Source organism: Notothenia rossii, assembly GCF_949606895.1.
Source record: "Notothenia rossii genome assembly, chromosome: 11".
Taxonomy (NCBI): domain Eukaryota; kingdom Metazoa; phylum Chordata; class Actinopteri; order Perciformes; family Nototheniidae; genus Notothenia; species Notothenia rossii.
Genome location: NC_136910.1, coordinates 17,877,194 through 18,147,056, shown reverse-complemented (window position 1 = coordinate 18,147,056; position 269,863 = coordinate 17,877,194). Strand labels below are relative to the sequence as shown.

The 269,863-nt window shown below is 40.8% G+C and overlaps 9 protein-coding genes across 52 annotated transcripts in view; 5 read left to right on the top strand and 4 right to left on the bottom strand.

Annotated features, from left to right (window-relative positions):
* Positions 1-40,758: 40,758 nt before the first annotated feature.
* Positions 40,759-46,368, bottom strand: g6pc1a.1 (glucose-6-phosphatase catalytic subunit 1a, tandem duplicate 1). Its single transcript, XM_079658559.1, has 5 exons — positions 45,236-46,368; positions 45,042-45,151; positions 44,099-44,204; positions 43,897-44,012; positions 40,759-42,805 (listed from the first exon to the last, which is right to left on the bottom strand). Exons 1-5 carry the CDS (start codon positions 45,451-45,453, stop codon positions 42,300-42,302), a joined length of 1,056 nt encoding a protein of 351 aa, XP_079514685.1. The 5' UTR covers positions 45,454-46,368; the 3' UTR covers positions 40,759-42,299.
* Positions 46,369-46,508: 140 nt separating this feature from the next.
* Positions 46,509-51,665, top strand: LOC307024449 (glucose-6-phosphatase catalytic subunit 1-like). Its single transcript, XM_079658558.1, is given in 7 exon segments — positions 46,509-46,557; positions 46,560-46,595; positions 46,598-46,751; positions 46,847-46,956; positions 47,681-47,801; positions 48,122-48,237; positions 50,451-51,665. Coding segments are annotated over 7 exon segments (1,077 nt in total). The 5' UTR covers positions 46,509-46,523; the 3' UTR covers positions 50,957-51,665.
* Positions 51,666-53,607: 1,942 nt separating this feature from the next.
* LOC307025608 (uncharacterized protein) lies at positions 53,608-60,272 on the top strand. 2 transcript variants are annotated; one of them, XM_079660415.1, is made up of 3 exons: positions 53,608-53,931; positions 54,953-55,138; positions 56,164-60,272. In XM_079660415.1, exons 2-3 carry the CDS (start codon positions 54,955-54,957, stop codon positions 57,723-57,725), a joined length of 1,746 nt encoding a protein of 581 aa, XP_079516541.1. In that variant the 5' UTR covers positions 53,608-53,931; positions 54,953-54,954; the 3' UTR covers positions 57,726-60,272. The 2 variants fall into 2 exon arrangements, with proteins under 2 accessions (XP_079516541.1, XP_079516540.1); XM_079660414.1 differs by having other exon boundaries at positions 53,609-53,927.
* On the bottom strand, positions 59,634-222,657 carry LOC307025604 (ankyrin-3-like). Of its 33 annotated transcripts, XM_079660378.1 has the most exons (52): positions 188,550-189,297; positions 155,789-155,890; positions 154,969-155,067; positions 149,470-149,571; positions 145,119-145,217; positions 140,706-140,891; positions 139,215-139,238; positions 136,791-136,889; positions 135,126-135,224; positions 134,544-134,642; positions 133,739-133,936; positions 131,087-131,185; positions 130,672-130,770; positions 128,812-128,910; positions 128,210-128,407; positions 126,859-126,957; positions 126,516-126,614; positions 123,699-123,896; positions 123,411-123,509; positions 122,982-123,080; positions 122,401-122,499; positions 122,060-122,155; positions 120,929-121,001; positions 120,428-120,487; positions 118,947-118,982; positions 115,414-115,537; positions 111,905-111,916; positions 109,822-109,909; positions 108,476-108,520; positions 107,299-107,405; positions 105,936-105,968; positions 104,757-104,981; positions 101,451-101,605; positions 91,179-91,390; positions 89,615-89,822; positions 89,064-89,160; positions 88,742-88,970; positions 88,097-88,222; positions 87,144-87,266; positions 86,616-86,642; positions 85,988-86,069; positions 78,505-84,759; positions 74,923-74,997; positions 72,916-73,047; positions 72,577-72,720; positions 66,652-67,372; positions 65,874-66,060; positions 65,312-65,386; positions 63,471-63,554; positions 62,900-63,127; positions 61,893-61,964; positions 59,634-61,023 (listed from the first exon to the last, which is right to left on the bottom strand). In XM_079660378.1, the coding sequence occupies exons 1-51, from the start codon at positions 188,664-188,666 to the stop codon at positions 61,917-61,919; spliced, it is 12,519 nt and encodes a 4,172-aa protein (XP_079516504.1). In that variant the 5' UTR covers positions 188,667-189,297; the 3' UTR covers positions 59,634-61,023; positions 61,893-61,916. The 33 variants fall into 33 exon arrangements, with proteins under 33 accessions (XP_079516504.1, XP_079516531.1, XP_079516515.1 ...); XM_079660405.1 differs by lacking the exon at positions 118,947-118,982 and having other exon boundaries at positions 149,470-149,568; XM_079660389.1 differs by lacking the exons at positions 111,905-111,916; positions 118,947-118,982 and having other exon boundaries at positions 109,822-109,924.
* Positions 92,294-99,682, top strand: LOC307025610 (uncharacterized protein). 2 transcript variants are annotated; one of them, XM_079660417.1, is made up of 8 exons: positions 92,294-94,269; positions 96,364-96,519; positions 97,597-97,680; positions 97,780-97,812; positions 97,914-97,978; positions 99,163-99,287; positions 99,369-99,440; positions 99,545-99,681. In XM_079660417.1, exons 1-6 carry the CDS (start codon positions 94,199-94,201, stop codon positions 99,264-99,266), a joined length of 513 nt encoding a protein of 170 aa, XP_079516543.1. In that variant the 5' UTR covers positions 92,294-94,198; the 3' UTR covers positions 99,267-99,287; positions 99,369-99,440; positions 99,545-99,681. The 2 variants fall into 2 exon arrangements, 1 of the variants encoding a protein (XP_079516543.1); XR_013804205.1 differs by lacking the exons at positions 99,163-99,287; positions 99,369-99,440 and having other exon boundaries at positions 92,294-97,978; positions 99,545-99,682.
* Positions 222,658-230,872: 8,215 nt separating the features above from the next.
* Positions 230,873-233,514, top strand: LOC307024670 (E3 SUMO-protein ligase ZBED1-like). The gene is made up of 2 exons (XM_079658993.1): positions 230,873-232,302; positions 232,496-233,514. Exons 1-2 carry the CDS (start codon positions 231,067-231,069, stop codon positions 233,027-233,029), a joined length of 1,770 nt encoding a protein of 589 aa, XP_079515119.1. The 5' UTR covers positions 230,873-231,066; the 3' UTR covers positions 233,030-233,514.
* An 11,275-nt stretch (positions 233,515-244,789) lies between these two features.
* On the bottom strand, positions 244,790-253,877 carry acsl5 (acyl-CoA synthetase long chain family member 5). 2 transcript variants are annotated; one of them, XM_079657197.1, is made up of 21 exons: positions 253,758-253,877; positions 252,630-252,798; positions 252,145-252,256; positions 251,698-251,762; positions 251,503-251,604; positions 251,308-251,407; positions 250,801-250,979; positions 250,518-250,550; positions 250,375-250,426; positions 249,964-250,037; positions 249,803-249,880; positions 249,584-249,718; positions 248,813-248,947; positions 248,640-248,735; positions 247,946-248,018; positions 247,412-247,500; positions 246,857-246,973; positions 246,439-246,582; positions 246,266-246,367; positions 245,442-245,513; positions 244,790-244,942 (listed from the first exon to the last, which is right to left on the bottom strand). In XM_079657197.1, exons 2-21 carry the CDS (start codon positions 252,783-252,785, stop codon positions 244,808-244,810), a joined length of 2,049 nt encoding a protein of 682 aa, XP_079513323.1. In that variant the 5' UTR covers positions 252,786-252,798; positions 253,758-253,877; the 3' UTR covers positions 244,790-244,807. The 2 variants fall into 2 exon arrangements, with proteins under 2 accessions (XP_079513323.1, XP_079513322.1); XM_079657196.1 differs by having other exon boundaries at positions 252,630-252,795; positions 253,758-253,872.
* Positions 253,878-255,891: 2,014 nt separating this feature from the next.
* Positions 255,892-267,523, top strand: gucy2g (guanylate cyclase 2g). Its single transcript, XM_079657212.1, has 22 exons — positions 255,892-257,802; positions 258,907-259,255; positions 259,337-259,461; positions 259,628-259,810; positions 259,912-260,056; positions 260,440-260,575; positions 260,672-260,775; positions 260,901-261,058; positions 261,165-261,299; positions 261,389-261,472; positions 261,685-261,789; positions 262,197-262,265; positions 262,351-262,519; positions 262,628-262,783; positions 262,863-263,040; positions 263,774-263,914; positions 264,010-264,202; positions 265,503-265,677; positions 265,835-265,933; positions 266,313-266,404; positions 266,481-266,588; positions 266,694-267,523. The coding sequence occupies exons 1-22, from the start codon at positions 257,440-257,442 to the stop codon at positions 266,772-266,774; spliced, it is 3,348 nt and encodes a 1,115-aa protein (XP_079513338.1). The 5' UTR covers positions 255,892-257,439; the 3' UTR covers positions 266,775-267,523.
* Positions 267,524-267,960: 437 nt separating this feature from the next.
* tectb (tectorin beta) overlaps positions 267,961-269,863 on the bottom strand; it is a 39,984-nt gene continuing 38,081 nt past the window's right edge. For all 9 annotated transcript variants that reach the window (XM_079657204.1, XM_079657202.1, XM_079657201.1 and 6 more), the window contains 4 exons: positions 269,446-269,608; positions 269,033-269,111; positions 268,702-268,734; positions 267,961-268,314 (listed from right to left, as the gene is read on the bottom strand). In XM_079657204.1, coding sequence (XP_079513330.1) covers positions 268,238-268,314; positions 268,702-268,734; positions 269,033-269,111; positions 269,446-269,608 — 352 coding nt within the window. In that variant the 3' untranslated portion in view covers positions 267,961-268,237. The remainder of the gene's footprint in view (positions 268,315-268,701; positions 268,735-269,032; positions 269,112-269,445; positions 269,609-269,863) is intronic.

Below are 269,863 nucleotides of genomic sequence, written 5' to 3'. Positions count from 1 at the left end.
AAGCTGTAATAATACATCCATTAAAATGAAGGCACTAAAACAAAGGACTCTTAGTAGTAAAGATTCAAACACTGCCTTATCATTTAAAAGTCAACTGATGTAAACAGGGTAGTGTTGCTCAATGTTTCTGACGCAGTTGTAGTGCCTGTCCCCCCTCTCTGTCTGTTTTAGCCTCCCACAATCTAGCCTGCTCTAGAGCGTCACCATATAGATATGGCTTCATGTGATAAGCAGCGGAAACACTTAAGAGGGACCGCATAGATAAGAAAACACACTTCGGATTTGCAGTTGGGAAATGTCACAATGATTGTCACCAAGAGATTTCTCACATTTACCCTGTCTACGGTATTGTGCCCAGCTAAATTAAACCACATTGGCATAAAATAGCATAGCAGACTAAATCTTACATTTTTGAAAATGACAATATATAACTGGTATTTTAAGAAATGTACATGATGGGAAATAATGTACATTGTTTTATCATTACAATGACTTAAATTGACATCTAATTGCCCTCAGTTTACAATATTATAAGCACACTTCCAGAGGTTCGTCTTTCTCTGCAATCCTGTTGATCTCACGTACATTCTTTAATAGCCCGAACAATGTGTTTCTTTTAGAGCCTGAAAAAACACGTGTTGTCTGTTACGTATTCTGCCCCTTGACCCTCCATGTCCCACCCGAGAGCGCATGGCTGTGGTGAAAGGCTGTGTCACTATGTGGGACTACCGAGTGAAGGGAGCATGCTCTGGTTAATATGTAATGGTTGTTCCTGAAAGAGAATTAATCAGTATTAGTCTGAAACATTCGGAGAAATCCAATTGGGAAGCCCAACAATAGTAAAATTAGCACAATTCTTTATAGAAAACAAATGGTTATAAAACAGTCTTTATTACATCATTTATTGATCCTTTTGCTGATGAAGCACTTTTGTTTTCTGAATTTCAAACTACGTTTGTATAAAAATCTTTAGACTATCCAATAGAAGAGCCTCCAATGTAGAGCCCTTTTCAGGGAGAAAAGACAGTTGACCAGACCTTGAAGGCCGAATTTTAAACAAAAATGAAACATAATTTTATTTCACTTTACTGTCTGCATCTAAATTGTTGAGCCTGTTGGCCTAGTTTAGCATAAAGATTTGAAACATGGGGGGAAAACTATCTTGGCTTTATTCAGAAGTGAAAAAATCAGCCAACCAGCACCTTTGAAGTTCACTTAATACATATTTCATCTTCTTTGCTTAATCTATACTAAAACCAAGAGTAAAAGGTAACTTGAGGTCTCACCATGAGGTTGATAACCAACTAGCGTATTGCCAAAAAATTGCCTGGACTGATGAAAATAAGAGATTTATATAGATCGTCTTGGACTTTTGGATGAATTGGTATACATTTTGCCACTCTACTGACATTTTATAGACCAAATGACTTAATGACTTATAAAAAGAACATAATCTGCAGATGATCAACAATGAAAATCGCTTAAAAGGTAGGGTAGAAACCAGCTCGAGTACGCTAGAACTTGAAAAGTACACAACTGGAAAAAATCTGCCCCTTCCTTCAGATTTCCTGCCATAACGCCACAAACAAACTAAACAAATGCCTTATGATTCACTAACAAACACAATGTGGTTTGCAAATACAAAACACCATCTACAAACTAATGCATTTAGTTTTGCAAAGAAAAAACGTATCTATCAAAGAAACACATACAATTTTTCTAATAAATCATGTTTCAGAGACAAATTCAGCATAGATTTTACAAGTACACAACTTGTTTTTACAACTACAACACTTTTTTTGTACAAGTACAAAACTTTGTTTTCTTCTCACGGCGGAATATTACTGCCAAAAGTCACGTGACTCACTCACGTGACTTTTGGCAGTAATATTCCGCCGTGGCATGCTCACTCACAAATACTCCACGGCATCAGGGGGCGCTACTGAGTCCATTGGGAAGTCGGGAGGTTGAGGGTTGAGCAGAGCATGGAACAGCCCTTCCCAGCAGGTGTTTCTAGTGATCTAGCGATCTGGGTCAGTGTTATAGTGATAATATTATAAACAAGGTGAATTTAGCGATCACAATGAAAACAGCCAAGACACATATTGAGCCCAGAAAATGAATTTTATTAGGGCTGTAAATATAATAAGCCTTTGACTAAAATGGACAACATTGTAACTAAGGAGATTTAAACTATACAACGATTATGCACTCCGTCAATCAGCTGCTCTTCATTTTCTTTCCTGCTATATTCAATGAGTGATGCAAATATTTTTTACCACAAGTTCTTAATACAACTGACACTGTTGGACTTGGTATTAGTTGACTGCTACCAATAAAATGAAGTACTTTACTGTGTACTTTTTGAGTAATCCTCTGTCAGAGTCCCCTCCATAGTACATAATGCATGTTTTCTGCTATCTTTGATGAATGATAAGAATAGAATGTTAGCATTAGTTCTTAATGAAATTGATACTGTTAGATTTTGTATTGGTAAGCCTACTAACAATACATTGAAGTACTTTTACTGTGTATTTTTTGAGAAATACTCTGTCAAAGTCCCCTGCTGGGAACAAAATCAAGCCACTTCTGCTAAGTTTGATGAGGGAATTATGTTTTGTTGCCATTCATTCTTTGTGAGATTGATCCTGTTGGACTCAGTACTACTGAAACTACCCCCACAAGTACTATGAAGTACTTATCGTGTACTTTTCCAGTAATCCTCTGTCAATGTCCCCTCCTGAGTACAATAATGCATGTTTTTCTTTTAATAAGCGTTAAAAAAACATTTCTTCCTGAGACTGATATTGTTGGACAGAGTAATGAAGCTCAGCGCAAGTTCAGGCAGGAAGACCTATCACTTTGTATTGCGCGTCATGGCAATGCTCGCTCCCTTCACTAAATGATAGGGAGCGCCACTCCTCAGCTAACCTATCACTTCCCTCCGTTCACAAGCCTAATCATCGCACCTGTTAATCCCTCTATATATGCTCTCCCCTTTTCCATCAGCTGTCTTCCAGGTGTCAACGCGCAAGCAGCAGCAGGGCTTCGTCCCAGCTCCGGGTATTTATTCATCAGCTCCGCAGTCTTGCGGATTAAGCTACAGGGGGCGTTCCCCAGTTGGCTAGCGGTTCTAGCCGGCCACCTCGCAAACCCGGATGCGGAAGAAAAAGACAAGGATACTGAGCTCCACGGAAGTTCCTCCGGCTTAATGGAAATGGGCTACTTCAGGCAAACAATTGACACACGCCTTCAGTCTCTCTAGAGGGCATCACTGGCATCAGGGCCGCTCAAATGCGGCGCTTCCGGCCTTCACGCGGAACGCGCCCTCATCGCTTGCGAAGCTTCACCCACTTCCGGCTTCAACCACAACCCCTCTTGCAGGCAGACAGGGCTCAAGCTACATCTCATCGAAGCTACTTCTCCTTCCGGCTCAGAAGCAGTACTGGTCTCTAAGTGCGTCTTAGGTGGCAAGCAGGTAGTGATGGCGAGAGGAAGCCTTATGAAGCTTTGAAGCTTTCCAGCCAATTGGTTCGCAAAGGGTTCATCTCATGAGGCTTCATCATGGGCTTCATTTGAACATAAACCCCCTGTTGGTCAAAGCGTGTAAAACAGGCAAATTGGAAATCTCAACAGTTGCGCTCTATCTCATACCGAGTTCCCAATGAGTAAAGCCTTAGAATAACTCTAAACAACGGACATAAAATCCTATTTTCATGTTAACAATATTGTTTTCATTCCAGTTGAACGATTGTGATTGAAAAGCCTATTGGAGGCTGGTAAACATTGCAAAGAGGGATTCGTATTCCTTAATATTATTCATAAACTTAACCACGTTGTAGCCTGAGAAGGCTAAACCATATCAGGAATACATTTATTAACTGCATTATCTCATTTAGCTGTAGCTTCTATAAGCAAACCCTGCGGTCGTGGGTCGGCTGCTTTCCAGCAAGCCACAGCCCTCACGCTGAATCTACCCAAAAACACTGGATATATCTAATCTGCATTTATTCATTTATTTATTCATGTTTTATTCCTACTGTGGTGACCACGTATTGATACACTGGTTCATAATTCACACATGGAACTACAATTGGGGTTTTGTTTCCACACGGACCTGTTGTGTGTTCCTTATATATATTGTGTGCCCTCCTGGCTCTTCCTCTTGTCTTCCCGGGCTGCGACCCGACAACATGTCCTTTGCAGCTCTCTATTAAAGACAACTTTGCACCTTCGATGCACCGCCTCTGACTCCCTATCTCTCGGCACTACATTGGTGACCCTGACATATAAGTCTCGCAGAAGTTTCCGAGATGGACCCGATCACGGCAAAGGAAACTCAGATTTCTTTCTCGAAATGCCGGGGATTTTTGGAATCGTCCGTTGCTGCCACCGGCACGCGGACTGAGGCTCGGTGCACGCCTCGCAGAATGGCTGGGGACGTTGCTCGCCATTCCCGCATCGGTCTTCCAACCAACAGGGAGACGATGCACGACCCGCTGGGTAGGGATGAACCCGATTGCTACCTCCTGGGGCTGTTTTCTTCTGCTCGTGCGGCTGCACGTCCAGGCTGCGCTAGCCTTCAACGACTAGCAGCTAACCTCGTTAGCTAACGGCTACGGCTAGCGGCTACCGACGGCTGCCAGCTAGCGGCTAACGGCTAGCTGCTAACGGCTATCGACCTTTTGAGTTTTTTGTTTTTTTCCCTGGTGCCTGAGAGGAGGTTCGACCATGTCTGGTCGGCCTCGTGTGGATCCTCTCACGATTTCACCTACCTTTTTTGGACCGTGGACAGTACGGCCCTTTTTGAGCTTTTTCTGGTGCCTGAGAGGAGGTTCGACCATGTCTGGTCGGCCTCGTGTGGACCCTCTCGCCGTTTCATCACCTCGACGGCGGCTTCTGACGCCACCCGCGCTCTCATCGGCGCCGGGGTGGCACGCTTCTGGACCCCGTCTCGCCTCGGCGGTTTCGGACGTCGCCCATGCCTTTATTGGCCCGTGGGTGGCGCGCTCCGGGACCCTGCCTGGCCTCTTCCTTCGCCTCGGCGGTTTCGGACGTCGCCCATGCCTTCATTGGCCCGTGGGTGGCGCGCTCCGGGACCCTGCCTGGCCTCTCCTCTTACCGCGGCTCACGGTTGGCCTCGACGGCAGCTTCGGACAGCGCTCCGTCTGGCTTCTCCCCTGTCCACGGCTCCTTCCTCCCGGGGTGACTGCTCCTGCCTTCCTGGGATTCCGCTCCGTCCTTCCGGAGGTTTCATGCCCGCCGCCGCCGTGCCTTCGCCTGCGGCCGGGCAGCGCTTTTTCCTGCTGGGTTCGCCACGACACCTACTGCAGCCCCCTTACAACGGCCCGTTCCGGCCCGCCCCCGGTGGGGGTGCCCTCGCCCTCGTTAGGGTCCCTACCCTCTCATGCGGCCTCCTTTCGTCGGCCCGTTCCATGGCCCGGTCCTCAATTGCGACCCCGCCCTCCTCGGCCCCTGTGGTGCTTTCTCCACGGACGCGAGGATTTATTTTGCCATATTTGAATTCTGGGGGGGCTTGTGTGGTGGCCACGTATTGATACACTGGTTCATAATTCACACATGGAACTACAATTGGGGTTTTGTTTCCACACGGACCTGTTGTGTGTTCCTTATATATATTGTGTGCCCTCCTGGCTCTTCCTCTTGTCGACCCGGGCTGCGACCCGACAACATGTCCCTTGCAGCTTGTTAATAAATTACTATTTCTGCACCTTCCTTGCACCGCCTCTGACTCCATACCCTCGGCACTACACTACATTTATTTATGCTTGTATCTATTTATACTTATGACATTTTCCGACCTCTATATAAGTGAGGGTCTGAGCTCTTTTAATTCCATCGTGTCACCAGCGGACCCGGGTACAGGAGGGGTAATATGGTTCTTGTTATACATCCATGGGTATTATGAGCGTTGTGGCTCAACGGTTCAAATGATCCGAATCGCTTCCCGAAGCAGTCACGTGGTATCGACAGGCAGCGAGGTTCGTTCGTCATCGATGACGTCACTGGCCCGAAACGATACAAGCCTCGATACATGCTTCACAAAAAGATTCGGGGAATACTCGACACACGCTCCGAAGCCTCGGCGCAATACGTAACGGGTGTAACGCGTTACAGCATGGAGTTATGCAGTTCGGGTAACTACTACCCGTCACAATGCTCAGTAAGTACCGCTGTCTCAAGCTTCAACACAACCACGGACGCTGCCCATCCGTGTTTTTGGGGAGTTTCTTTCAGGGAGAAAGAGAAGCTCATGTAAGAGGATAGAAGACAGTCTAATCACCCAACCAGCACATCAGCATCTACGTCTCACCGTGGCGTAAGTAAACTGCTAATTAAGCTAGTCCTATACCAGGGCTCGACAGTAATGGTTGCCAGGTTGCCATTGGCAACCATTTGAAAAATGTCAACCACTTCTTGGACTTTGGTTGCCATCAGTGGCAACCAGTTTTTAACATAAGAAATAAGGACAGCAAAACGTGCACCCCAAAATAGATAAATGTTCATATTCGTTTTTAATAGTGATATTTAATTGTTGTGACCAGTCGGAACCTGATACTTAAATTGCAGGGTATGATATTCATGCATCATTGTACTCAAGCTAACAGCCGCATTACATTGTCTACATCTCCCTCTTCGCCGGGCATCGGCTCGTGCCGGCTATCCAAGATCTCTCCAGCTTACCTCTGGTAAACATGCATATAACTGGTGGTGGTGTCTTAAGAGCATTTCAGGGCTCGTTCAGGATAGGTGCAGCAAACCTGCCGCAATCAAGGTAATTGTTCCTCTTCCCTACAACAACCGCTTCTCATCCTACATTCGTCCGAACCCCAGTGCCGTGCTGGCTATCCAAAGGTCTCTCCAACCTTCAAATTGGTACGTATGCATATAACTGGTGGTGGTTCTTAGCATGTCAGCACGTATATTCGTCCCGCGGCTCATGTTTATCCTTACATGTCTAACCCTGTACGTCCAGGTTGTAACCTTCGGGTCTGTATAAAATGTGTCCCTGCGAAGTCAGGCTGCCCCGTACGTCCGGGATGCCCCGTTCGTCCGGGATGCCCCGTTCGTCCGGGAAGCCCCGTTCGTCCGGGATGCCCCGTTCGTCCGGGAAGCCCCGTACGTCCGGGAAGCCCTGTATGTCCAGGACGCCCTGTACGTCCGGGATGCCCCGTACGTCCGGGATGCCCCGTATGTCCGGGATGCCCCGTATGTCCGGGATGCCCCGTACGTCCGGGAAGCCCTGTATGTCCAGGATGCCCTGTACGTCCAGGAAGCCCTGTACGTCCAGGGAGGATGCCTAGGAGGCATCAGTAAGTCTAAATCCCCACATGTATTAACCTCTCATTTCATCCATAGATTTCCACTGCATCCCACAAGGTAAGATTTCATCACGTTCAGTACTTCATACTTTCACTTCTTTTGGGGGTTCATCGGAAACGGTTCTTCCCTTCCCGAATGACATCCTACAAAACCTGGGCCTAATCGCCAAACACCATTTCATTCACTTCTTATAAACTGTCATCATTATGTTTCATTTATATAATGTGACCCGATAATAAACATGTATTCCATACATCACGTCTCTCCTGATTGAAATGAAGCTCAGCGCAAGTTCAGGCAGGAAGACCTATCACTTTGTATTGCGCGTCATGGCAATACTCGCTCCCTTCACTAAATGATAGGGAGCGCCACTCCTCAGCTAACCTATCACTTCCCTCCGTTCACAAGCCTAATCATCGCACCTGTTAATCCCTCTATATATGCTCTCCCCTTTTCCATCAGCTGTCTTCCAGGTGTCAACGCGCAACCCTCCTCCACCCCTTCGCCTCCTGCTTCCAACTCAGGGCAAGTCCAACCTTCTCCCTTCCAACCGGACCTAACCACTTATCACCACCACCAGTGTCTAGACCCGGGGGGGTTCATCGGAAACGGTTCTTCCCTTCCCGAATGACATCCTACAAAACCTGGGCCTAATCGCCAAACACCATTTCATTCACTTGTTATAAACTGTCATCATTATGTTTCATTTATATAATGTGACCCGATAATAAACATGTATTCCATACATCACGTCTCTCCTGATTGAATTTTAAGAGGATGGTAGACATTGTAACATCTTGGTGAATACAAGATCTTTGAATACAGAGATCACGTGGATGACGTAATGCATGTGTGCATGTTAAGCGCCAGTTGGAAATAAAGATGGACACTCGGAATGAGAGAAGTAGTCCGCTACATCTGTTTATGTAGACACTTACATGTCCATAGAACAGAATATTACAGACATGATATCAGCAATAGGCCTACTTCCTGTCAGTACATTTGTCCACCTTGGAAAGTCTTTAGAGTCTGGCCTGGATAGCTGGTCACAAATATCCTTCAGCAAAGTGACACACTCTGTCACATGGTTGCCCTCTTATGATGCTGCAGTCTTTTAATATATAATTATTCCTCTGCCAGTAGTTCGTACCTCGCAGATTCTTCAATCTCATGAGCCTCATCCTTCCATCAGTCCCAGTCAACGCCTCCAGCACACTTCCAGTGTCCGACATTCTCCTGATGCTGTAAGGGTGATGCCCCATGTTCACAAAATGACACCTCTAAAGTCTGAGTGCCAAGGACCTCATATGTCTGTCATTAATGTTACATCACCCATTATAACAATTTTCTTTCCTTTTTTCTCTTCTCTTAACTGAATAGTCCTGTCTTTAAGTATAACCCAATGTAAAGTCCTTTTCCTGCACCATTTTAAGGCTTCACAGCAGGCATTTTTACTGCAGTGTTTGGAGATATTACACAATCAATGGCCCAGAATTGTACTTTATAAACTATGAATCTTGTAATCTTGTAGTGCTTGAAGAAATACAGACTGGTTAAGCCGGCCAGGTTATATTATGCCTTTTTTGGAGCCCTTTTTTGCAATATTTATTAAAATGTCAAGTTATTTAAACAAACCACTATCTAAGGATAACAAGCAACCATAAAACGCCCTTTATCTAGAGAGCCATTGAAGCCCATGAAGAATTTATCCTTCCACAAATCTTTTCAACTGCTGTATTAATAAAATTGCCACGTGTTTTCAAATTCAAGTTAAGGTACTATCTGTGTAAACCATTTAAAAATATTCTTCATTTACAGTATTTTACAAGTGTTCAGAAAGACTGCATCAATTATATGCTATATATATATATAATATCAATATTGTCATTAACTTCAACCAAAGTCAATTTAAATAGCAGGCAAAAATGGGTTAATTGCCATGGATGTGGTGTTTGATATAGTTTACGTTCAATTTTAACTATTTTAGGCAGAAAAACTTATGTTGACTAAACCTTTTTTAATAGTTTACTATAATTTAGAAAGGTTCTTGTGAGAAATAATTTCAAAAGTAAACTTATTTTTCATTTGAAATTTGAAATGTTTGCACACAACATTATTAAGTAATACATTTTTATACATTTTTTAAATTATGAATCCATTTATTTGTATTGTATTTCCTTGAGGCTAGGGAAAATATCCAGGATGTGGTTCAACATGTAATACAAGTAAGTATATGTACAACATGGAAAAGTAAATAAAATAAGTTTAAATGGAGGATGTGGATTTATTTTTCTCTCAACTTGTAATTACACAATCAAACAATCTATAATTTAGCTCTGACTTTCACAAAAACATTTTGTTGAATTGGACACATTTTTCGAAGCTCTATTGACTGACATGCAATGACTGGGACTGATGGAAGAATCTGAGAGGAATGAAATAGGAGCAGAGAAATAATCATATTTAAAAGACAGCAGCCCCATAAGAGGCCAACAAGAGTCACAATGGTGTGTCACTTTGCTGAAGGATAGTGTGGTGTTAGCTGTTATGCTTTTATTATGATAGAGCTAACAGGATGTATGAGACCGGATGTGGACATGACTGGTCATGCTACTACCAAATGACATGGAGAGTAGAAGCCTGAATAAAGTAATACCATGCTCTAAACCGTCTGTATTACTTTACGCTTACCACGACATGGTGTCAGAACGTGGGCAGCGGTAAAGAGCTAGGCTGAAGTTGGAAAGAGAGTTGTGGAAAGTTAACGTCTGTAAGTGGCGAGATGTTAGACGACGACGGAGCTGCAGCCACACCAGCTGCACAGCCTCCACATCCTCCCCAGCTACAGGCTAATGCTAACGCTCCTCCAAGCACTACGTTCACCATCCAACCACCTGAAGCATTCGACTTTGCAAAGCCTCAGGACTGGGAGCGATGGATACGCAGGTTCGAGAGATTCAGACTGGCCAGCAACCTCCATCTTAGCACAGAAGCTAACCAGGTGAACACGCTGATCTACTGCATGGGGGATGAAGCAGACGACATCCTACGGGGTCATGATTTATCCGGCGCACATAGACAGCAGTACACTTCGGTAAAAGCCACACTTGAAACGTACTTTGTGCCTAGAAAGAACGTGATATATGAGAGCGCAACATTCAATCAGAGAGTGCAGCAACCAAACGAGGCTGTAGACGCTTTCATTACTGCATTGTATGCCCTAGCAGAAAACTGCAAATACGGAGCACTCCGCGACGAGTTAATAAGAGACCGGCTCGTAGTGGGGTTGAGAAACACCAGTCTAGCTGAGAGGATACAGTTAGACAAGGATTTTACGCTCGAAAAAGCAGTCAATATGGCCAGACAGTCCGAAGTGATTAAAAGGCAGCAAACAGACCTCAGAGGAGGGGTTAGAATGGACATTGATGCAGTAACAAAAGGCAAAAGACAAAAGCCATTCACCCCAAAGTCCCCTCATCAACCAATGCACCCATCAACAAAACCACAGCCATCATCTGATCGCCAGTCATGCTACAGATGTGGAAAGTCCCCATGTCATGCAAATGCACAGTGCCCAGCCAGAGAGGTGACATGTCATGCATGTGGAACGAGAGGTCATTACAGTAAAGTATGTAAATCTACCAAAGCAGTACATGCTGTAGAAACAGAAAGTTGCTATGATGATGATGATGACACACCCTTGTTCCTAGGCTCAGTAGATGCAGGTTTAGACCCATGGTATGCTGATTTGACTATAAGGGGCCATAAGGTCAGGTTTAAGATAGACACAGGAGCTGATGTCTCAGTTATTCCAGCCCAGACCTACTATGCCATTGCTGAGAGCAACACACAGTTAGCTAAGCCTGACAGACCACTATTTGGCCCAGGTCGCATGCTTCTATCTGTTTTAGGCAGATACAGAGAGTCACTATGCAAAGGAGAGCAGGTGATACAGGAGGATGTTTACGTTGTCAATGATTTAAACGTAGCCTTGTTAAGCAGACCAGCAAGTGTAAAGCTTAAACTAGTCTACAGAGTAGACAGCATAGACAAGTCAGAGATGGAAGAGTCCTACCCAAAGTTGTGTCAGGGTTTAGGTATGATGCAGCAGCCATACACTATTAAACTCAGGCCAGACGATATTCCCTATTCCCTGGCAACACCTAGACGGGTCCCCATCCCTCTACTCGACAAAGTGAAAGAGGAGCTCAAAAAAATGGAGGAGATTGGGGTCATCTCCAGAGTTGAAGAGCCGACCGACTGGTGTTCGGGCATGGTTCCGGTGCCCACAAAGACTGGCTCAGTGCGCATCTGCGTCGACCTCACCCGCCTCAACGAAGCAGTTCGCAGAGAGAAATACATATTGCCTTCAGTTGAGCAAACAATTGGATCTCTGGCAGGAGCCCAGATCTTCAGCAAGTTAGATGAAAACAAAGGATTTTGGCAGATTCCATTATCCCCCGAGTCGTCACTGTACACAACGTTCATAACTCCCTTTGCGCGCTTTTACTTTAACAGACTGCCCTTCGGCATAGCGTCAGCCCCAGAACATTTTCAGCGGCGCATGTCAATGATTATCGACGGGCTGCAGGGGGTTGTATGTGTTGTGGACATTTTAAACTCGTCAATACTGTAAAGATGTACAATGAGAGTAATCAATAATAAACTGGTAAAAGCAGGCAGCGTTGTCTTCTGGTTATTTATTTGAAGCTTCAAAGGTACATGTCTCACAGAGTACAGAGTAGTCTGCAGGAGTGCGCGATAGTCACAAAATAGCAAAGCTTATATACAAGATAGGGCGGGCAGTAGGCATGGGCGGTATCATTTTTTTCATACCGTCATACCTTGCTGACATCATACCGTGGTATACGGTATATGACGGTATCAGTCCCAATTTAAGGGGTAATTTCTCCCCCCAACATTTTTTTTACTCACTATATCAACAGCCCCACCAAAAATATTTTCCACCAGCCGCCACTGACGGTATGACTTGGGTCGACTTGAGTGAGGTGAAGTTCGGCGGAAAATAGATGTTTCGAATGGTATATTATATTTTCGGTGTAAAATGCAGCCCGAGCCGGTAGACGCTCGCAAAGTGAAGCGACGTGCGCGCAAGTGCAAAACAAGGGCTGCATATATGACACATTGTGCAAATGGCACATTTTGAGATCGGATACAGGACGCGTTTGTAGATGTCCGACATTGTTTCCATAGTGAGCTAAGTTAAGAATATATCATCATACATAAACATTTTCCGGGAGTAAATACTTGACTTATTGAATAAAGTTTGCTATATTCACTAACTAGTTTGGCAATATTATTCCGTGCATGTGTTAAAAACCTTATTTCCATTTGATTCATTGGATTACTCGCGTGAATGTTTAGCACGTAAATGCTTTCGTTTTTAAAACCGTCCGACCTCGACTACAAAACCATCAACCAGTTGCATAGGATTAAAAAATGTCAACACTCACTCACCCCGTCTTAAACATTCCCAAAGAAGTGCCTCTGTCTCTCGTTGTGCTGGATGAAATCACTGGCGACGAGTAAACCCAAAATAGTCCCAAACAGGCGCAGAGGCGTTTTTCTTTTTTACTAGTTGTCCGAGTTCGGGGCCGGCAAATGCTGCCGCCATCTTGCTCAGCTCAGCTCTGTGCTGAGCTCTGAGAGCGGGAAAGACGGACTGCCCTCCCCTGCCCTCTGCTGGCGCGTGCTGTGCATTACAACCAATGTCGTCCCTGTCAAAACTCCGTGTCAGTGTAATAGAATGAAACGCATCTGTGATTTGGCGCACAGTCTGTGACGTCACGGTATTGAAAATCATACCGACGGTATTTCGAAATACCCTGGTATACCGTAATACCGTCATACCGCCCAAGCCTAGCGGGCAGACAAAGTTTTGTGTAGCATGGCGGAACGCCTCAGAAATCCACTTTCACACGATCTCATATCGCTATGAGCCATAGAAAGTACAACAGTCATCAAAATATGGAAGTTCAAACTTAGTGTGAAAAGGAGTAGTTTCAACATAGTCTGCCAAATTAGCCCTGTGGCCTTGAAGCGCTTGAGAATAATAAACCTCATTAGAGTATGCAAAAGAAACAGCAAAGATGAAGAAATGGTACAGTAGTGTTAGACAATGCTTTCAGAAGCATTTGGTTTTAGCATATACTGTAAGGTAACACAAGAAATTGCCACTACATTCCCCCCCTTTTGATCATATTTGATCAATCAAGAAAATAAAACAAATGACAGGATAGACTGATATAACACATCAATGAATACACTCCATCGCTGGTTTAACTAAACACATCATAAACATATCATGGAAAGTGGCTGTTTTTGTGGAGGACAGACTCCGTATGTAGAAAGCAAAAGAATACTGAAAAGAGGGAATGGCAATTTTACACACAATTTTACAGTTCGGTGTCCGACTCTTCAGTGTCGGAATCAGTGGGGGCTGAATCTGGGTTGGTCGTAACATTGTCAATGGTTTGAGGGAGAGCGGTGTATTGTACGAATGCAGAGGAGATCATACTAGAAAAACATTTCTTCATGAGGGGAACTACACAGCATGTACAACAGAGGAGCAAGGCTATGATGGTGAGGAGTGGCGTGACTATTCTGGCCAGCCAACCTTCCCACCCTCCCGATGTGAGCCAGGACCACCAGTCCCAGCCTACAGGGTCGTAGTCCACATCGTCAGCCTTCATGTCTGCCAGAAGTGCGTTAAGGTGTACTCTTGTATGTGCAACAAGAGTCTCCAATAACGTGACATACCCTTGAGGCAAACTTGATATCTAGAGCAAATTGATGTTGCATTAGCATATTTCTAGTTGCTACCATAAACGGATTCAGTGCCTGAAAACCTTGAGTAACTTCGAAAGTGAGGTTTTCCAATCGTGTGTGTATTTTGTCTATATTATGAGCGTTATTCACAGAGCCCCACCAGGGAAACGCCCCGCTGAAACCCTTCTCGCCCTGAGATGTCATTGAAGCCCTCTTAGCCCTATGGTGGTCGGGATGTCTGAATTCTGGATAGTGGTGTGTGGTATGCATCAATGAGTCGAGAACGGTGATCGCTGGAGTCAAATCCACTAAGGTGCACGTGCCCGTCCAAAAGGGTGCTAAGACTTGATACAACTTGTTTCCGCACAGCCACATATAGTCTTGAGGGGCCCCTGCCCCAGCATCGGTAGGCCATGCTAGGAGAAGAGAGGTATGCGTGACATTAGGGAATGCTTGGGACGAATTGATTATATCGGGAAATCTTTTTACTAGACAGTCTGTGAGATTGAATTTTTCAGCGCCGCATGTGTTTTTTATGATACGAGTGCAACCCGTGGTTGTGCCAAGGTGTAAGCCTATGCGGTTTTTCCTTCTACTAATGCAGAGACTATGGGTAAGGTTTTCTAGACGGCTGGGGTGGACGCGTGCCACCGGGTCGTACAATTCGAAGGAGTTAGTCATCATCTCGTGGAGTTTATTGCGCGCAGTGTGGCGTTCGCCATGTGCTCACATGGTGCTGGAAGAGAGGCGTTTGCAAAATACCATTTATTCAACCCTCTGGTAGACCCGGTCAGGGCCATAAAGGCAAACAGCTGTTCTGTGTTGTTTAGGGGTCGTGGGCGAACAGGTAATGCCATTGATGAGTCCTGGGGGAAAAGGGTGCATGCATAACATGAACCGTTTTGCCCTGCGGCCTGCAGAAATGACCTTAGAGTGTACCACCATACGTTACCGTCTAGTTTATTTCTAGTTTTCCAAACGTCATCATTTAAGTCGTCAATGCTGTTAACTACGGAAGGGTCATGTTTCAGAACGGTCGATGTGCCTATTGATGTTAGAACTTGTGTTAGAGGTTTGGCTTTAGGGGTGTTGTTTTTGGGGGTGATGCCTATATAAAATGCGCCGCATGGGTCTTTGCCAGAATACATACGCGCAAACAACGTAATAGCCCCTGTCTGATATTTTGGCCTTTTGTAGTTGTAGTAGGACGGCGGGACTTGAGTTGACTTTAGAGATAGATAGTCTCCTTTTGATTTTTGTTTTGTCGGCCCATAAGGTATAACCCCAGTCCTTGCGCGAGGTGGTCCATAAAACCAAAGCCCATCCTCCAGAACAGTGGGTGCTAGTGTAACTGCCATCTATTACATAGCAGATGTAAACGTCTGCCCGGCCCAGCTTCCTAGGGTTGGGGCAAGGGAAGTAGTTACACGGGTCTAACTGCACTGTGCTATCTTCCCCTTCCCCGAGAGTAATGTTACCAATCCCTGCTTTGATAAGCTCCTTTGACCATACGGTCTCCCGGATTTCCCAACGTACCTTTTTGCTACTTTGACTTTGATTAGAGGGTTGTGTACTAACCATGGATACATGAAGTATAGGATTATGGCAAACACAAAACCCATAAGGAATATGCAAAGGATCCACTCTACTAGTTTCCAGACCCTCCAACTGTTTCTGCATTGCTCACGGTTGCGTTGTCGTCTTTCCAGGTGGCCAATTCTTGTCCGAGGGGTTCCATCTTCAATCACTCGCCAGCGATCAGGCACAAAGTTTATGTTGGTGTCGTCGTCTGCTTCGTGGATGTGTCTAGTCTGACTGAGCCCGTGCCTTCATGACCATGTCAATTAAACCCCACACCATGATGGCACAGACGAGGAACCAGAGGCATATGAAAAAGCACAGCTGGCCGTCGCCCATGAGTCTTGTATGTGGTACTAGGTTGTATGTGCTGCGTGTGTGGTGCTGGTGGTGACTTGGCACGTCACTTGTCGTCGTCTATTTCTACTGGACCGGCTAGACTGGGGCGGAGATGACAGCTTTGCAGTGGCTGTCGTGGACCCACGTGGCTCTCTTGGCAACCTTGAACGCTGTCTGGGTGACGAGAAGCACCTGGTAGGGACCTTGCCAACGGCTGGATCTCCAGCTCTTTCTCCGGAAGTCCTTGACCAGCACGAAGTCGCCTGGTTGGATACGGTGGAGTGGACCAGTAGCAGGGGTAGGTAGAGCTGCCGCTACCTGGCGTCTGATATCTGCTAAATTGGATGACAGGTTAACACAATATGACAACATAGCATCCTCACACAAAGTTGTGGAGGGGAGAGGACATCCTAGCGCCTTGATCCCAATCTGTGGAGGAGCTGCAAAAAGGATCTCAAAAGGGCTGAGTTGACTCCGTGTTCGTTTCCTTATTCTCATGTACATCAGCACAATGGGCAGGGCTTGTGTCCAGGATAAACCTGTGTCTGCGCAGCATTTTGCTAGCTTGTTTTTGATTGTACCGTTCTCTCTTTCCACCGCACCACCACTCTGTGGATGGTAAGCACAATGCTTTCTGATGTCCTGTCCAAGTTATTCTCCTATCTGTGCAATGGCCTCCTTAGCAAAATGTGAACCATTGTCGCTAGAGATCTTGCTTGGTATCCCCCATCTAGGAATAATTTCCCTTAGTAAAGCTTTAGCCACAGCATTTGCTGTCTGTGCGTTTACTGGAAATGCTTCAACCCATTTCGACCACATGTCAACCATTACAAGACAGTGTTTCTTATCCTCGGATGGACTAAGTTAGATGAAATCCAGCATTAGGTGCCAAATGGCCTAGTTGGGGGTGGGTGTGCACCTGTTCCTGTAACCTTAACGGTCTACCAGAATTTTGCGTAATGCAAATTAAGCCTGCTTCACAATGCTTTTGAGCTGTTACTGTGAATCCCCTTGTGAACCAATGTTGATTGACAGCCTCTAACATCCCCCCTTTTGACACATGATCCAACCCATGTGTCAATTTAGCAAAATGTGAGAAAAAAAGCCTCGGGAGACATGGATTGGAATTTGGACCAACCCAGATGCTGGAGGTGGGGTCAAAGGTAGCACCAGCAGTTTTCCTCTGTGCTTTTTCTGTTGGTGGAGCTAACTGCTGCATGGCAGTTAGTGACGACATATTGAGAGTAATGGAGGAAACGGGGATGTTAACAAACGAGTGTGCGTGTGGTGCGAGAGGAATCAGGGCGGCTGCCTTTGCAGCTGAGTCAGCAGCAGCATTTCCTAATGAAACGGGGTCGGTGTTGCTGGTGTGTGCAGCACATTTAGATACTGCAACCTCAGACGGGAGCAGAATGGCGTCCAATAAGCCTGCAACTAGGACATGGTTAAGCACTGGCTTACCGTCAGATTTCAGGAATTGTCTACACTTCCAGATAGCCCCAAAATCGTGTACTACCCCGAAGGCATAACGTCAGTCAGTGTAGATATTTACAGATTTGCCTTTTGCAAAAGTGCAGGCCTCAGCGAGTGCTACGAGCTCTGCTGCTTGTGCTGAGAGGTGGCATGGGAGCGGTCCGGAACAGAAGACAGCAAAATCTGAAACAACAGAGAAACCCACCCGATTAGTGCCCACAGGGTCGCGAGAGGCGGACCCATCAACATACAAAATGAGGTCAGGGTTGGTCAGGGGTACATCTTTTAAGTCAGGTATGGGAGTACATACAATAAGAAGCTCGGCAACACAGTCGTGTTCGTCACCGTCTGCTGGGTTCAGAGTGGTACAGCGTTTGACTTCAACATTAGGCATGTCTAACAGGCATGTGTGATACCTAAGATAACGTGCAGCAGAGAGGTGTGATGTTCTCTGTTCACAGAGGCTGAGAGAAACAGCTTGTGGAACCAACAGTGTTAAAGGTGCATAACCTAAAATGTCACGTGAGGAGTTGAGAGCTTTTTCAGCTGCAGCAACTGCACAGAGACATTTTGGCAGGCCAGCAGCTACAGGGTCTAGCTTGGAGGAAAAATAGGCAACAGGCCTCTGTTTTCCCCCATGATCTTGAAGGTGAACTGAGGTCATACACCCATCGCGTTCATCCACTGCCTGTGCAAAAGGCTTGGTAGGATCAGGTAGACCTAGTGTCGGGGGGGATTGGAGAGCCAGCTTCATGTTAATGAAGGCTTCGTCGGCTTCCGGCGTCCATATAAGGCGATCTGCAGGTTTCAAACCGGTGACATGCGTGATGGTGCGGAGTGGCTGTTCGAGCGGAGAATAGTTAGGAATGAATGACCTGCAGTATGAACACATACCCAAAAATGACATCATCTTTCGCTTAGTGACAGGTTTTGGCAGAGCAGCCAATGATGCAATACGCTTATCTGAAAGTGTTTTTCCCTCTCCTGAAATGATGTGACCCAGAAATGTAACTGTCTTTTGCACATACTGAAGTTTAGACAAACTGGCCTTGTGTCCCTCAGCTGCGAGGTGTTGTAACAAGGAGATGGTATCAGCTTCACACTGTTCTGCTGTGGGTGCGCAAATCATCAGGTCATCAACATATTGTATGAGAGCGGTGCCTTTGGAAACTTGTAGAGAGGCCAAACTTGTACACAATGCTTGGTTGTACACAGTGGGAGATTCGCAGTAGCCTTGACACAAACGTGTGAATGTGTATGGCTTACCCTCATATTCAAATGCGAACCAAAACTGACTGTCTTTGTGTACAGGGACACTGAAAAATGCATTTGAGAGGTCTACAACAGTGAAAAATGCTGCAGAGGCTGGAACCTGAGAGAGAATGAGATAAGGATTTGGAACGAGCGGCGCGCGTGCATGTACGGCTTCATTTACAGCTCGTAAATCCTGCACAAATCTCCATTCGTCAGGAGGTTTGTCCCGGATCTTTTTCACAGGAAACACTGGAGTGCGTACCGGAGAATCATTACATGGAACAATGACCCCTTGTTTAAGCAGAGAGGTAAAAACTGGCCGGATGCCATCAACAGCTTCAGGCTTTAATGGGTACTGGGGTTGGTTTGGGCGGTAGCTAGACTTTGGGGTGATAAAAATAGGTTCGGCAGAACAGATTAGACCAACATCATATTTGTGAGCTGCCCAGAGTGTCGGAAGCACATCTTTTAGCGCGGCAGGAAGCTCAGAAATATGAGAGTAACCTGAAAACACAGGCTCCCCTGGGCCTGGCACAGGGTTAACAGAATCATCCCCAATCAGAGCCAGAGTACGCAGCGCGTGTACATTACAGTTGACATCGTACTTAAACACATCATGTGACATAGAGTACATGATCTGAGGTGTGTGTGTGGCTGTCCAATCAGTAATAGATTCCCAATCTTTAACGAATGGACCCAAATCCCTCCATTTATCAGTGGGGCCCCTTGCTAGTGAAATGTGTGGGACCGCCCCTGGGATTTGATACAGCTTGTGTTGTGTGGGTGTGAGTGTGCAGCGAGCTCCAATACATCGTTTTAAGCATGATTTCATCATTCACACATTCCAACAGAAACTGTTCATCATAGTATTTGCATTTATCATCAGAAACACTAGCAGTGCAATGCAAATGAGGAGCTTCCATAAACACAGCCAGTGAGGAGACACGCTGACGGGCCAAACGCAACAGTTTCTGAGAATTAAGAAATATTGCCAGCCATTGATACACATACAACAATTCTTCGTCAAATTAGAGTTTTTGGACCATCGTAGGAGATGGTCGTCTGACCTTTAGACCCTCATTTGTAGAAATTAGATCAAGGCCAAACCGGAGGATCAGATCTCTGCCCAGTAAATGTATAGGGCAGACAGATGACAGAAGAAAACTGTGTTTTACTGATGTGGGAAATGGCTGGCTGGCATCACCGTTATCTCTACACTGAATTGGACAGAAAACTTCTCCTTTACAGTCACACCAGCAGCTCCTATTGAGTGGATAAATCGACCACTAAATTTACAATTTGGCAAATCTGCCAGTTTTACCACAGAATGTGTAGCCCCAGAATCAACCAAAAATGTAACATCAACACCCATGATAGCCAGAGTTAGTGTGGGAAATTTCTTAGATGCTGTTTCAGTGTCATATTTCAAATATGTACCCTCTTTAACCACAGGCATGTTTTCTAATTGTTCTAATGTATCAATAGCTTGCACGATGTGTGTGTGTGTGGCACTTCCCTGTTTTGATGCTGCAGGCAGAGGTCCCGTCTCACTCGACCGAATTCCCTCCTCTTCCTCCACCTCCTCCCGCGGACGATGTCAGTTTGAAGAATTGTCATTGTTTTGAGCAGATTGGGTGTCTTTCTTTTGGGTGTTCTTCGGACATTCAGCGATAAAGTGACCCATTTCACCGCAGTTAAAACAAGCACCATTATTGCCAGTGTGGTTGCCTCCTCGTCCTCTGCCTTTTCCTCTGAAACCTACACGGCCTCGGACACCTCCCCTGCCTCTTTGGCCCCCCCTGCCACGGCCGTCTCCTTGGGGTTGGTGTGACCAGGCGGTTGTAACGGCTTGGACCATGGTCAGTTGGGCCTTGTCTTTTCGGTCGCGGCGTTTCTTGTCGTCATTATCTTTTTCTTCTGAGAGGCGCTTCTCGGCATGTATGGCATGTCGGCGGATTTCTTCCAGACGGGCACCGTCCATAACGCCAATGCAGGAGGCTCGCACAGATGTAGAGGACAGGCCGTTGAGAAAAGCGTTGCTGAGATGGGTTTCCCAAACTCCTACAACCCCAACTGGGTAGCCATCAGGTTCTTGGATGCCGCTGTTTGCACTAAAAACAAGGTGCAGGCGGTGGTAATAGTCATTTACCGATTCATCAGGATTTTGTTTGCAGGCGGTGATTTTTTCCATATCAACCTTAGCGGGGAATTTCGCTTTAATTGCTGTGCAGAGGGTGGCAATTGCTTCGCGGTATCCCTCATTAGTGCGGTGGAGCCATTCTGTATTCTTCTGGTGTTGGTGACCGTTCATCAGACCAGTGAAATAGCTGGCATGAGTTGGGCCTATTTTTAATGCCAGTAATGTAGTAATTTATCTCAGGCATGGTGGGAGAGAACTGTTGGCAGAAGAAGAGAAGGGCTGTGGAGAATTTTTCTCCGTCTTGTTGAATGTCAGGAAGGTGGTCATTCATCATGTCCTTCATGTCTCTGATGGTCCAAGGGCGATACACGACAGACGGTCCATCGTGTCCCGCTACCTGGACCATAGGGAAAGAATGCTGCATAATCCCCGTCTGTTTCTCCTCCGCTGTCGTTTCGTCTTCCTCGCTGTCGTCATTGGTGGTTTGGTCGTAGTCCCGGAGGTGCCGTTTGTATATTTCAGAGTTATTAGCTTTTTCTCTAGCAGCTCTCCTTCTCGCGGCGTCTTGGCGTTTTTCTTCTTTCTCTATGATTTTTTTTAAGGTGTTCGGGCTGAGTTGTGTCCCCGTTTTGGGTGGTGTAGATGGAGATGCCCCGACAGGTGGAACTGCCTCTGCTGGATCCCCACCCACGGCACCAGCGTCCAGATGGTTTGGGTCTCGATACGCCGGGGGAGGTGGATGGACCTGAGGGTGGAACGGAAATCCGTGGTCGAGGAGAGGGTCCCTCGTGCCTGTAATGCCGAGGCCAACTGCCTCCTTTCACGGCATTCTGCTTCATCCTCCCAGTATTTTAAACACTTTCTGTGACTTTCTATCTTTTCTAACTCTTTTACTTTAATTGTACTCTTCTTTCTCATTCCATTTTCACACTCTTGTAATTTGTCCTTTAGGTCTTTGATTTTTAATTTACTCAAAGATCCTCCCTTTGGAAACCCGAACATTTCCGTCCATATATTTAATTTAGACAGACTGCTTTCACCACATTTTGCTCGCATGACATCTACAATTGGGCCCTCAGGAGGCTCTACCCCCTTACTTTGCTTTGTCCCCATGGAGAAAGTCTTTAAGTGTTACCAAAACACCCCGTGTTACCAAAACACTATTTTTCACCCGTCGGTAATGTGATATTTGTTCCTCAGTACAAATCACACAAAAACTGATCGTAAAACCTTTTACGACGGATATACCAAATATCCTACGGATATACCAAATATCCTACTTTTGAGCAACCCGCTTAATACATGTCATGGAGGTTATTTAACTTTTACTTTTAAGCAATTAGAATTTGTACATCTCACCAGATATTTTAGAGGAATTGAATTCGTTGGACCTCGTGAAGTCAATCAGTTTCACTCAGGCGCTGGTCCTCTCATCCCGTAACACTTTCTGTCGAGGTAGAGGAGAATCCGAGGATCCCGGCGGCCAACCACCAGCGTCCCTGGGTGTCCCCGATGGAGCTTTCAGAGATCCCACTCTTCTGACACCAATTTGTTGTGGATATTTTAAACTTCTCAATACTGTAAAGATGTACAATGAGAGTAATCAATGATAAACTGGTGAAAGCAGGCAGCGTTGTCTTCTGGTTATTTATTTGAAGCTTCAAAGGTACATGTCTCACAGAGTGGGATTTAACTCTGTATTTACTGTGAGGATTGACTGATGCACAAAGGAGTGCTTTAGTCTGACTTTATTGAATCGTGGGACCCTGTATCTCCGATTAGAAGGTAGCAGTTCATATTCACTGTTCAGAACATGGTTTGGGTCAGAGATGTTGTTGTTGGACAGCCTCACTAGGTTGTTATGATAGGCTGAGTCATAGAGCCTCTGACAGGGTTGACCAACAATCTTTGAGCAGATTTTTAACAGGTGGAGCAGTTTTGATTTTAAAGCTGCTGAAAAACCTTTGTACCAGGTAGTATTGCAGTACTGCAGAATAGACAAGATCACAGATGTAAAGAACAAAAGAATAATTTCTCTGCTCGCCCCAAAAGACCTAAGACGGTGGAGAAAATAAATTCTTTGTTTTGTCCTTTTGCACAGATATTCAATGTGATCCTTCCATGACAGCAGAGGGTCAATAATTACACCCAAGTATTTGTATGAAACTCCCTGCTTGATTTCATCTGTATGGATGACAATGGGGACTTTATGGGAGTCAGATTGTGAGCCAAAAATGATTTCCTCAGTTTTCTTGGTGTTGATCTCAAGAGCATTGCTATCAGTCCACTCAACCACCTGATTTACAGACTGTTGGTGCAGCTCAGGGTCGTCTGTGTTACTGAGCAGAGATATTATTGCAGTATCATCAAAGTACTTAATGATGACTTGATTTGGTGTGTTAGTACGACAATCATCAGTGTAGAGAGTAAAGAGCACAGCTGAACTCACGCAGCCCTGGGGGGCACCTACATTGGTTGTGATGGCAGATGACAGGGTTTTGTTAACCTTCACAAGTTGCTCTCTACTAAGCAGCATACCAGTAAATAAGGCATGGATTTACTTCCATTTTGGCCATTTTTGACACCAAGATGTCTGCTTGTATTGTGTTGAATGCTGATGAGAAGTCTAGGAAGAGAGAGAGAGAGAGAGAGAGAGACCCCTGTCCCACCTCCCCATTTTATTTTGAGTTGTGTATTGTTATTCGTGCTTGAGATACATTCCACTTGAACTTCATTTTAACGAACTTAGTAGTAATTATTGTCCTACATTTTTTTAAAGATTTCACAGCTGCCTGGGCTTAGCAGCAAGAACCTCCATCTGTGCCTGCCCCCAGGTCAAGATCTACCGTGACTCAAGGGCCTTAACCAGAGCCATCACCACCAAGGACCAGAGGACCAGCATCACTACAGCGGCCTCCATCTCCATCTGTGCCTGCCACCAGGTCAAGATACACCTCGGTACAAAGGCCATCACGATCAACCCAGCCAGCAAAGAAGTCTCGCCTAGCAGACGTACCTCCCACACAGCCACCAGCATCAACCCGGGACAATCACACCTACCTCCCTCCAACACAGCCACCAGCAGCCCATGCACCATCACCCCGACCTACACAGCAGCCAGACCCACTGTCTTCGAAGACAGACAAAGACCATGACACTGCTCCCCCTGTCTTTACATTTATAATGTTGAAAAAATGCTGATATTTTAAATATTGAGATTTTACAGTTTCTTATGTTATTAACATAAATTGTTGGTTGAAATTTTTTTTATAATGCTCAATTTGTATTTGTACACATCACATGAACCTTGGTATGCTAAGAAGTCATGAATCAGTCCTGATGTAACTTTTCTGTGGTGAAAGCAGAGGGATGAAACTATTTTACACATTTTCCTTTTAGACATGAAAAACATTTAATTTCATCTATAGGCTATAGGCCTATAGTGTAATTCATATAATTATTTCACTACTTTTGTAAACCAAATCTAAAACGCCCAAAAAAATAGATGAGATGAGTAAATGTGTTTTCACAAGTGTTTTGAGGTTTTCCAAAAATCGGATTTCTCATTTTCAGCTAAGTATCTCATAAGACAGTGTCACGATCTGTCTGTGTTGTGTTTTGTCTTTTCTAGATCTGTCTTTTGTTTTCTGTCTGCGTTGTGTTTTGTCTTATTTAGATCTGTCCTTGGTTTCCTGTCTGTGGCCCTGTCTCAGGTCGACTATTTTCATTTCCTCGCTCCTCGTTCCTCGGTCTCACCGGAAGTTGATTTGTCTGCGCCATGTTGAGTACCGTCCCATGGCTCTTATTTCTGCCGGAGGACCGAGGATTGAGGAGCGAGGAGCGATAATGGAGGAGCGATAATGGAGGAACCACCAGTCCATCCTCCGATGAAATCCTCAGATACTCGCCCCGCCCCCTTACTGAGTATCGCTCACTGATTGGACGATGCAGTGCATGCGCTGATCTCATGCTTCTTGTTCTTGACATGAGAGCAGTAGGCCTACCCCAGCGGAGTGAAGACAATAAATGAAACTCACGAGAGTCACTCCTCAGTTTAAACTGTGTTTTGTTTCAATTCATGTATCATTTAGTTACAAATATGTGATATATCTGAACAACAAAGTGATCAAAAATAATTGTATTCATTTATTGGAAACATTTTCATGATAACTTTTTTCGTTTTATATTTTCATTTACTGTCATTTCCATTCAGTCAGTCATTAAGTGCTATTAAAATGTTAATGTGCTACATATCCACACAAAAAACCAAAGTGTGTAATCCAATGAATGTTAATCTAACTGGGTTTTGATAGATAATATATATCTTTTTTTTCTCTCAATTATTTTATTTCTATTGTGCACTCTAATCAATATTAATCAAACTGTTGTTCGTTTATACATTTTAAGAATGGCGTTTATCTTTTTTGAGAATGAGTTCTTATTTGATTTTATTTATTGGGGTCTAAGGCTATCGCTATTGGGTAATCCCCCTGCGCCCCCGCGCAGCACTGAAACACTTGTAGTCCACGCCCACCCGCAAGGTGGGCCCCACCCTCGGGCCTCCTTCCGGTATAAATAGGAAGGCCTGGCAATCTGCTCCCTCTTTTTTTCAGCAAACCAGCACAGTTACTGGAGCACAGCAATTGAGAATCATCATGAGCAACAACTGCGTCTGTGATTGTCCCTCATGTGGCTCTGGGTTCATAATGAGTTATGACCTGCAGAGATAAAAGCAGTATGCGAATCCTGCCGGGCGTCAGAGCACGCGTACGCGGCTCTAAACCAGCAGGTTGTCACAGTCCAAACTATGTCCCTGTTTGTTCCCCTGTGTGTGTGTGGAGAGGGTGTGGTGTCCCTTGCAGGCAGCAGCCTGATTGCTCTCACCTGGCCGTCCGACTCGGCTGTCCCTCATCATCTAATCAGGACACAGCTTATCTACTCCAGTCTCCCAGCAACTCACCGCCAGATTGTTTTCTACACCAGTGGTATTACATCCTCCTGGCTGCCCATTCAGTTATCCTGTCTGCGTCTAAATCCGTACTCTTTGTAACTAGTTTATCTTGTGTTTCCAGTGCAATCCCTCGGCCATCATCCACCAGAGCTTCCAGCCAACCTGCCTGCTACTTCCTGCAACCTACCTGCCTGCCTGGTAATCAGTCCAGCCTCTCACTGCCTACCTCCACTCCGGACCTCCATAATCACCAAACCTGCCTGAGTCTCCGAAACAATAAACCATTTAAACATCTTCAGTCATTGCCTGCGCCTGGGTCCTGTTTAAAACATAATCCTAACAGAACAATCTGGCCACCATGGACCCAGCAGGCCCGGACCCAATTCATGAGGCTCTCTCCAACCAAGGCGTCCTCGTGGGCCGGCATGACCAGATGCTCAGAGAGGTTATGGATAACCTCGCATCACTAGCCGCCAATGTAGCACAGATGGGACATCACCTCAACCTGGTTTCAACTCATCTTGCTCCGCCTGCTCCGCAGGATCCAGCTCCGTTAGCACAGATTCCAGCCCAGCCCGCTCTCCCTTCACGTGAGCCAAACATTCCCACTCCAGAGCGGTACGCAGGTGCCTTAGGGACATGTAACTCTTTCTTAATGCAGTGTTCTCTTGTGTTTGAGCAGCAGCCGTCTACTTATGCTAATGACAGAGCTAAGATTTGTTATATGATAGGTTTACTTACAGGTAGCGCCCTAGCCTGGGCATCAGCTGTATGGGAGAGTCAGTCCAACCTCTGTTATTCTTATCCAGAGTTTACAGAAGAAATGAAGAAAGTTTTCCACCACCCCGTCAGCGGTAGGAACGCTACTAAACGCCTCCTCTCACTGCGACAGGGCTCCCGTAGTGTAGCCGAATACTCAGTGGAGTTTAGGACCTTAGTGGCAGAGGCGGGGTGGAATGACACAGCGCTTCAAGGGGTTTTTCAAACCGGGCTAACTGATTCTGTTAAAGATGAGTTAGCAGTCAGGGACGAATCAGCTAACTTGGATGAGTTGGTCTCCCTAGCCATAAGACTGGATAACCGCCTTAGGGAGCGCCGTAGGGAAAGAGCCAGTCGATCTCCTGGGTCACTCCCATAGGCGGATTTTGCGGGGGGGCTGGGGGGGCATTGCCCCCCCTGGTGGCTGAAATATGTTATAGCATTACTAAGTCTAAAACTGTTCCGATACAAGTATTTCGTATATATAAATATTTTAATAGATTCAATAAAATGATTGTTACAATACAAATGTGAATAATATCATGTTTTGTTTGAAATAATTTCATTTTTGAGCAGTCACATGTTGTGCTGTGTGTGTGAGGTTAAGGACAAAAGTTCCCTCGCTTTTTTTTGTATCCAAGTGATTCAGCTATTGTATTAGCAGTAATGGATATTCGGCGATTTTTAAAACGTCCAATTTCGTCTTCAGCTTCAACAACAGAAGAGCCACCGACTGAGCCTAACTTTAACAACCAGCAGCCGTCACAATGTCAAGTGGCAGACACGCAAACGAGCAGCTCTGGATTAGCTAACGTTAGCCCCACAGCGGAGAGCTCTGGATTAGCAGGACCAGCTAACATTAACCCCACAGCAGGGAGACCACCGGCACCGGGGCCGTCAGTGGGTCATGATGATATTGGGGAAAAACACAGCTGTCCCAAGCAGCCTACTTTATCCGATTTCCCCTAAAACATGTTTGGGAAAACGAAACGATCATTTTCCACGTACTATTACAAGAACTATCCCTGGCTTGAATATTCAGTACGAATTGATGCCGTCTTCTGTTTTTCATGCCGCCACTTCCAGACTGCCAGCGGTGTGGAGGATTCCTTTAGAAAGGGCCTGCGTGACTGGAAAAAACTAAGCAGCAAACTGGAGAAACATGCACAATCCAGGCCCATCTGAACTGCATGGTTAAATGGGATAACTATAAAGTGACTGCATCTTCTGGATCTATTGCAGCGAAACTTTCCCGAAGCCACGAAGATTCTGTTGAGAAGAACAGATCTTATTTGTTCAAAATTGTTGATATTGTAAGGCTGTTGTCCAAACTCGGATTGCCTTTTCGTGGGCATCGGGAGGGAAGCGAGTCAGAGTCGCGTGGGAATTTTCTTGAGGTTTGTGGCTTTTTCTCCAAGTATGATTCTGCTTTTAAAAACATGCAGTCCAACTATTTCAATGCTACTAGCCCGGATTTCCAGAACGAAGTCATTGACATAGGTGCTAACTTAGTTCGTGCAGAAATTGTAGAGAAAGTGCAGGATACTGGATTTTTTTCTATAATTGCAGATGAGGCCAGGTCTTGCAAAACGGAACAATTATCAGTGTGTATCAGATATGCAGAGCAGCTTGAAATCAAGGAGCGTTTTTTGTGTTTTATTGATTGCTCACCATCTCGCAACGCGGCTGGGATTGTGGAAGCAATAAACAAAGGACTTGAGATGTGTGGACTGAAACATATCCCAATTGTTGCCCAGAGTTACGATGGTGCCTCCGTCATGTCTGGTCACATTTCTGGTGTGCAGCAGTGCATCAAAGAGACCCACCCATACGCAGTGTACGTGCACTGCATGGCACACAAACTAAATCTGGTGCTTGTGGAGTGTTGTGCTGTCAACCGCAGCGTGAAAACATTCCTGAACGTCATCGACAAACTCTACTCTGTATTTGCAGAGCCGTCAAACCATCATCGATTCATTGAAATGCAGAAATCACTGAATCTGAAACAAACTGAAATAATACAGCCAAGTGAGACAAGATGGGCGAACAAGTGGCGATCTGTGAATTCCGTTAAAACTCACTACTCTTCAATTACAGGGTGACTGAGAGCAATGAGTGACGAGGGAGACAAGTGGTCTGTGGAGGCCAGTGGCCTTTATGCCCACATGACCAGAATGTCTTTCATTACATGTGTTATTGTATTTGAAGACATACTGCGTGTGATTCATGTTACGCACAAGGCCCTACAGTCCTTCAGCTGCACACTCTCCGAAGATGCAGCGCTTACCGACAACCTGAAGGCGCACTTCAAATCTCAGAGACAAGCAGCTACGTGGAGCAATATGTGGGGATCAGTGAAACAGTTCTGCCGGGACAACAACGTGCCAGTACCTGGGGATGCAGATGTTGAGTGTCAGACTCCGGGTCCCCTTGCACCCAAGAGAAAACGGGTTACAAAACCCCCGACCTCCCTCGACAGTTTCCTGGTTACAATTACTTTGGGCCAAAGAGAAACTGATGAAAGTGGCGCACAAATGTCACAGAGTGATACAGCTGGATTTCAGCAGCACCTCTATCTCCCTGTGCTGGACACCCTCATCAACGAACTAGACAGACGATTCACGGGAGAGTCCATAGAGCTGGCACGAGCATGTGGAGCAGTGTTTAAATGTGAGAAAAAAGGAATTGAACCTCTCGTACAAAAAATACGCACAGCTGCTCAAAATTCACCCTCTCCTTCTTGGAGCAGAGATGGACCTTGTTAAAGCCTCTGCTGTCGCACCTGTTGCACTTGGGCATCTCCGAAAGACTGTTAAAAAGGAGAGCTATCCAAATCTATACAAGATGCTCCAGTTGGCACTGACTCTGCCTATCGGATCTGCCACCTCTGAGAGAAGTTTTTCTGCCATGAGGAGAATTCGGAACTGGCTGCGGTCAACGATGGGAGGAACAAGATTTTCCTCACTTGCGGTTCTTCACATTGAGGACGACATAACCGCACAGCTGTCACCTGAGGGGATAGTGGACGTATATGCGGAACGTAAAAAACGGCGTCTACTTCTGAACTAAGGTTGGACACCAAGGGATATAGTAGTTATCAAATAAGTATAAGATATGCACAGTTTTGATATGTTTTTTACAGTTATGTAATGCACTATTGTTGGGGGGAGAGACCGCCCCTTCCATATGTGTGTGTGTACGGCGGGCATGAGGCGTGCATGACGGGACGAGTTGTGTTCGTATGTGGAAAAGTCATACTCAGTGCGGTGAGCGATGGCTTTATTGCTACTGTATCCGTAGCACCCCACGCAATAGTTGGGACTGTGTACTGAGTGACGTCAGTAAAAAAGGTTTGCCCCCCCAAGCACAAATGTCAGACTCCGCCTATGGTCACTCCCCTCTCGCCCTGTCTCGTCTCCTCTCGCAAGATTCAGGTCGGAGACTTTCCCAAGTCCTAGTGCTCCATCTGAAGTCTTTTCTCCTCTCCTGTCTTCAGAGGAACCGATGCAGCTAGGCAGAGCCCGACTCACTCCCCAAGAACGTCTCCGGAGAATGAGAGAGGGACTTTGTGTCTACTGTGCTCACTCCGGTCATCTCGTGGACACATGCCCCCAGCGCCCAAAAGAGGGTGCTCGCCAGTAAAGGTGGGGATACTGGTGAGCAAGGCTGTTTCTTCTTCAACCCCCCAGACCCGCAAGCCTCTTGAAGCCACACTGCTGTTAAATCAACAGTCTCTCTCTCTGCCTGCCCTAGTGGACTCTGGGGCTGATGGGAGTTTTTTGGATGCCCAACTGGTTGCCTCAGCCGGCATCTCAACTCAACCTCTGACAGCTCCTCTCAATGCTCGAGGTCTGAATGGGAAGCTCCTGGCACGCGTTACCCATGTCACCGAACCCCTACATCTCGTCCTGTCCGGTAATCACCATGAAATGATTCAGTTCCACGTCATGTCCTCCCCTCACACACCCCTAGTTCTGGGCCAGCCATGGTTAAGACTGCACAACCCCCACATGGACTGGTCGGAGAATCAAGTAAGGAGTTGGAGTTCCTTTTGTCACTCTTCATGCCTGCGGTCTGCAATTCCCCCAGCAGAGGTCGGTATTCCTCCAGTTCAGCAGGAGCCACTCAACTTGTCCGCTGTCCCTCCGTTTTATCATCGCCTGGGAGAGGTTTTCAGCAAGCAGCGAGCTCTTTTTCTGCCCCCTCATCGCCCTTACGACTGTACAATAGATCTTCTTCCTGGGGCATCTCTCCCATCCAGTCGCCTGTTTAACTTGTCCCGAACTGAGCGTGAGGCCATGGAGACATACATCAAAGACTCACTGGCTGCTGGCATCATAAGACCCTCTTCTTCTCCCGTCGGAGCAGGCTTCTTCTTTGTATCCAAGAAGGACCGCTCCCTACGCCCCTGCATTGACTACCGGGGCCTTAACAACATCACCATCAAGAACAAGTATCCACTGCCCCTCATCAATTCAGCCTTCGAACCCCTACAGAAGGCCACCATTTTCTCGAAACTCGACCTCAGGAATGCTTACCACCTGGTCCGCATACGTCAAGGAGACGAGTGGAAGACGGCGTTCAACACCCCACTAGGCCATTTCGAGTATCTAGTGATGCCCTTTGGACTCACCAATGCCCCAGCTGTCTTCCAGGCTCTTGTGAACGATGTCCTCCGTGACTTCCTGAACCGTTCAGTATTTGTGTATCTTGATGATATCTTGATATTCTCACAGACCATGGAGGAACACACCCAACATGTGCAGCAGGTTCTACAAAGGCTCCTCGAGAACAAGCTGTTTGTCAAAGTAGAGAAATGCTAATTTCACGTGGATTCAGTGGATTTCCTGGGCTACATCATTGAGCAAGGTCAGCTGAGAACAGACCCAGAGAAGGTACAAGCAGTGGCACAATGGCCCAAGCCTTCCACCAGGAAGCAGCTCCAACGTTTCTTGGGCTTTGCAAATTTCTATCGCCGGTTCATCAGAGACTACAGTCGTGTTGCCGGTCCTCTCAACCAACTCACCTCCCCAGCAATCCCATTCTCGTGGACTACTCAGGCTGAGGCTGCCTTCTCTGAGCTGAAGAGACGTTTCACCTCAGCTCCTATTCTTATGAACCCTGACTCATCTCTTCAGTTTATTGTTGAGGTTGATGCATCCAACACCGGTGTGGGGGCGGTTCTATCACAACGCTCAGTCTCCGACCAAAAGCTTCACCCTTGTGCTTTTTTTTCCCGACGACTGACAACCCCTGAGCGCAACTATGATGTTGGCAACAGGGAGCTGCTTGCTGTTAAGCTTGCGCTGGAAGAATGGAGGCACTGGCTGGAAGGCTCTGAACATCCATTCATTGTGTGGACAGACCACAGGAACCTGGTCTACATACAAACTGCCAAACGACTAAACTCCTGTCAGGCACGCTGGGCATTGTTTTTTGGGAGGTTCAACTTCACCCTTACCTACCGACCTGGTTCTAGAAACCTTAAACCCGACGCATTGTCCCGGCAGTTTGCAGTGGATCAGGATCCCATAGCTCCTGACACCATAATCCCCGCTACCAGAGTGGTGGGCGCTGTAACATGGGAGATTGAGAACTCAGTGAGGAAGGCACAGAGAGACCATCCAGATCCAGGAAAGGCTCCAGCTAACCGTTTGTTTGAACCTGACTCTGTCCGCTCACAGGTTCTCCTATGGACCCATGCTTCCCGCTTTGCCTGCCACCCGGGTGTGAGTCGGACCCTATCCCTCCTGAGACGACACTTCTGGTGGCCTTCTATGGAAGCGGACTCTCGAGCCTTTGTGCTGGCCTGCACGATTTGCGCCCGTAGCAAGTCTTCACACCAGGCTCCTATCGGTCTACTCCAGCCTCTCCCAGTTCCTAGTCGTCCCTGGAGTCACATCGGCCTAGATTTTGTTACCGGCCTCCCGGTTTCACAGGGTAACTCAACCATTCTCACTATTGTTGATCGCTTTTCCAAAGCAGTTCATTTTGTGCCTCTTCCTAAACTCCCCACAGCCTCTGGAACTGCTGACCTCCTGGTCAATCATGTTGTCCGGCTCCATGGCATTCCAACAGACATTGTTTCCGACAGAGGGCCACAGTTCATATCTCAGGTATGGAAAGCATTCTGTCGAGCACTTGGAGCATCTGTCAGTCTCTCCTCAGGCTATCATCCTCAGACTAACGGGCAGGCCGAAAGAGCCAATCAGGACCTTGGAGCTGCACTTCGCTGTGTCACCTCCCGGAATCCCACCTCCTGGAGCTTACATCTGCCCTGGATTGAATACGCTCATAACTCACTGTCTAGTGCTGCTACCGGTATGTCCCCATTTGAATGTTCTCTTGGATATCAACCCCCTTTGTTCCCAGCCCAAGAGAATGAGATCGCAGTTCCCTCTGTCCAAGCCCATCTCCGTCATTGTCGTAGGATTTGGAGGGATGCCCGCTCTGCCCTTCTCCGCTCCGATGAACGCAATCGGCATATTGCAAACCGCTACCGGACCGCAGCTCCCCAGTTCCAACCAGGTCAGAAAGTTTGGCTTTCTTCAAAGAATATTTCTTTACAAGCTGAGTCTAAGAAGTTGAAACCACGCTTCATTGGCCCCTATGTGATCGAGCGCATAATCAATCCATCTGCTGTTAGACTCAAGCTGCCTCCCTCCATGAGAATTCACCCAACCTTTCATGTGTCCCAGTTGAAACCAGTGTTGTCCAGCCCTTTGTGCCCTCCAGCCATCTCCCCTCCACCCACCCTTGTTATTGATGACCACCCGGCCTACACGGTCCGACGGCTGTTGGACATTCGCCGCCGGGGCCGTGGGTACCAGTATCTGGTTGATTGGGAGGGTTATGGTCCTGAGGAGAGGAGCTGGGTGTCCTGCAAGCTCATTCTATGTCCCTCTCTCATTCGGGACTTTCGCAGTGACCACCCAGATAAGCCTGGTGGTTCGCCTGGAGGCTCCCGTTGAGGGGGGGGTACTGTCACAGTCCAAACTGTGTCCCTGTTTGTTCCCCTGTGTGTGTGTGGAGAGGGTGTGGTGTCCCTTGCAGGCAGCAGCCTGATTGCTCTCACCTGGCCGTCCGACTCGGCTGTCCCTCATCATCTAATCAGGACACAGCTTATCTACTCCAGTCTCCCAGCAACTCACCACCAGATTGTTTTCTACACCAGTGGTATTACATCCTCCTGGCTGCCCATTCAGTTATCCTGTCTGCGTGTAAATCCGTACTCTTTGTAACTATTTTCTCTTGTGTTTCCAGTGCAATCCCTCGGCCATCATCCACCAGAGCTTCCAGCCAACCTGCCTGCTACTTCCTGCAACCTACCTGCCTGCCTGGTAATCAGTCCAGCCTCTCACTGCCTACCTCCACTCCGGACCTCCATAATCACCAAACCTGCCTGAGTCTCCGAAACAATAAACCATTTAAACATCTTCAGTCATTGCCTGCGCCTGGGTCCTGTTTAAAACATAATCCTAACACAGGTAGCATGCACTGCGCTCGTCTCCCCTCGGGCGACAGGAAGCAAAGAGCAGACACTCTTGCTGCTGTGGCCGAGGAGGACGATTGGCCCGTCCAGGCCTCGTGTCCCTGGGACAGAGTGCCGGGCAGGAGTCCGAAGCAACTCCTGCCCCGCCTCCCTTCACGGTTCACCGTTCGGTTCTCCCCTCCCTCCTCTCCCCCGGACGGGGGAGACAGAGTCGGAGCAGGGTGCTAGCTTGGCAGCCGAACATGCTTTCCCCCTCTCCGTCACCACAGCGCGGCGGCGTCTGTTACGGAGACGGCCAGAAAAGTGCTACTGGATGCTCCAATCAGCCCGGACGGGCTGTTCGGACCCCAGTTCCACGCCATGGTGGAGTCCATGAAGACGGCCGCGGAACAGGTGGAGGGCATTCGCCAGCATGTACAGCTGGCTCCAGTCGGCTGAGCTGCCACAGTGGCACCAACGCCCCTAGCAGCCTCGGCGTCCACGCCGGCCACAGGAGACCGCAAGCGGAGAGACGCCCACAGCAACCACCGCGGCGGCTGCAGGGGCTCCGTCCCACGTCTCCGCTCCCCCGCCACCCCAGAGACAGGGTCTCCCGGCGGCGAGTCAAAGGGGAGTGAGGCTCCCCCGCTCCTGGTCTGCTCCACGAGAGCCTCCGAGGAAGGGGAGCCGGTAATTAAGCCGGCTGCCACTAATCTGTTGATTAAGTAGACAGCAGGGCTCCCTGCAGAAACCTGCCCGTTTTAACCTCGGTTAATAACCTGCACAGCTCGCGGCATTCCTCTGTCCGAGATACGCCTCCTACACACGGTCATAATAAACCCATGAGCGCCGTTATAACGCCTCATGTGGGCAGCACTGCACACACCTCCATCCATCCCCTGAGCGTGTACGCGCCTCATGATGAGAGTCGGAGTGAGACGCAGCGTGTGGAGGCCCCCGCGCAGCCCATTTGGTCCAAGCCCACCTGGGGTTGCCTCACGCCCTGTGTAAACCAGCTGCATATAACCTGTCGGTTAATAGCCAGCAGGGCTCGTTGCTAAAGCCTGGTTTTAACCTGTCGGTTAATAAATTTCAGAGCGCGCTAATTAAGCCGGCTGCCACTAATTTGTTGATTAGTAGACAGCAGGGCTCGCTGCAGAAGCCTGGTTTTAACCTGTTGGTTAATAAACTACAGAGCTCGCGGCATTCCTCTGTCCGAGATACGCCTCGTACACACGGCCTTAATAAACCCATGAGCGCCGTTATAACGCCTCATGTGGGCAGCACTGCACACACCTCCATCCATCCCCTGAGCGTGTACGCGCCTCATGATGAGAGTCGGAGTGAAAGGCAGTGTGTGGAGGCTTCCTCGGAGCCCTTTCGCCTCACAGTGGCGGCGAGGGCAATGGCATCACAGAGAAGTCAGAACGGGGGAATGAGCAGTATTCCAGGCTGAGTGCCCCCAGCGGCAGCGCCCGCAGCGCCACGGCGCCAGGGCTCGCTGCAAGAAGCCTGCTGGTTTTAACCTATCGGTTAATAACCTGCAGAGCTCGCTAATTAAGCCGGCTGCCACTAATCTGTTGATTAAGTAGACAGCAGGGCTCGCTGCAGAAGCCTGCCGGTTTTAACCTCGGTTAATAACCTGCAGAGCTCGCGGCATTCCTCTGTCCGAGATACGCCTCCTACACACGGTCATAATAAACCCATGAGCGCTTTTATAACGCCTCGTGTGGACAGCACTGCACACACCTCCATTCATCCCCTGAGCGTGTACACGCCTCATGATGAGAGCCGGAGTGAAACGCAGCGTGTGGAGGCTCCCTGGCGTGGCTCGTTGCCATGACGACCACAGAACATCTCGAGCATGTGCGCCCGCTCTTAGAGTGTTTCTCAGAGTGGCAGCGGGTGTGTCTGATGGACAGATGGATGAGCAGGCTGATCAGCAGAGGATACGTCCTGCAGTTCGCCTCTCCCCCCCCACAGTTCAATGGGATACAGGAAACACTCCTGTCCTCCCAGAAGCTATGTCGTGTGCTCCAATCCGAGCTGCTGGAACTCCTGTTGAAAGAGGATATTTCCAGGGTTCCTCAAAGGGAGGAAAATCAGGGGTTTTCACTCCCGTTATTTTTCTAATCCCGAAAAAGACTGGGGGAATGAGACATCCTCGATCTGTCAGTATTCCACATACTGACGATCAAACAGGTGCTGGAATGTTTTCACCAGGACGACTGGTTCACTTCCACCTGAAGGATGCATACTTCCACGTACCCATCATCCCGAAACACAGGAAATTCCTGCGTTTTCCATTCAGGGAATATCAGACCAGACAATTGTCTGCCGTTCGGATATTTCCTGGCTCCTCGCATTTGTGTAGAGAAGGCTGGAGCCACTACACAGAGGAGGGATGAGAGTGTGGTTTTTCTCTGGACGAACTGCTATTTGCTGGCTCGCCCCAGGGAGGAAGTCGCTTTACAGACGGTACATCTCGTATCGCATCTGTCAAAGCCTGGGTTTCATAATAAATTGGAAGAAGAGCTGTCCTCTTCCCTCTCAGACAATCATTTATCTGGGAGTGGAGTTAAATTCAGCCAACATGAGAGCGCGACTCTCGCGGCAGCGAGGGGAGGAACTGACAGCTCTCCTCCGGCGTGTCACAACCCACACGCGTGTACGCGCCTCATGAGGAGAGACGGAGTGAAAGGCAGCGTGTGGAAACTCCCTCGCAGCCCTTTTGCCTCACGGGCAGCGGCGGCGATGGCGTGGCTCATCACCATGAAGACCATTACGGCACTTCACAGAGAAGCCTCTCCCCCCAGCAGTTCCATGGGAAACAAGAAACACTCCTGTCATCCCAGGAACAGTGTCTTGCGCGGTTTTTACCCCTGCTATTTTTCTAAATCTCCTCTGTCCTGTGCGCGCGCTGTCTTGCTATGTGGCGCCTGTTTGTGCACTATAGAGAGCGCTCGATCGGGCAACCTCTGTCTGCACAACGGCTGTCACACAGGTTGTGTGAGGCTGTGTCACAGGCATGTCTCCTCTGGGGTGGAGCCCACGGAGAACATCAATGCGCACTCCACCAGAGGAATTTCCTCCTCCACGGCTTTGCACGGAGGAATGTGGAGTGGAAGATATTTGCACTGCTGCATCTTGGTCTTCCCCCTGTTCGTTTATTCATTTTTATTTGAGGGATGTCTCCCATTCCTCTCTGACACACCCTGTACTGGGTGTCCTGTTGGAGTGAGTGACGTCAGGGAGCCAGCTGTGCGCCTCTCTCCTGCCTCTCGGCACGCGGAGAGCGGCCCTTTTCCCCTCTTATAGGAGGGATGTTCCTTTTTCCTCTGACGCACTTTGTACGGAGTGCCTGGTCAGAGTGAGTGACGTCAGGGATCCAGCTGGGCGCTCTTCTAGCTGTCTGACACGCAGAGAGCTGCTGTTCCCCCTCTATGATCGCTGCGCAAGGTGGGACCTTCGTCTCTACTTTCTCACAGCGGCCGGTATGTATTGTTCCCAGCCTTCACCCCGTCGGGAAGATAGGCATGTTTTGCTATGTTCCAGGGACGGTGATGCGCCATTACGCATGACACAACAGGCATGGGGTGTTATTTAGCAGGTGTGTCTGTGCTTCTAATGCCGGGCGGACCCAGTGGGGCGCAGACTACATAATGCTTCGCCCTTAACCCAATAGCGATAGCCTTAGAGGGCAAAGCCATATACGAAATAGAACTGAGGTTACCTACTGTAACCCCAGCTTCTATGAGTAAATGGCGCATGCCCTCTAAGTGCTGGGCCCCACTGGCTCTACGAATAGCTGAAGAAAAGTTATTTGGTATGGGAGCAGATTGCCGGGCCTCCTTCCTATTTATACCGGAAGGAGGCCCGAGGGTGGGGCCCACCTTGCGGGTGGGCGTGGACTACAACTGTTTCAGTGCTGCGCGGGGCTCAGGGGGATTACCCAATAGCGATAGCCTTAGAGGGCTGCGCCATTTACTCATAGAAGTTGGGGTTACAGTAGGTAACCTCAGTTCCCTCCTACCTGTTCCCTCCTACCTGTTTACTTGATTGTGTTCACCTGGAGCCCCTGTGTTTTCTCATCCCTCCTCACCTGTCTCTTGTTTCGTTGATTAGTCTTGTGTGTATTTAAGTTCTGTTTTTGCTGTCTGTCATTTTTGGTTTCTTGTGTGTCTTTGACTGTGTCACAGGGTAGTGATGCCTGCTTCACTCTACCATGACAGACAGTGCTCTAAGGTGAGTGACTTGCATTTCTAGCAAGACCAGAGACTGTCTTGAACATTTTGATAAGTAACATATGGGGTGCCATGTTATAAGAAGTACATTTAAAAGTTGATTTAAGTAGACGTCTACATATTGAGAAAATATCCTTATACTCCAGAGGGTTAAGGAAAAGTGTAAGGCAATTGTATTATATATATTATATTTATTGATTATATTCAAAGGAAAATTAATACTTGGTCCCCTGAATCTGGAATAATGTACAATTTACAACAAAGCCTAAAAATGTCAGGAACTTTTCATCTACAGATTGCTTTGGTCTGGCTTTACTCTTCACTGATTGTTTACAGACACTTTAAACTTAGTGGCTATGGAAATCAGAAGGAGGGGCTCATTATCATATTTAAAAAACGGGCGTAAAACGGGCGAAAAACGGGCGTTTTTAAAAGGGTGAATAGTGGCACTTTGGGCTTTCCATATTTTACTACCAAAAGTCACGTGATTTTCGGCAGTAATATTCCACCGTGAGAAGAAACAGTTTTGTACTTGTAAAAAAAGGTTTTGTAGGCCTACTTGTAAAAAAAAGTTGTGTACTTGTAAAACCATGCTGAATTTGCCTCTGAAACATGATTTATTAGAAAAATGTTGTGTTTCTTTGATAGATACGTTTTTTATTTGCAAAACTAAATGCATTAGTTTGTAGATGGTGTTTTGTATTTGCAAACCACATTGTGTTTGTTAGTGAATCATAAGGCATTTGTAAAACCTGTTTAGTTTGTGGAGTTATGGCAGGAAATTAGCTCCATAACAGAGCCCCTCCTCCAACACACACGGACCATAGACACACGGACACGCACATGACCAATGAGGGCACGAGATACGTTTGTGCACAGATGGAAGGCTGACAGGCAGGCAGGCCATCCAATTATTTTAGCCGGTCCGGCTAAAATGATTCCAGCTTCCACAGATGACATTTTCTTATGTATTTATTGTCAAAGCATTTAATGTAGCGACGTGCAGTCAGGGGAGGCAGAGCCTAACCTGTCATACTCCAATGTAACGGAAAAACAACAAAAGAAAAACTGAATAGTAATAATAATAAAATGTCTCCACTGATCTATGATGTAAGTGTGATTAATGTATGATTCCAATCGCTTTTTACAGTCAAAATCAGCAAATTTGCCGAGCTCCGCTACAACTACGGGAAACGATGAGAAGTGAGGCAGGGGCGAGCTCTGCCTCTCGTAAACCCACAGTAACTTGCTGGAGCGCGGGCACTAATTTAGCGCGGGCACTTATTTTGTGAGCGCGCTCAAGCCAGTTACTGTGGGGTGAGGTGAGGCACAGATGAGCTCTGCCTCACCTCAGAATGTGTCACCCCACAGAAATTGGCTGGAAAGCGGGCCCTAAGCGCATGCCTGTTACCATCTCACTGTAGGTCACCAATGTAATGTTTGTAGATCCCTTTATTCAATTTATCCTCGCCATCCATAGTCTCTAAATAACTTATTTAACGTATATAAGATATTTAGGCTCGCTGGTCTCATCATATAATGGCAATGAAAAAAGCAGCAGGAGAGGCAGCCATAACCTCTGCCGCACTGAAGGGGGCGCACGTGAGCCCACAGGTTCTTGTTGCTACTGTTATTCTACGCAGAGACGGTAGACATAAACAACAAACTAGACTTTTGAAACTACAGGAAGATAAGGAGGACTTTTACAAAAAACGAATAGATTGTTGTCCAGAAGGAGAGCATGGACTTAATCTTCAAGTCAAGGTAAGATCACAATTGTAATGAAAATGGGATCTTACTAAGAAAGAACAATCCAATATTTAGATTTTCGGTATCCTTTTGTTGAACGGTCTGTTTAAAATGAATCGAAGCATCAGACTAAAAAAGCTTTTGAAAATAACCGAATATTTTGATTAAGGTCAAAATATAATATTTGTAAATCTGACTCTGAAAGAGTCAGTGCCTCACCAGCCATGAAGCTCACCGCACGTCACTGATTTAATGTATTCATTACTATCGGGATGTTAAGAGCATTCCATGGAATATAACAAAAAGTTTTTCTGAAGTGAATTACCTACCCTACCTTTTAAATATAACATGGGCGAAGTCCAGCTATAGCGGCATACCCGTTAAGCTAGCTAATAGGCTGCTGGCTGTAGCTTCAGTGCTACTAGGACTACAGACATACAGTAAGAGTGGTATCAATCTCACTCTGTAAATTAGAGATTAGGCACAATTCCTGAAATGTCAAACTACAGTACATACTCCCCTGTTAGGCCCCAAGCCAGTTATTCAGGTTTCAGGCTAAAAAATGACATTCCCAGAACAAATGACCATATCTTCCCTTCTAAAAGGGTTAAATTAATAATCTTTTTTCTCAAAGTAATGATAAACCTGTGACTTGGATGTAGAAAAGTCAGAATCAATGTTTTTTATTTTAAAGAAAATTCAGAATGAACATGGTAAAAAACTGTAAATTATAGTGTCCGTCCAAAATATATTTTGTACTTGTAGTGAAAACTAACCTTGGATGATGGGTTAGTAGACTAAAAGCTTTAGGAATCCAAAGTAAAACGTATAATAAGTACCCTGTATCAAGATTGATGCAAAACAAGTGATATTTGACCTTTTTAGACAGATTTAGCAAAAACAACCTTCTGGGGCCATTTGGGTGGATTTTCCATATCTCTGGCCCCCCTTGCTCGATTTTGACATGTGACATCTCTTCCTGACCGTTAGAGCCAATAGAATCGAAGGGAAATTTTCCCGCACACTCATGTTAAAAAAAAAAGGTGCCGTCTTTGCGCATGCAAGCTTGCAGCAGAGGGTAGAAGTATCCCTGCTCTGATATCTGGAAACGGAAAAGCATTTTTATTGCTTTTGGATTATCAGAACATTTCAAAGGGGACACAGTCACATTGGATATTAACCTATGGATTAACTACAGCATCGTTTTTTATCGTTTTAATGCCATTGAAGACCAGTTTTGACCAGACAAAGACCAAGGTAAGCCATGTTAGCGTTGTGGGCTACCTAGCGCCACATGTTTTGATGTAGTTTTTTGTTATTTTCTCCGCGAATTTGTAATCTTTGAGTTTTGAGGTGGGTACCAATAGATTATGTGTCTCCTTACAATCATAAACAATGTGTTGGATGTGCAGCTAGGATAAGTAATAAGGGTGCTAGGAGTGATTTTCGGTGCAGTAATAGGTTAGCTTGTTTTCGCTCGGGGCTAATTCAGAGGGTCAGTGTTAGAATGTTTGAGGTTTTTTTGGAAAAAAATGAAAAAGATCAGTCAAATTAGTTTTTTCCGTTATATGGATATAAAACATTCATAGTTTATTATTTATTATTATATGAAGGTTCCTTAGACGTTGTTTCCTGCAAATGACGCAATTTCGGCCCCGTAACCGGGTCCGTGGGGCTTAAGAGTTTTTAAAGGAACTGATATCCACGCAAGCACATTCAATTCAGGAACAAAATCCTAAAAGTGAAAATGTCCTTGTTGCCTGACTGCCTGTGTTCGTCGTCCATAACATACGCCTGCCCACACCATAACCCCACCACCACCGCCACTCGATTCACAACATTACCCTAACCCTAATCCTAACCCTCACACCAGATACTGACCCCCCCAGACCCCCCCAATAAAGCAAAAATGCACGTTTCAGAGTGGCCTTTTATTGTGGCCAGCCTAAGGCACACCTGTGCAATAATCATGCTGTGAGGTGGGATGGATTATCTCGGCAAAGGAGAAGTGCTCACTATCACAGATTTTTTCAGATTTGTGAACAATATTTGAGAGAAATGGTTATTTTGTGTATGTAGAAAATGTTTTAGATCTTTGAGTTCATCTCATGAAAAATGGGAGCAAAAACAAAAGTGTTGCGTTTATATTTTTGTTCAGTGTAGAAAACAAATATAATAATTGACTTTAAACAAGAAGTTGTTCCTGAATCACAACTTCTTGTCATCTCTATTTCCTTTGCAAATCCAGAGCATAGCCCAGGGAACCAGAGTGGTCGGGATTAAAAGTGCAACCGCGCTTTTAACAAAAGACAGGAAATAGTAAATCATGTCATAATCAGAGCCAAATGTCCATCCATCCAACAGCTGGAGCAGAAATAGGGAGACAATAATACATCCAATCTTAAAACCGGTGCTTGTATATTTCTTAGTCTCAGTGTAGAGGGGCGAGTGCAGGCCGAGGCCCAGGCCGAAAAGCGTGCCCATGTTACGCAGGAGGCTGGCGAAGGGCGTGGAGTCCATGTGGACCCACTCTGCCCTCACACACCACTTCTGGGCTTTTTCCAACGTCCACAGAAGGTCCACACCCACAGCTTTAAGCAGCAGGTAGAAGCCAACAGCGAATGAGGTCAAGAAGAGAGTTGTGTAGAGGTATTTCTTCATGCTGGCGCTGTAGATCCATTTCTCCTTGGAGACAACTTCAGCAACAAGTACACCTGACACAAAAACAGAGAAGGTGATCTGTTTAAAAGAGGGCCAGAAGAGCTTCATAGGAGTGTAGGTGCGTAATGGTTTGATTGCACATATACTTCTCACTGATATTTTTCACCTGAACACATCCAGACTATTATTTGTTAGATAATTGTAGCTACATTGTATGGAAATCATGATAGGCAAAAACACGTGTCGGATTATGAAGTATTTTTAAAACAACAATTTTAATCCCTGTTAATTAATTCACCTTGATTTAAAGGTCCCATGTCATGCTTTTCCGGTTATTACCCTACCCCTTGTGTGTTATGAAGGTTTTTATGCATGTAAACGGTCTGCAAAGTCACAAACCCTCAAAGTACACCCTGTAGCGGGTAAAACTCTACCACAGAAAATGGACCAATCCGTGGAGCCGTTAAATTACGTCCGTGGATTGGTGCAAATGGACCAATTCGCGGACTTCCTCACACACACACACTCAATCTTTTCTCAGCTGCAGCTCCGCCGATTGCTCCTCCCTGAGACGGCGTGCAACGGCGAAGCTGTGAGTCGGTGTGTGTGTTCGGGATGGTTTCGGACTGGGCTTCGCTGTGTCTCGCTGTCTCGCAGACGGCCACTGGGCTCATAGGGAGGGGGCAGGAGCTCCAACAAGCCGTTTAGGACAGAGAGTGAATACACATGTACTATACAGAGATGCTGTATGATAAACCAATGTGATTTTGGAAAATTGCACAATATAAATCTATTCTAGTATACCTCAACAATGGGATTATGATCAGTAGAAATGGCCTTGAAGAGTGCAGGGACAAATGAAAACTCACCTGGTAGAGCCTCTCGTGGCCAAAATGAGTATTACAACAACAAACACTTCATCCTGAAAGAAAAACACTTTCCAAAACTCCATCTATTTTCACAGATGGAATAAAAGTAGCTAAGAAAATGCATCCTACCTCTTAAGTCAAAAACGCAAAAGAGAAAACACTGAGGATCAGACAATATATTTTTTTTATCTCACTTGCCTCTTAGGACTTCCATATACCATAAATTGTTCATCAATACAAAATGTATGACTGTTGAATATTTCTGGCAGACTTACCTATAAGGACTCCAGCAACAACCTGGTGGGGGAAGTGTGCAGCCATGTAGATCCTGGACATGCAGACCACCAGCACTACCAGCAGCATGAGCGTCCACAGGCCTACCTGAAATAATCTGACCAAGAAGGAAAACTGAGCAAGAGTGCACAACAGATTATTAATGTTTCAAATAAATAATTGGTTGTATTTCCAAAGACTCACTTGCACAGTAAAGGGGGGCATCGTTTCTCTTTGGCAATAGCTAGTAGCGCTGTCACCATCACATACCAGACCCCAGCTGCACCCATAGCATGACCTGAGGGGCTTCCTGTAGGGAACAGACTTACTGTCAGACTTCACAAAATCACATAATTTGCATTGCATTTTCGGAGAACGTTTTTCAAATTATTTTAAACTTAGATCTCTTAAATCAGATTTACAATAATTTCAAAGTCAACGCCAGAACAACTTGTTTTAACTTAAGAATGATGATTAGATACTGTTTGAAAAGGGCCTTTGTTGTGTAACCTCTTTGCATTAAGTGCGTTGTATACTGTATGTGCTGGATTTTCTTTTTTTTAAATTGCGGAATCCAAAGTAATTTCCTTCACAAGTGTTTTAAGATACATATCACTACAAAGTGCCAAAGGTAGTAGAGTATCTTTATATAACCTAGTTATCACATTAATTCAAAGCGCAATGCAATGAGTGTCTGCCAAACACTCAAGATATTATCTGGGAATCAAGCACTTTAAGTGGATCTATGCCAATTTTCTAAATGCATACATGTTACTCCTATGGCCTGATAAAAGTGTCTCGAGTCAAATCAAGCACTAGTGTGCTTAAACTCAAATTTGTTGTCGTGAGGTTATCGGGTATAAAGTATTGAACCCCTCTAAAGACAATTTTTAGCTAATTTGGGTATAAAAAACTAACAAAACACTGTCTTTGAGAGAAATTAATTTGTGAAGATCTTCACAAATATTGATTGAACTCTCCTAAGCCCTTCAGATATCATACTGGAGATCTTAATTTAGTTGTGCTCCCCTTTAATTATCAACAAGGCTAATGGTTGACTTTGCTAGATAAACCATTCCATTGAGTCAATCGGTTTTTCAAGACAATAACAATCATCACGTGATCCACTGCAGGTCATGAAGTGTACCTGGTCCAGTCTCACATGTTATTGGAAATTGCTGCAGAGAAGGAGCCGGTCCCGCTCCATAAAACCGGGTCTCATGGACCCACCAGTAAGGCCTCTCCCCAAACAGAACCCTGTCATGAAAACAACACTAAACTCAAAATACAACATTTTATTTGTATGCGTTTGAATAGGCATTACTTCCAACAGTTGTTTACCATTTCAGGACCAAGTTGAGCCAGTCTCCGAGGACGGCCACCCAGATGAGCCTGAGCCCCGTGTCCCTCCGCAGGTGGAACCAGATCGGGAAGAAGCAGAAGAACGTGGTGTGCAGGTCGGCCACTGTGGACGCCAGGCTGAACAAGCCCTCATGTCTGCTGTGTGTGGCCTGCAGATGGACCACCAGCTCTACCCCCCAACTGTGGAGAAGATCCATGATATCACAACCTCCTGCCTGAGTATAGTGCACTAAATCTGAGTCTAGGTTCCTCAGTTAGGTAGCTGTCAAGCTCTTCCCAGCCAGGCAGTCCCCTCTGTGCTGCCTGTGTGATCCCCATCGGACTTTAATCAAGGCTAGCACATTTTGTTTGCCTTTGGGACAGTGCAGACAGGTTCCTTAACCTTTACCCCCCCCCCCCCCCCCTCGTTCTAAAATCCATCCAACACAAATCAGTCGCCACCCCTCTGACGTATCACAGATATCTAGCAAAATCCTTTTTTGTTATCCCTGAATATGAAGTAGCTTCTGTTCTGAACTCATACTTGTGAAATCCATTGATCTTGGCTCAGATTTTATCCTGTGTGTGCAGAGTACGTAATTTGTGTCTTGCTACTGTAGTTAGGCTCCACTATTTTAAAGATATGAGAGGCAGGTCTCTGCAAAACCTGGTGTCCCGACAGACACAACCTAAAACCTGACAAGCTGCTCCTTCAGTTTTATCAACAACTATCTCCTCCGCTTCAGTCCAAACCCAATCATTGAAGCATTGATCTTCTTATGTAACCACACATGGCTGCCTCCACCAGGGAAATTCTTACACCAAAACATCAGAAATCACAATTACATAACTGAACAGTGATCACTCAGTGGCTGCATGAGAAAGAAAGAAAAGGATATAGCTAATGTTTAATAAAAAAAATATCATGCAGTTAATTGAAAAGCAAATGCTGTTGTGCAAGGTCTTTGATTTGTTCGCGATCCATTTATTTATTTACACAATTGTGAAATACAGCCATGAATTGACTGCGTACAGTAGTTCCGTGACAAACTATTGACGATTTGTTTTCCCCGCTATCTTTTCAACATGTTTGTGTGACAAACCTCCAAAACTCTCCTGTCACCGGTGTTTTATTACGTGTAAGGTCCAAAGATCAGTGTGAGCATGCGTTTAGGCGGTGGGTCCCTCAGGTATAAAACTACGGCTGTGTTACTGATAGTAACAGTCCTGTATTTGTCACTCACACAGCACCAGGCTGAGATTTCTCTCCCTTCCTCTTGAGGTAAAGATGAATGCTTTAATGGACTCCATGTCAGGTTTTGGGTGAGCACCACCCATTACCTGCAGACAAACTTTAAGGATGCCAGGGACTGTTTCTCTGGGTCTCCTGGGCGGCAGACCTCAGGAACACCTTCTTCATCTTCTTCCCTCTTTGGTTCCACCTGCGGTCTCCAGTGGCCATCAAGCTCATATGGGTGGCTGTGATCGGAGACTGGCTCAATTTGGTGTTCAAATGGTAAGTCAGTAAATCTTTGAATTAGAAGTTTTTCAACATGGCCATAACATGTTTTTAGACCATGATGGAGTGTATATTTATGTCGTCTTCTTCAGGATTCTGTTCGGTGAAAGGCCTTACTGGTGGGTCCATGAAGCGGATTATTATGCAAACACAGTTCGTCCTTACATTGAGCAATACCCCATGACCTGTGAGACCGGGCCAGGTGAGAAATGTCCCTAATGGGCCGCTTTTATTAACCCAACTCCTCAGAAGTTCCTGGAATATTATCGTAGATTGTTTTTTACAAAATCATTGTACCTACTGTACTTGGGTGCAGTATAAGGCTGCAGATTTTGTTCATTATTATTTAAGGACCCATCTTGCTGTTTAATCATGCCAGGTATTGTCTTGAAGGAAGATGTAATCAAACCTTTTACTTAAGTGAAAATAAAGCATTGAGTAACATTATTTTCAGGTAAAGTCATTCAAAAGTAAAAGTACATGAGTACTGCAGTTCAATTTTTAGGTTCTCCATAATATAAATATAGAACTTAACTGATTTGAGAAAAAACCTATAATTTTTCTCAAATCTTTTGAAATATTTGAATAATTGTACCACTTTTGGTCATCTGAACAGTTAAGAGGTGAGTTTAACAATATTACATGGCATATCCTTTATAAGCATAAGCTACTGTAGAAAAAAACCTAATTAAATTGTATTTTATAAGCTTAAATTGTGTAAGAAAAACTATAAAATAGCTTGGGTACAGACCTTGAGTTCATGTACAGTACTACAGTAGGTTACTTTCACTGCTGTTTTTAAAGATGTTCCTTACTTTATTCTATTTATTAATTCTCTGAAACAACCAAAAATGCTGAATGAACAATGTAGTCACTATACTTGAGTGAGTCAGCCACTGATACCCCCCTCTCTGTTTGTGTTACAGGAAGCCCCTCTGGCCACTCTATGGGAGCTGCAGGAGTCTACTACACCCTCGTGACCTCCATCCTCGCCATAATGACCACCAAGAAGAAATCTGGAATCAAGAAATCCAGCAACAAAGATTGGTGAGTCAGACAAATTAACATTGTACTCATCCATGTCTGTGTTGTTAACCATTTTATTCCACCCTGAGCTTATCATTGTGGACACACTATCTGTCCTGAGCTGTGGTTGATCATTGACTCCTGAGAACCATGGTTGGAGAGTGGAGATTACATGTGGGTTGTTTTGACGTCCAGGCAGCGGAAATTCTAATGACCAGCAAGAAAACACTGAGTTAATTGTTATATTGCTTTTAAGGATTGACTTGCTGTGAACGGGCAAGGCAAGGCTGTCTTGAATCTCAATTGCTGATTCAAACTCAAATGAAATGTGTTTTTCACAGGTATCTGAAGGTTGTTTTGTGGACACTGTTTTGGGGAGTGCAGGTGTGTGTCTGTCTCTCAAGGGTCTTCATCGCCGCCCACTTTCCACACCAGGTCGTAGCTGGTGTTATAACAGGTCAGTGTCCTTCTAGGGATGAGTATTGTTTAGAAAAACACAATACCAGTACCAATACAAGTACTGATACCAAAAGAGTTCTTCATCTCATACAATTCTCCGCTAACTCATTTGATACGCATCATGTACATGGAGCATTAGGTGTTGTTAAAAGCATCCAAATTATTCAGGGTTCCCGCGGGGTCTTAAAAAGTCTTAAATTTGATAATCTGAATTTAAGGCCTTAAAAAGGTCTTAAATATGACCAAAAAAATAAGAAAGGTCTTAAATATGATTTAGAAGGTCTTAAAAATGATCGGATTTGAAAGGTACTTCTGTGTTGCGATCGCGTCTAAAATTTGTTTTGGGGAAAATGTCCGGGCTGCAAAGTAACCAGTAATTACAGGCATCAAAAAATGCTTTCAACGCTTCGCCCATTCACTTGAATGGGGTGACGTAGAAGATTTTTAATCTTCGCCGAACTGCATTGTGGGGAGCATGGCATGGCTTTGCAAGCAGCCTTTCAGTTCCCCCCAACAATTTGTATTGATAAATCAAAATGGAACCAGCAATCACTAACTTTGTTTCCCCCAGCTCCTAATCGGAGAACACCCAGCTAGTAACCTAGCAACCAAGCTTCAGCTAGCGGCAGTCAGAAACTCATGTCTCTTCGAATCTACTTACAAATAAATATGGGGAAGTGTAAGTTAAACCGTATTTGGTTGGAAAACATCGAATTTAGTGCTTGGTTGAAACCAGTGGAGGGAACGTGTTTGAAGCCCGCTGCACCTTTTGCAAAAGAAAGCGTTTGATTTGCTAATGTAGCGTTAGCTAGTGCAGCGTTAGCTAGTGCAGCAGCTCCCGCAACAACACCGGGGGACCTCCAGGCAACGTTTGGGTCTACTTCAACCCTAAAAGCGGAGGTGCTGTAGACGCTAAATACCGTAGCTAAACACCAATCATACAACAGCAATGATGAAAGATTGTAGCCAAGGCAGCAGAGCTCTGAATATAGCTCTTGTTACTCTCACTCACTCACTCACTCACTCACTCACTCACTCACTCACACACACACACACACACACACACACACACACACACACACACACACACACACACACACACACACACACACACACACGGGCTGCTCGATTATGTTGGTCAATAATTAATATCACGATTATTAAATACGATTATTCATGGACTTTGAAAACATGCATTTATTGAACTTTAAAACAAATAATAATTTGAACATTATCTTTTTAACTGTTGATTACCTAGAACGTATAATTCAACTGAAAAAGTAATACAAAAATGTATTAAATAAATGATATATTTAAATAAATAATATCAAAATAGTAAATACCAATAAACAAGATCAACAAATATTTTGGAGCGCACTTCCACAAGCTACTAAACATATATAAATATGATAAATAAATATAAATTAGACTCAAATTAATTAGATTAAATATGTTGTCACTGTCACAACCTAGCAAAGCTAAATAAAATTTTTTTGCGATTATGTTGTTTTTGTAATTGTGGCAGGCCAAAATCGTAGTTGCGATTAAAATACGATTAATTGCACAGCCCGAACACACACACAAGCACAAAGAGAAACACACACATACACACTTTTTGGCTAAAACAGTTCTGTACTGTTATGCTGTTATGTTCATTTATTGTTCTTATGTTGAACATGAATACATTTACTTTGTAAGTAATTATGGGACGTATTTCTTCTTTCATAGCAATTTTCCTTCATACTTTCTTGCTGTGAAATAGGTCTTAAATTATATTCAAAGTGGTCTTAAAAAGGTCTTAAAAAGTCTTAAATTTGAGTTGGCGAAACCTGCAGGAACCCTGTTATTGAAATATTACATTTTTACCATGCTCAACTTTACTAAACCCAACAGGGTTTTAGCCTCCTGCGGTTGTGGGCCAATCACACTTACAGTAGCATCTAATCAAAGAATGCCTGCGCTGATTGGTTGAGAGCAAAACCAAATAATTAGATTAATTTTTTTCTAAAAACTATTGAATGCAGGTATTGTTTGACTAGTTTTGTTACTTGGTAATATTTTACTTAAATCGATGCATTGCGGTATCAAATACCAATGTTTTATTTATATTACCTGTATTGCGTACCCTATACCTTAGGATTACTGATATCTTAGTGGTATCCGGTACTTTATAACTCCAAATATGAACCTGGATATTCCATTGTTTTCTAGGTATACTCGTGGCAGAAGCCTTCAACAGAACTCAGTTGATCTACAGCGCCAGCATGAAGAAATACTTCTACACGACTCTCTTCCTGACTTCCTTCGCTGTTGGCTTCTACCTGCTGCTTAAAGCTGTGGGTGTGGACCTGCTCTGGACCCTGGAGAAGGCTCAGAGGTGGTGTGTGAAGCCAGAGTGGGTTCACATGGACTCCACGCCCTTCGCCAGCCTCCTGCGTAACATGGGCACGCTGTTCGGCCTGGGCCTGGGCCTGCACTCACCCCTCTACACCGAGACCAAGAAGAGCAGCAGCAGCTCGGCGGTCAAAGCGCTGAGCGTCATCAGCACTCTGCTCCTGCTGCACCTGTTCGACTCCTTCAAGCCTCCCACGCACACCGCAGCTCTGTTCTACCTGCTGTCCTTCTGCAAGAGTGCCACCGTGCCTCTGGTCACCGTCAGCATCATCCCGTACTGTGTGAAAGGAGCTCTGAGCCTGCAGAACAAAAAGGGAATTTGAGAGAAGAACTCAGATTGGACACACTTACATGTGAAGGAATCTCTTCCGGATCAAGAAAAAATACGTTCCTCTGGTGCTTTTGTTTTTATATGTCCAACTGTTCCTCAGGGAAGAGCCAATAAGATCAATTTGAATTGGTCACTTGTGTGATTTGTACACTCTTTGTGACATTATGTGAAGCACTCTCCAGGATGCTGAGTGGCACCAATTATGAGTTTAGCAAAATATGATAATTCAATTTGTTGAGTCCTGGAAAAAACAGAACAATGAACACACATGCTGCACTTGTTGTGTTTAACCTCATCTTAAAGACAATGGCCACCGCTCACAGCATGGTATTTCAACTGTATTAGTAATGTATTTTAAATGTTATAGAAAGTATTTTTGAAACTTTTAAATATTTTTAATAAAAAATATATAGAAAATGTATTAAATGACTTGGCTCATAATTTACTTTATCATGAGTATTTATCCATTACCACTATTAATTGATCCAGTTCCATGAAGCTTCCATGAAACAACATTACTATCACTGAATAATAAAGTTACTCAGTTAAAATAAAAGATAAATCAGTAGCAAAATTAACCAAATTATCAAAGGTGACCCTTTTCACAGTATTTCTCTTTATTTGAATTATTACCACTATGTCATTCCTAGCATTTGTTGCCATTTCAGCTAGGGTATTCAAAAATAAAAAACATAATTTTCCATGTTTCTTTTTAATTTAATCTGAATGATGGCTTGTTAAAGGATAAGAAAAATATTTTTGGTCAAGCTCAGGATATTATGCTTAACATTTTTTTTTTTTAACCTCCCCAGTTACTGTGTGTGCACCCTGTTACTGTGAAAAATAGTAACAGGGTGGACGGTAACAGGGTGGACATTTTATGCTAAACTTGGCTATTGCTACATGTGTGATGATAATCAAGCTAGCACTTGGTGACAACAGAAATATATATTTGATAGATATATTCACCATATTTTCTAAATGTAAAAAAAATGATCAGTTCCACTAAAAATGAGCATAACAGGGTGGACATTTTATGCTTTACCGCAATAGTTAAGTTCTTTAAAACATTAGAAAATCGTTGAAGGAAGAACGCATTCACTCTGCTTCTTGAAGATGATTTCCCACTCAAAATGTATCCTTCTTCTTCTTGAGTCATACAGATAGTAGAATAGTAAAGGGGCGTGTCCAGAGGGATTCAAATCAGAGTAACAGGGGGTACATTGAAACAGGGGACACACACTTTATTTTCAATACAAATGAATTAATAACAACAATTTCAATTTGGTGAGGAATATTAGCAAAAGGTTCATACAACACTCACAACAATTTAGAATTTGTTTGTATTTCTTTGATTTCTTTTTGTATATCTGTTACAGAAGTTGAGCCAACATGATTGGGGACACAGCAATTTGGCCTACTTGTGCTAAAATCAGAGTAATTATTTAGACATTTTAATATCCTGGCTAAATAACATTGTTGTTTTATGGTAGACGGTATACACATTTAAAACCAAGCATTTAAAAAATAAGCATTAAACCTTTTAAATACAAAATATATGATATAATGTGGTGGGGACCTAAATGGCACCGAATGCTAGGAATGACCTTATGACTGCTGGGTAACTATACCTATCATTTTATATCCTTTTTCTATTTGTTATTTCTATTTTGTTTCATTAATCTGGATCTGCAAAGTAACTAAAGCTGTCAAATATTTAAAAGTAAATACAAATACTCAAGAAAATAAACAGTACCTTAAAATTGTACTCTATTACAGTACTTGTTTAAATGCAAATTGTCACTATCTTTATCCCAGTGACCCCCCCCCCCCCCCCCCCAAATGATTTCCTTTTTTGATGACTGATTTAGTTTAATTTGCAACATTTTCTAATTTCTTTAGTAAACAGAAACGAATACACACACGGCCCCCTTCCAAAAATCCCTTTTTTAATGGCCTAGAACATTTTTAAAGATAAATATACAATTTTGGCACAGACAGAGTGTGATATAAATCATTAACTCGGCACCAAAGCCCTGGCCTTTAGCCTGACCTGCTGCCATGACATAGACTCACACGTCATAGGACTGTCTAAGGCTGACAGTGCAAGATGAACATTCAATATTTGTCTGTTTGTGTTTTTTCGAATGGACACAAAACATCCAACAACACTGAGTTGTGCAAGACTGTGTCACTACTGCTGTTTTTCAACACCCATGGGCATATAACGATAATTAGTTTCTTCTTGGGCACAGACATTCAAAAGGCCCCGCACTACCTATTCTGCACAGTATAACAGGGTGTGTTAAACACTTTTTTGCTGTTGTTTTGTGCCTCTTTGTATTTGTTTTGTATTTATTTGTTGTCTGTTGACGTGTGCAAGTGAAGGCTGGGGCGCTGACTATTTGGGGTCATGAAAACTGGTCAAGATGTAAAGTAAAAGTACTCATTATCTAGAATGGCCATTCTTAGAACAATGTATGTTTTCAGTTTCTAGACAAAAGCTGTTTGTTTTAAGCTGGGACTGCACATGTGTGTAACTTGTTTTGTTTTTTTAAACTTGATGCATTTGGAATTTTTGTAAGTATTTTGTGGTGGTACTGCTACTTTAATTTATAATAAAAATATTTAATCTTTCACCGCTGCTTTAAAACAATCAACTGTAATACCACTTATGGACAGAGGGTGGCGGTGTTCCACCATCTAGCTTTCGATTAACAGAGGAAGAAGAAGACCCTACCGGAAGCACTGAGCTTGATCCTTGTGTTGTTGACATATATACAGTCTATGATTGTTGATAAAAGTGTGTCTGCAGGTGCTGTTGGAGCAAAACAAAAATGTTTCGATGTTAAAAAAGTGTTTTTAAGACTCCATGATGTCCAAACTGCAGGCGGTGAGGGCGCTGCTGGCGGAGAGACTATCGGCGGCCGCGGAGCAGATCTTCAGCTCTGAGGAGGCAGCAGGCATGTAAACCACACATTCAACACACACGTTATTAACCACCAAGTCAACTAATCATCATGAAATCAATATGTTCTCTTGTTATCTCCCAAAGGAAAAGTAACGTTAGTACTTTATTTAAAATGTTGAAGTTATAAGCTACATGCATTAGTTTGTAGATTATAACTATAACAAGTGCTCAGATGTTTTGCTTAAGCATAAAATAGTGTAGAAATACACTACTGCGAGTCAAAGTGCTGCATTCAAATGTTGCCTACAGAAGTAGTACAAAAAGCAGTCTTTATTATGCATATTAAGTTCCTCAAAATTGTACTTAAGGACAGTACTTGTGTAAATATGCTTGATTACTTTCAATTGCTGGGTGCTTTGCTTGAGAATGTCAATGTTCTGCTACGTTTAACTTCTACTCCACTTCATATTGGATACCAGTATAGTACTTTTTACACATTTTTGATACCATAAGTTACTTTGTACTTCCAGATAATTAAAAAGGTGATCTATCAATCAACTGCAAGATAAACAGTAACTCATTCAAAGTTCTTCACCATATACAATAGTGCAACTTTTGTATTGATATGTAAGATATAAACTGGTACTGGATACGTTGTGTGACCTTTTTTTTGTATGTGATGAAACCTAAGTTAAGCAGTTTTTTAACTGCACCAAAGCTAAATATTTTTTGGAATGACATGATAAAAAAAATTATTACAGTGGACATAAATACAGATTTTTTTCTGTTTGGAGCAGGAATGGTCAAGATCAAGAGCTTGGGTATATTATGCTCATCTTTATTCAACAATGTCACCAATTTTAAGGATAAATACATAACTTTTTAACTAAACCAAACTGTACTTTCATCCTAAAATCCACACAAACTTAAAAAAGAAGGAAAAGTACTGAAGTACAAAACAAGCCTCTCTGGTAAAGGGCAAATTAATTAATTATATATGGGGAGCAAGGATCAGCTGAATTATTCTGTCATTTGTTTATACTTAAAGCTATTTCTTTATTTTCTCCCTTTCTCCAGACATGCCTTCTGAACAGCAGAGGGCAGCTGTACACAAGCGGCTGTCGATGGTTGCAGACGAGATTGTTAGGATCCTGGAGGACATGATGGGGGAATACGAGGCACGAGTGACCGAATCCCACCAGGAGAGCCAAAGCCAACCACCCAACGTCATGCTTAAAACTGAGACAAATGTACCCAGCCCAGGTATATTACATAATGTTTAAACCAAAACATGATTTATAATTGTACAGTTATATATACATACAATTTGTTTACTGCTGGCACCATCATCATTTTATTAATCATTATGCACAGCACAACAAACAAAAGTGAAATCATGAAGTTAGTTATAGATGAATTACACACCCATGCTAAGCATTTATGTTTGTGTTTTATGTAGAGTATGAATCTTTGATAATTACCATCCTTAATGTGTTACATTTGCTTATTTATTTACTCAGACATTTATCATTGACTAGATTTTCTTGTAAACATTTGTGGACAGCTTTGCAAAGATAAATAGTAATCTGTTACATTTGTTATAGACCTAACACGCCTTTGAAATGATTCCAAAATATTAGGGCTGTCCCGAATACCATTTTTCGGGCTCCGGATATTCGGTAGTAATCAGCAGCGAATATTCGAATATTCGGCCCGCACCGTAACCCAATTTGTTTTCTTTGAAATTGAAAAGCATATGGCATTGTGTTTGTTACTTTCGTTGCAGTTGTATATGTCTCCTATTTATGGACATGCTTTTATTTTGAAGGAGAGGTAGCGCTGTTGACAGGAAGTTGTTGTTGCTTTGGAAACAACGTGACGGAGATTAACGGAGAAAAGTAATATCTACATATAAAGAAGGAGAAAGTAAACGATAACGTTTATGGTTAAGTGTTAGCACCTCCACGTTGATATTGGAGATTTCAATAAATTCAAGTTGAAAAAAAAACGGGAAAAAAACCAAACAAAACGAATATCCGAATAACGAAATTTAAACCCGAATAGTACTCCAATGAACGAATATTCGGATATTCGGGTACAGCCCAACACAATATATGTATATATTGTGTCAAACGTTCACGCTTTGTCGACTTAAGGAAGTGTTGCAGAATAGAGATTTTTTTGTTGCTCATGCTCCCACAGCTACAAGGGAATATTTTTACGGTGTCTGTGTTTTTATGCAGTTTACAATACAACCATGCTGAATTTTCTCTCTCATTTCCCATTAGAGAGATTGACACTCCTTGGGTCAAACACTGAAAAGGATGTTTCTTCTGAGCAGAGCAGGGCATCCAGTCTGCTCCAGAAAACATTACATTTCAAGTTTAAAGACGCCTATACAGACACAGACTGTGATTTAATCCACACTGGGCTCTCACATAACCATCAAGCACAGAGAGCAGAAAAGGGAACCTCGACTATGATGGAAACGGAGACACAAAGTAACCCTAAGGTTCTATCATCGAACAATTCAGAAACTCCAAGTGAAGATAATAACAGTGAGATAAATGAAAAACATCTCAAATCACTTCAGAGCCATAGTCAGGGCGAGGATTGTTGCCAACTGTGTGGAAGGTCTTTCCTCAATGGGGTCATTGGGAAGAAAATAAAAAAACATAAAAGGAACAATTTCACATCCAACAAGAGCCCGACTGCAGGACAGAGTTGTTGCAGAGTGTGTGGAAAGTTTTTCCACTACAAACGGTCTTTTCTGAAACACGTAGTTACGCACAAACAGAACTCCGATCTTTGTGGAGCCTGTGGGAAACATCTGGACTCCGACGAAAGCCTGGAGGTTCATTTACAAACGCACAAGGAAGAAAACATCTGCAGGAATTCAGAGGAGAAACAGTCAGAGGCAGAGGGCTCTGGGAATAAAGAGGACATTGATGAGGAGTGGAAGGACAGTGAGGACAGTGAGGAAGGAGACAGTGAGAAGGAACAGATAAAAGACCAACCTTATTTACGAAAGTCAAAAACAAAAGGAGCTAAAGATAAGGATTGCAAGGATGTATCTAATCCGAAATACCTCTGTAAAGTATGTGGCAAGTCTTTCTCCTACAGAGCCTCGTTTTTGAGGCATGTGCTAGAAGACGAGGAGGATACAGATGTTTGTGGCGTGTGCGGGAAACGTTTCAAATCAGAGGAAAGCTTGAGGCGTCACCTGCAAACCTACATCCAGACGAATGATTGTGAAGTCTGTGGGAAACACTTTGACGGCCACAAACAACTGGAGATGCACATGAGGACCCACACGGGAGAGAAACCGTACATCTGCACCGTGTGCGGGAAGGCGTTCGCTCAAAACGGAAACCTAATGGGACACATGAGAGTCCACACGGGGGAGAAAAGGTACGTGTGCAGCGTGTGCGGGCAGAGCTTCAGCTTTAAAGAGTACATGATGGCTCACATGAGGATCCACACAGGAGAGAAACCCTTCCTCTGTAGCGTCTGCGGGAAAGGATTCCGACAGAGGGGGACTCTGAAAACACACATGATGATCCACACAGGAGAGTCCACTCACCGATGCAGCGTGTGTGACAAGAAGTTCTATAAAAGCGGAGCGCTAAAGATCCACATGAGGTCGCACACCGGAGAGAAACCGTATCTGTGCAACGTCTGTGGGAAAAGCTTCACGGCCAGCGGCTCGCTGACCAAACACATGGGCGTCCATGAGGGGGAGCGAGCGCACAGCTGCAGCGTCTGCGGGAAAGGGTTCACAAGAAAGGAGGATCTGAAAAAACATGTTCAGACTCACCCAGAGGAATCCACACAGCTGACAAGTCTTTAATGTTTGTTAAAGGAGAAGTTCAACATTTTGATAATACGCTAATTCACTTTCTTTTCAAGAGTGAGATAAGGATATCAATAACAAGAACTGAACTCTGTAATTTTCCATCTTTTTAGTTGCAAGGAGTTGCATTTTTTCTGTCTTTTGTGATGGTAAATATATAATATTGGTCTGTTCATCATAAAAAACTGACTTAGCAAAACCCAACTCTTCAATATTACCTACAGTTGTGTTCACAATATATTCATTACATGTATTGCTGTTATTCTGTTTATCTTGCTTTACCCTTTTGATTACAAAACTTAGTTATTCTCCATGATTTATCAACATTAAGTGATGCGTCCATTTTCTATAATCTCTCTTTTATGTTCTATAGTGCAATCTTGTTCAGGACTTCTCTGGTTAAACGAAGATTGGTTAGCTTTGGTTAGCATAAAGCTGCTCGTGAGAAACAAATCCAACACATCCAAAGCTTGAGATATTATTTATATGACTGAAACGGAGATGGCAAGTTTTTCCTAAATGTTGAACTATTCCTTTAAATGGTAGGCTACATAGCAAAATGGTTTGATATTCAATTTGAATGTGATTTGTTTTACAATCACATGTGTTTTGATGAAACTGTGAAGGAACACCATCATTTCTAAAATAATATTTTACAATGATAAGTCCTGCTTTATTGGTATGCGAAGAAATAATTCTAAATCTAAATGATTTAGTTTTTTTTGGTGTTATTTGTAATCCAACTTTGCTGGTTTATTGAAACGGTTTTAACATTAACCTTGTGCCTCTTCGGTGGTGCTAATACTTAAATGTAAACTTAATGAATACAAGTAATAGGAGCAGCTCGGGGCGCACCAAGCTGCGCCCAAAGCAGCTATTGACACTGCCAACAGCATACTGTGAGTGATTGACGTTTGAATGAGAGAGAGTTAGACGGAGACGGAGTGTAAACAAAACTAGATAGCGAATATGGAGAAGGAAAATGATGTTTAATCACTTATAGAAACACCCTTTGAGAGGAGGACACTGGAGGGAAAGCTGAGAGTATAAGAGCTCGGACCTGATCAGCCTGACATAGGCAGGAGTTAAGGACAGAGGAAGTCAGTATACGTGCTCTTTTTCAAGGAGCTGGTTTAGCAAGCACTACCTGTAGCAACACCAGTGCTATATTTTGCTTCCCCTGCCTCCTTTTTTCAAACGTCAGGATCAGAACCAGCATGGATCCAGACAGATGTGACTGACTAAAGCACATATCAGAAAAAACTAAAAAGCTTGAACCAACTAGAGTCCACATGGACGATGCTATGCGACTAGCCATGTTAGGAAAGACACAATTGCCCAATGAGGGCTACAGGATAGGGATCAGTAAGCATTATGTTGACAAAAACAGGCACTAAAATAATAGACTGTATCAAGTGCTGTGTGCCTTTGAGCTAGCCCTGCGTTGTAATATGACATTATTCAGCTCATTTAAGTTTGGCTCACCAAACCATATTCATTACCATCAAATAATGTGCCTAAATGGCTCTTATAAATTGTATACTGCCCAACCCCAGACCAACAAACCTTGTGAGCTGTCCTTTTTGGCTCTGGGAAATTGCGATGGCATTTCTTACTGTTTTTCTGAAATTTCTACAAACCCAGCAATCGTGCGGCTTTTAAATGAACGTATAGTAAACTAATCATATAACAGTAACAGGGGGAATTCTGAGTATTGTACAGTGTAGTACTCATACTTTTACTTATTAAAGGATCAAAATACTTCCAACGCCCTCACACGAGAAAGGCTTTTATTGTGAAGCTTCTCGACGGCTCCTCCTTTAGATTTTGACGGCTTCACATTTAAAGTTCAACTGTGTCTTGATAGAAACCATGACATTGCAAAACATAGCAAACACACAAAGATCAGTTAAACACAATTTATTTCTCTGCTTAAATAATGACTTGGATCTTCCAGTGTAGGCTATGTTGGTTCGTCATACATGTTGGTACCAGATTCATCATTAACAAAGGATGCTTAAGGTGGTTTCGTATGAAAAAAGACATACAGAGAGAAGAAATTAAATTTCACAAGAACCGTAGATCAGATTTCTAACAATGTGGGATTTAGCCATTAATACAAATTGGATAATGGGGCTAAAAAATGACATTCTGTGTTCTTATGTTAATACAACCTGTTAAATAAAGATAAAAGTCATCAAACCGTCAAATTAAAAGTCCCCTTTTTAAAATCACAGCAGACCTAAAAGCTTAAACGTAGACTCCTAGTGTGCATGATGGGCTTACATATAGACATTTGTATTTGATGTTTCACACACACAGGGCTGCTAGCAGTTAGGAGAAAACACAACGCTCTGCAGGTTACATCGGGGACAACAGCAGCACCTCGCTGTGCGTGTTTACATTTTCATAAAAAACGGTTATAGATGACACATGGTTGGGTTATGAGTGCTATCAAAGACAGAAGTACCATCTCTCTAATTGTATTACAGTGCATTTGAATTAGGAGGAAAATGAAAGGAAAGCGTTTAAAATAAGGTGACGTCACATGCAGCAAAATATTATTTCTCTGAAGACAAATAATGTTCCACAGGAAGTAGATGTTGGCTTTTGAAGAAACGTCCTTTTAAAATCAAGCAAGTATTTTTTTTCCATTCCTTTCTCTTTACATACAGCTTTTTTTTGTTCTTTTTTAAATTCATTTAGGAAGAGCGCTTCAGGTTGCACGCTCAAACAGTGTCGACCTCAATACAAACGCACCGACTCGGCAAAGCTTCCACTCAAATCAGTGCATAAACAATCTGTGAAGCTACTGATTTCTATTTTTTTTTTTCATTTTATACAGTGTCATTTATATACAACAAAAATCACCCATTTACTATTATATTTCATTTAAAAAAAAAGAACCACATGGTACACCCCAATACGGCGGGTCCAGGAGGAAAGAATGGACCATATAAGGCGAGTGTCTGGGAGAGAGAGTGAATCCTTATCTGTCAGCGTTTAGCTTTCCTTGTTTGTGCCATCTTTGGTCACACACGCCTTCCATTGGTTAAAGATCATGTAAGAAAGCTCCAGCTCACGTCCGTGTGTGTCCCTCCCGTGTTGTTTCCAACAGTGAGTGAGTTGTGGTGACATGCTCATGCGAAATCAAAGAAAAGTTTAGCTTGTTGTCTTGCTGAAAACCATGCGCTGTAAGTGAAAGCTTCAGACACGTTTTTGGCCGATTGACGAGGCTTCCAGTCTTGTCTTTCCTCCCAGGGCGTGTTTAGAGTTGCAGATGGACCTCATGGACCTGGAAGGAGACACATAACATTAACATTTGAGGCTATACTGTAGTTATTCAATGCCCCAGAGTTAATAAGATCTGTTAACGGGCTGATCATCTGCAATCGTTTAGTAGGTCTTAAATTGGACTTAATTGGATCATTCATTTGATTGATTCTCCAAACAAAAATGACATGAAATAGCTACTTCCTGCTTCTCACATTTGCTGCTCCTGTTTTTTTATGATTATAAATGTAATATATTTGGCTTTGTGGCTGTTGGTTAAAAAAAGGCAATTTTAAATATAGATGTAATGCAATTTTATATACTTTCTGACCTTTTAACACTAAATATTAAGGAAAGATTAAATCGATATTGAAATTAAAAGCCAGTATGCTTCTTTTCTGCTTCTTAGTTACAAAAAGTGTTTCCAAAAATACTAATTTGATATAGGTTTAACACAGAGGAGGAACAGTTTTGTTGCATATTTATCTAAAAAGAAATTCTAAAACACATAGCAGATTAAAGTGTCTTAAAGGTGAAAGGCGAAAAAAATCTGCCACCTCCTTACAGAGCCCCTCCCCCAACACACGAACGCGCACATGACCAATGAGGGCACGAGATAAGTTTGTGCACAGATGGAAGGCTGACAGGCAGGTAGGCCATCCAGTTACTTTAGCCGGGCCGGCTAAAATGATTGGTCGTGCTTTTTACAGTACTACGGCTTCCACAGGTGACATTTTTTAATGGATTTTTTGTCAAAGCTCTTAAGATATTCATTGCTATCGGGATGTTAAGAGCATTCCATGGAATATAACAAAAAGTGTATCTCGAGCCGGTTTCTCAAACTTACCTACCCCACCTTTAAGGGATTGATATTTATTATTATATTCTTACCTGCTTGAGTTGAGTGCTCTACTGTTATGACTGAGTCTTCTTCCCTTGTTTCTTATTGGCACTGTCTCCAGGCTTGGCGGGGGGGAGAAGCATCGAATTTCGTCAGAAGAGAGAAAAACAAAGAAAATAAAGTTAGAGTGGTGCTCCGACTAAACATGAAGTGTGTTAGTGAAGCTGTACTACTGCGGAGGAATCACAAGAAGCATGCTGCAAGAGAGGCGGGCTTCAGGAGAGAAAAGGATGTTAGTATTACTACTTCAAATCACACGTGCATCAGCACATCTTAACAGAAAGAACTGTATTCATTTCTCTATGGTAGTTGCACGTAATATTAGTATTTCTCAAACCACAGCAACCTGACATGGCTGTTGGACATCAAACACTACTGACACACTGCAGTACAGAGGAAACACACACACTGCTACTCTATTGCACAGCACTCGACACACAGCTCAGTTTAGTTTAGTACTGAGATCAGACTTCACAACAGGAGCCCGATCCTACAGATATGCACAACTTTTTATGTATTCTATGGTCAAGTTTAATATGATCCATAACCTGTCTTTGATACAATAGTTCCATCCACTATTGTATTGTGAATATTAGGAGCTATTTCAAGGACATGATCAGCAGGTGGCACTATTCCTCTGCTCAGATTCCATTAAAACCAATGCAGAAAGCGAGAGCTCAACCTGGGTGTAGTCTGAAGTTTAGGTGCCATTATCTTCTCATTTGATGTAGTGGCTAAAGGAAACATATCAAAGGAGAAGGTAGCTTAACTAGCCAGTAGCTAAGTTGTTTTTATTGTATTGTAAAAAGTGCTCTATATGCTTAAAGCAACAGGCCTAAACTCGTCCTCATTTGCCTCCACTAGTTTACTTCGGCTCTTGACTGTGACGGATCCCTCCCATTCCTCTGAGTGCTCACAGAGGTAAAGCTTCATGCAGGTGTAAGGAGGCGCGGATAGTTCAGGTGAAGACGTTTGACGGTTGGTTTTTAACCCCAACCTCAGTTTTTTCTCCAGATTTCTCAGCCTTGTTGGCATGCCGGGAGCGCTTCCCCCTCTTCTTGCTCTTCCCCCCCTTGGATCCTGAAGAAGAGGCAGCATCTGCTCCACCTGTGGCTACACCATCACCACCATCACCAACACCAGCTCCGTCTTCTGTAATAATATCGCCTTCACTTTCTCTCCTCTCAGCCGTGTTGCACACACGGCGCACCACCTTTCTGATCACCTGTAGGGCAGAAGCATGTCATGGGGAAGGAAGCAGGAGAGCATTATGTGAGCAGGCATAATGAAGAGGAGGAGGAGGAGGAGGAGGAGAAGGAGAAGAAGAAGAAGAAGAAGAAGAAGAAGAAGAAGAAGAAGAAGAAGAAGAAGAAGAAGAAGAAGAAGAAGAAGAAGAAGAAGAAGAAGAAGAAGGAGGAGGAGGAGGAGGAGGAGGAGGAGGAGGAGGAGGAGGAGGAGGAGGAGGAGGAGGAGGAGGGTGTGTGTGTGTGTGTGTGTGTGTGTGTGTGAGGGAGTGTGTGAGGGAGCTGTCGGGTAAAGAGGTGATGGAGGAGGATGAGGATGGTTACTTTTCTGGTGACCAGATTCCCGTCTTCATCTGTGAACTGCTCCTCCGTCACAGAATCCCCAGGAATGTTTCTGGCTTCCTCTCCCTGGGATGAAGGGTTAAAGGATGAGTGAAAGGTGGATGGAAGGGTGGAGTACAGGTCGGGAAAAGTTACGAGAGGTAATCTTGTTGATAGTTATTCATCTGGTTATTTAGAATAAAGAGAATATACGTCTGCCTGCCACAGACGATGGTTTTCAAAGTGCAATTTCCTTTTAATAAACTCTCAGATAGATAAAAACATATGCTATAAATAAAATCTTTGACCATGCTAATCTGTGATGCAGCACTTATAACAGAAAAACATGACTTGTTACAATACTTTAAAGGTGTTTAAATTCAATAAAAAGTTGATTTGGAACCCAAGGGATGCAGGTGCATGATACAGGCTCAACATGTTAGCAAGGCTCTGAAAACAAGCTTCAAAATGCACACCGGCAATTTAAATGAAGGTTCAATCTAGTTATGGATAACTGTAACTGTTAATCATGACACATCTCAGAGACCAACAGCGGAGTGGAGAACAAGTGAAAAAACCTCCTGCCATGATGATGAGTTCTTCCTTCAAACTCATGTCATGCACAATAAAGGAAAGCCATGAATCACAGAGACAGATTGCCTGAGCAGCTAACTTTAGTCAATCGACAACAAAATGAATTGGTTTAAGTTATTATTTAGGAAGTTCTCAATTTCAAGCCTCTTTAGTGTCAGTACATACTGGTTTTATTCATCTTATAAACTGTATATCTTTGGGTTTTTGAAGTTTTGTCAACAAACAAGCCGTCATCAAGATCACTTCCTGACCTTTTATACACCAATCGATCGTTCCATGAATCTAGAAAATATTCATCAAATCAACTTTGAATGAAAATAATTGTTAGTTTTGTACAATAAATGTAAGCATCAAGTTGATACTGTTATTGCTCTTGAATCAAGAGTGGGCAAACATCTGAGAGCTCTTGCTCCAGGGGCACACGGGCGTTGCGACCATCAAAGTTGGGTTTTTACATACTTTAAGAGATTTTCTGCTCCTGTGGAAATCCAGCCTCATTATACGCACACATAGTATAACACTCTCTTGATTTGAGCCAAACGCACAGCACAACCAGGAAGAAACACCAAACAGCTGGTGGATCGCACCAACAAGCAGTGAGTAGCACTTCATGCTAAAGCAAGGCTAAACAACCACATACACTAACCCCCCCACATACACACTGTCCTATGCACATTTGCATATGTTGTTGCATATGAATGTTTCCATCCAAAAAAAGCAAATCAATTGGATCTATCATCCATAATTGTCATGTTAATATTAAGTGTTGGTGCAGATCCAGATAATAGGTTGAAGATGGTAATTCTCCTGTCAGGTGCCATAAAACCATTTCCTGAAGACTCCAAACAACATGATGTAATTGGAATCACGGTGAACTTGATGGAAATGTGGCATTTATTCAGGCATTTGTTTGACTTTTTGGTGTATTTTATCTTAATTCAATGCATTTAAAAGAAATCCAAGCATAAACAAATTCTGTGTGATATTTAAACTTCTCGAATTTGAACTCTCCAAAAAACTGTTGGATGGAAACACTCTGTATGTTACACTCTCTGCCACACAAATACAACACCAAGTAAAAAACTAAATCTACTTTCACTCTGTAAAACACACAAAGGCTGAGCACACACCAGCACAGCTTCTACATTTTTCTTCTGTTTCTGCAACTGGCGCCTCTAAACACACTTGTTTCGGAAAGCTTTAAGCATGTTCACTCTGGCTGGAGCCGCCACACAGCAGGCCTTACACACCTTGAGTATGACCCGTCTGCGGAACACCCTGGTGGTGACAATGGTCTCCCCATCGGAGCCGGACTCAGCACTCCGCTGATGAGGGCAGTCCAGGAGCATTGTTACAATAAGGACCAAGTTTGTGTGTGTGTGTGTGTGTGTGTGTGTGTGTGTGTGTGTGTGTGTGTGTGTGTGTGTGTGTGTGTGTGTGTGTGTGTGTGTGTGTGTGTGTGTGTGTGTGTGTGTGTGTGTGTGTGTGTGTGTGTGTGTGTGTGTGTGTGTGTGTGTGTGTGTGTGTGTGTGTGTGTGTGTGTGTGTGTGTGTGTGTGTGTGTGTGTGTGTGTGTGTGTGTGTGTGTGTGTTTTTTTTTACTTTATGACTTAAAGGTAAGTTAAAGCAAACATTGGAGACATTTGTTTCCAAACAAAAACCACTACAACTAAATGTAAGGCTATGAGACTTTGAATTATAACAAAATGCTATTTGGTCCACAATGACATGATGTTATTCGAAATAAAACACATATAGTTCAATAATGACAAATGAGTCCGCTAACCCCTCGGTTTTAAAGAGCGACTCTCACCTGGACTTTGTGCTGGGACCTTTCTCCTCCCTCCTCCCGTCCTCCGCTTGGTCCCGCTGTGCTGCTGTCCTCCTGAGATTCCTTCCTCTTGGCTTCCTTTCCTTCCCTGACGGTGTCGATGTGACCTCCGTTCTGTCGGTTGGCCTTAGCCGGGGGCTGCTCCAAAGAATCAGCCAGACTGTCGGGGCTGTGGGGGTGACATGTGGGGAGGACATTAAATCAGATGCTACCACCAAACTACTCACAACTTGATGTTTACTAAACGTTATTATATTCCATGATACCCACACTATATCATGTCATATTTGATTAGTCTTTTTTGTGTTGGGTGGGGTTCCTTATCTGCTTCAAGGGTCTTAAGACAGAGGATGTAATATACTATATATTATATATGATATTCCATAATATGTTTCTACACTATACTACGTTATAATATGTTACTACCTTTCAGCTTATACTATATCTGATGTCAAATCATAATTAAGACATTAGCCCAATTACTTATTATATTAAGATATTATGTTTGCATTTGTATCTTTAATAAACTAGTCACCTGTGCTTGGAATTGCTGTTTCCAAATGCTCTTGAGAAAGTTATATTTTGGGTTTTTATTTTTTATTTTCATTATAATATCCTTATATTGTTGTGTTAATTTATTCTGCGGTATATCGGCCACGGCACTCTTGAAATATTTCTTTTTCCAGTCCAGTGACACATTTTAAGGTTAGACAAAAATAAGTTACGTTAAATGTTTAAACTAAATAAAACCAGATCCTACCTGCCCTCCTCGGTGCCGGGGCTGAGGCCGGGGGCTGCTAACTCTGCGGTTGCGCCGGACGTCTCATTTCTCCAGCCTGGAACTGAACACAGGTCTTTTTCTGCTTGGTGCAATTGATCGAGAATAGCATTCATCCTCTCCTCTGTCATCTCCTCGTCCTCCAAGCCTCCCTCCAGCTTTATATCGTCCAGCAGACTCTGCAGCCTCTCCGAGGTCATCTCCTCCTCCTCTTCCTCTTCTTCTTCATGCCTTCCATTCCCTTGAGGTGTTTCTGAGGCGGCATCCTCTTCCTGACGCTCCAACACACCTTGTTCCTCTGCCTTCAGTTCTTCCTCTAAGGCCTCAGCGTACCCCTGTGGGCTCTTTCCTGATTGCTCTACTGCCCTTCTGTCATTATCTGGCCTGTCATAATAAACCAGCCCTGTCTTTTCTTCCTTAGAAATCTCTATTTCTCCACTGGTCAACGCTGTATCTTCTGCCCCAACGATGGGGGGCTGAGCGGCATTGGAGGTGGGGCCTGGGGCGACTGTGGGGGGGTCACTGCTGGAAGTACTGGTGGTCTGAGTGAGAGAGAGGTCGCTAGGTCTAGTAAGCGTGATCTTGCTAGGGGAGTCTGCGCTAGCTTCGCCCTCACTAAAGAAGTCGTCTGGGCGAAGAGGGGTGAGGGGCTGGGAGTTCAGTTCTGTGGGGGTTTGCAGTTCCAGGTCTACATTGTCGTATCCTGGGTGGATGGCAGGAGTAAAGGATTAGAGGGTGAAGGGATGCAAGAGGTAGGGAAAGACAAAAACAGGGAGGAAAGGAGGGGAGGGAATGAGGGGGTAGAGCAGTGGAGGTGATGATATGAGAAACACTTGAAACATCTAAGGGTAGCATATGTTCAAAAGTCACACAGGTGTAACCCTAAGAGACTTTAAAGCTGCATTACCTTGTTTTTTTTGGCAACTTGGATCAGAAGCTATAAACAAAACATTGACCTTTTATCACCTTCTAAAGCTGGAATTGGGAACTTGCTAGCAAACAGTTATCTGTTTACACATGAAGTAGAAACAGCGTAACATTAGCCCACATTCTGAATCGTATTTATGCTCCAACCAATAGTTGGGTATCAGCAAGTTTTTAAGGTCCTTACCCACTTGACAGCTTTTTAGCCATTGGATGCTCCACTTTGTAGACCAGTTGGCCGCTAGGTGCTAGCTGTCAGCTTTGGGCAGGTAGTTTACATTAATGCATTCACTCTTTTCTCCCCCTTCTTGTGATCTGGCCAATCCTTGAGAAAATACCACTAGGTGTTCTTTACCTGCTAGTTGCTACCTTTTCCTGACTGGTGCTAGGTTGGACGCAAACAGTGGGTTTGTTAGCGTTTTGACAATAATAGCGGCTGCCTTTTGTTGAGTGTCTTTGTTTTTTGGCCTGAAGAAACTATAGTCCAACGATTTTCAAAAGACTTTAAAAAAAACTTTATGTAAAGGTGAGAGGAACAGTGGTGTAGGGGGATTATTCTCTACTGACAACCACACAGCACATATCTTGTGAACATAGTGGAGCATTAAGCAGCTAATGAGCCATATATTACCCTCAGTAGGAGGTGGAGACCAAAAACAAGCTAACTGACCATTAATACCAATCGAAATGAATGGGAATGTCCCCCCATATTTGATTAATATGTAATAAACAACTGTTTTGCTTTGTTAAGAACTTGTTCTGATGCCTCCTAGTGGTCACAAAAGTAGAAGAATAAATGCTGCTTTAACGTTTTTCTTCATTCAACACATGGAGACTCCTGTGTGACTTCAAACTTTGCAGAGTAGACACATGATCAGATCACAAGATGAAAACAGAGAAACCAAAGTACCAAAGACAGAATATAAAAAAAATAAGATTGAAACTTGATCTGTATCTCATTTATATATTTGAACATGAACATTCAGTCTGTTTTATGACTGTTTCACACTGTTTTGTTTTCAAACTGGAGCTTAATTCAGCCATACTTTTTGTTAAAGCACTCAACCCTAAAGAAGCCTGACTTCAGCTCATCATCTCAAACATTGTGTTAATGTTTGAGTATTAGATGAAGCTTAAAGTAGAATTCAGGTAGGTTAGTTGTGTTGTTTCAACAAAAGGCAGAGAGGAGCAAAGCAACAAGCAGGCCTCTAAATGTAAACTTCAGGGACGGAGCGATCCTTCCTGAAGTAAGAAGGGATGCCAGGAGGGAGGGGAGAGGGAGGAGGGGAGGGAGGAAGCAAAGGGGGGGAAGGTGAGTGATGATTTAGGGGAGGAGAAGGGGGACAATGATGTGGGGCAGAAGGAAGGGGAGGAGAGGGTGAAGGTGAAAAAAATAGTAAGGGGGGAGAAGTGGTAGGAAGTGGAGGAGGAGTGGAGGCATATAGGAAAGATGGAAAGTAGGGAGGAGAATGAGAAGATGTGGAAGAAGGGGAAGAAGAGGGAAGAGGGGGGGACAATTTAACAGTTGGAGGAGACGGAGAAAGGGGAAGAGGTGAAGACAGACTGGGGCTTAAGGCAGGGAAGCCACAAGAAATGGACGGAGGAAGAGAGAAAAATGAGGAGCAGCTAAAAGGGCTTTCAGGGGAGGAGGGGGGAGGTTGGGGGTAAGAAGGAGCAAAGAAGTGAGGGAGAACAGGAGCGACAGGCAGGACGTAAATGGGAGGTAAACAAGAGGGAGACGGGAAGTGAAAGACAATGGAGGAAGTAGGGTCAGCAGGAGGAAGGGGGAGAGAGAAAGGAGCGATATGGCTGGGATGAGAGGAAGAGAAGATGGAGGTAGAGGAGGGAGGAGGAAGAAGAGCTACAGGCTGAAGGGTTTGACAACACAAGGGGAACGTGGGAGACCTTAGAAGTTTCAGAGCTATTACAAATATTCCAACCACAAGAAACAAAACAAAACAGAAAAACAACCGTTAGACAAGATTTGGATGAAAAGACAAACAGCGTATAAACAGATAAATGCACAGACAGAGAAGTGAGCGATGAAGTCTTAGTGTTTGAGAAGCTGCAGAAGCAAACGCATTGCACACTACTGTCATGGGGTTGCTTATCTTTCGGTAGATAAGCAGGAATAAGCTCCTAGGTGAATAGCGATAGCATCTTCCGGAACAGTGGAGAGAGAAATAAGGGGGGAAATATATTGTCTGGCTTTGTCTTGCATCAGGGGAGGCTTTGGGATGTAGGTAACGTTTGTTGAGCTGAAGATTCATTTTCTTAGAGGAACTAAGAAGTAGGACAGGCCCTGGGAATGCTGAAAGGCTGGGTTGTATAGGCAGGATTTTGAAAATGTCCCCGGAGTAAACCCACACTCTCTAAAGACATATTTGGCTAGCCTTCAAACAGCTGTGGTGTCCTAATTCCATAAATAGTCCTAGCATACAGTGAGTACTATATATCATGTATTTTGTACTAACAGGAAGTTATGTATACACATTATAATATGTCACTTAATACATATCGAATGCCATTACCAATTAAACCTCACAAAAAAAACAATTAAAAACATTTAGAAGTGTTTTTCTAGCTGTCTCAACTAAATTAAATCAAATCTTTTTGTATGTGCTCCTATATTTTCTTTGCAAATCTTTAATCCTCTGTGCAGCACCAAGTATTTGTGCATGCTTTTGTAAGAACACTATTGTAGATTAAACACAAACTCACAGACTGATTGTTTTGAGTTTACTAATCTAGATAAATAGCCTGAATGTAATGGCAGCTCACACTACAGACTGAAAATCGACTCATACAAAAACACCAACATTCCCAGAACAGATATTAAAATGACTTTGTCCTCGCGATTTAAGTTATTTTGAAAGGGCAATATGGGCGGGGATATGATAATGCAAAAGCCTGCTTGATGTGGATGTCATCCATTCAGAAGCTACACTGGGATCCAGAAGCTGCTGAAGTTAGCATAGGTAGCCAGCGGTGGGAATTAGCCGGTTAGTGGTGTTTAGCGTTGAGGAGGGAGGTTGCTGAAGGAGTTAGTCACTCAGAAGCAGAGGAGGAGGAGAGAGGAGGAGAAGGAGGAGCGGCGGGGAGTCTGCTGGTCTCAAAGCAGGAGAAGCTACAGAGGAGTGTAGAGGCTGGAAGGCTCCGAGGAACCCAGGAGATGAGAGGTACAGTGCAGCAAACAGCAGTAACACAGAAGCATCAATATACACTGTACACTTCGAAAAAAGGCGTTTCATTTTCAACTCATCTGTGAGCGTCACCTAGGACAGAGCGCATTCATACATCAACGTGAGCAAGTGCTCGTGCATCATGTGTTGAAAAGGCTGCACCCATTTGAAGAGTGCCAATATCATTAGAGCAGGCAGCCTCACACATATTCAAAGCCATGCATTTTGTGGGTTTTATCTGTTAAATGTTGGCTTCATTTGAAATCATCTTTGCAAAAAGATCCACTGCTTTCATAATAAAGCAAAAGTAACGCTGACCTTTGTGTTAAGATGACTTTCAGAAACACAAGTAGACAGAATGGCAATGAGATCCATTTCAGAAGTATGACTCAAAAAGTGCCCGGATAAAACTGTAGTTAAATCTACAGACTGCTGAAAAGTGTTGATCCGATTGGTTTCATTGACAAGCAAAGGAACAACCTTGGAGAAATGTGTGGTTGTTTGCTGTTGGAAAAAACGTCAAGTACATAATTGATGCAATGGTGGATGAAGTACTCAAAAATAGAATACGCTAGTCGTCATGCAGCAGGGTGGTTCCAGTCATTATCATATATATTACATTATGTAGTTATTATCAGCAATGCATTACCATTTAAAGAGCATTTTACTGTTGCAGTTTGACAAACTATTTTTATGGTATATGCATTTTTTGTAGTTTAAATATTAATCTGTTAAGTAATTGGTAACTTTAGCTAACAGACAAATGTAGAGTGTTAAAAAGTAAAATATTTCCCTTTGAAATGTAGCTGAGTAAAATGATGAAGTAGCAGAAAAGGGAAATACTACCATAAGTAAATGGTACCTCGAAGTATACTGTAGTACTTGAGTACATTTGTTCTAAAGAAATGCAAATGTGCAAATATCTGAACAAAATATCAATGGCCGGGTTGCATTGTGGGTAATGTAAGCACCATTACTTGACTAGAAATAAGAACGCTGTGGTAAGAATACACAATATCAATCAACTATCTGTAACAAAAGGCACATCGTCATCAAATTTCTGAAATGCCCCTCATTGGCTCTGTGAGATGAGCAGATACTGGTAGCTGCCACATTTAGTTTTCATTTAAGAGGATAGAGAGAAAGTTAGAAAGAGGGAAAGCCTTGCCATGCTGCTTAAAGCAAGCATGCTGTTATTAAAAATAGCTTGTAGTATTAATGTCTTGTATGTATTTTCTAATAGCATATGACAGAAATTGAAATCATGAACCAAGGCCGTCAACATTCTGACAAATGAGTTTCAACATAATTATCAACACATTCATCAGATGGGAACGAGACAGCGGTTCATTAGCTGCTTACATTTGCTTCATGATCATGCTTTTTAACCGTTTACAACATACATACTAAAAAGTCTCATGTACCTAAAATGGTACAGATTTTTAGCAATAATCACCCAAAAATCTATCACTTGCCATTAACGTTCCAATGACTGAGTGCTTAAGTTAAATGCACTGCCCAGTGTTGGAAAACTAACAAGCTGAGTGGGGTGACTAATCAATAAGGACAACTCTAATGCTATTACTACCTGATGGTCCATTTACTGATTTGCTCAATGAACCTGCTGGAGCATTAAGTATTTTCGGTTCAATTTTGATTAACTTCCATTGTTTGGTCAGGCCTGATTGGTTGTAGTATTATTTTTAAGTTGGACTATCTATCTGAGAGAGGAGGTGAAGAAGGGTGAAGGGATAGACTGAGAGATAGACTGATAGTTCAGCTAGGGTGGGCTACACTTTACCATCGGACTGATCCGGGAATACTGCGTTATCATCGGCAAAGCAGCGTGTGCCTGAAATGTTACCGTAGTCAAATATGGGCCCTTCCAGCAAAGTCACAATATCCAACCGATTGATCTTAGTCAGCACCGCAGTTAAAGCATCCGCTAGGGAGGAGAGAGACGGAGAAATAGCATTCACAGTCATGTTGTGATACTATAAAAAAGTAATATTGTCAGCTATATTGATTAATTGTTTTCATAAAGTAGCAACCAATATGTATTCTCATTTACGAGAAAAACTAGATATGACCTTGAATGGCAATAGCATTTTTCTGTGTCACACGAACAATCACTGCTTACTTGTGGCGTTTTTACCGTCCCTGTACACCCATTTCTTAAGGAGCATGAAGCTCTGTGCTGTCAGGGAGTTGGGGTTCTCCACTCTGATAAAGTTGATCTCATCCACAGAGAAATCCATCTCCCTGGCCAGCTCTGTAACAACACAAACACCAGAAATAAACATTTTTTTACGAGAAAGTCAAACCATGCAAATGCCATAATTTGTTGATCAATGGGTCGACATTACATGAATCTAATTTTCAATTCCGGCTCCTCGGATAGCCTTATTCCCGGAAATGATATCAGTTTTTCATTGACACATGCCACACCCTTTTACCAAGTTTGGCCAGTGGTTTTCAATAATTCTGCTGACTAACAAACTGACCAACCAAGCCAAGGTTATAAAAACGTCAGCACTGTCAATAAGGCACTGTGATTTAGTCACTATCTGACAGAATCACAAATCGACTTTGCAAAAGGGAGTGACAGTACGAAAATGACTCCACACATGCAGATAACTTAGAAAACAGAGAGTTATCTCATGACAAGCTGCAGACTGAAACATCACGTGTGAGGTAAACAAGTTGCTGCCAAAGGGATTTACACAGGGTTACGTGTGTAGCAATGCAGAAAGAGAGAAATGATATATAGCAAGAAAATATATATGGAGAGCAAGGCTTTCTAAATTATATTTCAGATATGCAGCAATTATAATTCCCCTTCCAACTGATCTGTTTTCATGTAACAAATAAACGTGATTGCTTATGAAACATAGGGGCTGGATATATTTTTATCGGATGAAAAAATATCAATACTTGTGTATACGTAAATATATTTATATTGCCAAACATTGTGCCAAAACCTAATGAAGGCTTCTCGCACAGACAAGCATAAGGGCTATAAATATTAAACTGTGAGAACATTATGTTCAGCAGATCGTTCACTGCTGCTCTGCAACAGGAACACACATTAAATATGGATTAGGTTCCACTCACTCAGTCACTGCATCGGACAGACAGTCACACAACTATTCCCACTCATACGCAGTACAGACGACGCCCATGTACACACGACTGCTGCGCGCATACACGGTGACGCCCACTCATCCACACACATGCAGGCAGGCGTGGGGCAGTGCTGCAGTGCAGGTGGTCAAGCTGGGACTACACTGCAGAGGCCACACCCTATATAGCTGCTCATCAACAAAATCATCCTACTATGGCTCTTACAGATTTCAACACAAAGATACATGAAATGGAAGGACATCAATTCATTGCTATAATATATTTTCCCTTGTAAAATGTGAAACGTAAAGAAAATGTATTAACTCACTTATTTGCTTGTGTGATGATGCTTAGTTTAAAAAATGCAGTCGAATTCAAACTGAGTTTAGACTATTTGTACTACTTTCATGCTCTAACGTGTTCTGACGATGATGTTTTTGACTCTAAATGCCACTGCAGTACTGCTCAGTTAAAACAGTTGTGAGCTATATGTCCACCAGATGGCAACACACACTATAAAACTGTTAGTGTGAGAGCTGTTCACAGTCCAGCTCATTCATTTTTTACATAGGTGGGTGTTCTTCAAAATTCACATGCTGGATATGCAAGACGGGTATCAATATCTAATCAGTGCATGTGCTGGATGAATATTTCAGTTGTTTGATGTTGTATCAATTAACTTAATACACATGGTATTCTATTCTTGCTTTAGAATAGAATAGAATTGGAGGGATGAAACCCTCTTTAATGGTCACACATGCAGAGCACACAGCACACACAGTGACATTTGTTCTCTGCTTTTAACCCATCCTAGTACCAGGAGTCTAGTACTAGGAGCAGTGGGCAGCTAGTGTACAGCACCCGGGGAGCAATGGGAGTGGGGGGGGAAGAGGGATGTCCAGTGCCTTGCTCAAGGGCACCCTACAGCTCCCAGTCCAAGCCCCTACTGACTGAGCCACTGCCGGCCTTAGTTCTGAGGTTGTTGAACATGAGGTGTGAAGAAGTGAGATGTGTGTAGACTCACCAGTCCAGCTGAGTCCGAGGTGGTCGGCTACTATTGCCATGCGAAGGTCTGTTCTCTCACAGGGACTCTGAGGGCCTGTGCAAGGAAGCATTGAAGGGCAGGACACAACAATTAACATGTTATATGATGTTGATAATCCCCCCCAAAACTAAATGTTGTTCTCAGTATGAGACACAAAAAATGACTACTCTAAAATGGCTACATAGAGGATCAATGATGAAAGAAAAAAGATTGGGATTGTGAACTGAAAGTTTGTCTGTTTCAAACTGAAGACATTAATGTTGTTTAATTATAAGATCTCCTAAATACATAGTTAATGAGTTTTTTTTGTTTTATGTGATATTCATATTAAACCCTTGTGTTGTTCACTGAACAAAAATAAAGACTAGCTTTAGCTCACCGTCCCAGGTTTCACCTCTAAGAGAGAAAAACAAAGTTTTTCTGGCCAGACTCCTCAATGTTTCAATTTGGATAATGGAGGCTAGGTGAAATAAAAAGCTTTTGGACATTGTTTTGGACACAATTCATTTTCTTACTGAAAATGATATGAGAAGATCGATACCACTCACTCTAATTTCAATACAAACTGGATCCAGAAAACTGTTAGCTTAGCATGAAGACTTAAAAGTGGGGGAAACAGCTAGCTGGCATTGCCCAGTACATCTAAAGCTCATTAGTTAACACATGATATTGAATGTGTTTAATCAATACAAAAACAAAATAGTAAAAAAATAAGCTGTGGTTTTTCATGGGGTTTGGTGTAGGATTAAGAGTATTTACCAAAAGTTTGAACTATTCCTTTACGTTTTACAATGGACACTTTATAGGGCTATTTGTTTTAATTATTTTTCTTTGAATTACTACCTCACAAAATATTAAGTATTGTACTGTAACAGTGGAGATTATCATACCATACTAACCAGAGTAGCTTTCATACTCTGCCTAACCAGGATATATCAAACACACTTCTTTTTGACTAGCTCTAGTAAAGAACATCACTGAGGCAATTAAGACAATAAGAGATAAGTTTAAAAGCATGAAGATCGGTGAGGCCAGAAAAGACATTTTCCCACTAAGATGTTTGACAACAAGTAGTATTAGTATGAGTAGTAAAGGTTTAAAGAGTTTTGAAACACATCACTGACAACAAACGATCTACCATCAGGCAACACTCCCTCACACTGATAAAAACAGTTCATGGCTTCAACTTGAAATCAAAAATAATCTAGCTGCACCAACTTTTTTTACCGACTGACTGCACTGTTGTGCAGCCGACAACTATTTAATTGGCAAGTTCAGCCGATGAATTGGTTTTACAGTGTTTTTAGAGAGCAAAAGTATCACAAAATGATTTCTACAAACCAGGCAAGCAGACCAAAACAAACACAAGGTCATATTTTCCCAGAAAATCTTTTTACATCTAGGGACCTAATTAATGTTGAGGGTGAATGTGAGCGGTGTGGTGTCATCATGTGGTGAGGTGCGAAGCTAACTTGATCTGTTGAGTGATATGAAAAGTTGTGTGTGAGAATGTGTGTGGCAGCCTATAGGACCCCACAGTAACAGAAAGGAGTACAAATTACTCTTAACGTAGCCCCTCAAGTGTACTTTCTTGCAAACCAATACTGACAACTAAAACGAGTTGGCTGATTTTGGAATTGTAGTTCTTGTGCATCGAAGACTTCCCTATAGTCTGATGTAAAGCTCCCATACCATGAGGTAATAAATCCACCATCCTATTACGTATTCAGACAGCCCTTACCCTAACCGCTTTAAATCATCATCAGTCAGGGAACCAGGGACAAATATTGAGTGTTGCTGATTCTGTCATCGAATCATAGCCTTTACCTCTTTGTCTAAATCAGACAGCACAGGACACAGATAACAAGAACGACAGGAAGAAGAAGTGACAGCTACACTTACAACGTCACAGCACAGGGCACCCACAACAGCTACATGCATCTCAGAGATCAAGATAGAAGTATAACAAGTGTTTAGAAAGAGTTTACAAACTAGTCTGGTTATCTGTGACAGGAGCCGTGATTGGTTGATCAACCTGATTCCCTTCCTCCTTCTGCTTTTGCTCCTTCCCAAGTGTCCGCCTACTCTTCCTCCTGCTCCTCCTCATCCTCCTCTCACTGCTGGCCTGCTCAACCTCAGCTCTCACATCTCTAGCAGATGTTGTTGATGTGGTGGTGCTGGTGGAGGTGGAGGTAGGGGTGCGTGAAGGGCGGGAACTTCTAGAAGCTCTAGATGGTTCTGACAAGGAAGTGTTCCTGGCAGTGCTGTGGCTGCAGCTCTCTTCGTCCTCAGTGGGCAGTGTTGTCCCGTCTAACTTTCTTTCAGCCTCCTTGGCAATTGTTTGGTCCAAATGTTTTCCTGCCTGGCTATTAACCAACCTCGTTTTAACTTTTTTTGAGAACACTGCACTGTTTTTTCTCCTTGTCTCATTTGTGCTACCTATACCAGCGGTTTTTACTGAACTGCATCTGTGTTCAGTACTCAATCTGCCTGTACTTGGTTGTTTATTACTCCTGTCTGTTTTAGGACTTCTATTACTAACCACAGATTGAGTTTGAACCTGCTTTTTCTCCTGGGACACAGAGGAGTTTTTCATGGATTTCATTACTGGAATTCTTGATTTAGGAATTACATTCTTAAAAGGGTCTAGTCTTTCCCTGAAATTATGAATTGAATGTTTTCTTACATGATCTTTTGCTACTTGTTGACTTTGACTGCATATTTTGTGGCTAGGCGCCCATAATGGTAATCTGGATTTGCATATCTTGCCTTTGACCTCTTTGGCTCCTTTGTTTGTTATTGCTATATTGGTATAATCCCTGCCCTCCCTGCTGTTTTCTAGCTGGCTGAAAGATGCTTCTATCCTGCTGACCTCCTGCAGAGTTGACCCTGAAGCAGACAACAAGTTAAACGCAATAATGCCGCCCACCTGAATGATGTCTGAATAGACACAATGGGAGTCAGGGATGTTTCTACTGGCTTTGTTGCTCCATGTTTGGGGATTGCTAATCTGTTGTGAGGGTGCAGAAGACGAATCTGCGCTTTGGTAATAAGTGTGATTTTTCCAATCCAAATGGTTGGAAGTACCTGAAGGAATTCTTTGATTAGTATAATAATCTGTGATGCCTGATGGTCTATTATTCAAATAGTTATCTGTCACGCCTGATGTATCAAAAGTAGGATCATCTGTATAGTTTGAGGTTACAGAATAATAACTATCTACAGTTGTCCCTGAGGTTGTGTCATTAGAGTGATCAAAGATGTTTGGTATCCTACAATTAGAACTGCTATTTGAAGCATTAGAAGGTTTATCAGTTGACACCTTGAATCCTGTTCTAAAGGTGGAGAATGTTGGCTCCATATTGGAAGTTGAGTCTCTGCATGTGGTGTAACTGGCAGTCGGATTTGATATTTCTAGCTGGACAGTAGTAGTCTGAATGGATATTTGAGGGATTAGTAAAATATTTGTGGGATCCTGAATATTAAAGTCCCCATGTTGCAAGGAAGAATCAACCTCTGAATCCCTAACCCTGTACCTGCCCGCCGAGTAGTAATGCTCACCAATCTGAAAAAACTGGAGCCTCTCCTCCACCATGTCCCTCTTGCTCATATCAATCGCACCACTGCGTGTCATCTCGAACATTTTCCCTTCATGGAAGGGGAATGGGTTTGGCTCGCTCGTCGGCGTACTATCGTCTGTTGGTGTTCGGGCTGGGGTAGAGTCTGGTGTTGTAGCCTGAGACTGGTCATCCACAGCCAGTCCAAAAGGCTTAGGCTCACCATTGCTTCCCTGTGTCCCTCCCATGTCAACAACTTCTTCTTCTCCACCTTTACTTGGCCAGGGGTCAAAGTCCAGCCCCTTTGTGGCAACAGTCTTAAAAGGAGAGTTAAACTCCTCTTCTAACTTATAACTGAAGTAAGTGTCTGAAAAGCCCTCCTTATCTGACTTCTTTTGTTCCTGACCGTTCACCCCATCCTTACTAACACCATCAGGTGACCCACCATTAGGGGGGGAATCATTTTTGAATGTGTCCTTTTGACATTCCTCTGGGGTTTTCTCCTCTTCAATAACTTCCAGTTTGGTTGGAGGAAAAGAACGGTCTGTGGACCTAAATGTGTCTGTTGCCCAGACGTCTCTCCGACTGTCTGGAAGGCCAAACAGACGTAAATCTGCCTGCTCACACAGTCCATCATCCTCATCTTGAAGTTCATATCCATCCAGGGAATCTATCTCTGTCGCATCTGTGTCATGAGAAAATTCTGCAGTTGTGGCTATAGAACAGTCTGTGATTGACTGGTCATTTCCATTTTGTTCATAGTCATATTCCTCTCCTTTGCCATTAGAGCCTTTACAACCATTGGAACCATTAGAGCCATTTGTCCCACCATTAGGTTCCTTGTTGTTTCCGTTTTTATCATTTTTTGGGGGTATTGAGGCCTTTTCTTTCTCTTTCCTCTTCTCCTCATCCTCAGCACCTTTGAAACTAAGTTTCTTACAAGGAATTGGTTGAAAGATTGACCCATCATCATCTTCCTCTTTATCATTTGATTGACTGTCATCTTCACCTCGGGACACAGGCGAAGGAGGTTGGATACGTATCATTGGCTCTGTTAGCAAATGTTTGTCATGTTCTTCCTGTAAGTTCACCTCCATCATTTCTGTCTCAGTATCTGAAGAGGCACATGAACCCTTCCTTTCTCCGTCTGACTTTTCTGAAGAAGAGTCCAGAGGAGGAGGGGGAGGGAACTCAATATAAGCAATACCTTTGTCTTTTGAGACCTCTTGATGCTCATGCTCTGTCATTCGATCATACTTGCCATTGGCTTCCGTTTCTTGCCGGTTGGAATTATCAACTACTTCCTGCTGGTTATCATTATCTTTTGATTCTTGCTCATTAGCATTTGCAAGGTCTGCTTGGATGCTGTGATCACTAGTTTTGCTTTCTTGTAGGGCCTCTTTAAAAGAGAAAACAACTTTGCTTTGGTTATCTTCCTCTGATTCTTCAGATACCTCCATGATAGGACTGGGTTGTCCTAGCATGAATCCCATAAAGCCATCAGGGCTCTTGGTCGTGAGATCATAGCTGACTTCCTCAGAGCTGGGGGTCTCTGGTGTAAGGGGGCTTTTCCCTGAGCTATCTATGAAAGATACCTGTTCTAGTGTATCATCGTCAGGGCTTATGGGGCTGAGGGCCAAATTAGATATCTGCTTGACTGTGTAAAGAGCCCCCTTGGCTTCCCTCTCTGCCTGCCTTCCGACCTGGACACTGGCATAAACAGGTAATGTTTTGATTCCTTTAAAATTATCTTTGGTTGTTGTAGCAACGGGAGGGGTTACGACTTTCTCCAGTGTGTTTCTAGGGCTTGAAAGGTTATTCGAGTTGGAGTCTCTGGGTGCATTATCTAAAATTTCAAAAGTCCGATTTTCATCGGTTTTTATTGGGGTTGTCACAGGGCTTGTCTGTATTTTGCTTTTAGATAATGTAGGTATCTGTGAAGGTTTTGTCTGTTTCTTTGTGAGGTCATTATCCAAAGTAGAAGGCAATCTTACAGGAATTTGGGATTCTGTCTTTTTCCTAAGGTTTTTATTCAGTATTTCTTCTGTGTCTTTTCTTAAAATCTCAGCTATCGCTTCTTTGGAAGCAGACTCAGTTTTTGTGACTTGTTGACACTTTGTAGCATCACCATTTTTCTCTAATAGTTTGGTATTATTATGGACAACAGCTGCCTGGACCTTTTGACTTTTATTGCTTTCTTTAATGTCCCGAGTAACAGCGGAAGATATATCTTTACCTTGAGTAGTTGCTTTTTGACTCTCAGTTTCACAAATGTGTCTTTGCAACGGGGGCTCTGCAATATTTTTATTTGGTGACTTGTCTCTTGTTTGTTTTGGGGGTTTAGAAGTTGGCGATTTTAAAACAGCTTTACTGTCTGTGGCAGCACATGTGTCCTTCTCTATATCCATTGCTGGGGTTACTTCTTCTAAAGTTTCACATACTTTTGAAGTTGTCCCTCCACTAAAAAATTGATAAACAGGAAGTTTGCTATCCTGTAGTTTCTTTACTGATGGTTTTGGCTGCACCGGGGGAGGGACTTTGGTTGGACTAGACTGAGTTTGTTTCTGAGCTTCAGATTCAAACTTCATCCTCACAGCACTGACTTTGGATGTTGATTTTACATTAGAGGGAGAAGAGGGTGCAGACTCACTGGTTTTTGTTTGTTGTTTAATTTTATCCTCACTGCTATGAGGGAGTCTGCTTTTCTGGGGACTGCTTGGTAAGCTAGAACTTTGATTTTCTGTTGTAGTGGTACGGTCAAACATTTTCCCAACAGAAGGCTCTTTAAGTTTGCTTTTATTGAAGCCCTCCTCTGCTTTAGGTTTCTGTAGTGTTTTCTCAGGGCTGCAAGCTGAGCTAGCCCATGACCTGGGTTCCTTTGGCTCTCGTCTAACAGGCTTTTTCTCAGGAGACTGCAATTCATCATTGAGCTTTTCTGTTTTGTCACGGAAAAACTGTGATACCTCACTAAGTTTTTCTTCAGCTTCCTTTACAGTTTGATCCACCCTATCCTCATAAAGAAGCTTATCCCTGCTCCTGTCATGTTTGTCCTCTGTAAATCGCATCCAAACAGCATGTTTGGGGCTGCCCTGCTCTGTGGAGTAATGAAGCACTGTCACCTTATCAAACTGAGATGGTTCATCCCGCTGCACAAATTGACCCGACATTGGGGACCCATCTTTTGAAGACTTAGAAGCAAACTCTCTTTTTGGGCTTCCATGTTGCTGACTCTCAGCACCACGGCTACAACTCTCCTCAGAAACTTGGTGGCGTTTTTTGTCAGTCACTATTGCTGAATCCTCTGTGTCAGAGTGAGACAGTGAGGATGTTTCAAGTTTCTCTGAGTGGAGCATTTTCTCAGCAAACCTATATGACTCGCCTCTGATTTCTGATAGTTCATCATCACAGTATTCTATGGAGTTCTGGCTCAATAGTTTTAGGGCTTTATAAGAATCATCTGCTATCAACTGGGCAGAATTTGGGCGACTGTCCTCCTCCTGTGACACTGGGGTGTTGACGCGAGATGTATCTAGAAAGGAGGGCAGGGATTCCTCAACAGTAAGTTCCTCCTCTTCCTGTTGGGCTTCATAGTCATCCGTTAGTTCCTTAATCCCATGGTCACCTTTGTAGACATAAAGCTCAGGGTGTTTCTTGGATTCCCTGATAATAACCTCAGTCGGTTCTGCTATGCTGTGGCCCTTTTCAATATGAACCTCAATTATCCTTTCGACTTTAGGTTTAGATTTAATATCTCTGTCAAGAAACCTAGGAGTCAGCTCATCACCTTTGACTGAATCCTGGCTAGCCTGGTGTTCAAAAAGGCCTGCCAGATCTTTAGATGGGTCCCTACCTGACTGGAAGGCTTTCATGATATCTCTAACTGACATACCTTCTTCTATCATCTCTGCACAATCAGTCAGTTGGGGCTTATGATAGACCATTCTAGTAGTAGTAGTAATATGAGTTTCCTCTTTAAGACACACACTGGTGTTTTCTTCCGGTATTTTCATTTGGAAGGCTTTCATGGGGCTCATTGAAGCTGCATCTGGCTCGATAGAGGGGAAAGCACATGCAGCTTCCTCAATGATTATAGGCCCACAAGGATCATCAAGTTGTTCAAAGCCCCTCATATGGACCGCTTCAGTCCAGCTTTCAGTAACAGAGGGAGGAATGGGCAAATCTGTGAATAAAGGCTTTGGTCCTGTACTCTCTGCACTCTGAGGAGCAGAGGGTGTCTTTTCACTCCTGGTCTCGAACCCGCTGTCTGACAGGGGACTCTTATCCAGCTCGTGAGAGAGGTCCTCTGGGGACTCCAAGATAGTGTCACTCCCTTGATATGATGACTCAGAAAGTTTACTTAGGTCCTTCTCTGATGGAGACCTGAGCATGCCTGAGACAGGCGGAGGCATTTTGAGTTTGTGCTCTTGTATTGACATTGATGGTTTAAGAACACGTTTCTGTTTTTCTTCCCCTTCCCTTTTTGCCTCCTCCTCGTGCCTACTTTTCAACTCTGCCATTCTTGAAAGAGAGCTGGCGCCAATATCATTTGTTAAATAATCTACTACTTTACTCAACTGTAAGTCTTTGCTTGAAATGGACTGCGGCTTCAGCAGGAGAGTGTTTTCCTCAAAAGGAGGGTAATTGTCTGAGAGGGCACAACTTTGCGCCTCCTCAATTTCATCTTTGGAAAATTCTTCCCATTCATCCTCAGATGCTCTGTCTTTACCTGCATTAACCCTACTCTCAGTCTTGATATCTTTCTGTAATAGCCTACAGACCTTAACTAAGTCTTCTTTAACTTTCTCCACTAGCGTGAATGGCTCCTCATCCTCTAACTTGGTTTCTTTAGGAGTGCCAGTTTGAGATGTTTGAACTGTTTTAGCTGCAGTCTGTGTGTCAATCTGTAGGATAGCCGTCATTCTGATCAGATCCTCTTTCATGTCTGCTACATCTTTTAGTATTTCCTGGTTGGAAGTTCCCGTTGGGTGGATGATGGGTGGCGTGATAAACGGAGGGGATTTAAGTTGGGACTTTATTTTTGATCCAGTAACACAGGAAGAGAAAGAGGAAGAAAATGAAGATGAGGCACGGGAAGAATCAGGCAGTGCCATTTTGAGAGAACCCGGGCCTGGTTTGACAGGGGTCTCTGGAATGACTAACGAAAACACTGGGACAGTTAGTGTGTTAGAAGAAACTGCCAAACTGGAGGAGGCGGCAACAGATCTCAAAGAACCATAAGCAGAGCTTGCTGCTGCAGACCTGCGTGAGGTGGACAACGATCTAATAGTGCCATAGCCTGACACAGAACAAGAGTCTATAGCTTCATTTATGGCTGCGCTAACACCAGAGGTTGCTGCTTGGGTGGTGGCCTCTATTCTCTCCTGAAGGCTGCTACTTCTTTCCGAGAGATTACGAGACGAAGGGGAGGATGGTGTGGAGGAAGAAGATGGATATTTAATTGGAGAGACTGATCCATTCATCGTGGACAATTCTGAGGAAGCTATGGTTGTCTGTCCAGTTGAGGAGAGTGATGAGAGGGAGGTTCTTCCTCCTCTCGATGCAAGTGTTGAATCTACAGAGGTTTTTAACGAGGACAGGCCTGACATGCTTTTAACAGAGGAATCTGTCACAATTGTGGACCCAAGGGCAGTTTTAAAAGGCAAATTAGAATTGTACAAGTTGTAGGACTTTGGCGATGCTTGAGCAGTAAGAGAAGCTGATGACCTCTCTGGTACAGAACCATTTGGTATGGAGTGAAGTGGGGAAGTCCTTGATGTGTATGCTGAAGCAAGGTTTTTGATAGATGCTGGGTCTGTGGCAAGTTTACATGGGCTTCCAGAAGACACAAAGCTGGCAGACCCCTGTACAGGGTACTGACCCAGCTGGACAACAGTTTTAATAGGTGAAGGCATAGTCCTGTAAGACCTGATGGGGGATGAGAACACATTGTCATCAACAGGTTTAACTTGAGTAGGTGGTGGTGGTGGTGGAGCTCCCAGGGTAGTTCTGATTGTTGCAGCGCATGCACGTGAAGGGGAAGAGAGGGGCCAGGAGGTTTTCAATGGAGAAGCAGCTGGTGAGCTTGCCGGGGAATCGGTACATGTGAGGGAACCCCCCACTCCGACTGGCCTTGTTTGGCCAGGGACGGTAATAGGAGCAGTCGACCATGATGGGTAATGTCTGGTTGGAAAGACAGGTTTGTGAGGGTAACCAGCAGGCAGTGTTCTTGCTGTTGTGCTCCGCTGCTCAACGGCCGTTTCTTCAGGTGAATTTATAAATAAAGATAAAGAAGGAATGGAAAAAAATAATAACAAAAATGTGGAGTTATAAAGGTAACATAAAATGATGTTGGGGAAGGAAAAGAAAGAAAAGATGTGTAAGAAGAAGAGATCAGAGGAGGAATATTTGGTCAGTGACGCAGTCCTGGTATCAAGGAAGGAAAAATTGCAGTTTTATGATGTGCTGATATTTGAGTATTGATTGAAGGTGGAGTTATGAAAAGAAACGGTTGTGTTTCCGTGTGAATTCAGGATTAGTACATGACTCAAACAGCGAAAACAACATAATGAATAAACGCAACAAAACATAAACAGCAGCAAAATAAAATCCCAAAGACAATGGCTTGGACTGACAATTGAGAACATAAAAATGGTAAGACAAATGCACCAGGATCAACATAAAAACAACTTCTCTCTTTGGACATCTGATGTTCTGAACATCAGCCCATGGGTTCTGGCTCTAATTTCAATCCGCTTCTTAAAGTGCCTTTTATCTGTTTGGTTCAAACGTTGAATGAAAGGTTTTAAAAGACAATTTAGACATTATGGTACAACATAGCCAATGGCTCCAGAAGTTTCAATTGTTCTATAATCAAACAACAAAACATATGACAAAATGGGTTTTCCAAGACCTAGGTGTTGGCCCATTTTGTTATGCAAGATTGATAAGAACCGGTGATAAGAACAAAGTGTGAAAAACTGGAAGAGACACCCAAAAGAAAGCCAAACTCAAGACCTCCTATCATGCATGTGTATCCCACAAAAAGCTGCTACATCACCACAAAGCCAAATGAACTCAGAGGGGACAAATGAAGAATAAATACAATTTTACTTTGACTGCCTCTCAAATGCCAACGACATTGTGATGGTAAGTCAAAGAAAATGTTTGATGTTGCTGGATTGGGACTTCTAAAACTCAGCAGTGGAAGGCAACCAAACAAACCCAGAAGAAATACAACTCACAATGTGGGCAAGCACAGCACAAAACCAACTCATTGACTCATGCAAACATATGTACCATGTTGTAAACAGGCATGTGAACAGTGCATGTTATGTGGGATGAGAGATATGCATTTATAACATTAGGTAAGTCAAATCGGTCACGCATTTTACATTTGAATTAAAATTGTTAATAGACGATCTTATCCACGAAAATTGGCATAATTAAATTCATCAAAGGTGTTTGTTAGTAAATATGTCAAAACTCACTCAGTGCAGGCTCGGCCAGATAGCTGTAGCGCTTACGTAAGGCTAGGGATGCAAAGGTATGACGTCGCTCTGGCTTTTCAGTCTGCAACGATAGCAAACAACACAAACACCTATTAGTTTAGGTCACCCTACATTATACGGTGCGGCCAAATGACAAACATTTGGACCTTATCAATGTCAAATTAAAGCTAACCCATTGGTCTGCATTTTTTTTGTATTAACATACAAATGTTTAGTACGCATATTCCAACTCAAAAAAATGGTCACTATGCCAAGATAGCCAATTTAGCTTAAGTTAGTCATGATAACCCTACAAACTCTAAATGATAAGTACTTAAAAGTGCAACATTATTTTGGTAACGTTACTAAAGGTTAAAAAGGACAATATAAGTAAATCTAAACTCCAAACTTACTTGTATTACATACTGTAAAGCGGAAGGAATAAAGATTGGACATAACACAAGTCGTTTTACGATATTTCATGCAAACCCTAGCAGCTAAAGGTTGCTTTAAACAAGGAAACTTGTATTGTTCCTTGTAGAAGCGAAAAATAATAAGGCTATGATGAAGCAGGGCCGCTATAGATCTAGCGCAGAGGACAGCAAATGGTGGGGAGGGTGTGGTTTACCTCGTCCTCTGCATCTGACTCCATTTCCTGGTTCCCAAGATGCATTGCAGAAACAGGGGGAGTAACATAATGGAAAAGCAGGGGAAAAGAAACATCAGGGCGTGAAAAAGGAGTGATTGACAGAAGCTCAGAAGAGAAGCAAATTTAGCAAACTCAGCAAACCAAAACCAAAAAACACAGACTTGACAACACCAAACAAATAAAGTGCCAACACTCAGCAGCAAAAGCAGCAAATGAAGTCAAGCCACAAAAAGCCAGCCCGATAATAAAAAAAAAGCCCTTTTGCACAAAGCGCTCAGCCAAAAGCATGTCGTCCAAATCAAAAGATACGTAGGGACGACATGAAACAGCCAATGAAAATAATCCACTGCATAAATAACTGATTTACATAGAGAGAAGCTTTAAACAGATAAAAGACACAGGCGGTGGTTTGGCCTTCATCTATCTGTTTAATGGGGCCAAAGTACCCTAACCACGAGTATGGTCATGGAGGTGAAAACAGAAAATGGTGAGTTCAGGTTACCTTACCTTTTTCACTGCTGGCAGTGTGATGTTCAGGTTGCAAACGGCAGTTTGTGGAAGGCCTTTTATGGTCTTACACTCTTTGAGGAACGTAAGACGACCGCAGGGTTCCTGGCTGGGGTCTCTCACCTGAGGAGAGAACATTGCTTCTTTATGTACCTTGTTCCTATTTTAAAGGTGGCACTGCGGACGTGCTTCAGTGTGTAAACCCTACACCCTAGAACATTCATTCTACCACACAAAAGTGCATACTTTATTTTTAATGTTGTATTTTTTGTGTTTTTTACCAAATACTACTGCTTATTGCACTACTGCCCGGATGATAAACTGCACTTCATTGTGTCAGGTGTGCAATTACAACTACGGTGAATCTATGTACAAAATCTCAATTTGATAAAGTTCCAAAATGCCACACAAAGCACATTCAATTTCTGTATTTTCTCTTGTTTTTTACATTTTATCTACTGACATGTTTTGCTAAATGGACATTTGTGGAAATATGACTAAAGGAATATATTTGTAAGTAATGTTATACACATTGAAACCTGCTTCTGTAATTTCAATCAGTGGTGTTCTAGTTCACATACAGCAAGAATAGTTTTTACCCAAATGTTGCAAGGGGATTGATTATGGAGAACATGAGGTTAACGAGTCATTCAATGAACCGTTTATCAGGGGCAAAGGGAACTAAGTTACTATACCCCGTGGACCTTTGTTTATTGTATTAAAAGCTAGTGTGAGAAGGAGTAATGCATCATTAGAGAATGGAGCTAAAACAATCATGGTATTTTATCACCATCAAAGTTGTTTCTGCTCCTGCTTTCTCATTTATTAAGTCTTATTTCTTGTGACATCTTAGGTATACTTCTTAGTAACTTCAAACGTTTTTGGCATGTTGATTTATAGATGTCCCAACTCCAGCCTGAGAAGGTTGCTGGTAAAGAGTGTAAATGCAGTACCTTGACACAGAAGGGCAGACGGTTCTCCTTGAAGGCGTAAAAGTTAAGAACTAACTGCTGACCACCTTTAGTCAGAGGAGCCACGTTTCCATAGCAGTCCACATAAATGGGCCTGCCTTCCAGAACCTGAGAGAGAACATTATAGGTAAGAACGTCTTATCATGTGCAAAAGAAAAGTGGATCACTCTTTGAGAATTCCTTATAAGGTTTCAAAGTAGCCCTAAGTTATAGGACTGTTCTCGGGCCACTTTGACTCTAAGCCTTACACTCCTTTCTGTTGCCTTTATAGTTATGCTAGTTATTTATCTTAGAAAAAATCTTAGAAAAAACAGTTTTACATTTTGTTTTAAATGTTTTAAATGAAAACATATTCACAAATGAAACTGTAGCTGTATAAATAACATGAATTTGTAGAACTAAATAATTAATTATCAAGGTATTTGGCAATTGCTTTATATCTGGTGTTTAACCTGACAGAACAAATATCCTAATTGAAGGCATTAAAATACATACAAGAAGTGATAATAACTTGTTCACACAGGGAAAATCATTTGCATACATTTTACATAAAATAATGTAGTAATCACTAAAATCATTTTATTAAAGGGTTAAAATAATTTATAATACCATCATTTCTGTATTTACCTCTATGTCCTTGCTCCTGGCCACCTCCTCAAAGTTCTCCTGCTGCTCCAGGGTCTTATCCACCTTGTCGTCTGTCATACAGAAGCACCTCAGTCTGGACTCCATTGGGTCGTTGGTCTTAGCAAACACCACAAACTTGGCCATGTAGGGCACGCAGATGAGCTCCCTGTATAGCTGCATGGCCAAGCCCACCGTCTCTGGGATCTGGTGGCAGTCAGCTAACCAGAACCTGCACAGATGGAAAATAAAATGATTTTAGACACAGATGTTAATACAACAGATGGAAAAGAGTAAAACCGTGAGCATGTAGTCAGTGTCTCACCTTGCAGAAACATTAGTGGTGAAGGAGACGCAGTCATTGACGAAAGTGAGAGGAGTGGTGCCAGTGATGTCTTCCCACTGTGCAGGGGACGTACCACCTGGAAGATAAATAGAAAGAGTTTGATTCATTTTTCGTCATCATTATTCTTTTGACAAGCTATTTTCTAGTTAAGTTAAGATGTAACAGTTTTTATTGTATGTGCCGTTGCAGTTCAAAGTAGGAAAGACTGCAAATAAAACAACATGTAAAGAACAAAAGTAATCGATAAGTTGCAAAAAGAAATGTAGACCATGCAAGAACTATTAACAGGTTTACAGTCAGTGTAAACAAATTTAATTAAAATAAAGGTCCCCTCCAGACATTTACATTTGTATTAAACTTATTCAGCTATGCATTATTATTGTAAATGTATGTCAAATTTAGTTTTCCTATTTAACAAATTAAATGAGTAAAGACAGGCCACAATATCCCAAAAAAATGTAAAATCACAAATTCAATTAAAAAATCAATGGTCCTCACAAAGACAGCCGTACAAGTACTATCACACCCACCTGTGATGCTGCAGAGAAGGCGGAGACATGGCGTACAGTCTCCTTTGTAGCCGTTGGTAAGCCCCTCCCCTGAAAGAGGCGGGACTGGGATTGTCATGGTGATGGGTTTGTGGAACTTCCTTCTTCTGGGCTCCACGGTAACGATGGGGCTGAAGGTTGCCCGGTTACCGAGGATTTTCTTCACAGTGTCGTCGGGTGCCGGCTGGGCCTGGGAGAGAGGGGATTAAGTAATGTGTGTTTAATGTTTGTTTGTTTAAAGCTTCTGAGTGAAAGACAAACTGATATAGGTATTTTTTACTTATTTAAGACTAAAATGCCCAGAATTTAAGCTAACTTAAACTATATATAAAACAAAAACACTGATTAAAACTAACAAGGACAATTGACACTGGACTTAGAGAAAAAATGTAAACTAATCCAAAGACTGTTATTTTGTATATATTGTTGTGTTTTATCTTAATGTGTGCATATGGGTACACATATGCACACATTAACATGTGTATGTTGATTGTATATATAGAGAAAGGGTTCCCAAAGTGTGAGGCGCGCCTCCCCTGGGGGGCGCCAGAGAGCTTCAAGGGAGGCGCAGCCGCCAAAAAGAAGAAGAAGTGAAATGTAGTTAACTTCAGCTAAATGTATGCGAGCGGCAAAATATGGATAGATTTTTAGTGAAGTTACCTAAAGTGAGAGAGGAGACAGCGTCTGTCAGAAAACGGATGAAGTATGAAAATGATTATTTGAAGCTAGGATTTTCATGGACCGGTCCTGATGACACTCCACTGCTACAGTGTGTTATCTGCAACGAGGTACTAGCTAATGACAGTATGAGACCATGTAAACTCCGGCGTCATATTGAGATGAAACACCCATGTTTGGTGACCAAGCCACAGGAGTTTTTTGACCGGAAGCTCAAGGAATTGCAGTCACAGAAAAATGTCATTGACACATTTAGCACTGTGAATACAAAGGCAATCGAAGCATCATTCCGAGAGGCGTTAAGGATAGCTAATGCAGGTAAACCTCACAACATTGGTGAAACGTTACTCCTCCCTGCTGCTAAAGACATCTCCGTCGAACCTATTCTCTCCGAGTGCAACGTATGAGGAAGCTGCCATCCTTAACCTGTCCTCAACATGTTTAAAACATAAAGATAAAGAGGTTTAAAAAAGCTATTGTTTAATGTTTTAAGGAGGTGACGCTCAGCCAATCAAAAAAGAGAAAGGTAGCGAAAAAAGAGCATTTTATGACATTTTCTCTTACTGGACCTCTTTGAAATGCAATTGAATACCCCTGCATTATAGCAACAACAACAATAACAATAATAATAATAATAGCAATAATAATTGGGAGGGGGGGCACGGCTGTGATTATGTTCTCTGAGGGGAGGCTCACCTTCCCACACTTTGGGAACCCCTGATATAGAGGATATACATATTTATACATATGTATTTGTATATTTGTATTATTGTATTTTAGTATTCAAGATAGTTGGAAACGTTATTTCGATCTCTCTGTCTGTACAAACCCACAGACAAATTTACATTAAAGTTGAATTTGAACTCACCTGCAGTCCAACTTTTATCTTCTTGGTTAGCGCCCCCTCAGGGAAGGAAGCTTGAACCAATGGGACGCTGCGGCTGCACAGAGTTCCGCCCTCTGGTCCCATCTGATTGGTCTCCTGCCGGATTCGAGACACAACAGCAAAGTACTGTGGGAAGTCCTTGGTGATGATGCGGCAGATTCTCTTCCTCTCCAGCTCCTCAGGACTGTCCAGCTCTACAGGGAAGCAAAATACACAGTTTACAATATATAACATGTGAAATATAAATAATTTATTTTCCCAACCTGCAAAACAGCTCAGTTTGTAGTACTTCTAGAATCAGACATGAGTCTGAATCTTTCTAACCTCCTTAAATAAGGTTGGTCTTGTTTTACATTTGATTGTCAGTCAGCAGGATTAGAGGGAATCTACTTGTTGTCATGCATCTTGGTCTACTCTCTCCAAGTAACTTACTTTAATTACATTGTCTTGTCAATCAATCAATGTTTATTTATATAGCCCAATATCACAAATGTTACATTTGCCTCAGTGCTTGTGATTACATAACTTGCATCCTTTTAAACACAGTACATAGTAGGTAGGTACAGAGACTCTGGCTAATATCTCTACAAACAAAAACTAATGCTCTCAGAATAATTGATATCGTTCTGTGATGCCATATCTACGGTGGCCAGCAGGTGCAAACGCGGAACAACGGCCAAAAACACATACATTAGCAGGAAACAGCTGCAAATCCTGAAATGAAAAACAAACAAATCCTGAAAACAAATACAACCAAAAAACGCTGCATTTACAGAAATGATGCAAACTGAATACAACACACAAACCCCGAAGACAAACACAACAAAAAGACGCTGCAAATACCAAAACGATATGCAAAGTCCAAAGCACGTACAAATCCCAAAACACATACAAGAAAAAAACATTCCGGAAGTGCTCCAGGCCTCTAGGGGGCGCGCTACGTGGAACAGATTGATGTCTGACCAGACATAGAGAGAACGAACAAGAGTGCTGCAAATTGAAGCCGGAGGAAACAAAGTTGATCGAAGTGGAAAAAGTCGATATATAAGAAGGTAAGTTTTGTTTTGATACAAAGAGCGTCATATTTACCCAGCTAGCGTTAGTTTGTTTGGTAAAAGAGTTTGCAAGTCAAGAGACAGCACTGTGCACCTAAATGTAACTCTTGACATCATATAGATATATTATAGGTCAGTGATGCAAACACAGGTATGGTGAAAAAAGAGAGAACTATTCGAAGCAGATGAAAAACAGCGTAATATACCATCTGACCTGTGGCCTGTGCTATAATGCTTCAATTAACTGGCTATTCTTTATAATATACTCAGATCAATAGGAGACAGAGATGTTAAGTTATAAATCAAGGGTTTTTATTATTATTTACAGCAGGGGTGGGGAACCTTTTTCCGTTAAATTTTTACAACATCCTCCGAGGGCCGTACAAATTATTGAACTCAACCTCTGCTTAAAAAAACTAAAATCACAGCCAATTCATTTGGCCTTTCTTTCATGCTGTGCAAAGAAAAAGCAACCTCTTAATCCAGATATCTACCATGACTCGCGCATGCATGTGCACGGTGTGGCATGACCACCAAAACAGAAAGATATGGACACAAGATGTGTGCAAATGTATTTAGTATCCATGTGAACATGATTTAAGTGGGGAGGGGGTCGGACCTAACCTCCTCTAGGGGGGTCCGGGGGCATGCTCCCCCGGGAAGGTTTTTTTTAAATATTGAAGTTAAAAGCATCAATCTGGTGCGCTTTGAGAGCAACATGAGGAGATCTATGGATACATCTTTCAACACCCATTTGAAACAGAACTGTAAGCAGATTTTTCTTTTTGGATATTTTACAAATCACACCCCTTTTAAAACTCTATTCTTGTTATTTTTAAAAACTTTTTTGTTACTGTAATATAGTATTTTATACCTGTTTTTCATTTAGTCTCTAATGTCTCATTAATAACTATAATGATCATATCAAGGTGTGCCTTAACCTCACTGAGCTGAGGTAATTTGAGCCTCTCAGGAGAGAGCTCTCTTCCACCTGGTTGTAGAAAAGCTCTTTAAATTCCTTAGCATAGCTAGCTAACCAGATGCTAATAACAACAGATCGCCACTGTGCTTACAACTAAAGACACAGCCCCGCAAAAACTGCTGCATGTGTACGGCTCCTTATGGGTACTGCAATATTTGAAGAGCTGGAGCAGCGTTCCGGTGCTCTCCGTCAGCACTCTAGTCTTACGAAAATGAACTATAGTATTACTTTATTATACTATAAGAGTTGTGTAGTATCCTATAGTAAGTTTGTAGAGTTCTATAGTATTTTTCACCAGCTATCGTATTACTATAGTCCTTTCTGTAGTGCCATGTTACTAGCTATAGTAGCCCTATAATATTTCAATAGTAATACTATGTATCTAGATCTTTGTAGTATTCCTATATTATTTTAAATAGTATAACTATAGTATAATATATAGTGTTTCTGTAGTTGTTTTTTGAACACACTATAGACCACTCCTATAGTAATAGCATGATATTGTCATAGTGAATGCATATTAATATAGTGTTTGTAAAAGTATTACCATAGTGTTTTTTTTGTTGTTTCTGTATTAAGATTATATTATTTTAAATAGTACTACTGTAGTATAATATTTAGTGTTTCTGTAGTTGTTTTTTGAACACACTATAGAACACTCCTATAATAGTATGATATTGTCATAATGAATGCATATTATTACCATAGTGTTTGTAAAAGTATTACACTCCTAGAATTAATGTGTCATTTTTTTTTAACACACTGCTGTGTCAAAGGCAATTCAACAAATTCAGTGTCATTTCTGAACTATTTTACACACACGTGTGTACATAGAAAAAATGTAAATGCACATAGTCAACACATTAGTGTTGACTAACACTGGGCTAACATTGGGCACTGTCCTGCCCAATCACGGTTGAGTTATTTCAAATGTATCATTTTTTAACTGTCCAACTGTCCATCAAATGTCCCAACTGCCATTTCACCTCTGGCTGCTGTGGAGGATGGATGTCAGTGGAGGAGAGTCTAACTCTAGGTAAGTTATACAGAAACAAAACGTTTTTAACAAAGTGAGCAGATATATTGTCATAATGTGAGCAAGCTAGGTCTAAATACATATTTTTAAACTTAAATAAATATGTTTTGCCAATGTTGAACAGCTAACTATTGTTTGAGTTTAGCTGCCTGGATGACAATTATTTTCCTTTAGGCCGTTCTTCTGTTTTTTAATTATATTTATTTCATCTTAACTTTATGTAGCTTACACTCTTTTCTGTGACCATCATTCTTCAATCGGCATTATATTGATAGCATTAGCAGCTATATGTTCAATGCTATCCTGCTATTTTGGCTAGGTTTCATTGTTCGGCCAGATGTGGCGAGAAAGTGCGAGTGAGAAGACCGACAGAGGCTGCGTTGATATGCAGTCTCTTACAGTACAAATACGTAACTTACTCGCACTAAAGTTATTTATTAGTAGTACGTGTACACTACAGTTTACCTGTTTCTGACTAAAACATCAGCCACTACTCTATACTTGCAAATACTATATTGTGTAGAAGGGAGATTTCATATCTGCCTCTTGTCGCTAAGGCAACTTGTGTATGTGAGACGCAGCAGCTGTGTCCCAATTCAGCGGCCGCATCCTACTGAGGATGCATTCGGAGACCGCATACGTCACTTCCGCCAAACGAAGGCTGTCCCAATTTAAAAAAAAAAAGACAAGACTCCTCCGAATGCGGCCCGCAAATGCAGCCTTCTTTCCCCAGATTTAGAGGATACATCTGATGTACACTCCGCGGTGCACCATATCCCAGGATGCAACGGGTGACGGTGACGAATGAGTTTTAAAAAAAATATATGGCTTGTAACGTCCCATCAACGGCTACAACGGTTTCAGCTGGATTCGTTTTTAAATGTACTCACCCAAATATTAAACAACATGAAAGAAAAGTAAACCTATTTAATTTGTGTATTTAAATATACGGGCAATTGGAGATGTCTTCTTTATATTACATACATCAAATAATATGAAGTGAAAATATTTCTAAACCCTGTTTGGTTTTCATATTGTTGGGATTCATTATAAAGCTAATTTATTTATTTAACTGCTTTTGTTATACAAATCTTACTGCAACAATTTTGTTTTGATAGGGAGCAAGGAGCAGACTGCGCAATTTATCCAGATGCGCGGGGAGAATGAAGCCCTCTTCATGGGGGCCTGTTGCGACCTCGGGAAAATAATTTAAACATATTATATAACACCAAAATAAGTACAGCTAGATCTAACTCCATATTGAACAGTTTTGAAAACAGTTTTGAAAACAGTTTGAAAATATTTTGCCTAGTATCAGAAATTATTACCGGCAGTTGTGACAGCAGCTGGTTGCTAGGTGACGGGGGCGGCAAAATGTAGGGGTAACTGCCGGTGACGTACAAGGACATGCTCCGTAGACCGTCTCATTTCGCAGTCCCAGGAGGACCCAGCCTCTGAATTGGGACACAGCTAGCGTCACGCACGGCACGTTAGGCCTTCCCTTCCAATTAATTGATTAGTCGGGCTTTCCTTCCGACCAATCAAATCGTTGGAAGGGAAGGCCGGCGGGCTTTCCTTGACATGTCCCTGACACAGCGGACTGCGGGTGTAGTATAGCGTGAGTGAAGCGTGCAATACTGTGTTTCACCACATTAATTTAGAGGGGCGCTGTTTCAGTCTTTGTAAAATACTCACTGACAACAGCGGAGAGATGTTTTTTAATACAAATAAAAAATATAAAGAAATAATAATTTGTTAAATTCCTAGCAAAAAGGAAATTAAAAGAAAAATCGACAGTGTCCAAAGCACAAACCATCTCCTGGAAGTAACAGGTGAATTTGGATTTGTCCTTGATAGGATTTTAAAATACAACACAGACTTCAAAGAGTTTATAGATGTTGATAGAAGTGAGAACATCAGTAACTTTGACAGATTCCAAGTGCACTTTTCTGAAGCACCGGATCTTCAGCCTTTCCTAAGAGAAGTCTGTCAAACTCAGGTATACATGTACCATGCTTGTTAAATTGTGTTTCAAAAAATCACACAGGCCAGAACTTTACTTTGTGCTGTGCTTGCTCTTATTGTTTTGTTCAGCCAAGAACCAGTTCTTTTGAATGGCCCAACTGATCTACTTCAGAAGAAAATTCCAGAAGTATTTGATGAACTGCAAACTAATGGCATTCTTACCGAGAAGACCAGCCTCAAACTTGTCAAAGTTTGCATCTCTGACTTGGTAGAGAGGCATGGGTTGTAAGTATATGAATGTGAAACGTGTTTATATATAAGGGTTGGGAAACTTTTCCCCTTAATTTCATTGCCCAACCATTTCTTTTTCGGGCCTGAAATTGTTCTTGTACATTTTTTACATTTAAGTTATTCGTATTCATATTCTGTGAACAATGTATTTTATTTTGTTAATAAAGTCCCTATCTTTCAAATTGAAACTGCTCTGCTTGCTAACTTTTATTTGTTGATACCATACTTACTATAGGGATGAATACATCATTATTAAAGCTAATTAACTATAGATTCACTATAAGATCGCCATAGCCAACTCTATAGTATTACTATAGTAATTTTCTGTAGTATGTTCCAAAAAACCATAGAAATAATATAGAAAGCACTATAGTGATACTACATAAAACTCAATAGTATCGCTATAGTAATTTCCTATAGTGGCCGAAAAACCATAGAAATACTACAGGAAACACTATAGTATAACTGTAACTTCACTATAAGATCACCATAGCCAACTCTATAGTATTACTAAAGTAATTCTCTATAGTGTGTCCCAAAAAACCATAGAAATACTATAGCAGTTTTTTGTGGTATTTCTATAGTAATTCTTAATAGTAATACTATAGTGTTTTTTCGTTACACTCCTTTCAGACGAGACATAACCACGTGAAGACATGGTGAAGACACGTTACGCTCGTGATGTGTTCAAGCAACCTGTCCTTGGCCAGGAAAAACAGGCACTGACTTGTTTAATTATTTTGCGATCTAGATTTCTTCATCTTTTTTGAAGTGAGAAGTTGTCCGTCAGTCGGACGGACTAACGGACTGACGGACCCCCCCCCCCAAAACGAAAACACTTCGGTTCTCCACGAATTACACAAGTCACCCAAAGCAGCGTTAAAAAAGCGGGAGGCGCCGAAAAGCGTCTAATTTGCATCACTGATAGGTGCAGAGAGGAGTTGGTTTATTGTGCCCCAATGTAAATCCTAAGAGAGAGTTAAAGGACGGTCAACAATATAATGTACCTTGGTCAGTTTGGATTTATCTTGGCATTTATTCTTAATTAAAGTGAATTTATTTTTATTTCAGTCAGTCATTTGTGTGTATGCAGGTGTGGGACATTCCAAATGTTCCAAAAGTGAGCCCTCCACGAATGGACAACAGTTTGCCAGGGTAAAAAAAAACATTGTCAACATATTATGTTGTGACATAAGAAGCAGAATGTTTTAACAGTACAGTAGTTTGAATATATTTGTTGTTTACCTTTATCAGACCTCTCAGGCACCCACAACCAGGTTTGATCGGGTAAGACTAATTAAAAATGTAATTATACCATGTAGGTTTGAATTTGTGAACATGAAATCAATAAATGCCTTTGTGTGCACTTATTTCCTGGGTAAAAATAGGATAGAGCACCAACCCCATTCCAGGAAGAGGTCCAGTCTGCCCCGGGTCAGAACAACTTCTATAGGTAAACGATGTTGACAGTTGCATCGTGACACAGTTGTGTGGTGTGTATCTTTATTTTACATTTGTTTGTTTGTATAGCCTCCAATCACAGTGGGTAACATTGCCAGGAAGCAGAACAATTATACTTTCATACATTTCCAAATGACACCCACAATATCTGACATCTTAGAGAAGACGATACAAAAAACACCCACACATATTTTTCAAAGATCAGATATTGTTTCTTGCATCCATTTCAAATGTTTACAAGGATTGTGCAGGAGTATGACAAAAGTGCAGCTGTCAGTTTAGAAGCCAATGTATTGGAAAAACAGGAAGAGGATCGACATCCTTTTGTAAATATGACTGTCATGCATATACAGTTGCAAGACAAAGTATGTGAACCCTTTGGAACTACCTGGATTTCTGCATAAATTGGTCATAAAATGTGTTCTGATCTTCATCTAAGTCACAACAATAGACAAACACAGTCTGCTTAAGCTAAAACCACACAAACAATTATATGTTTTTATTGAACACACCATGTAAACATTCACAGTGCAGGGTGGAAAAAGTATGTGAACCCTTGGATTTAATAACTCGTTGACCCTCCTTTGGCAGCAATAACCTCAACCAAACGTTTCCTATAGTTGCATATCAGACCTGCACAAGAATATTGCTGAACTGAAACAGTTTTGTAAAGAGGAATGGTCCAAAATTCCTCCTGACCATTCCTCTTTACAAAACTGTTTCAGTTCAGCAATATTCTTGGGATGTCTGGTGTGAATCGCTCTCTTGAGGTCATACCACAGCATCTCAATTGGGTTGAGGTCAGGCCTCTGACCGGGCCACTCCAGAAGGCCTATTTTCTTCTGTTGAAGCCATTCTGTTGTTGATTTACTTCTGTGCTTTGGTTCGTTGTCCTGTTGCATCACCCATCTTCTGTTGAGCTTCAATTGGTGGAAAGATGGCCTTAAGTTCTCCAGCAAAATGTCTTGATAAACTTGAGAATTCATTTTTCCGTCGATGATGGCAATCTGTCCAGGCCCTGAGGCAGCAAAGCAGCCCCAAACCATGATGCTCCCTCCACCATACTTCACAGTTGGGATGAGGTTTTGATGTTGGTGTGCTGTGCCTTTTTTTTCTCCACACATAGCGTTGTGTGTTCGTTCCAAACAACTCAACTTTGGTTTCATCTGTCCACAGAATATTTTGCCAGTAGTGCTGTGGAACATCCAGGTGCTCTTTTGCAAACTTCAAACGTGCAGCAATGTTTTTTCTGGACAGCAGTGGCTTCCTCCATTTTATGACCAACTTATGCAGAAATCCAGGTAATTCCAAAGGGTTCACACTTTTTCTTGCAACTGTATTATGTATTTGAAAATAATTATTCAACTTTCTTCTCACTGCAGCAACTACACAAATGTGTATGCACTTATCATTATTGATAGCGAGTCTGAGCCAGAAGACAAAATGAAGCAAAGGTATTAATTGTTACTATTACCACTTAGTTTTTCTATTCTATACTGTAAATCTTATTACTAGCTTCATAATTTAATATTACGATACATAACTTTGTCTTTCCCAGCACAGAATACCAGACTGCGGCACACATTGTTGCAAAACTCTCTGCGAAAAGAACAAATACATCTTGCAGCAGGTTCAATATTAATAGAGCCAATATGTGGGATGGAGCAATCCGCGGCTTCAAAGGTGCCTCATCCGATCCCTCTCTTGAGATGTCAGTTAAGTTCACTGATGATGAGGGACAAACTGAGGATGGAGGGGACACTGGTGGTCCCAAGCGTAAGTTCCTGACCCTCCTTATGGAATGCCTGAGAATGCGAAGAAAACATCACGTCAGCAACTGTTTGTGCCCCATGGTGGTGTGACTTTCCCAGCCGCTCACTGTCTCAAAATCTGATTATAAATGTATAATGTTCTCGATAAAGATATAACTAATACACAATTATGAATGTATAATATAAGCTGTGTTGTGTATTTAATGCATTGGTCTACAATTTAATGATGGCTTCTACATATTTCACATAAACAGACAATGAAAGAATGTGTCCTTCATGCTGATAACTAGTGTATGCATCTGCCAATTAGTATTCTAAACAGAGTAGTGTGTTGAATCCTTATTTCTTGCATTTGAAACGGAAACAATAAAAAAAAGTGAATTTACTGTTGTGTTCAACTTCTGCCAACAACTGTACATGTTTGCCACAGGAGCCACAGAACACTTGAACTGTCCCCAGATGTTGGCCACAGAAAGGACAAAACATGGCGGCCTGAAAACACATACATTGATGTAGTAAAATCCATTTAATCAAGTCAATCATAAACACACAGTCTAAATAGTGGTTAGCTAAATAAATAAAAAGATACATCATGTTTATCGTTGAATCTGTGTTTTGTCTCTCTCCTTGAATGTCTTCTCTATATTTGTTCTTGAGCATTTCTAATGCAAACTACTATCCTGTCATTACTTTGTCCCTCTTCACATTTTGTCACTTCTCTCTCTCTTTCTCTCTCAATTCAATTCAATAGCTTTATTAGCATGACCATAGTTACAGGCAATTGCTAAAGCTCTGTATAGTTGCAACATCTACACAAATACATACATATAAACAAACTGCTAAGAATTAAAATGTCCTTTTTCCGCGGTACTCACTATGGCCCCTGTTATTTGCCTGCACTTGATTTGTCATCTCTTTTAATAATGTTCTTCCTTCACTTTATCTTCTCTTCACGTGAAGCTCTCCTCTCCTCGGCTGGTGTAGTAGTTGGCACGCTAACGCTAGCTATATAAATATGACGCTCTATGTATAAAAACAAAACTTACCTTCTTATATCTTTCTCCACTTAAATGAACTTTCTTTCCTCCCGATTTCCATCACTCTTGTTCGTTCTCTCTATGTCTGGTCAGACATCAATCTGTTCCACGTAGCGCGCCCCCTAGAGGCCTGGAGCACTTCCGGAATGTTTTTTTTTGGTATGTGTTTTGGGATTTGTACGTGCTTTGGACTTTGCATATCGTTTTGGTATTTGCAGCGTTTTTTTGTTGCGTTTTCGGGGTTTGTGTGTTGTATTTAGTTTGCATCATTTCTGTAAATGCAGCGTTTTTTGGTTGCATTTGTTTTCAGGGTTTGTTTGTTTTTCATTTCATTATTTGCAGGTGTTTCCTGCTAATGTAAGCGTTTTGGGCCGTTGTTCCGCGTTTGCACCTGCCGGCCACCGTAACATATCATTCTACATAGAGGGACTTAAAAAGCACTATATCATTTAATTTGAAAGAATAAAAACAAAACAAAAATGACTTCCCATGTTTTATCGTTTTTTAAGACATTACATAATTTATAAAGACTTTTGAAAGAATGGTTTAGGAAATGTTATTACCAAATCACCTTGACATAAAAAATACTTGGCTGATTGGCATTATAAGACAAAGTTTAGACACAAAAAAGAAGAAATCTGAACTTCTGCTTCACCTTCATCCATCCCACTGAGGAGCTGCCTGAGGTCGTCAGTCTTGTAGTCGTACACGTGCTCCTTCCAGCTCTCCCCGTTCTCGCTGCGCAGCAGGATCAGCTCTCTCTCCTGGCCTCGCATCGAGCCAAAATGAGGGATCTCCACAATCACAGGCCTGGTGAGGAGCATGTCATGAAAGCAAGATGTAATTAATCGTATTCGAATGCAATGGCAGGCGATGGGTAAACCAAGAAAGTAGAGGTTAAGTTGCTAAATCAAATCTGAAATACAAATAATGGAGGATACATCATACATAGGGGGGTGATAATCACTAATGAAAGATGAAATCCATTCAGATTGTTAATTCTACAAGGGAAATATGAACAAGGAACATTAAAGAACGTTGATGTCAGAAACACACTTTACAGGTATGAATGAACTTTGGTTTTGCTGATGACAGAGGATCTTTAAAATGATAGCGGTGGCCGTGCTGCAGTTGAAGGGACACTTGCAGTGTGTGTCATACAGTGTAAGGCATGAATTGATATGAAATAGATGGAGGAGTGAGATGAGAAAGCTGCACAGCCCTTATTCAAACAAGGCACGATGGCAACACAAGAGAGAAGGGTGAACGTACTCTAGTCTGAGGACCATTTTTACCTCAGAGTAGAGAGTACAAAAGGACACACAGAGGAACTATAGTTATTGATCATTCCCTTGGCAAAGTCACAAAATTATGTTTTTTAAGTACTTTTTTCTCAATCAGCGTCTTTCTATGAGTGATAAAGTCCTACATTAACTATATTCACAATTTTCTGCCAAAGTTAAATTAATCTAGGTTGTATACAGACGGTGAAAAGGTACCTTACTTGTAAATCTGTAGTCTAGGGAAAAGGTACTCAAATATGTAACTCATATGTATCACAACAGTGTAGTAATACTCAGTTACAAGTACAAGTCATGTGTCAAGTAAAGGTACAAAAGTATTAGCATCAAATAGGCTTGCAGTATCAAAGTTAATCAATCACTTGTTTGGAAATTGTGGGAAAGTTTTTAACAGACTGCTAGCACTTTTTGACTTTCTAGTTCTGTGCTGTTATCAATAGCCTTCTGCTTTAATAACATTTGCTTTAATAAACGATCATTAAAACCTCATGTTTGGGTCGCATCTTGCAGGTTCAATGCCAAGTATTTATTAATTTAAATGCATCATTTTGTGTTATTACTATATTATATAAGTCTCTGTAAATACATTATACAAACATTTTGTGGGATGACATACAACTGAACCTAAAAGGTGAAGTAAAGTAACAGTGGTCATGAGAAGCAGGATGATGCTCGGCTTGAGGAGGAAAAGGCTCATGCCCAACAAGTGCAGTCAAGTCCAAACAGCCAATAAAAACTTCTTCTTTCAGGGACGTCATAAGCCCACTGAAAGGTTCTGAAATAAAATATATACAATGGTCTCTGAATGAAAGTGGCTTGAAAATAACCGTCATGGATTTAAAGGGTAGTTTTAGGAAGAATTATAAAATATCAAATGTAAAATCTATATTTTATGTCTCACTCTAACATGTCATTAAGGCTAATACAAATCATACAGATGACTTTATATGTAATACTAGTAACTAATTGTCCTCACTTCAAAAGGTTAATTACATCATTGATTTCTTCCCAAAAATACATGAAACCATGTAGCAGTAATGCCGTATCCTGACAAATCAATAGAGATGGGTAAAATAATCATATCCTTCAGCATGAGTCAGCCTGGGTCATGTTGCTTCCTCGGGGGAGGTGGGAGGTACGTAAAGGAGAGGAGAAGGTGGGGGGGGGGGGGGGGTGCTATGTTTGGTTCCTACCCAACAAATCTAGTTCCTCTGGGTCCCAGCTGAAGCACTGGACTAACCAGGCTCTCGCCTTCACTAAGGGCTGGCAGCTTTCTGGGAAGATGTAGTTTACTGCGTCCACAAGATAATGAAAAACACGCGCACCCCAACATATACACACACTTGTAAAGTCAGTAACAGCACACACTGCAGAGTTGTATCGTTAAATTAATTCCTGTTTCTATTGTCCAGCACTCATCAGGGACAACAGCAACAGCAAATACACACTCACAATAACAGTTTATGGTTGGAATACACACATGGTGTATCAACATCTAATATTAACAAATGTAATTACTCCTGAAGATAATACGCTCCGGTGGAAAAACTATTTAAATTCTGTTTAGCCATTTTCTATTACCAAACAAGGTTGCCAAATGGTGATTGAGCAGATTCATATTGAAAGCATTTAATTGTTGAAACACAAGCGACTTTTATCATGAAGTTGTCACAGGACATGCAATGTGTTTTTCAGTGAGCTTGACGTTGGCTGCTGTTGTTCATTAAAAATTAGCGTAAAAAACAAGACGGCAAAGACTTAATGTGCGGCATTTTTGACAGCTGTTAGAAATTATATTACAAATATTGCAGAAAGTAATGGAAGAATCAAGAGCAGCCACAGTGAGCGGTAAGAGGAAGAGCTATGGATGCGAGGCAGCAAACTTTCATTTTCACATATTTCTTTGTTGAAGCATCTAAAACCACATTTGCTGTTTTCACCAAATAGGGTGATGCCTGATTCACTAGGACTGTAAGTTTAGGGATTTCAACTTAAAGTAGAAAAAAAGTTATATTGCAGTGTAGAAAACCTCTGTTGCATTTGTCTATTTAATAGCATAATCTTTTTATTTTTGTCTTTATTTATTTTTCATAAAATGAGATGAACTACTCCAGCTTTAAAACGAGCTGAAATAGTAACAGATATTTGTGTCTCAAAGCTGCAATCTAATTCAGAACTATTTTTGGACATGCAGACAGTATGTTGCATTGTATTAACACTGTAATTATGTAAATGAAACAGGAGAGAAAGCATGTTCATTCAGTTGAGACAAATCTATCATCTCTGTTGGCTTTGACAAACTTCCTGACATAGGGTTGTAATGTATATAAAACTAAAACATGTGCACTATTCATTTCTTCCCATGGTCCTTAATTTTACACAGTTTACATCCGTTAGCAATGTTGCCTTTACTTTGACAATGTCCGGACTTAATGCTTGAGGGTTATCACACTGCAACAATTACACTTTAACTGCAAATTACACAGCATGTATTCCACCTAAACATGCACATAGACTCATTCACACTTTAGAAATATAACGCAGATGGCGTGAGATGGCTATGGCAAGAAGCAGAAGGAATAAGAAGTCAAGTCCCGAAAAAAAAAAAAATTAAGCAAACAACACTATTGGTGATCAAAAAAAAGAAATGTGAGTCTCACCCGAGGAACTGAGCTCCTGCAGGACCGACTTCAACCAATCGGCTGGCCAGGCCTTCTCCTTCCACCATCGGTGGGGGCGTGGCCAGTTTGTGTCTCTTGACCAGGCGACAGGTGATCCTGGTGGGCGCCGTGCACTTCCTGGGCGGGATGATGATGCGCATGCCGTTGTGACGACTCCCTCTCATGGAGCCACCTCTGGCGTCCACCATGAAGCTGACCAGGAACCTGACGGAGGGAGAGAAAAGGAAGAAACAGGAGCAGAGGAAGAAGAGTGAGAGGAGAAGGTGGAGCAGAGAGTGCAAAGTGAAAGAAAGATGGATAACAGATAGACGGAAGGGTATAGAAAAGGGACGGAATAGAAAGTAATACACATCAATTAAACGTCGGCATTGATGGAGAGGGAAGAGCTTTAGTTGAGGTGAAATCCCTTCTCATGCCGTGATCTCCAAAACACACACAAAGTGTAAGTGTGAGCAAAAGAGATAAAGATAGAACAGAAGCGTTTCAGAAGAGTTTTCTGTGTTGGCTATGGCTGCCCTTGAAAAGTTGGTGGTTACAGTCAGAAAACACCAACTTTGCCAAGTAGATGTAACAATATCGCTACATAAAAGTGCTTATTATTCAGTGAATATTATTACAAGTGGATGAATTACCCATAATGACAACACAGGAGCCTCCGGTGTGTCTTATTCATACAAGGTACAGTAGTCCTGTGTGTAACTCATTGTAGAAGGAAATACCTTAAAACACACACTGCACACAGATCACACCATGCAATTTGGTGAACAATATTTCATGTTAGTTATATGTAGGTTTTGAATAAATGATGTGAATATAAATCGTCCAGTTCAAATATATAACAAATATTATAAAGAGGAAACATTTTTTTTTAAGTATTGTAAAAATGTACCTGAAAATGTGATAAAAAATAATTTAACCAGACATTTGAACATGAAAATGTCACATATTATACGTTGAAGAGACTCAAAGATTTCCTCCAAACAAAAGGAATACACACAAGGTCCAAAAATTCGATCTGTTACAACACAGTTCATGTGTGAGGAGAGCAAACACAGATGTTATGAGTGAACGGAGAGGGGGGGGGGCGTGATGTCACCAGGAAGTAACAACAAACAAGGTGGAGGTGACAAAAGAAGGCAACCAATCACAGTCAATCACCTGCTGTCGTACTGCGGGAGCGGAGAGGAAAAACTGCAGGATGGACGACAAAGCAACGCAGGAGTGACAGGTCAACAACAGAGGAAACACCACCGAGAAGACCACCACCAAGGAGTCCTTTAAAGAATAGCTCGACATTTTGGGAGATATGCTTATTCGCTTTCTGGCCGAGGGTTCGATGAGAAGTTGAGCCTTTCTTTTGTATATTGGTTCACAGTTATCAGCCGGTTAGCTTAGCTTACCTTAGCTTAGCACCAAGTCTGAATTGTAATTTGCTAACTATTGATAATTAGTGTGGTGTACAATTGTGTATGCAATGTGTTCCAATTTCAAAGTACTGTATGTTGATTTGTGTACGCCAGAAATGCCTGGATGTAAAGAAGATTAGCAGGAATTTCTGAGTATGACACGTGAATTCACAGGACATATTTAGACTGTCCAATGGTGGACTGCAGGAAAGCTAGTTTAAATCATTAACCAATAAAATAATAACGAAAGATGACCAGTGAAATAAGGTGCGGTCACGAGGATAAATGCTCACATATACAAAATAATATAATTTAAAACCTTTAACAATTTACATTTCTATTGATATAATACTGAAATATAGCAATTCTACGGCAGCTCGGAGAAGTATTGCTTTAAACGTTACTGTCAATAAATACAACAAATTGCTTAAGTTAAGGTAAGTGTGGAATTACATTTTCAAATGTTATTTAATGCACAGTATTTAGTAGATACTAATTAAGTTTGTATTGATGGGATTTCAAACACAACCCAAGTGTGCTTTAGAGGTGCTGGGTGGATCTTAGAAAGGATCAATGTTTTCCAGGTTTCAAGTCTTTTGTGCTAAGCTAAGCTAATTCGCTACTTTCAGTTGCCATTATTCCTTTTCAATTTACTGGATAGACCTGAAGTAAATGTTCTCATCGAACTCTACGCCAGAAAGCTAAGGGCATACTTCCGACCATGTCAAACTTTTGCTTTAAATTTCAGAACCTTAATTTCCGCATTTCTCTGAGTCACAGTGGGATCTGTTGCGGCGAGGCCAAGGATTTACCTGACCTTTAGCATCAGATGAGCACAGTTCAAATTTTAGGGTTTGGTTAAACAGAGAAAAACTGAAGCCATCAGTTTCTAAGATTAAATGTATTTGCAGACTGATTGAATACAGTGACTACGGAAATAAGAGAAGTGTAACTTTTGCTAACAGACAGAGAAGAGAAACTGCTGCATGTAGGGGCCATTTTCTCAAGGAAAAAGTACATGACAAAGGGAGACAGACAGAGAATATACAGGTGGGAGGAAACACAGACAAGCACATGTTTTGTATCCTTCTTTATCCACTTTAAAACGTGCTTACCCCGAGTGTATTGGCGAGGACACTATGTTGACATTATCATGGGCGTCTGGGGTCCAACTGTATCTCCTCAGAGAGTCGTTATCGCAGTCCTTAGCCACCGCCAGATGCTTTGGAGGAGACAAGGTCATTGCAATGCATTAGTGTGTGTGTATGTGTGTCCATGTGACCGACATTGCATGTGCAGAAGAAGAAATACATAATGTACGATGAGGATGAATTTGTGCATTTAAATTGCCATGAAGTATACAAACCAAATATGAAAATGTGTTGATAAAGTCTGACTTTTAAAAGAAAAGTTGGCTTTTTTCTCGTTTCCTTAACCTTTAGTTTTATTCTCAAGAGCTAGCCGTGAGCTCTGATATAACATGATGACAAGGCCTTTCCTCTCAAGCTTATTTCTAGTTTCACCTCCTCTGGGGAAGGTGGCATCAACACTAGTACCGCTTGCAGGATTTATGGCTGAGTCATAACATTATTTCTATTCTCAGGAGACGGCAGCAGCTGTCGTTATGAAATAGAACATCTGAAGATACTGTGTGAGTACCCAAGCAATCAAAAACACCATCTATACCTTTAGTATATTAGTGGGAAAAAAGGAAAACATTACCAGAACAATAGTCTTTTAAATAAAAAAAAATAGACTCCTTTACAGATGGTAAGAACAGAAAACCAGCACCATATGTTTAAAGTAAATGGATGCAATTGGTAAAGAAAACAGGTCTTTAAAAATAATTTTACGGCTAATTAATGCTAAAATGCATTAATAAAGACGAAGTTTGCTGACTTAAAAATGTAGTGTTTTATTCCGAAAAAATAGCCATGTCATAAAACGTCAATGGACACTTATAACTGTTATGAGTGTTAACGTTTGTAATAATTATAAACACCTATATAACAAATGTTAATGAGTTGATGACAAAACATTGGAATTCCTACCATATAAGATGAACACAATATGACTCTTATTCAATCCCATCATTAATAAGGAAGGAATCCAGTAAGTAGTGTCTCTAATTATTGATCATCAACACATGGATAAAGAACATAGTAACAATGAAGAGAAAATGATGAATATACATATACATGCTTTGATGAAAAAAATAAATACACCACATATAAAACATGATCAAATGAAAAAGTGTGAATGACATATTCTCACATGCACTTAAACGTCTACCTTGTTGCGCTTCTCTACAATGAAAGACCTCTCCTTACAGAGCATCTGGAGCAGCGTGAAAGGAGACAGCTGTTATTTAGCAGCTGTTACATTCAGACATCATTAAACCATGTTTCTGTGAATTACATTACTCAGTGTAGCAACACTGTCTGTCACACATTTGCAGGAAAATTAATCGCGTGCATACTAGAACATGGCGAGACTTCTTCTGAGAAAAGCTTTAAAGTTCTCCGCCTAATTCTTTTCATAGGGAATGTAGGATACAATATATTTGTAAATAGATTAGGAGTTTCTGGACCTGTCTTCCAAATGTTTGAAAGTGCAATACTTAAAATATGGCAACTATTGTAAAGCATTGTGGAGTTTGACATATTTGATGAAATAAATAAAAACATCTGTCACCAAAAGGGAATTAAAAGACGATTGTTTCTGTATCATGTATCATTTTGGCAATGACATTTTCTAACAATAAGCAGCCATTTCTAATGCTGGGAACATTTCAATTTTTTTTGTAATTTACCAGGCATCCCACTCGATTCCCTCATATCTAATAACCCAACACGACATAGCCTGAGAGACGGATCAATGTTAATAACCATTGGACTCTCTTGAGGCAGGTGGGGCATTAACAATATCTAACTGTGGGAAACGCATGCAGACAGCAGTACGTTTATTTACTAACTATTACTAACAAAACATTGAAAGACATTCTGGGTCTTGTAAACTATTAAGGCTTAGATTTTGTTGTCCTTAAATTCACAAAAGTTCAAGGTTTTCAAGGCCTCATGGAACTACCGCTACCAAAACAAGGCTTTATCCAAACCATCTTTTTTGATTCTAGAACTAATAATGCTTATAGATGGAAAACAATATAATTTATATCATGACACTAACGAAGATATTTGATAAGTCTTCAAAACAAACTCATAAGGAGGTAGAAGTTTACTTATGCCAGGCCTGGTTGGGTTGTTCTTGGCTCCTGCAATATACCCTCTAAAAAAGAAATTTCACATGAATTCCAACTTTACTTTGAAAAAGCCAATTTGTTGCACACTGAAAGTAAGTGGTCCATGTAATCCCTCGGAGATAGCACCACTCACCACTAATCCCATTTCCTCTTTCAGTCCTATGTAACAGGATTGGCCGTTTTCATGTCAACACTACCTCAGGTGTAAAAGGATTGGTTTAACCTGGCCTTTCACAAAGCGCTTAGTCAGCATGGCACATTTAGAGACAGAACTTTTTGTCTCTTGTTGAGGTTAGTGACCTGTGGATTACTGAGCAGGAAAGAAATTGAAATGAATGCTAACATGGAGAGGGAAAAAAAAGAAACACCTAGTACGTACCATGTCCTTGCCAGGTGCCAGCATCTCCTCTATCATCATGCTGTCCCGTGTGAAGGAGCTCCGATTCAACGTGTTGGACCTATCAGAACTGAAGGAACGTAGGCTTGGTGGGGTTGCCGGTTACCAAGACAACATTCACAATGATGGAGAGGGGAGGTGCAGAGGAGGGGTTGGGAGGAAGGTGGGGTGTAAGGGGGGGGAGAAAGTGAACAGAAAAAACAAACATAAACACATTAAATGCATGCAGCTTCCAGGAACCTGACTGTATGCCACCAGTGACAACAAAAACAACAACCACATGAAGGAAAAACGATCTTTAGGATAGAACTTAAAAGTGTTTCCATTGCTAGAAAGAAGGGAGTGGTGTACAAAGGATACTGTATGAGGCCACAACACCAATTACAAAAACTGTAGAAATCCAGATGCAAATGCAGTTGACAATGTACATTTTCCAAATAACATTGTTACAACAATTCCTAGGGTTTAGACCAACTTTATTTGAGCCTCTTCAGCCTCAGAGGCTACTCACATCATGCCAGCACACAATTTGAATGCCCTAAAAGCCTGAGGGTAGCAGCTAATGAAAGCTAAGCAAACTACTATATGATGGACAATGGACACAGCATGAGGACAGTAGGCTGGCTGACAAGATGAAAAATAGGCAGATGATTAGCTGCTAATTTTGTCTTACACTTTTGTCCAAATACAGTTGTCATGGACGATGAGCAGTGTTGTTTATGAGACATTAGTGAGATGAATTAAGAGCATTCCCAGGCAAGGACAAAAAAATGAATGTTTGCTTAATGTCTCTACCGCGGTTACAGCAGCTCTATTTGCTCCACATACTGTAAGTAAACCGGTGTGAACCAATTAGCCGGTGCTCAGAGGAGCTGCTCTGTAGCGCAGCAACTCATTCTGACAGGACAAATCTGTGGAAGCACAGAAAGGCCATCTGGCAATATAAATGAGTCTTTTGCTGTCTCAAAATAATAAAGCAACTTCCTCATAATAGAAAAGGTTATACCTTTGGAAAACAAAAGGTTGTATTGTTCAGATAACGATCCCATTACCAAGCGATCACAAATTATTTTCACATTTAATTTGATGATCTCTAAGATATTAATTTCTCTATAACAATGTTTTTTTATTTTGAAAGACTTAACATTTAATAATAGATGAAAGCTCCACCCATGGCCCAATAACACTTTGTGTAAGGAATACATGCAATACTATGATATTTATATACAACAAAATAATTATATTATATATAATTAATAGATGTAATCTATATACTAGATACAAAATTCAGGTTTGTATTGTTAAGAAAATATGGAAATAGTGGCACCAAGATAATTGATGATGCTGTACTTTGTAAAAACTGATATGGTTGGCAAAAAAATCATCCTATATTTTCAATGTCTTTTTGTAGTTTCTTTTCAAGCTAGATATATCATTATTATTAAAAAAAATATTGTGTAAATGAAATTCATAATAAATTAATCAATTAAATATACATTTCCATACAAAAGAAAGAAACAAAACATATATTGCTCAAGAAAAAATGTGCTCGACCACAGACAGTAAGATTATTCTTTACTGTTCCTTACATGACACTAAACTGATGTAGGCAATAGCTATTGCCGACAGATATATCAGTTCAGGCCCCTGGAAGCGTGATGAGGGAAAACTCCGCACACAAACCAAAATAATGCAAAGCTCCACCTTTGTGGCTAACGCACAAAGACCCAGGCGGTTATGAAACAGTCACCACAGTCCAACACAAAAGCACACTCATGGAGCTGCTCCCTCACAGGCAGGGAACACAGCACAACTGTTTTCAAATGAAGGCATACATAAAATATCACACAAGTGGACCACAGTACGCAACACAGGGTCTGATGTCAACATACAAAAGTGTTAAAACTAAAAAAATCTGGCGAAAATCATCGAGTTAGTAGTCAAACATTCACAGTAAAGATTTATTTCAGTTGACCACTGGAGTCTGGGGAGGGGAAGGGGTGAAATGTGGGAAGGGGTTAGGTATTGGGGGGGGGGGGGGGGCTCTTCATGCCTTCAGCCTTACCTGACTTTGGGGCTAACATTAAGAACGGACATGAGGAGAGAATAAAAGATCATGAACAAACAGAGAAGTGGAGAGATGCAGAGAGGAGAAGGCCAGGTTGGTAGAATCATGCCAAATGCTGACTGACTGACTGACTGCCTGTCTTACTACCTGACTGACTGACTGTCTCACTGACTGTCTGTCTCAATACCTGACTGACTGCCTGTCTGTCTTACTACCTGACTGACTGTCTCACTGACTGTCTGTCTCACTGACTGACTGTCTGTCTGTCTCACTAACTGACTGACTGACTGACTGACTGACTGTCTGTCTCACTACCTGACTGAATGACTGTCTCACTGATTGAGTGTCTCACTACCTGACTGACTGACTGTTTCACTACCTGACTGACTGACTGTCTGTCTCACTACCTCACTGACTGTCTCACTACCTGACTGACTGCCTGACTGTCTGTCTCACTACCTGACTGACTGTCTCAATACCTGACTGACTGTCTTACTGTCTGTCTGTCTCACTGACTGACTGTCTCACTACCTGACGGACTGACTGTCTCACTGACTGACTGACTCACTACCTGACTGACTGTCTCACTACCTGACTGTCTGACTGATTGCCCATTAACCTGCCTGGTATCCACACCGACCACTGTCGGACTACAACTTTGGGCACACATACCATTTATGACAAATTATTATATGAACTCCCAATATTCTGGTGAACACCAGTGCTTCTTCATCTTAACCCCCGACATGTCATCCTGCTTCAAATCCAAACTTGTAAAATATATTGAATACAGCCTGGTCAGTGGCCTGTAATCATGATGTCATGGGATATTTTTGGCAAGAAACTTAAATATCTATAGTTGATGTTTGCAATATAAATTGGTATTAGAGAGGGGATGTTTGAGCTGTTTACCTTTATAACATTAACCTGCAAACGGTTATAAAGGAGTGTAGGTTGAAGTACATGGGATGTACTGTTTTGTTTGAGCTTTTTAATAAGCTATCAAATTGGGTATGGAAAGACCTGGAATTACTGGCATTGGGTTTGACTATAATTTCTGTCATTGTAAAATCATGAACTTGCCAATATTAGTTAACAAACTTTAACCAACCTAGGTCACATACACAACGTACCTAACTGACTTATGTTACTTAAGTTAACTACAAACTACAAACTATGACTTAAAGCTAATCAAGTAAGTATTTTAATTCACATTGTTCACCAAGTGTTGAAGTCTATTGGACATTGGCTTAAAAAAAGCCTTCAGTCGGTGGATAAGACTCAAAATAAAACTTTTAAATGGTGGGACAAAAGACATCTGGACCATGCAGTTACTTCCACACTTTATTGGGTGTTCCTGTTTTGCTTTAGGTGATGTCCAAAAGGATAATGCATCAAAAATGTTTCATGGCTTTCACTGACAAAACTGTGGCCAACTAAAAACATACTTGATGTTTTTCTTTCAGCTAACAGGGATTTTTATAGATAATTCACTTCCTAAATCGACTGAACACAAAGACATTTGAACTCATTTCTACAGCGGACCAGCAATAAAGTTAAACTTATTCACACACTCACACACACGCATCCAACCCACTTAGCTAGTGTGTGTTATTGTAACCTGGGGCTAAGTGCCATGAAATCGAACATGTTTCTCATTTCCTGTGGCTCAGTGTCCGTGTGTGTGTCACTGTTCAGATATTCAATAACCCCTCCCTCTTCAGCGGGGTTGCACAAACGTCAATAGTTTTGTGTGAGCGAGAAAGTTCAACAGCAACAGAAAGCGAACTGTATAACCTCCCACTGGTGAGAGGAAAGTCTGTGTGCCGGGGGGCAGAATAATGTAAAGCCTTACTTCTTCTGTACAATACGAGAAGAAAAAAGGAGCTCCTACAATACCACTTAGAAACCACGTCTAAGCTGAGTGTATCCATCAAATGCATTGCTATACCTTGGTACACTGTAGTAACTATAAACTAAATGGTGAAAATATCTAGCATATCATTATAATAAATAAAAAGACAATTTCTATTAACCCAGATACTTCCTGTTAGAGTAGCAGCTAACAATAGTTCCCCTTCATTTTGGATTATCTGGCTCTTTGATTCCTACCATTGTCAAAATACTTTGCTAAAGGGTACTGCAGGAATAAGTCCTAGAACATGGAGATGAGTCAACATGTTTGCACTTTGGGTTCCCTCGTATTGAAGTTTTTGATGACTGAAACAAGTTTTGTTGTTAATCCAATCTCAATACGTCATTTTTCAAGTCAGTACCGGTAAATACCCTACTCATGAGCGTTGAAGTTTTAAAGCTTGCAAACTAGAGGCTGAATGAGAATACGGTTGTTATCTAGGAAATTAAATGTCATCCCGCCAAAAACAAATCCACCTTTAGCTAAGTGATGGTGACGCTGAGGACATGTAACTAGGTGAAGTTAGTTTATAGCCTAGCCTTAGCCATTTGCTTCTTCAGATAGCAGAATCTGAAAAGTGTTGTTTATAGGTCTGGTGATTTTCTTGCTGGACACAACTTGTACATATCATCAACCTTTGTTTGCCACAGAAATTATTCTCTTCAATAATCCAAACCAAATGGGAATGAAAGGAAACCGATTGTTTTTTTTGTGAAGGGAACCAGGGCGATGCTAACTTCCCGGTTGGTTAACAGAAATAGGTCATCACTAATGCACTCTAAAAAAGGTCAAATGTTCAAAGTGCCAGAGTTCAACGAATGTCAACCCTGCAAGCTATATTAAATAAGCTTTGTTATGAAAATGTTGTGACCGGGCCTATACACATCAGAAACATCAATAAACATGTCATTTGTTATTGTGCGTCATAGCAACTGATATTCGTTTTACATCAACCCACCAAGTTAGACATACCTCTCAGCTCTTCTTCACTGTTCCTCTAGTTAAAAAGGACATTGGCAAAAGAGCCTTCAAATTTAAAGCTCCTGCTGATTGGAATAACTTACCTGCTACCATCAGATCTCTCCCTACTCTGACTTTGTTCAAGCGTGCATTGTCGTCTCACCTCAAGGTTGAATGTTTTTGTATGACCTGAAGTACTTTATTTATTGTTTAAGGGTTGTTGAGGCTCCATCTTATTTCACCATCTCCTCATGAGATGACCCACCTATTGCCCATTTCTAAGTCTTTATTGTTATGATTTTGTATATATAGTACAGCTACTCTACTTTACTCTACCCAATGATATGCATTCAATGTAACCGCCTATAATGTATTACCATATGCTGTATGCTTAGGCTGAATGTTTGTAATTTCTTGGTTATTTCTTCCGATGTATGTGTGTGAATGTTGTTTGTATGTTGTACTTGTTTGTTATTTGTTTTCTTGGGACCCCCTTGAAAACGAGGTGATTCACCTCAAGGGGTTTATCCTAATAAAGAAATTTGAATATATATATAGGTGCACATTAGCAAACATAGACATAGTCACAATATAGTTTATTAACTGTGGGAAAGGTCATAGTGGGTCTTACCTCTGCGAACGCGCTCCAACGCTGAAGCCCATGTAGCCCTCCTGTGGGAGCGAGTCGTCCCCCAGCTCCCGCAGGTCCTGGGGGGCAAGATATTTGTCTGTGTCCCCCGTCATTGCATCATCACCTGCAGGTTGAAAACACACAGGGCCGAAGAAAGGTTACAGAAAGTAAGCGTAATTGATTCTGTGGCTTTTTAGCAGCTATAATCTTCTTGTGAGGGACCAACACTTTGCCATTTCAAAACAAAAATCAATAACTGTTTCATTAGACCTATCAACATTTAGCTTTGGCAGCCTAGCACTGGCTAGAGTGGGAAATTATGTGAGTCCAAATGGAACTTATTGGCTACTCTCTATGTTTTTTGTTTTTACCGTCCACACACAGACCATTACAGAGTAGCTCTTTTAAAACAGACAGATCAATGCTGCCTCTGCCCCGGAGGCCGTTTTCCAGTTCAGCTGCGGTCCAACTAACACACAAAACAAAAGTCTGTGCTGTCACTAAAGGCTTTTTGTCTCAGTCCCCAGATGACAAACAAATGTTAACAGTAAAGCTTGCAAACAATAAATCGTGCTGCTGTCAGTAACTTTTCCTCTCAGGTTATTCTAGTGAGTTAACTAGGGCTGCAACTAATGACAATTTTCTATTTCAATTAATCTGCCGGTTTTTATATCAATTAATCATTTGGTTTATAAAATGCCAGAAAAAGGTCCATCCTAGTTTCAAAAGGTCTGTGGTGATGTCTTTAAAAGTCTTGTGTTGTCAGTCCAAAACCAAAATATAGTCACTTTATTACCATTTAAAAAAGCGAAAAGCATGAAATCTCCCTATTTGAGTGAAAAAAACCAGTATATCTGACATCAATCCAAGAAAAATATGTGATTGATTAATCAATTATCAAAATAGTTGGTGATTATCTTTGCTTTCCATCAATTACTTTGCAAGTCAATGAACCATTCAGCTCTAGCATAACAATAAAAGCAATAAAAGCAGGTTCACATCTCTATGTCTGAGTAAAGTGACTAACCACACATTTATGTAATGAATGTTCCTCTTAATACAAATACCCACAACAGAAGTCCATGTCATCACAGCAAACAAAATCACTCAAGCCATAAAAGAAAGCTGTTAAAACATACGTTAGAGCAGGGAAACAGAGAGCAGCATGGTATTCCTCTCAGAGTTACTGTAGTACTGATGAACCGCACAGCAGAAACAGAGAAGGCAGCAGAGGAGGAGTTAAAAAGTGGGAGAGGGGCACAAGTGCATACAGGCGGAGGGACGAAAAGAGAAAGAAAAGGAAGGCATTCCAACAAACCACAAAGCTCCGGAGACCCCCGCCTCACCCTCCTGTCCCTTCATCCCCTGCTGCTACAGCACCCCTCCCCCCTCCCTGCACTTTCTCCATAACAGACCCCAACTGGCTACATTCCAGCCCATTCTCATGTCAGCCGAAAACTCACCTCCTGCTTTGAAGCAATTCATTCAGCCAGGAGTCCAGTTTGCAGGATTTACACCCTGAACTAACTTTTTTCACGGACTACCTTTAACTTTCAGTCGCTCTATCTCCTGCACACACTCACACACACACACACACTATCTGTCTCTCTCTCTCACAGCCCAGCGCTCACACAAACAGATCGGCTTTCTCCCGCCTACCCACCCTGCTCTAGGATTATCCAGTGTGTGTAAATGTGTGTGTGTGTGTGTGTGTGTGTGTGTGTGTGTGTGTGTGTGTGTGTGTGTGTGTGTGTGTGTGTGTGTGTGTGTGTGTGTGTGTGTGTGTGTGTGTGTGTGTGTGTGTGTGTGTGTGTGTGTGTGGAGGGGGACAGACACCTAGAGCTCACTGCAGGACAGAAATAGTAAGTGGGTGTGTGACTTTCTACCTATGCAGTACAGTATACATGCTCTCCTGTTTTTTATTTTTTGCTTTGTTTTCTTTATCTTGTTTGTCACTTCCTTGCTCTACCTGTCTGTCTGCTTGGTTATCTTTCTATCGGCTAACTAGTACAAATACTTTGCCTTCTATGCTCCCATGTACAGTATATCTTCATCCTGACTGATCTCTGCATCTTTCTACCTGCTGCTGCTGCTTCTGTGGGCCAACTACCACGTCTAACAGCTTGTGTTTTTCTGTCACCTCAGGAGGAAGCAGTGATTGCAGGAACTCAGACAGTAACTCTGCTTGGATTTTGCATCAGGGGTTGACCTAACTGCTTGACTGTTTTTTCTAAATGGTCAAATAATAAAATTCAGAGAATCAACTGAAAACAGACTGCTGTTACGACCAATATTTTTAAACCAACCAATCTGAAGGTAGCATTACAACGATGCAGAATACACTGAACTTTGCACCCATAGACATATACAGTGCATATAGGTCTATTAGTATGTATACATTGGTTTATGAAGATGGATTAAGCCAGTTGTTGATGATCTATACTTGCATATATAAGCTTTGTAGGGCTACGCTTCACTGGACATACTGTACAGTATGTACATAATATAAACATATCCCTTACAATTTTTTTTAATTTAATTCTTGATTTTCATGTATATATTCTTTCTAATTTTGAGTTTAAAAAGTCACTACACTAATTTGCTGCCTGGCCTCAAAAATCATATCAAGTCTCAAGTTGTTTTATGGAAATTGAGAGTCTGTTTATGTCCAAAAATGAGTTAAAGGTTGTTGTTTTTTTACAAGGATTATAACACAACTAAGATTTAATTAGTTATATCAAATTGAAACTTTAATATTTTTGCCTTTCAAGCACTATTTTTTTTATTAAGTCTGACTCGAGTCCAATTCTATTGATATCAAATGTTCTTAGTTACAGTCTATTAATCAGTTGCCATTTGACAAATGAGTAGGTTTCTTTCTTACTAACAATCTTAATTCTATTTTTCTTCTAATTGCAAGTGTTATATTTAGCATAGGAAATGTCAAAGATGAAAACATCTGACCAATTTTGGATCTTAACCTGAAAGCAACCCTGGAAACATATCATTACACAAACGATCAATTATTGGAATAAGTAAAAACCTTGGCATCAAATATAAACCAACATGTGGCAAATCTGTTATTGCCTTAAAAATAGTTAAGTATCATATGATTCAGATTTCCACTACATATAAATTAACTTTAAAGTTTTGGGGAAAAAACTCATTTGAAAGCAGTTCTTAAAGACTGCAGAGTGTGTGTGTGGGCTGTCCTGATTTAGAACTGTGTGTGTGTTATTGGAGATGTTAATCATTGCTGTTACTCAGCTGGTATGTGAGCTTGGGAAAGTACGTGTGTTGGGCTGTATGTGTGTGTGTTTGTGTGCCTAGAGTTACACTTCATAGATATTTTTAGATCAGAAATGAAAGATGGCTGCTCTGCTTAAGCAACTCAACAGACAACAACTCGCACAAAGAATTTGGTTTCAGGGTAAAACGTGCATATTACATACATATGAAAATAAGTTCAGCTGCACCACTTCAAACTGGTTATTTGAGTTAGTTATAGCAACACCACTCTCTTTTTGACTTACAGGAATAGCTGACGCAGATATTTCCAACATCCATCTCTGTTCAAATAAAGCAAAAATAAACCTTGAACCATATTTGTTTGAATTATTTTCGAAATATCTTTACACTTTTTTAATTCCTGCATGCAGGAAAATTAGTGACGGAGATATTACGCTGCATTAAAATGCTTATCCAATGAAGTTACAGAATGCCTGTTTATATTTCCCTTTTCCTTCTGTTCCTCGTCTTTCTTTACTCGTCCAATTCATCACACTTTTATCTCTTTTCTTTTGGTTTTCTGCTTTCTACTCATCTACTCCAAGTGTGGTTTACTCGAAAAACACACTAAATATTCAGGGAAATAGCGATAAATCATGGGACAGGCCTACACTTTATGAGATCATGCAAAGAACAGTCTATATAACGATCTATGTTACATATAACTGCAAAATATATTGTAAATGGGATCTGAAGAAGTTGCCTCGAAGCCCTGAAATGTGATTTCTGCAGGCTGTTGACATTTAGACGCCATAAAAACTGACATGTGCAGACGGCATGAAACATGTGACCACGTAAGGTGACTGAAAGCCTACCATTCTTTACCATCAATGCTTTAGCAAAAACACCCGAGGGCAACATTGAAACCAGCTATTGATTGAAAATCTCACTATATCAAATTATAGGTTTTTTCTTTTCCCCCAATCTCATTAGGGAAAGTCAGTGAAAAGTTCAAGTTCAGCCGCTTTTCAGCCACACTAGACACCAAGAGAAGACACACACACACCCCCCCCCCACACACACACACACACACACACACACACACACACACACACACACACACACACACACACACACACACACACACACACACACACACACACACACACACACACACACACACACACACACACACACACACACACACACACACACACACACACACACACACACACACACACACACACACACACACACACACACACACACACACACACACAGCTGACACCGTGTTTGCTTTGGTCTAAATGTGTGAAACTACAATGGAAGCGTCGCTGACAAGCCCTCCGAAGACAAAGGATCGAGTGTGTGTGTGTGTGCCGTCTACTCCACGGCATGAAAAGAAATCTGTCACACACTCCAAAACGCCATATGCAGACAGTTGGTATGACAACGGGGAGAAAATAGCATATTCCCTGCATTTCGACGCATTAAAACACTGAAGGGTTTAACAACAAAATAGCATCAGAGAGTGGAAGAGGGAAGCAGCAGCTCAATACAGTTGGGTGTAGCGCACATGCACATTTCCCTTGATGTAAATAAATAACATGAAAAAACTCAATTATATCATGGTATTTGACTAGCTTCAATTGAATAAAGCACATGTAAATCTTGACACAAAAAAGAGCAACCAAAGATTGGAAAGAACCAAGGACTGACAAGCAAAATGAGGTATGAAGGAAGTAAAGATTAAAAGAACAAAAAAATGAAGAAAGATGAATAATACCTTCTTCCACATCAGATATATAGTCCTCTGTGATCATTTCGGGGACATTGGCTTTACAGACTGTGTGATTGGGATGGAGGAGAGGGTTAGAGGAATAAGGGAACCAAAATATATGGAAAAATTATAACAAAAATAAAGGCAAAGAAAGAATAGAAAACAAAACAAAGTTCATGTCCAGTGGCTGGTTAAATAAATGCTTAAATCATAATTGTTGCTAGAATGTCAAATAAAATAAAATATGTTAACGATGGAAAAAATAAAACGTATTTCTATTGAATAACTCCACAACAACAACAAAATGTTTCCATAACAACAGTAGGGAAACCAGTACCGGGACTAAAAGCCCAAAAGCCAAATATGACTCGATGTGAGATTTTAAAGACGTAGGCAGTCTCTCCCTGATTTTTCGACTAAAATCAGGTTGTACAGAGAAAAAATGTTTAGATGCATTTAAAGTAAAACAGATTCAGACATCAAAAAGGCATAGAAATTAATCCTTACCATCGTCATCGGACATGTCCAGCACCTCGTTCATGGTCTCTGGAACGTTCATCTTGTGCTTCTCTGTAACAGTCTGTCGAACAGAGGCCCAACCACCAAAACAGTCAATTATTACAGAAAAGCCTTAAATGAATGTCATTACTCATATGTACATGTACTGTATGGTGTAGAGGTTCAATTAACACAATATGGTGTAAATTCATACAGTAATTTAAAGCAGTAGCTTTAATGCAACATTATGTCTTTTGTATATTAAACACAAAGGAGCATCACAAATTCTAAAAAGTGTACAAGTTTTTCTTTATAACAGTGCTTTCATTCATTAGTTTCAATTGCATCACCTTTGCCCTTATTTTTAATGGATTTGAAGTTACCATAATAATGTAATTAACACTTCCTGCAGATGTTTCACACTAAAAAACCGACCATGGAAGAAAGTTACCATTTGAGCCAATGGTATGCTTTAAATATCAAACACTATTGCAGGAAATCATGAGTGTCAATGACGCGAGTTTGAAAAACCCGACAAAATTGACCTGGAAATTAGTTAGTGTGTATTTTCCACAGAAAAAAGATTATGTAACAGCAAAGCAATAGCAAATTAAAAAGAATAACTTTATAACTAAATAAAGAATACATCTCAAATATAATATCGTTTTGATAACAGCCTTATATGAGAGTTCATTCTGTTAAAGGGGCCCTATTATAAGTTTGACATTTGTATGTAGTGTCTCTACTGTGACCTGTTTACATGCTTTAATGTTCAAAAAGCTCTTTATTTTTCTCATACTGCCTGTGCTGCAGCACCTCTTTTCACCCTCTGTATGAAACCAGAGCCCAGTCTGCTCTGATTGGTTAGCTGGCTGGCTCTGTTGTGATTGGTCAACCTCTTAGAGATGTCTCGCCCCTTAGCCAATCTAGTACAATATGTTGGAGCGCTAGCCAATAAAAGTGCGAGTGATGTCACTATGTAGAAGTAAACAAAGGAGTCCCATGGAGGCGTTTCAGGGAAGGAGGGAGTGTGTGGAGAGAAACCCCCTCTTTTCAGACTGTTTGTATGCACAAAAACCTATATAACACACTTATATAACCAAACTATACATTGCAGTTACTGTTAAAACACATACACACCTGCGTGGTGAGAGTTTCCTCTGTGACTACTTTGAGCGTGTCAACGACAGAGATGTAGCCGAGCCTCCTTGCAATGGACAGAGCGCTGTTCCCATTCTGGACATCGAAAAAGGTAAAAGGAAAATTGGTGACTTATTGATTTTGAACGGTAATAGAAAATCCAAACTATTCAGTACTTGTGTACAATAAACCCTTAAACATCATAAGGGTTTTACATTGTACTCAATGTGTGGAGATGAGTATTTTGTTCTTCAGTTAGTATTTGGATACAGTGCAGATCTACAAAGTCAAGATATTTGTAATGTTTTGTATAATATTTGTCTGAGTCAATGTGAACTAACAGCTGTGAGTTCGTTGGGCGATGCTCCGTGATGAAGCAGCAGGTTGATGATGTGTGTGTGTCCCTGCTGTGAAGCCTGATGGAGAGGTGTGTAACCGTTCTGCAAAGGAGAGAAAACAGACACATTTAGAGTAAAAGAACACTGACACTGCCAACAAAATACCCTTTTAAATGTACCGTAATTTTCGGACTATAAGCCGTGACTTTTTCCCCATTTTTCGACGCTGCGGCTTATATAACGGTGCGGCTAATCTATGGATTTTTACAGCTAACGGCCACCACCTTTAACTCTATGGGCTCTATGGCCGGTCCGCGGACCCCGACCTTTAAGCGGCGGGTTCCAGCAGGAAAAGCTGGAGGCCGGAAAAGAGTGAGACAGGTAGCGCGCAAAAGTAAAAGTGGAACCGAGAGTGGTATGCCGCTGCTGCGGCTTATATTCAGGTGCGCCTTATAGTCCGAAAATTACGGTACTCTACATCCACTGACATACACTATCAGTGACACACATCGAATATTTCTGAAAATGTGTTAAGATCTCTAATGCACAAAGAAATAAAAGAAATATGTGCACTGAATGTTTACCTTGGTCTTAGCGTTGACCTTCGCCTGATTTTTCAGCAGGAAGTTGACCATCTTCACATTGCCATAGTGACAGGCCACATGGAGCGGAGTGTATCCCAGCTGATGACGGAGAAAATCATTTGGGGATTAGCAAAGAAAGCAACACCAATCATTGGGTTGTAATTGTCCCTTGTTGCTCTGCTTGAAATGTGTTTCATTAAACTTTATGAAATGGATAACTTTGATCCCTGCAGGGCCTTGGAGAAATGTCATATCAAAACTGAAGTGTTTTCCAATTGACAAGGGTCTGTCAAAATATCCACAGTCCAAAACCAAAATAAATTCAATTTACAGTAACTAGCATCTAATCCTCACATTAGAGAAGCAGTGAATATTTAGTTATTTTCTTGACTAAAGTGTTAAACCATGAAGACAACAAGACACTCGTACCTTAGTCTCAGGGTCTAGAGTAGCTCCCTGGTTGACTAACACCTCAGCGACGTTGACTTTATCCTCCTGGGCAGCCAGGTGGAGTGGGGTCAGACCGGACTGAGGAGAGAGGGATAAATATGAATCAAATATAGGGATAGCGCAAATAAACAGAGCTCAATATGCAGACAGAGGGAGACGGAGAGATTGAAAAATGGATACAGACTTTTAGAGTCAGGCTCTGGCCATTTAAACACAAGGAAACAGTCCACCTAATCAGATGAATGTTTTTGTACTCAGTTCTCGTACCTTATTGCCCATATTGATCGGAGCGTCTCGGGCCAGCAGCAGCGTCACTATGTCCACGTTGCCTTCCTGTGAAGCGAGGTGCAGAGGAGTGATGCCCTGGCGGGTCACTGTGTTGGTGGAGGCACCGTACTCCAGCAAGGTGGTGGTAATCTCCATCTGATTCTTCTTAGCGGCAATGTGGAGTGGTGTGTAACCATTCTGGGTACAGAGAAGAGAGCTATTTTCTTTGTTTCTTACACTGCCATCATTCACTTACATATAGCTCACATCTAATACAAATTAATTTAGATATAATACAAAATATTTGAGGCTGATTATACAATGTAATATATATATATAATATATGACTCATATTTGTTCATTAAATATCAACCAAAGGACCTATTTAGCTTAGTTTAGCACAAGAAACACCCAGCATGGCTCTGTTCAAAGTTTACAGATTACATCTACCAGTGCCACTAAAGCTAACTAAAATAAACAATATTTTTTTCTTCTTATCTGTGCAAAAACATTAAGATTTGGTTTTAAAGAGAATTATGTGACAAGCTATATTTTTGTGGGGAAGCGGTAACCTTCTGAATCAAACTTACATTGATAGAAAGTCAAATAAGTTACTGCGCTAGTTTTTGGTCTTAATGCTAAGCTAAGCTACGCTAACATGCTGCTTACCGTAGCTTCATATCTAGCATACTGACATGACAGTGTGGTTGATTCTGTCAAAGTTTTTTGTTTTACAACTGTAAATATGTTTTTTTCTCAACTCAGCTAACATTTTGCAGCTGTTATACTTTAACTGATAGAGACGGCTTTATCCTCTTAGACTATTTATTAGTGGTGTATAACGATATTTTAAGCACATATAATTACAGCCTATATGTCCACGACCGTTTCTTCCTATAGGCAGACTATGCAGATGCATAAGGCCCCCGCGGCCACTTGGGGGCTCCCAAGCTAAAAGTAATTTTTATTTTTCATCCCAAAAAATTAATAAAAATTCCTACACACAAATATGAACAAAATTAGTAGAAGCGGGAGAGCTGAAGCAGAGCTTATGGAAAGTAGCCCTCCGGTGCATCATCCTAATACAACATCGGAATTATTGATTCAAAAATGTATAGAAATGATGGAGTACAAAGAAATAAAGAAAACAGGAGAACAAATTAAATAAAAGTTAGGGCAGGAAAACAATAAATGCATATATATACGAAAACTAGATATAGGGTAATTTTCTGCACATGTCAATAGCAGTTTCAACTATCTTTTTTTGGAAATGAAAATACTATATATAAATATATACATATGTACACATGTACAAATGGCAAATGAATAATAATATATGCATATGCATATAATAATATATGCATAATTGCATATAAACATTGTGAACACTTCTTTTCAAGTGACTTTTTTACATTCATATGTTCACGCTGTGGTTTGGAACTGCTTTTGAATGTTATTAGGCATTTTGTTATGGAAAATGTTGTGCATAACCAGTACTGTTTTAAGCTGTACTATGTCAACAAATTTTAATATATTGAGTTTTTTTAAATATGGGAGTTGTGTGTTCATATTTAGCAACACCACAGACTATTCGAAAAAATGTTGGGATGTTATTATTTTTTGTAGATTTGTTGAGTACGTGTTTCCCCATATTTCGGAGCAGTAGTAAAGGTAAGAGAGAAATAGACTGTTATAAAGAGTATTTTTCTTCAAGAATGTTCTTAGTATGATACAAAATACCTATTGTTTTTGAAAATTTGGGTTGTACATAATTTATATGGTGCTTCCAATTGAGTTTTTCATCAAAAAGCAGTCCTAAAAATGTACATGCACCAACTTTTTCTATCTCAGTATTGCAAATCCGTATAATGCAGTCATTTCTACTCTCAGACTTTGTATTGAATAACATGTAATTTATTTTGGCCACATTAAGGGATAATTTATTAAACTCAATTACATAGTATTTCTAATTCTGCATTCACAATTTTAACAAGATCGTCAAGATTATGATGGGAGCAGAGAATTCAAAGTTCAGGTTCAGTCTCAATATATTTGGGGAGAATTAAAATGAGCCGTCTTTATTTGTAGACAGCCAAGCCCCCTCCTGTGTTCGCTGAAGCATTATATGCTTACACATCCAATGTAGGATATAAACACGACTAAACTGCAATGATAGCAAAGCTGTGGCTTGTGTTCTTGGGGTAATAAAGTCCAAATCATTGTTGGGCTGTCACCCAATGAGTGACGTCTGAGGAAGATGAAACATTGTTGAGAAAATGCTGCATCTCTTGCATTTATTGACAAAGAGGAGCCTTATTGTTTACCTTTTTAATATCATTTTTTGTAATATTCAATTGCTTGGTTTTCGTGAAATTAGCCTGTTTTCATATTAAAGTGTAACAGATTGATTCATCTCCACAGATCATCTTAAAGGCTTCGGAATCCCCCCCCCCAAACAGCATCTTGTATAGGGCCCCCAAAAAGCTAGAAACGGCCCTGGTGTCTAATAAAATAATTACTAACGTCATTGTATGTCCAGGGATTGCCTGAAAACCTTGGCTATGTGCGTAAAAGTGATTGGGGCCTAGCTAATTTCAGTGGCAGTCCTCTCTGGATGGATGCTGTTAGAGTGAAGAGGGGATTCCAGACAGCCAGTCGCAATGCAACGCTCAGCTATAGTGCATGGTGTAATTGCATGTGGGCGACTGAAACTAGGTCAGCCTGCTTTCATCCAGAGCCAAAGAGAGTGAGAGAGTGGTTTTGGTGCATCAATGCATTAATGAACATTCAATGTGGCGCACTTTGACTGGCTCTTACCTTTGCAGCGGCGTGTGGTGAAGCTCCCTGGTTGAGCAAGAGCAGCGCCACCTTCTGGTTATCATAGTGTGCTGCCACATGCAGTGGAGTTAGTCCACTCTGAGCGTACACACACAAAGATTGTTAGAACGTGATAAACATACAATATTGTGCAGTGATGAGGAGAAAACTGTGAAAGCTTTGAGTGGAGCTACAAAACAAACATGAAGGCAGCTAATTTATACACATGTGAGTTGCATAATATTATAAAACATATTTACTGTAGGTATTTTATTATGTGGGAGCTCTTTTTGTGCTCTTAAAGCATCATTCTCTCTCATACCAGTGCTTCAAAATGCGTTACCTTCCCAGCAGCATCAGCTGGAGCGTTTTTCTGCAGCAGCAGGTTGGCGACTTCGATCTTGCCGTACTTTGCAGCCACATGCAACGGAGTGAAGCCCTTCTGCAGAGACACAACGACATGACAAGAATATTAAACCAAATGTATCACAAACTCTGATCCAATTTTTACAATTGTTGTTAAAACACTTCAGTTAATAGCCACTGAGCCATATGGGTTTGATTACTTATAATTGAGTCATTTGCAAGGTTATGTCATGACATTACATGAGGAACTGATTATTTGGTGCTTGAAAATGATGAAACTGAATAAGGGCCCAGGGTGTGGAAACGAGTGTTACATCAGATTCCTGGGCCATGAGGCAATGCGGATCCATGAACACACTCTGTCCAGATAGAACTGGCTCTGTGTGAGTGTTCACATGGGCATGTTGAACGAGGTGACACATCGTTAATGGGACTTGACAGAATCCAGGCTTCCTAGTTTAAAGACCCTGAATATCATAATATTACATTTCTGCCACTAGGGGTATTTGTATCATAACAATAAAAAAAGAAGCAGTGATAAAGTAGCTTGGGCCGTTGTTCTCCCCATTTGCATTCCGGCTCCGCTTCTCCCATTGAATGCCCTTCATTGCGTTTATTTGTTAGTCTACAGATATTATCTTTCACTGTCAACATGTATTTATTTTACTTTTCAGTTATTTATTTTTTTCTATTTTGAGTGTTTTTTTATTAGCTTTTCTGATAGCTTAACATCCAGATTTCTGATGATGTAAAAGTGTCTTAAAACTGGACAACGATACAGACAACCAACCATTAAAGGTGACAAAAAGAATCAAAGATGTATCTACATTTATAAATTGTTGGAAACGTTTCAAATTTCAGTGTCAGTTTACAACCGTAACAAAATTGTAAAATATGTCTGTCTAGTCATAGAAGAAACTTTAATGCAGAAAATGTACATATTGTACCCTTAAGAAACTTTGACCATCGCAAACCTCCAATTGTGATCAAAAAAGTCAAAACTGTGGCCATCATGTGCTCTGTTGCGGTTTAAATGGATGTAAGGAAATTAATGATGCACAAAGGCTTTTTAAGCTCTGGAAAAGTTACTTTGACACTCACTTAGTGGCAGAAAGTCAACTAAAACCTATGGTCTTCAATCCAAGTTTTTGTTTGGACCAGCACGTGTCTTGTCAGTGTGTCCTTGTACACTATTCGTGTAGAGGTAACAGTAATCCTCTTGGTCTACTTCTTTGAGCAAATCAATGTAACTTGGTCATGTAACTTCTTATCAACCTATCAAAATAACCAATATCCAAGACGTATGCATCCCCACAAATCAGACTTACCTTGGTAATGATTCCCAGACTGGCTCCTTGGTCCAGCAGTGCTGTAGCGATGTCTCTGTGTCCCTCCCTGGCAGCCAGGTGTAACGGAGTGTATCCAGAGCTGGTGATGGCATCTGGGAAAGCTCCGTTTGTCAGCAGCTGGTGGACGATGTCTGGCTTACCAAGACGGCTTGAGATGTGCAGCGGTGTCTGGTCGTCCTGGTGACAACAAACACAATGTGTTAGTTGGCTTTACAGATCAACAAACGAGAATGGCTAATTAAAAAGATAAAATGTATACAGGACTATAATAACATTACAGGATAGAATGTAAAATACAAATAAATTGAGTCAAATAAAATGAAATACAATAACAAAGTAACATAACAGTTAGGACCCAGGAGGACGTTTAAGGGCAGCCTGAAACCAGCCCTTTATTAAAAAAGAAGGTCTCTAGCCTATAATATTGATTAACATAAAAGGTCAAATAAAGGAAAAACTACAATGTGCCTCTAAAACGCAGAGGAGCGGAAGACTAAAGTATGGAAACAGTTAGTAAAGCTCATCAAAACTACATTTTGTTTAAAAGGGACATTTGTTTTCTGAAGTCACATGAGTACTACCTTGGCCTTGGCATCGACCCGTGCTCCATTCTGGATCAGATATTTGACCACATTAGACTGTCCGGCCCTCGCTGCCATGTGGAGCGCTGTCTCCCCCCTCTGCAACACACACAAGAAAAAAGGAAATGATAGTTATTCCCAAGTTTGAATATTCTAATCCATAAAAACTCTCCTTATGTTAAGATGGGAGGCAGAAAGAGGGAGAGAGAGAGCCCCCTTCCTCTCCACACCCAACCCTCCATAATGACGTCCCCTAATGCTCCGTTTCTACGGTAACCTGGCCACAGACACGGCGTGGGCGACCAAATTCTTGGGGTTGAAGAGTTGAGCGTGCAGAACTCTTTCCCCTCTCTGTTTGCTCATTACCCACTTTGTCTCTTTCAACTCTTCCTCTACCTATGTCCTTCTCTTCTGTTTCTCTTTTGTTCTTTCAATTAGTCAACAGGGTCGGTAGTTAGAGTTTCCAGCTCACATCAAAAAGTGTTTATAGAGTAGATGAGAATGAGAGGTCCTCTGGTTACATACACATGGCATTAATAGACTTCCTCTCCTCCCTCCTGAAGTACACAGCTTTTCTCCGTTGTCTGTTCCAATGACTGTGCTTTCTATGTTTCATTATCAGGGATCCCAAGCCAAGGACTTTCCAGGTACAATTCCCTTAAAGTGGACCTATCATGCTATATTTGAATAATATAGTGTAGGACCATACCTATATAAGGTATATTTATACTTTTTATTTTTCAAAATACCAAACAGATCATGGATTTTAGCCATTCCTCATTTTGCTCAATTTAACACTGTCTTTGCATGGGCTGATTCTGTGAGAACAGCACCATCTACAGGCCTGGCATACTACAGCGTCTCCAGCGCTTTCGAACGGCAATGTCCGTGGCTATCTCCTCCTGATTGGTGGAGTTGGCCCAATAGCCGTAGCGCCACTTCTGTGATGTCAGAGAATTGTTCAAATCTGGATCAGTCTGTATCAGATCCGTTGCAGCCCCTTTTTAAGAGATTTGGGTATGGAGGAAAATAGAGAGGGTTGTGTTTTCTGACACTTGGTGAGTTCCCTGGAACACCGGGGACACATATTCATGTATAAAAGACGTACAAAAGTGCATTTTGCATGATAGGTCACCTTTAAGTTCAAGGATGCAACATGGCATAGTTTGGGACACGATAAACAGTTAGACTTCATACGGTTTTGTTTTTTATCCTAATTAGCATGCTCTGCTACTGTAAAACACAGCAGCAGTGGATGAGAAAAGAACATATTGAAATATTGCTTTTCTGTTGTTAATGCTTGTTGAAGTATTGTATACATTTATAAAGGTTTAATTGCACTTCCAGGAATGAGCAGTCTCTATTGTCGCACAAAATATATAAATTAAATCACTTTCCAGGCCTCAAATGACCAAACATTGTAGAATCTCAAGGATCCAGGGGAACAATGCAATATATTGTTTTAACATTTTCATTTCAGTTCTCACGTACTCATATCATCCCTTTTTGAGTGTCAAAAGTTATCATCAGTCATTTGAAGCAGTGATTGTGGCCACTTGACAAATGTAGGACATTTTCGCACTCTATTTTAGCTCTATGTTTGGTCTCCACCCACTCATTTGCAGCTAAATGCTCTACTATGTTCACCAGTTCAGCCTGTAACTGCTGTTGAGCTTTTAGGTAAATCGTGATGAAAACAACCGTGAACCTAACATTTGAACCCGAACAGAAAAGTCTGATAGATACACAATGAGCTGAAATGATTTATGAGGCTCCGTAGTAAATATAGCTCCTATCGATAGACTATACATATGGCAATTGGGAGGACAAAGAAGGATAAAAGAAGAAGGAAGAACTTACCACATTGCTTGTGTTTGGTGAAGCCCCGTGGTTGATCAGCTGGTGCACGATGTTGTCGTGTCCCATAAACGCTGCAACATGGATTGGAGTCAAACCGGACTGTAGAGTGAAGAAACACACAGAGCAAGGGAGAAATGAATGGAAATAACAACAGAATTAGGCTTTGCTGTTCTAAAATCAAGCAGAAATGTTAAATAGAAGACACGGTTTCAGAGTATAGAGTAGTAATGTGTTTGAGTATAATCTGTATAGTATACTATTTAGTATGATGTACTTAAATGCAGCAAGTATACTTGGTTACGTTACACCTGTGGAGACACATGTACTTAACATGATTCTATAACTAAAAACAGATTACAAAAAAAACACTGATGTCATTGTGTTTCAATGACACTACACACACACTCACACATACCTCAGTGACTGCCTGTATCGACGCTCCATGCTTCAGAAGTAGCTCCATCACCTTGACTCTGTTTTTCTTACAGGCAATGTGCAGGGGGGTGAAACCATTCTAAAAAACACAGGAATTTAATAACAAATATAAACATGTTAAGTTTAAAAATAGTCCAAAAACAGTTGTGTGGGTTCCCATGCAGGTTTTGCTGAGCTGGTGGAAGATAAGTGTGGAACACCGAGTGGAACGTACAGTACAAAGCGGGACTTCCTTTGCTTGTTCCCCCTCTTTCTTTCCTTTTTTTCTTCTTCTTCACTTGTCTGCATATAAACTACACAAGCATGTGTGGAAATAATTAACTGGATTTTAAGCTGTAAAAAAAGAAAGAGTATGCTGCACTGAAATAGATACTTTTATGTACAACTTACTCCTCTCTTGCCAACGTTGTACACTGTGCCCCCTCCCTCCCTCCCCCTCGCTTCACTTTGAGGTTTCTGGCTCAATCCTATGACTTCATTTTCCTCTGTGTCCTTTTTTTCCGTCTCATTCTCTCTAACTATAAAGTCCCAGTGCTCTAACCACACCCAGACTTCTCCCATTACAGCACAGAGATGGTTGTCTTACACCAACAGAGTATAAGTGTCTTTTTAGTCTTGTTTAACTTGTTTACTTCCTTCATTCATTTCCTTCACGTGTCTTTTCTTCTCCATTAAAGTCTCTGATTACTCTCTTTTTGTTATAAACAGACAAATAGTTGAGATAATGGGGGAGGTGAGGAAGAAAGGAAAGAAAGGAGGGAGAGAGGAAATGAAAGACTTAAAAAAGAGGGAGGATATTTTGGGAGATGAAATCCTCGACCCACTAAAAGGCTGCCACTACCACAACCTGGAGCAACACTGCTGCTTTAATCTATTTTATACTTTGATTTTTCTTCATTCTTTCCTCTCTAAAAACCTGTTTGTGCATATCACTTTTTCACAACATGTCTATAATATTCATATAGGATCCCTGAGGTTGCTGTAATAAATGTGTTATTTAAGCTTAAATCAAAGTGCCCTAACTTGCATTCTTTCTAATAGCCAGCAGGAGGTAAAAAGAAAACAAGAAGTCGGATGAAAAAATTACCCTATTTTTAACTTGATTAATTCACTTAATATACTTTTCACCGACCAGTTTATAGTCTTAAACACTAGTTTCAATCTTTTTCAATAAAGCATAAAGATCCTTCTGTGAATTATATTCCCATTTAGAGCAAATAGAAAATAAAGCAGTGTATGATTTGATGTACCTTGTTGAAGTGTCACCAATATAGCGTTTTACGGTTTGGGTCTTTTTTAGTCTGAGAACTTCAACCCATTGGAAGTTTATTTGGTGTATTCGACTGTAGCTCCAGTCTGTCATGATACTTCTGTTTGCTAGATGGCAATGGTCAATAACCAAGATGGTGACAGTCAGATTGAAAAACTCAAGACTTTGAAAGGCAGTCCACAAACCAATGGCTACCTCCCAGTGACATCATCTACATCAGTGGTTCTCAACTGGTCAGGCCTTGGGACCCACTTTTTCCTTTGTCAATAAATCGCGCCCCGAAATGTTAAACCACTCAAATCTATTCAACAACAAATTGTGCTGTAATATATACGCTTTTCAGCATACAATATTCATAAATATAGCATACAATATAAAGTATGCTTTTAAAAAAGGTTTAATGAGATGATGGAATCAAAGCTGAACTGTATAACATAAAAAGGCCCACATGCTGAAAACCCAACCCCAGTAGGGGGTCTGGGAGGATTCTCCCCCAGGAGATTTTTAGAAATACTAACATATAAACTGCGCATTCTGGTACACTCTGAGAAGAAAATAAATACATCTATTACTACCCGACATATTACTAATATTTGATGCCATTGTTTGTTTTTCACTTTGTTCTAACAGCTTGCTGCTCCTCACAGAGAGAAGAGTAAAGAGGAGAGAGTCTGTGTGAATTACTTTAAATTGTGGGTAAGGGTAAATAGCTCCCATTGTTCTGTGACTTGTCAATCATCAAACCAGGGGTCATATTTCCTTATGTGTTCATTTTTATCTGAAGTTGTACCCATGGATGTATAAAGAATAATCATACCGCAAAGTTTTTCTCTGTGGGGACTTCAGGCAACAATCTTGATTCTGATTGGCCAGAAGACTCGAAAAAACATCAGCAAATATGTTTTATTGAGAAGATGATCACTACGTGACAGAAGTTTTCAAAACCGTTTATGGTCTCCGGTACTTCCAGTCCAACGCCTACTCTGCATGTAAAGCGTTAGAAAATCGGGCCTTCAAAATAAAAGTTTGACTTTTAAAAAAAAAGATTTAAAAGAAAGAATTCTATTTATTTTTTCTTCACTCACACATCTGCGGCCCACTCGAAACGGGTCCGCGATCCAGCAGTTGAGAACCACTGACCTACATGATACATACAGTTGAATAGGTTGGTAACCCTTTTGAGAAATGGGGGCAAGATCTGTCTACCATCCCACCATCTTACCGCTTCTCTGTTTCTGTCTATTTTCCTGAAACGTTCTGTTCCCCCAAACAAATCCAGACTTGATAATTAACTATTGTTGAGATGATTTCCAAAGCTCGAGAGCGTCAACTGTCTCCGGTCTTAAATCATTGTATCCTCACCAGAGCCTTGGCGTTGGGGTTGGCCTTCTTGTCCACGATCACCTTTGCCACCTTGTAGTGTCCGCAGTGTGCCGCCACGTGCAGCGCTGTCAGATAGTCGTTGGTCACGTCATCCACAGGCACCTCGTGGTGCAGCAGCAGCTGGACGCAGTTCAGGTGGTCGCCCTGGGTCGCCATGTGGAGCGGAGACAAACCGTTCTGTAGGGAATAGGGTCACCAGTTAATAAAGCTGTAGTTGACATCAGTTGTGGAATGACATTTAGTACAGTTAATCAAGTACAAATGATATGTACCATTAATAGACCACCAATCAACAACTATTTATTATTATTGATATTAATCATTTTTCATGCAAAAACACATCATGGTTCTGGCTTCACAAATGTGTAACCAAAGCATTTTTCCTTGTATTACTAAGTATTGGGAATATTGTACTACGGGTTGGATAAAGCATTTTGATGGTGTCAATATGATTTCTGAGAATTTATGATTGTAGTTTTGACTAATTTCAGAATTTCTCCAAACCAAACCTTTGATTGAATAATAATGGAAATAAGATGCAGGTGAATTTATGGAAATAATCATTAGTTAATTCTTAGAAAATGGCTCCACCTCAACGAACTGCAACGAAATAGAGTGGTGTTAGCATTTCTGCTAGTTCTTTCGTAATTTCTTCACCATTTCGTAATTCGTCACTGTGTAAGAGGGTTTGTCAGAGTAGATGAGCCAGAGTGAAATTGAAACAGTAAGTAGAGTCATAAAAACAGGTGAGAAATAAAGAGACACACAAAGGTTGGAGGTGTACCTTTGTCTTGGATAGTATTGGAGCTCCTCTGTCCAGCAGCATCTCCACCACCTGCTCATGGCCACTCCTGGCTCCACAGTGGAGAGGAGTCAGACCGTCCTGGGAGAAACAAACAGCACAGGCACAGTTCACTTCATACTATTATTAACAGTGTCCCTAAGCAATGCAATAAAGCCTTCAATGCACGGGCTAATGCACTGCAGGTCACTTCCAAACCACTGTAGGAGGTTTTTGGGTGATATTGAATTTGAAGAATGATATGGTGGTCTATAGGTTGGTAGAATCCCTTATCAAAACAAAAGGGGGACCCACCGTTTGACTTGCTGTAGATGATGATATAATACTGTATGACTACTATTGTATTGGAGGATAAATGGACAAAGCTCGGGCCCTTGAAATACTTTTTTTTTTGTTCAAAGATGTGAATTGATTAAGACGCAAGGGGCTTTTAAGTTTAAGTATTTTTTATTGTATCTGTCTTTTGCTCGTCGCTAAGTTTATAGAAGTGTATTGCTGAGTTGATGGAGACCTAACAAATATTTACGTCAGTAAAAAAAATGTAGATTTTTGATGGGTTTTTACCTTGGTTCGTGCATCTATCTTGGACCCTCTCTCCAGCAGCAGTCGCACCATGTTGCCGTTCCCACGTTTGGATGCTACGTGCAGTGGTGTTATGTCATTCTGAGAAAGAAAAAGCATAATTTCCTTATTCAGTCACAAAGACAAGAAGAAACAGAAATGTATCACTCATTTCAAGTCATATTTGTTTTAAGAGAAAGGATAAATAACAATAGTAACACTACACTAAATGTCCTAACTTTGTTTTTGCTCACATAATGTCAAGTAACTTAAAAATGAATAATGACATTGTGCATTCAATGGGCTTCCAAACGAATTTTAACTGAAAATGAAACCTTCCAACACATTCCAGACAGCCTGTCTCCGTGTCTCCAGCATTTTAATACATCTCCCTTGTCTAAAATGTGCCTACTCGACAAAAAAGGGCTCTATGTGACAGTGGCCGTTTCTCAATGTCGAGGAGACTTGCTTGGTAGCACATGTATGCTGGGCATTTAAACAGTGATTCGGCGCCACTCGATTATGTAGTATATTTGAAATAGTGTCTCTGAACCAGCTTTACTCAACATTGAGAAACGGCCAGTGTAGGAGGAAACTAGATAAATATCCCCCTCTAGGGGAACATTATCAGTCAAGCAGCTTTAGCCTCAAATTGGTTTTAACATTCTAGTTTTTTCTATAGGGGTAAAGAGGAGGGGGAGGTTTCAATAAGACACTCTTCTGCACTGTATTATTACTGTACGTGGTACAATTGTATCCTCATATTTGTTTGAAAACAGACTGATACACAGTGATGTTTGCAAGAATGTCTTTTAAATAAGGTCACACAAATATAAAATAACCTAAATGACTTGACATTTTCTACAATAAATGCATGGATAGATTTCTGAAAAAGGCTACAGGCCAACAGGTAACAGGAACTGGCGTCCAAAGTGTCAGGAGTTAACCTTGGCCTATAATTTTAACATAAAACTAATACAAAAAGGCCACAAAAAGATATCTGCAAGTAGACACAAACAAGACTGAAAAAGGGCAAAAGAATAACTACATAGAGACACAAAAAAACTTCAAAGAGACTCAAAACAACTACAAAAAGACACAAAAATAACAACAAAGAGACACAAACCTCAAAGAGAGGCATCACAACTTCAAAGAGACACACAACAACCCCAAAGGATTTACAAACACATTTAAATCTGTGGTGCATCTTGCTTCTACTGTATGTTGAACAGTCTGTTCCAAAATCAGTCAGGAGTCAATCTAAAAGGACAGGCTGGATTTTATTCTAAACTTTATATTCAGTACATTCACTTAAATAACATCAAAAATGAGGACTAAGTATTAAGAAGTTAATTCTAAATAAGTTAAACATCTTCTTCTACCACTGCTTACAGTATTTGGGACATACTCAGTCTCAAACAGCCATACACCCAGCATCCTTTCCTCCTGTCTGTAGGATCCTATAGCACACTGACATCTCATATATGTTCTCCAGCAGAGTGACACGCACAGCTGCAGGATTACGTGTGTACGTGTTAGATTCCTGCACACACATCGTCCCGCCCTCTCATATGAGAGTCGTACAGTGAGTGTTTGCAGAAGCCCTGACTTCAAAAGGTGTGTGAATATGTGTGTGTGTGTTTGCCTTCTTTGAAGCAAAGTACCTACCCTTGCCTTGAAGTCCACAGCTGCCCCTCTGTTCATCAGGAGTGTTGCTACGTTGATATTGCCGTAGTGAGCCGCAATATGGAGAGGAGTGAAACCGCTCTGAGGGGGACGAGAGACAGAAAGATAGACACATTAAATTAAAAGAGAGAATAAAGGAATACAAACATAACTCTCTCAATGAGCTGCGAGCAAAGCATAACGAGATATTAAATAGCAGCTTGGCCAAAAGCAGGCTAATAGAGCAGACGAAGGTTGAGCAGAAGTCAAACATGCTCTCAGTCGTGGGTTCACATCTTATTAGAAATACTCTTCTACTTTTCTTGAGTGATAGTTGCAGCGACATAGTTCAGATGTGTAGTGGATAGAACCACAATTATATTCAAACATAGCACATTGAGCTCATGTCAAATAAAAAACATGCAAAGGCAATTATTAAAATGTCTATTTGGGATTTGTCTCGATTCCTTCAACAACAAAAAAGAATCTTGCAAATCTTGACATGCAGTTAATCGTGCTTCTGCATTAATCAAAGACAATATTGATTTAATAGGAAGTACGGTATGTTGTTCTAAAAAGGATGCTTTGAAGGAAGTATTTGTTGGAAGGCTTGACCTAAAGAAACCTTTAAATGGGTCATAAACCTGCTTAATTCATGTAAATGTGTTCAAAATACTCATCCAAAATCATTCATTTGTTCAGATCTTTTTCAGACTTAATAAATCACTTCCATTTCCAAAGCAACAAATAGGAAAGGTCAACATGCTATAACAAAATTAAACCAAGAAGCTACTTTATAGAAAGCTGACTAAACTGCTTTCTGGGCACAGTGATAGTTAAGCATTTTTTTCAAAGGACAGTCAGCATAATGTCACATTTGTAAAAAAAAAAAAATGCAATTTAATTAAATCTATTGGCATGCAGTTCAACTGAACCCATTGCTTTTACTTCAGCCCTACAGTTTGTCCTCTCATTGGCAGCTAAATGAGAGCCTTCGATGGTATAAAGCACTGACATTTAATTTAACTTAATTCAGACAAAAGCAATACAGTCTACACAATGTCTTAAGCAGTGTGAGAGCAAAAGCACTTAATAGATGTGTAATTGTAACTGGAGTAGGATCACATTACAGAAAGGTTCTTCTGTGGGCGGAAAAAGGTAACGGGGGGAAAGAACAAAAACATCAACTCTGTGACAAATGTAATTATAACTGCTAAACACATGTAATTAGCCATTTACGGTAAAGAGGATAAAAACCTAGAGAGTGATGGTTTAATGATCTGGAGCAACACATGCAAGTCATTTTCTGGCCGGACCACAGACGAAAAATAACTTTTTCATCGTTGAAAATTCAATATTGCAATATGCTAATTATTCTCTTAAGACCTAAAAAGAACAGTGTCATATCAGGCAAATACTCTTATTCTTGTTAATGCATGAGTTGGACAGAAATACCAATATCATTCCCATGTCTGTATGGAAGATATGAAGCTAAAGCCAGCAGCCAGTTAGCTTAGGATTCAGTCTGGTTACAGCTAGGGGGAGACTCCCAGGACATCTATTTTCCAATTACATTTGTTATGGATCAAACAAATGATATATCATGTTCAAGTTGTAATGCTAGACTAAGCTGCTGCCTTTAGCTTCTCATTTACCACACAGACATTAAAAATGATGTCAATCTTCTCATCATACTCTGCAAAATAGCAAATAAAGAGCATTTCCCAAAATATCAAACCATTCCCTAAAGCCTGAGCAGGCTTCATATTCAGGCCTTCATACCTTTAGCATGTCTGTGAACAAAAATTGCAGCAAAGTGTTCACTGCTGCCTTTTTCATGTTAAAAAAGACTGATTCAATGCTTCAATCGATTTAAATGGAAATGAGGCTTTTTTTGCATTAGACAAGAATAACTACCGTAAGCATACCATACATTAAGAACCAGTTCTTTGTTTTCATTAGAGATTTCATTCCTTATCTCTTTTGTGTCAATGAAAACTGATTTTCGTGAAATAAAGGAGGAGAAAACAATATTTCATGTTAAAAATGTAAACAAGTACATCAAAGTGCAGAACCCCAACAGGACTGCTGTTGTATTGATCAAATTCGGCTTGATCGGCTCATAAGTGAAATGTTTCCAAAAGCTCTATGTATATATATATATATATAGTATATATAAAGGTATATCTAATGGCATTTATTAAAACTCTGCTAAAAAGCTGCAAGCCACTGGATGCACATAGAGCAAAGTCAAAAATGCGATGCAGATTTTAAAAAAAAGCAGGTGCACAGGTGAGACATTGTCAGCAGCGAAAGCTTCATGCCAGCATTTACGGTGCATGCTAGCAGACAGAAGGCTTTGCAATGGTGACCATGAGTGAACACTGAAAGGAGAGGAAGGAGAGAAGAAGACAAGAGAAGATGTACCTCTGTTGCTCTATTCACCATCATCTAGAAGGGAAGCGGTAGGGTAACAATAGGAAACGAATAGGAGGAGGAGGAGGAGGAGGAGGAGGAGGAGGAGGAGAGAATGGGGTGGTTAGTGCACCACAACAACTACAACACCAACACCACGGCTTCATCAAGCATAGGATGGACACATGAGAAAATGTTGGGAGTGATGAAAAGGACTAAAAGGCAACCAAACCGGGGTACACACAACTGGATGATGGACTGAGACTCTCCCTTAAAGGTCCCATGTCATGCTTTTTTTTGTGTGCGGGTGCTAGTGGAGCCTCGCAGATGGGGGTGCTGCAGCCCCATCAGCAACCCCCCCTTCCTGCGTCCATTCGCGATGTCTCGCTGTCTCGCAGACCCCACGCAGCAACCAGGAAATGAACCCAGCTCACACTGTCCGCTCCTCGCAGCAGCGAGCCGCGCAACGTCCCTCCAACACGGCACCCAGACCCCACTCAGCATTCTCATCGGTTTGTCATTACTGGTGTCATTTTCTGGTTGCTATCAAATGCCATTGTAACACATAATCACTGATGTTTCGCTGTAACGGTGATGGACTCAACAGAACAGAGTGGGCGAGCTGACCAATCAGAGCACAGTGGGCTCATAGGGAGGGGGTGGCAGGAGCTCCAACAAACCGTTAAGGACAGAGAGTGAATACACATATGATACAGAGATGCTGTATGAGAAACCAATGTGGGTTTGGAAAATTGCACAATTTAAATCTATTCTAGTAGACCTCAACAATGGAATTATGATCAGTAGAAATGGCCATGACATGGGACCTGTCATGGCCATGACCGGTCAGAGTCTTAGGGTTAGAGTCTTAGGGTTAAAGAGTCTGTAGGTGACACAAATGTATTCCTCTAATATAAATGAATACTGTACTTTTCTTTATAGTTTAGTTACTGTATATTGTTACAGATTTAAATACTTTTTTCCAGAGAAAACATGTTCAGGACTTAAATGCTTTCATTATTGGAACCAACAAAAAAATCACATTCGATTCAATTTTAATAACAGAAAAGCAAAAAAGGTATTCCTCCTTCTTTATTCCCCATGATGCCATGAGTAAATTCAATGCCATAGGCCTATCTAATATTAAATGTGTTGTTTGTTCAGTTCTTAAATTCTAGGATACTTTGGAGTGAATATTGAATGTTAGCTAACTTAGCTTAGCACAAAGACTGTAAACAGAGAGAAACAGTTCGCGTGGCTCAGTCTAAAGGTTAAAAACCTGACTACAATCACCTTTAAAGCTCATTAATGAACATGTTATGTCGTATTTCAAAAATCACTTATTGCCCAAAATTCTTTAAGAAATGTAGTAAAACTGAAGCACGTGGCTAACTTGCAGGTCCAATCAAAATATAACAATCAAATAAATCTAAAATAATAAACAATCACTTCCTCTGTGAGAGTAGATGATTTGTGGTCCTGTATATCGTGCGGAGAGCGTACCTTGGACTCGACGTCAGCGTTGTGGTCGTTCTGGAGGAGTAGCGCGGCGGCCTTGGTGTCGTCCTTCCTTGCAGCGATGTGTAGCGCGGGGAGGCGAACTTTCCCTTTAGTGTCGTTCTCCAGCAGCAGGGAAACCACCTGCTCGTGGCCTTGCTGCAACGCCACTGCCAGAGGAGTGAACCCATCCTGTGAACCAAATACAAGAGGAACATGTAAATACTTCATGTTAGCTGCTAACGGTTAGCAGCAGCCAAACTGAAGAAAGGAAGTTAGGTTGTGTTTCCAACATTCCAAAAACAAATCGTGACAAGTTGGTATAACAAAATAAACCAACAATAATATATTACATTTGTCCTGCAAACAAACAACTCTCCATTCATGAATGTATGAGCAACCTTTTTAATCTTCACTTAATATCTAAAAAGTTAAGAATACACTGTCACATTACATTTTGTTCAAGGATTTAACAAATGCATTAAAGAGATGAAGATCACCATTTTGGGATCTCTCCAAGGCTTTAGAATGTATAACCTGCCTTTATTTATGACCCTTGTGACCATCACCGTCATCAGTTTCCTCCTTTAAAGATATTAGAGAGCACATTTTAATTTCCCTAAGTGCTCAAGCAGTAAATTAGTGGAAGTTAAAATTGACTTTTTTCGAACTGTTTTCGTAGACAAAGATTTAAAGGTCTCGTGACTTGCTTTTCCGGTTATTACCCGTCCCCTTGTGTGTCATGTAGCTTTGTCTGCATGTAAACGGTCTGCAGAGTCACAAACCCTCAAAGTGCACCCTGTAGCGAGTAAAACTAACACAGAAAATACCTGTCTGTGCTGCCCCAGAACGCCTCGTTGGACATTTTTCATTTTCCCTTTTTTTCTTCCTGGGTACGGTGACGTAACCATACCCAAATGGAGCAATTGGTCCAAATGGACCTCAATCTTTTCTCAGCTGCAGCTCCGAGGATTTCTCAGCCTGAGACGGCGGGACGTTGCGAGGCTGCGGGTGTGTGTGTGTGTGCTTGGGCTGGTTTCGGGACGATGACCCCACGCAGCAACCAGGAAATCACCCCAGTAAGCCAGCTCACACTGTCCGCTCCTTGCAACGTCCCTCCAGCACAGCACCCAGACCCCACGCAGCATTCTCATCTGTTTGTCATTACGGGTGTCATTTTCTGGTTGCTAACGCCATTGTAACACATAATCACTGATGTTCCGCTGTAACGTTGGTAGACTCATCAGAACATAGTGGTCGAGCTGACCAATCAGAGCACACTGGGCTCACAGGGAGGGGGGGGCAGGAGCTCCAACAAGCCGTTTAGGACATAGAGTGATTACACAGAGATGCTGTATGAGAAACCAGTGTGATCTTGGAACATTGAACACTGTAAATCTATTCTAGTAGACCTCAACAACGGAATTATGATTAGTAGAAATGGCCATGACATGGGACCTTTAACATCTATTACAGTGGTTTTAGAATAAAGGAATAACACACAATTCTCCCTCTGCATGTTTCACCTTAAGCTAAATGACTACTTTACTGTAGGTTAATCAGTTCAGATAACTTATTCCAAAATAGTATAATTATATATAACATTTTAAGATCTATCGCAGTGACTTTAATGTAAAAGTGGCCATTGAAACTTGTTAAACTGTTATTAGATTAGCATGAAGGTGGACCTGTTTGAAAGGGCTTTAACAAGCAAAATGGCCTTCTAATAACCATTTCTCAATATAGGCATGTCAGCTCATGCTCTAAAGAGAGTTTAAGTGCTTCAGTAGGAGTTCAGTGTCTCGCTCAAGGACAAATCGAAAGGAAATGCAGCTGCTAATGAGCACAAACTGAGAAGAAAACAAGACGACGCCAACTGCATCCTACTGCAAACATATCCATTCACACAGGCAGTATAACAAATGAGAGATACAGCAGCGGAGAGCATGAATCATCAAAGAAAAGGAAATATTTCTCATACATAAAAACAACACTTGTGTTTGTATGTGTGTGTATGAGGACGGGCATGTGTGTGTTTATACAGGACGCCGACTGTCTGGATAAAGCCAACTCAACATCATTACACCCACACATCAAAGCAGAAGCTCTCCTTATAGAGATCACACACACACACAGGAAAACAAACACACCCGTGCTAGCACACAGTCGTAATCAGAGCATCTCCGCAGCACACCCACGGGCAGGCGGACATGTTCAAATGCATAAATGTAGCCTTTTTGAGAAAGTCACAAGCCTTCCCTGCACTGCCCTCCTGTTTCATCTGCTTTATTATCGATTCAGGAAAGGCACTGAGACAGTTTTATGTCCTAAAAATACTTTAAAAGCAACCACAGTGAACAGACAACGCTGAAAGTGGGGTTTGATCTTTATCTTCAAGCATGAACACTTGCAATGACACAGCACATTTTACCTGCTGTGTTTTTAAAATTAGCTAAAGATCACTGAGTTGAAAAACATAAATAAACTGTAGACAGGACAGTAGGACACTCAGTACATCTTACTTGACAAGTCATTAATCATAAGAGAAATAAATAATAACAAATAGATCTGCAAGGGTGACCTTCATACTACAGAAACATGAAATCATAAATAAAATATGTCGATATCACTGCAGAATATCTTTACATATTTTGTACTGTTGGACGAAAGTACCTGCGATAAAAAAGATGAATTGCAGACGGATGATTTTTAATAAACAAAGGATTTCTGTCCTACTCTACCTCGTGCTATGCTGAAACGGTTACATATTAATTATTGAACACTGTGAGTTGCTTCAAATATGGATTTATGTTTGCCCTCATGAATAATTCATCCATGTCTCCCGCTGGAGGAGACTGTGGGGCAGAGGAGGAAAGAAGGAAAATGGCGAGATGTGGCGGTGTGGAGAAGGAGGTAGACAAAAGGAGGAATGAAGGAGGAGGAGAAGGATGGAGAAGAAACAGGAAGATGAAAGGAAAGCAGAGTAGGACAGGGACACTCATGGTTTATTTTGAGACCTAAATACACCGTTCGCTGACCCAAAATCTTATTAGAGCACCAAATGTGTATAACTACGCCGCTGAAAAAAACACCACTTTACTCCTGTTTGAGTCATGTTTTCTCAAAACTACAGTGACTAGCTTTTAAAGCTTTTATAGACTTTCACAGTATTTATGGTTAAACAAAAGATGATGGTCTGAAATTGCACCATTTCAGAATACTGTATAATCATTAACAGGTTAGGGTATGATAGCTTCTTCAAGTCAGGATCAACAAAAATGTGTAATGCCGGGGTCAAACCTCAACACATTTTGACACAAATCTGTCACCACGTTATTCATAATTACAAAAGGTTGTTTATCTTATTTGTATTATTATCTTGCTATTTACCATATTCATTGTTTGAAATGTTCCCGATATATATTCCAATGTGGCTTATTTTAGAGTTACTTTTACTTATGATTAGGTATTATGACTTTAGTTCATCTTACTGATAATCCTTCTGTACAAAGTTACATTTCAAATGTAGGAATTGTACTTGTAAAATCATATTTTAGATGTTTGTTTAAATAAGTAAAGTATGTGAGTACTTCTTACACCCCTGCACAACGGAAATAGTTTTGCTATATGGTATCTGCGGAACTCTGCTATTTTTTTGGCACTATAATCAATTTTTTTTTTTAAACATACAGAAAAACTTGTGAAAATATGCATTGGCTTCACAAATGTGTTTTAGACAGAAAGAGTTTTAGTGGCAGTTGGCTGTCTGCCACTACTACAGCAGAGCATATGATGGATTGTACTGACACACTCACAGCGTAGCACACACACACACACACACACTCACGGCGTCACACACACACACACACACACACACACACACACTCACAGCGTCACACACACACACACACACACACACACACACACACACACACACACACACACACACACACACACACACACACACACACACACACACACACACACACACACACACACACACACACACACACACACACACACACACACACACACACACACACACACACACACACACACACACACACACACACACACACACACACACATCCATGGTTCCGTCCTCCAGAGACAGTCAAGGTCACTCTGAATGAATACTTCGTCATGCTTTCTCTCTCTTTTATTCCACCCTAATCATCTCCTCTTAAATTAAGCAACAACTTCATGTTATTCGGCTTTTGTCTCCTAAATGAGACACTAGTTGAAGCCACGTATTCACCATTTACAGAAGTATGTCATACATACTGTAACACTGCAGAGTCATGACAGGAAGTCTAAATAAAGGGTTGTGATAACGGTTAGATATTTAAAGCTGTTTTGTGCAAATAGGGGTTTGTTGTGTATGCGTTGTGTATCATCTGTTTGTGCTTGTTTAGGTACCTCAGTGGCAATGCTCTGACTCGAGCCGTGGTCCAATAAGTACTGCACCACGTCCATGTGGTTCTCCTGCGCCGCCATATACAGCGGAGTGAAGCCATTCTGGAAAACAGGGAAGAAAAAAAACACTGAATCAAACCAAAAGTCATGTTTTTTTTAAGGTGCATCACACCACTCCTGTCTGTTTATCTCAGGGAGTTTGAACATTAGTAACTATTGAGTTCTGCTGTATGACCAAGAAGTCAAAATGTACTCGAGTGCATTGCATTCATCGAAGTCAGGTATTTAATTTACTTTGTCAGCCAAAAACCGACATTCCCACTAGGGTTTATTTAAATATGGTTTCTCAATTGAATTTCAAAGATGTGCTTTATCATCATATTGTGCTATTATACATACAGTACTTTTAGCATCAGATCCCAAATGACCTCTACAACTACAACAAGAGAACTACTGTCCCGGAAGGGCTATCATGAGTACATACTGTCACCTCCCTGCATACCTCACACCTGATAACAGCGAAGATAAAATCAGATGCAGTGCTGCAGTTGAAGCGTATGTGTGTGTGTGTGTGTGTGTGTGTGTGTGTGTGTGTGTGTGTGTGTGTGTGTGTGTGTGTGTGTGTGTGTGTGTGTGTGTGTGTGTGTGTGTGTGTGTGTGTGTGTGTGTGTGTGTGTGTGTGTGTGTGTGTGTGTGTGTGTGTGTGTGTGTGTGTGTGTGGTGCAACACTTAAACAAGGCCAAGAATACAGATCTCCATAGCAACACGAGGATCCAAAAATCACTTCAGTATTCAAAAGAGCTCCTCCTCCTATTTTTGTATTTACTCTGATGTCAATGCATCAACACAATCTCTTCTAATATGTGTCATTGCACCTTCACAGTCAAAATGCAGCGATGACCAAAGACGCAGTGGAAAATAAACTACTCTGCCAAGTAACTAAAGAATAAAACTGCAGATCCTGCCAAGATAAGATCAAAACTAGAAAGATCATCTTGGGATGGGATCAAACTCTTTGGATGCCAAATTGGGTCCAGCCGTTAACCCCCCCCATATGAACTCAACATGCTTTCAGATCACATTTGGATATCCAGCTTACACAGGGCCGTCCCACGCAAAGTTATATGATGAGGCCCTCTGTTTTGTGAGCGTTGTCGTCGTCGGGGGGTGGCGGGGGTGCTATAGTGGAGCCTCGCAGCGGCGAAACCGTGTCGCGCCACACTGATTGCACCGCAGAAGCGCATAGGTGTGTGCCGCATTTTCGGCTCAGTTGAGGCACCTTCCGCAAGATGAGGCACCCTCCGCAAGATGAGGCACCCTACGCAAGGTGAGAACCTCCTACGCAAGGTGAGAACCTCCTGCGCAAGGTGAGGCCCCCTACGCAAGGTGAGGCCCCCTACGCAAGGTGAGGCGGCCCTGTGTTTACATCTTGTACTGTTGTGAAGGTATTGTGGTGAATTTTAATCCTTTTGAACATGGGGTAGTGTTTCATCTAAGCCTCTTGTGGACAAACTGAGTATTACAACAACAAAGAATACACATTTTCCCTACCTATTGCATTAAAGGTGGGGTAGGTAAGTTTGAGAAACCGGCTCGAGATACACTTTTTGTTATATTCCATGGAATGCTCAAAAAATCCATTAAAAAATCTCATCTGTGGAAGCTGTGGCGCTGTAAAAAGCACGACCAATCATTTTAGCCGGCCCGGCTAAAATAACTGGATGGCCTACCTGCCTGTCAGCCTTCCATCTGTGCACAAACTTATCTCGTGCCCTCATTGCTCATGTGCTCGTTCGTTTGTTTTGGAGGAGGGGCTCTGTAAGGAAGTAGCCGATTTCTTCCGGCTGTGCATTTTCAAATTCTAGCGCACTCAAGCTGGTTTCTCCAAAATTACCTACCCCACCTTTAATGTGGATTATATAATTTGTTCAAGTATTACATTTTCCTTTTAATGTATTGTGAAGTAGCTGTGCAGACTTCTGAAAACATTAACATGTACATTATAATAAAAACATTGTTTATTAATTTACCAGCCATCTCTACACACTACTTTATTCTTTAACAAAAATACAACTAAATATGATGTTTTAATAACTTTCAGTTTAGAACAAATCATTATCGCTGATCAATTCCAACGTCATCTTCATTCTCTCAGCAGCTCTGAGGCCTGTACTAAGAATCCAGTTCAACATACCCTGGGCCCAGGAGTTCAAAACGTTTAATCCCTATCTGATCAGATCAGATTTGGATTTTGGGGAGTTCAAAACCAAAAAGCAAGGATTAGGATCACTTTGATATCCGATCAGATCAGGAAATCCAATCCAAGCTTTAATCTGGATCAAATCTTCAAAATGGGTAGTTCAAACCAACAACACAGGATTGGGATCAGTTTGATCCCAACAAACTGGATTATCCTGATCCCACCAGAGGGGTGGATTTCCAGTGGATTACCAGAGCAAAATGTACTTTGCAATTTATTTTAAAATATGTTTCAATTGAAATAAGATGGCAATGTTTGTTAACTGAAATAATACACAATTTTTAGCCTTCATGGGAAATCAATTTTATTTTTAATTTTTTGGTCACGTTTGTGGTGGCCTATTTTGTTTTCAAACAAATGTTGATGACATAAATGTTTATGCTCATAAAAGTATCACAACAAAGATTGTCAATCACAAATGTAATTTAGATTCAAGAAATAATATCTTCAACAAAAATAATGTCCATTAATTTGTCATCACCTTTCAAAAGTAATTGCCGACAACTGATGTCTCTGCAATGTGGTCTCTTGTCTTCCTTGTATTATTTTTCATGTCCACTAGATGGCGATCGGTAGGATTATAGCACTGATATTCAGGATCTAGTCATCTTGAAAAATCGTAATCTGGATCAGGCTGATCCTATCCTGAATTGCTTTGAACTCCAGGGACAAAATTTGGCCGACTTTTCTGATCCTGGATCACAAAAAATGGGATTTCAAAATCTGATCGGATCTGATTGAGATTAAAAGTTTTGAACTCCTGGGCCCAGGATATGTTTGAGTTACCCGGCTTACCTAATCCAAAACAAACACGCTCTCGCTAAACGGTCCTACGACGCTGGTTATCAACTCGGTAACTCAAGCCCGGTGTGCCCTATCTAGTTATGTGCGCGTTCATGTGAAAGGGGCGGGGCTAGCAACATTTGACCAATGACAAACATGAAGAAGCGCACTGACAGCATACTTCCCTGAATGAACTATAATATTAGACATATGAAGAAGTTAAACTTTAAACATCCATGACTCAAACACTTTATCCAGGATAAAAGCAACCTAGTTGCACCTACCAGATGAATACAGCTGGTAAAAAAAAAAGTGTTTGAAAGCGTACATTAATAGGTTTATGATATCACTGCCGGATACGGCTCAAGAAGCTGACTTAGATAAGGAAATATATTATACATTATGATGTGATATGAATGATAATGGGACACTTCGACGTCTGCACTCACAGTGCCGGTAATGTTAGTTTGATCTGGTTACTTATTTTAACTTGTGGCAGATATTTAAGTAAGCTTTCTTAACGCTAATGTTATAATCGTCAGATTGCTCTGAAGATGGGAGGTGATATTCTATTAATTTTCACGTTCACACAGTCAGGTGATTTTTGCCAGCCGTCTTTCCTGCAATGGTAGTTTTTCTGTATTTCCTTTATCCTGTAATTATGCTTTAAACTCCGCACAATGAGCTCTGATTGTTCAGCAGGAGGTGCTTTTACTGAGTTGATCTCTTATCCTGGAATCTAACATGCTCCGGACCAGAGGCTAGCCGTTCAGCATAAGTTACCATGGAGATATACCCCGCTAAGAAGTGAACCAGCGTCGTAGGACCGGAAACCTAGAGTTTTCGCTGGGCAGAACGACGTGGTGAAGGAACTCGTCACCCACAGTGCCAACGTCAATGCACAATCTCAGGTAAGACACACACACACACACACACACACACACACACACACACACACACACACACACACACACACACACACACACACACACACACACACACACACACACACACACACACACACACACACACACACACACACACACACACACACACACACACACACACACACACACACACACACACACACACACACACACACACACACACACACACACACACGTTGTATAATCTGCATGAAAGCACACACTCAAATGTGGATTTGAGAGATCATTTGAAAATTAGAGAGCTTTGAGGTGTGTGTGTGTGTGTGTGTGTGTGTGTGAGTGTGTGTGTGTGTGTGTGTGTGTGTGTGTGTGTGTGTGTGTGTGTGTGTGTGTGTGTGTGTGTGTGTGTGTCTGTCTGTCTTACCTGAGATTGTGCATTGACGTTGGCACTGTGGGTGACGAGTTCCTTCACCACGTCGTTCTGCCCAGCGAGGGAGGCTATGTGAAGAGCTGTGTTTCCTTTCTGCTTTGAAAAACAGGAAATACACACTATAAACTTTCTTTTAAATAACTTCAACTTCAAATCATAAACCCGGTCAAACATTTACACAGAGATATGAGTACATTTTCTATTTCTAATTGCATCTTAATCACCCCGGGATATCATTATCTCAGAATAAATGTCTGCTCTAAAATCATAGCAAAGAAAAAGTTCAGAATTGCCTTAGGATCATGATCTTTATTTGATTTCTGTTATCATAGTAAACCTGTTTACATCCCCCAATTATGGAAGCTTTAGTTCGAAATCACTTGAAAATGATTAGAAGATGTTGAGTTAGAAAACCCATGAAAATAAGCTTTACCATTGTAAAACACAATTATTATTTAAATGTTTTTGATCTTTATAGTAAAATAAACTTCTAAGATGTATTTTAATCCCATGAATGTGGTACTAGATGGCAGATCAAATCCGCAATAAAAATACGTTCTGACCCTCAGTTATTTCAAAGCATTGATATCTTAAAATGTGTACCATTTTCTTTATGTCATTTTCTTAATTGCAATTACATAATATAGGAAATAAACACCATAACACAAAACAAACGAAAAAAAAATTACTTAAAATGTAAAGTGGCTCAGTCAGTAGGGCCTTGTACTGTGAGCCGTAGGGTCGCCGGTTCCAGTCCCCTAACAGGCCCTGCCGTGGTGCCCTTGTCCACCGGAAACCCCCTTCCCCCCCACTCCCATTGCTCCCCGGGCGCTGTACAAAAGCTGCCCACTGCTCCTAGTACTAGGATGCAGAGGCAACATTTCACTGTGTGCTGCATTTATGTGTGACCATTAAAGAGGGTTTCATCCTCCAATTCTGTCCTGTATGAAAAATCGGATTTCTACATTAAATAAATGATTTAAAACTTGCTAGAATCACTACTGAAAAATCAGTCAGCATGTTATTTTACATAATATTAAGACACTACTATGAACGTGCAGCAGGAGGGGAGAAGGGTGAGCAGTCTCAGTCAAGAAAGTACCCTCTTACTGTATAATGTACATGCAGATTGTGTTAGAGTTGGTATGAGGGTGAGTTCCATATACTGAACCTCTAATGGATGCACCTGTTTTGTGTGTGTGTGTGTGTGTGTGTGTGTGTGTGTGTGTGTGTGTGTGTGTGTGTGTGTGTGTGTGTGTGTGTGTGTGTCAGCAGCAGCTGTTAACATGTTGTCATTCCTGCTGCCAATGGGAACTCCACTTAAACACCTCCCCTCATGCCAGGATCTAGGCTGCCCTTTCTATTTTTCCTCTCATGCTGCTACACTGCATTAAGACTAGAAAGCACAATTTCATGGAGGCTTATGTAACAATATTTGAGCACATTGAATTTGCAGGCAGTTTCCTCCAATAGAGATAATATGCAGAAATGAAGCAAAAGCTGGTGCTTTCTTTTTTCTGCTTTCCGTCAGGTTTATATACGTCTAAACCTGCATTTAGAGGTTTTATTTAATGCTGATACAAGCATCAAATACAACAAAGATATAGTATCACCCTCTTAAGCACTGAGCCTGTTTTTCAGGTTTTAGGCTCGAAAATGACATTCCCAGAACAAATGACCATATCTTCTCTTCTAAAATGGTTCAATTAATAATCTTTTTTCTAAAAGTAATGGTACCTGTGAGTTGGATGTAGAAAAGTCAGAATCAATATAGATGTTTTCTATTTTAAAGAAAATTCAGATTGAACATAGTAAAAAACTGTAAATTATAGTGTCCGTCCAAAAGATATTTTGTACTTATATTGAAAACTAACCTTGGATGATGGGTTAGTAGACTAAAAGCTGTAGGAATCCAAAGTACAACATATAATAAGTACCCTGTATCAAGATTGATGCAAAACAAGTGATATTTGACCTTTTTAGACAGATTTAGCAAATAAAACCTCTTCTGGGGCCATTTGGGTGGATTTTCCTTATCTCTGGCCCCCCTTCTTCGATTTTGACATGTGACATCTCTTTCTGACCGTTAGAGCCAATAGAATCGAAGGGAAATCGTCCTGCACACACTCATGTTAAAAAAAAGGTGACGTCTTTGCGCATTCCATGAAGCTACAGACCGTAGGAATGGCCTGCTCTACTATTTTAAAACGGAATTGCAGTTTTATTGCTTATAGATTATCAGAACATTTCAAAGGGGACACAGCCACATTGGATATTAACCTATGGATTAACTACATCATCGTTGTTATCGTTTTAATGCCATCGAAGACCAGTTTAGACCAGACAAAGACGAAGGTAAGCCATGTCAGCGTTGTGGGCTACCTAGCGCCACATGTTTTGATGTACGTTTTTGTTGATAACATCGCGAGTTTGTATCTTTCAGTGTTGAGGTGGGCACCGTTAGATTCTGTGTCTTTACGATCATAAACGATGTGTTGGATGTGCAGCTAGGATAAGTAATAAGGGAGCTAGGGGTGATTTTCGGTGCAGTAATAGCAGAGGTGTGGACTCGAGTCACATGACTTGGACTCGAGTCAGACTCGAGTCATCAATTTGATGACTTGAGACTGGACTTGACAAAACACTTGCGACTCGACTTGGACTTGAACACCAATGACTTGGGACTTGACTTGGACTTGAGCCTTCTGACTTGAGGTGACTTGATAATTTAATTCAGGGGTCTCCAACACGCCGATCGCGAGCTGCAGTTAGAAGAGCAGACTCCCGTCGGGGAGAGCGGAATCTCCAGCCGCTTCTACTCTTGCTGAGAATCCTTGCAGGCAGGGGCGGGACTTTATTTAGGGCCACCATGTGGCCAATCATATGCGAGGACACACTAGGATCATACCATTATGTGAAAGAAGGGTGGGGGGCACAGCAGGTGTAGTGGTACAGGCCAGCGGCACAGAGCAACGGGAGCCGGATTTAAATGCAAGCGCGTCAGAAAAAGTCAAGAAATTAGCGAAAACCGAAAAAATAAGCAGCATTTGGCTGCATTTCAATGATATTGGAGAAAGCAAAGCTGAGTGCAGGATTTGTAAAATGAAAATAACCTTCAGAGCAGGTTTTTTTTTGGCACTTAGGATTTATTGTCAGAGGTGGGAGAAGTTCAGATTGAGTAAAAGTACCAGAGTGTAGGAATACTCAGTTACAATAAAAAGTCCTGCATTCAAAATGTTACAAGTAAAAGTACAAAAGTATTAGCATCAAAATATACTAAAAGTACCAACTGCAGAGGGATCTAGATTTGGGTGTTCTTTTCCCCATAATGACTGACCGCCTCGCTGCACATTATCCCTTGCATAAAGATAGATTGTGGGTCCCTTATGACATGTTGTACACAGTAGAAATAAACATTCTGGTTATCTCAACATCAGGGATCTTGCACATTAAACGCCTTCTGAATCAAACCGTCACAGTAGCCTTACCTTACTGATCCTTCTTAAATTAGAAAAAAACACATTACTTTACCAGCAGAGAGAAAATGGATTATTACATTATTAATGTGACTAATAAAAAGCAGTTGGATTATTAAGTATTATTCTGTTGATCGATGTCATTACATTTGGTGAAAAGCACATAATGACTTGTTTATAACTCGTTTTGTCAAAGTTTAGGACTTGGACTTGACTTGAACTTGCCCATCCTGACTTGAGACTTGACTTGGACTTGAGCGCAAAGACTTGAGACTTGACTCGGACTTGAGCGCAAAGACTTGAGACTTGACTCGGACTTGTAAAACAATGACTTGATCCCACCTCTGAGTAATAGGTTAACATTTTTAGCTCTGGGCTAATTCAGAGGCTCACTGTTAGTATTGTTTTTTATTTTATATTGAAAAAGATCAGTTAAATTCTATTTTTCCCGTTATATGGATAGAAAATATTCATAGTATATTAAATATTAAGGTTCCTTAGACGTTGTTTCCTGCAAATGACCCGATTTTGGCCCCGGAAACGGGTCCGTGGGGCTTAAGAGTTTAATGAAGTTGATATAACACATTTGTTAAAAAACAGATGCCTATTTACAAATTAAACAGCATTCATTTGGATTTATAAGTCCATCCACTTTGCTCCAGAATGTATGAAAATAATTCACCCAAAGAATGGCTGCTTGCTGCCTTTGAAAACATTGCTGATGGTGACACTCAAGCAGAACAATAACCTGGTGGGCCTTAAAGCCAAAACAAGAACTGAAAAACGCCAACACCTTTTGGGGTCGGGTCATACATCTACAAGGTTTTGTCACTACTAAAGACCTCTCTCTCATTCTAGTCTTTTGATCCATTCTTAATGTAAACATATTAAATATAGGCACTTTTCCATAATGAAGGTAACGGATCAGAACAACCCTGTTTCCTCAGTCATATTTCTCCTGGAGACCGCTGCCAGTATAATCCTCCGGAACCCTGGTTGTAACTGTATCACCGACATCCCTATATTGTATATCCCCCAAATAAACATGGATTATTCAACGATGGACTGTTGGAATTTTTATAGCGGCAAGCTTTTGAAAGTTTTACTGATGTTTCCTTAGAATGTACTCTAGCGGTTCACTAGCAAACATGAATAAAAAATGTAGAGCAGTGGAACAGCGAACTAAAGGAACAGCTCGCTAAGAGCTAGGATGATAACATTGATAGTGAAAAGGAGGACAGTAACCCAGAAGGTCGTACTAGTTAACCTGTCTTCAACTTGAACTAGACTGGCATCCAAGAGGACTTGAGCTTCAGCTAGCTAAGGCGGAGAACAACAGCCACCTGTCACACCCCCACCTCCAGTTGATCACCATACCAACCTTTGCAGAGGTCTTGCCCAACACCAAACTAATGACAGAGACCTTGTGACAGGTACTGTACAAGTCCATGCCTCCACACAAATGACCTCTATTATCTGCCAATAACCCCTCTTTAGCATTTGTAAACACTGTCATTTAGATCATGATAACAGCATTTTGAACAAATGTCAGATCAAATATTTAAACTATTTAATATTAAAGTATCTGCTTTACTTGGGTCAGCGTTGTCAGCTACGTTGTCCAGTTAACTACGCAACAGATATTGGGAATCAGAATTCATTTTCTGAATTAGATTTAGTACATAAATATCTACTTGAAGTACTTTATTTCTACTTTAAACGTACAAAGAGCTGCCAGCTCCAGAACAGGAAGTGGTTGTAGATACATCCTGATTCAATTGAATTTTCTTTGCTACGTGAAACTACATCAGTGTCATTTAATTAAGATTATGTGGGAAACAAATAACCACAAGGCCAAATGATTCCTTCATCAGTTCACCAAACTTCTCCGTTTACACGCAGCCATTCATCTCCTTTCCTGCTGCTTAAGCAATGTGACTTTGGGAAGGAGCTGACGCAGCACTCTACAGTATGTGAAGGATCGAGTGTGTTTGTGACTCCTGGGCAGCACACACACCTTGGTAGCTGCGTCCACGTTGGCGCCGTGCTTGATGAGCTCAGCCACCACCTCCACATGGCCCTCCTTTGAGGCCAGATGGAGAGCATTTAGACCATTCTGGAGAGAAAGAAAAAGAGAGAGATTAAACCCTTTTGTTTGTCTTTATTATGAAAAGAATATTAATCCTGTTCAATCTTCTGCTCTTTTACTTAGTAACACTTTAATGCATCAATAATTATAATTAAAACATTTCATATACAGTTATATGGTTATGAAAGTGGGCCAATATGCATAATGAGTACTTTTACTTTTGGTACATACGTTTATTTTGATGCAAATATTTCTGTATGTTGCCGGACTTTTACTTGTAACAGTAAGTATTCCTACACTCTGTAACTTCTACTTTTACTCAATTACGAGATCTGAGTACTTCTCCCACCTCTGGAGCATGTTAACTCTTGCTAATAAGCAGAAGGCGTACAGCTACTCGAGGGCTTCTATTAGTTTTGCAGGTAAGCCTTTTTAGTTAAGAACCAAACGGTAGATAAATGTCGACCTGATAAGAAATGTGAAAAGATCACCAAAGTTATTCATCTCGTGAAATCATTAAAGAAGTTTGGAGCTAAGCGCAATAGTGTCACATGGAAACATTGTTTATAGCCATTTATTCAGGAGCCAATGCAAATGTGGGAAAGTGTTTTTTGTCATTTTAGGTGAATCACCACTTTAATGCCCCACAGACCTTACTGGCAGCTATACTGTTATAGTACAAGATAAAAACAGACCACCATGAAGTGCAGGTAGACTCTTGTTTCCTATACGTTATCATGCTTCCCACCTGATTGCAAATATTGATGTCGACTCCATTCTTCAGGTAGTCCAAAGCTTTCTCGAGGTTCCCGGCCCGAGCTGATCGCAGATAACAGGCATTTATATCCGTCTGCAGGACACAGAAAGGAGCATGTTGTCATCTTTACTTCACAAAGGTCAACGCAGGTACAGGAATACCAAAGAAATTTGTATGTTAAATTAGTAAACAAACCATAAAGATTTTGTTCGGGTTAAGTGAAAAGAAAAAAGCGTTAATTATTTAAAGACAGTAAGAGCTCAGAGCTTATTCTAAGCTAGTTATTATTTGGGATGCTTAGTCAGAAGCTGATACTTCATCCATGTGAATCCCTGAAATTAGAGATAAATTGAATAAATCCTTAAAGGCAAGTTTGTTATTAGCTGGAGAAAAAAAACATAGGTTAGAAAAGTTAAGAGTGTTTTTCAAAAGCCAAGAAGGCTGCTTAATCCAAGCCAATGTTGATAGGAAGGTTATACAAGGTAGACACAAGGAATGCATCAGAATATTTAGATTTAAAAAAGGAACACAAACAGGCCTAAAAGCAGACCATCAGTGAGTCCCTGATTTCATGATTGCAGTGCAGAGCTCCTGTGAGCCACACCCAGACGTACACAGTAACACAGGAGGAGCACTCTCCAATTACCCTCTGCTCATGTGCCTATTAACCTAGCAACCCACCTATTCTCTAGAAAGCATATACACACATAAAAAGGCTCTTAGTTCTGCAACTGGGCTCATTCACAAACCCTCTTTCACAAGTCAACTCTAGCAGGGAGCTGAACATATGGTCCATTCATTTACAGAAACTACAGACAGTCAACATATTATACAAAAGTTTCAGCTGTATTTATGAATAGATATTTGTCCAAAAAGAGGGTCATTCTCAATCAAAGTCAAACCAGTAAAAGATAGTTATCTTTGTAGTAAAGATAGAAACAACTATTTTATTTATTGAGTTTCCAGGGTTCAGTGGCGACATTGGGACTGATTTACTGAACAGATACAATAAACACATCTGGAATGTGCTCCTGGAATACTGCAGCCATAACAACATGAAGCCTTTGCATTAAAATAACTTCGGCTTTGTGGGTAATTTAAATATAAGTGCTACAGACAGTCCTGTCATGCTCACTGCACCATGATCTGTGTTGTTGTAGACAGATTGTTGGCTAAAGCTGACAGCTGAGCTCATTTCCCGCTCACTGAATGGATGTTATCTGGGTTCATCATCATCGAACACACACACACACACACACACACACACACACACACACACACACACACACACACACACACACACACACACACACACACACACACACACACACACACACACACACACACACACACACACACACACACACACACACACACACACACACACACACACACACACACACACACACACACACACACACACACACACACCAGAGTGTTTTCTGGTGTCAGCATCCAAAGTGAGACAAATGTAACATTTGGGATATTGGGCTATATAAATAAACATTGATTGATTGATTATTCTCAGTGAGGCTTATATGAAGTATCTATTTTTTGGTGACTTCAAAACATAATTATGAATGTTTCTTTACCATGGACATCAGAGATAACAATAGATCACAGCCAATCTAACCAAATTAGGAAAGTGGTATATTTAGCCACAAGTTGATAGACAGACATTATTTTTCACTTATATTGCATAACTTGCAATATTTAAGGGACTGAAAAGTGGTTCAGACTTACATTTGATCAGACTGATTGCATAATTATCTCCAGCCTGTAAGAATAAGATGCTAAGTGCACAAAGAGTGGAAGTACACACTCAATGAAAGGTGCAGCAAACTAAAGGACTTGAATCTGGCCTTCAGTGTCACAGCGGAAAATGTTGTTTTGGTAACAAATAACACCAGCAACACAAGTGGAGGAAAAGACCAGCAAACGTTTCTTATCCACAATCAAACCTTTGGTGGGTTTCTGTCTTATGAAAGCTACGCGCGGTGTGAGGAGGCGTGCTGTGGAGGTTCTCTAAACCCTGAGAGGGGTTGTAAGGCACCATGCCAAGCCTTTTGAGTCCAAAGTGGCACCAGGCTCGACCGCTCATAACTCAGAGCATTATCAGAATACCAGTTTAAAGCATCACGCTCTGAGGGAGCCAAAACGCACAGAAGTCCAGCTGAGAATTTGCCAATCCACTGATAAAACCAACAGCTGCACATCAGATTTGTTCATCACAATCAAACTAAAGATAGAACTGAAGATATACATATTTTCTTATCTTTTTCTGTTAAATAAAATAAACCATTTGAATATTTTCCTCTTTAAAAATACTAGTTTCCTGATTAGAACTGCGGCAAAAATAGATGCAAACTCACTTCATGACCCAACCTTTGATTTTATTCAGAAGCATGTGTGAGCCCGGTTTTGTAATGCTTTACAGCCTCAAGAAAAAAGTAAAAATAAGAATAAAAACATTATTTAGGCAGCTAAAGAGAGAAAAGGGAAGGCATATTGCCACTTCAAACATACATAAACGTATTGCTGAGCAACAACAGACAGTACAGTATGCAGGTACAGTAGTGTTAGGTTAAGAGCCCATAAAAAACATTCAAGTAGAAAAATAGAACCAATGAAAGTGTCTTCCCATTGAAATGAATGCTCCTGCTGTGATTCCTGCCATCAACTCTTCCCCTGTGTTCATCACCATGCCTCTCAGGTTCTCCAGCTCTGGTGCTGTGCCACATTAGGTTATCAGTCTGAGCCAGGAATGCATTTGTCACTATGTTGTTTATCAGATTAATATCCTAACGTCCAAATTAGTAAGTAATACAATTGAAGCAATTCAACCATTTGAGAGCAGCTATGATAATCCATTGTGGAGGCCATGTAAAAAAGCAACACATGTGGTTTTAGACAGACAACAAGACAATTTACAGACCAAAATTTGGGTTTTTCTACCATTTCGATATTTTTGGACATTAAGGACTTTGACCAACTTACATTCGAATCAATTCATTGGGGCCAAAATGAACACTGATAGGAAAAAAAGGCCGCAGATCAGTAAAGCTAGTTTGAATAATATCTTGGTTGTTTGCAGCAGCAGAGTTACAACTTGTGTTCTCCAGTGTAACTTTATTTACCCATGAGAGATATGCAAAGAATGCTACAGTGGCTCTTTTTCTGGAACACGCTCATACAGTTACGCACATTCCAACATGGGAGCTGCCCCCCCGACCACCAACAACAACGCTGCGGGACGAGCCTGTTACTCATTCATATCACCAGACAGACTGAATGTTGTAGTGAACAGGACGGCCTTTTAACTGAATTAAAAATCACATTTCTATCAAACTAATTTCAACACTATAATACATTGAATGTAATCCATGCTAGGTTTGATTTGGCATATCATACAAATGTGGCAAATTTCCAGCAAATATCTGAGGTGACTATCAATGAAATGACTGCTTGGCCCCCTGCAGTAAGTCAGTGATGATAGCTAGCTTTTACTGCATACAGTATATCACATATCAACATGTTCAGGGAGACCTTTTCCAATCACAGGGGCTCATAAAGAGTCTGACTTTCTAACTAAGTGGATTAACTTATCATGACAATTAATTAATTCAAAGCAACCATTTCTAACATCAATCTCTCCCTGATTACTCAAAACGTTATTATGACGTTCTCCGTATTTGCAATGTAAGCCCCCTCGTCCACTGAACAGTATTCTACAGTTCTCCTTTTGTGCTATTTTGTCCCTGTTTTCCTCTAAAATTTATATTTGAGTTCTTTCCTTTTGCTCCTTTCCCTCTATTTTAGAATCAATGGCATTCCTTAGTTCTTCTTATTTGCTATTTTTTCCCTCTTTTCCATTCAATGTTATCTTTTAGTTCTCTTTTTTAACCCTCCTTTCCCTCTAATTTGTCTTGTTCATTTTTTCTCTTTTATCCCTGCATTCCACTAAATGTCCCCTCAGTCCTATTTTTTTCGGTTCTTTTATCCACCTTTTTCTCTAAATGTTATTATTTAGTCCTTTTTGTTCCCTTTAAATCCGCATTTCCCCCTAAATTGTACACTTCAGTTCTCCCTTTTTGCTCTTTTCCACATAAACACAGAGGATGCACCACTGTCCAAGGTCAGGTGCTTCCACACACATCACTGTGCGACATGAAACCACAACACTGTATATACAGGTTCATACAAACGCAATCAGCAGAAATGTTTCAAATGTTGGTCCAAGTAAAGCAGTCAGGAATGCAAATAAGCATTCACACACACACACACACACACACACACACACACACATACTGCAGCAGAGTGGTGCAGCACAGTTGCCACTGCCACCCGTACCATCAACGACCCCTCAACGTCTCACCTCACCGCCACAACATCACTAAATCCTACACCGGCTGTAAATTCCCCAAATCCTGTTAGCATGACTCAACGCAGCAGGACAGGACAGTCTGTTTACAGTCGCAGAGCTCCATGACTTTACAGTAAAGTACACACGGTAGAGACTTACTTCAGCCAAATAGTCTGCTGCCTCCTCCACTGCCATGTTTCTCAGCCTGCTGCTGAAAGAGTGAAACCTGAGCACTCAATTACTGTTGCAGCTAGCCATAGCCCTGGAAGCTAGGGGAGAGAGGGATGGGGGCAAGAGAGGAGAGAGGAGGAGGGACAATCTATGGGTGAGTGAGGGTGAGGGAAAGACAGAGAGAGAGAGGTAGGGGCATTATGTCACAGCTAAAAATACCTGGCTTGCAGTGAGAAAGTCCAGAGCATGGTGGAGAATGGGGGGGGAGGGAGGGGTGAGACAGGAGAGTTTCCGGCGTTAATCTCACACCAACTCTCACTGGAACAACACGGGATCAGAGGAAAATGAGTCTGCCAGCCACTTGTTAAAAGTAGAAAATAAAAATCAAAGTTTCCTCCTTCTGTAGTCTGTGCTTTACTTTAGGGCAGATAGGAGGGAAATATTACATTGTACTGCCTATTACTACTTACCTTTTAGATTTGATCTGAAAAAACATTTAATTATCAGGTTTTTCAAACTTTGCCTACTCTAGACTATAAACTAAATTAAAGGGAAATGTATCTTTTTTAATTATCTTTTTGCTAATTGTAATAATAGTTTTGTTCCATTTTTTTTTAATCAGAACTTTTTTCCTCTCGTTCAACATCTCAAAACCCACCAGATAAATGTTGTGCATGTAATAATTTACTAATAACATAGTTACTGTTTACACATAATTTAAAAACTGTTTTACACTATTGGCTATTTATGTTATTAGCGTTGTTTAACAATAAATACATTTTAAATGTAGCAATGAAAGTGGCCCTATTACGCTTCTTTGGGGTTTTCCCTTCCTGTAGTGTGTTATGTAGGTTTCTGTGCATGTAAATGGTTTGCAAAGGGTCAAATCCCAAAGTTCCCTCCAGAGGGAGTTTCTCTCCAACACACTCCCCCTGCCTGAAACTCCAGCGGAGTCTTTCTTTGACTTTCGTAACAAACTGACATCCGTACATAACGCTTCTATTGGCTAGCGCTCCAACACATTGTATGTGATAGGCGAAGAGGTGGGACATCTCTAAGCAGTTGACCAATCACAACAGAGCCGGCCAGCTAACCAATCAGAGCAGACTGGGCTCTGGTTTCAGACAGAGGGTGAAAAGAGGTGCTGCAGCACAGGCAGTATGAGAGTAATAAAGAGCTTTTTGAACATTAAAGCATAAATACAAATATGAAACCTGACAATTAGCATAATAGGGCCCCTTTAAATTACATTTTTGAAATGACGTGTTAATATTCCATAAGCTTTTCCTTACCTCTTTCAAATTACCAAACACACACACCTACTAGTTCTCCCTAGGAATTATATTTCCACTATTACCACTACTATTGGCAGTTATTACATTAACATTCTTGGCTCTAAAGACTCAACCATTAGGCTGATTACTCAACTGTATTCAGTTTTTCAGAATATAGCTCCACAGTTATGATCCTATCTGCGTGTCTGTGTGCATGAAGGGAATACTCCCTGACATACGATATCTGAATCCACCATCCCCTACATGGTTTACAGTAAATACAGAGACAACTGCACGCTAAATAATCTCCAGCAACCCATGTAACTGTACCCGACTGTGGAAGTAAAATCTCTTCTAGTCTCCCTCTAGATCAGGACCAGCAAGCCAGGATGTAACCAGACACATGCTGAGCCATAAAGGACGGATTAGCAGGATCTGGATTCCTCAGGTATTTAAGATGCTAACGGCAACAGCTAACCTGGTAGAAGGATAGCCGGTCAGCCTGAAGATGACCTCCTCAGTGAGAGGAGCTGGTCAGTACTGAGGCTGTGAGTCAGAGCTTATAAGGTGGTGAAGTTCACATCAGTGTCACAGTCTTGAAATCAAGTAAAAGCCTATTTGTTAGAACTGTCCAGCCTACTGTATATCACACATACCATTAGCTCCTTCATATTAAAAGGACAAAATATGCAGTTTTTTCTTTCGACAAATAGAAGCTTTTCAAAACAATTACAAATCGCTACTGAAAATCACTTTTGCGATTTGACTGGGTTATGGTTAAGGTTTGGGCCCAAAAACAACTCACTTGGACTTTGCGAAAGATGCCGGTTCAGTTTAAATAAAATAAAAACATGTTTGCTTGTTCATTAGTTGGGTCTAGAACCTCAATTCCGTGACCATTCTTCTGCTAAGATGTTTTGACACTTGATTTGACATCATTGGACCTTTTATAAAAAATATAGACCCAAGGTCCCTCCCAAAAATCCCGGCAATTTTTGCTAGAGGGCCAAATCCAAGATGGCTGCTCGCGCCATCTTAAAAAATTAACTTTTGAACCAGAGCGCCTAGAGTCATGTGTAAATGCACTTTTTGGGGTAAGTCGGCCACAAGGATTCAATTTCTGACATCAGTTTGGTGCGATGACATCGTTCGGACCCACAAATCTAAGATGGCCACCATCCGGTCGAGAAAATATACACGTTTTGAACGGGAACATGCAGGATCACGAGGTACCGGTCACGGCAGTAGAACAAGCACTCACTGTTATAAACTGAAGTATATATATGTACTATATATGGGGGCGGAGCTTCCTACAGGCGATATAGGCGTTTGCCTAGAGCGCCACCCAGAGGGGGGCGCCACAAATAAAAAAAAAATAAAAAAAAAGTTTGCTTGGCGCAGTTTTGGCTCTATATCTGCAACCATTATTTAAAAAAAATAAATAATAATCTAACATAAGGGAAAATGAGCCAAAAATCTAAAATGGTCGGTCGGTCTAAGAGCCTCAGCTTTAAGTGTTCACAGTCAGAACATGCTAGAGCGCTGTGCATTGATGGGTATCTGTCAAGTGTTTTTAAAATTGATCGTTGAGGAAAGAAAGACTAACGTTAGAGAACTGTGAAGAGGCAAAAGCCATCGGGGCGCAGTATAAAAACAGAAGAAAAGAAGAAGAAGAGAAACGTGCCAAGTTGAAAGGTAGGCTATGCCATTTTGATTGTATTGTCAACATTAGCGAATGGATCATGTAATCTTGCTAGTTAGCCAAGCCAACGTTAGCTAGCCAGCGTTTGTTATTACCATTCAGTAGAAACTGTCATAAGGCTATTTTTGTTGTGTCATGAAATAGAAATATTAGTAATAATAACAATGTTAGTTTTGGTGTAGCGAGCTACACGTTAAGTTTACCTCAGAAAGCAGATTGACTATCCGAGTCAAAAATTTGCCAAATTCAACCCTGTCATAATGTGCGCTAACGTTAGCTAACTAGCTCAGTGGTTCTCAACTCCAGTCCTGTTGAATGTTTTCGTTCCAACCCAGAACTAACACACCTGATTCAACTGTTCTAATAAGATAGTCATAGCTCTTGATTAGTTGAATCAGACCTGTCAGGCTGTCCAAATGCTTACTAACTAAATAATAGCTACATTTAACAAATGGAAATTATTCTTAATTTCTTATCTGCCCCCATATCAATATCTAATACGTAGGCCTACTTGTGTTTCTTATAGGGATTCATGAGTATGCCGCACGATATGGATCATAGCTTGTGACAATGTCCAACATTCCGTGTATCCTGCAGTGTGGAAGGGTTTGCAGCAAAGCCACCGATGCCATTACCTCAATTGAAAAATGGGACACTCTAAAGAACAATACAGAGTTATGGAGCGGTCTTGACAAGTTCGGAGACGTCCATACATCCATCGACTGGGATACAGGTCCCGTCGGACACTGTGTCCATGATACATGTAGGTTGACCTTATGCAATGCCACAAAACTGGAACAGGCCAACAACAGACAGAAAAAACGAGTTGTCGATGAATGCCAAGCTCAGTCTTCGTCTACGTCTGACATTAGTTCCACAGCTGCAACTCCATCTTTCAAGCGGCTGCGATCTAGTCTAGGGCTGATACACGATAAAAATAAATGTGTGTGGTGTTGTAAGACGGAGTCGGCAAAACATCCAGAATCAAAGTTGGTCCTGATTTCGTACGATCATGCATGGGCAGCGTTCAAGAGCCATACGGTGGCTCTGGAAGATGAACTAATGCGCGACAGAATCAACTGTCTGATCAATTATGCAGCTGATCAGCCGTATGCACTTGAGATCAGATATCATCAAAAATGCTGGTTTAAATATGTTCGTAACTACCAGAGAATGAGTGAAGATGACAAACTTCCCCACATGCACAATGTCACTCTCCGTGAAGCTCAGACAATTTTCTTTGATAACATCAGAACAGTTATCTTTGATGAACATGAACTAAGGTCACTGCAGAGCCTCCTCAGAGATTACAGCTCTATCGTTTCTCGGTATGGATTCCCAACATCTGGAGTCAAGTCATCCTACATCAAAGATATCCTGACCCGGGAGTTTAAGGACAAGATCGGCTTCCACTCTCGCCCTCAGAGAAACCAGAGCGACCTAGTCTATGACACATCTGGGAGCGGTTCATATGTCGAAGCAGCGATCTCCTCTATTGGTGTCAGCAGTGAGCAACTGGTGCAAAATGTGGCTGCGCGGCTCAGAGATGATGTCAAGTCCATCAAACTCGTCCCATGGCCTCCACGAGTCGAGGAGCTAGAGGAGGAGGAGGAACTCCCGCCTCTCGTTTTGCAGTTGCTATCGGCTTTGCAGGGGAAGCATGGGGTAGATCTGTCTCCAAGCACACTTTCTCTCACCTCTCTCATCACACAGTACATTATAAAGCGACCCACCACTACCGCCATCAATGCCACCGTCACCCTTCACGGATTGACTCGTAGCAAGGAGCTTGTTGATTCGTACTACAAGCTGGGCATGGGGATCAGTTACCCGAACGTGCTTCTGCTACGTGATGTTTGGACAATGCATGACCTTGAGCGGTGCTCGGTCTGTCCGGCAGAGATCGCTGAAGGGGACCCAAGCATCAGTATCATCGACAATGACGATTTTCGGAACGATACATTGACAGGAGGAGGTACTTCACACCGCTGTAATTTGATGTTTCTGCAACGCGAAGAACGTCTTGTACATAAGCATGAGGCAAACACCCAGGATGAGCAACCGCGGATCAAACATGCCAAGACTGTCTCGGACGTGCTGACTGAGAAGGCCTCTGAGATGCAAACGGTTATGCCATATAGGACCGTCAAGCGTGGCGAACCTCCGATCCGTCCTAAGCCTACTACTGTCTCATCGAGTACTGAGCCTCAGCGCCAGCGAAGCATTATTCATGCCCTTGCACGTGCTGATGTGAATGGTGACCGCCCTGTTGCAGCCGAACAGAATATCCCTTCGTACAACGGGTTTCACGCTGGATTGAATATGTGGCAGGACAAAAGCAAGGCTTATTTTCATACATCTTACAATCAACCGCCCGACAAGTCAGTTGTGAAGGACGTCATGGACAAGCTGGTTACCATCATCGCAACTAAGCACATGCCCTTTGCCTTCTTAGTTGGAGATCATCCCGTGTATGTCCTCATCACCCTGCTCAAGGCCGAAAACCCAAGCAAATTCAGTGCCATTGTACCTTTTCTTGGTCCCTTCCATACACAGTGTGTGATGATGAGTGCCATCTACAAGCGGTACAAAGGTAGTGAACTAGGTGAAGTACTTGTCGCGGCTGGAGTTATTGCCGATGGCTCCGTCGATCGTGCACTGAAAGGCAAACATTATAAGAGGGGGCTACGCTGCTTGCGACTTATGTACGAGGCCCTTATGTGTCAGCTGATGAAGGAGAACCTCGGGCCCGACCTGGCTGATGAGACGAGGGAGAACCTTGACATTCTGAGAGATACGAGTCAATCCGAGGAATCCCGCGCTGATGCTCATGTGGCACTAGAGAATGATGCTGACCTCAAGAGCCTTGTCACCAACATGTTCACCCACGTTGAGGCCAGTGACATGGCAAACTACTGGAGGGATTTCCTGTCCATGACAGACGCGCTCATGCAGAATGTACATGCGGTCCATATATGCAACTGGGATGAGTATGTGAGCTCTCTGCGTGCGATGCTGCCATGGATGGTAGCTTACGACAACAATAGATATGGGAAGTGGCTGCCAGACTTTTGGGCGATGTTGACAGCTCTCCCTGCAGATCAGGTTGCGTTCCTTCGTACTGACTTCACCCAGTCCATCACAGGCAACCCCTATTCCAACATGGCCTGGGACATGTGGATCGAATGCACCATGAACAAGGGTAGCAAAATGAAGTCTGGTTGGCTCTCTATCCTACAGAATGAGAAGCAGCTGCTGGTGCACTCCAGAAATGTGAACAATGTGGCCCAGATCCGGGCAGCTCACAATGCCCTTGCAAACCGAAAAAAGACAAAGAGGAAGCACACGGAATGCGGCCCCAAACGGATGCGAGAAGATGAGCAGTGTGTGCAAGACCTGGTTGAATGCATGCATGAGTTTGACACCTTCCCGTTCGATACGGCCTCAACCACCCTCCGTACCTTGCAGTCGGCCATGCCCGCCTCTGATGAGCTCGTTGCAGACTTCAACTCAGCCCATGCCGCAGGGGAGAAGAAATTGACCCACTTTTTGGAAGAACGGGTATTCAATAAGAATACCTCTCTTCATGCACCCGTCCCTCTGTGCAAACGATTGACGTTTGCGAAGGCGTTAAGCAAGGAGAAGCCATCAGATGAACTCAAGGCGAAAGCTGCAGAAATGGAGCGAAGCGCCCTCAAGGCAATGATAAACCTGGTTGAGGGCAGTCAACTTGTGAACCTCCCCGAGTTGCTCGAACATCGTATTGTCGAGGAGTGTGTGCCATTATTTAACTCCAACGGCACCTTCAGAAAGACACAGAAGAGCATGCTCGTGCAGAAGATCTCTCTGGAATCTGTAGATCTGCAGGAATCATACATCGCTCTTGTGGACATGGGCATGATCTGGAGGATGGCAACTCCATCAGCAGAGGATCGGCGGACGCAAGATGGCAACCCATACAAGTGGTCGGACTATGTCCACAAGCTATCATCTATTATCCTTGCACGCCATCATAATGCTCACCGTATCATATGTGTGAACGACCCGTACGACACAGCATACTCGACGAAGGATGACGAGCGAGACCTGAGGGTACAGGGAAACACACATGTGCCCAACACCTACATGAAATTGGGTGACGCATTCCCCACTGCCAGAATGTTCAAGACGCTGCTGTGTAGCTCCAGCAACAAGGGGCGGCTGCAGAAAATGATATGCTGCTACCTGACCGATCTTGCACAGAGTGTTGATGTGGAGATTGTCTACTCTGTCGGCTCCCACTGTACCAACTTATCAACCCAACAACCGATGCAGAACTACAGCTTTGACCAGTCTGAGGCTGACACTGTCCTGTTCTCCACCTATGTAGTTTTGCGCGAGTCAGGCTACAGTGGTCCAGTTGTCATCGATGCCACTGATACTGATGTATATGTTGCGGCAGCACTTATCTCACAGCAGCTGCCAGGTATGCTCTGTATCAAGAGGAAGCAGGAAACGGTACGCTGCTGTGACATGACAACTGACATGATGGCCGACTGTATTGTGCAGCTGCATTGTATGACAGGCTGTGATGCAAACTCAGGCTTTTACGGCAAAGGTAAGAAGTCTGTGTATGACCAGGTGGCGAAGAGCCCTGTTGCCCGACAACAGCTCTCGCGATGTGGAGATAACCTTGCCCTGACAGAGGAGGTGCTGGAGCAGCTCTTTGCCTTCACACGTAGCATCATCTACGGTGACAACAAGAGCAAAACCATGGCTGAGGCCCGTGCTGCTAAATGGAGGACCATCAAAAAGAAATCCTTCATCCGTCTCCCTCCGGATGCCGACAGCTTGCGTCAACATTGCCTCCGTGCCAACTACCTGGCGTATCTGGTGCGCATCCATCGCTAAAGCACCATCCCTCACCAATCGGACATGGTTGGGAGCTGGTTGGTGGTTGCTGTCGCCCTGTACGTCACACGCGACCCGCACTCCCGATGCATCTACCTGCACCAAGGCCAACTGAAGAGGGACAGGAAGATGAGGAAGATGAGAGCGATGATGATGACGAAAATCGAGTTGCTGCTGTCCAGAGAGGCGATTCATCGGAATCGGAGGATTCAGAATGTAGCGAGGCAGGGTGCTCTGATTCAGACTGATACGGACTCTGTGTCATATTGATAAATAAAAAAAAAAGCAGAATTGTGTTTCATTTGTGTTATTGTTCAAAACTTGCCATTTCTCGAGGCAGCATTTTTGCGTTATTACATGTTGTTTGAAGTGTTCTCATTTGCTAACTAGTCAAGTTACAGCTAATAAAAGTATTTTATTTGAAGGTTAAGTAGTTGTATATCTTGTCATACATTCTTATTTCATGGTAAAATATTAATATGCAGATTATTTGCTTATAAGTCGATCAGTACTCAAAACGTGTGTAATTTCTCGACCGGGTGGCGGCCATCTTGGATTTGTGGGTCCGAACGATGTCATAGCGCCAAACTGATGTCAGAAATGGAATCCTTGTGGTCGACTTACCCCAAAAAGTGCATTTACACATGACTCTAGGCGCTCTGGTTCAAAAGTTAATTTTTTAAGATGGCGCGAGCAGCCATCTTGGATTTGGCCCTCTAGCAAAAATTGCCGGGATTTTTGGGAGGGACCTTGGGTCTATATTTTTTATAAAAGGTCCAATGATGTCAAATCAAGTGTCAAAACATCTTAGCAGAAGAATGGTCACGGAATTGAGGTTCTAGACCCAACTACATCTTCCAAAGTAACAATTCAAAATTAATAAATGCAGCTTTGACTATGTCATCACCATAGATGCAGAACACACAATTGAGATCATGAGTCTCAAAACAACTATTTGTTTATTTAATAAAATGTTTAAAGCAAACAGTTTTTCAAATGTTTCAAATGTTCACGCTATTCTTCATGCAATGCATTTAAAAAAAAAAAAAAATGTTGGTTCGATATTCATTTGTGTGATTTCTCAGTAACTTAATGATTAACTGAAATAAAAATTGACTAATTGATATCAAATTAACCTATTACAGTTGTTTGGTTATTGCCTGTTATATTCCAGTGAGAATGTGTAATTGTATTCAAAATGTGTTATTCAGTCAGAAAAAGAGCTGACTCATGACTGCAACAGATTACAGGGTCAATGGCAGTCACAGCCTGTAAAAGTCTCCTTGAGCCTGAATCCTTCCAATCACTTCATGTCCGCCTCGCCGGAGAAATCATACATAAAGATACACTCACTACTCAGTTTGTAGGCACTTTAGCATCACACTCAAGCATCCAAGAAATCAGAGAATCATTCAGTGCTTTGATACCCTCATTACGATCATTCATAATGCTGTTTAAAGTGGACTACAATAAGATTTATGGTCTAAGACAGGGGTTCCCAACCTTTTTTCCCAAGGGCCCCCCCAAATGACTCCTGTTGGAAGTTGCGCCCCCCCCCACCCCACCCCACACACACACACACTAGGGGGGGGGGGGGGGAAGTATTTTGTTAAAGGAGGATGAAAGCGTAATTAAGGAGCACTATTGGAGTGACTTTGATGGTTATTGGACTCAGGATTAATTCATTTGGATTCCCGCTGTATGAAGAAATTAAAGGACGGCGCAAGTGGAAACAATTCACAAAGGGATTCAACTGTTTAAAACACATGCTCAAAGTAAGCCGGGATTTTCCGTTGAGTTTATGTGGATTCAAAAGTCGTAAATAATCTACAAAATGGGGGAGACCGATCTGATCGGAGCAACTGTGACAAATAATCCAACATGGACAATGACTATGTTTTAAAAATGCGCTTATCCAGAAAAGCCTGGTTTGGACACTTTACGGGCAGAAGAAACATTTCTATTAAAGAAACAATTATACATTTCTGTCTTTTTATGCCTTTAATAGCTACTAACTTGAATTTTTATTCTAATTAATTAATCAATAATCTTTTATATTTTATTGTAATGTAGAGACAAGGCCTTTAGTGACAATCATGTATTGCGTTACAATTACTGTACATGTATACAAAATAAGGCCTGGCGCCCCCCCCCCCCCCCCCCTGCGATCTTTGGCGCCCCGCGCCCCCCAGGTTGGGAACCACTGGTCTAAGAGATAATGGTGACAGTTAAATATAGCAGAGTATGGACTAGAAGGGTCTGACGTTGACTGTGTTTACCCCATCCCTCTTGTTCAGGTTTACTGTGACATGAACAAGGAGTAGATCGACAATTCTGCAGAAACACAGACGGTTAGGATTCGAGGACACACCAACTGCACACCCACTTCAGTTTTAAAGACTTTGTTTACCCTCCACAAAAATGCATTATGAGTGTAAGCTGTAAGAAAGAATGAATGTTTTTTTCATTAAAGCTGAACCTTACTGTTTTACCTTGGCCAACCTACAGTACCTAGCCAAACCAAGAACTACGAGCTGAGGTTGGAGATCGTGGACTTTGAGGCTCAGAAGTTCTACGGACATGATCTCTTGCCGGTCCAGAGACGGAGGGATACCAGCTATACCTTGGAATTTACACCTTCTGCTTTTTCTATCACCCAATCAGGGTTGGTTAGAAGTGTTGATATTGAAGTTAGGAAAACATTTTGTTTTTTTAGAATGGGACGATTTGGCAGACAGTGGCCTATAAACACTCCAAGAGCTTCAGCTAGAAGAGGGAACACCCTTTTCTGTGTACAATATAGCAATTCCACTTATGGAACCAATTATCTTGAATGATTTATTGACAATGCGCCACAGTTTTTTTGCCGTTTGACTGTCCAAGCTGTTGTGACAAACTGGTATGGATGAGATGATTTAGCAAATTTGTATGGAGAGTTTAAGCTTCCTGACGGACGGAGATTAACACTTCCAAAGGTCAACAGGCTGAATTACTTCTCGGCCACATATCGGTTAAACGGTCACTATAACCCAACCACTCATTGGTTTTCCATTGAACTATTGGGGGCTAATGATGATGGATTTAGTGAATTACTATTCTATGTATTAGACCAAATTAGCATTTTCTAGGTTGTTTTATTAGGGGACAATGGACAGAAATGCACTATTGCTGTCAAAGATCAAGATGGTTAATCTGAACTGCACCAGGATTGCCTATGGAGGATTCTGGTTGGAAGTGTGTTTTCGGGCTTACTCAAATAGTCTCAGACAGACTCTTTACCGGGGGAGTTTCACCCTGTGTAGCTGGTGTACAGAGGAACATCTTCAAAGGGCTCGGTTCCTCTCTGAAAAACAGCACGATGAAGATCAGATCGCTTGCTGCTTAAAAATGGAACTGGGTCAACCTCGGTGAAGTCAAGACTCACCGCGCTCAGCTTTGTTGAACCGGTGCATCACGACCAGCCGGATTAGAAAATGTCCAAATAAGATAAAACGTTGCTTCTGTTGGACTGTCGCTGATTGTTTTGTCAAGAAATCAATTTATTTATTTCAGTTCTCAAAGAGAAGCGGGGGAATTTGTCTCTTCTGTCACTGCATTTTGGCAAAGGCTACCGCCAATCATTTCAACCCCGGCACACACACACACATACCGACACACACCAATTTAATGATCCGTCGATAGTGCTTTATGACATCTGTGAAAGGGAGGTAGGTGTTTCCATGGCAACTGAAGCCCCTACATTTGCACTGCTGCAATGGGTACATTGGATCTTGAGGGATGTAAAGAACCCACTGGTGTTAAAACTATAACCACTGAAACTTGGATTAACCTAGTACAATCATTTCTAATTATTGCAGATCTTGTACCATCGCCAATGAGGGACTTCTTCACGGCTGAACAATTTTTTTGTATTGTATCAACATGACAATATAGCCTACAGCTTTTTCTTTCTTTTTTATCTTAGGAGGTGCAATGTATGTCAAAATGCTAATTAAAATCACAAATTCTCTTTAAGAGGATAAAATACCCACATAATATTCTACAGACTTAAAAAAACATCTTTGTTTGATATAGGATAATGAGGATTAGGGTGAGGGTTATTCTCTACCGTAATCCTTATATTTCAAAACAAATGTAAATAATGATGTGACATGATCACTCCCCTTATTATTGCAAATCATATCCCAAGTGTTAAAATGATCTCAATGTTAGTTGTGTATGACATTTCAATATGTTTTTGATGTAGCTAACAAAACTTGTATCAACAGCAATTAACCATATTTTAGAGGCTGGAACATGAATGTTTGATGAACGTCGATCAAATGATAGTGGCAGATCTGTTGTGGGAACTATAAAAAGTGTTAATAGTAATAGTCTATGTATTTGGTCAATTTAAATATTGAGTGCACTGAAGTCCAACATGTGTGTGCATGATGAACAAAACTAACACTCACCCACACAACAGGACATAAACACACTCCCACAGCTTGCCTGGCTACAGTAATTAATTCGCAGGTCCACTATCAGTCCCTAGTGGTGACTCAGCAAAACTACTGCATCTGCTGCACTGTGACGACTGTCCCTCAATGTAAACAATATCCACTTTTAACAGTTTGTTTAAAAGAAAAGAGATACAATCACACAATACTAAATATTAATATATAGAATCAATACTGTTATCAATGTTGTATATATAATTGGTTACATAAGAACAGATGCAGTCCCTCTCTGAAAAAGCACACGTCATTTGGACTTGTATATATTATGAAATCAACGGGGAATGGGTAGATTTAGGTGTGTGTGTGTACGTGTGTGTGTTGTCCTGCTTCCGACTGGTGCTTCATTCTGATTGGTCGCTTGGCTACTGCAGTCTCAGCCCTCTCACAGCAGCACATGAGAGGAGGATAAAAACAGAGAGTAAAAACTCTTCAACTACTCTTACTGCTCTTTGCTGTCACACTTCAAAGCAGATTCGTCTGAGAGAGGCTCATATCTATGATCCTTCATATGTATAATAATAAATCTGCCATATTTCAGTCCCTTTTTAAGATATTCAACTCCAGACATCACACTTCGCATCAACAAACCCTCCCTTCTTTAACTAGTTCCTATAGTCAGCTGCAGGATCAGTCCCTGGTTAGGGCTCCCTGTGATTGGCTGGCAGATTGTCTCTGCTGTCGTCTCATTGGATGACAGCAGATGATGCTGCTGCTGCTACTGGATTTCAGGCACTGTGCTGATGTAAGGCTGTGTGCTTCTCTACGTATGTACGTGTGTGTGTGTGTGTGTGTGTGTGTGTGTGTGTGTGTGTGTGTGTGTGTGTGTGTGTGTGTGTGTGTGTGTGTGTGTGTGTGTGTGTGTGTGTGTGTGTGTGTGTGTGTGTGTGTGTGTGTGTGTGTGTGTGTGTGTGTGTGTGTGTGTGTGTGTGTGTGTGTGGTGACTGGTAATGTAGACACACTATCGCACTGGCAGCCCTGAGGGGATATCAGACAGAAACACCAAAAGGCAGATCATCGATCCTTTCTTCTACTTAAATCACACACACTCTGCAGCTGCAAGACTTCACTCTGGCTGGCGTCAAAAACGAACACTCTTTTGCAAAAATAAAAACCCCAAAATTAGGTACATAAAAGAAAAAAACAAAACAGGTACAGTAACAGAAAGGAAAAAAGCTACAGTAGCACTGCTTGGTTAATCTCTTCTGACAGAGACAGAGCGCTGGCCATGAATAAATTAACATCTGGCCGGGACCAAAAGCACATACAGCACACACAGAGAACACACAGTGCACCAACAGGGCGGGATGTGTGGTGGTGCATGTCAACAACCATACCCCTATATGCACACACACAGAGCCTAGTTTTATGATATTTGCAACACTCTGCCCCATTGTCACGGAAGGTGAAACACAAACAAACCATGTAATTAGGAGCCAAAAACATAATGACACATTTTTTGTGGGTATCAGTCATTCCGAGGTCATGCAAGCAGCTCAAAAGGCTGACATCAGCAAGCACACAATGACAGTGCTAACATGCTGATGTCGCTAATTGCTTGGAAATTGCTTTGGTCACATTTGTTGTATTGCTTTAGACTTTTTAATTAATTGTCCTTATTATTTTGGATTTTCCACTAAGCTTTATTTTTCACTGAAACATTGAATCCTCTAAAAAAAAGTCATTCTGAAAAATCTCTATATTCCATCCCCAGTGGTAAATATCTGTTTTCCACTTTCTGGCACTCTTACAAATTTAACAGGTTACGAGATAAAATATATAAATTAATCTACAGGAAAACAATAAGAGCAGAGAAAGAGAAGTACAGTAGGAGCATTGTCCTTACACTACAGCTAATAGAATCCGAAGGCAATTAAGGTATTGCTCAGAAAATCAATAGAGCACTTTAGTCGTACGTCCAACATCAGCATGGCTGCTTCCTCTCTCTGCTGACTCTCACGCCTCGGCCCACACGGGGCTGTGGGCCTACATTCTGTACTCATTATTCTTTCACATAAAGAGAGCTGAAGTGAAACAAGAACTTCCGGGTACAGTAGGAGTTCAGCTGAATTCTCATTGTAAGAGCAAATTAAAAAAATCCAGCCTTGTTGTTCTTTAATGTACTTTCGTTTTGGATATATAATGGTCATTTGAGAAGGGTTTTTTTTTTTTATCACAAACGTTTCAACTTCAATAGTGCTGGTGGATGCCATACAGAGAATAGAAAGTAAACCCCAGAGGCATGCTTTATTTCATACAAAAACAAGAAAATGCTGAATAAAAGATCAAACTACAGAAGCTTTGAATTGTTCAAACTTGGAATCAGTAGTGAGAGAACAAATACATTTCATGTAATTGTAAGTTTAATCAATGAGGTGCGAGATTTCGATTGAAAGATGAAGAAGTGTATACAGCTTTATACTGGAGAGAGGAAGGAATAAAACATGGAGATGGAGGCAGTAGGGAATTGTGTAATGGAGGACGATGTTTTTGGCTCCATGAATCCCGAGTGGCTGCACATCTCTGCACAATGTTAGTGGGCCAGGACATGAATAAACTACGACACCCTAAAAACCCCTCTCAGCACGAAGCAAGAATGCAGCGTTAGCTCAGAGTCACATAGTAGCCCACTAAAGTCCTGTACAGCCAGGTGCTGACGAGTACTGTGGAAGTCATACACTACAGCGTCCATGCATCCATCCCATCTACTGTAAATACTCCCGATACACCGTAATAGAGGAGAGGAGATTTAGACTTATCCTAGCATGCAATGGGAAAAGCCGGGGAATCACCCTGGATCAAGCCCATGTGGAGCAGTACCATGTGAGGTGGCTTCAGCATTTTAAAAACATTCCAATAGAAAATCTTTACAGAAAACCTGTTTGAATGCTCCAAAATGCGGTGGAAAGCAGCTAAGTATATTTATCTGCTAATCTTCTAAGTACAATTCAAACTAACTTGTACTTCACCTGAGGGTTTTAACATTATGCAACTTTATACTTCTTATCCGCTACATGTAGTTTTTACTTCACTACATTTATTAGCCACCTGTAGTTACTTAGCAGAAAAGTATTTTAATTACAAGGATTATTTTTTAACTGAAAGCCCATCTTGGTTGCATAGTGAGTACTTTATGCTTCATTACTTATTCCATTAAAATGGAATGGACATTTCAAAATGTGTGGCTTGCTGCAGTTGTAGAACTTCACATTGACTTAGTAACACATTTCTTGGTGATGCAGAAGGCTAATTAAAAGATGTAATGTGTATGAGATTCTTTGTATCGTTTTGTTTTAAGGACAGCTAATGACAACAGTGTTGAAATTGGTTGGTCCCATTAATACTTCCAGCACTTTCCAAATCCCTCTCTACACAGGGGCTGGATCCCTTCTATCTATACAAGTGACTAAGACAAGCCTAGCCTTCTGTCTCTTCTGTGTCCAAACCTCTGTCTGTCTGTCTATTTCTGTCTGTCTGATCCAGACAGGTCTCCTCCCTGGTTCTCACCCTCAAAATGTCTGCTACCGCCCGTTACACAGACTCACATCCTGTCTGTGTCGTGACTCTGTGCCATGCTTCATCACCTCACCCACTGAGAGCAAACACAAGGGGTTGAACATAAAACATCCCTGTCCCCTTGATTCTCCCCGTCTCGTACGATATGCCAGCATTTCACTCGATGAACAAAATATGCAGTACAGTGTTTCCCCTAGGATGGAGTCATAGCAGCGGTGCTAAGGCACGTGGGCCCAGCATAATGTGAGCGCGGAGCGCGTGGAATTTGTTAGTGTGTGCGCGTGCGAAGTGCGCCCCGCCAATTTGTTTCTATGTACAAGAAAGGCTCTTGCGGCATAGTACCAGGGCCCGTTCTAGACAATTTGCTGCCGTAGGTGAGATTTTAGGCGAGATTTTATGTGTAAATAATAAATGAAAAATCTCTACAAAAGACAAATACACTGCAAAAACAGAAACTTATTGACATAGGTAATAGACGTCATAATGGCTTCAAATGTATTCAGTATTGTATGAACGTCTGAATTGGGGGGTGGACGTCACATCCTCTAGGGGGGTCCGGGGGTATGCCCGTAAAATGCTTCAATCTGGTGCGCTTTGAGCACACAATTACTAGAGACCTGATCTAGGGGGTACAACTCTAAAACGCCCATATGAAAAAGATCGGTTTATATTTTAATAATCAAATAAGTATGTGAACATAACCAATAACCTACCATAGCCAATAACAAATAAATGTAGCTTATTTTATTGTTGTTGTTCATTCATATCTTATTTTACATTTATTTATTTATGCACATTTTTGTATCTCTCCAACTTTAAACAATATTTTTGGTTAACTGTCCTATAGTATACATTCGAATGATTTCAAACCTGTTTTTATTTATCCTAATAATTATAAAGGAGTGCCTAGGAAATATGTGTTTACATAATTTGTGGTCAAAACGTTTGAGACCCACTGAGATAACTTAGTCTAAAATTAACTATCTAAATACTCAGAGCCCTTAACCTCACTGAGCCTCTCAGTCTGACAGGAGAGCTCTCCTCCACCCTGGTTGTAGAAACATCTACTTCTTATCTCTGTTAGCGCAGCTAGCACCAGATTCTAATAACAACAGCGCCGGTACCGGTGCGCCCTCTCCCTTGCTCTCTCTCTCGCTACCACGCTCGCACTTTGGCTGTGAGCTGCGGGCGCCTCATAAGCCAACATCCCCCACTTTCATCACTTACAACGCCCACCGTACAGGGCAAATTAAACGTGTAACCGGGTTGAAAATGGTGTTACATTTACTTAATTATGAATGTTGTTACATCAAGGCCGAACATTTGGGTGAGCGCTAACGGTCAAAAATGTTTTTTCCCTCCCAGAGCTACCAGCGCAGCGCCCCCCAGATCTGGCGCCCTAGGTGACCGCCTGTGTCGCCTATGCCAGTAACACAAATACTACAAATCCACATAACAAATAATCAAAAATGAAAAAGGGTGACCACTTATTATTATTTTAAGAAAAAAAAAAAAAAAGTAAAGACATTTTTTCTTTTTTTTTTGGGTACCTGGCTGGCGCCTTCTAGGAGTGGCGCTCATATTTCAACACCGGCGCTGCGCCGCCACTATTTGTATATAGGGGAAACACTGCAGTATTTATATGCCTTTTTTGCTGCTGATTGCCACCCTGACATGCAAGACAACGTTTAGTTGCTTTTGTTCTGCACACAGTGTCCCTGATAATTATTCAAACAAACACAAAAGGAGAACCGATGTCAGTCTATTACAGGGTCCATCTTAAGCACTTACAGCATACTGTATAACAAGAAAAACATATTTAGGTTGTGTATTGTTCTTTTTAGAGCAGTGTCTCACAAAAGGTAATTACAAAATCACGCTGCTCAAAACGTGTTTTTCTCTAAGCTTTCAGGACAGTAACACAAGTAAGGTCCTGGCTATTTTTTTATAATGTGAGTAATATGGTTATTTTTTATAAAACAGACAATGTTATCTTTCCTAAAAGTGTAATGCAAGATTCTACATACTGTATACATGTACAGAAATGATGAAAAGAAATCAAGTATGAATGTAATTTTATTGAAAATGATATTTCATCAAACAAACACAGCAGGATTGCCGTTTGTCAGTCTATTACAGGGTCTATTTTAAACACAATTTATGACCCAAAAAAAGCATATTTTTGTTTTACTTGGATGACATTAATTGCTATGAAACTGCTACGTAAGACTTTGCACACAAATAAAGAAGGAGGAGATGTATTCAATAGGCTGTGCTTAACACTAATCTGGCTGTAGAAAGGGAAAAGACAGTGGTGTGTTCAGTAAAATGAAGATGTGTTTAATCTGCGGGTGTGTGGGTATGTGTGTGTATATAAGTGAATGGGAATGGCCCAGTTCTTGGTGCCGATCTTCCACTTTAGTGAGAGAAAAGAGAGCTGCAGGGAGGCAGAGGAAAGGAGGATAAAAGGCCTCGCTAACAACATCCTCATCTTCTCTGTCTCTCTGCGTGCCCACTCTCCCATTTCCTCTCTTTTTCTGCCACTTCATCAATCGCTCTCTTCCATCTCTCTTTGCTCTCTCCATTTTAATTTGATTTCATCCTCCTCTCTCATCCCTATCTATTTTTTGCAGAATGTTGGGGATGCATGTGTTACCTCTCTCCCCCCTCAACAACCCCCTCCTTGCCCTACCCCGTCCACCAATCACAACGCTTGGAAGGCTCTGCACCAATCATGTGCCCCCCCCCCCCCCCCGTGAACATTAGGATTTGGCGCCGCAAGGGTGGCATAAAAACACGAGTGCCTTCCTATCCAACACCGCTTTTCCAATCTCCCCTCTTCAAATCTCTCCTCCTCTAACCCTCTGATTTTCTTTCTGAATTCATCTCAGCTCTCTTCAGCAGCTGTCTACCCTCCTCTGCTCCGTAATGGAGTCATTCTATAATTCATAAGGCTCTCTCCTCGGTTAGGTCACTCCTTTTCAACTTTGTAATCTTTGCCGAGTGCTGTCAGATTGTCAGTGTCGGAATCTGGTGCGATACGGCTCTTGTTTGGATGCGATGTGTTCATGGCTGATTTTGTCCCCGGTTATTTTAAAAGGAGCCTGTATTATTTTAACTTTTAGGCTCATATTTGTATTTTATGCCTTTACTGAGACAGGTGTACATGCTTTAATGTTCAAAAAGCTCTTTATTTGTTCTCCTTCTGCCTGTGCTGAAGCACCTCTTTTCACCCTCTGTCTGAAACCAAAGCCCAGTCTGCTCTGATTGGTTAGCTTGCCGGCTCTGTTGTGATTGGTCAACTGCTTAAAGACGTATAAGCTTTGGTATGTTATCCTTTGCAGACCATTTACATGCACAAAAACCTATATTACACACTACAGGAAAGGGAAGACCCCAAATAGCATAATAGGGCCCCTTTAAAGCAGTATTTGTTCAAAATGTTCTGAAAGATATCAAATAATGTTAACCAACAAATGAAAGATCGAAATGGTTTATTCAGTGACCACAAATCAAGCGCTCACTGATCAGTAACTTCAAATATTTCTTGATATATATTTGTTCCTGATCTTTGTAATTATTTACTTAGCTCACCCCAATACATTGCCTCAAATGTAATATGTTGAACACAATTTAAAAATCATCTGACCCCCTATGTCCTCACCAAAAAGTGACGTCCTTGCTTGTTCTCTGTTTTAAAAGGTATCTTGAAATGAACTCATGACGCGTTCTTCTGATGACAGAAATAGGTTTCCTCAGCCTGTCACTGTGTGATGAGTGTTTCAGCTCCATTTCTGCAAGTGGCAACACAAACTGCCACAATGGAGAGGATGAAGGAGAGAGTTTCATGTTGACAAGTCGCTGATGACTTTCTTTTATAGAACTTTTATCGAGTCAGTTCTCACATTTGCTTTCATCTGTCAACATGCTCTTCTCGACGTCAAACAGAACGGCGTGGTGGTAAATGTCTGCAGCTATCATTGTTACTGTGACATTTATTTATTTGTGATTTTATATTTCTACACACAATTGATATTACTGCTGCACAACCATTGACATTTTCCAGGTAAAGTGATTGATTGAATGTTAGAAGAGTGGAGTAGAAGCAGGAGGCATTCAAGCTCAACCTTATTTCCATCATCAACTAATCTGCTGATTATTTTCTCTAGCAATCAATCAGTTGGTTACTGAAATGTGAAGAACTTGCTGAGAAAGAAACAAGGATCTTAAGCATGCTTTCTTGAAGCATTAATTTGAACAATGAAGTGATCATCACAATATTTGCAGATCCATTTCCCCTCTATTAATCAACTTAACATTTCAGCTGTAAATATAGTACAGCATCAATGCTAAAGCTAACCTGCTTAATCAATGTATATATTGTATTACATCGCATAACAAAAAGAACATTACATTATGACTTTGTACTGTACTGTTTGAGGCAGTGTTACATAAAAGGTTATATGGAAACAATAGGCTGTACATTTCAAGGACGACCCCTTTTAATCACAATAAAAGTAGACTGAATTATTTTAAATATGAATTGATAGGAATAAACACAAACAATAAGTATAAGGAGTGAATATTTAAATGGAGGTGGTGGCGTATAGGGGACAAAGAGATGTAGAGCCGCAAGAACAAATGGCTTCCACATATGAATCTTGGCTTAAATAAGTGTCAAGGGATTAAAGTACAATGCCTGGTCACAAGGGACCAGGCATGTGTGTGTGTGTGTGTGTGTGTGTGTGTGTGTGTGTGTGTGTGTGTGTGTGTACACGCGCGCATGTGTGTGTGTGTATGTGTGTGTGTGTGTGTGTGTGTGTCCTGCTTCCTCCCCCCCAGTCCCAGAAGCAGACGTGTGGCAGAACAATAAAGCCTTCTGCCAGCTGACAGAGATGCAGGGAGGGGGGCATTGAGAGAGAGAAAGATAAAGCGAGATGGGGGGGTGGGGGGTGGCAGAGTGGAGGCTTAGAATCGAGTCCATCTTAAAGATATACCACAGAAGAAGCAGCATTTCCATCCCCCCCCCCTCGCTCCAATATAGCGGACATCTAAGTCATCCCTGTATGAGATTTTTGACTTCCTACGAAGTGTTGACGCAGTTAAAATCTTCAAAATGGATAATCTAATCTTCTTTTTAACAACTACATCTTTTTCTCATTTGGTTGAAATTGCTTTTTTCTCCAGTTTAAAGCCCCCCCCCGAGCGCTCTGTGAATCTGTAGGAAGACAGAGTGCAGCTGAGGCTGATGGGAATGTCATTACATTTGGTCATAAGGGATAAATTAAAATGATGTGTATGGCAAACTATCCAATAGTTTTGCATCTGGAGGCTTTTTCCTAGACTTTAATCACGTTGAACCTCCTTTGTGTTCCATTATCTGCATCTGCTTAATGCTTTATATATCATTTAGGTAGATGTAACATTTAGGGCCATCCCCTTCTTCCTTTAATTCATCTGCATTATTGAACTTAAACTCATTGTATTTTATATACATAAATACAAATGTTATAAGGAGTTTGCGTCTATGTGTATGGACGTGTGAGTTATTTTAGACAAAGGACACAGTAGAGGTGAGGGAAAGCCGCCATCGATTGCTCCAGAGTCTGAGTCACACCATCACTTAAAGCATGATATTGAAAATGAGAAAGGAAGAAATCTGGAGGAAGGGAAACAATGCCAACAATTCTGACTGAGTGTTTGCATTACACTTCTCTGCCTTGAAGACCATTTGGTTACACACGCTGACTTGGTTCTGTTGCCAATTTTGACTCCCCGCTGACGGGAATATTACCCTCCTCTACTCCCTTATGAAAGGTCAGCACACAGATGGCTTTTTGCTCAAATATCAATATTGGTGTGAGAGTTTTGAAATGAATAAAGCTTCAATTCAGCAGGAGATGCCCGAAACACTGAATATTAAAGACTGACATTTGCTATTTTATCTCACAGACAGTCTACCGATAGAGTACAAGCGAGTTAGTGCACCAGCTAATCAATCTGAAAAGTAGGACAGACTGCAGTGCTACAGGAGATGTAGAAAAAGATACAGCAGAGCTTGCAGTTCAATAGTCAGCTAAATGTTTGTTTGAAGCATGCAGCTAATAGCTCTAATGGTAACTGCTGCTGCTGCTGCATTTGTCTCAGTAGGCTACTCTTAATGTATGGACTTTGTTTCTCAGTTTCCAGTAATAACCATAACACAAACAATACTGAGAATAGCACTGGTAACTTGAATGCATTTGTAATCAATACAAAACAAAAGGTACAAATTAAAGTTATGATATTACATGTAGTGTGTTTATTGTTTAAAAAGGTATACATGGGTGGCGGGCAAGAAGGTCTAAAATGAAGGCAAATAAGCCCATTTAAGTCCTAGTATTATAGAGAAATAGCTACAGCATGCAACTTAAGAACACAACTGCTAACAAACTAACTAACTATTTACAAACAACTTTCTATTAGGGGACTTTAGTAATTTGTTTCCCTGCACAGCCTGTACAGCCGGTAGACATGCTAGCAGATTAGAGATTAGCTCGCTAGCTATAGCGCTAGCTAGGTTGACCAAAAGCTCACATGACCGCCCACATTGGTTTTTATGTATGGGTTAAACCAACAGGATCAATTGTGTGAATAGGACAACTGTATACGTATTGTAAGATTTAATATTGTTACTTTTTTTAAAGCAAGCCAGGCCAAGCTTTTTGCAAATGCCTTAAGTATTTAGGCTAAGCTATGCTAACATATCCTGGCTCTCGTATCTTTTGGAAAAAGTAAAACAAATCTATATTTCCCAGATTTCTTTAGGACACAAAGAGGGAGTAGAGAGAGCTGAGAGATAAAGAAGGAGTGTCTAGCGTATTTTCTGTTCAATCATTGTCTGAGAGGGGGACAAAAAGCCAAGACACAGTATAATAGGCAGAGTGAGTTGAGCTAAGGCAATACTAAGAAAGGTATTGAGGTGACGTGATCCGAGGACGGAGAGGATATTTTTTGCTCTGTGATGCCAAGAATTGTCCCCTGGCAGACAGCGTTATAGATTTACCTTGAGTGAGACCAGGATAGCTGATACCCTGCCTAAAACATTACGCTACAAACTGAGAAACTGCTGATGTCACCCAATACACACTATAGTACAGCAACACGTTCCCTTCACCTGTTGCCTTAATAGAGAAACCGTAAATCTGTTATCACACCGGCTCAAACTCAACCTCTAGGTCAAACCTCCCTCTTCCATTCTCTTAGCATTCAAGCTATTCAGATTCCTCAATGTAAGAATTTAAAAAGAGTGCAGCCTTGAATTCCTCTCAGTGTTTGATGAAGCAACATAGTCTCACTGTATTTCTATTGATTCGTGTTCACCAACACGATTTTCGAATTTTTTTCTTGTCACACTAATTTGATTTTAGAAGCAATTTAAATAATAACAAATTAGAAGGAAAAAGAGATTTAACAAAATGCAGGTTTCAGTATTCTGAGACAGAACGATTTTAGAAGCAATGTATTTATATTGGTAGTATGCTTCGTGCCTGCACCAAATAATAACAAGTTAGAAGGGAAAAAAGATACAGATTTAGTATTCTGAGGCTCTGAGCCCCATTTATTTTCCTCGCGGACGGATTTAAAATAAAAGGATAGGGTTAGGCTTAGGCAGCGCCATATAGACTGAGAGTTACGTCATCTCCGTTCACTCCAATGGACCACTTTTTTACAGCAATGGCGGATCGTGGAGCCTCTCAATCGTTCCCCGGAAGTTAGTGCCAAGGCTAGCAGAGCTGTAGAGTTGCAGCATAATAGAACGTTCGTGACGGACCTTTAAAGGTAAGAAGAAGTTTAAAGATATATATTGCGGATATTATCAGTACATCTGATTCAAATGAACATGTGTATTAAAAGATGTCAGTGGATTATCCCTAAATTAGTAGATTTAGGGAACGTTTACAGATAACAGATAAAGCTAGGATACCATACCATAGTACCATACACTATACCATAGTGGTTGAATACACAGTATTAGGAAACACTTTATACTTACTGGACATGTTATACTTATTACATACTGTATATAAAATATGACCAAGAATGTGAGACAACTTTATAGAAATTCATATCACATCTGTTACTGATGCCATTTGTCATACTTTGTTAAATTTACAAATAATAAAGTTCCATAACTTCAGTTGGGAACAAAGACCACACCTTATCTCCCCAAGGCAATTTCCCATCCAATAGGTGTGCTATATAGGTGTGTATAACCCTTTCTCCTGTCTGTTACTCCCTCTTTCAGCACAAGAACCAGAGGGGGATTCAATGGAGCCTGAATACCTGCACTGAGACCCTCACCCTGCACCCTGAGTCTCAAATCTCAGTGTTTTTCAAGCCTTTCCCTGTTTTTTTGTATTAAACTAAACATTAAGCTTTCCCAATGGCGTGGTTTTCGTTTTGTGAAAAAGTGCAAATGCAGTTTTTGTATATAATAACCTCACATATTTTTTTGCTGTTGGTCGTGAAATTGCTCCTGCTGACTTGAGCCACCCATTTTTTCCTCCGCTCTGTGTCAGTGGGGAAGCCGTACATTCGCACTCCTTTCTCGGAGCGATTTGAGCATCCCCAGGCAGCACAGCAAACCATGGTGGCGACTAGGAGGCAGCACAGCAAACCAGGACAACACGGAGGAAAAGGCACAGACAAACTGCATAATATGCTATTCAATGTTTATTGAATTCCATGTATTTGCAATGGATGTTCCTAAAACAACACATTTAACATCATCATCATGTTGCTGCTGCTGCTGCTGCTGCTAGTCCTTTGATAGTCACCTGTTGGTCTCCTGTCCTTTCTGAAAGCCATAAAGATGACATTAGTCATTTAGATAACTTGTGTCCTCAATTACCATGGGATTACTAAAACTACCATGAATTTAAGAAAATGGTAGAAATGAATCTAATCTGAATTTTGAAGCATTCCTTTAGATCCCCTCCCTCTAAATATATCAATAAACATTAGAAAGTGATGCTCCTGACTACCATGCAAGTTTAAGAAGATAATATTGGTTTTAAAGAATTCAAAGCTATAAATAAACAGCAACAGGCTCTTTAACCAAGGCACTGTTAGCCTAACATGTAAACTAGTTGTTCGCACTAATCCTAATATTATCACTTAATATTAGAAAATTCTATTTGATTTTTTAAAACATATTGATATAAATACATACACATATCGATTTGTTGTATAAATATTGCAAATCAAAACCTTTATTCACTAATAATTACCAAAAATCGTAGTTCTATCTCCTGTTATCAATGCATTCACATTGCCCGCTATGAACTTCCGGGGAACGATCCTCGTCTACATGAACCACGTGACGATAATCGTTTTTGGACTTCCGCTGTCGTAACTCTTCTATCTATATGGCGCTGGGCTTAGGGTAAGATATTGAGTAAGAAAATGTTTTTATGAACCACACAGCTTCCGGTCTTCCAAGACCCGACTGGACAAAAAGACGTGGTGCAGGCACGAAACATACTACCAATAGAAATACATTGCTTTTATCGTTCTGTGTGACACAAATTTTTTTGAAAATCGTGTTGGTGAACACGAATCAATAGATTACATTAATTTCGTGACTATAACACGAAATGTCGTGAGACTGGGTTGGATGAAGGCTAGTCATTATGCAGCATATCTATTACACAACCCACATGCTGAGGAGGATCAATGCATTCAAATCGATGCCTGTGTCAGAGCTCGGGTCTAATGTAATTGACAAGATTGGTAGAAACCATGCCAAAACAGGAATGGGATTAATTACAAATCCATTATCGTTTCCTTGTCCCTAAAGAAAATACTTCTTTGACAGTCACTTATATAATATCTAAACAACACTTAAAAACGGGTAATGGGGAGACTGTCCTAACCACAGAAACAACACAACTGTAAATTGTTATTAAAATGTACCTGACAAGGGAACATTATAATCTTAATCTCTATGCAGCAATGGCAAAATGACATTATTATATTGCTGGTGGAGAAAACCAAGTTTTGGAAAGCCATCAACAAGAAAAATGCATGTAAAAAGTGGAAGTAGTCACCACAACGTCAACAATGGGTTTGTGGTCTTAGGTTTTGAAGCCTTGATTTTTGCACTTTTGCCATCGCTATTTTGTTTTTTTGGAACCAGAAGTGACAAAAAAAAGGGTGGAGCAAAGTTTTTAGGCGAGAAAATTGCTCAAATGTTCTCGCCTAAAGAAAATGAGAAAATGATTAAACTTCTTAAACAAAAGCTGGGACAACACCCAAACTGGACAACAGTGTTTGGGGACCTGCCAATCACAAGGGAGCCAGGCAGAAAAGCTAACGATTGTCCGTTTGACTGTAAATGGGACCATCACTTACAAAAAATACTGAATTGAAGACTGGCAGTCAAGATCATATATCTATTAGTAAATTGTTTGCGGAGTTAATACATTACTAGACTTACAAGAGTCATAATTACTACCAATGTGTCACTTGAACATAAACATGTTGTTTTATAGCATTTGTTGAGTAAGCATTATGGTTGCTTTAACATTAGCCTCAGTAGCTGTTGTAACAGATGTTACACGTTCATATGCCAATTACATTAATTGTCAAACGCCCCCTCCAAAGCATCTAGGATTTACACGAAAGATATTAGGGAACCTGATCAAGTGAATGAGGCAAACTGTAAACTCTGGGTGTGACGCAGCGTTGGGTGGAAACCTGCATCCCCCTAGAAATAGCTCTACCGGAGAGGCTGGTCAGATAGCCAAGGATAGTAATCAAAGTATTCACTCTGAACATCTTCAACATCTTTTCTTATAAGATGTTTGATGTAGAGGGTTACACTTGTTTAATTTGTTACGTTTTTTAAGCAGTGGTACATTTATGAAAAAAAATTAAATTATCTTCCGGCTTCTCCAGCACTTAACTAGTACCACACAATCCTCTTGACTTGCTGTGAACACGAGAGGTGATCTCTAAGCTCTATATCAATTTTGACCTTGATGCAAATGAGGTCACTGGTATTGACTGTTTGTGACAGGTGGCTAACCAGAGACTTATGATAGCCTGGGGTTAGTCAGTATTCACACACAAACATACACAAATGCACACACACACAAATGTCAGCATGTACACACTCAAGCAAACATAACTTATTTTAACCACAGGCTGAATTACAGTAAGACACACACACACACACACACACACACACACACACACACACACACACACACACACACACACACACACACACACACACACACACACACACACACACACACACACACACACACACACACACACACACACACACACACACACACACACACACACACACACACACACACACACACACACACACAATCAACTTCACTGAACTGTTTTGTCAAATTAAACTGCATTGAGAAATAATATTGATTTCAAGTGTGACCTATCGATCATCTTATGCATGTTTGTGTGTGTCTTAACTTTGTCCTTGCACAATGACGCATGTGCACTCACCACACGCACACACAAATAACTCTCATCCGCAGGGCGTGACTGTTGCCGCTTATTGGCATTTGTACACATTCACACACGTTTTGCTTTAAAATATCCTGAAAACACACTTTATCAGATAAAGGGGAGATTATGCAGGGGAGGTGGGATTTTAAAGTGTTAAGTATTGTAAATAAGGAAAACATTTCTCATACAAGAAAGTTAACATGGAGATGGAGAGGGGTGACTGAGGACAAGACTCACACACACACGCGTCCTATCAAAGAGAGGTAAACCTGAACATATACGGTGGTTCTATTACAAAACAAAAAGTGTGTCAGAGTGATTAATGGATGCTTTACTATTTTTAGATTAAAAAAAAAAAAACTAAAGACAACAATGATATGAATCCAATGGAAACATTTTAGAACTCATCAGGGAACGGTCTCTTTCACATATTAATAGCAACACCGCTGCCTAAAATACCAATCTGCCCTCCATAGCTTAATCCTGTTATCTTTTTATTTTCTTCCTTGTCTGTGCGCTCTTCTCATCCATCTTTCTCTGTCTTTTTCACCCTCCCAGCCCACCTCCCAGAATTCCAGAAACACTCTGGTGTGTGTGTGTGTGTGTGTGTGTGTGTGTGTGTGTGTGTGTGTGTGTGTGTGTGTGTGTGTGTGTGTGTGTGTGTGTGTGTGTGTGTGTGAAGAGGCTGCATCATGACAAAAGAGACTCCACCAGACCGACGCGTCTCAAGCCTTTCTCTCTCTCCCCTGTGGCGGCTCTCATTCCTCCATTTCTTTACTGTTTTCCCCAATCCCTCCTTCTCCTCTTTCTCTACCTTTTTCTTCAGCTCCCGGGAACGCTTCCTCGCTGCCTTCTTCTTCTCTTTCTCATCGTCCACAGCGTTGATGTTCTCATCCGCCTTTTTCTTCAGCTGCGAGGCGGCATGCGCCATGCTGCTCCAGTGCAATTAATCCTCACAGGTGGAAGGAGGGATGAATGGATGGATGGAGCGTGGACCCAAAGTCTCCTCTTTAGCCTTTTCGTGTTCCTCCTGTATCCTCGGCTGTGCTTTTGTCAGGGAAGGAACCCTCACAGGTGTGTGAGAGGGAATGCTTTCCCTCTTCTCCTTTACAAGATTCCCCTCTTTCTTTTGTTCCCGTCTTCCCTCAGCAGCTATCCACTCTGCTCAGACGCAAAAGTCCAGTTCAGGGCAGGGCACAGACAGCACTCCTCAATCTCCAGCGCTTTGAAGGCTTCCACTTCTCAGCGCTCAAAGTGCAAAACAAGTGCAAATGATAGCAAATACAAAACAACTATGTATTGATATGGTCCACAGCAAGTTGAGATGGTCCCTTTTGATTAAGGATAACGTATATGAAAACAGTTACAGGTAGAGCTCCAGGTTTGGAGGTCCAAGAAAGGGCTCAATATCCAGCCCCTACTCCAGCAGAGTGCTCTGTGTGATGGGTAAATAGACGGCTGCCTGCTCCACTGGTTCCCACAGCCCGCTGCCTGCACCTGAGCCCTGAGCCATCCTCTATGTACACGTTCTGTCCGCGACGTCTCGCCGGGACATGTGAACAAGAGGGGAATGACGGTGGAAAGGAGGTTGAGAAAGGAGGAGAAGGTGGGGGCGGATGAGGAGGAGGAGGGGTGAGAAAGGAGGAGGCAGAGAGAGGTAGAGAGAGCAGCTGGGACAGCAGAGAAAAAAGGAGGGAGTAGGGATGGATGAATACCTCTGCTTGGTACCAGCTGGCTTTGGCTGGGAGATACAGAAAGAGAAAGGGAGGATGATACTTCACACAGGGTGCTTAAAAAAACACACACACACACACACACACACACACACACACACACACACACACAATACGGTGTGGAGAGTGCAGTAAGTGTGCTGCCATGATGCTCTTGTTATAAAACTTCTATTGCTCAGCCTCTTCCCTGCTTGATCACAAGTGTTCCTCTCAAAACAAGAGCTGACGAGGAATTCATCTCTCACAGATCTATATGTGTCATAAGAGTTTTATATATTTTTTAAACTGTCTGAACTGTGTATTGTAAAATGATGCAGCCATTAATAACAATCAATAATCAGCATAGAGATCTGAAGCCTAATCGTTAACTGGTAATAGTGAAATAAACCCAGAAATATTGTCTACATATATTGGCATTGCTTTGAGTAAAAGTTTATGTTGCACCATCATTAGGTCCAATTGTTTCCATTTCTTTATTGCCATCTTTATGTCCTGTAAATTATATAATTGTAATGTATAAACTCCATTCTGCTGTTACATTGCCATGAGACACACGTATGTTTAAATGAACTGGATTAAAGTGAGCATTGCCTTGCTTTAAAGGAGCCAAATAACTATTGACGGCTACAGTTTGTGAAACGGCTGATTGATTAAAAACAGTCGCAGTTAGTTAACTGGATGCACGGGGCAGGAAGCAACATACAGTGAATATGTAAATAGTTTAATTGAAAATGATTTGGGAAAACCTAAAACATAAAGAATGTTGTTACATGCAGGCTGCTGTGCACTTATGGGTACATTATTAAGATGCTGATGCATTATTCATAACAAACCGATATACTCTCATATGCTACAATCATACCTTAAGGGGATGACATTATAATGTCTCTGCAATTAGCTACCTTAGGGGGGAGCCCCAGCCCTAAATTAATGAGAAGTAAAAATAAAAATCCAAAGTGTTGCCTAAGGTGACAAAAAACCCATTTAAATGTAACAAAGCATCATGAAATAATATCAGCGAACAATTTTAAATGGCAAGATGTTCTTTAATGTCTCATTGTGTGTGTGTGTGTGTGTGTGTGTGTGTGTGTGTGTGTGTGTGTGTGTGTGTGTGTGTGTGTGTGTGTGTGTGTGTGTGTGTGTGTGTGTGTGTGTGTGTGTGTGTGTGTGTGTGTGTGTGTGTGTGTGTGTGTGTGTGTGTGTGTGTGTGTGTGTGTGTGTGATGAGTGCTGGTATGAGCTCATGTCGGTAGACTGCAGCCTTTGCATATTAACAGCAACGGAGAGGGGATGGGAAATGTGACAGTACAGCAGGCATGCTATTGGCTGTTTGGGATGTGAGAGGGCTGTAATTGGCTGCCTGGAAAGGGAGGTCCCACCCTCAACCTCACAATAACAAAGAGAAGAGGGGAGGATGTCGCAATACAACAACAAGCGTTTGATAGTAATTACATCTAGTATTATGGTATTTAAAGTGGTAAATATGGTAAGAAGAGCCTTCTGTTGGGCTTGGAGACGATTTATCACGGGAATAATATCACGGATGTGTGTGTAATCGTTAAGCGTAACTGCCAAGCTGCTATACAGCGTGTTGCCCAGATATTTCCCTCTGGGTGTGAGCCAAACAGTGAGCGAACATTTGGACATGACATTAACTGCAGTATGTAGTGTAAACAACACTCTACATGTAATTGACCTGTACATGATCACCATGTTATTATCTCCTCTAAATAACACTCAAGCTAATCACCCAAAAGATAATAGATGTATTACAATAAGTATAATCCGTTTCTAAGGTCGGTCGGTCCAACATTTTGTTCTCGATTGAAATACCTTGACAAGTCTTGGATGGATCCACAAGACATTTTTTAAAGAGATTCATAGTCCCCAGAGTATGAACCCTTCTGACCTAATCCCCTGATTTTCCCTTTAGTGACAGCATTTTGTCTCAGCAACAACTGTCAGATATATTTCCATGACACATTCATGTCACTGTAAGGATGAATTGTAATATCTTTGGTGATTTATTAACTTTTACAGTTTAAATTGTCCAATACTTTTGAGCTGCAATAATTAAAAATCCCTTTCAGCACCAGGTTTTATTTTGTGTTTATTGCAAATTATCTAAAGTTTGCCCGTTAGCACGTTATTCTAAGATAGTTGACGTGATATACATGCTCAACATTAGCATCTTAGCATGCCAATATTAGCAATAAGCTCAAAACACTGCTGTGTAATACACAAGCATGACTGTAGACCTATTGTGAAATGAATGTGTTTGTTTCTGAAAGTGAGATCATAAGAATATTGATACGCTATAGTGTTAGAGAAACTAACGATTCCCAATTATAATACTGAAGGTAAAGGAATACACAATACTACAACAGCCAAGTAACTAGAATGATAAGCTGGTTTAAGAGCAGCAGGTCAGATATTCAACTAAACCTGACAGATGCTGTTATCTGTATAAAAATAAAAAGATGTATCATGATGTCAACATGGTTGCCTAAAGTTGACATTATCTTCCCTGAAGTGTGCTCACTGTTTTGTGACAGGTGCTCAAACAGCCTTTAAACACAAAGTGAAATGTTGGCCTGAAGCTAATCGCAGGCCAAACTCCAGTCACTGCACCATAATAAGTCATCAGTCAGTGAAATGCTTCAGACAGGATTTATTGGACAAATCCTTAATTATCTCCATCTGTAAGAGGAGCTTATGATGTGGATGTACTATCCTTTAAAGGCTCTCTGTCTGTCCTGAAACTGGGATTAACAGCAGGTGATTCCTCTGTGCATGGATCAGAAATTATAAACGAGCCTGACAAAAGATGATTATGTTTAAAGGTTGAAGACTTTGGCTTGCTGTCTCTGGTGGTGTCTTCCCAGCCATACTTGACTGTCTCTTTCCCTCGCAGTGTCTCTGTTCAAAGGAAACAGCAACCTCAGGAGTAATGTCAGGCTCCAGATGTGGGTCAGCAGCAAAGATGCCAGTGTTGCTATATTTCTTTTTTTATTATCCGCTGCCTTCCTGTTCCCTTTTTTCTCGTTTCTGCTCTGTCTGTCCTTCATCAATCTTTCTGTCCCTAAACAATGCTAATGCTAACCATCGCCTGCAGCAAACTGCTCAGTGCATACAGCCCGTGAAACTGCAGTTAATCAAGTCCTGGGTAAGTGTGTGTTACTGGCCTCCGCAGGGGAGGAACAATACCGCACTGTTGGAGAGGAGGAATCAGAAAAATTAGGCTCTTTTCATGGATGTACTGTAACAACTTCATGTAATATTCTCAGTTGGAAAGTTGACCTACAATCATCATCAAACAATGTGGCATTTCTGATATGTTATGTTGCCAACCAAAGGTCCAAAACCCAAATATATGAATATGATTGCTGCAATAAATCAGCAAAAAATCTACATTCAATAAGCTATAAACAGCAAAAATACTTTAATATTGTTGCTGCAATGCTACATTAACGATTTATCGACTAGACTTCTTGTTCCGCTAAAATAATATTAGAGATTGTTTCTAGATAAATAAACATCAGGTTTTTTACCAAGGTGAATTTACAAACTGCAACGACCTGCAACCAACAAAAAACCTGATTAAGAGATATTATTTGTATCCAATTATAAGTTGAATAATTTGTGTTTGTTTATAATCTTGATTTAATGTCAGAAATGCGAAAAATACCCAACAATACAAAACAGTTAAATATTGAAAATGTAGTTCTGTTTCCACTAGTCTGACGGTGTGCATCTCAAACTGCTGCTTTACACAGGGGTGTGTTGGAGGTTTATTTACAGATATACATGATAAAAAAAGCAAATATATAGAGAGCATTTCTCCAACAGTTGAAACAATTAATACATAATAATAATAATACACAATAAATGTTCTATTGTTTCTCTATTTGAACAAACAACCTGATCTGTGCCAAGCCTTGAATACGGAACAAAACATAGACAGGTGCACGCTTAAACACAGTGAGCACACAAACACACAGAAACCACTGGAAATGACTCTTATGAATGTTCTCTAAGGATTGGTAATGGGAGGCAACACACACACACACACACACACACACACACACACACACACACACACACACACACACACACACACACACACACACACACACACACACACACACACACACACACACACACACACACACACACACACACACACACACACACACACACACACACACACACACACACACACACACACACACACACACACACACACACACACACACACACACACACACACACACACACACACACACACACACACACAGACGGTTGGTTGTTGTTTGTTTGTGCCTAATGGATCCGGGACGGGCCGCCCAACCAGAGGAAGGGAAGAAAGAGTGTGTTTATGAGTAGTGTGTGTGTACGGGAAAAGATGAGATTGAACTGCCGTGAGTACAGCTTCCAGTTTCACAGTCAAAACCTAGGTGAAGTTGACCCTATGAGTTTACCTCACCTTTATTTGTCTTTATGTTAATCACTACAATAAACTGTATTAAATTGTTTACACTACAATACTTAATTTTATATTTGTTGTCCTATATATATATATATATATTTATATATATTAGGGATGGGAATTTGAAAGCAAATGTATATTCGAATATTCAACCCCCAAAAAAACGGTTAACCGATTAACCGAAATGTACATATCCTATTAAAAAAAAAAAATGTGGGAAAAGAATTTACAAAAAACATGTTGAAATAAGTATAGAAACCAAGTCGAATTTGTCAAATGTATTGAACTGGTGATCACAGTTTGAACAGTTATAGGCCTACAGCTTTCATGCTTAAAACATAACTTGTTTTTTAAATGAAAGAGGGATCATACACGAACAACATAACGGGTTAGGGTAACGTAACCCTATTACAACAGAGGTCAACCACCTATAGCAGGGCCTATGAACAGAATGCAGCTATTCAATACTCATTCTTGTTTAAGAATATGAGCACGTCTACTCAGGGGAGAGGCGGGTGCGGAGGCGATTCACATTCAGGCCAGCTGTAGAGAAGACCCTCTCAGCAGGAATTTGGGCATAAAATGAGGTTTGAGTCTGCGTGATCTGCGAGTAGGGAGGGGCAGCAGCCATATCATTAGCTAGAACTAGCTAGATCTGATGGATTTGGACATAAACGCGAGAGAGATCAGCATGCTCCGTTTAGCTATTGCACTGTCGTATACATTGAATTATTCCATTTGATAATATGTAATCAACTTAGCCACCCCTCCCAAAAAATAATAATAATAATTGGAATATTCGATTAATCGTTCCCATCCCTAATATATATATATTGTGTTGCATTGTTGGAGGAGCTCTGGACTTAAGATTGTCATTGCCATTTCTACACTGCAGCATCTGTGCATATGAAAAAAAGCCCTTGAACCTAACTCACCTAGTGAAAATAGTGAGAGAGTAACCAAGGACATAACAATCAGGTAATTATAAGCTTATATAATGTGCAAACATAACAAATAAAAGTAAGTGGATACAGTATTGGGAAATGAATTGCACAATGCTACAATATGCCCAAATAAGTAAATGAGTGACTGTAGCTGGTGTCGTATGTTTCTAGTGGTGTCTGGCTCCCTCTAGTGGCAATCTCAGAGTATCACAGTTTTTCATCGCAAACGTCATAAACCCCATTAATGATTTAGGCATACATGATGGAGGAAACCTTTTTAGCTCTTACAGTAAATTACAGTACTGTAGAAGATCATATGAGAGTGGGAAATCATTCCAATACATGTGAGTTGCCTCTTAGATGGATTCAAATACATATTAGGGCGTTTTGGAGATCTGAAAATGTGTGTCAGTGTGCTTTACTATTGAGGGTGTTTTTTTGTATTTATGTTTACTTACTACAATGTGTACTATATGCAGTTATTTTTATGACCACTGAGAGGCAGCATCGCGCCGAGAGAAAAGAGAATCACAGTTAGGAAGCAAGTGGATTGTTGTTGTTTTAAACTCACTTCCTTAAACTGACATTAATAGTTAAAGTAGTGTTAAATCAGAAATATGGCTTTTCTTCAGTAACACTTAGCAATCAGTCAAAGCCAGTCACACTACTCAAAATGTTATATTTACCTCAGGTTTGACGACACAATTATACTTTTAAGACATTTTCATGCACTGAACCCAGGTGACCCTCGTAACTGCTGTGCTGTAAACAGATTTAAATTGCAGCGGATGTCCAATTTAATTTGGCATGTGCTGCAGTTAGTGCTTGATTAGAATATAGAGCTCAGACCTGTATCAATAAAGCCTCTGCACAGCACTCCACTTAGCATCTCCCAGCTGACAGGAACACAAACAACTGCCAGCTTTTAGAGTAGAGTGTTACAGTTTGTGCACTCACTTTCCTTTAATATGGAAATGGTTTTGTCCTTTTTTGTAATAACATTTTACAACATGTCAAACATGTCCTGCTCTGTGGCATTGTACATCATTTGTTTCTCTTTACATCTATTTTCTTTATTTTGAATTGATGTGATTGTGCTTGAAATGTAGTTTTAACCCACTGATTTGAATAAAAAAAGTAGGTTGATTTACTATGTTTCAAATGTTGCATCATGGTACTATCAACAGGTAAAGGACAAATGGTTATTTTTGTTCACTTTACGTATATACCCTAAAATATTATATTTTTAAAACAAACCATTAACACACTAGGCTTCCTTCAGCTTCTCTGGCTCTCTGCATGTGTCTATATGTACACAGTATGTCTTTGATGTAGCTAATCGTGGTAGCATTTTGTTCCATTGCACCTCTGTATTCTCCAGTCTAATTAAAGCCAACATCCCCTGTTAAGACACAAGAGGAGGTGGATCTGTTTAGGCACTGAACATGCTTCAAAGTTATTATTAAATAATGTTTCCAGCTGCGCACAGCTCCAGGTGGGTGAGGGCTTCAGCATCAGGACATTAGCATTGTGAAATCTGATGTTCTTTTAAAGTTTCCCTCAAGAAATTTCTTTCACGGATCCTTTTTACATTTTCCGGGATTTGTTACACAGTTTAGTGTATTCAGAGGCACACGTATAATGAGGATAAAGTAACAAAAAAGGCATTGCTAGTTCCAGCTAATACAATCCTTTTGGGACAAAACTCAAAGAGCTGAGCTGCACTAGAGGCATGTAAAGCCATCTCACCACAGTAGCAGTTTTTCTTCACTAGTTTTAAAGAGGAAATGTAGAATAAGGTTGTGCTGTGGTTCCCTGCTTCGTAATTTATCTCTACGAGTCTCTTTGAGCTTTTTTGTAACCAATATCAAGCTGTATTTGTTCCTTATCTTTTCAAAACACGGGTGAACCTGCTGATTGTTGGGTCTTATCACACAGGACAGGGCACACGGATGTCCTTTTGTTAAACAGCGATGCTCCTGCAGTTGTCAAGTCCGCACCCTGACAGCCTTATTGCTTCATTATTTGTTTAGTGTGTGTGACGGTGCAGACAACCTTGCAACTTTTACACCAATGATCTAAAACAGAAAGAAGGATGGGGGCCTATGTTAGGCCAATCTACGGTCAGTACAGGCGACAAGATGCTTCTTCAATGTTGTTTGATGTTTTATAAATGAAAACAAGGTCTTTGTCTCTCAGATCAATGTGTGTGAGAGTAACAGCCTTCAGTGAGTTCAACACCTCAAATAACAGCAAAAGTCATGGCATCCGTGTGACAGTGTGTGTGTAAGGTCAAGTCTGGTGTGATTTAGATCACTGATTCACCTCAAGTGACTGCTCAATTGCATATTTTATCTTCAAAAAATTTGCAGACTTTTCATAAATTAGAGCTGGCTGTATTGGATTTTTAAAGCCAGATAGTTACATTGATTTTCTCGATTTTAAAATGTTTGTTAATGCAAACAAAAGTAGTTCTTATTCATTTGATAGTAGTCAATAGGGACACGTAACATCAGTTGAACAAAATAATTCGACCAACGTAATATTAATGAAATATCTTTCATTCCGAACATGAACATCACTTAAATATTTGGTGATAAATATAAAGCTACATTAATCAATATATGACTATGGGTCAAATAAAATACATCACTCGTAGTGACACCTTTTATGTTTTCGTTCAGTCTCACAATTTTCCTTAAACATCGGTTTTAAGAGAAGCAGAGGGCTGTTTTCAAAAGGAGAAACTCTGAACCTGCTCAACAGCAAAAAGCAGACGGATCAGTTAGAGACAAGCCAATAGATAATACGTTTGTATGGTAGCTAATGAGTGAATATTAGTCTAACATTCATCAGGTAGACAGAAAAACGACTCCATATTAGTGTTAGATATTGCTTTGCCAACAAGCTGTGTTTCCCCTAGGATGGAGTCATAGCAGCGGTGCTAAGGCACGTGGGCCCAGCATAATGTGAGCGCGGAGCGAGTGGATTTGTTTTGTATTTTCACGTGCGAAGCGCTCCCCGCCAATTTATTTCTATGTGTCTGCCAACACAAGAAAGGCTCTTGAGGCCTAGTGCCAGGGCCGGTTCTAGACAATTTGCAGCCCTAGGCGAGATTTTATATATAAAGAATACATGAAAAATCTCTACAAAAAGACAAATACACTACCAAAACAGAAACGTATTGACATAGGTAATATACGTCAAAATGGCTTCAAATGTATTCAGTATTGTATGAACATGTTTGAAATGGGGGGTGTACGTCACATCCTCTAGGGGGGTCTGGAGGTATGCCCCCCGGGAAGATGTTTTTGAACATTTTAAAGTAAAATGCTTCAATCTGGTGCACTTTGAGCACACAATTACTAGAGACCTGATCTAGGGGTGTACCATTGTGCCTTACGATTTATTACTGGATGTGGATATCGAGTACACCATTGCACTTTATATGCTGCTGCTAATTGGCCATCTTTGTCTGCTCGCAGACTTTCCCATTGGTCGGGTTTTATTTATAAATCTCTGCTTGGGTTGGTTCCCTCCTACATTTGCACATATATGTGTCAAAGAGAAAGTCTAGATGGCCTGCGGTCCCAAGATTTTATTCAGATTCTGGTTCCTACAGTGAGAAAACTGGGTAAAACAGCTTTTAGATAGGCTGCCCCCAAAGTTTGGAACAATGTTCAGAAGGAGGTGAAACTCTCAGATGTAATCACTATGGGGGAATTCAGGTCCATCTTAAAGGACAGAGAACACGACACCATTGGTAGATGTGAGTGCTCGTATGTCCTAAAATCGTTTAAAATGTTGCCAGTTTTTAATGATTTTTAATAGTTTGTTTTACTTTGCATATTGACTGGCTAATGTGCTGGTGCGCTCAATCCTAATTTTCGGCCTGTAAATTTAACACCCTTTTCACCCCGGTTGCACTTTTCATTTGCCCTGTACGATGGGCCCTGTAAGTGATGGAAATGGTAGTCTAAGTTATCTCAGTGGGTCTCAAACGTTTTGACCACAAATGATGTAAATACATATTTCCAAGGCACTCCTTTATAATTATTAGGATAAATAAAAACAGGTTTGAAATCATTCCAATGTATACTATAGGACAGTAAACCAAAAATATCGTTTAAAGTTGGAGAGATACAAAAATATGCATAAATAAATACATGTTAACTGGTAAAATAAGATATGAATGAACAACAACAATAAAAAAAGTTACATTTATTTGTTATTGGTTATGTTCATATACTTATTAGATTATTGAAATGTAAACCAATCTTTTTCATACGGGTGTTTTTAGAGTTGTACCCCCTTATATATATATCCTTTACATGCTAACAGCTTGCTCTGCTGCCCTTAAGTGGCCAAAAGAAATAATGTTTTAACACCACATAGGGACATTGAGCACATGCAGGTAAAGACCAGTTATAATGAACTTGAGATAGTTTTACTTTCTAAAAATGTAAATGTCTTAAATCTCGTGTTTTTGGTTTGTTAGTCTGTTTTTCAGCGTGATTGCTGGAAAAACGACATGTCTGATATTCATGAAACTTGATGAAAGGGTGTAGCATGAACAAATGAAGAACCCATTACATTTTGGATCAGGTCCAAATCACTTGGCGAATACACAAATGATTTTTTGCATCAATGTTGTTTCCACATTACCACTAAAGCCATGAAGGCAAAAACATGCCTGGGTGGGGTTCTGTGCTCACAGAGTGCCGTTCTAGTTTTGTATTTTCTTTACATCATTTGGTTTCCAAATAAATTGTTTAATAGTTAAACATTGGATGTCAATGAAAGGCAGGATATTTTTCCTCTACATTTAACAGTTATTATAAATAAAATGTCCATTTTACTGCATAACCAACATTTATTAAACTTAATTTAAATATGTTTGTCATCAGCTTTCAAGCACCAAAGCAATTTTTTCTAATTTGTGTTTTTTGTAACTTTTTATTATTGCTCATGATTAACAATATCCATACTAGCATCAATAACTCATATTGGTCTGGCTCCCCTTTGATGTGACTCAGCTGTCACTAATTAGAAGTGTTCTTATTGGTTAGACGTTACGTAATGACCTTCCTCTGTTCTGTTGTCTCAGTTACTCCCTCTCTCTTGCTGTTTCTCTTACACTTGATTTATTTCTCTCTTCCTCCTTCAACTCTGACAAAGCAGAATTCAGATATCTGACACCCTACAAATGGATTTAAAGACTGGATAAGGAAACGTTTAAGTTTGGAATACTCTTACACTAAAGTGGCTGTTGGATGGTGATGCAGTCGGCCTGCAGGATTAGATCATGTTGGAGCAGTTAGGGTGTGGCCTGCCCAGACGCTCCATGAAGAGAGAAAAAAGCCCATTACTAAGAGATGATGTGGGGAGACTGCTGCTATGGTAGAAATTATACATGCTCCCTCCCTCTGTCCTCCAGCAGTACTGCAGCTGATTCATGCTCAAATGTCAAAGCAGGATAATCACATGAGAATAAAAAACTGCTGCTTCTCAAACGACCTCTGGCCTCGAGATATGAGACATAATGGAGGACGCAGATGTGAAAGATATAGTGTGATGTGATTTCTTTATTTTTTCTGGAGTCTACACATACTATTAATACTTGGTTATTGATTATTAATAAGAATAAAAAACATTATAATACCTTAAAGGTCACCTATTATGCAAAATCCACTTTTTCATGTCTTTCATACATTAACACGTGTGTAAAAAGATTCTCTCACTTTTTCTTTTTGTCCATTTATATAAAAACCTGTCAGAAAATGAGCTGATCAGATTTTGGCCACTTTATGATGTCATAGCGATGATTTGGCTTGTGTAACCATTAGCCAATCAGCAACCAAGGTAACCCCCCCCCTTATCACCTGAATATCCTCCAAGAGCACCATTGTGTTCTTTTTAACCAAATCTCTCTCAGAGGGGCGTGGGGAGTGGCTCCTTATTTTCATCTAAAGTAACAGACATAGAATCAGCACTAACAGGGCTGAAACAGAGGGGATTATGGGTAATGCTGCAATGATCTGTTTGGTGTTTGGAGCCAAACACTTCAGAGACATGTTTTGTATATATCTGAGACCTGTAATATATCGATGAAAAACAGTATAATAGGAGACCCTTAAGTCTGTCGATGCATTTGTCGAGATAACATTTGAGCTTGGGAATTAATTAAATGATTATCAATTACCAAGAATAATTGCAGTAATAGCAATATTATAGTCAAAACTTTTACTAACTAGTAACAACTAACTCAATTATTGACAATCATTTCTGCTTGGTTACCAATAAATAAACTGTAGTCTGAGGTGTCACTGTGAGTATGATACATAACTTGTTGGATATACAAACACTGTGAAGCTTAGGGCAATCAAATAATACAACTTATTGATACCAGAAGATTAGATTTGCTTTTCTTAGTTTTAGAAAAACGATGAGATTTACACCCTTTGTTGCTGATTTGAAACAAAACAATCATTTTTTTAGATTTTTCTATAAATGTAATCTTTAGCTTCATGATTAAAAAGGGCTTTGTAGGAAAACATGTTTGTATCCTTTAAATTACGGCACCAAAAAAAGATGAATTGTTCTTATTTAAAGCTCCCATGTCATGCTTTTCCGGTTATTACCCGTCCCCTTGTGTGTTATGAAGGTTTTTCTACATGTAAACGGTCTGCAGAGTCAAAACCCTTAAAGTACACCCTGTAGCGAGTAAAACTCTAACACAGAAAATACCTCCCCACAACGCCTCCTTGGTGAAACGTCATCATCCATTTGATTCTTCCGGGTACCTGCTTACGAAAGCACGTACCCGGAACTAAATGGGCCAACCCGTGGAGCCGTTACGTTACGTCCGCGGAGCCGTTGCGTTAAGCCCCCGCTGATTGGTCCAAATTGACCAATCCACACACACACACACACTCAGTGCATGCAGCTCTGCTGATCTCTCCTCCCTGGCTGCAGGCTGATAACAGACAGTTGGGATCGCGGCAAAATTCTCTCTGCAGACCCATTCTCACAGCGTTTATCAACCTTTTTCTTACTCAATATCAAGCTACACTTATTGTTTTTATTTCGGCTGTGACTTTGTGTGTGTTCAGGTTGAGTTTGGCTGTGTTTGGCTGTGTATCGCTAAACAAGGAAATCACACCTCCACGGAGCTCAGCGCGATTCGTACCGACCAATCAGAGCACACTGGGCTCTCAGGGAGGGGGGGGAGCTGCAGCGAGCCGTTTAGTGGAGAAAGTGAATACTGCTGAATACACATACTTTACAGAGATGCTGTATGCGAAACCAATGTGAGTTTGGAAAATTGCACAGTATTTTTCTATTTTAGTATACCTCAACAATGGAATTATGATCAGTGGAAATGGCCATGACATGGGACCTTTAAAGGCCGCACTGCTATAACCTGTCAACATTAGCGAACTCCCTCTCACACCAGATACTCCTAATTGTGTGTAATTGGCTACAAATCTCATCAGGACCAATCAAGGAGGCACTACTCAGCAGCGAGTATCAACAAGGTGCTTTGTGAGGATTAGTGTGTCATCTCCATGGAGACTGATGAGGCTGATGACAAGTGATACTGAGATAAAGGTGACAAAAGGGTGGAGGAGTACAGCGCTATGTGAGGACAAATGAGGAGACTTCAATACGACATGAAATGATATATTCCTCCCCCACAACATCTTCTTCTGTAACTCTATAACGAGAGTTACTGGGACAAACCCAGAAATCGGAACGGGTAAATAAAGAAAAAGTAAATAAGTAGAAATGTGGAAATATATATCAAATCAGATTTGCCCGTTTGGGTAATCATTTATTTATCTGTAACTGAGGTCACCTCCGGTCTCCTGCTGGCGCTCTGCCAACTGTCTCCTAGGCAACCGGATACACGAGCCACAAATAGCATCTCACTGCCAAGTATTCCTTCGCCGTGTAGGGGGCATATCAAACCACATCACAACCCTTCACATTTCAATTCCCTCCACAACGACAAATAGATCTCATTGGTTAGAACAAAAGGCAAACCAATTTTTAAAATCCTCTTTGTTCCTGATACATTTTGTTGGCATTTTTATTTATTTTTATTTAAATGTCTTTCTTTTTTTCTGATAAAAACATTTATTGTTTGAATAGTTTTTTCCATAGAGGGAAAAAATGTAAATGTAAAATAAATGAAGAGGATTGAAACAATCTTTATACATAACATATTTGAGAAGTGATTTAACTTTTGGTAATTTAACTACTTGTTATCAGGGCAGATACTAGGGTCTGTTTTGTCTGGTTAAAAAATAAAATTGGTTTTAAGAAAAACATAAATGAATGTATTAAGGATAATTGTATTTTGTTTCATTTTATTTCATTTCATTAAATTATGAAAATGGATTTACCCACAGATTGTTTTGTTTTTGGGCTGTGAGATATGTTAATAGTTAAGTTGGGTGTGTTTTCTGGTAAGTTACAGCTCAGGTGATAAATACATATTAATTGAAAAAACATATGTTTATTTCATGTTTTACAACCACAGCCTTAGTTTAATAAAAATGATGCAAGTTTGATAAATTCTGAGTCTACTCGATACAAGAGTACAAGTATTTTTGGCCAACACAGCATTATTTGAAGCCTTTTTCAGGCTCAACAGCACTGAGGGGGGCCCAGTGATCACTCAGTGTAATGAGTCAACTTCAGAAACCCTCATGTTAAATTACAAAGCATTTGAAAAGAGCATGACACTTTCATGCGTTCGTCTTTGGAGAACAAATCCTAATTCCTCCACACACACACTCTTCTGAAACTGTGCTCTAATCCAGTGGTTCTCAAACGTCTTTCAATGATGTACCCCCTTTAAAAAACAAATTCAGCCAAGTACCCCCTGATCAGCGCAAAAACAATGTTAGGGAAGAAATGCCTATATAAAGAGGTACAGTACAGCGCTGCACCATCAGTGTCTGATTTATTAAAACAACAACATTGTAACTGAGAAACACTTAAATGCTACATTTCAAATGTTTACAATCCATCACTGAATTCATGGCAAACCAATTTTAACGTCATGCAATAACACTAAAACAGCATTAGTTGCATTGAACTGATCTTTTTAATAATAAATTGTGCTTACAATTTAGTGAGAAACATGGGCTTGTGCTTCACTGAGGATCTTTGTTATTCTCAGTGACAGGAAGGCCACTGCAGTTATTACACTTTGCGTTTTGAAATATGTGTAACTCTGCTAATATAAAACCCACACTGCTCAAACTTTGTTACTTTTCCTAAAATTGGTATTTTCTTTTCATATTATTTTTTTCATTAACATAAAATAAATCTCACGTACCCCCTGCAGTACTCCAGCGTACCCCCATTTGAGAACCACTGCTCTAATCCATGTGGAATGATAACCCTCTCTGACATTATTAAAGGTTAATTAGACTTGAACTTCCCATTATAGACACTGATAGCTCATCCTAATCCATTTATTCACACACATACTGCATGTATCTTCCATACAAACACACACTCTCAACAGGATGCAGTCACTTCAGGACGGGTACCCTGACCTAACTCTGGTGGCCATATGCAAATGACCCTGGTGATGACACTTTGGCTGGCTGTCATGGCAACACATCAAGTAGCAGGCATGTGGCTACTAGCAGGGGACGATGGGAGGAGGAGGAGGGAAGAGGTAAAAATAAAAAGAGAAAGGCATGAAAGATGGGGGAGTGAAAACGGAAGCAAGGGTAATGAGAAAAAGTATGAAGTGATGAAGGAGGGGAAAGAGTAGATAATGATCTTGTAAACTGTAGGGGTCTCCAGGTGGCAACTAATGCATTTTCCTCTCTATAAAAAGGGATGGTTATGACATTTTAATTCCATATGAGATATTTTTTCATGCTGGGGTGTTTGGACTATTATAACATGTTATGCCTAAACCTTTTTTTTTTTTTCTGGATATGCGGGAATATTATGGCAAAACTTTAGACATTGGTTTGTTTGTAGCCCTACTGGGGGCCTTGTTTTACAGTATATTAGTTTTTTCAATTTGCGCGTAAAAAAACTGAAAGAAAAACATTTAAATATTGCAAACAATTGTCTGTGCTTTGCTGAGGTGGAAGAAGGTTGTATAAGAATAAAAGCCAAATGAGAAAAAGTGCATGGACGTACTTTATATATTATATTATCTATTTAAAAAAGATCAACATTTAAATCAAGTACACTACATAATTACTTGATTTGTGTAAAATACCTAAAAAATAATATGAATAAAATGTAAAAGTCACAATGTCTAAATGACATGTTATATAGGGATGAAGGTCAAAATTAGACGCAGATGCCGCACCGCCATTCATATTAATCGTGGTCATAATATAATGTTAGTTTTATACTACTTCAGCTAAAACAAAGTGGTTATTGCAACTATTTGTGCTCGAGCTGTGTAATGAAACCAATCCTTTTATTGATCATGTGTGCTGTTTTTGTGCTGATTTGACATGACAGATATTAGTGTGTGTGCATGCGTAAGTGACAGACAAATAGACCGAAACAGTAAAAGAGAGACGTAGCTCCTTTGAATGTGTTCTGTTTGTTAGGAGGATGCTACTCATATGAAACAAAGAACACAGATTCTGCGTGTTTGTAACATGCGGCCTTAGCTCTATGGTGTCACATGACATGATTGAAGATGGCACTATTAACTGTAAGCAAACAAAGACTTCACCAGTAAAACACACACGTGCAGAAAGTGATGACGTGGTCTCAGTGAGCGGTCTCAGGACCAGCCAGTAAACTCAATGTTCTCAGAAACCACTCTCCCTTCTGCTTCTCTTTTACATCATTACAACATCTCCTCCTCTTTCTTCCTTACTTTACCCTCAATCGTTTGTACTATTTCATCTGCCTTCAATAAAGGAGGCAGTGAGTCCATACAGTAGCATCCCACTGACGGACACAGATCAGTTAGGGCTTCCATGGCAGGATGACACTTCCAGTTTGACATTTTTGGGAAATCGACACACACACACACACACACACACACACACACACACACACACACACACACACACACACACACACACACACACACACACACACACACACACACACACACACACACACACACACACACACACACACACACACACACACACACACACACACACACACACACACACACACACACACACACACACACACACACACACACACACACACAGTTAGTGAACAGCTAAAATACAGTGCCCAGAGAGTATTGTGGGGGTCAGGTGCCTTGCCCAAGGGCACCTCTCAAAGTAAGAGTTCACACTCCTAACATGGCCCTACAGAGTGAGCTGCTGTCACCAAGAATAGCCGTATTTGCTAAGAGTTAAATAAGAAGATTGATATCAATCACCTTTGTACGCAAAAGCTGGCAACAGAAGAAAATCTAGCCTTGATAACCAATGTCTTATTTGCCAAACCAAATGTATGTGAAATGTGTAGCCATGCCAACATACTGGTTTTGCTAAGGATTTAAGAGTGGAGCCAAGAAAATACAAACTTTGATGTTGGGCCATAGGATTGGCCACTGTCTCATGTCACAACTGAGTGGTGCAATGATCACTTATTTTTGTAGGCCGACCAGGATGTTAGCATCACATGGGGTCTCTTGACAAAAAGCAATGGGATTTCCTCGTTGGATTCCATTAATGCATAAAATAAACTTTGTGGCCAACACACTTTTATGATACTTATCACATTTTGTTTAGCAGGATAATCTCCACATGTTCACACAACTTAATTTTTGAAATGTGAATACAATCGTCAGAAATAAATAGCTTTCGTATGCTGTAACCAAACTAAATAACGGCCGAATGTCTGAGCGTCACCACCGCTAAGCTTAAGGCAGACTCCTGTACGGCGTGATGACGTTTGGAAGACAATTTAGTCTTTACGACAGCCGTAATTATGACACATTGAAGCCTCACACATTCATGAATGGAAAATGTTCTAGTTCTAGTGCTTCTTCCATTTGAACAAATACGTTAAAAAAACCATTGACTTTGAGATGAAGGTAATGGAATTGGAAAAATGCTAAGTCTTCTCTGGGTTTTTAGGAATTATTAGTGCATTTCCTTATGCCAGTCAACTCTATGAAGTGGGCGGATTCAGATCAGGACCCAGGTGACTGAGGAGAGGTACATTTGACAAAAAACATTGTATAGTACTACTTAAATGCTGATAATAACATTTCTAAGAATCCTGATTACCTGAACATAGAACATAGCTTTCTTGGCTAAGACATGTGGTAACCTAAGTATACCACAAGCCTGTAAATAAAGAGTAAAAACCAATGTGGGTTAAGACGTCTGACCTGAGTGACTGAACTGTCCATATTTCTGCCTGGTATAACATCTTTGTATAGCTTCTCTCTAATGGAAGTAAAAGCAGTTGGCAATCAACTTCCTGGCAACTTCGATATTCAGATAAAACAATGACAAACAACAAAAGAGGCGTAGAAGGATTGAGAGGGGAGGAGGTAATGGTGGATGTGGAAATAGAGAGTGGTACAAAGGATGAGAAAGAAAAGAGATATGAAATAAACATGCGTATATGTGATTTGAGATAGAGCAACAGACAGCCAGGGCAGACTGGATGACGTTCAGTGACAAATATGAAGGAAAAGAGATAGATGGTTTCCTGTGAAATGATTACATCACCTTCTGCATGCTCCTGTTGCCATGGCTACAGAGTCACATTAGTCTGGCACCTTCACTTAGCCTTTGTCTGAGCTCCATCCATGAACTCCAGGCTTTTCACTTCATTTTATTTAAATGAAAGAGGGTCTCATATCTGACTATTCTCTCGTATCATATTCCCCTCCTCCCAGGCCATGGTGAGAGCGCTTCAAAGATATGATTTGAATGCACTTTGGAGATACGCCAAGTAGTTCTGCATGGCATGCTTCATTACAGAAACAGTTTGGTAAGAGGCCAATGTGGTAATGCACACAACACTTTGAGTAACTGGATCTCCTCCATGTTTCCATTAAAGGTCCCATGTCATGCTTTTCCGGTTATTACCCGTCCCCTTGTGTGTTATGAAGGTTTTTCTGCATGTACATGTAAACGGTCTGCAGAATCACAAACCCTCAAAGTACACCCTGTAGCGAGTAAAACTCTAACACAGAAAGGACCTGTCTATGCTGCCCCAGAACGCCTCGTTGGAGATTTCTCTTTTTCTTCCTGGGTACAGTGACGTGCCCATACCCAAATTGACCCATTGGTCCAAATGGACCAATCCGTGGAGCCGTTACGTTACGCCCGCGGAGCCGTTACGTTAAGTGTGTGTTCGGGCTGGGTTTCGCTGTGTCTCGCTGTCTCGCAAACTGCCACTGGGCTCATAGGGAGGGGGGGCAGGAGCTCCAACAAGCCGTTTAGGACAGAGAGTGAATACACATACTATACAGATGCCGTATGAGAAATAGGGATGCTCCGATCGATCGGTCACCGGTCGGCCGATACTCACTCTCTACCGATTGATTGGTGCTCTCTAAACATGCCGATCGCGAGAGCCGATCGCATGACGTAAAATACATGACACTTTTCTCTGTGCGCGGCAAAACAAGCTCGCCAAAGTGGCGTCACCGGTCTGGCATTATTTTAAGGTGTCCGAAAAAGACAGTAAAATAGCGGTATGCAACGTGTGTGAAGCAGAAATCCTGTAGCTCCGCATACCATATGACTGCATTTCTTTCTCAGATCAATTTATTGAAATAATCTTTAAAGGTCTATGGCGGACCATTTAATCAGTTCGTGAATATTTTTATATTAGCACAATGTTGGCAGTGCTTGATATAGGTACTTTTCACATTTTAATTGTGAAGTTCTATCTTCTTTAATCCCATTTAGAAAGTTTCAACCACATTTCTTTTGTTGCAGAATAGTTTTTCATTATTACCAGGTCAGGACCCCAGAGCTCTACCTTGTGGGAGCTGTTCACATTAGCAGATAATAAATGAATGTGCCACAGCGCTGTATTGCTGGTGTAGCATCTAAACAGTGATCTATAGCTGACACTCTGCCAGCTTTTCTGCAAACCTTCTGAAACTGCTACTGCTTAGTCAGTCACTATAGCATTAAGCTAATTCACCCGCTGTATGGAGTTTGTGCATATTTTACATTTCACTACTTCAGTGTATTACTAGAGGAAGCATGTCCCTCAGCAATAACCTTATTCAGCAAAATGATTTATTACTTTTGTACCTGCTACACCGGCATCAAATTCAAGCTGTATGTTTGGTTTTCATATTCTGAAGTGAGCCTTGGGAATAAGCTATAAAAATGACTACTAGCTCAATATGTTCGCCACTGTGCAGAAACGCACTCGCACAAAACTCACCTTTTCTATGTAAGCTGATTCAACTTAACCCTTTTAGCTTGGATTAGAAGCACAAACTGTATCAAACCATGTCATGTTCATTGCTTTCTTTGTATTCATAGTGAACTCGGTAGAAATACTGTACACATAACTCTTCCTGTTGTATACACATATTCCCTCCTTGCTATTGATTACCATTACATCACTGTCCTTTGCACCACAAGGCAGAGTGGTTGTAATAACATGGAAAAAACCTGCAATTAAACTAAACTGTAATGCTGATGTGAGAAGTAATATAGTCAAAGTCAACTTTATTGTCAATCTCAAAATATGTGTGTACACACAGAAAGATCGAAATACTGTTTCCCACATTCCCGAGCAGCCACTTCAAGACATACTTACACAGAAAAGACCATCACCTACAAAGAAAAGAAGCACATAGATGAAGAGAAGATAAAGAAATACCTAACTAAAAACAAGGTAACAAGCTTAAAGAAGAGAGAAATTAAACATTTAAGGTACGAATAAAAAACTAACTTAGTGAGAATTTACAATCTACAGTAAAATGTGAACAAATATCTATACTAACGTGAACTGAATGTTTTATTGTATCGTTGACGACAACACAATGTCTGCATTGGTTAATAACCAACAAGACGTTACGGAAACTACAATCTATAATATAACGTGTTAGTGTGAATATGCAGCTGCTCTCTGTTTTACCAAGCTTTATAGAGAGTTTCAGCTCAACGTTAGACCGTCAGAGCCACAACTGTATTGTTATGGTTGACTCTCTAGGCTCTCATATTGACATATTCACTCACAGCCCAGCAGGCAGTTTGTCTTCGTTAAAGAGCCCTAAAAACCTAATGTACACTTCCTGCTCTGTAGCAAACAGACATTAGGAGAGTAGAAACGTGGAGCTAAAAATATTAGAGAACAAGAGTGACTAATGAATCAGAGAAAGAGGTCTCTGCCTCCACCTTCCAATAGTATATTTTATCTTCACATTATTATAGCTTTATGTATTGTTACTGGAATTGGATTTTCACTCTGAAATATCAATATTCAGATATTGGTTTTAAGAATCTAGTATCTGTCAGGCTCTCTTACACTAGAAATATAATATGATCAATTGTAATATTACGATGTGATTGACACAGTAGCACTTATTTATAATCTTTATACATTCTCATCCCAGCTAGTTGGTGTTGCTGTTATCCTTTCATCACAGTTTAAAAAGGAAACCAATAAAGCTAAAAAGTTTAAATATGTCAGACGGTTAATTGACCTTCCATTCATCAAGCAGATGAGCCAACAGGAACAATAAAAGGCTGCAGAAGGATTATAAGATCAACGTAATTACAAATGGATGTTGCACAGATATCTTTTCCCGCTGAGTATTAGCAGTTGATTAAAAGCATAGATCTTAAGAGAGGAAAGGTCTGCAGTCCTGTGCCGTAGACAACTGCTGAGCAAGGCAAACCCAACGCAGTAGATCTGGAACTGAAACCCAGAGTCCTATCTCACTCCATTCCCCCCTCTCTGCCTGAACCCAATTACCTCATCATCTCTATCAAACTATTCTTTAGCCTCATCCTAATACCCCTCCACGACTCTCTTCCCCTCCTCCGGGACTTGACCCGGAAATCGATCAAGACAAGCCATTTTGAAGGACGTCCCAATAGCTGAAATGCACACTGAAGTCCAGGAGGGGTTAGGGAGGAGGGGTGCGGGAGGAGACGAAAGGGAGGATACACGAGAGCAGACTACGCGGAAGTGTTTTCACTACTCACGTATAAAAGCCCCGCCCCCACCTTCACAGCTGGTCCAAAACCGACAACTGGAAGATGAGTGGAAAAGTGTCACATACATGTGTAAGTGCTCACAGCTCTGTGGGAATTATTATGTGCAATTCATTTCCAAAAGGCTTTCACATTACTATAATTATAGTTTTATTTAAATGTAGGCTACATTTTACACCAAAACGGAACACAAAAGCTGGACCAACCATCATACATTGAATTCCTTGACTAACAAGAGAAAGATTCATTCATTTAAATAAAAATGTAACAACAAATGGGCCGGTTCTAAGGGGTTATTCAGTTAAGCCCGATGAGAGGGGATACAGCTGTGCACATGTCATCATTAACAGACGTCGTTTAAAAGTGACGTTTGAGTGAACGAGGACATCCCAATTAATACCTGAGGACTCCTCTGTCCTCGCGTCACCTCCTTGTGTCTCTCGCTCGCATCTTACGGAGGCGGAGCTAAGACGCAAGGAAGGGAAGCGAGTGAGGGAAAGGAGGAGTCGAGGAGGGGTATTGGGATGAGGCTTTTGTCTCTATAGGTGTGAGTGGAAGGGATAGGGGGTTCAAAGGAGGGATTGACAGATTTCTCAGCAGAAAATCTGTTTTGATTGATATATGCTTAATACGATGACCTTAGTCAATGGCTGTGGCCAATGTGTATCTGTCGGGTTGCATCAATTTTGCGCTGGCAAATAAATGATGTATTGTAACTGGGAAACAGGAGTTTATGTTTCACAACAAGAATATTTCTGTTGCCTATGTTTTGAACAATTATTCACGTTGTTTGGGTATTTATTTATTTATTTGGTATAACCATCCATCGATCTGGATAGATTATCGATTCAATACAACCATCCAGGTGAAATTGATTCGAAAGTGAAAACATTGATAACCCAGCTATCAAATGGTGCTAGCAGCCTAACATTGCTATTAATAAAGACTGTCAAATAATATTTGAGTTGCTTTTTGTGAGTTATAAAATGTAGCAAATTCATCTCATATCTATCACAGGATGCTGAATCATATTGTAATCGGAACCAGGCAGACATTTTGAGTTTTGATATTATTCACCCAATATATACAGGACTGTCTCAGAAAATTAGAATATTGTAATAAAGTTCTTTATTTTCTGTAATGCAATTAAAAAAACAAAAATGTCATACATTCTGGATTCATTACAAATCAACTGAAATATTGCAAGCCTTTTATTATTTTAATATTGCTGATTATGGCATACAGCTTAAGAAAACTCAAAAATCCTATCTCAAAAAATTAGAATAGTTCCTCAGACCAAGTAAAAAAAAAAGATTTATAACAGCAAAACACAATCAAACATTTGAAAATGTCCATTAATGCACTCAGTACTTGGTTGGGAATCCTTTTGCACGGATTACTGCATCAATGCGGCGTGGCATGGAGGCAATCAGCCTGTGGCATTGCTGAGGTGTTATGGATGCCCAGGATGCTTCAATAGCGGCCTTTAGCTCATTAGCATTGTTGGGTCTGGTGTCTTTCAGCTTCTTCTTCACAATACCCCACATATTCTCTATGGGGTTCAGGTCAGGGGAATTTGCAGGCCAATCGAGGACAGTAATGCCATGGTCAGTACACCAGTTACTGGTGGTTTTGGCACTGTGGGCAGGTACCAGATCATGCTGGAAAATGAATTCCTCATCTCCATAGAGCTTTTCAGCAGACGGAAGCATGTAGTGCTCTAAAATCTCTTGGTACACAGCTGCATTTACTCTGGGCTTGATGAAACACAGTGGACCAACACCAGCAGCTGACATGGCTCCCCAAACCATCGCTGACTGTGGGAACTTCACACTGGATTTCAAGCAACTTGGATTTTGCTCCTCTCCAGCCTTTCTCCAGACTCTGGCGCCTTGACTTCCAAATGAAATACAAAACTTGCTTTCGTCTGAAAAGAGGACTTTGGACCACTGTGCAACTGTCCAGTGCTTCTTTTCCTTAGCCCAAGTCAGACGCCTCTTCCGTTGTCTTGAGTTCAGAAGTGGCTTGACCATGGGAATACGGCTATTGTAGCCCATTTCCCGGACATGTCTGTGAACAGTGACTTTTGATACCTGGACTCCAGCTTCAGTCCACTGTCTTTGAAGCTCCCCCAAATTCTGGAAGCGACTCTTCTTCACAATGCTGTTAAGGCTGCGGTCATCTCTCTTGGTTGTGCAGCGTTTCCTGCCACATTTCCCCCTTCCAACAGACTTTTTGTGGATGTGCTTTGAAACTGCACTCTGTGAACAGCTTGCTCTTTGAGAAATTTCTTTTTGTGTCTTACCCTCCTGATGGAGGGTGTCAATGACGGTCCTCTGGACAGCAGTCAGATCAGCAGTCTTCCCCATACTTGTGATTTAGTTTACTGAACCAAGCTGAGTGTTTTTCAAGGCTCAGGAAACCCTTGCAGGTGTTTCGAGTTAATTAGACGATTCAAGTGATTCGTTGAACACCCTACTAGTATACTTTTTCATGATATTCTAATATTTAGAGATAGGATATTTGAGTTTTCTTAAGCTGTATGCCATAATCAGCAATATTAAAATAATAAAAGGCTTGCAATATTTCAGTTGATTTGTAATGAATCCAGAATGTATGACATTTTTGTTTTTTTAAATTGCATTACAGAAAATAAAGAACTTTATCACAATATTCTAATTTTCTGAGACAGTCCTGTATATACTCTATAGAAATCTATATATTGGGAAAAGTTGTATCATTGTTAAACGAATCAAGCATTGTGATTACATTTGCAATTTACACCCCTATTGTCTAGCAGGCTAAAAATACTTTTAAAGCTATGTTAATGGACGTTTCATACCAGTGTAGGATTGAATTTGTGCCCATTTATAGATAGTGTTTTGAAGAGTAATCCTTATTTTTTGGAAAATAAAAGTTATTTGGTTTACTGGCGTAAGAACTGGGAATAAATAACAAAAAAAGAAAATATACAACAATGACAAAAACATCTGCATTCAGCCAAAGACTTGTATCATTGGTATCAGCTCAGAGTATCAGAAGTGCTGCATATAGTAAAGTCAGAGACCTACATGGAACGTAGCATGCTAACAGAGCCTCATCCTGTTCCTGTGAAGAGTGAGAAAGAGAGCCAAGCGCAGCACTCTGCTCCGCGGCTGCCTCAGCAAAAACACAATATGTTGGCTCTAAAGGAGCGCACTGCCAGCAACCCTCACCCGAAAGAATATCATCAGATTCATTATACTGCTTGTATCTACCAGCACAATAAATAAGGGAGGGGGTGAAAATTGCTGCATGATGAATTGGAAGAAAATTGCAAAGCGCAGTAAACGCTGAGTCTGCACCGGCTTCGTACCTGCTTTAGCGTGGTCTTTTTTGTATCGTTCTTTCATCTTAATCAACTGGTTTCATTATTTTGTGCGTGGGTTTTTCTTCTGGAATTCAAGGACACTCGGCTGACTCAGCAGGTTAGAATAAAAACTTTACCCTAACAATGTAGAGTAGTGCTTCTTGAATTAAGCTCTTGACCTTTGGATGTATATTATTCCTGCTACTGTAACCTTTTTAGCAGAGGACAGTCCTTCACTATTAAAATGATCTTTTGAGAGAGTACCTGATATTCAGAATGGCCATTTTGGTACCATTCTATTAGTATTACTAATCCCTGTTGTCATTTTAGAGTTTAAAAGCAAGATATAAGGATCTCTTTTGATACAAGTGTTGCCCAATGACTTAGAATTGTCTCTCATATTTTGTAATGTGTGGTGGCCCAGTAAAAGTCAGGGTGTTTTGTTGGATGCATCCTAAGAAGTTCAAAAACATATCCATCATCCTAAATTTGGAACCTCTAAACAATGTTTTTCCTTGGCCAATAGTTCACCCTTCTACCAAGTTTAATGAAAGTTGGGCCAGTAGCTTTTCTGTAATCCTGCTTACAAACACACTAAGGTATTGACAATTTGGACTTTTTACCTGTTTCCTAAATTGATAATGAGACGAGGTGAGTCTAAGCTAGACAAATTCCTGGAAGAAAATTATATCAGGCCACTAAAAGTGCAATAACGGTCTGAGCATTAATGTATAAAAAAAACAGTATTAATGATATTTGAAAATATAAATTACCCAGGTGGGTGCAGTGCTCTTTGGCGCTGCTAAGAGCTTTTCCTGTCTTTACTTGAGCGGTACATCACGCTACAGGGTGTTACTCAAGTATTACGTTTGTCTGAGCAAGCCAGCAGTATTTTCAAATGAGGCACCTCATCAGTTAATGTTACACTTCCTGCCTTCAGAGAAGTGCCTGCCATAAGGCACCGATAGTACAACCTGGCCAAACTCTATCAATGGCTTGTAATAGTGCCTGAGGAGTTATCGGATTTCCTTGGCAACGTCTGCCTCAACAGGAATGATGAACCGTGAAGAAGGGCAGCTAGCTCCATGCTCGCAATATGCTGTGCACCGCGCATTCCAGCTGGGATTACACACAGGGTAGAGTAACCTGTGTGACTCCACCCACTGCAGGGAGACCAAACTCAGGCCAAAGTTTTGGATATACTCTCAAGTAGCCGTTAAAGTGTATGAACAGGAACACTGCACTAATGCTAGAATCTTGAAAGATGAGAGTGTCAGACTGATGTCCATAGGGAGGTCATTCCATAAAAGGGGGTATGATAGGAAAAACTGACTTGTTTTTCACTTCTGACTGGAGTTCAGGATTTAAGAAGATCATCAGAGGCCCCTTCAAGTGTATCTGACATTGATAGGTAGCCAATAAATGGGCAATCAGCCTGGTGTAGTAAGTATTCTATTCTTAGTTAAGATACTAGCTGTAGCTTTCGTCACCATTGGAAGCATAAAATAAAAAACAATAGCAATACTGTCTGACACAGGTAAGGACATGTGCTGTGGCTACTAGCATACTAGTTGCATTGTAGGTAATTAAGGCAACAGGTTTTTAACAAAGAAGTGTGGAATAATAAAAGAAACAAGACAATACTTGTTAGATAATGCACTGGTAAATCAGCGGAGCTTTAAATGAAAAGAAAATTAAGTAAGATGTATTCAAATGTTAGTTACCATCTGCTTTAATTCTGGGGTACCTGGGCAACATGTACGCCAGTATTTAAATATAATGAATTTCAATTTACACCATCACAGGAGGTTAGTTTGTCCGGTATTTTGGTTTGTTACAAAATATTGTTGGATAATAGACTTTACATATTGTTCGATTGTGCTTTAGGTCGGGTTTAAGCCCTAGGCTCTGGAACAGTCTGCCCCTCCATGTGAGGTCGGCCCAGACCCTAGGGGTTTTTAAATCCTCACTGAAGACACACTTCTTCTCTCTGGCCTTCTAGTCAGAGCTGAGTATGACACCTGACATTTCCCTGTGTTTTGTTTTTATATTTCTGTTATAAATTATTGTCTTTTCTTGTTATTGTAGTGTTAAGTGTTTTTATTACATGTACAGCACTCTGGTTCGACCAAACATCGTTTTTAAATGTGCTCTATAAATAAAAGTTGATTTGATTTGATTTAAGGAAGTTACTGGAATCAACAGCCATTAGCATGACTCGACGCAAGGCCTTAGTACATTGAGAAGTAACTTATGACAAACTTTTTCCCTTCCACAAAGAGTGAAAGTTCTGCAGTCAAAATATAGATTCTGGGCAGAAATATTCCCTTTTTAGTAGAGTTCCTTCTGACAGCACATGGAAATCAGGTCCAGATAATAAACACTGTTCATGCTCACTTACGTTTTAAGAACAAAGAGCAGCCAATAAAACATTTCCTAAAGAAGTAAAACGCCTGTATTGATCTGAAATGGCTAAGTATAATTTCAGCTAATAACACCTCCTAGTATTTTCTTACTCTCCACTTTGGATAAATCAGATTAGCAGTGTGCTGAAGCTACCACTTCATGCCTATTGAAAGCATTGACAGTATTGACATTAGAGGGTGTGGGTCTGTGGGATGAAAATGACTGAACGTGGGTAGTCATGTTACATAAGCAATAGTCCACTTCTCTTACAAAAACAGCAGAAAAACACTGACACACCATGCATATGTGTGCTGCTCACCTCCCTCTAACAGATGGGATGTTTTATTCAAGTTGAGATGTCATTATGAGAAGCTAGAAGCCGTTGCTGTGATAAAAACAGCAAATACTTCAGATATAATAAATATATATATATATAATAAAAGTCTACACTGTGTTACTATATTTCTTGTCATAAATGATAAGTTTGCTAAAGAATACTATTTTCAAAAACCTCTTTTTAGTGAGTACTAAGGACAACAAATTCACATTAGGAAGATATTTTTTAAATACTTCTTTTTTTTTTTTAAATGAAGTTGGCTGTATGGATCGTTAGAAAAAAATGATGATTATTATTTTTTATTTTTTTCACAATTCTTTATTTATAAAAAGGTTCTTGTGTGAAATACGTTTTTGCACAAAAACGTTTTTTTAATATTAATTGTTATATAAAAGGAACATTCTAGGTAAACCAACTTTATTTACATAATAAATTAACTACAGATAGATTCAAGAGGCGCTTTCACACCAAGTACTTTTCCCAGGAAAAGTTCCCGGAACTTTTATTTCCCTAGAACTATCTAGTAAATCGCGTTCACACCGGAATAAGTCCCTGAGGGAGGATTAGGAAAATGAAGCCGCTGACGTCACTTCTTCTTCTTCTGCTTTGGGTTTACTGGCAAGCCGCAAACAACTTTACGGCGTATACTGCCACCGGAAGTCCCGGAGCCCCCCGGACTCCGGGAGGCAGTAAATCACCACCCGAAGCCTCGGGTAAATTGCCAGAACGCCGACACCTCCTCATCACTCCACCGATCCCACGTTTTATTTTGTGTTGCCATAAGTTAGTCTCTCTGCGTTTGTGCGCTGGGCTAATGCTAATTCTAATAATGCTAATGCGAGGAAATTAAATGGCGGCTTCACAAAAACTTTTCAGAGTTTTACGGGGCGTGGTTTGCAATTCACCCAGCCAATCAGAAATTGGAACCTTTTTCTCCCCAGGAAAGTCCCTGTTCTCTAGTAGGGACTAAAAAGGGGTGAAAAGGTTCCCCAAACGGTGTGAACGCAACATCCCAGGAACTATCGGAACTATCTCTGGGAAAAGTACTCCGGTGTGAAAGCGCCTATAGATACACTGAATTCACACACCTTGCCTAATGTTTACAATGCAGATCATTCACATTATGTCAATACACATTTGTTACTGCTGCTTTACCCAGTCCATGCATGCAATATTAAATTAAAGAAAACTGGAAAGGTGTCTAAATTTGAAATATATTCCAAGTCTTACCCTATGATTATTTGACAGAGTAATCTAATAAATCCCGCTCCCAAAAAAGAAAGAAAAAGGAATGATGAACGGAGCCAAAGAGCAGTCACTACTCGGCCTCTGTCACCGTCCTCCTGTTTCCCTCCTCACTTACAAGACTTCACCACAGACAGGGATTTGAGTTACATATGAATAGCAAACACACACGCAGACTAAAAGCAGGGTGGTACAGCACATATCAATTTGTTTTTTTCCTACTAGACTCCAGTTCATCCAGTTAAATTATCACTGAATAACATACTCTGAAGTCCTCCTGTTAACACTAAGCAACTGGATACTTGATGTTGAGCTGAATGAAGTTCCTCCACCTGATGACTAACCTCCAGAGCTCCTAACACTTCCTCCTTCTCCCAGGGGGCTTTGGTTGTCATAGTTACAACCATTAACACACCTGCTAAGCTGTGAGGTCCCTCGTGTATCTTGCTCTCTTTTATAGACTTCACACCAATACCCAGACCAGAGGCATGTAACTAATTACATCAACGGGGGACAGATAAGGACAAAATGATGACGTAAATATGGAGGATGTACTGTATCACAGTGTGTCCTGTTTTTTTACCCACCATTCTTATCTTGTTCACGTATTTTTTTATTTACCCATAAATGTATTAAACTAACCATATATTTGAAATGATTAGCTTCATTTGAAACTATTTGGATCCAGTTTAGCATTAAAATATAGATATTGACAGCCACATATTGAATTCAATTTTGGAGCGGATCTAATTAACTGGGCAGAAAAACACATCTTTTTTTTTTGGCATCGACTTTGCAGATGTTGCACTCTCCCAGTGCCCTGCTAGTTTTTTTTATTGCTATCATAACAATTTTAACAAATGTTTGCTTGGTCACAGCTAAAAAAACAAAATTACTAAGTAGGATATCACAGCCAATGTTGCAACAATCATTAGAAAGAATTGGCCCCATATTAACCACCTTTATTATTGTTAAAGAGGCCCTGTTATGTATTTTGGGGTTTGTCGTGAAAAAGGCTTGAAATCCCAAAGTTCCCTCCAGAGGGAGTTTCTTGGTAGCAACCGCAGTTTTTATGACATTCCGTTGTAGAACAATATATGGAAAATCTCTCGAGCTTGTACTAGCATGAGACCTTATTTCAACCAAATCCAAGTAAAAAGTATCATTGAATTCAAGACAAGCGAACCAGAAATGCTAAAACTAATTTCTTAATTTAAGGACTCATTCCTGCACCTCTAACCTCTCAGCTGACAGTCTTATTATTGACATGAGGCTTCATCTAACTGAAGCATTAGAGCACTCCTGTCACTGAATATCCAAGCACTCAATTGTTCCTTTGGCCGGATGTGATGGTTCTTCCCGGTTAAAAGCACATTGTGCATGTTGTCATCCACATCAGTGCTACTGTTTTCACTGTGAATCACAAATTCCCTGTGTCCCTAGCAACAGGTGGAGAGTGGAGGCAACACTTATCTCATCAAAGCCAAAATAAATGCTCCTATATTCTTCTTTTTCTACTTTCTGTTCTCTCTATTTATCCTGTCTACTCATTCCCTGAATAGACGTCTTTGATTCCTCCATTTTCCTCACTCTCTGCCTACCCTTCTCTTCATCTAACTCCTCCCTTTTTGTCTACTTTACTCCACTCTTTCTTTTCATCTGCTTTGCCATCTTCTCTCCTCTTTCCTTGCCGACTGTCTGTTCAGTGCAGGATCACAGCGACACAACAGTCATATCAAATCAGTCGAAACGCTGTCTCTATCAAAACATTCCGTTTCTTTCTTTCTTTCTTTCATCCTCACCTCTCTTCTTCCTCCATCCTTGCTCTCCCCACTCTTCCTCCCCACCCTTGTTTGACTCCTCCTCTACTTCTCTAGTATTTTCTCTCCGCCTCCCTCTCCTCTCTGTAGCATCCATTTGCATTGCTCAAATACAAAAATAATCATTAATCTCACCGATACGTTAGACCAACACAAATTCTGAGAGCCTTGCCCCTTCCAAAGGACATAGCATCAATATTAAAGATGTACTAAATCATATAGGCTACACTTTATGCTGCCTTCTTTGTCTGTTTAAAGAGCCAAAAACACCTGTTACACTAGATAGAGAAGACTGTGGTGTGTGTGTGTGTGTGTGTGTGTGTGTGTGTGTGTGTGTGTGTGTGTGTGTGTGTGTGTGTGTGTGTGTGTGTGTGTGTGTGTGTGTGTGTGTGTGTGTGTGTGTGTGTGTGTGTGTGTGTGTGTGTGTGTGTACGCTGGAAGACAATTAAAAACAGCTGACTAAACATAGGGCTGAATCTTATAGGATAAAAGGTGCTTAGCCAGCAGCTTTTTTCACAGCAGAGAAACACACACATACTGTACACACAGTGCATAGAAACCGTAACCCACACAACAACAAAGCAGAGTCTTCAGATAGAAGACAGAAATGTAAAGTCCTCAATGTGGCAGGGTGTCAAACTTAAACTTTGATAGATTAAAATGCATAGATGGCACTGAGAACGGAAAGCTTTTTGCAACCTGACACCTTTCTCGCTACTTTTCAGACCTCTCTCGCTACTTTATTTCTAAGAAGGGCAAAGCTACAAATGTATGGCAGAACGGCAAAACCACTAAGTGTCACGTAAATGAATGAAAGATAACTTTACCAATATGTAAATAACCTGCAAACCTAATGCTAACCATCAGGTAGCAAGGTTGTTAGATTGGTCAGCTTTTAAAGATGTCCTTATTAAATGAAATGTACAACCTTGAAAACGAAATTCTAACGTTGGAGAGAACATTCCATTATAGATACAACAAAAAAATTGTGTAGGAAAGACAGTAATTCACCAGCTTTAGACTACTTTATCAAGCCAAAGTCATGTAAGGTTGCTGGAAGTTAGACAATATTCAAAATTAATCAATTAATGTATTGATTAATTTCACATAAAAAAAACCAGAGTATGCCAGGAGATTTAATACGATTCCCATTAGTAACAAAAAAATCTAACAAATACTTCTAAATGTCTTTTGTCTCATTTACCCAAAACAGAAACCCTAACAAATCCAGCAAATATTCTCCAAAGAATAACTTTTACTGATTCATGTTCTTGTTTAGATTGTGTTATACAGGCAAATAACACAGACAAACTCGCTGATATCCGGCAGCTAATGTAGAACTGTAAATCCTGTCAGCATTTGAATCACTGAACTGGCATGAGAAGGCATTTGCTGCATTAGCATCACAACTAAATATTGGCATATTGGCTCCTTCGTGTTGTAAAGATGCAAGATTCATCAGTAAATGAAAAATGGTGTTAACATGATTTGACAGAACATGGTATTAGAGCAGCTGGTCAATATAATTACATTTGTAGGATGATACAGCTCTTTATTTTTGGAAAAAAAACAAGTCCCCTCTTTCCTCCCACTGTCACTCGTCTAATTCTTCATCCCTCTGATATTTCTCCACATGTTTTCTGTTTCTTACTCTCAACCTTTACCTTTCACCTGATCTCTGATTTTGTACGTAATGTCTTCTCTCCCTTGCCCATCCTTCTCATTTCATGTGCCTGGTCACTCTTGAATTTCTTATCGTCTGCTCTCACTGAGCATATTGAAAGGTTAACAGGTGTTTAATACCTGCAGTCACACTTTGTGTTGCAACAATATGGTTCATATTCAACATAAGAAGGAAACCATTGGAAATTAGACATTTGCTGGATACAAATAATCTCATAAACAAATAAATGGAAGTGTCTAAGCTACATAACCACATCCTAAATCTCTGTATGGGTTATTTCAATGCTTAACTGTACACAATTGCCGTTATAAAAAAAGACTATTTGACTCCATTTGGAATGAATAAACTGCCTTTTTTATTGAATATCAGAAGAACAAAAGCTGCTACACCACGGTAGTGCTCTGTCATCAAAACGACCACAACAAAAGAGCTGCTCCCCATCAACAAAAAGCACAACTTCCAAAGGCGATACAACTGAAATAAAACTGTTCAATTAGATCAAAAGCATCCTAAATATGAAATCAGACACATGTAAAAAATATATGCAAGAGCATTTGTTTAAAAAAAAAAAAACACAGGTCTCCCTTTCTGGTAGAAAGACTGACATGTTTTTAGTTGTTGTTTCAAGCAGCCACCCCATGTTGTTTACAAGTCATTCTTTACCTTCTTTCCTTTCTTCTTGCGGTGTGCTGTCTTCCCCGTAGCTTTGTCTTTAACCTCCTCACTCATTTCAGCAGCTGCAAGGGTGAATGTGTCCCAAACAGCTGTGTGTATGAGTCCCCAAAATAAAATAAAAAGGGTTTAGTTTTTTTTAATCCAGCATGAATGAGCGGAGAAGAGTGGAGTGGTGGCCACTCTCAACGTGCTTTGAAACCAACTCGCTCAGCTGCTCACACCCACTTTCACACACACACACACACACACACACACGCACACACACACACACACACACACACACATTTTGTCCGGGAGGAGAGGTAGCCAACTAGACTGCCTGGCTGAAGCGATGGAGATACACGCATGCTCTCTCTCTCTCTCTCTCCCTCTCTTTATCTGATCTATCTCACACGCTTCTCCACTACCTGTCAGAGCTGTGGTTGACTCCCACACACTCCACAAGTGAGAGCGGAGCAGCAACAAGCTACAGGGCTTCAGTTTATTAATAGCAATCAATATCGGCAGTTTTTAGTGTGCGTGTGCGTGTGCGTGTGCGTGTGTGTGTGTGTGTGTGTGTGTGTGTGTGTGTGTGTGTGTGAAGAGAGAGAGGATAGACTCATTATCAAGTTCAGAAAATGTGCTTTTCCATCTGTGTTTGTGGGGACCACTGAGTTTTAGAGGACCGTTTTGTGAGGTCCCATCCTCAATTCAAAGAGTTATTTGTAGAGCATTCCAAACCTTACTTTAGAAGATAAACATAATAAACTATAAACTAAGCAAAAATCAAAATAAACGTACGTCTACTGTACGTGTTATTGATATTTTCAAAAGCTTAGTATTGTAGCTACTGTGTGAACCATAAAAAGGAATCTCTTTAATGTCCTGGTTGATTAATCTCTAATAATCAACAGGTCGTCCTACCTGAATGACAGAATAGCTTATTGGCAATAGCTACAAAAACAACAAAATATTTCGCACATTGTGGAATGGTCGCATTTTTTATCCCATTGCGGACTAAAACTGATACAACATATTTGCTTTAGTAAAAGATTAAATAAAGCTAAAGTAAAAAACAAAAAAATATAAAATAATGATGTTTGTGATACAGCTAAAGTTCCTTAGAAGGATATGTACATATGGGATTAAATTAGGTAAATTGGTTTCACACAGGACACAAACAGCATTCTCCAGGTTCATATATATACACTGAACAAAAATATAAACGCAACACTTTTGTTTTTGCTCCCATTTTTCATGAGATGAACTCAAAGATCTAAAATATTTTCTACATACACAAAATAACCATTTCTCTCAAATATTGTTCACAAATCTGAAAAAATCTTTGATAGTGGGCACTTCTCCTTTGCCGGATTAATCCATCCCACCTCACAGGTGTGGCATATCAAGATGCTGATTAGACAGCATGATTATTGCACAGGTGTGCCTTAGGCTGGCCACAATAAAAGGCCACTCTGAAACGTGCATTTTTGCTTTATTGGGGGGGTCTGGGGGGGTCCGAAAACCAGTCAGTATCTGGTGTGAGGATTTGTGAACAATATTTGAGAGAAATGGTTATTTTGTGTATGTAGAAAATGTTTTAGATCTTTGAGTTCATCTCATGAAAAATGGGAGCAAAAACAAAAGTGTTGCATTTATATTTTTGTTCAGTGTATATATATATATATATATCTGACATATATTTATACTAGAATATTATTATTTAATACAAGTAACTAAAGCTTTAAAAATGAATGTAGTGGAGTAAAAATATTAAAGTAGCTTTTATAATACTTTTAGTGATGTACAGAAAACATCCAAATGTTTGGCATTCATTTGTTTTCAGTGTTGTCGCAAAGATAGTTTCAGGCATGAAATGAGAATGAGTTCACTTAAATGTCACTCATGATCTTACTACAGCAAGAGTAGGATTAAGAGAAAGTGATAGACTACTGTTGAGCCTAGCAGGATAAACATGCCTCAAAAGCCCCTTCCAATTACACCTCCCTGTGTCTCCTCCTTATCAATAATGGACAAAGAGAGAAGACCCCTAGTGGCAGATCAATATTGTGTGTGTGTGTGTGTGTGTGTGTGTGTGTGTGTGTGTGTGTGTGTGTGTGTGTGTGTGTGTGTGTGTGTGTGTGTGTGTGTGTGTGTGTGTGTGTGTGTGTGTGTGTGTGTGTGTGTGTGTGTGTGTGTGTGTGTGTGTGTGTGTGTGTGTGTGTGTGTGTGTGTGTGTGTGTGTGTGTGTGTGTGTGTGTGTGTGTGTGTGTGTGTGTGTGTGTGTTGTGGGCAGAGTATGCCAATGTGAGCAACGTTGCCCAGTACAATTAAAGCTGTATCATCCATTGAGAAGCATGGGGGACTCTAGGGTTTGTTTTCAGGGCTATTCATTATTGTTGCTCTTTATATGGAAAGGGCAAACACACTCACGGCAAAGAGCAATAACTCATGTGTGTGTGTTTCCCGTTTGCTGTTTTGCACACACAAAGATGAAATACTAAACTGTATTAAGGGTGTATATGCAAAGATATCCATGTTAATATGCAGAATAATGTCACCTGCAGGCATAGTATAGCTGAATCACTGCTTTATGTTTTCTTAGAGTCAATATTTATAGAGAGAGGCAGGCTTTTCAAGTTTACTGTCTTTCCCTGTTTGAACTGAAGAAGCTAGTCTGACATCTGGTGGCCAATGCTCTCAATGACAACATCAACAACAACAACCATCCATTACATTCTAAACACCAATAAAACGGCATGATAAAATTGATGCTCTGACATTATTCCATAATAGTATGAGTTGCACAGACAATAATAATTGTCACAGTATATATTTTTGGGAATAAGTATAATATCAAGCAATGTTCTTAATACTTTGTTTTGGGTGTTTTCCTCAGTTATGAGCTTCTCCCTTATATCCTTTGAGTACTTTTATGTTGAACCAAAGTGTACTTAAAAGGAGTACTCCAATAATCGGATTATTTTCTAATATGTCAGAAAAAAGTGAAAATGTCCATCCCAGTTTCTCAAATTCAAGAGAAAGTCATGTCTATTTCTGTCAGTTGGTATTCAAAGATACTCAGTTTAATAAAAAATACAAAAGAGAACATTTGAGAGCCTAAAAACAGCCTTTTCAGAATTGTTTGTGTAAAACAAATGACATATCATTTCAGCCTCATGCAACAAACAGAAGAAAAACCAAACAGCCTTAACAATGTGTTTTCCTCTGTGTTTTAAGTCAAGATGGAAACACCAACATTATTACAATAAATATATATCATTTGATTCACATCTATTTTCTTATGGGTACAATTTTAACACATTATGTTCTGTCTTACATCCACCTCTCTTCCTTTTCTCTTTTTCAAGCCCTGTCTCTCTGATGTCACACACACACACACACACACACACACACACACACACACACACACACACACACACACACACACACACACACACACACACACACACACACACACACACACACACACACACACACACACACACACACACACACACACACACACACACACACACACACACACACACACACACACACACACACACACACACACACACACACACACACACACACACACTATTCTCTATAAGTCAGCCATTAAAGGCCTTCTGGAAAAGGGAGTGGTTTTATGCCTCCATAACCATAAAATATAAAAGGGAAAATACAACCGGTGGTTACACGAGATAGGGTTCGTAAGAGCCAGTGGGTTGCTAATGGTGCCATAGCAATCAGCTCAGTAGTTAGATATACAAGCAAGTATTCAAATGGTTATGGAAATGTTAAAATACGGAATAGAAAGGTAAAAGCTTTTTTTCTTTCAGCTACGGTTAATGTATCTAGAGAGGAGACAGATGGGAAGCATCAGAGAGGAGACAGTAAAGAAGGAGGTCTATCTTTAGCTACGTGTTGATACTGTGAGATTTGTATGTTACATTCCTCATCGTGGCAACGACCATCACGTGCACGTTCGCAGTAGACAAAACAGTAATGTTCTCATGTGCTTGCTTGGTTTTTGTCAGAGAGGGTGTGAACTTTGACCTCAGAAGCATTTCACAGAGGACTGGGATGTGTGTGTGTGTGTGTGTGTGTGTGTGTGTGTGTGTGTGTGTGTGTGTGTGTGTGTGTGTGTGTGTGTGTGTGTGTGTGTGTGTGTGTGTGTGTGTGTGTGTGTGTGTGTGTGTGTGTGTGTGTGCAAGGTTATAACACAGGTGGAGATTTCAATAATTATTCCACTTTCTATATCATCTTGAATCAGTTTCTCTAGTTTGTGCATAGCCTAACAAGGCATTTACAATGTCACACTTATTATGGCGAAACTAATTTATGCCTGACTCCGTATCTTGTATACTGTTTCAGCTGAACACCTCCACAGCTGAACACCTCCATTTCTTCAAAAGTGTCCCAAAAAACAATCACGCAATAGACAGACGCTACACATCATTTGATAACAATCAAGATTTTCATTTCAAACTATTTTGCACAAAGTACCAATCCATGTTTAAAGACGTTGAAACATTATTAATCCAGCCACTTTCTGTCGCTCGTGCAGGGTTTAGTTGTGCCGGCAGCAGGCTGATTAAGGGGAACCAGACTCCTCATATTCCCAACAATGTTTTCTAGGGGATCCCAATGCGTTCCAAGATGAGATATCATTTCAGGACGGTGTTCTGGGTCAACCTTTTGTTTGCATACCAGTTGGGCATGCCATGAAAATCTTCAAGTGAAGGCGCCCAGGAGGCACCCTGATCAGATGCCTGAAGCGACTTAACTAGTTCTGTTCGATGTGAGGGAGCAGCAAGGTCCCTTCATATCTGAGTCTCTAATTATAAGCCCAGACACCCTACAGATAAAACTCATTTCTGCTGCTTCCGTAATAGCATTATTTTCCCTACAACCCAATGCTCATCATGACCATAGATGAGGATTGAAATGAAAATTGGACTGATAAATCGAATTCTTTGCCTTTCAGCGTGGATCCCTCTTCATCGATATAATGGCAGCATCATTGCTGTGCTTACACTCACTCACCGGTGAACAAGACCCAATGACAATTGAACTCCGAAACTTGGGGCACTGACTCTCCCAACAGGGAAGTTATGAGAAAATACTCTGCTTGGAATACTCATTTGTTTCGGATTGGATTTTAAGATCAATTACTGATTTACAAATTCTCAGAAATTACAACTTTTCCCTCCCTGGAAAAGCTATCAATATATGTCCATGTTTTCGAGACTTTCCTCTATCAATGTAGTTGCATGGGAAGCTTATATAGTTGTGGAAGTTCCAAACTTGACCTGAAAGGTTTTATGCCATAAAATCATGCTTCAAGGATTTGTTGAACTCAGATTTAAAGTGATAGAGAGAAACTTTATTCTTCAAGGTCTAATGTTTAAACAGCCCTCTAGAATCAAACCCTGACGAAAGATCATCCCTAAAAAACATGCCAAACACTTTTGTTGTCATCCATAACATGTGACAAATCCACAAGTCTATCAAGTTGGCATTGAACGGTAATTGCAATAAATCAATCATCATGTTTTCTGTTAGTTCAAAGAGTTTGTCAGGACCAAAATGACTGTACAGAACATGCACTCAATGAACTTGTTTGTGCTTGTCAGGGAGGTTGTTATCATCTCCAAACACTTCACTATCAGAACTAGTCAAAAGCAAACTATGAGAAAGGATAAGGGCACTGGCAGGGTTTCTCTGTTTTCTAAATCTCAAACTATTATCTTATTTACAATTGGTTAGTTGGATCATTTTATTAGCGTGTTTATTTCTCTGTTTCGGTGTCAGTTGGAGTCATAACCTCAATGTCTGTGCGAACACTGGAGGGTTGTTTGTACGTGTTTGTGTGAGGTGTGGTTTGCACCGAAGCCTGTGATTTGTGCGTGAGTGTTTCTAACGGGCCGGGCACGGCACGCTTAAAGCGAGCTCCGCGTTGTAGTGGAAATGTGCCATTAGAGAGACCACACGAACAGTGGGTTTGACATAGATGCTGATGTGAGCTAATGAGCTGCTGGCTCCATACCATGGAAGAAGACGAGACTTGTACTTTTGTTTTACAGTAAATCATCAAATCTGTGACGCTCTTTGCAATCCAGTAATGACTGTATTTTGTAACCTGGGATCAACTTTATGTTCCGTGCAATTTCACTCCCACATACAGGCCTATTCCTGCTTCAGTGTGTGATGTTCACGTTCACCCAAAATGCCTTCTTATAAACCCTGAAGCGCAGGTGTGAGCTTGTTGTGGGTTGTGAATGCAGCTTGTGAAAGTCCCCAGTAATAACAATACATTAAGCAATAAGCATTAGCACAATAAAAAAGGATCATCATCCTACTTAAAAAAATACAAATGTGTGGCAGTTTAAGGGTTTAATTGCAGGTTTATAAAACACTTAAGCAAGAAGCTCAAACAAATGTCTTTCTGTAAAAGATTTGTTCTGGTTTCCTGACATCTAGGAATGTCAATCCAACCATAGCCACCTGATAAGATAATTGTTTCATGTAAACGATGCCAAGAACATTTTTTTATTTTCTCACCAGTATCTGTCTTCCCTGTAATCTGTTGTTTGCCTCCTTCCCTTCTTTCCACTTATCTCATTTGTCCTTATCCCCTAGAAAATATTAGCTTCACACTACAGCGGATGTCTAAATATTTGACCTTATTCAACTGTACTCAACTGTAACACATGCACACGATCAGTGATACCCTCTGCATATTAATATCTGTGAATACAATCTTGATAATGACCAGCCAGGAGGAAATGAGCCTGTAGAGCCATGCCAATACATGAATCCTGATGGAAACAACCAAAATGTGGCATGATTTGCCATGACAACCACATAAACTGTGAGCATTATGTTGTTTTAACCAATCATCAAATCAAATCAAGTTTTATTTATATAGCACATTTAAAAGCGATTTTTGGTCGAGCCAAAGTGCTGTACATGTAATAAAAACACATTACTACAATCACAATAAAAGACAATCATTTACAACAGAAATATAAAAAACTAAAACACAGGGAATAGTCAGGTGTCATGTTCCGCTCTGAATAGAAGGCCAGGGAGAAGAAGTGTGTTTTTAGCAAGGATTTAAAAACCCCTAGTGTCTCGGCCGACCTCACATGGAGGGGCAGAGTGTTCCAGAGCCTGGGGCCAGCTGCTGCGAAGGCTCTGTGCCCTCGGGTTTTGAGCCTGGTTTTGGGCACTATCAGCAGCAGCTGGTCAGCCGACCTTAAAGCTCTAGCTGGGGTGTAGCGATGGAGGAGTTCGGCTATATAAGCAGGTGCCAGCCCATTTAGGGCTTTGAAAACAAATAAAAGGATTGTAAAATCAATTCGGAACCGAATTGGAAGCCAGAATTGGAATGATGTGGTCAAGCTTTTTGTGGCCAGTCAGAAGACGTGCAGCTGCGTTTTGGACTAGCTGCATGCGTTTAATTGAGGCCTGGTCCATACCCACATACAGAGCTTTGCAATAGTCCAGTCTTGAGGTTACAAAGGCATTAATAACCCTTTCTAGATCTTTAAAAGATAAATATGACTTGGTTTTGGCCAATAATCTTATTTTTAAAAAGCAGGATTTGACTACGGTGCTGACCTGCTTGTCGAATTTAAAAAAGTGCTACTGAAGGTCATTTCAAGGCTCATGACAGAGGGGAGGATGTTTTCATTGAGAGAGCCCAGAATATCAACCGGAGAGGCTGGAGGTTGGGGTCCAAAAATGATGACCTTGGTCTTGCTCTCGTTGAGGTTAAGGAAATGTTGGCTCAGCCAGGATTTTATCTCTGTTAAGCAGTCCATCAACTGCTGTAGTGAGTGTTTGACATTTGCTTTGAGAGGCAGATAGATCTGTACATTATCGGCGTAGCAGTGGAAGGGAATATTGTGTTTAGTGAGAATTGAACCTAGGGGCAGTATGTACAGTAAAAAGAGGATGGGGCCCAGGATATAGCCTTGGGGAACCCCACAGGTAAGAGGGGCTTTAGCAGAGGAGAAGGCACCTAGCTGCACTGAGAAGCTACGGTCTGTCAGGTAGGACCTGAACCATGCAAGGGCAGAGCCTGTGATGCCTGCGGACTGTTCAAGTCGGGACAACAGGATGCTATGGTCCAGTGTCAAAGGCAGCTTTCAGGTCTAACAGCACCAGGACAGCTGGGCTACCTGAGTCGGCGGCTAGGAGCAGATCATTCAAAACTCTTAAAAGGGCTGTTTCAGTACTGTGCATGGGTTTGAAGCCAGACTGAAACTTTTCATGGATGCCATTAGGGATGTTAACGGTTAATCGACTATCGATTAATTGTCGAAAAGAATTTACTCGATTAAATTAAATTAATTGTGACTAATTGAACATTGTAATCTAAGACCGTTTCCCACAGGACGTACTTGAACGTGACCCGAGATTCTCGCGAGCCGCTAGAGCTAGACCTGTCACAAACTTGAGGCGGCAAAAAAACTAAAACAAACAATGATGAGGCGGTCAAAAAGGAGTGGAGTGTGGGAGCATTTTAGATTAATTAACGATGAAAAAGACGCACAATGCAAACTTTGCGGTGCTACATTTAAATACAACAGCTCTACAAGTTCGTTAAGATACCACCTGAACAACTTGCATGTAACGTTAGCCATTCCGTCGCCTTCACAACCTACAATTGCTGCTGTGCTGGGAAGGCGAGTATGCGACCAAAGAAAAGCAGACGGCATTACTCAGAGAATTTGCGGGATGATTGAAAGAGATATAATGCCAATTAGCACCACCGAGGCCGAGGGATTTCGGGAGCTGATACAATTCATGGAGCCAGGATATAACATCCCTTCGCGAGCGACCGTGACTTCCAACTTGGAAGCACGCTACGAAATTAAGAAGGCTAAGCTAAAAGCATGTTTGTCCGCGGCTAATGTGGCTCTGACGACGGATTGTTGGACAGCACTGACTACAGAAAGCTACATCACGATTACTTGCCACTATATTGAAAACGACTGGCAGGTAAAGTCGGCAGTCCTTCTTACGGAGAGCTTATCCGAGAGACATACAGCTGATAATTTAGCTGCCAAACTGAACCAGGCTGTGGAGTCATGGGGACTCACCGGCCGTGTAGTAGCCTGTGTGCACGACAACGCTCGGAACATTGTTTCAGCAAACAACCCCGCACGAGTCAGTTGGAAATCAGTGTGTTGCTTTGCTCATACTTTAAATCTGGCCGTCAATGACGGATTCGCTGCTGCTGGTGTCAACCGAGTAATTGGAGCTGCTGGCAGGCTGGTCAAGCACTTCAATCACAGCACACCAGCAACGAAAGCGCTAGAAGCAAAACAAAGACAAATGCAGCTACCAGCTCATCGGCTCATTCAGTCCTGTAAGACCAGGTGGAACTCTGTACATGCGATGTTTGGCAGACTCGTAGAACAGCGATGGGCCGTGTGTGCTGTGCTAACAGACCACTCAGAGACCAAGCTTTCAGATGCGAGGACGCTGGAATTGAGAGACGACTTCTGGCAGCTTATGGAGGACATAGCGCCAGCACTAGAGGCTCTCCAATGTGCAACTACTGTAATGTCAGCAGAGACGGAGGTATTCATATCCAACACGTACCCCATCACATTTAGTCTGATTAACACGCATCTCAAGATGGCAAATGGAGACAGCAACAGAGTGGCGGAATTCAAATCTAAAGTGCGCACTTCGTTGGGGGAACGGATGAAGGTAAGCTATGGCCATTAATTAATTAAACTCTTCGATCACATTTGAGCTATATAACAGATTATGGGGTGAATCACTTATCACCAACACATTGTCACAGTGTAAACTGCGTTTTTATGCAGTTGTACCCTTGTCATGTCAAACCTTATTAAATAAAACTCTAATGCTAGCTTTCTCCTTTATTTAATTTTAACAGGTTGAGTCTGAAGACCTCACATCAACAACACCAATGATAGCAACGATGCTGGACCCACGGCATAAGCACCTGGGATTTCTAAGCCCAGCAAGCAGGATCTCAGCTAATACCAAACTGCTTGAACTGGCTATGGAAGAACATGTGGACTCCACATCAACAAATGAAGCCACCACTGGAGATGATGTGCCAGTCCAGGGAGCTACACTTCAGAGACACACTCCTGCTATGACTCTTCTACTGGGTGAAAACTATACCACCAGCAGCAACGATGACATTAAAGAGGAAGTGGACATGTTTCTGAAGGATGCCTCACCACTCCTTGATTCCAGTCCCACAGAATGGTGGAAAGTCAATGAAGGAAGATTTCCGAGGCTGGCAAATGTGGCACGACGATATCTGTGCATACCGGGCACGTCTGTCCCATCAGAACGTGTATTCTCAGCAGCTGGCCTGACTGTAAACAGGCTGCGCACACGACTTACTCCTGACCACGTTAATATGCTTATTTTCTTGAACAAAAATAGAGGGGTCTAGGTCAGGAGCCTATTCAAAACACATTGAGACAGGAATGTTTTTGTTTCAGGAGAGGTAGCCTATATGTTCATTTGACTGTTCTAAGGGTCGCCCTCTAATGTTACTGTCACCTTCCTCAGGGATGATTTAAGTTGTGTTCAGAATATATTTGAAGTTTCCAGGGCTAGTTATCTTACTGTTACCTTTCTCAGACCAAAGGGGATTATAAATGCTGCTGCTAATGTTTCAAGTTTTACATATGTAGTTAACCAGATTATAATGTGTAGGCTTAATATTGTGTAGGCTAGGCCTACCCATATTGTTTAGATTTCTATTTAAAATTAATTTTATTTTGCTTAATGTTTCACATGCGACAGGTGAGCCAGTGCACAATTATTTTTTTATGTATTTGAATTTTCTGTGCTTAATTTATTTTGTTAAACTACATAAATGCCATTATCTGCACATTATCCTAACTGGTACAATAAAACATCAATTGTGCAATATAGCATGCATTTTTATTCAGTAAATAAGCAATATTTAGCTTTTTATGTTAAAGACACTATCGATACAGTGAGAAATGTACATTCTCAGGAAAAAAGCCGTTTATATCAGTTAATCGTTAATCGATCGATAAGGTCAATCAACTAATGATTAATGAATTCATCGATAATTTGCATCCCTAGATGCCATGCATAGTTAAGGACGACTGCAGCTGGACATAGATTACTCGCTTCAGGGCTTTAGATAAAAAAAGGTAGCTGGTAGATGTGCCTAAAATTTGCGAGAATGGAGGGGTCGAGATTTTTCTTTTTAAGTAGTGGCTGGACCGCTGCATGTTTGAAGGCAGCTGGGAAAAATCGTGAGCTAAGAGAGGTGTTTATTAGTAATAAAATACTTGCTCCAACTGATTCGAAAACATCTCTGAGAAGACGAGAGGGAATGCTGTCTGAGGTGCAGTTTTTCGGTCGCAGGTGCATGACTACATCCGAGAGAGAAGAGGGGGACACAGGCTCAAAGTGGTCGAGGACAGCAGGGCACTTAAAATAAGCAGGATCTGGGGTAGCATTAGTGTGGGTTAGCCTAAGTGCAGATAATTTTTCAATAAAAAAATGTAAGAAACTTATGACAGAGAGCTTGTGATGGCACAATAGAAGAAAGATCACGGGGATTAATAATAGAGTTGAGGACATTAAAAAGATCCTGAGGTTTATGGCTGTTTTTGGAGATTATCAATCATAACTTTGGAAAAAAGGCACCATGTCCCAATATATCAATACTTGTGAAATTATCATTTATTCAAGTAGTTAGTTAGTTAGTACTTAGTGAGTTACTTTTCTGCTCGTTTATACTCAAACTTCCCTTCATTTTTATAGGCAATACTTTTTACTAGATCTATTTGATCACTTAATTTCCTTCATATTAAGACTTATAATATAAAATATCAATAAATACATTATAATATTATTATATACAAGGCCACAGACCTCTGCCAAATGACTAACCCTAATCAAACTGTTTTGACGTCACATTTTTTCATTAATTTCTAATACAAAGTTTGGTCTTTATAATCATTTAGAACAAAGTAAAATAAATTCCATAATTTCTCTAAATCTAAGGTTTTCTCTTTAAATGTCTCCTTTTGACACTAAAAAAACCAAAGACATTCAGTTTGATATGATATAAAACAGAGGAAAACATGTCATCTCCATATTTGATGTTTGAACCTGTTTTAGTTATTTTCTATTCATTCAAAATCACCTTTAACAATTCATTAATCATCATATCGGTTGGCAATTATTATTCCGTAAATCAACAAATCAATGATTTGATTATTTGTTACTGTATTTCACAGTGCATTTAGGAATTTTGTAAAATTATGCAAAAAATATATATATTTCCATCCTTTTTTCAACATTTCAACCTGGGAAAACCTGTTGTGTTTTATCTGTTTCAACCGGCCAATCAGATGAGCCTTTTTCTACAACACCCCAGATAAACACAAGTTAAGTGTCGGAGGAAAAGGTTAACTAATGCTCGTAAAGTCAAAGAGCCTCATTTACACAGAAGAGAAGGAATCACACAGACAGGCACGCACACACGCACTCGCAAATGCACGCCTATTGAGAAAGAGCAGACACACAAACACCAGTCACAAAGAGATGGACTTTCCAACGTCCCTTGATTTACAATCCGTCTTTGTCTCTCAGGACCGGCGCACTCACACAATGCTAATGGCAGCAAAAAGGCCACGGTTCCACGCCTAAAATGGTCTCATCGCCAACCGCAGTGAGCTGCACGGTGACAGCAGCAGAGCTGGAAAGTTGGATCCAGAATTGCTGTCTACCATCGAGCTGCGTTCTCTGCCCCGACACTCTGACAGCTGCAGCGTCTCCACTTCTCTGAAGCCTCTTCTGCCATTGCTAGACAAATATGATGCTCAAATGGTCTTGTATCATCAGAGTATTATCTAGGGGAGCTGGGCCAGTGATGAATTTGTTTGTAATGCTGTGGGTTTGATTAACTGATGTTTCATTTGGCACTTTCAAATAATGTAATGTCCACTTGTGTGTGTTGATTAGCAAAAGGGATATTGCTGGTTGGGTAGCTGAAATCCTTTATGTCAGTTTACAAGGTTTAAATTTAAGGAAACATACTTTGTGATAAGAGTGTGACTAGGGTGGATTTTTTTTAAAGACCAAAAGGTACAACAATGTGTGAGAGCTATGAAAGGATACGTTCAAGTTAAACAATAAAGACACAGTACATTTAGTTAATTTTTCAATTATTTTACATCTTAAAAACCAAATAAATCACATAAAAAAACATTTAAACTTACTTTGAAAGTTGTTTAAATGTAAATAAGATTGCTGCTACTAATAATATATTTTATATAATATTGCCTCTGCATTACAGAATAACATAAAACACATACATTTTAATGATAAAAACAAAAAAATATACTTGTTGTATAGTTAAAGTGTATTTCCCAGAAAATTCAGGACCTTAACTTGTAAAACATTACTAATTCACACATTTTATTATTTCTAATTTAACTTAAAAGTATGTAGCTGTTTAATCTATCACTGCGTCATGCACAATTCTTATATGTGTATATCTTATTTTCATTAAATATGTTACTTCATTTATCTTTTATTTTAGAATAGAACAACTGTCACAATTTCCCCGGGATAATAAAGTGTTTCTGATACTGATTCTGAGTCTGAGGTTCCCCGATAGTAACCTACAATGAGGACCCCATTCTTGGACACTGACCCACATTCACCCTCTTGTTAACCCATTGATAAAGATGTAACAGAAGCACCCCCCTCCCCCCCTCTACTGTATAACACCCTGGTGTCAGTCAGTGCTGCGACCCTATGATTCCCGGTCATGCTGCTTACACACTGGTGCTCATTCTTTCATTGATCCGTCCATTCTTTCATTGATCCCTCCATTCTTTCAATGTGCAGATGTTCTTTTGTCAGTCATGGTGCCGCTCACCCAGAGTGACTTCTCCATCTCATATAAAGATGCATTATAGACCAAGAATCCTTCCTTTCTCACACTTCCTTTAACATTCATTGAAATTGAAATACAGAGAACCATTTGTTTGGAACAGCATACTTCCATCACTACAATCAACATCTACAGTGTTAGGTTCTGTGTTATTCAAAACACATCTAAAAAGGACTAGAACTAAATATATTTGTATGTTAATTGTACACTTCTATCATTGTTCTTACGTTACCGCTTAGTCTTGAAACTGAGCAATAGTTACATCTGTTTTTTTTAGTTTTTTTTTTTAAATATGACTTTTGATATAGGGTAGGTATATTCATAAGCACTTTGTTGGCTTCAATGCACAATGATCACATGTTTTCTCAAAGTCTTACTGTCCATTTAAACTGAACAAATATAATAAATAAACCAGGGCTTGCTCTTTCCAAATGATTATAATACAAAGGTTAACTGTTGATTTGTTGCTGCAGCTTCATTTCATAACCTGCACCATCCTATCAAAACCATATCCGATGACCTACCTGGAGCTTTGCCTAAACTCACATCATGATTGTTTCAACATCTCTTTTCTGTTTTTCCTTTGGCGTCATGAATTCAAAAGAGACATTTAGATATAACACACACCTTAGGGTAAGGCATATATGTTCTATCTGTAAGGCCCTTACAGAATCTGTTATTAGTTAGTTCATAAAGTTACATTATAATGAATAAATAACTTAAATCCTGATCTCTACTCTTAAAATGTGTCTATCTTTGAGAATGCAGTTGTTTTTCTTATTCTCAAATATAAAAACTGTTTGGTTAATGTATAAATGCATTTCTTTGGAATGAACCATTCTTTATAATGTCAATGTTTAACAGCTTAAGTTAGGTTTTTGTTCATAAATCGGGTTAATCATTACTTTCTGACTTGTTATCGGCACCTTTATAACATGTCCACATTTGATTTTTACAAGTGCCTGTAGAAAAAAAACATGATCATGATGGTGACTTGTGCAGACCATGTTCTGGAGTTTGCCTTTTATAGTCAATTAGTCATCAAATGTTCACTTTGAAAAAAAGTATCTTGAAACAAACCTGAGTAAAATAAGACCTGGTTTACCAGAAGTTATATTTCAGTTGCAGACGCATTTTCCCTTTATTTTTTCTCTTACAAAAAAAGATATACAACCGCAGTCATTTCTATTAGAAAATACGAACATGGACGAAATAAATATGTTTAAAGATAAATGTAATGGAAATATCCTTTTGTTTTCATGATAAGGAAATGTTGTTTGTAATCTAATGTTCAAAGTAAAAGTAACAATAAAAATAACCAGAAAATTGAAATAGTATTTTGAATTATTTTACCGCCAAAATACCTGATCTTACATTTGTTTTTTTTTACACAAAACATATTCCTATGGTTTTTCACTCAAAAATGTCCAAATGTAAAACTCCCTCTCGGAAGTATGGGGGATTTTCCTCCTAAATGTATCACTTGAATCCTGGATATTCACAATTATTTCTTGAATTCAAACCAACTTCCCCTTGATCCATAATGACTTTTTATGCATATAAAATGATGACAATACACCATTATAGCTTACTGCCCCTAAAAAAGGCAGGGTGAACATTCTTAGTAAAAAGAGACATCATATACTGGCATTTTCTCTAGTGTATGGGAATCCTTGTTAATAGCTACTATTCAGTTATAACAGCCTCTGCTCTGTCTCGCCACGGCCTACTGTGTATCTGGCTCAGCCACACACACACACACACACACACACACACACACACACACACACACACACACACACACACACACACACACACACACACACACACACACACACACACACACACACACACACACACTAACTAACCTGACATATATCCATGCTTCAAACATCTGACCTCAGTGTGTGATAATCTTAACACCACCAACGTGTGTTTACCAAATGACAGCCTCATCCTCTCCACAAACAAACACTTCACTTGGTGACTTGACATTACCTCACCACAACTGAGGTCATGTTTACTCATTCCATCACAATCCCCCGCACTGAGAGCCAGTGTGGCTGATTCAGTGAGCGCGCTCCGATCATCCAGCATGCTGAGTCAGCTCAACTACACTTTTCCTGTTACAATGACGACTAGGAAAATGCTCATGCAGTGTAAAGGAATACAAAAAACTAACAACGCAGACTAGGCCACCTTTAGTTTTTTCATGACCTTTCATAATTATTTTTACAAAATTATTTATGTAAGATTTTCAAAACTGGTTTTATAAATTGCTATGTATTAGACTCATAATCCAAAAGCAAAACATATTAAGTTTACAACAATTAAAAACTGCAAAATCCCGACATTTTAGCTGCTGAAAGTAAATATTTTGCATTTTTTTTAAATAATCTATGTCAGATATATGTTTACATATCATGATCAGTCAGATACAAACATATATTGTACATACATTAGAGCTTTAACCCTGAATGTATTGATTATTTGACCATCTGAAAATGATCTACCAATCATGATAAACTGAATAAAATGCCGGATTTGGACCGTTGGTCAAATAAAACGAGACATTTGAGAACATTATCTTGAGGTGAGGAAAAATGATAGTTATTTTTAATTTCTTTCTGACATATTATGGACTAAACATCATTGCACCCGATGATATAATTCCCAGAATTTTAAAATCTCAAATATATCAGTATTGCTAATAGGCTCAAACATCTAAAATCAAAAGTGGCGCTACAGCTGAAAACAAATGCTTATTCTTACATGACACACCATCATCATTCCCAACAACTAGCCAAACCATGCACATAAATATGACACCAACAGAAGACATTAAATGAGGACTAACTTTCTGATCAGATTGGCAAAAACGCTTTTACACAAAGTTAACCTTTTCACTGTTTTAATAGCATACAAGGAGAAAACACTTCATATAATGTATGTTTGACTCTCCAGAAGGCTCTGTACTGTACGTGCAAACAGCTCTGCGGGTGGGGCGTAATCTCTTTGTTTTCCATTTGCTTTTGACCAGGACTTAGGTGGAGTCTCATCATGTTTGCTCTGCCACACAGTGTCCTGACAACAGGCAGTTATTACCACCACCACTCAAACCTGCCATTACCATTACAATCTGTGGTCAAACATTAATGGACAGATGGCAGGAAGCACAGACAGATAGGCGCACAAACAGGCAACAGCTACAAGAAATCATCACACACTTATCATTTCCTTAAAGGACACACAGATCAGGGAAAAGTGAATTAACTGCCTTTAAAAATCATTGAATCAATGTATCAGTACTTATACTATTCTTTATAGGTGTACACAATTCATTGTCACTGAAAAGTTCCATAAAATGTTTCAAATATAGGCTCAGGAAAAATGAAAGTCAGTTGGTTTCTGGCAAGAGGCCATTGTTTAAACCCTGTGATGCATTTCCAAGTTTCACTTCACCCTCTCTACTCAGCTTCAAGAAGATTCCTTTGATAAAGTTATCACCTACCAATTTAATATGATAAATCAACTCGAGCATTGATCCCACCGACATCCGAGAAATTATACAACAAACTCTTAATGATTTGTTCAAATATGAATGTTTGCAAACATCTCTTGAGGTTGCTACTTGATTAAGTTACGTTGCACCTTTTAACTATTTGTCTAACAAATCAACAGTCAAAAGAATGCTTCGATACTAACTGCCAAAGTCGTGGGTAAACATCATTATATTTGCCTTATGTTTAATTTATTCATCTATAAAATCATGGATTTGACGTCTCTCCCTCATTATTAACCAATTCGGATTGCATGACACACAGGTTAGAAACACTCATAGCTAGTTGAAATATGTCACTAAGTGGACAGTTCCAAGACTAAGAAGTGATGACAAGTCAAAACTACATGTTATTCTGCTGATCTGGTCATTTCAGGAGGAAAGCTGGCATTTTTACAAGCAAAAACTGCAAGCCAACAAACAGTGTGGGTAATGATTCCTGTACGAGGAAAGGTACGCTAAGAAATTAAGATCGAAAAAGTAAATACTGACACATCAAGATTGAATGAAAAAAAAGCCTCAGCAGACTGACAGACATTTATTGACGGGTCATTGTTGATTATTTACTGATAACACAGACTGCTTGTTTATTTTCCCGCTGTAAAACACATTCTTCCACCGGGTCAAGGTTAACACTGGTATGTAGCCTACGACTGTTCATCCAAAAGAAACATTCCAATCACATTTTCCCAGGGACCTAATGCCTTGTATGTTGTCCAAAACATATTTGCTTTACCATCAATAAATAGCCTTCCCATTATAAATGCTGAATAATAGTACATTTACAGTTTAAAATTATACTTCAACGGTTAACATACAAAATGTTGCAGATTGACTTATCGATTTGATTCATTGTCAATCTCCCAGCTCTAGTGCTAGTCTAGCCTCGCGGCTGCGAAACCGTGCCGCGCCACACTAATTGCGCCGCATTTTCGGCTCAGTTGAGGCACCCTCCGCAAGAAGAGGCTCCCTCCGCAAGGTGAGGCCCCACGCAGTCTGCATGTTCGGCCTGTAGGGAGGGACGGCCCTGGCTATGCAACTAATGTTTCAACTACCATAGAAATGAATGGGAATCAATGGCTGCCTTTAACAAGTGCAAATACAGTCATTAAAATGTAGTGAGTGAAAAAAATATGTATTGGGATATGTAGCCTATTTAGGATGTTTAGATTAGGCTTATAAAAAACACACTAATATTGTCCTTTAATTTAAAATAAAGCTTTGTATAAGAGTTTTTTTCTGGGTTGTATGTGTGTGGTGCAGTAATTCAGGTGACAACCAAATATATCCTCACTCATTCCATAGACTCATAGCAGGCCAAAGTGAAACTAACGTTATCAGTGAATTTACTTCATTCAATTTCAAAGTTAACCGGGAAAACGATAATATGCCAACCCACAAAACACAGCCAGCCTTCTGTTACAGTAAGAAGGGGATGCTACTATTTGCATTCCATAGTAAATTACCCGAATAGAAATAGCTGTAATGGAATACTTGCGAGTTTTTTTTTGTATTTCTCCAATTTTCCACGCAGAGGAGAATAGGACTCAGAGTCAGGAACTTTGGGAAGAGTAACACGCTTCTCAACGTTTGTATTTTACAACTTTAACAAACGACCACAAACCAAACAGGAAGAATAACGCTCACATTAAGCATAACAACTGTCATTTTTAGCAGCAGCAGCAGGACGAGTAGTCTTCAGCTTACCTGTTCCTCTTCGTCACCTGTGGGGGAAGAAGCCATGTTGAAGAAGCTGCTCCGGTTCACAGGTAACTGTGAAAAAGGAGTTGGGAGGAACCAGCTAACTCCTTGCACCGACTGTGAAATAGTGTAAACGCGAAAGAGGAAGCGACATTTGAGTGCAGCTTCAGTCTCTGGCTGAACTGAAGGGACGTGTGTCTTCAGGTGTCCCGCAGCAGCCTGGGGAGAGAGCGGTGTGTCTCGGCGTAAACTCCAGGTGAAACGGAGCGAACTCCAGCTGTAGCCCTGAGAGACTGAGAGGAAGCCGCGGGGAAACTCAACACAGGGGGGCAGTGTTGTTCAGGGGAGCTGCAAAGAGTAGGCGAAACCCAAGGGTACAATGTAACTAAGTACATTTACCCAGTTAGTGTAGGCCAATGTACGTACAATTGTCAGGTATACTTGTACTCAGTAGTAGGACACTTTGAGCTCATGTACTGAGTATTTCCATGTATCGCTTTATAGTCTACTTCTACTAGTATAGTAGGGAAGACCAGGGCAGATTGGGACAGAGCTATTTTCTGGGTATTTGAAAGTCACACAAAACTAAAATGTAACATCAAAATGTTGCCTTCATTGACCAGCACTAATTGTTGGACAAAGGACGTCGATTTTGTACTAATTGTAATTTTTGTAATAGGAACAGTGCTATCTATAAGGAATTATAAACATTCCTTATAGGCTTTGTGGCTGCAGTAATGGGAAAAGTACTGATATGTTTCCACATTTCTGAGAGTTTTGCAAGTAAGTCGTTTGTTTATATTGTTCTTATGATACAAAACATCACTAAGCCATGAATGCCATGTTTCCATTCATTATTTTCAACACTACACAGACACTGGTAAATGCTAAAGCCTTGTCAGCATCAGCACATGTAATGTTTGTGCTGTACCAAATGAGGGCAGTGGAGACAAACAAAAAGCTGAACGTTGTTGCTTTGGTTGAACTTTGTGAATTGACTAGCTACATCAATTGACACCATTTCGAAATGTAATCCTTCCATAAATATTGATCTCAAAGTGAAGATTTTGATGAGCATGTGCACAATTGTCAGAAGCAGTGACATGCACTTAGTCGTAAAGTTGTCCTAAATGTATAATACCCGCATATACATTTTGTCTGGTAATTTTCTGATAAGTAGCTCTTCCTTTATTACACTAAGATGTAATTTTTAAGCTGTGTGGTCTAGGTAACTTTTTTAAGAATCAGTTTTATCATTTTACATTCATTATTTATATTACAAAATATATATATTTCATGTATGATTAATTTCTTAGCCTTTTTTTTTTTTAAACTTGACTTCAACCCACACATTTAAGCATGTGTTTCCTGTTCCGTGCGATCTCCAGCTGCTCCACAGCACTCACAGGTCAGAGTTCCCCTGTGAGCAGTGTTTTTATTTGGCCAAAATAAACTGTGTTGAACCGTGTTTTGAAATTGAGAAGTTATATTTCCAGTATGTTTCATCACCATTTAAAGCACATTTACTGCCACCAAACTGCAGCATCACTCCCACAGCACCACTTCCAGTTTGTGATCACCGATTACATCTTTGAATGTATGCTCTGTGCATGAGGACCCTTTTAAAAATGAGATCAGCATCTCAAAGGGGTTTATCCTCTAATTAAAATTTGAAATAAAATACACATTAATAAGACCAGAAATTTGACATTACGTGCTATGCATCGAACAACTGGGACTTTGAGAGGATGATTCACTCAGGCATTGTAGCCAAAAAGTCTGTCCAGCTAACCCCTAGGATGCACTGCAAAACATGTTCTGCACAAGATGAATAACATCATCTTATTGTCTTAAATCAAGGGTGGGGAACCTCCGGCCCCCGGGCCGTATACGGCCCGCGAGACCATTTGGCACGGCCCTCGAGGTCATTTATAAACACAAGCAAAAAAGAAAAAAATGAAAGAAATCTAGAGCGCAAAAAAATGAAACAAGCGAGTGCCTGTTTTTCCTGGCCAAGGTCAGGGTCCTTGAACACAACACGGGCCTAACGTGTCATCACGTGGTAATTATGTCTCGTCTGACAGAGGTGTAGTGCTGACGGAGAGCACCAGAACACCACTCCGGCACTTCCAAAAATGGCAGTAGCCTACCCATACAGGAGCAGTACCAGTACACATGCCGCAGTTGTTGCGTGGCTGTGTCTTTAGTTGAAAGCCCAGTGGCGATCTGTTCATCTGTCATACTGATCATACAGTCAATAACGTAGTTGTTATTAGCATCTGGTTAGCTAGCTATGCTAACGAATATAAGAAGCTTTTTCTACAACCACTGAGTTAAAGGCACACCTTTATATGATCATTATAGTTATTCTAAAAAAATAAGATAATAAAGTAAACTGGTATAAAATACTATATGACAGTAAAATAAAGTTGTTATTAATAAACAAGAATACAGTTTGAAAGGAGAGTGATTTGTAAAATATCCATAAAGAAAAATAAATCTGTTTACAGTTCGTTTTCATATCGGTGTTGAAAGATGTATCCATAGATCTCCTAATGTTGCTCTCAAAGTGCACCAGATTGATGCTTTTAACTTCAACATTTAAAAAAAAATCTTCCCGGGGGAGCATGCCCCCCGGACCCCCGTAGAGGAGGTTAGGTCCTCCCCCACTTAAATCATGTCCACATGGATAGGAAACTAAATACATTTGCTCACATCTTGTGTCCATATCTTTCTGTTTTGGTGGTCATTTCACAACCGTGCACGTGCATGAATGCGCGAGTCATGGTAAGATATCTGGATTAAGAGGTTGCTTTTTCTTTGCGCAGCATGAAAGAAAGGCCAAATGAATGTGCTGTGATTTTAGTTTTTTTAAGCAGAGGTCAATCATTTGTACGGAATGAGGGCTCTGCTGCCGAAACAGTTCTCAGAACATCAGTGTTTTGGATGTTTGAAAAGGCTTCTGAACTAGAGGAATTGTTTGATTCAGACAGGAAAAAAGATGGTGGTGTAATCGTTTATTAGAGATTAGCGTACAGTTTGTCGATCTGTGGCTGGAAGACGTTTTTGAGCTCAGCCCTCTTGGCCTTCAGGGTTGGCGTTAACAGACCGTTCTCAATGGTGAACTGTTCTGAGTGGAGGTACACGTCTTTTACCTGCAACAGGGAGGAAGAGGAGGGGAGGAAGAGAGTGCAGATGGTTAAAAGTTTGGAAACAAGATTCTGTAAAACATACAAACTGAAAAAAACCTTGACTTTGTTTAAAAGTTGTTGATCTGGTAATAAGAGACAGATTTGGGGGATTTCTGGTCAGTGAGGAGGAAATGAGTCAAGTCTCTGACGTCTGCATGGTCTTGAACTAAACTGAACAAACACTGCTCTTCTTAACCACTAGAGGGTGAACTGAGCTAGGTTTACAGAAATGTACAGCACCAGTTAAACCCAAAGTTAAAATGTGTAAACCTAGCTCATCCAAACAAAAACTTTCAATGGTAAGAAAAGCAGTGATACTGGAGGCGTGTGGCGCAGTGGATAGAGCGTTGGTGTTCAGATCAAGGGAGCACAGGTTCAAACCTCACTGCAGTCCGCATGTCATTGTGTCCCTGGGCAAGACACTTCATAAAAGCGTCTAACAAGTGACATGTAATGTAATTACCTGCTCAAAGGACTTGAGTCCTGCCTCTTTTCCCAGCTTAGTCATGTCTGACAGAATGGCTTTCTTAATTTCCTGTAAACAAAGAAAAAACATCATCACGGTTAGAAGTACTCCAATAAAAAAACTGAACACACTGTTCTAGTTTAATACCCAATTTGGTTGCAGGCATTGTGTTTTATGAGTTTTAGATCAAGGAACAAGACTAGTGATAATGATCATGTTTACTTCTCTGCTGGAGTTTTGGTAGAAAAGTAAAACATACCGAAAGGAGTGGAAAGAAACTGAGTACATTTGTTCAAGTACAACCTTTAGGTACTTGTACTTTACTTGAGTATCTAATTGTATGCTTATCCTTAACACAATTCCAGTGGCAAATATAGTACTGTTTAACTACTATGTTTCACTACATATAAATGGTATACACTTGACCCATTCAGACTTTTAAACAAAGTAGAACTAAAATATATGTTTTATGACTTAGATACAACTTTATTGATCCTGCAGTTAAGTTAATTCAAAGTATATATATATATATTATTATCAACATTCAACTGATTTACACCTTACTGTATCAATAATCAAATTTAACATGATTATTCATTGGTGACATTTAGCAAAACGAGTACTTTTTGTATATTTACATGCTAATACTTTAACTTTTTATATTTCTACACTAGTTATTATTTTATTTGAGTAAAATATCAGAGTAGTTCTTGCACCACTGCTGCACACTGAACTGCATTATAGTGTACCGGATTGTTTGTCTAAAGTTAGTCAGAGTTCTACAACATTTGACAAAGGCCTCCTACACGGAGAAACATTACTGTGTTTTTGCAGAGTTCTTCCATGGAGCCTTTGCACCCAAGACTCGATGCCAAACCTGGCAGGGTGTCGGGATCAGGGACCACGATGGCAATCAGGCAGGACTGCACACACAGAAAACTAGTTTAGTTATCAGTCAGGGTGTGTGTGCTGACTGTAAAGATGCTGCTCTTACCTGTAGACTGTCTCCGTGCACAAACACTTGGGCCACAGTTCCGCTGCGTCCGTACACGTTCTCAATCTTCTCCGGTGCAATGTACTCCCCCTGAGACAGCTTGAAGATATTCTTCTTCCGGTCGATTATTTTCAAAACTCCACTCTATTGTACAGTCAAATAGGAGAAATCAACAAGTTTCTTAAACCTTTTTTCCTTTATGGAGCTCGTTAATTCCACCTTAAATCCCCTTGGTCACACACTGAATACAATCAGCCGATAAGACATCAGGGCTTCATCCTCAAACACACTGCATCTGGTTCATGGGAGTCTGTGGTTGTACTGATTCAGTCTGTGGTAAATGTGAACCAAACTCATTTACATTGTGGAGAAACAACATTTACTGGAATCTTCCCGTTATCTGGGTTTTGGTTCTTACCGGAAGCCATTTCCCGATGTCTCCGGTGTGGAGCCAACCGTCCTTATCCAGGGCCTCTGCAGTCGTCTTTGGGTCCTTCAAGTACCCCTTGAACACATTTTTACCCTTGATACACACCTGAAAGAAGAACAATAAATACATTATTATTTAATAATCTAATTTTGCATGGTCATATAGCTTTTAAAAGTGCAGTAAAAACTATTCATTAACAATTGTTGCTTACTAAACTGAAATATTAAAGTCTTTCAGTGTTTTTAAGACTATTGAGAAATAGAAATACAAAGTTTAATGTGTGGTAAATGGTTTTGTCTTGACAAAAAGGCAGCAATACAAGATGATGATTAAAATAGAAACATATATATTCAATATCTGCCTGAGACTAATCAGGTTCTAAGTGAATCAGTGATAGTTTTCCATTACGAAATACATCGAAAAACTGCTAAAAGATAATTCGGCATACTTTTCTTTGTTGGATTTTGCCAAAATATAAAAAAATATAGGCTAAAAACTAAATCAACAGGGTTCAAGCAATCTTCCCTAATTCCATTATCTTACCTCTCCTTCTCCATTTGAAGCAAAGTAGTTCATTTCTTCGACATCCGCCAACTTCACCACATTACAAGGCAGCGGCCCCCCAACATGCCCTGTTGGTAAAAAGATTGTGTTACAGGATTTCTTGCCTATAAAATAACCAAATCTCTTATAGTATTTAAAGCTATATGAACATGTGATTTATAGAAAGCTGAAGATGAAGCATTAAGACCCTTTAGTTAAGTGCCAAAAAATACACTGTAAAAGTTAAAATCCTTTATTTTAAAATAGTATTCAAGGACAAGTACATTAGTATAATCATTATTGGTAATTTGCTTGTTTCCATTATCAATCCATATATTAATGAATGCATTGCAGAGGAATAACATATACCGTATTTCCCTTGGGTTAAAGTATAAAGTCAAAGTCAAATGGAAATACTGGAGTACACATTTGAGTTACCGTACTTGTTTGAGTAGTAGAAGTTTCCACCATGTTTATATGGCAGGTTTAGCTTTATATCAGAGTAGGACATGTGCGGCAGGTTAGACTGCATACCTGAGGTGGCGTCTCCCGGCATGGTGAAGGTGCAGGCGGCGGTGCACTCCGTCTGTCCGTACGCCTCGAAGATCTGAGAGGAGTAGCCCAATCAGAGAGAGATCAAAGATTATTATGACAGCATTGAGCGATGAGATGAACGCCGTTGTGTTTCAAACTACCTCAAGTATTTGACTGCTCTTAAAACTGGGTCGAATCGGCAAAACAAAGTGGCCAATTCGGATCACAGAAAGATTGCATTTAGGGGATTGAATACAAAAATGTAAGGAGGCCAATTTAAAGAGGTGGGGAGGGAGGAAAAGTTCTGACATATTTTAAAAAGCTTTCCTGAAATCTTGATTTGCACAGTGGAAAACAAAGTGTTGCAAGAAATAAATAAGTAAAGATATATAGAGAAGAGAAGAATAAACAATAAGGGTATACGAAACCAAAATAGGAGTGAAAGTTAAAATAGAACCAGTATACCAGAGAAATTAAGACAAAATTACACCAGACTAAATTATAATATGGGAAGTGTTACTACAATATAGTGTGTATAAAAATAAGTAAACAGTTAAAGATGGAATAATAATAAAGTATTATAAGTATCAAAATATAGAAAATCAGTCCAACAGATGTGATTCAAAATCAAGTAAATAGGACCTGCTTAAAATAACACATTTCCTTTTAAATGTACAGTAACAATGCTTCTTACCTGGCAGCCCAGAGACGCCCTGAGGAAGTTGAGCACAGATGGAGAGATGGGTGCTGCCGCCGTCACCATGACCCGAACTCGCCCCCCCAGAGACTCCTGCAGTGAGGATAGAGCGTGCTCAACATTCACCGACTTCCTGTTCTCTGTACGTATCTCTGTGAGCGGTGCTGTACCTGGACTTTGTGGAAGATGAGTTTGTCCCAGATGCTGTTCTTCCTGACGATGCCCTGCTTCACTTCAGCAAACTTCCTCTCCACAGCGAAGTTCAGCAGCCACTTCTTGAAGGAGGTTTTGGCGCTATTCTGAACCTGTGGATGTTTGATTACAGCATTTAATATAATAATTGTGGGTTGATGTTAAGCGGATTGAGAAGCAAGGGGTCCTTTTGTTCAGTAAAAGTTGAAATACCTTTTAAAAAACCTGTGTTAGAAATTGTTACTATGCAAGCATGTCATACAAATCAGGAACTTTTTCTTAAAAGCAAAATGACCCTTATGACATAATAGTACATATTGCATCATTTAAATACTAAACTTATAACATGAGTGTAAAATCAGGATATTCCTGTTATAGTTTGTTGTGGTGGAACACATTTCTAACTTTGAACTAATGATTATTTGTATCTTGGATACATCTTCTGATTCTTTCCAACATGAATCAATTGATTGCAATGGTTTAACAATTGTGAGAAAATGCACATTACAGGTCCTCAGAACCCAAATTGATATTTTAACAATGTTTGTTTTTGTCAGTAGAATAGTCCGAGATTCAAAACATTAAAGATATATTAAAATAATAAAAAAGTTAAAGGCAAAACATTTTTCAATTTGTGAAGCTCAAACCAGGAAATAGCTTTACATGAAAAAATGTGAAAGCACATCAAATGAATCTTTAGTGTACAGTTATAAATGTATATTTCATTTCAAACGCTGTTGATCACTGACTTTGTCGTAGACGCGGTTGAGGAGTCGAGGCACGGCGGGGAAGATGGTGGGCTGCAGCGCCGTCATGTCGTCTGGCAGCAGTCTGATGTCTCCCTGGAAGAACCCCACCTTAGCCCCAGCACCATACATCACCACCTACAAAAAAACAGAAAAATTCAGTCCTCCTCAAAAAATCTTTAATAATACAATGACTTCAAAAATTTCAAGGTCAGATCTCACCTGTACCACTCTCTCGAACATGTGTGCTAAAGGCAGGAAGGAAATGCTGACATCCTGAGTGGTTGGACCACCTGCAACCTGCGGGACACAGAGGCTGTTAGCAACACAGAATTATATAATACTTCATTAAAATATGGCATCTAATGGTTATTAAAACATACCTCTATGCTCTTGATGACACCCGCAACATCAGAGACCACGTTCTCATGGGTCAACATCGCTCCCTTGGGGTTTCCTGATAAAGAGAAGTAAAATATTTCACCTTTCATGACATTACATTTCAGGTAACAAACAGGTAGGTTTTATAATAACTTAGTTGAAAGACAGAACACACAATGCACATAGCAATGTAAAAAACAATAAATAAAAAGAAGAGGATTGACCATCGACGTAGCCACCAAGTGGCTAAAAGAAACCACAGATAATAGCCTAGCTTGCTTTTCATGATTAAAATGCTCCGTCACATGTAAGATTTAACGATCATGGAGACACAGGACTGTTTTTAATGATGAATTCCTATTCTTTAGGATTGAAAAAAGCCTCACTCAGCTGATAAATATGAAATGTCTCACCTGTAGTGCCGCTGGTGAAGCAAACAATACTGAGATCCTCTGGCTTTGGTGGCTGTTGGAACATGAAATGACCACATTAGAACAGCATGCAGCTTGTCAAATCTCATAAAAATGGATTACATGAATATATCAGAATGACTTACAATTGGGTCTTGGAGATTACTTTTCCCCAAAGCCTGGAGAACAGAAGAAAACAGGCTTTCAATAATGTTGATCCTACAACTTAATGCTTGTTCAGAAGGGAAACACAATCTCAATTGAAGCCAGTATAAACACGAGCAATGACTCTGCACTTATTTGTGTTAAAATGTGGATGGAAATTAGCTCAAAGCTAAATCTGGCACTGTTACGCTTGACACATTTTAATGTAAGTGTTCATTACTGTGCATTGTCCCTGCCAAATAAACAATTAAATAAATAAATTACCTCCAAATCCTGCATGGACACGATGTCCACCCCACACTTGGTTCCCCGCTCGATCAGCTCAGAGGGAAAGGGGTCCATGATGACGATGGTTTTGAGGACTGGAGTCTGGCCTTCCTCTCGGCTCTGCAGCAGTGTTTCTGCTTTCTTCTCATTGTCGCACAGCACTGTGGAGATCTCCGCTGAAAAAAGAAACAAACTTTTACCGTAGTACCATTTAAATTGACAGTATAGAAGAGGCAAAAGCGGATAAAAGTGTGGTTAGGGAGAAAACACTTACATTAGGATTAAAAAACAATGCTTATAAGCTACTGCATTTTCACTGCTCGTTGTCTTGTGATAAAGCTTCCAGAAGTGATATCAAAAGCCTAGATTGAAATTGGGGTCGAGGTTAATAAGTGTGAAGAGATTACAGATCCCTAGAGGGGGGGGGGGGGGGGGGGGGGGGGGGTGAGCTCTACTGGACTCTGTTATTAGCCGCATTAAGAGTGCAAGAGAAGCTCCAATTACCTCGGTCGATAATGAACACAAGAGCTTCAGGACCCAGGGTGTCGTAAAGGGGAACTGCTACCATGGAGTAGGTGTAGCAGGCCTGTTCGCCAATAATCCACTGCAAGGGACCCATACAAAACAGAGACAGCCTTTACAGTGTTGTAACTAACAAAGAAAAACATCTGTATTCCCGTTAGCACCGCCTACACTCACCTCAGGTCTATTCTGTGCAAAGATGCCGATAAAAGTGTCAGAGTTGGGCTTCAGTCCTTTATGAAGAAGCCCTGACCCCAGGTGCTCCGCTCTATCAGACACCTTCAGGAACAGGAAGTGGAGTAAAGGTCAGCAAGGGTTTACAGCAGTTCATATTTACTTTGTTGTTTCTCAAATGTTGCTGTTTTTTTTTACCTGTTTGTACTTCAGCCACTGGTACGGCTTCCCAGTCTTTCTGTAGCCCAAGCATGGTCCATTACCTGGGAATGAGATGACTTTAAAGACCAGACACTACAGGTAAAATTGCTTCCTCTTTAAAACTAGCTAAATAAAGGTGTACATTTTACTAACTTTGCCTATTTGTGTCTATATTTCTCCCATCAGTTACCAATTCAGAACACCTCATCAGCATATTGAAACATATGTTCAGAAAACTTGTAATACACAAAATAATAGTCTTAAGTAATTAACTAGATTCCCATCTTTATTCTGAAAGTGTTTACAGAGGGGTTTGTTAATATGCCATTTATAGCCTTCTAAGAAAAATGGGGTTCCTAAAAATGTGGCAAAACTGTTTCATTTTCTTAAGGGTTGTATTATGTTCTAATTCATGGAGTGATACAAAGAGATATCCAGTATCACCTGAAACCTTAAGGCCCCTCTGAAAGACCTCATAGAGTGTCTTGGCTTCTTCATGGTAATACGAAATTAGGTCGTTGTTATCTTCAAGCAACACACTCTTCCTCGCTCCATCCTAAGGACAACAAGCAAAATAATAAGGATTACAATATCGTTATGGAACCTTTTAAAACAAAAGATGAAGGACAACAAGGAAAAGAAAAAAGAATGAACATGAAAACAGAGATAAAATGCCAAAAAGCACCAAATAAGATTACAAATATATGTATTGAGTATTCTATAGAATGCATAGATGGAAATAATGAAAACAAAACATTATAATGAGAATAATCAGTGGTGGAGATAAAAAAAATACAAAGTACCTCAAGTGAACTTTCTACCAATCAGTGCTAAGGTCTCAGGAACTATATATGAAGATGAACTATTGATCTCTTCGACATTGTGTGTTGCACTTCTACTACCAACACTCTGAATGGACAGCTCTCTACCTTGATGCCCTCAGACTGGTGGTGGAGGTCTAAGGAGCTGGGCAGGGGGCTGGGTCGTGTGTGCAGGTAGAACACGACGCCAGCTGCCAGGGCGAACAACGAGACGATGGCCGAGGTCGGCAGGGGCGAGAACAGAAGCTGGAGCAGGAAGTCCATGGTGCAAGGTCTGCTGGGATGCAGAGCAATGTGAATTAGAGATATTAGCACTTTGACACATAGAGTTGATTGTATAACTGTTTAAGATGTACAGTCTGTTTTGCCATCCTCAGCTCCTTAACACTTGGTTTTGTCTCCATACTGTAATAACTAGAGGTCAAAGTCAACACGACTTGTGCAACACTTATGATAATCTCTGCAGATAGAGTCCCCGACACGAAAGTCAGAGAAGTCTATATGTACAGTGATACAGCTGCAAAATAGTGAGTATTTCCGAACACTGTTAAACTAGTGCGGAACGACGTTAAACACATGGTGGAACAAATAAAAAGTTATTCTCCTTAAAAAGCATTAACTAAAAATGTTCTTGACCTTTGACACAGATTGGGTTGTGTGTCACATTGTGAACTACACTAAGGGCCAAGGGTAATCATTTTATGAGTCTGATTGGGAACAACTTGTTTTATGGTATCAGAAAATGATTAATCTATTATTTTTCAGATACTTCCATTCGTCTTGATTTAATAACACAAAGTGATTTAAATACATTTTGTTTATTGTTGATAGTATTGTTATCTTTCAGTGTGGACCCCAGGAAGACTAGCAGTACTTTATATTTTAAGTGAAGAAAGAAAGAGCACCTGTTTGCTTGCACCATGAAAGAAACGAAGCAGGTTATGCAAGTAAAATGAAAATATAACTAAAGGATATTATATAGAAGGAATCTCAAATCAAGCAAAGACATTTTTTTCTTACGAATGCAGAGCGACAGTGTGCATTTGCGTAAAGTCAAATACTAATGAGAGAGAAAGAAGGGTCAACTATATTAAAATATATCATCAGTTTGTTTATCAGAATACATTTGAAATGTATGAGTGAGGTAGACTGATATGCAAATTGCAAACGACAAACACAATTATAATTCCCATCTTCATTATTATTGATGAATGCGTAATGCCACAGCTTTCCTACCTGCTGCCGGTCCTCTCAGGTGTTCCACTCCGCTCTTAGCTCACACGCAGGTGTCTGTGTGGTTTGTGTGAGCACAGCAGATCTTCCTCCTCTGCTCTGAGGAGTACAAGAACTCATAAAGACAAGGTCAGAGGAACCTTTGAACCTTCCACCTTCACTTCGACTGATAACAAAACCTGACATTAAACTGCTCCAAGGTGTAATTCATGATATTAAAGTGTGTGTGTTGCAATTTATTATACATGTATTTCAAAACCGTCCGCTCTATCAGCCAGTTATTGCTTTAATTTCAGTCCAGATAACGCTCATATCTGAGGCGATGTCTGAGGAAGTGAGATGCTGCAGCTGAGGAAAGGTCAATAATCTTATCTAGCGTTTAACGTATTCAAAGTCCTCACACCTCAACAACAAAACAAACCTTACAGTTCTCTTTGAAAAATAGCTAGTATGCATGTTAAGTAAGTTAAAAGGTCAACCTGTGGTCATACAGCGCCGCAACTCTGTAAGTGCAAGCCATATGAATATGTAAGGGGCCCTATTATGCTAACTTTCAGGTGCATATGTATACTCTGTGTATCTACTGGGACACATTTCCATGCTTTAATGTTCAAAAAGCTCTTTATTTTTCTCATACTGCCTGTAACGACGAGACGCCGTTACTAGAGCTCTCGTGAACATGTTTATAGAATTTATTGATGTAGTATTTATTTAATGGTATAAGTGTTCACCCCCATCTTGTCTGTTGCTTCCGGTCGTCTCTGTGTTCCCTCCTACTGATTACCCAATTGTGTTCACCTGGTGCCCTGTGTTTGCTCCTCCCCCCTCACCTGTGTCTAATTGCTCCCCCCTCACCTGTGTCTTGTTAGTCTGTGTGTGTATTTAAGTCCTGTTTCTTGTTGGGCTGAGTGTGTGTGTGAGATCGTTCTGGCTGCAGGATGTGAGAAAGGAGAACAGCAGGATTGAGGCTGTGAACTTTGTGCACATGTTTTGAATAAATGCCCACCCCGGGTTATAATTTTGGACGTTCTGCCTCTGCCTCCTTGCTTGGTCGGGCCGCTCAACGGTCAGTCTCACACTGCCTGTGCTGCAGCACCTCTTTTCACCCTCCATCTGAAACCAGAGCCCAGTCTGCTCTGATTGGTTTGCTGGCTGGCTGTCTCTGTTGTGAGTGGTCAACCGCTTAGAGATGTTCCGCCCCTTAGCCTATCTCGTACAATGTGCTGGAGCGCTAGACAATAGAAGCACGTGTGTTACGTAGTGATGTCATTATGTTACAGAAAAAAACTAAGGAGTAAAATGGAGGCATTTCAGGCAGGGGGGGGGGAAGCGTGTGGGAGAGAAAATCAGAACAAAGGGCTTGCACCAAAAACCTATACAAGAAACGAAAAAAAGCATAATAGTGTCCCTCAATAACATTTACAACATATTTCAACACCCCCACAAATTGCATATTTCTCAAATGTTTTCATTAAAATGTTCACGAATTAAATTGTTTATTTTTGTGAACATCAGACTCTTCTAGAATTAAGACCAGCCAAGTCTCTCAGTGTGAAATATTCGACTAAATTGTACTTTCTTGAACACTGAAATGAATTTGATTTGAATGAAAATAACCGTCTAGTAGACTTTCTAAACATATTTTCCTATGATAAAGGTTTTTTTCCAGGTCAGAAAGGTGTTATCAGCGCATACAGCAGGTTGTGTCGGTGTAACTTCCTGCCTCAATTAAAATAAAAAGGAAAGATAAGCTGGAATTGCACCTTTGATCAGACTGATTAAAAAAAGTAAGACCATGCAACTTTTTCGGGACAGCAGTCATCGTGGACACGCCACAAATAATGTATGCTAAAATCATAAAATGGGGAGGAGAAAATAAAGACGGAAAACGCTGCAGCAATATCCAATATCCAATAAAAGTTAGTATGGTATATTTCTTCCTTGTTCTGCCTGTGAATCTATCTTTTAATTAATGTCATCTTTTACAAAGCAATTATTTGGTTATCCAATCATATAAACAGATGTAACCTGAATGTCATGTATGCATTTGAATGGTGTCTCCTGAAGGATTTGATTGTGCAGGATATGTGAGTTGAAGGTAAAGGTTCATTAGGAGAAGCTCTGAGGTTACCTGGTGGGATTAGCAGAGGTGCTGAGATCTCTTGGGGAAGAAAAGCAGCTGAAGCCAGAAACACCAACAAGCTGCCCACCTCTGGTCATTAGCACCTGAAAGTGCACTCAGGTGTGTGTGAACTTCTCTGTGCCAGCTAGCAGGGCTCAACCTGCCTCATCAGGTTTCTGCAGATAAAAATCCCAGGGGGTCATCGGCACACATTTCACGTGTTTTTATTTGTCGTAATTAAATTAGCTTACATTCTGATTGTCCACCCTCCTCATGCATCTGTGTGTGTGTGTGTGTGTGTGTGTGTGTGTGTGTGTGTGTGTGTGTGTGTGTGTGTGTGTGTGTGTGTGTGTGTGTGTGTGTGTGTGTGTGTGTGTGTGTGTGTGTGTGTGTGTGTGTGTGTGTGTGTGTGTGAGCGTGCATGTGTCCCTGTGAGAGTTAGAAAGAGGATACGGGGAACTTTGACACTGGCTTTATGAGGGATAACTAAAGGAGGACTGGTTGTAGTAGCTTTGGAATTTACTGATTTATGGTTAATACATTTAACAGGTGATTTCTTTAGCAGTAGAATAACTAATAGATGTTTTACTTAAGGTAAGGTAGCAGTACTACAGTGTAGAACAATTGGAAATAGTAGGTAACTTCTGCATTTACGGTAATATCAATTTTTTTTATATAAGGGTATTACATGTAATTAACAAAACAACAGATAAGATACTAAGCAATCACAAAAAAAGGAATATCTCAAATCACCTTAAAACAGGAGTCATGAAAACAACTCAAACTAATTGGGTTTAGTTTTAAAGTTTCTACATTTATCTATAAAAGAATTCCCATGCTGCATTCAAAACTTCACTTAAGTAAAACTAAGTGAAAGCATCAAAATATACTTAAAGTACCATAAGTAAAGGTTAATGTATGAATATGTATATCACTTTTAAGTTGTAGTTGCTTAAGGTGGACCTTATTTGCATTGGTTTATATACTGTTTGGTAGTTAGATAAAGTGGCTTCTGGTTTTATTCTCTGTTATTAATCTACAGTACAGTAGGTGTATGATATAATATAAGATTTTGAGAAATGTGGAGTAAAAAGTATAATATTTGTCTTTGAGATGTAGTGGAGTAGAAGTAGAAAGTAGCAGAAAATGAAAATAATAATAAGTACCTCAAAGTAGTAGAGTACTTAAATACAGCACTTGATTAAAAGTAGTTCTTACACAAATACACAAAAACGTGTATCTTATAAAAAACTGTCGTTTTGGAATCAAATAAGAGTCACATGCTATTTTTGACCAAATAATATTAATGTTAAAATAATAATATGTCTATACAGTTAATGAGATAAAACGAATCTACTTTAATTAAGACATACAATTCAAGCATGGGGCCCTCTTTGACCGTGATCCAAGACAATACTCTATTAAAAGAGAAAAACAAAGAAAATAATGCACTCAATGCCCTTTTGGACCTCCCACCCTCCTCCACATATTTACATGTTCTCCTCCCTATCACAAAGTTGGATGTTGTCTATTTAAACCCTGTAACATGGATCACCTAATAGGATGGAAGTGATGATGAGGGTGGTGTATTCTCCTGACATGAGGCTCATATTGGTGCTGCACTTCACACTGACAGCCGCCACCGTCACCAATAACGACACCAACGGGTCTAACAGGCTGATCATCGGCTTCCAGGCTCCCTGGAACATCTCGTTCCCCTTCAGCGCCCTACGGCTGGGCTCCGCCCTGCAGATCGCCGTGGAGAAGGTGAACACCAACCCCTCCTTCCTGGGGAACTACAGTCTGGATTTTGTCTTCAAGGATACAGACTGTAGTCCTAAAGTTTCCCTGGAAGGATTCATTCAGCAGGTGTGGAGCGAGAATGTGTCCGCGCTGTTTGGTCCAGCGTGTCCCGAAGAAGCTGAGGTATGATCCATGTGATGCGGAAATTGATAATTCTTGCATTAGATGTTGCAAAAAAGGTAATTACATTTATAAAGATAAAACGTTATAACTTTAAATAGTTTTTATTCCTAAGACTTTTTTACTTTTAGCTAAGTAGCCTAATGGTGAATGCAGGGATTCGATTTCTTATTTGGTTTTATTGTTCATTATTAAACATTATTGCTTTTTCTTCATTAAAGTGACAGCGTATATTTAAAAGTAATTGCCCCAGAGTTAGAAAGAAGCTGATGTGCATAAGTTGTTCCTGGGAAGATAAACACAGAAAACAAGCACATTACATTCAACAATGTCTATCAATGTGTGATAATAAATAGAACCAGTATCAGAAATATAATAAATACAAGATAAATATTAGTGGTGACCCTTTGGTGCTAATTTTAGCCAAAGCTTGAGGCTGGTTTTAAACACTGCAAATCTCTAATCTTTCCCTCTCTTTCTTTAGTTGTGTATGATTACATGGTGATATTTCTAATTATCCGTAAGTAAAATATCTAAATACTTATTTAACCACTGGGTAAAACTGGAATCTGATCCACTTCTCTTCATATTCTCTTCATGGTGAAGGTTTACAGATGTGTTACACCTGGCTCAAACCGAAGCACATTCAGTGGAAGGCATATGTTTTCAAACCATGCTGCTGTAGATTGTAAATCATGCAAAAGATGGGAGAAAAGAGAAAAAAATACTGATATGATGTGCTGAATCTGGTACAGTATGTTCTTAGTTTTCTTCCCATTTCTGCATGATTTATACTCTGCAGCAGCATGGTGTCTTCTACAATTATTTCACCAGGAAGCCCTCCAAAAATCCCTACATCAACATACAAATCTCATATTGATATGTTTGTTTAACAACTCAAATAGCTGAGGTAAACACTAAACCGGGTTTAATGTGGTAGAATTGTACGGTATATTTTCATCAAACCTGCCTTGTGCAGGCTATGGAAAGACGTTGTTTCTAACAGTTTCTAAGGAGAAACAAGGTAGATTGTGTACTTTTCATGGAAAATTACTTTTAAAAAGGTCTTTTGTGGATTCCTAAAGCTTTTTAAAACATTATTTCCAGGTCACCGGTCTCATTGCATCGACATGGAACATCCCCATGTTTGGATTTGTGGGTCTATCCGCTAAAATGGACAACAGTGACATCTACGATTCCTATATCAAAGTCGTGCCGCCTCTTAAAAGAAGCTCGGAGGTCCTGATAAAGACCCTGGAGTTCTTCGGATGGAGCCACGTGGCGATGATCGGAGGGGGCTTAGAATCGAACACTTGGGACAAAGTTGATGCTCTGTGGAAAACCATCGAGGAGCCCCTGAGAGCCAAATTCCAACTAGCTGCTGCGCTCAAGTTTGACACCAGCAATCAGAAGCTGATTTACCGAAATGTTAAGTTAATCTCAACAGTGGCCAGAGGTAAGAAGGAAATAGTTCGAGGCTCATTCAAACCACGCATAACCATATTTCTGACCAGTAAATGTGTCCTTTGCCATGCAGTGATTGTGGTGCTAACAAACTCAGAGGACTCCATGGCTCTGTTGCTGGAGGCTGAGCGACAGGGTCTGATGCATGGTGACTATGTGTTCTTCCTGGTGCAGCATTTTGAAGTCAGTGGCAGTGTGGTGAGTAGAAATCTAAAGTTACGCACATAATCAGCTTAGGTAAAAGTCTCCCGCACCATTAATTGGACTACAAGCTTTGGAAATGGAAAGAACAATTATGAACTGCTGTCAACAATAACTTATATTTTTCTTCCATGTGAACTGTATCAATCTCTTTCCTGAGCAGGATAACTTGTGGAAATATGCCGTGAACAACAGGATGGACCAAGCTGCCATCAGAGCTTTTGACATGACCTTCATCATTGGCCAGAAATCCTACGATGGCTACGAGTATTTTGACTTCTTTGAGCGAGTTTTTCAAAGACTTAAGGAACACCCGTTTCAGAGCCACCTGTCTTCTGAAAGAGAGGTATGCATCCATGTTTTCCTGAGCTGTAACAACTCAATTTCCAATTCTTCTGATAAAAAGTAAAATCACATATACAATTGTTTAATTTTCTGTTATTTCAGGTTAGCCCGTACGCTGCCTACCTGCACGACGCAGTGCTTCTTTACGCCATGGGGCTGAAGGAAGTTCTCAAAGATGGAAAAGACCCTCGAGACAGAAAGGAGCTCCTGCGGAGATTAAAAAATAAAAACAACATTCGATTTAATGGTTAGTACGGTACTTGCTCTTATTATTGTATTATTTTGGGAGGAGTATGGATATGGAAACCAGAGATGATTGTTGTTTTGCTAGGTATCCAAATCTGTATATATGTAATTTATCAGTTTATTTATGATTTATAAAATCTATGAAAGTACAGGTAACTACAGCTCGAAAATATAAATATATATAATATAAATAATTTACGTCTTTATTTTATTAAACTCGGGTACATTTACATTTTTCTGAATGTACAATGTCTATTTTCAAATAAAAACTAAATTATGTTTTGTAGAGTAAAAAGAATACTTGCCTCTGAAATGTAGCAAAAAATAGAAATGTTAAGTAAAGTATATATGTTTCTTTTTTTTCACCGCGGATTATTTTTACAGGGGCCTCTGGACTAGTCCATTTTGACGAAGAGGGGGAGAGAAATTTGGACTATTCCATTTATGACCTGCAGCTTGTGGGAGACCAAACCAAGTTTGTATCCATCCTCAATTTCGATAGTCAGACCAAAGATGTCCGGTAAAATATGTATAAAACTAAATACATCAAATCATTTCACATTTGTTTTCATGATTACAATTAGGGGATATCACACCAAAAAATATTTCATTTCAGGCCAACGTCTATGTTTGCTTCTGTGGTCTGGCCAGGAGCAGGACCTCCCTCTGACAAACCAGAATGCGGGTTCAACAATGAGTTCTGTGAATGGCTCATTAATGGTAAGAGTAGTAGAATATGCATCTAGTAAATTCAGCAATCATCTAAATGTTATGTTTGCTAAAGACCACTTTTGAAACAAACCATACTAACCAGCATCATCATGTCCCTTGTTGATGGGGTGCAGACATCGCCCTGCTGGCTCTGCTCGTGGGCTTCCCCCTCATTGGTATTCTGGCAGTTTTGTGCATCGGAGTCCTAGTTCTGCAGAAGTTTCGTCTCCAGACGAGGCTGGACGGCTCCCGCTGGTGGCTGATCAACTACAGCGACATCACCATCATCAAGGTATGATGCGCTGTATGAGCACTGAAACAGATAGAGAATGAGCATACATCTGTGTATGTCTACATTTAGCTTTTGTTCACAGGCTTCTTCTGTGTGTGTCCTCTAGGGATTTCATGGTTTATCTCTGAGCACCACGGCCAGTCAGAGAGAGAGCAACAGCTCTCACTCTAATTTGTCCAACAACAGCATGAGGGACAAGCCAGTGAGAGAACACATCTACACCACCATAGGTCTCTACCAGGTACCAGAGTTTGAAATGAGCATACTGTACTGTGACCGTTTGCTTAATATATGTGATTTCCTTAATGTATGTAATGGAATTCCATGTAGGGAAATCAAGTGGCCATCAAGTACCTCAAGAACAACATTAGCTCGCATTTCGGGAAACCTTCAATAATCGCAGAGTTCAATACGGTAAAGTCACTCATGTTGTCCTGGTTCAAAAATATTAATTTTTTCTATAACAAGTAATAACTAGTGTTTAGGCGAAAAAAGAAACATATTTATCTTATTTCTCTACAGAACATGTGTTAACCTTTTAATGCTGAAATGCTTTTCTTTAGGACACATTAGTAGCCCTGATAATTCCATACTGTGTCTAACCCGTGTAAAACTCTTTAAGACAGATGAAAGAGATGAAACATGAGAACTTGGTTCAGTTCTTTGGTGTTTGCATCGTGTCACCCAATGTCTGTTTGATCATCCAGTATTGCAGGAAAGGCAGTCTGAAGGTCAGTGTACACACTTCTATTTCATACTTTACATCACAGCAGAACTGGAACATTAAAGCTGCCCCATTTATCTTAGTTAATGTTAGTCAATATAGAGCCAAAGCCATACTGGATTAACCCAAAGGGTAGAAAATCACCTACAGTATAACAAGGGGTTGTCTTATTCTGTTTAATACTTTTGGTTATTTATCAGCGCTAAAATTATTTCAAATATTTATAATCTACTCCAGCTTGATTTAAACTAACATAAGGCGTACTATGTGATTATGACTTTCATATCAGCATTGTTTTACACATGACAAAATTGAGCAACAACAAGCCTGGGTAAGTCAATATTGCATTTGTGTCTTTAGTGACCCTGTGATTGTTATTGTGTATTATATATTTAACTTCCCTGATTTCTGCAGGATCTTATGAAGTCAGATGTTGACCTGGATACGATGTTCAAGCTGTCTTTTGCTTACGACATTGTCAATGTGAGACAATTCATTGAAATGTAAACAGGTTGTTTTTTATTTGTACCGAAAATGCATCACTTGAATCTGTTTATCTGGGTTTTAGGGTATGGAGTTTATTCACAAAAGTAACCTGAAATTTCATGGGAACCTGAAGCCCAGCACATGTCTGGTGGACAGTCGACTCCAGGTCAAACTCACAGGCTTTGGCCTGTGGGAGTTTAAATATGGGAACCAAAAGAAGTTTGTCCCACTGGAAAATCCTGTTCATGAAGGTCAGTGGGTGCACTCTAATGCCTAGTAATCATATTTTACATTTTTAACAGCATTGAACACATCATAAAAGGGAGGTAACACCTGCAAGGGGATTTGTTTTTTTGTAGAGATTTACTGGACAGCCCCCGAGCTTCTGAGACATCTCGGTCTTCAGGTCAATGGGACGCCCAAAGCTGACATCTACAGCTTTGCCATCATCATGTGGGAGCTCATGTACAATGCTAAGTCTGGCCCTTATCAGGACATCAACCTGGAGCCCAAAGGTCACCATGATAAAAGCATATCAATTCATTTTCAAATTCAAACACTACGATGATTCCAATTTTTACCTTTTTTCTTCAGAGATTATTATGCAGTTGCGGACGCCTTTCCAAGGGGAACCCCTCCGCCCAGTACTCTGTGATATGCTGTGTGATGAGAAAATAAACGTAGTGCTGAAAGCCTGCTGGAATGAGAACCCTGACCGCCGACCGCCGTTTTCATCTATACGGAGAGAGCTGAGGAACATAAGCCCAGAAAGGTCAGGCCACACACAGACCTTTTTCGTCTTACCTTATACTTTCCAAAAGGCTGTGAGAAAATAAAAGGTTATCCCTGTCTGCCGTATGTAATATGTCGACCTTGGATATACTTGGTTTTTCTGCTTCAAAATAACTGTAGTGACTGAATACATGTGCAATGCTTTAACTGAAGGTAATGCATATATTGTTCTTAAAGCTGTAGTGTTTTTATCTATCTAGATTGTTTAGGTGTGAGTAGCCAAGCGTTGGAGATATCGGCCATGGTTATCTTTCTTCTCTGTTATATAATGGAACTAGATGGCTATCGGCTTGTGGTGCGTAAAACGACAAAGCACATTTTAAAACACTCAACAGCAATGTCTTTTTCAGGAATTGATTACCTCTTTACTCAAGATAATCCATCCATTGTTTATGAGAACATTTATTTAGAGTGCTTTCCAGCTCCATTATATTTCAGTGAACAGAAATACCTCTGTGGCCGACAATCCCAACACTGCAAATCACAGCCAAAAAATCTAGTACAATAAATAAATAGTGCTACACGTAGGCTAAACATTTTTTTTTTCAGGTAAATTCTCCTTCAAGGACTCAATAGCAAACATGGTTAAAATGCCCATCTGCTTATGTCAAGATTTTTTTAAATGAGAATGAATATTGAAAAAAATGAATCACAAACGAACAAACTGAACCTGAAAATTCCTTAAAGGATTGTGATTATTTTCTGTACTGTAGTCATGCGAATATACTGGATAGTATGGTGGAAAAGTTGGAGAAATATGCAAATCACTTGGAGGAGGTGGTGGAGGAGAGGACCGATCAGCTCACGGCGGAGAAGATCCGTGCAGATAAGCTTCTCTCCACCATGTTACCAAGGTAACATATCAAAATGATACATTTGAATCACATGACAAAAGTTAAATGGACGTCCATCCCTCACCTTCTCAGTGCTGGTGCTTCTTTGATGGCAGGATTATTGCCGATCAGTTGATGGCGGGGAAGTCGGTGGAGCCACAGAGCTACAGCATGGTTACCGTCTTCTTCTCCGACATCGTGGGCTTCACTTCAATGTGCTCCGTCAGCTCTGCGATGGAGGTGGTGACGTTCCTCAATGACCTCTACAGCCTCTTTGATGATGTCATCAAGCTGTACGATGTCTATAAAGTAAGTCATGCAAAGCACTTTTAGTTTCTCATTCAGCTGTATGCATTGAGTGAAGAAGAAAACTCACAAAGTGTTGGCTCTGTGACCTGCTGTCTAAATGATATGCTGAAGTTATATGCTTTAAGCGAAAATATGTTTTATTCTTTGGGGGGAAATTAACATAATCGATTTTTGTTCTGCAAAAATGAAGGCATAGCTACCAGCTGGTTAGCCTGGCTTAGCACAAAGACTGGAAACAGGTGAACCCAGCTGGCCTGGTGAAATCAAATACTGTATGAATAATGGTTTAGTCTCTGTGACGTCACCTACCCTATTTATGTATCTATTTGTGGAAAAAAATTGCATCAACATTGTAATTAAGGCGTGCCAGGGAGATGCAACAGAGTAAGCTAGCTAAATCTAGAACAAAGCATCCTTTATTTTTATTAAAGGTCTCTTATTATACTATTTTAAGGCATATATTAAAGTCTCAGATATATAAAAATATATAAAAAAACATGTCTATGAAGTGTTTTGCTCAAAATACCAAACAGATCACCCATTCTAGGGGAGCTTATACAGGAGAATTCTACCGAGAGATTGTCAGCTAAATGCTGCCGTGATTAAACGCCATATCATGTTCAAAACCACATCAAAGATTATTTCGGAAACAGTATGGATCTCAAATGCTTTTTTTCTTGCGGGTTTACCACAAGGTGGCCGAGTACCTTTTTTTATCCTGCTTTTTTACACATACTCTCTCCAGTACAGTGTCAGCTCTGAGTGTTAGCGATGCTTGCTCATGTAAATAAAGACCATATTACTTCCAAAACACGTTGCGCATTGTTTCTGATAGGGCCGTGGACATAAAGCCAGCCCACATTTCTGATATTACGTAATATTGGCTGCAAATCTGGATCAGCTCCGTTGTATCCCCGTTTTTAGAGATTTGGCTAAGCAGGAAAAGAGAGAGGGTTTTGTTTTCTGACACTTTGAGAGTTGCATTACACACCGGGGACACATATCTATGTATTAAAGACATGATGCATTTTGCATGATAGGAGCTCCTTCAATGTATTTTTGTACATCTTCCCTGACATAAATATGTTTAATAAAACTAAACTAAACTGTAGCTTCACATTTACCGCGGAAATATGAGTGGTTTTGATCCTCTTTGTCTCAGCAAGAAGGCAATCAAGCATGTTACCCAATAACTATTACTATGAAATGTAGATTTTTTTTCATTAAATTGCACATTGGTTCTTTAGCAGGGAACAGCTTTCTATTGTTAGTTCCACTGAGACTATCATCTTTGCTATAGGTGGAAACAATTGGTGATGCATACATGGTAGCCAGTGGTCTACCCATCAGCAATGGCAATCAGCACGCTTTGGAGATATCTACAATGGCTTTGCATTTCCTGGGAGCCATCAAAGTCTTCAAAATCCACCATATGCCCAATGAGACGCTTGCAATCCGCATTGGTATACATTCTGGTAAGAGACATGTAGTTCTTACAATCAACCAACAGTATTCAGGATTTACGTTTCCTTTTAATTAATTTGTTGTTCTATACACGTGGCATCTGTTTTTACATAATATAATTGACATTTGGATAATTTTGAGCCCATAAATACAAGAACCTTGTTGTAGGTCCAGTGGTTGCTGGAGTGGTAGGCACCACTATGCCACGCTACTGTCTCTTTGGCGACACGGTGAACACTGCGTCTCGCATGGAAAGCAACAGCCTACGTGAGTGAACTGAAGTCTCAAGTTCGCAGATGCAAATATACAAAGTTGTCTGTTATTAATGTGCAAAAAGATGACTCATTATGAGTCTATTGATCCTTTGACTTTTCTTATAGCAGCATCAAGTCAAACAATTGGTTGGTTTATCACTGCATATCTCCAAAAATGTATCAGCTAATATTAGCATGCTAACAGGCCTGCTAAACCGGGAAAACACCAGACTAACAAGACCATGCTAACATAACAAGAATATGCCAACATTAGCATAGTCTTGTTAGTCACAGACATTTGACTTGAAATTAACTTTTAAAATGTCTATATTTTTGTATCTTAAAAGTGTACTTTTTAAGATGTGTGTCACTCTCTTCTGTATGTTTTACAGCCCTGAAGATTCACATATCTCAGTGCACTGCTGACATTCTGTTCCAGGCTGGTTCGTTTGAGCTGGAAGAAAGAGGAGCAATAGAAATGAAGGTGACTAGAGTCGTAATATTTCTCCAATAGCATGTGAATCCTATGTTTTTAACCAGTGTGTTTGGGTCCATGACAGGGTAAAGGATCTCACAAGACTTACTGGCTGCTGAGCAAACAGGGATTTAATCCTCCTCTTATTGCTCACAGCTCTCCACACGCTAATAATCTGAAACAACAAACAGAGGTACAGTTAACGCACATCCCTTTTTATGATAAACCCATTGAATATGAATGTAGTATTGTATGAAAATCAGTGTTGTATTTTCAAATGTATCTGTGATCTTTCCAGAAACTAGGAATGGTCAGAGTCGCTGAGAAACGGGCCCATACAACCCTGACAAAAACTATGATGACTAGAGTAGACATGTAGAGAATAACAGAACTTTTGGATAAAGGATATCTACAAAGCACTTTTTGGTGGGTATCACAGAATGCAAGAGGACTTATTAAGACAAAATGCTAAAAGGGAATAGAGTAATTATAAATGTATCTATCTAGCCTATATATATTATTTATTTATTTAAACAGTGAAGATCTTGTATACTAGATCAGATTTGTTTTTGTTTCCTGCTGATTATACTTTTAATATTAATACTCTGTGATTTAGATAGATAACACTTTTACACCGGATAATTTGATTCAATGCTAAAGTAAAGAGGTCCTGCTTGTTTTGATATTAATTGACACGTCAGGAATTCTGACAACAGACATATTTATTATTGCAATTGTATATATATAAATATATTTATATGATGTCTTAATATGACAAACAAGGAATGAATAGATAAAGCTTTGTTATTAGTATAACATAACTTTAATATATTTAACATGTTACAAGAGAAGTAATTTAAAAAACAGTATACTTTTACTCTGTCTTGCTTTTTTTTTATTTAAAGTAGTTTATGTACAACTTGGGACACTGGTGATTTTGTAACAATGGATTTTAAAATGCTTTTGGTTTTTTTGTCTTTGTGACTCTGTTACATACAAAAAATGATCACTGCTTCTAATCCCAATATGGTTTGAGGAGTGAAAACAGTAACACATAAAGTGTAATCAGACTCAACAGTGCTGTATGAAATCAAAATGATTATGTTTCAATAAATCCATTCACACTTATTCTGGGTAGATTTATTGGAATTGAATAAATATTATTTGTCTCGCAGACCCCATGCAGCAACCAGGAAACGACACCAGTAATACAGCTCACACTATCGCTCCTCAAGCCTCAAAGGGCGGAGCGGAGCGGAGCAGAGCAGAGAGCAACGTCCCACCAACACCGCACCCAGACCCCACGCAGCATTCTCATCTGTTTGTCATTACTGGTGTCATTTTCTGGTTGCTAACAAACGCCATGTTAACACATAATCACTGATGTTCCACTGTAACGGTGGTAGACTCATCAGAACATAGTGGGCGAGCTGACCAATCAGAGCACAGTGGGCTCATAGGGAGGGGGGGGCAGGAACTCCAACAAGGCGTGTAGGACAGAGAGTGAATACACATACTATACTGTACAGAGATGCTGTATGAGAAACCAAAGTGAGTTTGGAACATTAAACAATGTAAATCTATTCTAGTAGACCTCAACAATGGAATTATGATCAGTAGAAATGGCCATGTCATGGGACCTTTAAAAGGTTACTCATAATTAAAAACAAAAGGGACAAGGATCACTTATTTTCCAAAATGTCATTTAATATTTATTGGAGAGAGCAGTGAAGTAATTTATGTGACATGTTAATAGAGTATCCATGGCTAAATACAAATAACATCTGTGAGATGGTGAGAATGTCCTTTCATTTGAGTGTGGGGTGACGTGAATACAAGCTTTTACCACATTCTTGATCCATTTACTAAATTACAACATGTGTTTATGAAGACAGCCAGCAGGATGAAAAGTGAAGTGCCTGTAGAGGAAAAAGAACATAGAGACCAGATCAAATGGCGATGAGAGAGAAATAAGAGGACGATGAAAGAGAAACAACCTTCAACAAGATTAGATGTAGCTAGCTTAGCTAGAGTGTGTATCCTCTCAGATTTCTCCTCCCTAAGTTTTAACATTTTATGACTTCATTGTCAACATATAAATGAAACACCTATTTCTACCAGAATTTCAATTCTGGTATTGTATTGAAGGCTTTGAAACAGCATTTTAGCAAACACAAAAAATACACAATGTTTGAAAAGGGAACTGAAAACATGAAATATCAGTATTTTTTAATTCCTTTCTACATCTCTGAAAATTATTTAAATACTTTTCAATCATAGTTATCATTGCATCACATGTGTTTTACCTTTTAGGTGTCCATTATTGGAGGAATTAATACCTGTCAGGAGATACAAGAAAATCAGAATACAAAATAAAAACGTATACAGTAGTGACAAAAAACTAAATCAACAACTTAAAACGTACATTGTAGGGAAAGTCAGGGTTCTTAGTCTCTTTATTTGAAAGAAGTGGAACAACAATGCTACATTTGGCTTTGATTAAGTCCTCCAGCACCAAAACCTGTATTTACTTATTCTAACTTCACTGGGATGTTTGATTTTCTAAATTAAAAGGGTTCTAATATTTAAAAATATTCAAAATACCTCAGCATGTATAGGCAACATGGCGTACTATACCTTTAAGGTGGAACTCGGCAGTAAGGACCCCCCCACTCGGTTCTGCCTCTGCTAACAAACTTCTGGACGAGCAGGGGGCCTTTAGGAAAGTCACGAGTAGGAAAATTAAGTTTAAATTGTCAAATTAATCTAAGAATACTTAGAAATAAATATTCAAATAAAAGTATACATTATGCATTCAAATATTCACTATGATATGATTCATCATGTATGTCAATTCTTTTTTAAGCTGTTTCAAATAAAAAGAGGAATGTTGTAATGGATTAAGCAAAAGTGTCTGCAAAATGAATGCTTATAAATGTAAATGTAATCAAAAGAAAATGTTTCTCTCTGAAATGTATGAACAGGAAAGGAATAGATAAAGACTTCCCAGTGGTTTAAGGTTTGATATTATCTAAAGGTGTTGTACTCACTGGCTGGCAGACGAGCCTCTCTCCATCACAGACCTGGACCTCGCAGTGCAGCCAGACGGTGGAAACCTTCTCCAGCCGTTGGAAGCGGAAAGAGTTGAACTTGAACGTGGAGCGGCTGTCTTTGGCGTTCTCAAAAATAGTCACAGTGTTGTCGGAGGAACAGCTGTTGGAAAATAAACAACATTTTACCTACAGTACTGCTGAACCTGAATGGAGAAGAGATTCCTTTACATTCAACTACTACACTTTAAAACATCATATAAACTCATCAGAGGTATTAGTACATCAAAAACCATTGACTGACCTAGGAGAAATGAGTTTATTTAAGTTCACTTGTATTTCTAAGGGAGAAGGGGACTTGAACAGTGTGTCACACTTTTGAAAATTGACAAAAAAGGAAAAACAGAAATACCAATAT

What these genes read in the sequence shown, in the direction of transcription:
- g6pc1a.1 (XM_079658559.1), bottom strand. Translation starts at nt 45,453, where the DNA reads ATGGATCTTCTCCACAGTTGGGGGGTAGAGCTGGTGGTCCATCTGCAG. An exon ending in CTCAACTTGGTCCTGAAATG is followed by an intron (nt 45,152 to 45,235) that starts GTAAACAACTGT and finishes TTTTCATGACAG; the next exon opens with GGTTCTGTTTGGGGAGAGGC. An exon ending in AACATGTGAGACTGGACCAG is followed by an intron (nt 44,205 to 45,041) that starts GTACACTTCATG and finishes TGTTCCCTACAG; the next exon opens with GAAGCCCCTCAGGTCATGCT.
- LOC307025608 (XM_079660414.1), top strand. Translation starts at nt 53,837, where the DNA reads ATGATGTCCAAACTGCAGGCGGTGAGGGCGCTGCTGGCGGAGAGACTA. An exon ending in CAGCTCTGAGGAGGCAGCAG is followed by an intron (nt 53,928 to 54,952) that starts GCATGTAAACCA and finishes CCCTTTCTCCAG; the next exon opens with ACATGCCTTCTGAACAGCAG. An exon ending in GACAAATGTACCCAGCCCAG is followed by an intron (nt 55,139 to 56,163) that starts GTATATTACATA and finishes ATTTCCCATTAG; the next exon opens with AGAGATTGACACTCCTTGGG.
- LOC307025610 (XM_079660417.1), top strand. Translation starts at nt 94,199, where the DNA reads ATGTCCCAACTGCCATTTCACCTCTGGCTGCTGTGGAGGATGGATGTC. An exon ending in TTGGTAGAGAGGCATGGGTT is followed by an intron (nt 96,520 to 97,596) that starts GTAAGTATATGA and finishes TTTTTATTTCAG; the next exon opens with TCAGTCATTTGTGTGTATGC. An exon ending in CCACAACCAGGTTTGATCGG is followed by an intron (nt 97,813 to 97,913) that starts GTAAGACTAATT and finishes GGGTAAAAATAG; the next exon opens with GATAGAGCACCAACCCCATT.
- LOC307025604 (XM_079660378.1), bottom strand. Translation starts at nt 188,666, where the DNA reads ATGGCGCATGCCGCCTCGCAGCTGAAGAAAAAGGCGGATGAGAACATC. An exon ending in AGATAGATGCACGAACCAAG is followed by an intron (nt 134,643 to 135,125) that starts GTAAAAACCCAT and finishes TGTTTCTCCCAG; the next exon opens with GACGGTCTGACTCCTCTCCA. An exon ending in AGATAAAAGTTGGACTGCAG is followed by an intron (nt 89,823 to 91,178) that starts GTGAGTTCAAAT and finishes CCTCTCTCCCAG; the next exon opens with GCCCAGCCGGCACCCGACGA.
- LOC307024670 (XM_079658993.1), top strand. Translation starts at nt 231,067, where the DNA reads ATGATGAGGCGGTCAAAAAGGAGTGGAGTGTGGGAGCATTTTAGATTA. An exon ending in CGTTGGGGGAACGGATGAAG is followed by an intron (nt 232,303 to 232,495) that starts GTAAGCTATGGC and finishes TAATTTTAACAG; the next exon opens with GTTGAGTCTGAAGACCTCAC.
- acsl5 (XM_079657197.1), bottom strand. Translation starts at nt 252,785, where the DNA reads ATGGACTTCCTGCTCCAGCTTCTGTTCTCGCCCCTGCCGACCTCGGCC. An exon ending in TCAACCGCGTCTACGACAAA is followed by an intron (nt 248,948 to 249,583) that starts GTCAGTGATCAA and finishes AAACATCCACAG; the next exon opens with GTTCAGAATAGCGCCAAAAC. An exon ending in CTTCAAATGGAGAAGGAGAG is followed by an intron (nt 246,974 to 247,411) that starts GTAAGATAATGG and finishes TTCTTCTTTCAG; the next exon opens with GTGTGTATCAAGGGTAAAAA.
- gucy2g (XM_079657212.1), top strand. Translation starts at nt 257,440, where the DNA reads ATGGAAGTGATGATGAGGGTGGTGTATTCTCCTGACATGAGGCTCATA. An exon ending in AGCTGTACGATGTCTATAAA is followed by an intron (nt 264,203 to 265,502) that starts GTAAGTCATGCA and finishes TCTTTGCTATAG; the next exon opens with GTGGAAACAATTGGTGATGC. An exon ending in GAGGAGCAATAGAAATGAAG is followed by an intron (nt 266,405 to 266,480) that starts GTGACTAGAGTC and finishes GGTCCATGACAG; the next exon opens with GGTAAAGGATCTCACAAGAC.